Source organism: Neoarius graeffei, chromosome 23 (genome assembly GCF_027579695.1).
Source record: "Neoarius graeffei isolate fNeoGra1 chromosome 23, fNeoGra1.pri, whole genome shotgun sequence".
In the NCBI taxonomy this organism is placed as follows: Eukaryota; Metazoa; Chordata; class Actinopteri; order Siluriformes; family Ariidae; genus Neoarius; species Neoarius graeffei.
Window position 1 is genome coordinate 53,843,621 of NC_083591.1, and position 288,358 is coordinate 54,131,978.

The 288,358-nt window shown below is 42.3% G+C and overlaps 4 protein-coding genes across 7 annotated transcripts in view; 2 read left to right on the forward strand and 2 right to left on the reverse strand.

Moving 5' to 3' along the window:
- Positions 1 to 55,995: 55,995 nt before the first annotated feature.
- Positions 55,996 to 216,966, reverse strand: mib1 (MIB E3 ubiquitin protein ligase 1). Of its 4 annotated transcripts, none has more exons than XM_060906418.1 (23): positions 216,810 to 216,966; positions 215,496 to 215,735; positions 206,017 to 206,188; positions 189,894 to 190,023; positions 183,081 to 183,185; positions 178,295 to 178,361; positions 176,463 to 176,667; positions 174,908 to 175,091; positions 172,596 to 172,740; positions 169,323 to 169,456; positions 167,103 to 167,210; positions 161,649 to 161,846; positions 161,412 to 161,563; positions 95,250 to 95,382; positions 93,457 to 93,543; positions 86,835 to 86,993; positions 70,079 to 70,260; positions 69,411 to 69,600; positions 66,366 to 66,444; positions 66,152 to 66,238; positions 61,490 to 61,558; positions 60,966 to 61,066; positions 55,996 to 59,340 (listed from the first exon to the last, which is right to left on the reverse strand). In XM_060906418.1, the coding sequence occupies exons 2-23, from the start codon at positions 215,722 to 215,724 to the stop codon at positions 59,200 to 59,202; spliced, it is 3,057 nt and encodes a 1,018-aa protein (XP_060762401.1). In that variant the 5' UTR covers positions 215,725 to 215,735; positions 216,810 to 216,966; the 3' UTR covers positions 55,996 to 59,199. The 4 variants fall into 4 exon arrangements, with proteins under 4 accessions (XP_060762401.1, XP_060762400.1, XP_060762399.1 ...); XM_060906417.1 differs by having other exon boundaries at positions 61,490 to 61,561; XM_060906416.1 differs by having other exon boundaries at positions 66,119 to 66,238.
- Positions 216,967 to 221,878: 4,912 nt separating this feature from the next.
- yme1l1b (YME1-like 1b) lies at positions 221,879 to 253,297 on the forward strand. The gene is made up of 18 exons (XM_060906419.1): positions 221,879 to 222,051; positions 222,698 to 222,811; positions 224,667 to 224,847; positions 225,136 to 225,234; positions 228,558 to 228,667; positions 228,752 to 228,902; positions 233,833 to 233,916; positions 234,201 to 234,374; positions 234,494 to 234,646; positions 237,303 to 237,435; positions 237,535 to 237,597; positions 239,881 to 239,993; positions 240,125 to 240,280; positions 242,241 to 242,392; positions 244,485 to 244,611; positions 247,381 to 247,454; positions 251,930 to 252,016; positions 252,134 to 253,297. The coding sequence occupies exons 1-18, from the start codon at positions 222,019 to 222,021 to the stop codon at positions 252,275 to 252,277; spliced, it is 2,148 nt and encodes a 715-aa protein (XP_060762402.1). The 5' UTR covers positions 221,879 to 222,018; the 3' UTR covers positions 252,278 to 253,297.
- A 2,808-nt stretch (positions 253,298 to 256,105) lies between these two features.
- On the reverse strand, positions 256,106 to 259,921 carry LOC132871322 (patched domain-containing protein 3). Its single transcript, XM_060905434.1, has 4 exons — positions 259,181 to 259,921; positions 257,934 to 258,055; positions 257,702 to 257,847; positions 256,106 to 257,613 (listed from the first exon to the last, which is right to left on the reverse strand). Exons 1-4 carry the CDS (start codon positions 259,919 to 259,921, stop codon positions 256,106 to 256,108), a joined length of 2,517 nt encoding a protein of 838 aa, XP_060761417.1.
- A 6,960-nt stretch (positions 259,922 to 266,881) lies between these two features.
- rab18b (RAB18B, member RAS oncogene family) overlaps positions 266,882 to 288,358 on the forward strand; it is a 25,956-nt gene continuing 4,479 nt past the window's right edge. The window contains exons 1-6 of the mRNA XM_060906420.1: positions 266,882 to 267,023; positions 270,272 to 270,327; positions 270,986 to 271,047; positions 272,880 to 272,952; positions 281,487 to 281,605; positions 285,871 to 285,937. Coding sequence (XP_060762403.1) covers positions 266,956 to 267,023; positions 270,272 to 270,327; positions 270,986 to 271,047; positions 272,880 to 272,952; positions 281,487 to 281,605; positions 285,871 to 285,937 — 445 coding nt within the window. The 5' untranslated portion in view covers positions 266,882 to 266,955. The remainder of the gene's footprint in view (positions 267,024 to 270,271; positions 270,328 to 270,985; positions 271,048 to 272,879; positions 272,953 to 281,486; positions 281,606 to 285,870; positions 285,938 to 288,358) is intronic.

Here is a 288,358-nt window from a genome sequence, read left to right on the forward strand (position 1 = left end):
TTAATTATAGATAAAATGGTTTTCAAATTAATTGTATGTGTGATATTTTATTACATTATCAATATAAATATAGAATATTAGTGTAGCCTCGTGTAGCCTCACTTCCAGTTTCTTTTTTAATACATTTGTTTACTTAAATGTAATTTTCAGCGTTATTAAACTATCAAAGTGAACCTAAACATCTGCACACAGCTGGGTTATGATGTTATGAAGTTATGATGCTGGTGATGATGCTGGTGTTTGTGTATTGTGTATTTGTGTATCTGCTCATTTGTATGTAAAATAACCAAAGTTAAGAGGTGTGTGTGTGTGTGTGTGTGTGTGTGTGTGTGTGTGTGTGTGTGTGTGTGTGTGTGTGTGTGTGTGTGTTAAACAGACGGCAGACACTTCATTATTTTTTTTGTAACTGAGGGAAGACTATTAAAGCTTTAATCTCTGCCCGGATGTACTTTGCCCTTGTAACGTGTAAGACATGCTGGAAACAAAGCAGGACTTTGCTACAGCAGAAAAACGCTCTATTATTATTATTATTATTAATATTATTATTGTTGTTGAATTTTTATTATTTATTAATTAATTCAGACTACCTATTACACTGCATATACTTGATGTGTTTATTTAATTTTATGTTGTTTGTTTGTTGTTTTTGTTGTGGTTGTTGTTGTTTTTCTCCCTTACATAGATCTAGAAAATCACCTCTGGAAATAAATCTTGACATTTAAAGCATTTATTAGTCCTTTTTATACTTTTTTTTATTTTAGAGAATCGAAGCAAAAGTGTAAAAGCAGATGGATCACTAAATCTGCAGCTTTATCAGTGAATCTTTACTGGTGTAAAAGCAGCTTAGTCTGAGTTTACACTCACTTTCCTTGGGTGAATAACTTAGGAGGTGTGTGTGTGTCTGTCTGTCTGTCTGTTTATATTCCTGTTAAAATGACACGTATTTGGGATGTAAAAAATGAAATCAAGATAAATAATGTCAGATTTTCTTCCACCTTTAATGTAAAATCGCAACCAACAAATATAGCCGCGAATGGCGATGAAGAGCCCAAGCACCTCCCATATACCAAATCTGGCACGAATCCAACAAACCTCCTAGGAAGAGAACATCAAAATGTAACACGTGTCAAAACACACAAAACCAAAAATAACTCACTTCCTGTTGAGTATGGCTAATACAATGTACCTTACAATTTTGTTCGTCTTGGGGCACTGCACACACCTACCAAATTTGACATGGATCGGTAAAACTATATACCGGGCAAACATCTCAATGACATGTGGGGGCGCTATGGAGTCCCCCAAACACACCTAGGGCCAAGCCTCTATTCCTGAGTAGTGGTGGCCAGGACTGATGTGTGTACCAAATTTCATGCGTATTTGCTCATGGGAACCACCTCAAAAATGGCTAAGTCTTGAAGAAAAAGAATAATAATACGAAGGAGAAGAAGAAGAATCCTTAGGAAAACTGTAGAGCCTTGCACCATGGTGCAGTGCCCTCCAGTGGACACCAGATGCCACACACCTCCAGTGCTCGAGGTCCTAATTCAAGCAATAAAAAATTGTTGTGGTTTAGGAAATCTCGACACCCGTTAACTAATACCTTGTGAAAGCATGTTTTCCTTGTAACCCCAGCAAAACAGTTTAATACAAGTCTTTTGGGTTAACAATTTTTTTCTTCCAGATCTACCAGATTGTGAGGCGATCACAGAGGTGCACAGCCCTCTTCAGTCATTCCACAGGTTTTCAATAAGATTGAGATCTGAACTCTGATTGGGCCTTTCCAAAACCTTGATCTTCTTCTGAAGCCATTTGTTTGTTGACTTGGATTTGTGCTTTGGTTCATTGATATATTTCTTCATCTTCAGCTGTCTAACAGAGGCCTATGCCAAAATAGATTGGTATTTGGAGCTATCCATGATAGAGCCCAAGTCCTTGCTGAAGAGAAGAAGAATTAAAGCATGATGCTAACACCACCATGCTTCATCATGTTCTTTTATCATGTTCTTTGGGTGATAAGGTGGCTTGTTTTTGTGTCAAATAAATCTTTTAGAATTATGCACATAAAGTTCTACATTGGTCTCACCAGACCATAGCACATTTTGCCACATGGTTTGAGGTGATTTAAGTAGGCTTGGACGATTTTTTTTCTTTTTATTTTCATGAGAAAGGGCTTCAGTTAGCCGTGGCCATGACATAAACAATACAAGAGATTGTTGTCCCATGCAGGAAGTGACCAGTACTTGCCAGATGTTCCTGTAGCTCCTTCAACGTTCCTGTACGTCTCTTGGCAGCCTGCCTGATAAGTTTTCTTCTTGTCTGTTTGCCAGCTCCAGTTTTGGAAGAACATCCTCTTCTTGTTAGTGTCACTGTCCTGCCCCTTTTTCTTCACTTGTTCTCCACTTGTTGATGATGGCTTTCACAATGATCCATGATATAGCTAATGTTCTGGAAATTATTTTGTGCCGCTCTCCTGATGGATACTTTTCAACAATGAGATCCTGGACATGCTCTGTAAGGTGTTTGAGGATCACGGCTTCACCAGTCAGAAGAAACCAAGAAGGATGATTAGTTTTGAATGTGATTGGTTCATTCTGAGCACAGGAACATGCCCCATTGTAAAAGGGTGGACACATTTACGCAGCCAGGTTATTGTAAGGTCCCCCCCCTTTTCCCTCTTAAGGGTCCAGTCTCACAACGCCGATAACTATACCTATAACTACAGCTATGACGATCCCTCTACCTGAATTTAGTTCCAGTCTGGAGCAGAAACACCACAACTATAATCCCGACTATAATATCGCTCGGTACTGACACTCAGGGAAATAAACACATGCAACTTAGGAATAGTCATGGAAGTTTTTTCCAAGTAGTAGCACATTATTCCAGGTCGTGCTGGACAGCTTGGACTCCAAAACAACCCATGTACACACTCCAGTGGTTGATAAAATAAGGACAGGTCACAGATTACAGAAATATAATTTTAAAAAAGGATACAAAATACAGCAGGTGGCACAGTGGTGTAGTGGTTAGCACTGTTGCCTCACAGCAAGAAGGTCCGGGTTCGAGCCCCGTGGCCGGCGAGGGCCTTTCTGTGTGGAGTTTGCATGTTCTCCCCGTGTCCGCGTGGGTTTCCTCCGGGTGCTCCGGTTTCCCCCACAGTCCAAAGACATGCAGGTTAGGTTAACTGGTGACTCTAAATTGAGCGTAGGTGTGAATGTGAGTGTGAATGGTTGTCTGTGTCTATGTGTCAGCCCTGTGATGACCTGGCGACTTGTCCAGGGTGTACCCCGCCTTTCGCCCGTAGTCAGCTGGGATAGGCTCCAGCTTGCCTGCGACCCTGTAGAACAGGATAAAGCAGCTACAGATAATGAAATGAGATGAGACAAAATACAGCGTGGTTACAGATTTTAATACGGATGCGTCACAGATGCTAATAATTTACAGATGAGTCACGGACGTTTCAGTATATTACAGATTGGCTACTGATTTCATACGGATAATGCATCATGGATAAAGAAGTCTAAAACATTTAAATGTTTGGACTGCTGAAGTTCATAATTAAAATATCTTAGCTGAATTTATATGTTTACTTTATTAATTTACTATTGATATTTCACGGAAAATCACATATCCGTGAATAAAAGATCTGTGCTTTGGATTATATTTTTTATTTTACATGACTCCGTATTCCTTGACTTCATGATGCAACAAGGATGTACAAAAACGCCTGGGGAAAAATATCACGTGCTCAGACAACGTCACATGTAAACAATTACCTGATTGGTCAGATGTTTTATCGGATCAGGTCCCGGTCTGGAAAAATCGCTCCAGAAGCAATCTCACTGATACAGATAAACCCAGGCCTGGGCTATTGGGCTCGTTATCAGTCTGGTGTGAGCATCGAACACATAAACTGCAGGGGACCCATTTATTTATAGTTATTGCTATAGTTATCACAAAAATTTGTCCATATATATATATATATATATATATATATATATATATATATATATATATATATACACACACATACACACACACTGGTGCTTGAAAGTTTGTGAACCCTTTAGAATTTTCTATATTTCTGCATAAATATGACCTAAAACATCATCAGATTTTCACACAAGTCCTAAAAGTAGATAAAGAGAACCCAGTTAAACAAATGAGACAAAAATATTATACTTGGTCATTTATTTATTGAAGAAAATGATCCAATATTACATATCTGTGAGTGGCAAAAGTATGTGAACCTCTCAGATTAGCAGTTAATTTGAAGGTGAAATTAGAGTCAGGTGTTTTCAATCAATGGGATGATTTTCCAGCCTGATGAGCATCAACAACGCTTTTTCTGAGGTCCTCAGAAATCTCCTTTGTTCGTGCCATGATACACTTCCACAAACATGTGCTGTGAAGATCAGACTTTGATAGATCCCTGTTCTTTAAATAAAACAGGGTGCCCACTCACACCTGATTGTCATCCCATTGATTGAAAACACCTGACTCTAATTTCACCTTCAAATTAACTGCTAATCCTAGAGGTTCACATACTTTTGCCACTCACAGATATGTAATATTGGATCATTTTCCTCAATAAATAAATGACCAAGTATAATATTTTTGTCTCGTTTGTTTAACTGGGTTCTTTTTATCTACTTTTAGGACTTGTGTGAAAATCTGATGATGTTTTAGGTCATATTTATGCAGACATATAGAACATTCTAAAGGGTTCACAAACTTTCAAGCACCACTGTGTGTGTGTGTGTATATATATATATATATATATATATATATATATATATATATATATATATATAAGCTTCACAGATGACACCCTTTTCTATGTTTATTCTTTGTATTCGAAAGTCAGACTAAAGCGACTGTGTGTGTGTGTGTGTGTGTGTGTGTGTGTGTGTGTGTGTGTGTGTGTGTGTGTGTGTTTAGCTCCACTCTGATTTGTATCAATTAAACCCTTCCATTAAACTCTATGGGAGTCATTTCCTGTACTTGGGTGATGAGTTCTCTGAGTTATTACACACATGTTGTATTTACTTTGCTGTTTTACAGGGCGAGTGTTAAAATAAAGTCAGTAAAGGCTGTCGGAGTGTGAGGCCGAGACACAGAGCTGCTGCTGCCGGGGGACTGGACACGACTGTTGGAAGTGGTAGATGATTAAACTGGACAGGTGTAAAAGAAACCATTGTGTGTGTGTGTGTGTGTGTGTGTGTGTGTGTGTGTGTGTGTGTGTGTGTGTGTGTGTGTGAGAGAGAGAGAGACCTTTGATAGCGAGCATGTTAACAACCTTCCCACAGATCATTGCAGGCTGGGACACTGCTGTTCATGACAACTAGACATTATTTGCTTCCATAACCTCATTGTTTCAGTTTGCTCACACACACACACACACACACACACACACACACACACACACACACACACACACACACGAGTCCTGTTTGTAGGATACATGTAAGTGACATAATTCATACCATAACGTGTCAAATCGATATGAAAATTTCAGTGAAGTCATGATTAAAAATGAATGTATAGTAATTGAATGAAAAATGGTTCCATACAATGGCTTCCTGGATAGATTTTTAAAATTTTTATTTTATTTTATTGTTACACAACTCTGTCGCTTTACCTGCACATCAGCAGACACCTAATAACCCCTAATCACTAATATAATGGATACCAAATTGTTTTTAAATGTTCAGCTGTGTCCTCTTTCACCTCTGAAGGATATATTTACTCACCGGCCACTTTAACAGGAACTTGTGCTTGGCTGCAGGAGTGGAACCCAATGTGTTCTTCTGCTGTTGGTTTTCTGCTGAGATGCTTTTCTGCTCACCACAGTTGTAAAGAGTGATTATACACTACCATTCAAAAGTTTGGGGTCACCCAGACAATTTTGTGTTTTCCATGAAAAGTCACACTTTTATTTCCCACCATAAGTTGTAAAATGAATAGAAAATATAGTCGAGACATTTTTCTGGCCATTTTGAGCATTTAATCGACCCCACAAATGTGATGCTCCAGAAACTCAATCTGCTCAAAGGAAGGTCAGTTTTATAGCTTCTCTAAAGAGCTCAACTGTTTTCAGCTGTGCTAACATGATTGTACAAGGGTTTTCTAATCATCCATTAGCCTTCTGAGGCAATGAGCAAACACATTGTACCATTAGAACGCTGGAGTGAGAGTTGCTGGAAATGGGCCTCTATACACCTATGGAGATATTGCACCAAAAACCAGACATTTGCAGCTAGAATAGTCATTTACCACATTAGCAATGTATAGAGTGGATTTCTGATTAGTTTAAAGTGATCTTCATTGAAAAGAACAGTGCTTTTCTTTCAAAAATAACGACATTTCAAAGTGACCCTAAACTTTTGAACGGTAGTGTATGAGTTACTATATCCTTCCTGGCAAAAAGGCTTGACCCAATCTGTCCATTTTCTGATCTCTGACCCTCTCTTATCTGGTTTATCAGTTCTTGTTTCCACCCACAGAACTGTCCCTCACTCACCTCACTTGATGTTTTTTGTTTTTCACACCATTCTGTCTGTGTAAACTCTAGAGACTGTTGTGTGTGAAAACCCCAGGAGATCAGGAGCAGTTTCTGAAATACTCAAACCAGTCCATCTGGCTCAAACCAACACCCATGCCACAGTGAAAGAAAGTCACACTTCACTGTGAGATCACAATTTTTCCCATTCTGATGTTTGAATGAAGTGAACATTAACTGAAGCGCTTGATTTGTATCTGCATGTATCTGATTTGATGCATCGTGCTGCTATCAAGGGATCGGCTGATTAGAGAACGGCATAAAATAGCAGATGGATGGGTGTTCCTAATAAAGTGGCCAGTGAGTGTCTCATCTCATCTCATTATCTGTAGCCGCTTTATCCTGTTCTACAGGGTCGCAGGCAAGCTGGAGCCTATCCCAGCTGACTACGGGCGAAAGGCGGGGTACACCCTGGACAAGTCGCCAGGTCATCACAGGGCTGACACATAGACACAGACAACCATTCACACTCACATTCACACCTACGGTCAATTTAGAGTCACCAGTTAACCTAACCTGCATGTCTTTGGACTGTGGGGGAAACCAGAGCACCCGGAGGAAACCCACGCGGACACAGGGAGAACATGCAAACTCCACACAGAAAGGCCCTCGCCGGCCACGGGGCTCGAACCCAGGACCTTCTTGCTGTGAGGCGACAGCACTAACCACTACACCACCGTGCCGCCCGCCAGTGAGTGCATATCACTCTATTCTTTTCAGTCCTCTTCTTCATTATTTCCTCCTTTGAGCTGCAAAACAATGACGTATTAGCAAGTAAGAATACCTTGAATATAGTCAATTTTATGTCTTATTTATCATTATAAAATTACGATTAACCAAATATATTATTACTAGTCACAGGTGAAATATAGTCTTAGATTAGATCTATAGTTCTTCTCAGTTGAAGCCTTTAGTATTTCTAGAAAGAATCAAAATGATTGTAGAATCAGAAAATTTCAAGCTTGAAATGAGTAAAAGGATCAGGAGTCATCTTTTCACTGATTTATAAAAACCTCTTAAGATATATGAGATAAATCTGTGTATTCAGTGTGAGTTCGTCTTCTTAATAAATAAATGAAAAAAACCTGATACTGTGTAGAAATCACAACTTTCTCAGATATCAGAAATAATTAAAAAGTTCAAGTAGAAGAGTAAGTCGGCTTCACTGTCATTCCGCTCATCACACTCAGATGTAGCGTTAGAATGAAATGTGTGATAAACTCCACTTACATCAGAACTGATGAAGTTTTTGAGCTCCGTGTGTTCAAGGTACAGATTGGGGGGGGGGGGGGGGACCCTACAGATTTTCAACTTTTTTTGTTAGTAACCAGCTAAGCAGCTAACTGTGAGAGTGATGCATGTTTACGTCCTCAGAGCAGCCCACTGTGTCGGCAGTGTTAGAGATTTAATAAGGGAAAGTGTCTGGATGCTGATTGAGCTAAAACAAATAACTACAGTTATTTAAAGGATCTAAGGCCCCGGTCACACCGCCCGAACTTTGCTGGAGCGTTCCTTGAACGGTAGGGAGGGGGGGCCGAATTTCGACAACGCTCGTCACCGCGCACAAAATGGGAAAAAAATCGAAAACACGGGCGTTGGCTTAGCGGTGCACCACTGAAGCCGGCGTTGCTTTAGCGTTGCTTTAGCGGTAGCGAGCGGTAGCAAGCGTTGGTTTAGCGGTGACGCGTGCGTTGGTATAGCGGCGTTCTGCGCATGCGGGCTTTGGCTCGGCGGGGGTATAAAGTTGGTTTAGCGGCATACAGCTTGTGACTACGGAGCTGAACGGATCGTTTTGATACAAGTTCTGATAGATTTTTGATAGAAGCTCCACCATCAGCTTGTCATGCAGTCCATGTTCAGGCCTTCTCAGTATCCACTGTCTGACCCACACAACTCTGTCTCTCCTTCTTCTCTCTCTTCTCCTTCTGTCAACAGCTTATTGCAATCTGAGGAGGTTCTGATTCTGCTGCTGGACTAATACACCAATCATAGCAAGTCTCTCAGCATCCATGGTGATACAGTTTTACTGTAACTTTGAGCAAATTCGATATAGATGAGGTCTGAACTCAACGGCAGCTCGATTCCAAATGAGCTCCTGGTCCATTTCTCCCCGTACTTATAGCCAAATTCTGGTCCCGCTCCGACACCTCTATACCAACGCCAAACCAAAGTTCATCGGCGCCATGGATAGCTGCTTCAACGCCCGACACCGTTCCAGCAACCCCATGTCCGCTCGTAAAACGCTTACAACCGCTCCACCGAAGTTTGTGCAATGTTTAATCGCCGCCCGGGCAACGCTGGCAAAGCAGCGGTGGTCCAGTGTTCAAGATTTCTGCGTTGGCCTAGCGGACCCAAGCGTCCACGAACTTGCGTCTAGCGGTGCCAAACTTTGACTGGGCGTTGGTGGAGCGGGGGTGAACTTTGCCAGGGTGGAAAATTGCCCCCTCCTCACCGCTCGCAATATTTTGTGCAGCTCAAAACTTTCGGAGCGGTAGAAGGGCCCCTCGAGAAACATCAGCGGTGGCCGAGCGTATATGGCGTTGCTTTAACGGGGGCCAACTTTCATTAAACGGTGGTGAACGGTTACGAGCGGTGATGAATTTTTTTCACCGCTCCAGGAACGCTCCAGCAAAGTTCGGGCGGTGTGACCGGGGCCTAAAGAAGTGCTGCTTTGTTTACTGCTGATGATGTGAGCGGCCATTTTGATTCGGTGTCACTTGCTGTGCTGAGGTGAGGAGACGGTCCGGAGTTCCTGAGGAGAAATTCCAAGTTAAAGGGAAGTTTCCTTGTTTTTACCTGTTACAAACTGGGAATTATGAGTTACAACCTTGTGTAATCAATCAATCAATCAATCAATCTATCTATCTATCTATCTATCTATCTATCTATCTATCTATCTATCTATCTATCTATCTATCCAGAAACGTAATCTATCTATCTATCTATCTATCTATCTATCTATCTATCTATCTATCTATCTATCTATCTATCTATCTATCTAGGAATGTAATCTATCTATCTATCTATCTATCTATCTATCTATCTATCTATCTATCTATCTATCTATCTATCTATCTATCTAGAAAAGTAATCTATCTATCTATCTATCTATCTATCTATCTATCTATCTATCTATCTATCTATCTATCTAGAAATGTAATCTATCTATCTATCTATCTAGAAATGTAATCTATCTATCTATCTATCTATCTATCTATCTATCTATCTATCTATCTAGAAATGTAATCTATCTATCTCTCTATCTCTCTCTATCTATCTATCTATCTATCTATCTAGAAAAGTAATCTATCTATCTATCTATCTATCTATCTATCTATCTATCTATCTATCTATCTATCTATCTATCTATCTATCTACCTAGAAAAGTAATCTATCTATCTATCTATCTATCTATTAAGAAAGATAAACACACTGTACAATCAACATTAAGCACTACCAGAAATCAGAACTCTATTGGACAGTAACATACAACTTTTTATCCATTTATAGTTACATAACATCCATGAAACAAGTTTTGTTCTTGTTATCACTTATGTTATAGCAGCTATAAACCATCGTTCCCAAAACTTGTCCCTCTTGAATACATACTGTGGTGGAAAACTTCACAGCTTTACTTCTTAGTGTTACAAAGTGTTAGAAAGTGCTCACACTGGAGACTCCTTCCATAAACATTCAATAAACGTCTCACAGAAAAAGCCACCATATCAAAGCTTATACATTTTACTTTCTTAATTTAGAACAAAGCCCTATGAATGAGCTGTTACTATGGAAACGACAACTTATTAGAAAGCGCGTGTGGACGTAAACCTGTGCAGGGGGAGCGGTTGTCCGAGCTGCTGTTACAGGAAATTAATCAACACTTTCTGACCAATCAGAATTGAGAATTCAACAGTGTAGTGGTGTGAATAATAATAATATTTGGAGCTGGTCAAAGATTTTCTGGAACTTCATGGATTGAAAATAATATAGATTTTAAACATGTATTTATTTTTAATATTTTATTATGAAGAATGATTCATTTTTAACTGAGCCCTACATGTAGCTTTAATTCCACGCTGCTAATTGATTAAAACCATACAGAACCATAAAACACAGATGATTATTTATAATATCCCAATAAAACCGGTGAACTTGAGTCGAAAAAAAAGAGAGAAGTGCTTCATCCCAGCCTCACCATCTCCTTAAAATTTGCCTTAAACGTTATTACATTTTTATGAGGCGTCATTATCAGTGAATAGGAGGCGACCAGCCGTGGCTCTCCGAGGCCCGGAGGCAGTCAGGCTCGTGAAAGCGCCTGCAGAAGATGTGCTGGAATAACAGATAAGAGCCTCAGTCATCAGTCATTAGATTCAAGTGTTTAAAAAGCCATTAGCGCTCGCTCAGATGGCCATCGGGCTCCTTCTGCTCCATGGGGTTATTGGCAGCTATATTTAGCCGTGTACTGGCTCACGACCATTTTCCACCTCTGGAAAAACCTGAATCATTCACATGGGGATGTTTTCAAGATATATATATATATATATATATATATATATATATATATATATATATATATATATATATATATACACAGTAGTCTTGTAGTCAATGCAAGAGATTGGAAGAAGAGACGTGGGGTTTAAAAAACATTGGTTTGATATGTTTATTCCAGGATATATATATATTTATATTATAATTGATGACTTCATGACAGAATCCAATCAAACTGATTGATTGATTGTTACAAAGCTCAGGAGGTCAATGGAAATAAATGGATCTGTTTGTGAGTTTTGCTCCATCAATACTTTAAAAAAAACAACCCACCTAGTCCTCATCTGCTAGTTCTAAAACGCTCCTATGCTGTGGACCTTGTTGTTCTTTCTGCGCTTCATCCACTCAACCTTCATCCTGTTACACCCAGGCCTGTGTTTTGTCTAAAAAGAGAAGGTTAGCCTCCACGCTACAGACCCTGCTACTTTTCCCTGAATCAGCTGTTTAAAAGCCACAGCGGACACTATCAGCTCCAACACCCACTACGTCACCCGGTGCCAAGACTCGGAGACTCGGAGACTCAGAGAGAGACGGAGAGAAGCAGACGTCCTGATAGGCAGCGTGACGAGTCTGAAGGACTCTGTGTTGTCTCTTACAGAGGAAGCATATCAGGGTTAGGGCTACAGGCCTGTTTTTTGCAAATATGCAAGGTCATTTAATGCCTCGTGTTGTACAGGATGGATGTCTGACACTAGCTTTAAAAGATAATCTTGAAGAAGAGGGAACGCCGGCTTCTGTCTGTCAGGCCTTATCATGGAGAAATGACAAGCAAGTGGCATTTCGTTAAAAAATATATACGTACATATCGAATAATAACAACAACTCTGAGAGAGGACATGAGATTGTATGATTCTATGTTTATTTCATAATAACGCTTTAATTAACACACATGAGCCTTCTGAAAGCCTTCCAGACTTTCATTCTTCACTTTTCTAACCACACACTCTGAAGATCAGGAGAAATAATAATAAAAGTAAATAATAAACCAAGGCTTTAAGCTTTAGGAATCTTTAATGGCAGCATGTGGCCGGTCTGTGTCACTAAATAGTTCATCGTGTCCTTAATAAATTGACTTGGACTTCAGTCCACACTCACATGGCAGACAAACAAAATATTGAAGAATATAAAATTATCCAAACAGGATCTTTTTTCTTATAAAATCTAATCGATTATAGTCAATAAATCATCATAAATGTTTAAAAATAACTATATTGCTATTGACAAAAGCAATAATAGTGGAATAAAACTTTTAAAAATATTTAAGAATTTTTTTCACATTCAAGGTTCAAGGCCCTGTAAAGTTAGAAATAAATATCATTAGCAATAAACAAATAAATAAATAATCGAGTCCGTTATTGCATTTTTAAAAAAATATTACTAATTATTTAGTATTATTTTTCTAATGCTATTTATTTATTTATTTATTTATGGATATTTTTATTTATTTATTCTTTATAGTTTATTCTTTTTCCTATTCTTCTTATTTTATTCTTATTCTTTACACATTATTCTTTAGTTATTCTTTATAAGGTTCAAGGCCATGTAAAGTTATAGACAAATGTCATTAGCAAGAAATAAAGCAATAAATAAATAAATAAATAAATAAATAAATAAAAAGTCTATGTTTTTTAAAATATTATTAATTATTTAGTATTGTTTTCTTATGTTATTTATTATTTAATTTTTTCTGGCTATTTTTATTTATTTATTCTTTATATTTTATTCTTTTTCCTATTCTTATTTTATTATTGTTCTTCATATATTATTCTTTATTTATTCTTTATAAGGTTCAGGGCCATGTAAAGTTACAGATAAATGTCATTACCAAGAAATAAAGCAATAAATAAATAAATTAATTAATTAATTAATTTTAAAATAATCAAGTCTATTACTGTGTTTTTAAAAATATTATTAACTATTTAGTATTGTTTTCTCATGTTCTTTAGTTATTTACTTTTTATATTTTGTTCTTATTATTTTATTCTTAATTTTATATATTTTTCTATATTCTTTATTCTTATTATTTATTTATTTATTTATTCATTTTTCTGCTTATTTTTTAAAAAATTATTATCTGATTCACTTCACTTCACCTCTTTCTTTCTTTCTTTCTTTCTTTCTTTTTTCATTTTCATCACACATTTATTCCGCATTTATTTTCATCGCTTATGCTGCCAACATTACAGCTTCTCTCTCTCTCTCTCTCTCTCTCTCTCTTTACCCACAATATCTTTTTTTTTTAAACCCAAAAAACAGAAATTACTTTTATAATCATGTTTATTCACAATACGGTAAATTGATTTTATATTTGTATGTATATTTTAATGTATTTGATTGTTTACTTTGGCTTAGCTTAATTTTTAGTTATCACACTCATTAGTTTATTTATCTAGCTCTTTTTTTTTTTTGCCTTTATACATTTATCCAGGGGTTGCTCAATTTTTTTTTATTTACCAACTTAAAACTTCATTATGGAGAGATCCTGATAAAAGGACTCTGTTAAATGAGAACCATGGCCGTTTCTCAGACGTTTACCTTTCACACTACCACCGCCTTTCACTTCTCTGTGGAAAATTGCTGCCGTGCTTCATTTTTTTGTCTCAACCTTTTTGTCCACAGAACAAATGACTTCACTGTGGTTTTGATAAGACTTCAGCCCACTCCACTGAAGTGCAGACGTAACAAACATGTCCGCTGCGATATGGCTTTATTTCCTCTTGTCCTTCAGTGACCGTATTAAAAAAGTACCAAAGTCTCCCGTGACCCCGACATTTGCACCTACGCTTGCAAACACACCACGCCTTTCGCCGGGTGCCGTGTGAACACAGACACACAATGACTCACAATGACAGTTTCAATGGTGTGACAAGGTCTTTGTTCCACCAGAAATTACATACACATTCGATGTTCTCCAATTATGGTGTTATCAGGTGCTTTCTTTTTTCTTTTTTCCCTCTTGTGTGAGATTTGTACCAACGCTGTACCAGGCACCATTTTAGCCAGCCTCAGTGTTTGTCTCTGTGTTTACTCATGGCGGGAATGGAGTGTTTGAGCGCACCTCTGGTCCCTACTGGAAAGAAAAAGAAAGACATGACTCCATCAATAAACAATGTGTCATTCCCCTCCCACTTCTCCCAGATTGATTGGTTTTTAAATTTGATTCGTTTGTTAATTTCATATTTGAAAATGTGTCCTTTTTTTGTTGCGTTTGTTTTCCAGAAGGTGCTCAAGGTCTCCGAAAGGAGCAGCGCTTTCAGGAACGGAGTCCTATCTCGAGGTCGATCTTGATGGCGGATGGTGGATGGTGTTATCATTGTGCCCTGATTTGGTGGCTGGCTTTTAAAAAGCGTCCGAAGTCCGAAGCAGCTACAGGACTACAAACTTCCGTGTAGTGTCTGTGCAGTACGTATTATATCTCCATAGCGTTTTATGGTATTTAGAAATCTCTAAGTACCTTTTGCTATTTGGAGTTTGGAAACAGGAAGTATAATGAGAGCTTGAGATATTTTTGTGAAAGACACTGGTTTGTTTCACTCTGGTCTGTCGGCTCATGAAAACATTTCTTTATACTTCACAACTTGCGTCTTTATGAGACCAGTCACATACATGTCAAAGCAATATTTCTCCCGTAATATGTTCCATTCCCACCAGGTTTCTTGTGAAACCTGAGCGGTTAAACTTACACCTGATTTAACAACGCTTTTCACTGGTAATCCTCATGATTCATATAGCTGAAGGCTGAAGAAAGAGACGTCTCAACTATATGACTGTCATAAATTCATTGGAGCTGATCCAGCTGAAAGAACCTGGATAATAAAGTTCATTATTAACTATGTCTACTATGCCTCCTATGGTATATTTACTTGAATTATTAGAAATGAAGACAGAAGTTAATAGAGTTGGTTGTCCAAAATGGAAAAAAATGAGGGCTCTTATCAAATAATCATCACCAGGGTTTTTTTTTTTCAACCTAAAAGGTAAATTCAGTTATCAGAGGCAACATTCAAAGATGCTTTAAAGGAATACGCCACCCCCAAGTGAAATTGAGTCAGTCCCTGCAGTCCCTAGAGTCGGATGAGTGAGCCAAAGCATTTTGTAGCCGACCCAGCCATTGTCCTGATCTGGAAACGTCCCGGTTAGCTTTAGCTTAGCATAGTCGCTGTAATCCGGCGTGTCCAGCTAGCATTGTTGTTGCAAAAGTGAATCAAATAACTCAAGATTTTTTATAATTATTTCTCATGACCTGTACATTCACATCGAGTACACATATCAATGCAAATTAACACGAAGGGATTTACTAGGCCAATTTATATATGGAACTATTTTCGGTCACAGCACAGGCAAAGCACCGCTGCAGGCGCAAAGACGCCACGCAGCACCACAACTTCCGTCAATACACCAGTGTTACCAGGGAAACCAGCGTTTTCAGGTGCTGCGTGGTGTCTTTGCGCCTGCAGCGGTGCTTTGCCTGTGCTGTGGCCGAAAATAGTTCCAGATATAAATTGGTCTAGTAAATCCCTTCGTGTTAATTTGCACTGATATGTGTACTCGATGTGAATGTACAGGTCATGAGAAATAATTATAAAAAATCTTGAGTTATTTGATTCACTTTTGCAACGACAATGCTAGCTGGACACGCCGGATTACAGCGACTACGCTAAGCTAAAGCTAACCGGGACGTTTCCAGATCAGGACAATGGCTGGGTCGGCTACAAAACGCTTTGGCTCACTCATCCAACTCTAGGGACTGCAGGAACTGACTCAATTTCACTTGGGGGTGGCGTATTCCTTTAAGTCTTTCCTCGATCTCTGGAACTCCTTTTACATGGTACCATCGTCTTCTGTTGGTCCAGGATGGCATGCGAAAGAGAGGAAGTATCTCTCTGGTCCTACTACCACTCTCAGATACTATACACCTGATATGTGGTTCTTCGCCAAACTGGAGCCCCAAAGTATCGCAAACAATTGTACAGAATGTCTTTGCTTGCCATAGTATTAGAATTTTCCTTCACTGGAACTAAGAGTCCCAAACCTGTTCCAGCATAACAATGCTCCTGTGGACAAGTGAGCTCCATGAAGACATCAAGTCAAGTCAAGTTTATTTGTATAGCGCTTTTAAAGGAGAACTGAAGGCAATTTTTTATTATCAAAATTCTATTTATCTCATTTTATTAAATATCGGAATGCATTTTTGACAGCTATTTTGTCACTGCTATAGATAGTTTTCACTGACATCACGGCATTCCGGGGAACGCCCTCCAGCCGCCATCTTGTGGGGCAAACAAAACGGACCATAGCCATTACCGGCTACGTTATCTCGGACGAATTTATGAAGTTATATAGTCAGTTTTCTAAAATAAAGATCAATGTCATCAAAATCAAGCAAACAGAAGTATATAGATACATTAGACGACATCTTACGACAACGGTATGCAGCCAAACTGGCCTTGATTGGGGAAATTGACCCCTACGAAGTGGACAAAGATGCATTTTCAAGTGACTATGCAGGGCTGCCAAAGCCTGTAACTGCCAAAGCCTGCTCCAAAGCCTGAAACTGGCTTCATCAAACTTTAAAGGAACAGTCCACCGTACTTCCATAATGAAATATGCTCTTATCTGAATTGAGACGAGCTGCTCCGTACCTGTCCGAGCTTTGCGCGACCTCCCAGTCAGTCAGACGCAGTCAGACACGCTGTCACTCCTGTTAGCAATGTAGCTAGGCTCAGCATGGCCAATGGTATTTTTTGGGGCTGTAGTTAGATGCGACCAAACTCTTCCGCGTTTTTCCTGTTTACATAGGTTTATATGACCAGTGATATGAAACAAGTTCAGTTACACAAATTGAAACGTAGCAATTTTCTATGCTATGGAAAGTCCGCACTATAATGACAGGCGTACTAACACCTTCTGCGCGCTTCGGCAGCGCATTGATATCTGAGCTCCGTATCAATGCGCTGCCGAAGCGCACAGAAGGTGTTAGTACGCCTGTCATTATAGTGCGGACTTTCCATAGCATAGAAAATCGCCACGTTTCAATTTGTGTAACTGAACTTGTTTCATATCACTGGTCATATAAACCTATGTAAACAGGAAAAACGCGGAAGAGTTTGGTCGCATCTAACTACAGCCCCAAAAAATACCATTGGCCATACTGAGCCTAGCTACATTGCTAACAGGAGTGACAGCACGTCTGACTGCGTCTGACTGACTGGGAGGTCGTGCAAAGCTCGGAGAGGTACGGAGCAGCTCGTCTCAATTTAGATAAGAGCATATTTCATTATGGAAGTACGGTGGACTGTTCCTTTAAAGGCTGTCTGATACTGTATATACAACTTTATATATTCACAGCGCGCCTTTTGTCGGATGCCGCCTTTTTCACGGCTGAATCGTGCAGATCTGATTTTTTTTTGGGGGGGGGCGTTGGAGTGTCTGATTATAATTTCAAAGTAAATTCTGTATTAAAATTACTAAATAAGCAAATCTGTTACAGTCCATGAAACAGGAAGTATAAGGATGAGAAAAAAACAGTTTAAATCGGAAAGCTGCGCACATTTGCGCAGTCCTGCACACCGCTCGGGCTGCGCAAATGTGCGCAGCTTTCCGATTTAAACTGTTTTTTTTCTCATCCTTATACTTCCTGTTTCATGGACTGTAACGGATTTGCTTATTTAGTAATTTTAATACAGAATTTACTTTGAAATTATAATCAGACACTCCAACGCCCCCCCTAAAAAAAAAATCGGATCTGCGCGATTCAGGCGGCATCCGCCAAAAGGCGCGCTGTTTTCATCCCAAGCACAAATCAAATCATACAGAATAGACCTAAAATGTTTTTCAAAAATGACCCTTGCGTGAGTGAAGTGACAAGTTTCAAATAGAAACGTGACAAACGAGCGATATTAAGTGTACATTACAATGTAAACGTACACTCAGCGGTTCCAGTTAGGCATTCTCCAGAGATTGTTCACATGATGTTTTGGTTTCCAAAAACAAACTTAAACACAATTGATTGTTTATTTAAACAACTTACCACTTATAAAATGATCGGAGCAGACTTTGCTGTGTTTGGAAGGCTGATAATCCTTGCGGTTGATTCTCGCAAGCCATAGATTTCTCCTTTGTATGCTGAGTTTCTTTGTTTGCTCGCCTTCGTGCTCCCGTACAGTGGGAATTCCATAAAAGCTCTGCTTGACGTCATCATTTGACCTATTACGACAGCCGTGAATACAACAGGTGTGCACCATTGCTAGCTTTAAATAGCCTGCTTGGGTTCTTTTGAAGACTTTGTACTCGCACGTTACAATGTGTGCTCAGTCACCCGTACGGTAAGCTTGACCCGTAAGATGGCCGCCACTAGGGAATCCCCGACTCTGTGACGTCATGTGAAAACTATCTATAGCAAGTTATGAGTGTTTGAAATATGCTCTGTAATATATCAGTCCATATGTCAAAGCAACGGCCATAAGCGAGATTCATTGAGACCTGTGCGAGACATCGTAGGATGGAAGTAAAACGTACAGCGGAAATCAAAGTGACCAACATCTGCCAATGTTGTCAAAAGATGCGCGCCCTCTTTCGAATGCTGACGTAATCAAGCCGGAAGTTTTGTTTGTTTTGAGAGCAATCAGGAAAGATCGAAAAAAGTACGCAGTAATCGTCATTTAAACTCGTTTTTGTGCAATATTTCGTTTGGAAAACAGTTTTCAAAATGGCGGCACTGACACCTGGCTGACACTTCACGTTTCAAAGTCTCGCACAAGTCTTGTGAAGATCATGCGGATAAGCAACGCCTGCCGTGGACCAAACGAACTAAATTCAACACGGCTAAAAACCGAATAGGCCGATAAGTATAATATTTAATTGCTATTAGTTGCCAATATATGACGAGTCACGATATAAGGTTACTAAAACCGAAAACGTAATTGAATAACATGTTAATTAAGAAATAAAGCAAGTTTAAAAATGACTTCAGTTCCCCTTTAACAATAGACATTGTCGCAAAGCAGCTTTACAGAATTTTAATGACTTTAAACATGAGCTAATTTTATCCCTAATCTATCCCCAATGAGCACGCCTGTGATGACGGTGGTGAGGAAAACCTCCCTCAGACGACACGAGGAAGAAACCTCGAGAGGAACCAGACTCAAAAGGGTACCCATCCTCATTTGGGTGATGACAGACAATGTGATTATAACATTTTGAACATGAAGTCAGTTTCATTGATGTTATAACTCTTCATTGATGGAAACTTGAGTGCAAAACTGTTCATGACAACCAACTGCAGTCCTAAAGTTAGCAAGTCAACTGGAGTCCTCAGACATAAAAGCATTACTGTAAATGTCAATCACCAGACATGTGCTGTGTTCGAAATCACTCACTCATTCACTATGCCCTACTCACTATTTATGGAATTACTACATAGAGGACTATATCATGAGCTCATTGGTAAAATGAAAAAACACTTTCGGACACTACTCCGCCACGCCGTTATTTACGTCATTATTGTCGCACAATTAAAACGTGCCAGATCAGTTGACTGGTGGGTTTTCAAAATAATAAATACTTATGATACTGAGCGTATTTCCCACATTAATAAATGCAAAGTACTTTGTATCTGCTGCATCTTTTCAGTTCTTTTAAATTAAGGCTGAATACTTTCTTTCTTCTTCACCGCTGCCTTTTATTAAATCAAATTCGAGGCTTTTGATTAATTCCTTGCTCTGCACTCTAACTTTTATTCTTGTACTTTATCGGTCTTATTCTATTTTAGCTTTTCTATTCTCTTACTATTTTTAATTGTACTTGAATATCCGTTTATAATCCGTGTTTCTTCCTCCGTCCATTCACTCCAACACACTACGATATTATTGACATTTTCACGCCACAACTTATAAATTTGTCTTATGTCTGTTGTCATAAGGAAAAACAAACTACCGCGATACTCAGTCTAAAATACTTAACGCTCCTTATGAAACAGCTTTTACAGCTTTTCTTTCAGCGTGACCGCAGTGCATGATGGTATATATTGCTTGGTTAGCGCCCATCGGTTGTACACTACTTTTCATGGTGCATTGTGGGAGTCCACTATATAGGGTGTAATAATTCTCCCTATACATTCGGACAGCACTACAAAATGGCGAACTCACTATATAGTCCACTATATAGTGAGTAGTGAGTGATTTTGGATACAGCAATGGTCTACCAAGATTGGAGTGGAAGAACTCGAGTGTCCTCCACAGAACCGGAAGGACTGAAGGAAGACCTTTGCTCGGGATGACCTGGAACTGGGAACTGGAGCCTCCTCACCCAACATCAGAACCTGATCTCAGTAATGCTCTTGTAGCTAAACGATCAAAAATCCTGACAGCCACGCCCCAAAATCAACACTGTTAGAAATAGGGATACAGTTACAGTAGGAGTCCATTTCTGTCCCCCAAGGTACGATCTACACTGATGTACCCCCTAGGGCTCATTATTGGACTTCAAGGTAACTGTATGTGTACCTTTTAAGGGCCAAAATGGTACCTATATGTTCCCAATCAGGATATAAAAGGTACAAATAAGTACCTTAGAGGAAACTGATCCAGTGGCAAGCTGTTGTACCTCTAAAGGTGCTTTATTTTCTGAGAGTGAAGTGGAAAGCCTTCCCAGAAGAGTGGAGCTTATTACAACAGCAAAAGAAGATTAAATCTGGCATTTGTGCTATATTTGTGCTCTGATCATCTCTGCTAATGGTCTCAAAAGCTGTTCTCTGAATTCAAGTGAGAGTGAAATGTAAGCTCATCTCATTATCTCTAGCCGCTTTATCCTGTTCTACAGGGTCGCAGGCAAGCTGGAGCCTATCCCAGCTGACTACAGGCGAAAGGCGGGGTACACCCTGGACAAGTCGTCAGGTCATCACAGGGCTGACACATAGACACAGACAACCATTCACACTCACATTCACACCTACGCTCAATTTAGAGGCACCAGTTAACCTAACCTGCATGTCTTTGGACTGTGGGGGAAACCGGAGCACCCGGAGGAAACCCACGCGGACACGGGGAGAACATGCAAACTCCGCACAGAAAGGCCCTCGCCGGCCACGGGGCTCGAACCCGGACCTTCTTGCTGTGAGGCGACAGCGCTAACCACTACACCACCGTGCCGCCCGAAATGTAAGCTGTTCCTGAATATATATATATATATATATATATATATATATATATATATATATATATATATATATAAAAATAATGTATATATATACATATGCATAATTATGATCTTATGGGTGTCTGTACGTATGGATGTGTATAGTTATAGGTATGTGTATATATGTATTGTATGTGTGTATATATGCATAACATAAGTATCTGTATATATGATTTGATTTGGTCGATATTATATCATGTTGGTATGTCTTGGTATGTTGGTATGTTTTCTTTTGTATATATATAGTTTATTATGGCGGAAAGTGACGTTTGATTAGTGGTGGTATAGAGGGTTAGGATTTGATAAGTTATTTACTTCTTCCTAATCCTTTCCGAACATTATTATATTACTGCCTTGTGGCTACGCTATTCTGTTTGTTTATGACGATGTTTTGATTATTACTTTTTTAATTTTTTTTTATATCTAATTTACTGTTTGGAATAAAGCAATCAATCAATCAATCAATGTCTGCAATTATTTTTTTTCGATAAAATCATTCTGGGGAGCAGGTGAGGACTAGGTGCTTTGCTCAAGGGTACTTCAGCCATTCCTGCTGGTCCAGGGACTCAAACCTGCAACCTTCTGGTTCTCTAACCAATAAGCCATGGCTTCTCAAAAACAAGCATTCAATTTGATTTGTATAGCGCTTTTATTAATCTGCATTTCCACAAAGCAGCTTTATAGAAATGTATCAATCCGAGTTATAAATTTCAAACAAACTTCATTATGAATTTATGACAAAGTTATCCCTAAAGCAGCAAGGCTGAAGCAAACAGTGGCAAGGAAAAACTCCCTGAGACTTCATGAAGAATGAAGAAACCTTCAAAGGAACCAGCCTCAAAATACAACCCATCCTCATTTGGGTGATTTAGCATCATTAGTAATAGCATTGTGAATTAGCAGGAGCAAAAATGCACCATCATTCGATAAAATAATTCTGTACAAAATCCATTTTAAATTCCAATTAAAAATATATTTATTCTTCCAGAGCTTTGACTCTTATTGACGTCTTTGGTATCAAGTCATCTATTTTTGCTGCATCTTGTCATCTGTGGTTTTGTCTTTTACTGCTTTTCATTGCTTCATTCATTTTACAACTTTATTTTGTATTTTATTTCCTTAGTGTTTGACGTTACTTGATTTTATTATTCAGTGTTGTGGCAGACAGGTGATAAAGGTGACTTGGCCTGAGATATCTTGAGGTGTCCAGGAATAAATAAATTTAAAAAATCATTGAATACAATGGTTTAAAATTAAAAAAAGCATGATTTTTGGGGTAAACGGAGAAAGTCCATGAGCATTCATTATTATGAACCAATATGATCACCCCAATCCCCGATCCACCCACTTCCCGAACCCAATAATGACCCCCCTCTTGCCAAATACTCACTGGTTACCACTTCTACACCCTTCTCCCCTCCACACTCATGGTTTGCTTTGATAATCTTCTCCACCTAGCCATCGCACTGGCTCTCCAAGGTGCCTGATGTTTAGAGAACGCCAGAACCTGATGAGATCCGAGTCCTACGGAGAAGGCCGGGGACTCTCCGTCCATCCGATAGAGAGATCCTACAAACAAGATATGCACATGTGTCTGATGACGCAGTCAGAAGAGTGTCACTCATGTACTGTGATGTGACTTGTCCTACTTTAGGAAAGATTATGCACAGAATAAACAAGATTGCATGTCTGTCTCCGAGTAGATATGACATCATACTTTGGGATATCTAGCCATCACGATATTCAGGAATAGGACATGATATTCAGGCAGAGAGATAAATGTTGCGTTTCGTCATGAGGCTTGATTTCTTTCTTCTGGTGGTGATTGAATGTTTATCGGTTGATGTTTAGAATAACAATTTGCACAGACGTTTAACGTCCTTAACCTCAAATAGGTTTCATTTCATATAGAATGTCAAAGAAAGAAAGAAAGAAAGAAAGAAAGAAAGAAAGAAAGGAAGGAAGGAAGGAAAAAAAACATGCAGAGTATAACTGACCCTGGTGTGAGCCCAGGTTTCTTTTAAACATTAATCCCTGATGCCTTTCAGAGAGAGCACAGCTCAATTGTTCGCGAGATGTTGACATGAAAAACAACACATTCTCACCTTGTGCACTTCAAAGCTCCATCACCTAGGAACAATTGGCTTGCTTGTAATGGCAGTAGTTCTGTGTACCTGGCTGTGTTTGCTCGCAGGCCTGCAAAGCCAAACCAACAGACGCTTGCCCCACTCTCTCTCTCTCTCTCTCTCTCTCTCTCCGAAACCTGCTCTTGTGCTCTTATTTTACATAAAAGTGTCCCTCGCGCCAACAGGACACAATGGGAACCAACTGTAAATCCTGTTCCTACAATAACCTGCATGGTTTCGTCATTAGGAAATGGTGCTTTTATAGATAACAGAGTACGTTTTGATCAACAGACATCATAAAACACTGTAAAAAGGGTCCTGAAAATATCAAACTGACATGCAAAGATGGTCACTTTATTATATTAATGACATTTATGCTCTTATCCAGAACAGAAGAAGAAGAAGCCTTTATTTGTCACATGCACAATTCAAGCACAGTGAGATTCAGCCTCTGCATTTAACCCATCTGAAGCAGTGAACACACACACACACACACACACACACCCAGAGCAGTGGGCAGCCACACTGCAGCGCCTGGGGAGCAATCAGGGGTTTGGTACCTTGCTCAAGGGCATTTCAGTCCAAGGCCGCCCTACATTAACCTAACTGCATGTCTTTGGACTGTGGGGGAAACCAAAGCACCCGGAGGAAACCCACGCAGACACGGGGAGAACATGCAAACTCCACACAGAAAGGCCCCCGCTGGCTGCTGGGCTCGAACCTGGAACCTTCTTGCTGTGAGGCGACAGTGCTAACCACTACACCACCGTGCCGCCCCAACAATGTACCCAGAGTAGCCTGGGGGGCAGTTCAGGGTTCAATCCCTTGCTCAAGAGCACTTCAGCCATTCCTGCTGGTCCAGGGACTCAAACCAACAACCTTCTGGTCCCAAAGCTGCTTTTCTAACCATTAGGCCATGGCTTCCCAAAAACAAGCATTCAATTTAATTTGTATAGTGCTTTTATTAATCAGCATTTCCACAAAGCAGCTTTATAGAAATGTATCACTCTGAGATATAAATTTCAAACAAACTTTATTATGAATTTATCCCGAAGCAGCAAGGCTGAAGCAAACAGTGACAAGGGAAAACTCCCTGAGACCTCATGAAGAATGAAGAAACCTTTAGAGAAACCAGCCTCAAAATACAACCCATCCACATTTGGGTGATTTAGCATCGTTAGTAATAGCATTGTGAATTAGCAGGAGCAAAAATGCACCATCATCATCATCATCATCATCTCATCTCATTATCTCTAGCCACTTTATCCTGTTCTACAGGGTCGCAGGCAAGCTGGAGCCTATCCCAGCTGACTACGGGCGAAAGGCGGGGTACACCCTGGACAAGTCGCCAGGTCATCACAGGGCTGACACATAGACACAGACAACCATTCACACTCACACCTACGGTCAATTTAGAGTCACCAGTTAACCTAACCTGCATGTCTTTGGACTGTGGGGGAAACCGGAGCACCCGGAGGAAACCCACGCGGACACGGGGAGAACATGCAAACTCCACACAGAAAGGCCCTCACCGGCCATGGGGCTCGAACCCGGACCTTCTTGCTGTGAGGTGACAGCGCTAACCACTACACCACTGTGCCGCCCCCATCATCATCATCATATTATTATTATTATTATTAGTCACAAGTTACTTCCGGTTAAATCGTGTGCTCTGATTGGCTCCTTGGCACGTAGTATTTTCCCATAATGCCTGTGAGCGATTACAGACCTTCTTTCCAAGGCACCAGTTTTCAATGTTGCAAAAAATAGACAAAAGCAAAAACAAAACAACAAAAAAGATGAATTGGAAGTGAAAACAGCTGAAACACAAAAGGCAAACAAGAGTCATGGAGTTATTCAAGAAATGAGTAACGACGAGCATTCAGAAACTACTAACTGCTAACAGAAATTCAGTTTTGAAACTGTTGGCTGTTTATTCTGCATGCATGACTCAACTATGTTACAAATATGATGTGACTGAAAGCAGCATCGCGACTATAATCACCGTCTATTTTCTCATCTCATCTCATTATCTCTAGCCGCTTTATCCTTCTACAGGGTCGCAGGCAAGCTGGAGCCTATCCCAGCTGACTATGGGCGAAAGGCGGGGTACACCCTGGACAAGTCGCCAGGTCATCACAGGGCTGACACATAGACACAGACAACCATTCACACTCACAATCACACCTACGCTCAATTTACAGTCACCAGTTAACCTAACCTGCATGTCTTTGGACTGTGGGGGAAACCGGAGCACCCGGAGGAAACCCACGCGGACACGGGGAGAACATGCAAACTCCACACAGAAAGGCCCTCGCCGGCCCCGGGGCTCGAACCCAGGGCCTTCTTGCTGTGAGGCGACAGCGCTAACCACTACACCACCGTGCCGCCCACCGTCTATTTTAATCTTAGAAATAAAAAAGCCATATAATAAACTCAGTATTAACCTCGTTTGCTCGGTCTTTGCAGGAAAGACCTTGCGCTCAGTTAATAAGTAGTTAATAACGCACAAGTCCTGAGTCAATAACAGGTGTAAAGACACAACAACGATTGTTACTGTGCTTTATGAGAAATGCGTGATATCGTTTGGATTAAAACGTGCACCGTCAATATAATTTGACTTTGAAAAAAAAAAAAAACCTCAGACATTCAGTTGGATTAGTTTGGAATACCGCTGCTGAATTCTCTGCTCTGATTGGTCCAAATCTGTTGATTAATTCTCCATAACTGCAGCTCTGACATTAATTTCAGCACTTATTCGAATCTACAGGTTTTTATGAATGCAGTTGTTCTATTAATAAGTTACAGTTTTTCGAGTAACAGTTCATACACAGGGGCTTGAACAACAGGCGCTGGATATAATCTAAGACTAATAATAATTATTCTATCCACATTCACTGGATATGAGCAATCGCATGATCTGATTGGCTACTCTACTACTAGGATATCAGCTCATATATGTACCGTGAGTAGAGAAAAACAAAATGGCGGAGCGTGTTACTGAACCACCTGAGGATGAAATTAAAACTCGACTTGAAAACAAAACCCCCAAAAATACAAAAAAAAAAAAAGCAACAAAATATGGAATGAAAGTATTTGATGGTAAGAACGTAGCTTTTTAAAAAAATTTTAAGAATTATTATTATTAGAGCATTTTTCACAAATTGCTCCTGTCATTTCTTCAGTTTGTTTTTAAGCGGAAATTATTTTGTCGGGCGTTTCGGATAAAGTTTTTATTGATCGAATTTATAAAAAATTAAAATAAAAAATGCTCTGTTTCTCAAGATCCCGTGGCTATGCACCTCAGCTCATGTACGACTTGATTTCATGGAATAACTGTTAACCGGATTTAAAATAAACTTCATACGATCTTAAAAAAAAAAATGTAAATTAGAATTGTTGATGAAATTTATGTTAGTGTAAGCACTCCGTAAATCACTAAAGTTTCCGTTACATAAGTAATTCTAATTAAGTCCATTTTGCATCAGGCCACTTCACTCCCTGACGCTCTCTGGCGTTGATTAGTTTCTTATAACACAACATCCCTAAATGTGTTACTCCTTAATAGTTCTTATACTGGACTCAGACTTTGGACTGGACTGTAATAGGAATGTCGCTGAGTGTGTCATTGAGTGCACACTAAAAATATTATTTAATTATTACATTATGATTTGGACAGTAACCATGTTGTCAAAGTGATCTAGAACAAACAGCATACTACAATCAGTTACGTATAATATGAACACTGTTACTCAGCATCTCGAAATCTGATAGACATCTGGACTTTATCCCAATATGTAGGATTTTGTTTGTGTTACGAGTTCGATTCAAACATCACAGCATACAGGAGAACGACAAGGAATAAACACCAATTTAATGAAATCAGTTCATAAAATAAATGAATATAACAAACACAACCATAACAACAGAAGGTTTCACTTCCGAGTTGAACCTGTTCCGAAACATGGAACCCTTCGCCACCTGAAGAAAGCATTTTACAGACTGTACACACAACAAAAACCGAGAAATAAATGTTTAGAGATTGTGAGTTTATAGTGTAGCCAAGTTTGAACAAGTGCTCATATATCACGACAACTTCTGCCCTTGAGGAAAACAAGGAGGCATTAAAACGTCCGCCGGGACTTCCTGTGCTTTGTAAAAGGCGTCTTTATTCCTGGGGCAATTACAGAAGGCTGAGGATAAGTAAGGAGTTGCTCTGCATGTTGTGGTGGAGGGAGTAAGAGTGGACGAGTGCATGAGCTGGCGGAGGACTCAGGTGGATAAGGAGACACCTGCGCACACGGAGGACACGGCCCGGGTCACAACGAGCATCAAGAACATGAGGCGTCAATCAGTAACATGCTTATACGAGGCGGTTAATGGTTAACACGACCCCCCATGTTTGCGCCCCTCCTTCAAAAAAAAAATCATCATACCATATATGTATTTAGGATAAAAATAAACATCCATTATTTTGATCTGTAATTTTGTTCACTAATTGTGAACGAATGCTGAGTTACGTGGCTTAAAACTGGTGCCAATGATGATTATATAGGTATTTAATAGCAACTGGAACTCACCAATCTCTCTCTCTCTCACACACACACACACACACACACACACACACACACACACACACACACACACACACACACACTGCCACCCTCTCTTGCCTCCCAGGGTCAGCACAACGTGATTACGGGGCTATTTATCTGCCGCGCTCCCCCGAAATGGCCTTGCAGCTCCATTGGTAGAGAGAAAGGAGCGCCATCCTTGACAGACACCTTCAGTAAGCTCCTCTACCCCCCACCCCAACCCCCCTCCAACGCCCTGCTGCCTCCTGCCCCCTGCCTCCTGCCTCTCTGCCTTGATAAACACTGTGGTTGAGGCTCAAATGAGGGTCAGGATAACCTCATGCTGACCCAGAGGCTCCGTCTTCCAGGTCTCTTTCTTAAACACACACACACACACACACACACACACACACACACACACACACACACACACACACACACACCATCTCCATCCCCCAAACCATCCAGGCACCTCTCCTTGCTGGGCCACTACACACCTGTTATCACCGACAGAACACTCAAGCAGATTAAAGGGCAAAATGGTGGGAGGGGGGCGGGGTCACATTGTAATGAAGTAACATGATATTTCAAATTTATTTATTTATTTATTTATTTATTTATTTATTTATTTTTACCAAAACTAGTAAATAATAGCAAAAAAATGAAAATTGGTACAAAAGATGACATTAATCAGAATCAGAATCAGAATTTACTGTCATTGTAATAAATACAACAAAATTAAAAGCTAACCTAAAAGTGGAAGATGACATATAGAACAGAGAGAATAAATAAATAAATAAATAAATACCCACAAAATAGAACAATAACCAAAAACACACACAACATACATCTACTGGGGGAAAAAAAACAAAAACAAAAAACCATAAAATTAAATTAAATTAAATGTAACTATAAATGGATAAAGGACGTATAAATAAAACTGTAATAAAACTTACAGTTGGTAAACATGGACAGATTGCTGTGGTATAAAAGGAATAAAACACTCCAGAGGTAAAAAAGAGGAAAGGATGAAGAGAGGTGCGTTATTTTTATTTATTAATTTAGGTTTGTTTTTTTGTCTTCAAAAGAAATTCAGGGAACAGCTGCTACCACAAGTGATAACAGGAAGTAGTTTGTTTGCTAGCTGATCCACAAACTGAAATAAAACTACAAATGGATAAAAAGTACGATTTATCAATCTTTAAAGCGAGACGGCCTTTCGATTTCATAAAATCTGTTAAATTTAGTTCCGTCTGAAATGTGGTCATGGTGATGTATGTTTATTTCTGTAATATCTCACAAAATATCAGGCCATTCTGTTCTGTAACTGGGAAGTTATTTAATTTGAGGGGATTAAAGCAAATAATGTGCATGAAATCGCTCGCTTCGAGCAGTCAAGCAGACAGAGGAAGTCCGTGTGCGCATGCGCAGGTTTACCTTCTTCTTCTTCTTTTGGGTTTTACGGCAGCTGGCATCCACAGTGTTGCATTACTGCCATCTACAGGTTCACCTTTGAGCGTGCACTGACAGTTCCATCATTCTGTCGCTAAACGAACAGCTGATCACACCGAGGTGCTCGCTGAGCGCCCATATTTATTAGTTTGGTCCTGCATTTCCTTTCCTTCGTATATAACATAACGTATTTTCTTCTCGCTTTCTTTCCGTTACTGTAGTCGGGCTTTCACGTTTCATTCGCACACTCACGTCCTCCATTTTTCTCTCCTGTTTCAAATTTGTATCCCACAATGCCTTGCGCGAACAGGGAAAGCCCACCATGTGATGCATGACGTAGTATCTTGTATTGGGTCATGGTGAAGCAGGAAAAAATAGCAGAGAATTTAGGGCCATGTGGAAATAAATTCATTAATTGATCTATTTAAAAAAAACTAATAAAATTGGAAGTCTGTGATTTGAATTCAGTAGCTTTCAGTCCACTAAACAAAAATAATTGTGTGCTGGGGAAAATTCTTTTTAAGACCTACCTACACTTGAAAAATCTGAAAGGCCGTCCATGTTTAATTTAAAGTTTAATTAAATGTTAGCAAATTGCCAGGAATGAGAATAATAAAACAGTACGGGATGTGCTGTCATTGGAAAATAATCAACTTCTGGGTGACAACAGAATCTCCTCTTCACATGGTTGTTGATTATTTTCCTGTAACAGCACTCCCTCAAGCGTTTTATTCCTTAAAGTATAGATAATAATATTCACTATCTTCATATTATTGTGAGTAAGAATTGCCTTGTGTTTTGAAGTAATGCATTACAATATTCGCATCATATCATCAAATCAGAAGTCCAAATTTAATATACAGTATATCTCTAAAAAAACATTTCACTTTTCATGTTTAGTTTATTTTAGCTAACTACAATTATTTAATATCTCATCTCATTATCTCTAGCCGCTTTATCCTGTTCTACAGGGTCGCAGGCAAGCTGGAGCCTATCCCAGCTGACTACGGGTGAAAGGCGGGGTACACCCTGGACAAGTCGCCAGGTCATCACAGGGCTGACACAGAGACACAGACAACCATTCACACTCACATTCACACCTACGCTCAATTTAGAGTCACCAGTTAACCTAACCTGCATGTCTTTGGACTGTGGGGGAAACCGGAGCACCCGGAGGAAACCCACGCGGACACGGGGAGAACATGCAAACTCCACACAGAAAGGCCCTCGCCGGCCACGGGGCTCAAACCCAGACCTTCTTGCTGTGAGGCAACAGCGCTAACCACTACACCACCGTGCCGCCCATTATTTAACATATTAGTGTAAATTAAAGGTGCGGTCAGTGATTTTATAAACCAAAGTAATAACATTCCTAAACCTCCAAAAATGTGTTCCCTTAAATTCTGGAAAGTGCAAATACAGAAACGGTGCTCTGTGTGACATCTGAGGCTGTTAATATTATGGGAAATAATAAAATATAACACGGACCACCAACATCCAATCAATCAGGACAACAAGGCGTCTCTGTTTACTTGCCAATCATGTTGCTTGTCAAACAAATTGCCTCTCCTTGTACTAGATTTCAGGTTTTTTAGCCTAAACAGGACTAGTGGATGTGTTCTGGAGGTGTGGCTGTTTAGATTTTAAAAATATCTACCTTCTGCTAACTTGTAGCAAAATCACTTACCGCACCTTTAAATAACTGTGATTTTGGAGCATTAATTAAAGTATCATAATTAAAGTAAGTTCTCTTCAGGTTCATTTTGAAATGCATGTAAATTATAACACTCTCAACTTTCACAGATTTAACAATCGACCATAAACTGACAGAAAAAAAAAATCCAACCTGGAATGTGATCGATTCCCAATTCAGACTGAGATGAGATGGTTACGGGGATGTGAGTTTGGATTGAAGTGTATGAACATGATGGTGCAGCAAAATGATGTGCAGGACCTCAGATGTGTGTGTGTGTGTGTGTGTGTGTGTGTGTGTGTGTGTGTGTGTGTGTGTGTGTGTGTGTGTGTGCGCAGAGCAAACAGGACCCTTGTACCACAGGACAGAAAACCTACACCAGTATCTGTCTCTGCAGCCAAATTGTTTTTCGATAAGGAAGCATTCAGCGATAGCACTCATCTCCGATTTGATATGAAAAACGGAAGCATGCACTTCACACCATCACCACTTCCACACGTGTGCTGCAACACAAACCAAATCAAGAGTGATGGTACAAAAATAGTGTTATTACATTGTTATTAATAGTACTAAGTGGAATTTGCTTAACGGTTAGCATTAAGTGTTTCATGGTATTAATCATTGAATTAATGTTAATAAACCCACCAATATGAGATACACAAATCAAATAGTTTTTTTTTTTTTTTTAATATTTGCCAAGTTGGTTTAATAACCAACTTGGCAAATATTAAAAAAAGGGAAGGGGGAGACTTGGGACAGTTTGTATTCCTATACAGTAAATTAATTTCACCCAATCAGGTTTTAGATTCCATCAGAAGTTCGACGTTGTCCCTTCGAGTAACTGACTTCCTTTGGAGACACGGAGCTGGACTCTGCAGTAAGGTCTGTGCAGTTCAATATTTTATCAACTAAAACTTGTATTTTCTCCTTCGCCTCCACCTCCATTCTATGGTGTAATGTACGCTGGTGAATTGGGGATTTGTTCAGAATTAAAGTATGTAGACTAGAGTGACCAGATTATTTATTAAACTTAAATTCTGAGCAAAAAAAACATTTGAGTTTTTTTTTTCCAAAATGTCCAGATGGGGAGAGTTAGGATAGTTCATTATGTTAGAATTTTTTTCTTGTGGTTTACAAATATAAAATTGTTTAAAAATGTTAATTAAAAATGTGGGTGTGTCCCTGCATGAGGATTAATCTTATTTCATTCCTTCTTGAGAATGGAAAAGTTTTGTCTCGTCAGGTTTTGGGTAACCCGACATTTTTCTATCGCTGTACCAGCATCGTGTGTTCATTCATACAGTTCATATGTGACAAGCTTTGATAGTAAATAAAAATTAAACCTGTAGGATTAAGCTAGGTATTTTGGTTTTGTCCCATGTCTCCCTGGAAAAAAAGACAACAGAAAAAGTGAAGCCTGAAGGCCAGTATGTGATAAGCTAAGAAACTGATGTTGTACTAAGAGGGGAGAGTAAATACTCTCGAATGCAATATGAGACAGGAATGTGGCACAACCTGCAGAGAATTTCACACAATCTACAAAAGCTGAAATTGTGAATATCCCACAATTCCTTTAGGAGCACTGAATTACCATTAAACCACCTTTTATTATTGTAAGAGACCAGAACATTCCGACAAGATTCCTTTAAATCCCATTAGAAACCCAGTCACGCACCAGTTACAGGATCTTTCAGACTGGGAGATCAGTCCATACAGATAACACCATCATCTTCCCTAAATTATTATTATTATTATTATTATTATTATTATCTTAAACAACAACAACAACAACAATAATAATAATAATAATAATAATAATACACAACAGTATTGATGATGATAAGAATATATTATTGTTCTTAATATTAATAACAACAATATTTAATAATAATTTTTTTTTAATTTCTATATAAGTAGTAGCACTGGTGGGAGTCGTACTACTTAACTGTAATTATTGGTAGTATGACTAGTTATTACACATAGATAGATAGATAGATAGATAGATAGATAGATAGATAGATAGATAGATAGATAGATAGATAGATAGATAGATAGATAGATAGATAGATAGATAGATCTCATCTCATTATCTCTAGCCGCTTTATCCTGTTCTACAGGGTTGCAGGCGAGCTGGAGCCTATCCCAGCTGACTACGGGCGAAAGGCGGGGTACACCCTGGACAAGTCGCCAGGTCATCACAGGGCTGACACATAGACACAGACAACCATTCACACTCACATTCACACCTACGGTCAATTTAGAGTCACCAGTTAACCTAACCTGCATGTCTTTGGACTGTGGGGGAAACCGGAGCACCCGGAGGAAACCCACGCGGACACGGGGAGAACATGCAAACTCCACACAGAAAGGCCCTCGCCGGCCACGGGGCTCGAACCCGGACCTTCTTGCTGTGAGGCGACAGCGCTAACCACTACACCACCGTGCCGCATAGATAGATAGATAGATAGATAGATAGATAGATAGATAGATAGATAGATAGATAGATAGATAGATAGATAGATAGATATTAAACAGCAGTTAGTTCCAGTCCACTAATTTCACCGATCGAGCTGTTCTCCAAGAGTCGTGATATTTCATGATCACAGCACTGGGATGTTTCGCTGCGTGTATCACTCCACTCATCCACATAAAATTCCACTTCCTAGTTCGAAACGGTTACTACAGTAGACTTTAGCGACGTCATCAGCCACGGGACAAATGATACTTTTCAGGAATATAACTTTTGACTTAAAATATGAACATCAGATTCATCAAATGAAGATGAAAAGGAAGAAGAGATGCTAATTTACCTTGAGCACCTTTAGCAGGAACAAATCAATGTAAGCTAGCTAGCCAGCTAGCTGAAGTGATATAAAGTGAAATGTGTGGGGCTTCTTCGGGATCTGTTTTGGCTTGCTGAGCAAAAATAAACAGAAAATTTGGCTGCATTGTGTCCAAAATTTTCACTAATCAATCAATCAATCAATCAATCAATCAATCAATCAATCAATTAATATTGAACTGTCACATGAAAGCAACATCACACTCGAGGCGGTACAGATGTACTGAATATCAGCTCTGATTCGCTACGACTAAATAATAACCGTGCTGATGTTCAGCAACACAATAAATAATATTTTATATGATTTTAAGATATCATATTAAATTTAAATATAATATGTTCCATTATTATTATTATTATTATTATTAAATTAATTAAAGGTATTTATACCACTAGTACTACACCATTGTTGTTCCTATTTATTATCTGCAACATATAAATTATTGCTACAATAATAAAAAAATATTAATAATATAACTGTGGAGACATATCAGAAAATTATTATTATTATTATTATTATTAATTGTAGTAGCAGTTCTATACCAATGAGACAAAATATAAATGATCAATTATAATTCTGATTGTTCAGTTATATTATTTTTATTACACTCTTGTTTATTATTATACCAGAGGACCCACCCCCCACTGTAACCCTAGCTATGTAATATAGGCAAGGGGCCGAGGGCTACGAAACGGAGATTGGCGCCGCCAAACACGCCATGAATGGTGCAGGAAGGACTTTGACTTTTTGACTTATTTATTAAACACTGATGAGCCAATATTTTACCTTTCTTTACTACTAAGTTTACAAAATGGGCGGCATAGTGGTGCAACGGTTAGCACTCTCGCCTCACAGCATGAAGGTGCTGGGTTTGAGTCTCATGGCCAATGAGGGGCCTTTCTGTATGGAGTTTGCATGTTCTCCCCATGTCTGCATGGGTTCCTTCCGGGTTTTCCAGTTTCCTCCTACAGTCCAAAGACATGCAGTTAGGCTAACTGGCTACTCTAAATTGTCCGTGACTAGCAGAGGAGTGGCGAGCTGGCTGTACTTAACCAAGAAACTCTAGAAAAGGAACCCAATCCAGAACACACTGGACGGGCGAAGAAGAAGAAGAAGTTTACAAAGTTAAGTTAATTTGGTGCCTTTAGTTGTGAGCAAATTTGCAAACAAGTGTCTTGTCTGTGTGTGAGAGATGAGAAAGAGCTCAGTGTGAGTGATTCTGATGTAAAGAGAAGCTGAAAGTGCCCGAGACAGAAGACGTAAGGTTTTATTTTTAACTGCACGGTGTGATGTGTGACATTCCTCTGTCCTGCTCTGGTCAGTCTCGATCAGCAGCTTCAAGCTCCATGGAGTCACTCTATCACATCCACAGCTCATCTGTCTGCAGGCGCTCTCTCTCTCACACACACACACACACACACACACACACACACACACACACGATAATATCACACTCTTATCACACACTAACAAATCTGAATGGATCAGTTAGCTGTGCCAAATCCTCGTACTGTAACAGATTTTATACAGTAATTTATTATACGTTTCAACTCTATATCATTTCAAAAACAGAAATATTTTAGAATTTTAATGTAAATTCTGGTCGATGATGTTTCTGAAGACTGGATGCTTGAAGAGAGAAACAGCTGTGGCTGAAGGTTTGGGTCTCAAACATCGCATTGCTGAACCGTGTTTCTTTGCTAAGTGTGTACGTACACACACACACACACACACACACACACACAGCACAAGGCCCAGGTGTCCTGTTCTCAGGCAGTGTGGACTGACCTTGGCTGCTTGCTTCACCTTCTCACTTTAATAAACATCGTGCATATGCATGTGTGTGTGTGTGTGTGTTCGTGAACAGTTCGAAGTTTATTCATTGTGTGTGTGAGAAAGAAGTGAATGAAGTGCCTTTTCATTTCAATTAATCATAGAATTATAGAAAGTACATGACTTGAGACATTAACCAAGTTTGCCTGAGCTTTCAAAGACTTTAAAACATGTCATGTGTACGAGTTTGGAGTAGGTGATTACAACAGCGTGTGTGTTCAAGTGATTTTGGTTGGAAAAAAAGATAAAGACAGGCACTGTGAGAAAACTAAATTCATTTAGCGTCATTTATTTTCTGTAGCGTCAACGGCAGGGTGTTTATTTAGCCTTGTTGGGGAAAAAAGTAGACGTTACATTAATATTGGAGGGTGCCATTACTTTTGCTGCTTTCAAGTCTTGTCAGAAATACCATAATGACGTAAAAACGGTTGCATCGAAACCCGCAGCAGTAAAACGAGATAACTTTCATGTCGATAATGATATAATGATACAAAAATAAACGTTTGAACACACAGCGGCGGCACGGTGGTAGTGGTTAGCGCTGTTGCCTCACAGCAAGAAGGTCCGGGTTTGAGCCCCGTGGCCGGCGAGGGCCTTTCTGTGTGGAGTTTGCATGTTCTCCCCGTGTCCGCGTGGGTTTCCTCCGGGTGCTCCGGTTTCCCCCACAGTCCAAAGACATGCAGGTTAGGTTAACTGGTGACTCTAAATTGACCGTAGGTGTGAATGTGAGTGTGAATGGTTGTCTGTGTCTATGGCCCTGTCCACACGGTAACGGATTCAGGTGAATCTGATAAAATTGTTTATCGTTTTGGCCTGGCGTCCACACGGCACCGGCGTTTTGGGTGCCCCAAAACGAAATCTTTTGAGAACGGGTTCCAGAGTGGAAAAATCTGGCAACGGCGCTGTTGCAAAGTCGTCTGGATGAGTAGAATGGATTTGTTTACAATGACGTCACAACCACATGACAATCCCGCCAGCAAAAATAGGGAAAAAAAAGGAGCGATCTCACCTCTTCAGATGTTGATTTAAGTCCAACAATACATTCCTCAAAAAGGGCGTAGAAGAACAAAGTAATCCATCAACGTGTAGCATTCAATTTATTCCGGACCATTAAAGAATTCTGGAGGATCTCAGAATGTTGGCGTACCGGCTTCCATCTACCCCCATTCATTCCTCTCTCTCTCCATCTACCCCCGTTCATTCCTCTTTACGCGTCTCCATTCAAAAAACGAGCACGTGATTTAAAGGGACTATAGCCATAGGACAGGGAGTGAGAAGGTGTGCGCATGTGACAGTGACAGGGAAGAACCTAGGCTCATGCTCGCCCTGAATTTCTCTTAAAGTGAAGGCAGAAGAACGTTCAGCGCCTGGCCAGGCTTTCTATGTATTAATTTATATAGACGTTTTAATATGAAATATAAATAAGTGTCTTAGACAATAGATACTATTTTACGCTACTGACTAATAATCAAAACTTTATGTGGCTGATGCTACAGAAGAAGGGGTTTATGCGCATGCGTCCTACTTCTTCTATTGTTCTGGTGTCTCCGATGGGACCGTCTTACAGCGCACGTAAAGGTATGGCATGTGTATTGCATCATTTTCAGCAAGCGTTGCGTTGCCATATGAACCTGATATTTTACTGATCCGTTGCCCATGTGGACGCGATATTTTAAAAAAAAATCTCGTTGCCATTGTCGTGTGGATGTAGCCTATGTGTCAGCCCTGTGATGACCTGGCGACTTGTCCAGGGTGTACCCCGCCTTTCGCCCGTAGTCAGCTGGGATAGGCTCCAGCTTGCCTGCGACCCTGTAGAACAGGATAAAGCGGCTAGAGATAATGAGATGAGAGGAGATGAGATGAGATGAGATATGAACACACAGCCTGTCGTAATTCCTACCTGGAAATTCATTTGCCAAAAAAAAACAAAAAACAACCAATTTCTGAAAAAAGACTCGAGGGCAAGATTTTTATTAAGGACACGCCCCCAAACTCGGAACGTTAGGGCTCATAGAAAAATTTCCCAAGTTGTAATTACGATGTTATGTTCTCGTTACTTCGTAATTACGAGGTCACTGAAGGAAGCATAGCTACGACAAACCAGTGATAAAAGGAATAGTTTAGGGGGAAAAAACAAATATAGAACATTTCTGCATTTTTTTTACCTCAGATTTGACCTCAGAAGATGTTTGGCACCCGGGGTTTGATTTTTTAGGTTCAGGATTGAAGCTACATGGCTAATTCTAGCTACCAGGTGATGGACGTTTGACCTAATATCTGAAAGAAAATCTGATTTTTTTTTTGTCAATACAATATTTCTTCTTCTTCTTCTTCTTCTTCTTCACCACTGTTGCTCTACTCGAGCATGGTGGCCCAAAAGAAATGTATTCGGGCATCTACCCAGGAGGCTGCCCCAGTTTGAGAGCCTCAGCAGCCTTCTGTCTAGCTCATCCTTCTTCCTTAGCTGTCTGCCTGTTGACTTCAAAGATCTTAACACCATCATGAACTGTTCTCCTCAACACCAGCCCATCTCCTGGAGCTGTAGCCCAATCAACAATCTCGCAGACTCTGAAGATCCTTCTCAGGACATCATCTGAATCTCTTCTTCGGAGCACCAACGCTTCTGGTTCCTGTAGATAGCTGAGTGAAGAAAAGTTGTTTAGGAAGGCGATGTGCGTCCATTCTTCCCACATGTCTATACCATCTTCATTTATTCTGCTGTAGCATAGCCTCAAAGCTTGTCACCAATCAAGAACACCAATCAAGAACCTCAGCATTGGTGACATGATCATCTCATCTCATCTCATTATCTCTAGCCGCTTTATCCTTCTACAGGGTCGCAGGCAAGCTGGAGCCTATCCCAGCTGACTACGGGCGAAAGGCGGGGTACACCCTGGACAAGTCGCCAGGTCATCACAGGGCTGACACAGACACAGACAACCATTCACACTCACATTCACACCTACGCTCAATTTAGAGTCACCAGTTAACCTAACCTGCATGTCTTTGGACTGTGGGGGAAACCGGAGCACCCAGAGGAAACCCACACGGACACGGGGAGAACATGCAAACTCCACACAGAAAGGCCCTCGCCGGCCCTGGGGCTCGAACCCAGGACCTTCTTGCTGTGAGGCGACAGCGCTAACCACTACACCACCGTGCCGCCCTTGACATGATCATACCGTTTGATATTCATGATTAAATGTAGAGATCTTTGGTGGAATTTCACGAGTTGTTGTACTTGATATCAGTACATAGTCGACGTTTCAGAGCCAGACAGGAGTGTTGGTATAATGATGGCTTGGTAGTGAAAACCATCACTATGAAAAGCTACCAATTTCAACCAAGGAACAGCTGCCACCTGGTGATAGGACAGAATGGAAGACCTGGACATCCTTTAACAGACATTGCACAGGGGTTAGACAGTGCAAGTATAACATGAATAAATGGGGCTGGACAGATACAGGAGACATTGACTCGCATCTATGTCCCAGCTACTAAGATCCTCACTCCTAGATGACCAGTGCTGCCTGGAAGATCTGATGGCAGCAAATGAAAAAGCTCTTCAGTGTACAAGAGCCTACTGGCCGAACCTATGACTGAGCAAAGATGATGGACATGAAAGAGAGAGATGGCTTGGTAGACTCATATTTTGGTGTCCAGTCCAGGCACGCTTGCGTAGCTTCCCAAAAGCTACGCAACAGTAGTTGCAGTAGATTAACAGGATCAGTAGTGCTGATCCTGTTAATCTCACGATCATTGGAACCATCATTGGCTACATAACTACCAAAATACTTAGTGTGAGACGATGTTAAATATCGATCTAATATAAAGTTATAACCACCTTGTAAATATCAATCATTTGGAATTGACCAAACGTCACTGTTTATTAGAACTCTGGAATATTATCCAGGCAGCCATCTTCGATAATCTTGGATGATCTTGGATAATTAGAATCACTTTTTTTTCATTAGCATCATTGGCATCTTTTCAACTTTTCAATCTCTAGAATCTGACCTCTGATACTTAAAGACTTTGTGATACAAATGATAACAATAGGACGTCTAGTTTACAGAATTGCCCAAGTTATGGAACTTTAGCACGTCGTATTGATGTGACACGACTCATCATGAAGGAGAAATACTGTAACCACCGTGAACTGATTTGTTTTTTCATTTTCTAATAAAAACATCAGGTTCCAATGTGTTGTATTTTTCTGATATCAATGAAATATTCCAATGATGACATTTTTTTTATTGCTTATTTAACTTTTTTCTCTCTTGAAGATAATAGAGAAAATATGAAAAAATATGAAATGTGTCATGTTACCAAGAAACCACAAAGTTACATCTTTAGCTCAGACACTGGAGACTCCGTCTATAACTTCTGAATAAACAACACTGTGGTATAATGATGAATAAAGTTAAGCAGTTTGGTAATGGATACTGACATGAGTGAGCAGTTATTAGGATTAGGATTAAGATTAGGATTGTTATTGGGATTGAGATTAGGATTAGGATTCTGATTGCTATTGGGATTGAGATTAGGATTGGGACTGAGATTAGGATTGTGATTAGGATTGGCATTGGGATTAAGATTGAAATTAGGGTTGGGATTTAGATTAGGATTGGGAATAGAATTAGGATTGTGATTAGGACTGAGATTAGGATTTGGATTGAGGTTAGGATTGTATTGGGATTAGAATTGTGATTGTGATTAGGATTGAGATTAGGATTGATATTAGAGTTGTGATTGGGATTAGGATTGTGATTTGGATTAGGATTAGGACTGTGATTAGGATTATTTAGCTGAGATAGATTTCATTCCTTGTTAACCAAAATGCTTCCTTTTATTCTACACTAACTTTCAGCATGTTGGATTCCCACCTCACACACACAACATTCCCGGGATAGACTCCGGATTGAGCGTGACCCCAATCAGGATGAAGTGGTTCCTGAATATGAACGAACAAATAAATGAAAGCATTTCAGATTACATGTTTAGTAATGAACGTTGTCTCAGATCTTTCTAAAGTACTAAGGAGAGAATTTTCTAGAATTGTAACCAGAGTGTATAACTGTGTGTTTACGGTATGTACCGTATGTCTAGGTGTGCACTTATTTATTTTTTCTTGCAGAGGTGATAAATAACACAATTGTCAGGGTTGTGTGTTAGATTTAATACGACAAGACAAACTTTACAAGATTCCTAGTTCACTTCATTCACAAAGAATCATTTGTTCACTTGTTAAAAAATAAGATTCGAAGTGCTTTTGGAGCACATGGGGGTTTTTTTTGTTTTTTTTTTACAGAAATGTGAGACAAAAACAAGTGAGCATCTGGCAGGTGCTCCTCTCGGACCTCCTGTAACCTTGAGGCGACGAGAATGGAATGCAAAGGTGCTATCTTGAAGCAAAAAAAAAAAAAAATCTTACTTAGTTTTTTTTTTCTTTTTTTTGGACAAGAGGGGAAAAAAGAATCAATATTCCAGAGTCCATCATGAGTGCGCTTTCTCTCTCATGTTCTCTTTTGTGAAATGCAGAGTGACCCCTGGCAGGAGTTAATGCCTAACTGCGTTATCTCTCTTTTACAGCCGAGGGTTGCACCCCAAATCAATAGATGACACAAAAAATATCCCGGCTCTCAGCATTCCCCGTTCTCACACCATCGGGCCCTGATACACCGGACCAAAACACAACTCAGTATGAAAGTGGTGAAATTAAAGCAACAGATCTTCAGACATCAAACGTAAGAGGAATTGCTGATTGAGTAATGATAAGGACTTTAAAAAAATGGTGATTATTTTAAAGGAACTTTTGAGTGATGGAACTTTTGAAGGACTTCACATGATCGTTGGTGAACCCAAAAACTACATTTTTTTTAATATACTAAAAACAATAAAATATAATAGCAGAAAGATTGTCCTGGTTAAAATAAACACTAGATATCAATTCTATTTAATTCTGTTTATAAAAAATCAGAAGGAATAAAACACTGCTCAGGTCTCCTGTTCTTGGAAATTAATCAATGACAGCATGTCCTGAATGTTTTATTCCTCTTATACCACAGCAATATGCCAAATTTTACATGATTCTATTCATTAATAAACTTTTTATCTGTTTATAGTTACATTTAAATGTTGTGGAACGGACATGTCCACTAACGTCTGCTTATCATGTGACCAAGAACCACAAACTCCTCTGTCCTGACTGTTCCAAAGCGCTGACACTGGACACTCCTTCCATAAACATCTCGTAATAAACAGAAAACATTTCATCTACGTTGATCTTTGTTAAAGCGAGACAGCCTTTCGATTTCATAAAATCTGTGAAATTTAGTTCCCTCTGAAATGTGGTCATTGTGATGTATGTTGATTTCTGTAATATCTCACAAAATATCAGGCCATTCTGTTCTGTGGCTGGGAAGTTATTTAATTTGAGGGGATTAAAGCAAATAACGTGTATGAAATCGCTCGCGTCGCATGAAATCGCTGACAGTTCCATCATTCTGTCGCTAAACGAACAGCTGATCACACCGAGGTGCTCGCTGAGCGCCGATATTTATTAGTTTGGTCCTGCGTTTCCTTTCCTTCGTATATAACATAACATCTTTTATTTTTTTCGCTGTCCGGTTTCCATCAAATCCTGCACTCTGACTGACTGGCGAGCGCGTCCGTATCCTACGATACAGATCCCAGTTATGGGCCTCTGGCGACTCGCTCGTTCACAACAACAACAAACACAGTAGCATGTTTTGTCAACATTTATCCTTTTTTAAATAAGATTTGTTTATAAGATTATCAAAAATCTTATAAATTTTTGCCAGCATTTCTCAGGAGAATAGCATTAATTTTACAGCATGGATAGCGATAACGACAGTGTTCACAGCGAAAGCGAGTTTTACTACCCTGAGGAAGAAGAAATAAAAGAAAACATTTCAGGAGAAAGATAAAAACCTCTAACTGTTGCTAACGCCGAGCAAAAACATGGCTGAATCCTGAATGACTCCTATTTGTATAAATAGGGGACTACATAGGCGGCAAAATGTAGTTTTTTTTCCTGCCATGGAAGTGCACTTGTATACCGAGGAGGAAGCCATTTGCATTACAGCTGCGAATGAGGATTCAAAATGGCGGCTCGGCTCGGTTTTCCCTTTCGGGCGCTCTCGTTTTCTGTTAGAATTTGGTAAAGAAAAAATTAAATATATTATTTACCAGGTTATAGTCGGTCCGTATGGTGAAATACCGTGACCTCAGCCTTAAATACTGACCTCGGCCCAGAGGGCCTCGCTCAGTACTTTCAAGACCTCGGTCACGGCATTTCATGATACGGACCTCCCAGCTGGTAAATAACATGCATTTCTTCTTGCTTTCTTTCCGTTACTGTAGTCGGTCTTTCATGTTTCATTCGCACACTCACGTCCTCCATTTTCCTCTCCTGTTTCAAATTTGTATCCCACAATGCCTTGCGTGAATGGGGAAAGCCCACCATGTGATGCATGATGCAGTATCTTGTATTGGGTCATGGTGAAGCAGGAAAAAACAGCAGAGAATTTAGGGCCACATGGCTCTAAATTAATTATTTTTTCTATTTAAAAAAACTAATAAAACTGGAAGTCTGTGATTTCGAATTCAGTAGCTTTCGGTCCACTAAACAAAAATAATTCGGTGTCGGGAAAATTCTTTTTATGACCTATACTTGAAAAATCTGAAAGGCAGTACAGCTTTAAATAACGAAGCACTTTTTAAACCTGATTTCGATTACATGGAGACTCCAGCATGCAAGGAAATTCCGAGTAAACACAAAGACTACAATTATACCATTTTAAATAAATAAATAGTCTTGTTTATGGTAGAAATAAATCTCTGTGGCATAGTTTTAATCGCTTATAGACATAGTGATGGTGGGTGCAGACTTAAAGTCCTCACTGTCATATCGCTACTCTTTTATTTTTACTGCAGTTAATGAATAATTTATAGTCGTTAATAAATAATATGCTGAAAGATGAACAACTGGATATTACATTTTCAGATTTGGACTCGTATACCAAGTTATTAGTTTTGTTTTAACTTATTGAACAACACTCGAGTTTGTTATTGTACTTAAGAAATATTGTAGTACTACTTGTACTCTTAATCTTCATCTTACTCAAGTACATTACAAGAGGAATCCCTCGAGAGCAGCACGATGCATCAAATCACACAGATACAAATCGAGAGCTTCAGTTCACGTTCACTTCATTCAAACATCAGAATGGGAAAAAACTGTGATCTCAAAGCGTGTGGGTGTTGGTTTGAGCCAGATGGACTGGTCTGAGTATTTCAGAACCTGCTGATCTCCTTCCTGGGGTTTTCACACACAACAGTCTGTAGAGTTTACACAGAATGGTGCGAAAAACAAAAAACATTGAGTGAGTGAGCGACAGTTCTGTGGGTGGAAACAAACGCCTTGTTGATAAGAGAGCTCAGAGGAAAATGGACAGATTTGAGGTGGTTCGAGCTTTTTTGCCAGGAAGGATATAGTAACTCCTATAATCACTTTTTACAACCGTGGTGAGCAGAAAAGCATCTCAGCATGCAACAGAAAACAGAAGAACACACTGGGTTCCAGTCCTGCAGCCAAGAACAGGGATCTTAGACTCAAGAACAAGTTCCTATTAAAGTGGTCAGTGAGTGTATCGTGTTTTAGGTTTTGTTTCGCCCAGGTGCTATGACTTTCCAGGTTACTATTTCTTTGTTTGCATTTTTCTTTTTTAAAAAAATCCAAATGAAAAATAAAACCAAAGAACATTTTAGAAAAAAAAATATTCCTAAAGCTGATTGTTTACCACCAGATGTGTCCAAAACGAATGACGTTGAAACTCATCTCATTATCTGTAGCCGCTTTATCCTGTTCTACAGGGTCGCAGGCAAGCTGGAGCCTATCCCAGCTGACTACAGGCGAAAGGCGGGGTACACCCTGGACAAGTCGCCAGGTCATCACAGGGCTGACACATAGACACAGACAACCATTCACACTCACATTCACACCTACGCTCAATTTAGAGTCACCAGTTAACCTAACCTGCATGTCTTTGGACTGTGGGGGAAACCGGAGCACCCGGAGGAAACCCACGCGGACACGGGGAGAACATGCAAACTCCGCACAGAAAGGCCCTCGCCGGCCACGGGGCTCGAACCCGGACCTTCTTGCTGTGAGGCGACAGCGCTAACCACTATGCCACCGTGCCGCCCCGACGTTGAAACTGAATATTTAATAAATTTTTAAAGAAAGTGTTCCTACAGTAAAATACACCTGATGGCCACTTTATTAGGAACAAGTGCACACCCTCTTCATTACACTGGGCAGTTCAAGATTAGAAAAAAAAAAAATCAGGAGATGTTTTCCAAACCCTTAAAGTCCAGCCCGAGATTCATGTTGTTGATTGACAGGAGTGGAACACAATTGGAGTGGACTTTGCCCATCCTCCTCAAGATACAATACTGTATGTGGTGACTTCTGAGGTGCTTTTCAGCTCACCACGGTTGTAAAGAGTGATTATTTAAGTTCCTGCCACCTTGCTGTCACCTCAAACCAGTGTGCGCTTTCAGGTCTGAGCGCTCTCTCTCTCTCTCTCTCTCTCTCAACAACAAACCTGCAGAAATCCTGCCTGGCTGGATATTTTTTGTTTTTCACACCATCTTGTGAAAAACTCGAGTGCGAAAATACTCAAACGAGCTCATCTGGTGCCAACAAAGTCTCGAAGATCACTGAGATTTTTTTTCCCCCCATTCTGATGTTTGACGTGAACATTACCCGAAGCTCCTGACCTGCACCTGCACGACTTTATTCATCGCTCTGCTGCTGCGTAATTGGTTGAATGACCAGGTGTTCCTAATAAAGCGACCAGCGAGTGTACTTTTACTTTTCAACAATACGTAGCTTCTTTTAGACTTTCATTCGAGCACATATTTGGCTCTATAGTGTATGAGATTTTATTATACTATTCTATTTTTTTTTTAAACTGTAAATAGCATCCCTTTGTTTTTTTTTTCTGCACTCCTGGACGTCACACACACACGTCCGTGCGTCCACACACACCCTCTAAGCTCTGCTTGTTTTTCCTTCCTGTTAACAGCCATGGCTTTCACTTTATGAGCTCCCAGGAACATGGTGTACCCTCCCAATCATTAACACTGCGATAAAACACAGGCCTTAAGAAAAACTGAAAAAGTAAGAAAGATTAAAAACAACATTTTATCCTGAACGCTTTCGCTCCAATCTAAAAGTCGAGCAGTTTCTCCAGGTTTACAATCCAGCTAAAGGTTGTGGCTCGAAGAGATTTATAGAATTATTAAGTAAGCAATTATGATAACCCGAATGTTTTAAAGATAATCGAATGATAAGATTGTGCCAGAGGAGCACCAGCACGAGCACGAGCACTAGCATGAGCACTATCCCTGGCAGCGCTGCTTTCTCCTCAGTAGCTATCTCCATTCGTCCTCCAAACATGACACGACGTTGTGTCTCCCGCCTGCTCTGTTTTCATGTCTGAGCTCGGGTACCGAGAGCCCACTGGCACCACACTCAGCAGCAAGGGTTAAAATGACCCCAACGTGCTAGTGGCATTTTTATCAAAGCTCATAAAACCTTGAATGACTATATATTGATAAAGGCTGTTTAAAGTGTCATTGGAACGATAACATTTGCACTGTAAATGTGGCCTGGAGGCTCCAGCTCCAGTCACAGCCTGGTGATAAAGCACCAGGGGGGCTGGACACCTCAACACACCCCTGCACACGTTATACACCATTTATCGAACCGTTTTGTTCTGTATTGAAGACGTGCTGCCAAATAATGCGCAACACTAACTGTGTATCAGGACAGGACATAATAATATACAACAGTTCCTCTTATCTGACGCTCAGACGGGTTTAAAGGGAAGCAGATTTTTTTAATTGCTCGCAGTTTAATTAAATAAATCGAATATTGTTTCTGAATGAACTCCATTCACTCCACAGTACATCATGATTATTTATAATTAACGTAAACATCAGAATTTTACTGATACAAGATAACCTCATAATATAAGCTGCAATACAAAATGCAAAATGTTTTTCCTTCCAGAATTTTTAAAAATTCGATTTAAAAAAAAAAAAAAAACAACACCACGGATTTATGTTGATGTTGGGATTAATATAATAAATGCAAAGAGAAATGAGAGACTACAGAAGGATGATTCACAGGTTGTACTTTTCAAAATGGTGATACATAATATGGAAAAAAATTGGGGAAAATTATAACGTGTATTTTCTTTGTAAATAAAATACAAATTAAAAAAAAAAAAAGCCTGGATTTATCTTACTTCTAAACGATACTGATAGATCCACGATATAGTATTGTGATATAATCAGTAATAGAAACTGCAGAATATTTTAAAACATATTTACTTTTAATAAACCCATATGTATACTGTATTTTCTTTTATTTAATATTTTTCTTACCTTGATTTGCACACAATTTAAGCTAATAGTGTAAAAAAATTATCTGGAAAAAATTCTAAAAATAAATAAAAATAAATAAATTAAAAGCCAGAGTAATTAAAAAAGACAAAATCTCATCTTATCTCATCATCTCTAGCCGCTTTATCCTGTCCTACAGGGTCGCAGGCGAGCCGGAGCCTATCCCAGCTGACTACGGGCGAAAGGCGGGGTACACCCTGGACAAGTCGCCAGGTCATCACAGGGCTGACACATAGACACAGACAACCATTCACACTCACATTCACACCTACGGTCAATTTAGAGTCACCAGTTAACCTAACCTGCATGTCTTTGGACTGTGGGGGAAACCGGAGCACCCGGAGGAAACCCACGCGGACACGGGGAGAACATGCAAACTCCACACAGAAAGGCCCTCGCCGGCCACGGGGCTCGAACCCGGACCTTCTTGCTGTGAAGCGACAGCGCTAACCACTACACCACCGTGCCGCCCCTAAAAAAGACAAAATGCCAAGGTTTTTAATTTTAGATTTTTAAAATGTTCTAATTGACTATAGATTTACTTAAAATATACTGATCAGTCTGTTAAATTATAGTTTCATTATCAGTGAAAAATGAACACTAATATTTTAACATGCAGTATAAATATAAAAAAGTGATCATTTTTAAATTTAATTAAAGAGAAGATAAAAGAGAGACCTTGTTGAAATGAAGTGAGGTAAATAAGTGTGTCTGTATCTGCGTGTGTGTGTAAAATCAGGTTGTAGTGCTGTGAACCGGGACGTAAAGTGGGGTGTAATGCTTGCACACACTCCGAGTGTATGGCTCCGAGTGCTATGGAGACGTTTGCACACATGTACACTTTGATCCATAAAGAAATCATTGAGTCAGAGAGCAGAGGGAAGGCGGGAGGAAGGGAGGGAGGGGAGGGGAGGGGACATGATGGCTCCTTTATGGTTTAACAGTGGGGTGGGGGTTGGGGTGTTGTGGCAGAGCTTGGGTCCGAACTCCACGGCCTCCCGTAGGCCTCGTCCCATCCCGTCTCGGTGGCCTTTGCCCGAGTTGGTCATTAACGCCAAGCCATAAATATCCTCCATCAGGCAGCGGCGAGGTGACGCTCGAGGACCTTCAGCCGCATGGAGCGATGTGTCACAATAACAGGGCAGGGCTTCACTAGGCGTGGTGCTGAGAGTGAATTTTAGACATTTGGTAGAAGTATGTATAGCCTAACTGATTATAAAGCTCTTAACAGAGATGGCTCAGGAAGAAGCGGCCATGTTCGACTACCCATTGACAAGTCCAGCATGTGCTGCCACCTGGTGGTGTGTCTTGGGATTGAATTCCAGACTAAACCATCTCATCTCATCTCATTATCTGTAGCCGCTTTATCCTGTTCTACAGGGTCGCAGGCAAGCTGGAGCCTATCCCAGCTGACTACGGGCGAAAGGCGGGGTACACCCTGGACAAGTCGCCAGGTCATCACAGGGCTGACACATAGACACAGACAACCATTCACACTCACATTCACACCTACGCTCAATTTAGAGTCACCAGTTAACCTAACCTGCATGTCTTTGGACTGTGGGGGAAACCGGAGCACCCGGAGGAAACCCACGCGGACACGGGGAGAACATGCAAACTCCGCACAGAAAGGCTCTCGCCGGCCACGGGGCTCGAACCCGGACCTTCTTGCTGTGAGGCGACAGCGCTAACCACTACACCACCGTGCCGCCCCAGACTAAACCAATGGACTGCAATCATCAGCTCAGCTCTGGATTACCTCCTGATCAGCATGTTAGCTCGCTACGGTTGATTCCCTCCTCCATGACTCGCCATCACTCACTCACACAGCAGGACTCCGTGTGTGTTTACTCTTCCCCATGGAGACACACCGTCCCACGTCCTCTAACCTCTAACAGTCAGAGTGGACGTAGAGGATCAGATAGGATGATCTCAACATTTCAATAAACTATTTAAGATTTAGATGAAGCAAAGTGGGCGGCACGGTGGTGTAGTGGTTAGCGCTGTCGCCTCACAGCAAGAAGGTCCGGGTTCGAGCCCCGTGGCCGGCGAGGGCCTTTCTGTGCGGAGTTTGCATGTTCTCCCCGTGTCCGCGTGGGTTTCCTCCGGGTGCTCCGGTTTCCCCCACAGTCCAAAGACATGCAGGTTAGGTTAACTGGTGACTCTAAATTGAGCGTAGGTGTGAATGTGAGTGTGAATGGTTGTCTGTGTCTATGTGTCAGCCCTGTGATGACCTGGCGACTTGTCCAGGGTGTACCCCGCCTTTCGCCCGTAGTCAGCTGGGATAGGCTCCGGCTTGCCTGCGACCCTGTAGGACAGGATAAAGCGGCTAGAGATAATGAGATGAGATGAGACATAACATGACTCACTTGTTTGTCTAAACCCCAATCAGTGAGAGGTTACTCAGATTTCATACACGGATTACACGGTTAGGTTGAACACACATTTTAACAGCCAGAAAAGAAACCGATTCAAAACACATCCATAAATTAAGACAAATAAGACTGGGATAAAAGTAATGGCACCCTACACCAGGAGTAAGGGTTAGTGTGCGTCTCTGGTGGCTGACTCGCTGCAGTGGCTGAGCTCCATTACAGGAACATTTAACGCAAATCACACATAGGAGGCCGTCTTTCACTGTTTAGTCATCATTTTCAGCGCTTGCCTTTTATGGACTACTGTATTTCAACATACGCACATAAGAAAAAACAAAAAAACAACAAAAAAAACCCCAAAACCCCTTAATGCTAAATTATTATATTAAATATTGTTACTAAAGTTAAAAGTACGTCCTGATTGATCAGATCATCAGATCAGGCTTGTAGTACTCGAGTCCAGGACTCAACTCGTGCCCTAATTTTAAGGACTGGTGACTTGACTTGGACTTGAGCACTGATGATTCGGACTCGTAAATTGGAGACGAGGACTCAGAGTTTTTTCTTTATATTTTTGTAACATGCCATAATAATTTGGTATTAGACATTTATATCTACATTAATTTTGTACTAATTTCATGCAAGAGTGTCACATCTGCGCGTCTTGGCGCGTGTATTAGATAGACTCGGGTGCGCTCCGGACAGCGCACGCACCATAAATGACTCGCACCTGCACAGGATTAAGGTGCAGTCAGCGCACCGATATAAAAACTGTGAAAACACACTTACTTTGCGAAGTATTGAGTTACGTTGCTGACATATTACCGAGCCTCATTTACTTGTTTGGTTTCCTGATCCCTGATTTCCTGTTTCTCATCTTTGATTCTGCAGAGTCTACGATCGCCTGTTTGTGTGCCTTGCTCAAGGGCACTTCAGCCATTCCTGTTGGTCCAAGGAATTGAACCAGCAACCATTTGATCCTCTAAGCATTAGGCCATGGCTTCCCCCAGCATCCCCCATAATTTGGTTCACCAAAGAAATGTGAGCACTTCGAATAGCTGGATTAAGTTGTTTACGACAATTGCGGAGTCTCGCTTTATAATAAAAGTTTATGTTTTGGCAAACTGAAAGAAAATCATTGCAAACAAACAGAGATGTCTCCAAACTTCTGATTGGTTTGAAATGAATTAGGAATGTCCATCCATCCATCCATCAATCAATTATCTGTAACCGCTTATTCTGTACAGGGTCGCAGGCAAGCTGGAGCCTATCCCAGCTGACTATGGGCAGGAGGCGGGGTACACCCTGGACAAGTCACCAAGTCATCACAGGGCTGACAAACAACCATTCACACTCACATTCACACCTACGGTCAATTTAGAGCCACCAATTAGCCGAACTGCATGTCTTTGGACTGTCTGGGAGACCGGAGCTTCAGTGGGGGAAAAATTCTCAAACGTTTTGTGGTGACACCTTGTTAAAAACATCATCCAAGGTAATTTGAGAATAAAATTGTTCCCTTGTGGCGTTTAAACCAGGACAACAAAGTAAAATGCACTTGTCAGATCCTACAGAAATGGCGTGATGGCAGTTCTTCAGCCTTTAAATAAGAAAAAAAACAAACATGGATGAGTCTCGAACAACCAAAACAACTTCTGTTCCAGTACTTCTGTTCTGATCCTAAAATCACATCACCACTGGTTGTAAAAGTAGCGGCCCAAACGTCTTCCTTGAGTAAAAGTCCAATCCCTGGGACAGGCTCAGGATCCATCACTGAAGTTCTTCCTGAAGATGACTGAATCAGATAAAGACAGGGAAGGAATAAAAAGCTTATTTTAGTGCTTGAAGCCACTCATTCCATACGGTCAGTGGAAGGTCATTCTGACGTTCCCTCTGTTTATTTCATTCCTGACTAAAATAAAAATATGACTTGCTCTTGAAGCATGTTCTACCTTCCCTAAAAGGTAAAGCAAGGCCTGTTCAAAGAAAAGACGACTTGCCTTGACCGGGCCCTGTACCCAGCGCCCCCACTCTAAAAAACACACCTCTCTGGAGGGAATCAGCTGGAGCGATGGATCCAGAACAGAGCATCTACTTATCAAAAAGATCTCAGATACTGCAGAGCTGACTGTCAACACACTGACACATGGTGATCTATTTCCACTCCGTTCACACATCCGTCTTTAAAAGTGCTCCCAATTCGGGTTTTTTGGCCGACGCAGCACTTCTCCGATTCGCAGCGGTGCCGTCCGAGGCAAGACCCAGAGAGTTACAAATCACTATTAAAGAGCGGTGTGTACTCGGGATTGAGCAGATTCAAGGATATCAAAGGCTCAGGGAGAAAAAAGAAGGGAGTGAGAGTGATGAATTTCTCTGGTGAGAAGTGACTTAGCGTCAACTTATTCAGCAGAAGGAGGCTCAGGGGGGATCGGCGGTTATGAATAAAGCTTTTGAACAGCGCTAGAATGCTTTAGTGAGCATCTCAAGGTCGAGTGCTACATCCGTGTCTTCATGTTCATTTTTCTTTCAGCACCTTAAAACACAATGTAGCTGGAAGCCGAAATGAAACGATCCGTGTTCACATAACCTTTGATCGCAGGTTAGGAGATTACAACATTTCTAACATGTTAACTTTGCTATAAATAAATAAAAATTCCCAGAGAGTCTGAAATGTTTTTGATCCAATAGGTTAGTGTTTCAAACACAGGGAGGTTTGGCATCTAAGCGGGATTAAAACTGTGAGAAAATTGAAGGAAGGAGGCTGTTGCACTTGTTTTTATCTTCACCATCTGACCTCCAGCAGGTCCATGACATGCAGAGATATCTTGGCCCAGGTCTGCCTGTCAGCCATAGCCAGGCCTGGGCTACAGGTATCGTTATCGGTCTGGTGTTACCACCAACCACATAAACTGCAGGGGACCGATTTATTTATAGTTATTGACATTGTGGGAGGCGGCATGGTGGTGTAGTGGTTAGCGCTGTCGCCTCACAGCAAGAAGGTCCGGGTTCGAGCCCCGTGGCCGGCGAGGGCCTTTCTGTGCGGAGTTTGCATGTTCTCCCCGTGTCCGCGTGGGTTCCCTCCGGGTGCTCCGGTTTCCCCCACAGTCCAAAGACATGCAGGTTAGGTTAACTGGTGACTCTAAATTGAGCGTAGGTGTGAATGTGAGTGTGAATGGTTGTCTGTGTCTATGTGTCAGCCCTGTGATGACCTGGCGACTTGTCCAGGGTGTACCCCGCCTTTCGCCCGTAGTCAGCTGGGATAGGCTCCAGCTTGCCTGCGACCCTGTAGAACAGGATAAAGCGGCTAGAGATGATGAGATGAGATATTGTGGGACCGGGCCTTAAAACACAGACATACCTCCCATCACCCTGCAGTCCACCTTGCTGACCTTGACTTTGCTGATGACATCACACTCCTTGAAGATGGCATTAGTTCTGCCAAGGCTCTTGTTCATCATGTCATGTTGGCTTCTCAGATAAATGTGAAGAAAACCTAAAGTGATGCACCTGAACTTCTCAAGTAAACGACCCCCTTTCATGCTCTCAACAACTCGAGTATAGAGAAAATTGATGACTTTAAGTACCTGGGCAGTTGGACAAGTACGCCCCATGATATCAAAAGCTGAAAAGCCAAAGCATGGGGTTCCCTCAATACCCTAAACAAAATCTGGGTCGCACCCCGACCAGGGAAACTAAGATCAGTCTGTACTGTTGTATGGCTCAGAATCTCGGTCCTTAACCAAAGCTGAGGAAAAGTCCCTGGATGGTACCTTTACCCACAAGTCCTAACCGTATCCTGGTTTCATGATCAGCTCTTTGGCAACTTACTCCACCTCTCGTGTATCATCAGGAAACAATGCCTTGCTCTTTGGGGTCATGTTATGCAACACGACCAACCTTCGGCGCAAATGTTACTCTGGGAGCCTGACACAAAGCATAAGGCTGGCCAGCTGCGTACCACTCTGAAGATGGCACTTGAAAGAGACACAGACCTACCGAGTGACCACCTTAGGCCATCATTAGGACTGAGGGTGACGCACAGGGCATAATGCAAGACAGTGATGAAGCTCAAGGGGGCAAGTGGATTCCCTTGTAGCATATTTGTCTTATTAACTTGAAAAGGAAGCAAATTCTGCTTTAACAAAACATCATGTGACTATAAACGGATAAAAACTACTCAATTAAAAAAAAAAAAAATAATAGGTACCCGATGGGTCAATGTGGCTACTGCTTATAAATAAAATTGGTTTTCTGATACCATGTCCATACAGGCCGGCATGGTGGTGTAGTGGTTAGCGCTGTCGCCTCACAGCAAGAAGGTCCTGGGTTCGAGCCCCGTGGCCGGCGAGGGCCTTTCTGTGTGGAGTTTGCATGTTCTCCCCGTGTCCGCGTGGGTTTCCTCCGGGTGCTCCGGTTTCCCCCACAGTCCAAAGACATGCAGGTTAGGTTAACTGGTGACTCTAAATTGACCGTAGGTGTGAATGTGAGTGTGAATGGTTGTCTGTGTCTATGTGTCAGCCCTGTGATGACCTGGCGACTTGTCCAGGGTGTACCCCGCCTTTCGCCCGTAGTCAGCTGGGATAGGCTCCAGCTTGCCTGCGACCCTGTAGAAGGATAAAGCGGCTAGAGATAATGAGATGAGATGAGATGTCCATACAGTAAATATAGCATATATACACGTTAAAGTCACTCGAAAGGGCTCAATTATCCCCTGAAGGAGCTGATTTATTCCCACACGGGACTTTTGTAATTGCAAAAAGAGCGGATCGCTCAAACGATTCCAATGTTGTCTTCGCTGCCTTGTTGAGATTTTGTTGAATGGCTGGAATTCTTGGCGTAAATATCTGCCAAAAAGCTTTAAAAAGAAAAAAAAACCTTACAAAATCTTTCATTTGACCTTTCAGAAGGACCGAACAAAAGATAATCAAAAGGTAAATTTTCTTCGAATAAACACCGCTTACTTGATATCAAATCATTGGCGAACCACGAGGTGAATTTTGTTTATCTTTTAATCTGCCGATTATCTTCCGATACTATGACGTTATAACGAGGTTTCTCTTATTTCCTTTCTGGTTCTGAAGTTTATCAAGAAGTAGAACGGGTAATCGAACTTGATCAGGGTAAGTGCTGATTGGCTACGAAGTTTCCCTATTGTTACACTCATTCTTACAAATGATGACATCGTGGCTTCGCCACTCGTTCTTGTGTACCTTTGATAACGCGAGATCAACTGTTTCATATCACGAGATCACGATTCACCGTTCTGGTGATTGTAATGCTTGTGCACTACTGTTGCACTCATTCTTACAACACGATGACGTGTTGCCACAAAAATGCAATTGCTTGTAAACCAGTGTCATAAGAGGAAAGAAACCCTTCTGGAAGTGCTCTTGCAGGGAAAAACAAACAAACAAAACACTTCAAGCTGCTAAGAGTAACTCCACTATGTATCGAGTCACATCACACCACTTGAACGTTGATGGTTTTCCACCTTAAAGTGTTTTATTCCTGACCAAATGAAAGGAAAATTGAAATAGAGGAGTGTACTAACAAGTGTCGAATGCTTCCAGACTAGCGTACTACACGAGAATCAATCAAGCAATCGATTAATCAATTAAATTAATTAACATCCCACCATGCTCTTTGACATGTATACAACTAGTGCTCAATAATGGTCCCTTGTCAACTGTAGGAGTCGAGGAAGTGAAAATTGTGCTTCGCAACAGTAATTGTGCAGCTAATGATCTGCCACTAAAATCGTTCCACCGGGCATGAGGTGGCAAAACACTCTGTACGGGTTCCACGATCCTTCACTCTGGCACATTTATCATCTACCTGACCTGTGGTGGGTTTCCCAAAAGCCTCTTAACGCTAAGAGCATCTTAACTAGGAGAGAGAGCGTTCATTGCGATGCTCGCTCTACCATTTTTTTTGTTTTGTTTTTTAAATGAACACATTTTTTTCTTTTTTAAATCCAGTATTTTTTTGGGGGCTTTTTTCACCTTTATTGGATAGGACAGTGTAGAGACAGGACAGGAAACGAGCGGGAGAGAGAGACGGGGAGGGATCGGGAAATGACCTCGGGCCGGAATCGAACCTGGGTCCCCGGATTTATGGTATGGCGCCTTAGCTACCTGAGCCATGACGTCCCCAGCTCGCTCTACCATTTAACAACGATCTTTGTGCTACGATGCTTTTGGGAAACTCGCCCGTTTTTGGGAAGTAGGACCATCGCAAGCTCAAAACCGGAATTCGATTAACAAAAAGCCAAACAAACATCACCACGATGGTTTCACGTTTCATTAGATCTTTATTCTGCAATGCATTTCTTTGAAAAGCTCTTGGCAATACAGAGTGAATGGATATTTTCCCCATGATAAACATACTGCATACATCAAACTTTTTTTTTTCATTTTTAAACCTGGAGAATCTTTATGTACTGAAAATAAGGTACAAAATAGACCTTTGAAGAAGTAACCATGACAATACGATACTACCATTAAAGTACATTAGTGCATCTAAGCCTCGGATGTTAACGTGTTCACTGAAAATGATACAAAATATTAAAAAGGCAAAAAGTATGAAGCTACTTTTCCCCCACCAAGAAACAAACAAATAAACAAACAAACAAACAAAAAAAAGATTTTGCACTGGTAATCTATAGAGTCGTCCGCAGATGGCTCCAATAAATTATATAACAAGTTCCACTCGTTTAAAGACCTCGGCGTGGTTAAAACACTGCCCGTAAAGAGGAGAGAGGTTCTAATCCGAATAGCGACGTGAGCTTCTAGACATGCTGAACTACACGAGCACTCTGTTCTTTTGGTAAATATTTCTTTCAGGCTACAAACTTTTCTCGTCGCTGCTCAAGCGAACGGAAGAAAAGCTACCTAGCGTCCTACTTCTCATACTTGCTAACCATAAAAAAAAGTCTGCTATCTGAAAGACTTTATTGTATATACTTCTTTTCTTGGCTTTATATTCGATTGTACGCTCAACTTCAGTGTAGAGAGAAGAGCGAAAAACAAGAACAAATCAAACTATGGTGGGGTTTTTTTGTGTCTTGTTTTTCAGCGCTTCGTTCTTTCAGTTGTTTGAAATCAATGATACAACAGGACACTTCCACCATCCCATCAGGTTCGTTTTACGTGGGATTCGGTTGGTTTTTGCTCTGAAAACCCGACCTCATGTCCTTAGCACCTCCATCTTGGAACGTGGAACAATAATACTAAGTGTGTGGACATACTGTCGGAAAGCTGGTATGTGAAGTACATCATGACGACATGCCATGGTGGATGGAGGTTATACTATTTCTATATAACTCAAGATTCTAGTATTCATTTTAAAATGATGGTTTAAAAAAAAAAAAAAAAGGATGTGTCACTTGAAACTTCGTGACCGGATTATAATATCGAAAATGGCAGCTAAAAGATTTTGGGCAGTTTTGACAAGATAACGACAGTGTTTAGTGTTTTGCAGCTTTGCTTTCTTGCTCACGTCGACCGTAAATGTGTTTGCAGAAGCTCGAAGAAGCAGAAGCTTGTTGATCTTATGCTTAAAGTAAGGATGCACCGATCCGACAGCGAGCACAATACTCCATCAATATCCGACTAGAGTTCTGTTGATCTGATTTGGGGCATGTATGGTATGTACGTACACACACACACACACACACACAATGAATAAGTTGGACATTTCACCATTTTCACGCAAAGTGAAGAACAATGCTGGTGGAAAGCTTTTCGAAACTTTGCCTCAGCTACAAAACAACATCCAGGAGCCACAGAGTCTTGTATCTTCGGTATACTTTTCTGGCCACAAGCTTCAGGATCAGGGTTATGATCACCGTATAATTAGTTAACCAATCAAATTGAAGATGATATATACCTGATTTACGAGTTGTGATCATTCCAAAGGGCCTAATTACATTAGGCATCTTATCCAGAGTGATGTACAACATACCCAGAGCAGCCTGGGGAGCAGATGGGGGTTAGGTGCCTTGCTCAAGGGGACTTCAGCCATTCCTGCTGGTCCAGGGAATTGAACCAGCAACCATTTGGTCCTAAAACTGCTTCTCTAACCATTAGGCCATGACTTCCCCCAGCATCCCCCATAATATGGTTCACCAAAGAAATATGAGCACTTCGAATAGCTGGATTAAGTTGTTTACGATAATTACGCGCTCTCACTTTTATTATAAAGTTTGTTTTGGCAAACTGAAAGAAAATCATTGCAAACAGACAGAGATGTCTCCAAACTTCTGATTGGCAGAGCATCTTGGTTTGAAATGAATTAAGAACATCCATCCATTATCTGTAACTGCTTATTCTGTACAGGGTTGGGGGCAAGCTGGAGCCTATCCCAGCTGACTATGGGCGAGAAGCAGGGTACACCCTGGACAAGTCGCCAGGTCATCACAGGAATTAGGAACGTCTCGATCCCATTTCTTCTATTTTCGATCTATATTCTTTCCAATTGTTGTCGTTTTAACACCTGGAGCACTCAATTCCGAGGTGCCGACCTGACCCTGCGTTTTCGCTCTCGAAAAAACAGAACAGCCAAACACCTTCGCTCAGGCTAGCGCCTTGTTTTATTCCATGTCATAAAAAAAAACAAAAACAAACAATAACAAAATGACCATTCCACCTCTAGTGTGTTGGTTGATCTGTCCATCACCGCTGTTACTTGTGAGAAATCAGCTCCATCGTTTTATCAAAATCTACAGCGCATTAGTTAACGAAACACAGGTTTCCCTGAAGGCAGCTAACCACGTCTTTTCAAACTTCTGCCTCACAGTGCACCGTAATACAATGTTATACAACTTAACACCCCGAGGAAACTGCTATCCGCCCTCTTCCGCATACATGACCTCACAGACGCTCATGATTGGCTAGTGTTGCTGTGATTGACAGGGCACAGAATAACCCCGCCCAACCAAACATCACAGACAGTTTTGTTCCACGGATAACTTGTTGGGATTTGAACTTGCGAGGATTCTGTTGGAATTGGTGCATCCTTTTCTAAGCTTGCAGGTTTACACCGACACTAAAAACAATACAGGGAAGAAAGCAGACAAATTCGAACGTGCAAGCTTCTGCTCAGCAGTCCCGTTAGATAGACGCTGAAGGTGAATGTGCTGCATAGGTAAAGACTTGTGGTGTTGTGTTCTGAGCTCATAAATGTGGTAGACAGAGCACTGATGCACTCCGTTAAATATATATACCCCCTAATAAGCAAGTTTACGTTTATGGAGAAGCCAAAATCTATGGACAATAAAGCAGAGCACAAGACGCAATGGTTTCCTCCTTTGCCATGCAATGAGCTTGTAACGAACCAAAGAGAATAAACAATGATGTAGCAAAACTTCCAGAGTCCTGAAGGTTGCTTTAAGACAATAACAAAAAAAGAAAGAATTGCTGTAACACTGATGAGAGCAAGAGCCACAGGAGCAGGTGCTGTGGTGTGAAGCGTGGAGGAGTCAGAGGCCTGGAGCTCTAGTACAGCAGGATCCGCCTCTCGATAGCCTTCCGGCAGATGGGGCACTCACTCATGCGGTCACCACACAGCTGGCACGTGCCATGGCCGCACATGAAGATCATGTTCTTCAGACGATCCAGACACACCGGGCACATGGTCTAGAACAAATAACAGTGGTTTAGGTTGTTTTTTTTCCCCCCAGCAAATTCCCATCACACAAGTAGCAATGGCTACACGCTGGTCTCTGGTTATTCTGAGATTGTTCCTCATTGGCCTCACGTTCCAAACAGAACTCAACAAAGAACCTTCTAGACAACTACTACACTTTGGGCTCTGGTTATTTTGGAATTGTTCCTTGTCGGCCACACTCTGATGTTACCTTCTGTGCCTCGATTCCAAGCAGAACTCAACAAAGAACCTTCTAGAAAACTACTACACACTGGGCTTTGGTTATTCTGGGATTGTTCCTCATTGGCCATAAGTTCCAAGCAGAACTCAACAACAAACCTTCTAGACAACTAGTACATATTGGTCTCTAATTATTCTGGGATTGTTCCTTGTTGGCCAAACTTTAACCTTACCTTCTGCACCTCGATTCCAAGCAGAACTCAACAAAGAACCTTCTAGAAAACTACTACACAGTGGGCTTTGGTTATTTTGGAATTGTTCCTTGTCGGCCACACTCTGATGTTACCTTCTGTGCCTCGATTCCAAGCAGAACTCAACGAAGAACCTTCTAGAAAACTACTACACACTGGGCTTTGGTTATTCTGGGATTGTTCCTCATTGGCCATAAGTTCCAAGCAGAACTCAACAACAAACCTTCTAGACAACTAGTACATATTGGTCTCCAATTATTCTGGGATTGTTCTTTGTTGGCCAAACTTTAACCTTACCTTCTGCACCTCGATTCCAAGCAGAACTCAACAAAAGAACCTTCTAGAAAACTACTACACAGTGGGCTCTGGTTATTTTGGAATTGTTCCTTGTTGGACACACTTTGATGTTACGTTCTGTGCCTCGATTCCAAACAGAATTCAACAACAAACCTTCTAGAAAACTACTACACATTGGGCTCTAGTTATTCTGGGATTGTTCCTTGTTGGTCTCACGTTCCAAGCAGAACTCAACAAAGAACCTTTTACACAACTACTACACAGTGGGCTCTGGTTATTTTGGAATTGTTCCTTGTCGGCCACACTCTGATGTTACCTTCTGCGCCTCGATTCCAAGCAGAACTCAACAAAGAACCTTCTAGACAACTACTACACACTGGGCTCTGGTTGTTCTGGGATTGTTCCTTGGTGGCCATATGTTCTAAACAGAACTCAACAAAGAACCTTTTACACAACTACAACACAGTGGGCTCTGGTTATTTTGGAATTGTTCCTTGTTGGCCACACTTTGATGTTACCTTCTGTGCCTCGATTCCAAGCAGAACTCAACAAAGAACCTTTTGGAGAAGGACTACAAAGTGGGCTCTGGTTATTCTTGGATTGTTCCTTGTTGGCCGTATGTTCTAAGCAGAACGCAAGAAAGAACCTTCTAAAAAAACTACAACACATTGGGCTCTGGTTATTCTGGGATTGTTCCTTGTTGGCCACATATCCCAAGCAGAATTCAACAAAGAACCTTCTAGACCACTAGGCTCTTGGGCCTACTCGCAAAATCTAGTTGCTAACCAGTTCTTGAGATGCACACAGCTGTCCACTGGTGATCGAACCATCTATCATGGATACGAATCCAAAATTGTGAACCTGTGATTCGTCGCAACAAACCATACCTGCTCTTTGATGTCCTGGAGCTGCTGCTGAAGCTTCTGCACGTCTGCATTGACATTAGTGTTGTCCTTGTCTCTCTGCAAAGCTGGGATGTTTCCGCTGGCTGCAATGCAAAGACAGGAAGATGTTGAGAACGCTCATCAAATAAACGCCACCCGCTGGTAAGAGACATCTTGTCTACAGTTAGCGGGAGACTGCTGAACCATTGGGCTTCAACAAGAATCTTGACCAAGGTGGAATTCTCTTTGGTATGCTTCAGTTTAGAAACTCAAATGATTACAGGGGGGTCATGAGGAAGGCAGCTAACTTCATTTAGACTTTGATTAAAACACAGTCTAAGGGAATATTTAAATCATTGTCAGGAGCTGGAGCCAACACATGATGACTCCGGAGACTCCCGAAAGAGCAGAGCAGTCAGTGCCAATGCCAGTGCCAACGCGAGCGCAAAGAGCTCTGCGGCCTGAGAGAGCAGGAAGGAAGTTTTGGAAAAGACAGAATTGAAGGGGGGGAGGAAGGGAATACTTACACCAACTTAGCGCCAGATTGTTGGGCTGGAGAAGATCCTGCGACCCCCCTGCCACTGAGTTAGAGCCCCCTGCTGAGAAGCAACCAATCACAGGGTTACGTAATGCATGGCGCTCTGCAATCACTCAGGGCTAAACCTAACCTAGACCTGTCCTACAGAGCAGGAGGAAAATGAAAGAGCAGTCTGTTAAGGTGAGATTACGAAGACGAGGCCTGGTCATTTCACTGCTTGGGGTACGGAGGGTCTAATCACTGACAAAACAACCCCCCCACCCACCCACCCTAGTGTGTAACGTGTAAAAATCTAACATTCCGGTCTCAAGTAATCTCTGACCTTGTCTAACCCTCCTCGATTCCCACCCTGGGTTATTTTTTCCCAGCTGCTGTGCTGTTCATCACATCCACTTTCTGCCCGATGAGTCTCTCGGACGCCGATGCTAAAGTGTACAGGGTGTGTGACTACAGCTTCCAGGCAGGATCCCATCCGAGGTGGAACCTGAGAAAGACTGGACTGTATGTGCGCTGTGTTTGTAGCAGACAGGGGAACGTTGGCAGTCTCTGCGAGGACGGATGACATTTTGTGGGATGCTAAACTAAAAGTGGCCCCTTGTGACAAACAGAACACAGGCTTTGGGGCGGGGGTGGGCGAGATAAGGGAGAGTTACGAGCTGCATTCCTCTGTTGACTGAACTGTGTGTGTGTGTGAGAGAGAGAGAAAGAGACTATGAGACGTCAGCTTGGAAGCATCTGTCTGACATCTAAGCATGGCTACAAAGAACAGATCCCTCTGAAAAACAAACACCATACTGTAGAAGTGAACTTACACTAGTGTCCCTTTGAACTCAAACTAAAACCAAGAGGAAATAAATTAGACAGAGGGCCGTGAGCACTGGGATCGTGATGAATGGAGGTGAATAATAGTAATAATAATAAACGACAAAAACACAACACCACAACACACTCTTAAGCTCATGGCACAACACAGGAAAAAAAGATCTAATTGTTTGACGCAAGGTTGTGAAATCTGAGAAGACACAGGAAGTACTTTGCGGCCAATGGAAGAAAAAATTCTACCCTGAAAACATTAAAAATGTTTATGCTGAAATATTTGCAATGTTTTTTTTGAGTGATTCTAGTTCTAATTTGTCGTTTAGCGCGTGAAAAGTTAACGGTTGTCTATTGTGCTAACATCATGGGGGACTCACCGTGTCCGAAATCGCTCCCAACTCACTACATAGGGCACTATATAGTAGGGTGCATCAGTTGCCCCCTAAAAATGAAATGTTCCTCCGATCATGATGCATTTTTGTTTTTATGTTCCTTTTGGTAAGAAAACACACTGGGTGAAATATTTTGACAAAATTCAAAAGTTTAATGGTGGCACCAGGAGCTCAAAGTTATGGAAAAAGCTGCTATTTTATGACAAAATTTCGATCACTTTTCATGAAACATTATGGCACCTTATAGAGTATACCAAATATCTTGGATACTGTAGACAGTATGTCTAAAAATATCTCCTCTCATCTCATTATCTCTAGCCACTTTATCTTGTTCTACAGGGTCGCAGGCAAGCTGGAGCCTATCCCAGCTGACTACGGGCGAAAGGCGGGGTACACCCTGGACAAGTCGCCAGGTCATCACAGGGCTGACACACAGACACAGACAACCATTCACACTCACATTCACACCTACGGTCAATTTAGAGCCACCAGTTAACCTAACCTGCATGTCTTTGGACTGTGGGGGAAACCGGAGCACCCGGAGGAAACCCACGCGGACACGGGGAGAACATGCAAACTCCACACAGAAAGGCCCTCGCCGGCCACGGGGCTCGAACCCGGACCTTCTTGCTGTGAGGCGACAGCGCTAACCACTACACCACCGTCTAAAAATATTTGGAGGTTTATTTTAGGGTGTCACTAGCATTATCTATCAATGTTATAACTCTGGTTTTAAGCTTGCCGCCTATGCATATGCTCACCCCTATTAAATGCAAATGTTCTTAACATGATCTCTGGGTCACAGGAAATCAATAAATGGAGTCCAACATTGTGATTCAAACCTTACGCGAAAACATAAAATAAGCGTTTTTTGGCAAAAAATGAACCTCATGGTGCCACCGTTAGACTTTTGAATATGGTCAAAAAATTTTACAGGATGTCTTTATTGGTGAAAAGGAACACCCAAACAGAAATGCATCAGATTTTATGAAAGTGAGGGCAACTGATGCACCCTACTATATAGCGAGGACGCCATTTTGTAGTGCTGTCCGAAACCTTAGCGAGGATTATTTACACCCTATATAGTGCACTCAAAGTATCGCACAATGCATCACGAAAAGTAGCGTACAATGATGGTCACTAACCAAAGCAATATATCCCATCATGCATCGCGGTCGCACTGAAAGAAGTCAAATTAAAAGTCTCAAGTTTGATTTAATAAAAGGCAGCAGCAAAGAAGAAAGTAAGTATTCAGCCTTGATTTAAAAGGATAGTTCGGGATTTTTGACATGAATTTGTATGGCATCCCCATCAATAGTGTCGTACAAACACACTGACTTACCCCTGACAGCATCCTGTGAGTCCAGTTCTTGTCCAGTTTTGGTCCAGACGAAAGTAGTCCGGCAAGTTTGTTGGGGTCACGAAAGTAAAACGTTTTTCGTCTCAAAACAGTATGTGTTCAAAAGAGCGATATATTTGCATCACAAAACCGTTGCCAAATAAAAAGTCAGATCTCGAAATCGCTTGGCACTATTTTCTCTCCCTCAGTATCACTGCGCGCTGCCGCCAGGTGACAGCCATGGCTGTTTCATTCATTGTTTACTAGTGATGGGAATTTCGGCTCTTTTGGCTCTTCTTATTATAAGGAGCCGGCTCTTTCGGCTCCCAAACGGCTCCTGAGATTTTATTTTTGATTTAAAGGAATACGCCACCCCCAGATGAAAGTGAGTCAGTCCCTGCAGTCCCTAGAGTTGGATGAGTGAGCCAAAGCGTTTTGTAGCCGACCCAGCCATTGTCCTGATCTATAAACGCCCCGGTTAGCTTAGCTTAGCGTAGTCGCTGTAATCCGGCGTGTCCAGCTAGCATTGTCGTTGCAAAAGTGAATCAAATTACTCAAGATTTTTTATAATTATTTCTCATGACCTGTACATTCACACCGAGTACACATATCAATGCAAATTAACACGAAGGGATTTACTAGACCAATTTATATCTGGAACTATTTTCAGCCACAGCACAGGCAAAGCACCGCTGCAGGCGCAAAGACACCACGCAGCGCCTGAAAACGGGTGCGCAGCGCCTGAAAACCCGTTTTCAGGCGCCGCGCGGTGTCTTTGCGCCTTCCTTTTCCTACCTATTCCTTTAATTGCTGCAATTAACTAGTTAATTCTGATTCTATTTCTCCTCTCAGTTATAATCTGTCCTGCTTTTGAAAAGATCCTCTCTGGGGGGACAGATGCTGCCACTATACACATCCTCCGTGCCATCACGTGTGTAAGCCGTGGATAGAGTGCAGCCTTGGTCTCCCACCGGCTTAGTGGGTCTGCGTTTCGCTGTCACCTGGCGGCAGCGCGCAGTGATAAGAAGGGAGAGAAAATAGTGCCAAGCGATTTCGAGGTCTGACTTTTTATTTGGCAACGGTTTTGTGATGCAAATATATCACTCTTTTGAACACGTACTGTTTTGAGACGAAAAACGTTTTACTTTCGTGACCCCAACAAACTTGCCGGACTACTTTCGTCTGGACCAAAACTGGACAAGAACTGGACTCACAGGATGCTGTCAGGGGTAAGTCAGTGTGTTTGTACGACACTATTGATGGGGATGCCATACAGATTCATGTCAAAAATCCCGAACTATCCCTTTAAAAGAACTGAAAGATGCAGGTAGTTCGTATTGATTAATGTTGGAAATGCGCTATGGATTTGTTACAAAAACACATGCATACATTTATTATTCTGAAAACCCACCAGCCGACCGATCGGACATGTTTTAATTGTGCGACAGTAATGACGGAAATACCAGGAGTAGTGTCCGAAAGCGTTTTTTTTCCTTTTTCATTTTAGCAATGAGCTCACTATATAGTCCTCTATATGGTAATTCCCTATATAGGGACTAGGGAGTAGTGAACGAGTGAGCGATTTCAGACACGGTCTGTTTTGCTAGTGCAAAATTAAAAATCTTAGTTAGCAATCTATGATATGACAAGCACGATGGTGTGAGTATTAGAATGAAATTTGAAGTTTTAGAAAAACTATCTGTGGAAAGTGTACAGATGACGAGGTGACACATTTGGACAGAATAAAGCGCCGCTGCACTGCACCGCACCGCACCGCTCTCTTTATACAGCAACAAAGCGAGGGCTGAATAAAATATCAATCCAGAATTGTTCTGAAATAAAATCATGGATGCTGCTCAAGATCTGGGGTGGAGTTTTCCTTGAAGACATTCTAAAGTGTAATAATCACATACACCTATAGCAAGGTGGGGGGAAAAAAACACATTAGAAACATGAACATGGGGGGGAAAAGGTCAAACAGAAGCAACAAGCCAAGTCAAAAACATCGAGTATGAATCCAATATGAAAAGGAGAGAGAAATAAAAAAGGGAGCTTGTGGAAGTTCACTCACTAAGGTCCTCATCATCAGTGGCATCCTCCATACCTTTCCCTCCGCAGCACAGGACGAAAGGAGTACGCCGCTCCACCACCGCCCGACACTGCACACACTTCTTCATCAGGCTGGCACAGTCTACACACACAGAACGGAAGAGTGTCACGTCCTACGACTCGTATGGCGTTATATTGAACACTATGTAGGTTCTACATGTTCACACCCCGTATATACTGAACTATTAGTCATATGATGAAGGACTTACTTTCGCACGCGCACATGTGACCACACGGCTGAAACAGCACGGCTGCTTTCTTGTCTGAGCAAACCACACACTCTTCGATCTGGGAGTCGGAACAGAAAAGTGGGTTAGTGTGGAACGGGTTATACAAACATGCCACACACAGACAGGACACACACTGTGTACAATCTCAGAAAGTCATGTGACTCAATAAACAAACGAAACCTATAGGGGAAGCCGTGGCCGAAAGGTTGAAGACCAAAAGGTTGCTTGTTCGAGTCCATGGACCAGCAGGAATGGCTAAAGTGCGTTTGAGCAAGGGACCTAACCCCTAACTGCTCCTCTGGGTGTGTCTGGATAAGTGCGTCGGCTAAATACCATGAACGTTATTCAATAAAAGTCGAGGTTTTTGTCTTTATTACAGTACAGCGTTAAGGCTAACGATGCTAGCAATGCTAACAAGACGCACTTCCAGCTACCAGTTTAGCTTCGTCCAGACTCAAAATGGAGTGTGGCGCAAAGTAGAAGTCTGCGTGGGACAGAATTTTCAGTCCCGCTCCCGCAAAGAATTATGATTTTCAGTCCCGCTCCCGCCCGCAAATCCCGCATGATGCAAACGTTCGCGTTATTTCTCACGAAAGTTCTTGTCATTGGCTTGGGGAATTAAACATGCTGAGCTTAGCTGAGCTCTGTGAGCTTCACTAGAGGAGCTCTGCTCTTCTGCCATGATCGGAGATCTCAAACACGGAAGAGCGGAAAGGAATCGGAAACGTACGCGAGATTAGACCACATTCGCAAATTTAGGCATCTTAAAATGTTTTTATTAATGCCAAATAAAATCTCATCTCATCTCATTATCTCTAGCCGCTTTATCCTGTTCTACAGGGTCGCAGGCAAGCTGGAGCCTATCCCAGCTGACTACGGGCGAAAGGCGGGGTACACCCTGGACAAGTCGCCAGGTCATCACAGGGCTGACACATAGACACAGACAACCATTCACACTCACATTCACACCTACGGTCAATTTAGAGTCACCAGTTAACCTAACCTGCATGTCTTTGGACTGTGGGGGAAACCGGAGCACCCGGAGGAAACCCACACGGACACAGGGAGAACATGCAAACTCTGCACAGAAAGGCCCCTGGGTTTGAACCCAGGACCTTCTTGCTGTGAGGCGACAGTGCTAACCACTACACCACCGTGCCGCCCGCCAAATAAAATATCCAGCACAAATTATATATATGATAGACATAAATTAATAATTTATAAATTTTAAACACGTTTTTAGTTAGCGGGACTGCAGCTTATCACCACTCCCGCCCGCTCCCACATTGTGCACTCCCGCTCCTGCCCGCAATGAGCTTTCAAAATTTGTCCCGCGCCACACTGCTTTGCGTCGGGTCCCGCGGGACTCCCGCGGGAGTGCAGGGCTCTAGCACAAAGTTTGACCTGACAGCTTTAAGCTTTCATTTCTTGCTCATCACTGCAGAGTAACAATAACAACAAAACTAATCACGGAACCATTCGAGTTAAGCGGAAAATTCCGGACTGAACATTTGCTTTAAAGGTATTTATACCACAACGCTCCTGAATTCTCGATTCTGATTGGTCAGAAGGTCCTGATGACGTTTCTATAACAGCAGCTCTGAGAGCCATTCTGGGGTGGGTTTCCCAAAAGCCTCTTAACGCTAAGAGCATCTTAACTAGGAGAGAGAGAGAGTTCATTGTGATGCTCGCTCTACCATTTAACACTGATCTTTGTGCTACGATGCTTTTGGGAAACCCAACCCTGGTCAAATTACAAAGTCGAAGCTTAGGTTTATATTAATGAGCATGTTCGAACATTACAGAAGGAGTCTCCACCAGTGTTAGTGCTTCGTAACAGTCAGTCAGAGGTAAAGCTGGAACTCGAAGCTTGGAGTTCGTCCTTTTTTCCTGGTTTCTCAGTACCAAGCTGGAAGATAAAGCTACAATAACTTAAAGGTTCCAACTGCAAAGCTGAATTCTGGGTAAAACGTTCCATTTCTATTGCTGTTGGAGTTTCGAGATGTTTCGCTGTTGCGTGCGCACGCGCACACAGCGTGCATCCTGTGCGTAAATGTTTTGCTGAGATAAAAAGCGTCCCGCATTTTATGATTCTGGAGATCGCCGAAGCAACCGAGCAACAATATCACATGACCATGGTGGGGGCGTGTCAGTTTGAGCTACTTTTAAACAAAACAAGTCGGCGTGGGCGAACACGGCGGACTCGGCTCTCCTGCCAGCAGAAAAGGAAAGGAAATCCTGCCTAGTGAGTGCAACTGCAAGAAAGAGCAAGGTTCGATGATGTATCATTTTTCTGGACAGATAATTAAATCATTCTAGCTAGCACTTAGCTATCTTAGCCTTAGAATGCGTGGGCTCGACTTGGGCACGGTAGCGAGTGTAAAGTTATTATATTTGATCTTACAGAGAAAGAAACGAGAACACAAAAGCAGGAACAGAGAAAAGATATAAATATTCGTCTTTTGTTTCACGGATCTATTCGCGAATGTCAACCACAAATTGCATCCCTGCGACTCACGACGTTTTCCGCACGTCGCCATCTTGGTGTGACATGGTTCTATGGTTATGCTAATTAATTAAAGCTCCTCCCTCGCGTTCGGCTGTTTAAGCGATCGCTTCTCGTCCGCATGATGCTGTTCTCGCTAGACACAGGAAACTACCCTGCTCAATAAAACAAATTCGCAGATGTATGTAACTATAAATGAAAAACAAGTACAGGCAAATTTGCCTATGAGGAATAATCAATCAATCATTGGTGATTATTTTCCTATAACAGCACATCCTGATGTGTTTTATTCCTGACCCCCCCCCCCCCAAAAAAAAACATTTCAAGTATAAACGGCTCACGGTCGCTACAAAGAAATGGAATGAAATGATCTATAAATACTATTGAATAATGTAAGAACACTATATATTCTATCATTTAACAACTAATACTTATTAAGAATTTTTTTTTTCTTTTTCAAAAAGGAAAAACAGACTTATGGTGTCCTCGAAATGTACCACTGAGACACCGTGCCCTACCTTGGTCCTGGACTGGACCTGCTCTTTACAGATGAGACACTTCTTGACGCGAGGCGAACACAGCGAGCAGGTAGCGATGTGGCCGCACGGCCCGAACAGCGTGTCCCGCTTCATATCCGAGCACACCATACACTCCTCCAGGGTCTCGTTGTTGCTGTTCAAAGACGGGCTGCGGGAGCCCACCTGGCCACTGAGAGACACGGAGAGGGGGAGGACGCAAGGAAGAAGGGATGCGTCAGCAGGCAGGGAAGACAAGGGAAAAAGGAAAAGAAGAAGTCAAACAAAAGGTGAATGGGGTGAAAGGAAAACATGACGGGATGTGAAGATGGATGACAGCAGGAAGGAACCGAGGACGGAGAGGGGGCAGAAGAAGAAAAAAAAATCAGTGGAAAAAGACGGAGGAAAAATGTATGCATGTAAATCAGACATGGGGGCAAGACACAGGGTGAGGTGAGGTTACATCAATAAGGCACACAAACTCCTTGTTGTGTATTAATTCATTTCTACAGCACACAACTCAATGTTCCTCACAACATCGAGAACACAAGATCTGTATTCTTGAACCGAAGGACTCTCAGGACTTTTATTTTACCGTCAATACCTTGTTTAGGAGTTTTTGAACTAAAAATGAAAATCTATAGAAATCTCGATTATGATTTTCTGAGTACCTGGTCTTCTCCTTGTGGCACTTGGCCAGGGCTTTGCACAGGCTCGGGTCAGGGCACAGGTCAAGCGGAGACTGGCCCTTCTTGTTGCGGATGGTCAGGTCAGCACCGTTGGCTGCCAGGAAGCAGGCGATGGAGGCGGCGCTCTTCTTCTCCGCTCCTTGGGTCCCCAGTCCCATAATCAGCTACGCAAAACATGTAAGAGAGTGAGAAAGGCGGCGTTCAGGATAACCCTCATTCAAATCTCCAGACAGAACGAAGCAGTAATGTGTGTGGAGTTCTAGGAACTAAAAAGGCTTCATAAACTCTGAAATGAGGATGAGAGAGTCCTGAAAATATACTGATGCCAGATTATACACCAATGGCCTGGGAACAAAAAAAAGTGCCTAATACTTAATGGAAAAGGCTTCCGAGATTCTGACAAGTTTTTCTGAGAGAAAAAACCTGCCGCAGCAATCACATGTTTTTGCTCCTCGGACTCACCTGATCCATCCTCATGCCCTACTTCTGGTTGGAGTTTCATCACATCGCTCCTGTCGAGGACGGCCCGGTACGTACAATCAAAAGTCGCACTGGGAAGACGGCTCTGGACAGGTTTGCTATGATGGCTGAGGCTACGACTGCTATGATAACTTTAGGACTGTCATGAACAGTTTTGCACTCAAGTCTCTACCAATGAACAGTTGATAACATCAACAGAACAGACTTCAAGCTAAAACTATAATGAATTTCCTGGTTACACAGTTATACTTTGTGACTGCTGTATATAACGATTTATACAAGCGAGTTACTTATAATCACGCCATCTGTCATCACCCGGATGAGGACGGGTTCCCTTTTGAGTCTGGTTCCTCTCAAGGTTTCTTCCTCGTATCGTCTGAGGGAGTATTTCCTCACCACAGGCTTGATCATCAGGGATAAAATTAGCTCAAACTTGACTTGATATTTTTAGAAAGGCAGGTACAAGGCTTGGTCATTATGTGAAGCTTGTGCATGGCCAGCCAAACACCTTCATTGTAGCAAGAGCCACACTAATATTTCCCGTTCTGGAAAAAAGGTAGCAACTCTGGAGCTGAAAATTACAAAAGGTTCCAGAAACCATGGCCGAGGAGCCAAAACGTCCATTGGTTCCACTGGTAGAAATGCACCCGGGTTGGTGAGAGAGTTGGTCAGTCATTGTGGAAAGAAAAACAGCAACACTGGAGCAGGAACTGGAAATTATCTTTGGCCTGGGAACTAAAATCAGTCTTCAGTTCTGTCAAAAAGGTTTTCGAAACATTTTAAGGGAACTCAGCACGGGCGATTGCTCTAAGACAACGAGGGAGGCTCAGCCTCCTCTAAAAATGACGAACATCATGTAGGATGAATTGCGCTAGGCTTATGTTACAGCCGACCTTATAACATTGCTATTTCAGATCCAGAATCATAGAAATATATGTGCTCAACCCAACTACAGTGCGAAATCATTCCGTTATAACTTTCCGCAGTTCGCCTAATGTGTGCGTGAGTTTTTCCCCCTCGTGACAGCGCGATGCAGCCCAGCCTCAGTGGACTTCAATGGCATTTGGGAGCGATGCGCTTTCAATAGCAAAATGCAAGACGGTTATTGGACAAATACTGCGAAAACGCCCGCCCACCGGACTCCCAGCCTCACAGTGGGAGGGACATGGCAAAGCTTTCCGCAAGGAGACTGGTGATTGGTGAAAGCGGACGGATATTTTCTTTGATTGACAGCTCGTTTCAAATATAGACAGGCAGCGGTGAATCTCAGTTCAGTCCCATGCGGATTCGCAAGTGCTGTGGTGTATTGTAAGAGATCAGCTTACATTTCGATTTCATTCATTACATACGGTTTCTACCAGCTTTTTTAGTTTGTATATATTTTCATTGTAAATAAAGTGTAAATATAGTGTTGTCAAGTTTGCGTTCCAGAAATTTCGTTTATTTGAGTGACTGAACTTGAACTTGAGGGGGCTAGTCAGCTAGCAAGAAAGCTGCGCACGGATGCCGAGCATTGCTGATTTAATTTTGGCGAAGCCATTTGCCAGTCTTCCTTTCGAGGAAAAAATTAAAATTAAAGAGCAGGGTAGACCAACGCCTCAAATTGACTTGGTGAAAAAGGTAGGGAATAATACTCGTTCCTTTCAGCTCTCCTGGTACGAGAAAGTGAATTGGCTAACAGCAAGTGACCCAAATCAACAACAGTAAATAGGCTACTTTAGTAATATGTCATGGATGGACCAAAAATATAGAATCTATTTAAAATGTTTATGCTGAGTATATTATATTGGAATATATATTTTTCTGGATATGAATTAAACACAGCTACAATTTGGAAAACATTTTTAAACAAAAACACAGCCGAGAACATTTCACACTACAGACCTGGATTAAAAGTGAAGGGTTATCAAAATTGTCAATAAAACATTTCTCAGTCAAAATAAGTAAAATATAGGGAAAGTGTCATTGAATGAAATGTGTGGCCCCCAGCTCTATGTTTGGCTCCCCAAGGTCAGTGCTTGTGCCTATTCCAGAACACTCTGCTGTTACTGCTGAGGTTCCTGACAAAGAGCTGCTTTCAATAATGATCAATTTTTAAACAACATGCCACAATTTTAAAATATAAAATGTTAAAATATACCCCTCCCCCCAACACCACCATCATGTATATTGGACAGTAGGCTAATGGGCCAAAAGAACCTGTTATTTCACAGTTTGTGACCCTGCCAACAATCAGCCAGATCAGAGGCAAGAGTATGGGCAAAATTGATGTGTTTTTTCTTTTTTCTTTTAAAATCTGGAAATATCGTAACCGACCAGCCTCCCCTGTTTGAAAGTCTACCAGCCGCCACTGGAACTCAGGAGTGCCTAAAGTTCCTGGGTTGCTGAAAAACTTCTGGAATGAAAACGCGTTTTACTGATTACAGGTATGAGTCTCATCATTGCGTGAAGCTTATTTATGTCCAGTCAGGAATCTCCTTAACAGTTCCTGTTCGAAAGAACTAGAAGAGCACTCTGAGAGCACAGACCTCCGCCAAGGACAACAGCTGACTCTTCTTTGATCTGCAACCACTTTATACATCAAGTCAAGTCAAGGTCCCTCTCACGCCAGAACCTGGTCTTCCCAGGCAGTCTCCTGTCCCAGTACTAACCAACTCTTTAAGGTGTATGGGTGCGGCGCCGATCTCCGTTTCGATAGCCCTCGGCCCCTCGCCTATACAGCTAGGGTTACGGTGGGGAGCTGGTCCTCTGGTAACTGCGAGAGTTTGTATTGCAGCGTGCCTTGCCAGATGGTAGCAGGTACCATTTTTATGATGGCCTTTGGTATGACCCGACCGCAAGTAGAACCCACAATCTCCCGGTCGAGAGGCAGACACGCTAACCACTATGCCAACTCACGGTCCACTTTATACAAGTCTGATTATATTTCCAGAACTATTACAATTACATGCCTACTTGTGTACCCTCGAGGATTACCGATACCTGTGACGTGGATTGTGATCTGGAGTGATCATATTTCTACACTGACTACGTTTTATTATTGAATTTTACTACCATCTACTCTGATCCACCCCAAAATGTAATGAGTTCTTTCTTGGCCCATGGTACACCATTCCACCAAGTTTCATGGAACTTGGATCAGTAGGTTTTGCGCACCCTTGCTTACAGGCAAACCAGCCAACCAACCACACTGAAAACACAACCTTCTTAGCGGAGTTAACTAGCAACTCTGGAAAATAAAATGTCAGAAACTCAGGAAGCACAACTAGCCTTGATTCAATGAACGTTCCTGAAAAGGTTCCTGTACCGGAAACGCCCATAAACCAAGTCCCTTTACAATAACAGATGGGAAAAAGGCTTGTGTATTTTGTGTATAAGCAATAGCATAAGTGGGCCGAAGATGTACGACTGCTTTTGAGCCGCTTTTCCTAAACTAAATGGAACAATCGCGCAGTAAACAGCGCAGATGATCCATAAAGTGCCGAGGCGTAGAACATGTTCATCTGCAGTACGTTCTGTGAATGAAGATGATGGCACACTTCGGCATTCTGAGCCTCGCTAGAGGAGCTGCTTTAAATGGATGGCTTACACGCCGGGTAATGGGTGAGAGATTTGTCACAGCGATTTGCCTGCGTTATAAATGACAAGCCTGTGGCCCCGGATCAGCCTCCTGCCATCGGCTGCGTGATTTAGAGTGGTCACAGGGAGCGGATTCGGCCTGCTCGCAGGTCTGAGGGCAGAGAAAACGAGCAAGTTGTGATGGTATCTGTCCAGGTCAGAGGTCAGGTGCTGGGCGTGACAGACGGAGATACAGAAGGTCTTCAGGATCTGAAGTGTACAGACAGCACGGGGTGTTAATGAGGAAGAGAGATGGTGTTTAACGGGAGGTTGGACAGCGGGTCAAATAGACGAGCAGAGAAAACCTTCAATGAGATGATGTGCTCACTCTAAAGAGCAAAATGCCCACAATTATAATTCAATCTTGGTAGACGATACAGAGGAGAAACTCGGATTAGTTGAGAGCTTAACCGTCTGAGAACGATAATAGTTTTGGACAGCGAGACCCAAATACTTGGTACTTGTGTCAGCGTTTCCTCCAGTGATTAACTGATTAATGAGATCTGGAGGAGAAGCTGCTTTCACTTCCCTCCTGCCTTTATTTCATCATCCACAAGACAGCGTTTCGGAATAATTCTCAAACTTTTGGGTCCAACTTCAACTTAACAACAAAAAGAGCCAGCAAGCTTTTCCGTGAGAGTCATATCATTTGACTCGGCTCAATAATAAACATTGATTCTTTCGGGTCCTAAAATGGCTCACTGCGATATTCAGACCAGAACATTTTTAAAGAAACGCTCGTGTGTGGTTCAGGACTACACTGTATCTATAGCTTGAGTTAAATGTTCACTTCATTCAAACATCGGAACGGGAAAAATTGTGATCTCACAGTGAAGTCTGACTTTCTTTCACTGTGGCATGGGTGCTGGTTTGAGCCAGATGGACTGGTTTGAGTATTTCAGAAACTGCTCCTGATCTCCTGGGGTTTTCACACACAACAGTCTCAACACAGAATGGTGTGGGGGAAAAAATATATATATATCGCGTGAGTGAGCGACAGTTCTGTGGGTGGAAACAAATACCTTGTTGATAAGAGAGGTCAGAGGAAAATGGCCAGATTGGTTCTTGCTTTTTTGCCAGGAAGGATATAGTAACAAACCGTCATGGTCACTTGCTAGTGCGGAAGTTTTACATCTCTGATGCGTCTCTTTTCCAGTTTTTTGTTTTTAATGTCCGTTGGTATGTTTTTCTCTTGTAAATATCCATGAAGAATAATCAATCAAGTTTTGGTAGCCTTTCGGGTGTTTAGTGCATCTTCGATTTCAGTTTTGAGTTTATTTATTTAGTGCTTAATGATAGCATAGCTAATCCTAGCAGTAGCACTGGATTAATTAGCCTCACCATCTCTCTTTCCTGGCGGACGAAGAAGTGATTCTGTGCATGCGCAGCAGAGAAGTTTCGTCATTGGCTCGTTGCCTGAGCTCCAACGTGTGATGTTGTGTTGTCTTGATTTTTTTTGTGGACGTGTCCGTATAATATAAAGCAGTGATTCCCAACCACTGTGCCGCGGCACATTAGTGTGCCGTGAGAGATCATCAGGTGTACCGTGGGAAATTATCCAATTTCACTTAATTGTTCCGAAAATTATTTATTTATTTACTGCAAATAATTTGTCTTCGTTCGTCTATGCCAGCGACGTATAGTGACAGGCAGAACAATTAAATACTCTTCCACTAGATGGCAGCAGGTAGCTAATTAACCTGTGTATCTACCTGTTGCCATTCAAACAATAGAATTAGTAATGCTTTGGGTGTGACAGCGGTGATAGCGATGGATAAATATTTGAAAAGAAAAAGTACACAATCCAAACTGGGTCCTGGAGAAAATTCTGACCCAGATGAAGGCCCTAGTATGAGTAGAGGTCAGAAGAAAGCAAAAAAAGTGATTTTCCACAACCTATCTATGCGAGCTGGGCTTTTCAAGCATGACTGCTATAAAAACTAAAAAAAGGAGAGTGACTCAGAGCTGTTGAGGAAGGTCTTCGTGTGTGTTTTTCTTCAATTCCTGCGAGTATATCAGCTTTGTGTTCAACTAAACAGGCCCAGGTTTCACACTGAGTAAGTAAATTGTGAGTAAATTGAGACTAGATGATCATTATATTTCATTATATATACTTTTTGTGACATTTTTGTTTGGTGGTGTGCCGTGGGATTTTTCGAATCTAAAATATGTGCCGTGGCTCAAGAAAGGTTGGGAAACACTGATATAAAGAACATTACACGGTGGCACAAAGATATGAAGTTTATCCTCCTCGAGAGATGAATCACGTCTCATCACTTCACACTTAAACACGTGCTGAATGTTAAAAGGAAGATGCCAGACAACACATTTTTTCGCTAATTAGCTAATAATCTAGCTATCCAAGTCATTTAAATAACTAATCTCAGTGACGAGCAATTGTAAAGTTCTTGTGTGGCTGGATATAAATAGGTTCTGAATAACTTTATTCATCAGTTACGTGAAGGAAATGTTCAATAGTTGCAACATTTGTCATATATATAAATATATCAATAATAAATAATAAGCTGTGCTGTATAAATACGGACGGTGGATCTGAGGATTTACATCCAACTTCTGAAGGTGCGGTTTCAGAAATGCTGGAAAACATTGCATCATGTTTAATTACATCACCATTAAAAAAAAAAAAAAAAAGTATATATTAAGTAAAACTTGTGTACACTAGCTTTATACTTTAGATATCACTATCACTCAGCAGAGCGGGATAGAGATGAGAGAGATGAGAATATTACATCGTCTGTACACTGGCATGATTTATTTCCTGAAGCTCAGTTCATTTATCATTTTACTGTCCAAATATCAACAAAATATGTAAATATCTGCAAAACCCTACATCAGGGAGACCTTGGTTTTTTTTTTAGAAGCCACTAATGGTTCCAGTTCCATCTCATTACCTTGTGAGAATATGATCTCAGCAGCTGTTTGTGGTGAACAGTGTATTAACTGAGCAGCATTAATCCACACGGCCCTGTCCTTCAGGCTCCTGGACTAAAAAATTATTTTTTAAAATTATTTTTTGCCGCGGTCTGGGAGAGTGTCACTGATTTGCTGTAAAAGTTCATAAGAAGGCACTTTACAGCGTGCATATTCTCCCCCAAACTGCCAACATGGCTCTAAATGGGCTGCGAACAAGCGATTCATTTAGCAGCGGTTCCGCTATTTTAACTCCGCTATAGCTGCCATTTCTCCTCTCGTGGTCCTCGTCTCCTCTCGCTTTCCACTCAGGTCAACGGGACAGGCAAGACAATCAGGGTGGGGGGGTGAAAAAAAAAAAAGAAAAAAGAAAACCGCAAAAGAAAGAAGAAGAAGAAGGGAACGCTGTCATTCCAATGACTCTGGATCGTTTCCCCTGATTGTGTCCCGGCTCGCCGCTTCTTACATCTGCTCTGATGGAGCCGCTGGGCCGGGAAATTCAATTTTCTCCATCGCGCTGCTGGATTGTACGAGCGAACGTGCTGTAGATTTCAATTAGGCTTGTGAGAGCGCGCCGGCCGTCCTCCTGCTGATCCCGTTCTGATCTCACCAGTGCCCTCTGCGGCTTATCGTGCACATACGACGCTTGGTGTGATCACAGAAGGAGAACGAGAAGCTGAAGAAGAGCACATCATGGCAGCCACAGACAGGCTAAAGACGACACTGCTGCTTAAGCAGGACGGTTTGAAAAGGAGATACTCAGCTTTTAAAAACACCGTTCCAGTTTCTCTGCTCGTTCCGGGTCAGCTTTCTCCCTCGACTTGAGAGTATGATAAGTTTAATAATTAGCATTTAGGGTTTTTAACATTAGTAGAGTATGTACAGTACATTTAGCTTTTATATCAGATGAAGAGCTATATTTGTGAAAATGCTCATATTAAACCCTTATCATCATCATCATCAGGCTGTGTAACCTTTTAGTTTTTCCGAGCTGGAATTGCGATGTTTAGACAGCAATAATGTAAAATAAAACGACACGTGACTTCACAGTAGGAGGAAGTAACACAGCTCTAATACTGCAAAAACACGCAAACCAGATCTAGAATGGAAAGAGCTGCTGTGTGATTGTACACAAATAGATTTAACAAGAAATCACAGCTCTCTAATTTTACGGAATGCTGAAAGAAAAGAGAAGCAAATTGAGGCAGAACAAATGTTCGTAAAAGTTTACTGAAAAAAGGCCGACTTGTTACTAACTTTTTTTCATTTTTAATAAAAGGAATATTTAAGTTAATAGGTGATTGTATTCTGTTCTATCCACATTGACTGGATATGAGCAATTGTGAGCTCTGATTGGCTACTCTACTACCACGATATCAGCTCATATACCGTGACGAGAGATAAACAAAATGGCGGAGCGTGTTGCTGAACCAACCGAGGACGAAATAAAAACTCGACTCGGAAACACCCCCCCCCCAAAAAAAGGCAGCAAAATATGAAATACAAGTATTTGATGGTAAGAATTTTTTTTCCCAAACAAATTACTCCTGTCGTTTCACCGGCTTGTTTACATTCTAAGCAGAAATTTTGTTAGACGTTTTGCATAAAGTTTTTATTTATCGAATTTGCAAAAAATAACAAAAATGCTCCGTTTCTCAAAATCCAGTGAATGTGGATAGAATAAAACAGTTATTCCACTCAATCTCATCGCACATGGATTATAGCCGACTAGGTGTTACGTGCCTCATCGGCTATCAGCTCACGATCTTGTGGAATAATTGTTAATTACTCCAACCTTTACAATTGTAGGTAAATAATTGTTAGTTACTAAGAAAAAGAAACAAAAATGTTATTTATTTAACAAAAGAAATATACAAGTTGATAAAGAATAGGTGAATAAATGTTGCGTTTTTTGGTAAAAGTTTCTTCATTTTAATTTTTTTTCTCAAAAATATCATGAATCAAAGTGAATCGTGAACTGGACGAATCGTTACATGCCTATGGATTTGTACTCAAGATCGGTCGGATAAATGACATCAGTTCACCAAAATCATGGGCCGTCAGACAGACAACCTCATACAGAGCGCTGTTAAATTCTCAATTCTGATTGGTCAGATGATGTTGAGCAGCTCTTCAAGACAAATTACAAGTTTATATTAATGTGCTCCTTCTAATCCGGGGCTTTAATCTGTTTTAGCATAAATACGAAGGTGATTTATAGGAAATCGTGCGCACTGATTGGTCGAGAGAGTCGGACTATTTCTCGACAATCAGCTCGCGCGACTCGGCAAAATGGCGGCCAATCGCTTTGTCACCGTAAGCGAAGAAGAATTACAAATGATGAAAGAAAACGCTGTTCCTAAAATAAAAGCACTAAAGATGCTCTGAAGTTTGGTCTAAAACTATTCAAAGAGAAGGTGGGGTTGGGATTTATTTTATCGATTTCAAAACAAAGTATTTTACGTGACTCGGCGTAGATAAGTGACACAAGTCTGCGCCGCAAAGTTTTTACATTAACATGGCGCTTTTAAAGTTTGAAATAAATGATTTTTAAAAAAAATAATAATAAATCACTTGTGTATTTATACGAAAACAATTAAGCCTAGGTCACAACCGGCCGTGCGATTTTTGGCGTTTCCCCAAATCGCTGCGGTTTTTTTTGTTCGTGGAGAAAGACGCACGTTGGCCGTAAGGTTGTCTTGCAACCTGAAAAAACCGTAAGCGCCCGTAGAGTTTGTTCGACATGACAAAGAACCTCTGCGGCCAGTCTGCGGCTCGAAAATCAGCATGTCACACGCGCGCCCTCCGTGCGTTTCTTGCGTTTTTTGCACGTAGACCGGCCGTAGGAGCACGTACGGCTGGTTGTGACTGAGGCTTTATCCGCCTCCGGCTCCGTGAATAATAACCGAGACAAACTGTTAATTAAGTGTTATTTTAATCAGTTAGGATTTTATCCTTCTTTGCACAGTAACTTTAATCAGATTTTACAGTTTTCTGTCAGGAGACGTTTATTTTCCATTTAAGGAAGGAATCTCCAGTGTCAGCGGGACTCGAGTCTGCTTCTTCAGTCCAGACGAGTTTGCACTTTTTACGGTTTCTTGATAACATAAGCTGCATTTGTGGCTTATTAACATTCCACAACATTAAACGTATCTACAAATGGTTTAAAAAAAAAAAAAAATCAGGTGATTTTATTTGTAATAAATGAACAGCTCTTTTCCAAAACGTGATAAACGCCAAATTAAAAAAAAAAACGAGTTCGTCGCGCTATTCTGCTGTGTACTGAGCCTGTTCACTGCTCCATTAATGTTTCATGCCAAATCGCTATATTTCCTTGTTTATATGTGCTGCAAATTGTAGTTTCTCTCCAAAACGCGATAGGCGCTACACCCGTTTTTTGGCCGAGTGCGACATTTCCTCTAGACCAATCAGAGTTCGGTCAGCGTGACCGAGAGAGACAAGCAGATAGAATCTGCATCATTCATTTTGCATCGTCGCAGAGCTCGCGTGTTCTATGACCTTTCAGGCAGAGTTGCTAAAGATTATGTAACAGTCTGCTTTGATATGATGCAAAACTTGATTCTTCCAAAAACTCCAATAGGACAGGCTTATTACTCACGTCAGCTGTATCTGTACTTATAGCCTAGGTCACAACCGGACGTACGATTTTTTGGCCGTGTGATTTTTGGCGTTTCCCAAATTGCTGCGTTTTTTTTGTTTGTGGAGAAAGACGCACGTTGGCCGCAAGTTTGTCTTGCAACCTGAAAAAAACGTAAGCGCCCGTAGAGTTTGTTTGACATGACAAAGAACCTCTGCGGCCGGTCTGCGGCCAGTCTACGGCTTGAAAATCAGCACGTCACACGCGCGCCCTCCGTGCGTTTCACGTGCGCCCTCCGTGCGTTTTTTGCATGTAGACCGGCCGTAGGAGCACGTACGGCCGGTTGTGACCGAGGCTTATCTGGTGTTGTTAGACAGGTTTAAGATTTAAGAATGAATTTAAGATTGAGCACTAAGGTCATTTGTATGTGTGTGTTATTTTGAAGTTCTTTGTTTTATGTAGCGGGTAATGGCGCTGTTTTTACAGGTTCAACGCTTTACTGAATAACTTGGCTATTGAATGTATTTTTATCAATATTGATTATTGTTATTTAATTAGTGGTTTTGTCATGCTGTTTAAGGTGGCACTTTAAATGGACTGCATTTAAAAAATTGAACTAACTGGCCATTTGTTATTTAGTTAGTTGTTTGGTGGACAGTCTTAAAAACCTAAGATTAAACATAAATGAATGAATGTTATTTACACTACCGTTCAAAAGTTTGGGGTCACCCAGACAATTTTGTGTTTTCCATGAAAAGTCACACTTTTATTTACCACCATAAGTTGTAAAATGAATCGAAAATATAGTCGAGACGTTTTTCTGGCCATTCTGAGCATTTAATCGACCCCACAAATGTGATGCTCCAGAAACTCCATCTGCTCAAAGGAAGGTCAGTTTTATAGCTTCTCTAAAGAGCTCAACTGTTTTCAGCTGTGCTAACATGATTGTACAAGGGTTTTCTAATCATCCATTAGCCTTCTGAGGCAATGAGCAAACACATTGTACCATTAGAACACTGGAGTGAGAGTTGCTGGAAATGGGCCTCTATACACCTATGGAGATATTGCACCAAAAACCAGACATTTGCAGCTAGAATAGTCATTTACCACATTAGCAATGTATAGAGTGGATTTCTGATTAGTTTAAAGTGATCTTCATTGAAAAGAACAGTGCTTTTCTTTCAAAAATAAGGACATTTCAAAGTGACCCCAAACTTTTGAACGGTAGTCTAACGCTACGTTCACACTGCAAGGCTTAATGCTCAATTCCGATTTTTTTTGTGAAATCTGATTTTTTTGTGAGGTCGTTCACATTAACAAATATATGCGACTTGTATGTGATCCTCAGTATGAACGAAAAGCAACCTAAAAGTGTTCCGCATGCGCATTGCGGGATACGACGACGTCACACGCAGTGAGCATGGCCAGTGTTTACGGAAGTAAAACTGCCCGGTTGCGGTATGACCCATCCAATCTAGCTTGAATAGCTGCATCCCCCCAAATGGAAATCAGCTCCCTAACCTCTGCGTCCTTCCATTGAGAAGATTCAGAACCTTCACAGCTCGAAGCGTCCCTCGCATTGATGTCATGCGCAGGGGCGCAGATACGTTTTTTGAACTGGGGGGGACAAAAAACTGGGGGGGGACAAAGCTGCCAGCAAACCAACCCCAACCCCGATATGCCTGTCAAACTTGTTGCGGGTTACCATAGCAACCAAGCTCGAGCTCGCAACCTGTGCAGTCTGCGCAGCTCAACCAACCGAATATCAGTCTTTGTTTTGTTTTATGTGAGTTGTTGCAACTATGTATATACTGCTGTGCACCTCAATAAACCGAATGGTAATTAGTCTTTTGATTTTTCCGTGAGGTTTGCCTTATGCAAAGAAAGACAGCATAGACGTTTTTTCCTCCCTATAAGTGGGGGGGACCGAGCGAGGTGAATTTAAATCTGGGTGGGACGAGTCCCACCCTCTATCTGCGCCCGTGATTATGTGCCATGTTGTTGTAACTTTTTTTTTGAGAGACCCGCCGCCTACTTCAGCGCAGAATAGTGACGTTTGTGGCTTGTTGATGACGTGTAAAGTTGGATGAATGCGACCTGGCGGTTCAGACTGAAGTCGCATATAAAAAGAGCGGATAGGAATCGGAATTAGGACCACATATCCAAACGGCCTGGGTCGGATTTGAAAAAATCGGATCTGTGTCGTTCATATTGTCAATAAAAGATCGGATACAGGTCACATATGGGCGAAAAGATCGGATTTGAGTCACTTCAACCTGCAGTGTGAACGTAGCCTAAGTGTTTATATAATTTATTTGATTTTATTATAAATTGTATGATGAAAGTTCCTGATATTATATATCTACAGCACGTTCTCTTGTTTTAAAAACAAAGACAGAAAAAATGAATGGATTTATAGCGTTTTGAAAAAAAAATACATGTATAATAAACTTTGGATTTATAATCAATAACATTGTTGTTCGATTTGTCAATCATTGTTGAAAATGTTCAGACTGAACCAACTATCTGTTCTAACAGGATAAATGAAATATCTGCAAAATTTACGGGTCTGGGTAAATAAATATTTTTCTGAAAACAATCAAAACGGATTGATAGCATTTTGGAAAAAAGCTCTACAAATACAAAATCATAAAATCAGTCATCGATGAATTCTTGTGGAATAAGAGGAATAAAACACATCAGGATGCGCTGTTATTGGAAAATAAATCAACGAACAGAAATTCCACTTTGCGCTGGGTCGATAGCCTGGCAAGCCAGACTAAGGTGGTGTTTACATTAGACCGTATCCGTCTCGTTTTCGTCGCGGATGCACTGTCCGTTCACATTAAAACGCCGGGAAACGACTCCACAGGCGGAACAACTTGAATCCGCCGGGGCCCACGTATTCAACCCGGTTCGTATCTGATCTGGTGCTGTGTAAACATTGAGGTACGAGGAAACGCAGTGCTGAGCTCTAGCTGACGTCGTCATTGGACAACGTCACTGTGACATCCACCTTCCTGATTCGCTGGCGTTGGTCATGCCACGTTGGTCATGTGACGCGACTGCTGAAAAACGGCGCGGACTTCACTTCCTGCTATTGTTTCCGCCTTGTATCACCTTTTTGTTTTTCATTAAAGAGTATAAAAGTATGAATATAATGCTTTGCTTTGTCATTCTTAATGTTGTTCATGGTAAGATGCAAATACTGCCCATTGTGTAGTTATGATTGTCTTTAGGCTTGCCATCCTTCCACTTGCAAGTGGTGAGTGACTTGCGCATGCTGCCCGATATGCGCTGGGATCACACACACAGCGGCTCAGTCCCGAATCACTGCTCGTGCGCTTCACTCGCGCGCTCTGTGAGCTGCGCAGGGCCGGAGTGCGCACCCTCCAGAGGGCACTCGCTGTTCAGGGCGGAGTGATTTGGAGCGCAGCCGCTGAGGAGGAAGCGCTGAGCCGTACTGACACATTTCAACTGACGTGCCGTCTAAGGCTACATCCACACGACAACGGCAACGAGATGTTATTTAAAAATATATCGCGTCCAAATGGGCAACGATCAGTAAAATATCAGGTCCATATGGCAACGCAACGCTTGCTGAAAACGATGCAATACACATGCCACACCTCTAGGGGCGCTGTAAGACGGTCCCATCGGAGACACCAAAACAATAGAAGAAGTAAGGACGCATGCGCATAAACTATTATGCGCGAGACTTCATATTAGCCACAAAGTCAGGAAAATCTGTTCGTAAAATTACATTATAATGACCAAATACAATGAAAAGTATTTTTCCAGTCTCACCTGTGAAAGGTAATCCCATGTGATCTCGTTTGGACGGCAAACCTGTTGGTACAGTTAAACGCAGCTAATCTTTATTCTCCGCTTTGACCTATCCAATATGGCGGCGAGGATGACGTATGATTCTACGCGGAAGGCGGCGTCTTTAATGGTCCGGAATAAATTGAATGCTACACGTTGATGGATTAATTTGTTGTTTCTCACCTGTGAAAGGTAATCCCATGTGATCTCGTTTGGACGGTAAACCTGTTGGTACAGTTAAACGCAGCACATGAATCTTTATTCTCCGCTTTGACCTATCCAATATGGCGGCGAGGATGACGTATGATTCTACGCGGAAGGCGGCGTCTTTAATGTTCCGGAATAAATTGAATGCTACACGTTGATGGATTAATTTGCTCTTCTACGCCCTTTTTGAGGAATGTATTGTAGGACTTAAACCAACATCTGAAGAGGTGAAATCGCTCCTTTTTTTTTCCCTATTTTTGCTGGCGGGATTGACTCTGCCCTAAGGGCAGAGTCTCTCTCTCTCTCTCTCACTTTGCACCATTATACAATAAATATTCACAGTGAAAATATTTTGTAAGCGCGTTTCATGAACCAAGTTATAGGATTTGTTGACAACTCGCATCGAGTTCGTTACACTTCTACCCGGCGTGAAGCACTCACAGTCATGTGGTTGTGACGTCATCGTAAACAAATCCGTTCTACTCATCCAGACAACTTTGCAACGGCAACGTTGCCAGATCTTTCCACTCTGGAACCCGTTCCCAAAAAGATTGCGTTTTGGGCACCCAAAACGCCGGTGCCGTGTGGACGCCAGGCCTAAACGATAAGCAATTGTATCGGAGTCACCTGAATCCGTTGCCATGTGGACAGGGCCTAATTAGTCATGTGATTAGCGTATCCGTGTATTGGCGTTGCTGTGTGCAAGCGAATCGTGTATTGGCGTTGCTGTGTGCACGCGAATCGTTTTAAAAACGTTAATCTGATGATCCGCTGATACGGTCTAATGTAAACACCAACTAAATGTGAATATTTAGTCTGGCCTCGATCCGTAGACATTTCCGACGGGGGTAGGAGGAACAACCCGCCGTCTTTCAAACTGTCTCTGTGCGTATAGGCCAACGCTCTGACCAATCAGCGCAACAGTGACTGTGACGTAGTCAGAGCGACAGAAAGCAGTGGGGGAGGCCTTGAAATAAATAATTTTTCAAAATGCGTATTAATTAATAAACAGGTTCTAGATATTAAGAAGTTTGGAGATAATGACCACAAGTTTGGAGTCTGTACCACATACACTCATTTTTTTTTCCAAGTGTTTTTCAAGGGTTTGCTTAAACTGTTTGAGAGTTTTTATTTAGTGGTGTTTGGTGAAATAATTTCCCTTAAATTTAAAATAACGGGAAAATAAGAAACAATCAAAAAGTAATGTTTCAAAGCTGTTTATTAATTCTTCGTACTGCACAAACTAGCCCCATCCTTTTGGCTACGAGCGGAGCCAGCTGGTAGATCAGACTTTTGCCATAGCCGGTCGGCAAAACAGCGAAAACGTCCTTCTTGAAAAGGAATGAGCGGAGAGCCTCTTCCTGCTCATGTTTCAACGAAAACTCCAAGTCTAATTCTTCTAAAACTGATTCCAAAGCGGAGTCAAACGCGCGCTGTTCACTAGCCGTAGCCATCTTTCCTGTTGTGCTTTCTCCAGCGTCGCGCAGCTTTGTCGCCACTCCTGCAAAAGCCCGCCCAAAGAATCCAAACAAAAACCTTGCGTTGTGATTGGCGGGCACGATTTGATGCCCGGGGTGTTTTTGTTTATATGGTGCGAGGCTAGACCCACTCGCTAGGCAAAAATATTTTTGGCCGCTAGGCGGGTGGGTCTAGTTTACTAGGCTACTGGGTCGCACCACAGCACCCTGCTGGTGATTATTTTCCCGGAACAGCCTTCTCTTTTCATGTTTGATTCCTCATGTCAGAAAATTTGAGTCTTATTTAGGAGCAAAGTTGTAAACAGGTCACGCAGCTCCATGACACATAACTAGATTATTCTTCAGGAATGTTTAAACGCACTTACGTTAGCATTTCCATCTGTTTAATGTCAGATATTTTGTGAGAGAGAAAAATAAAAATAGAATAAATGTCAGTGTTTGGTGTTTTTTTTGGGGTCAGGGTCAAAAGTTGGAGCTTTTGAATATTCTCTGAACATTAACAATAAAAACGTATGCATGAATAAGAGCTTCATGATTTCCTTCTCCTTACTGTACTTAACTGTATTTCTCTAATTGATTAACGCGGACGTGAGGTGTGTACCGTGTTCTTGGAGGGCTCCCAGGGCTCCACCTTGCTGACGTCCTGCATGTCCTGGAGCTGCCGGAGCTGGGACAGGGTGTGATGACGTAGGGCCTCGTGCAGCGGTGTGTCCCCGTCCTTGTCCTGCACGTCCAGCTTGGCCTCGGCTCGCACCAGCAGCTGCACAGACAAAAGCACCTCACGGTAACTCGGCTGGGAGAGCAAGCGCTGCATTCTGGTTCAACAACACGCTGACAGAAAAATACTCGGTTCTGATTGGCTGGCTATGCAGTGCACCAGTTACGCAAATCTAAAAAACACGGATGTTGCCTGATGGTTCTGCTTTTACGGCGTAACCGTGGACTGTCCCGAGCAAAAATGAATTCAAGTTAAATTCAAACGAGTGCTCCGAGAGCACAATATCCCCCACCGGGAATTACGCCATAACTCTGGTAAAATGCGACTGAATTGAACGAAATTGCAATATGTGTATTATTGACAAAGAATCCTGTCAAATTTCATGAAATTCCTCCAAAAATTGTAAGAGGAGTTGATTTCAGAAGGTGAGCACCCTTCCTGGGATGGACGGACGGACAGACGTCGCCACGACATAATCCCTCTTCGGGCCTTTCAGCCAGCGGGGGATAAAAATTGTGAGGGAAGTTGATTTCAGAAAGCAAGCACACCTTGATGAAATTACCAAAGTACAAGTTTGTTAATAATCAAGGGCATAACTCGGGTAAAATTCGCCCAAATTAAACGAAATTTCAATCTGCGTATAACTGTCATATAACAAAGAATCCTTTTGCCAAGTTTGGTGAAATTCCTCCACAAATTGTGAGAGGAGTTGATTTCAGAAGAACGTACACCCTCATGAAACTGTCAAAGTACAAGTTATTTAATCAAGAGTCAAAAAATTTTACAAACAAAATTAAATCGCGGTATGCGTATTACTGTCATATAACAAGGCGTTTTGCCAAGCTTCGAGAAATTCGTCTAAAAATTGTGAGAGGAGTTGACGTCAGAAGGTGAGCACGCTTTCATGAAATTGTCAAAGTATAATTTTGTTAATCAAGGGCTGTAACTCTGGCAAAATGCGACCCGATTGAACGAAATTGCAATATGTGTATTACTGACATATAACAAAGAATCCTGCCAAGTTTCGTGAAATTCCTCCAAAAATTGTAAGAGGAGTTGATTTCAGAAGGTGAGCGCCCTTCCTGGGACGGACGGACAGACGTCGCCACGACATAATCCCCCTTCGGGTCTTTCAGCCAGCGGGGGATAAAAATTGTGAGGGAAGTTGATTTCAGAAAGCAAGCACACCTTGATGAAATTACCAAAGTACAAGTTTGTTAATAATCAAGCGCATAACTCGGGTAAAATTCGCCCAAATTAAGTGAAATTTCAATCTGCATATAACTGTCGGGCGGCACGGTGGTGTAGTGGTTAGCGCTGTCGCCTCACAGCAAGAAGGTCCGGGTTCGAGCCCCGGGGCCGGCGAGGGCCTTTCTGTGCGGAGTTTGCATGTTCTCCCCGTGTCCGCGTGGGTTTCCTCCGGGTGCTCCGGTTTCCCCCACAGTCCAAAGACATGCAGGTTAGGTTAACTGGTGACTCTAAATTGAGCGTAGGTGTGAATGTGAGTGTGAATGGTTGTCTGTGTCTATGTGTCAGCCCTGTGATGACCTGGCGACTTGTCCAGGGTGTACCCCGCCTTTCGCCCGTAGTCAGCTGGGATAGGCTCCAGCTTGCCTGCGACCCTGTAGAAGGATAAAGCGGCTAGAGATAATGAGATGAGATATAACTGTCATATAACAAAGAATCCTTTTGCCAAGTTTGGTGAAATTCCTCCACAAATTGTGAGAGGAGTTGATTTCAGAAGAACGTACACCCTCATGAAACTGTCAAAGTACAAGTTATTTAATCAAGAGTCAAAACATTTTACAAACGAAATTAAATCGCGGTATGCGTATTACTGTCATATAACAAGGCGTTTTGCCAAGCTTCGAGAAATTCGTCTAAAAATTGTGAGAGGAGTTGACGTCAGAAGGTGAGCACGCTTTCATGAAATTGTCAAAGTATAATTTTGTTAATCAAGGGCTGTAACTCTGGCAAAATGCGACCCGATTGAAAGAAATTGCTATATGCGTATTACTGACATATAACAAAGAATCCTGCCAAGTTTCATGAAATTCCTCCAAAAATTGTAAGAGGAGTTGATTTCAGAAGGTGAGCACCCTTCCCGGGACGGACGGACGAACGGACGGACATCACCACGACACAATCCCCCTTTGGGTCTTTCAGCCAGCGGGGGATTAAAATAAAAATAAAATAATAATAATAATTTGTTCTATTTGTTTAAACAGCAGCAAAAAACAAAAAGAAAGACGCTAGTTTAAAAACATAAAATGGTGTGTTATCTTGTGGTATAAGAGGAATAAAACCTGTTATTGGATAATAATCAACGCTGGAGTCGTAACAACAACTCGGCATCATGAGAACACACTGTAGTTGATCATTTTCCTAGAACAGCACACCGTGAGGTGTTGTGTCCATCTAGAACATTAGTATGGAACTAAAAATGTTCTAGATTAACTCTAAATTGTCCAAATGTCCTCGAACCTGTAAGTGATTATAATTTTTACACTATTTCTTAAAGTTTAAATTGTCAATACAAACTGATACAAGTTTTAATATTTCTCTACATTATTTTATTTTATTCATTACATATTTGCTATTAATTTATATTATGCACAGCTTTCATGTAAATAAGTGTCAGCTTTTGAAACCCCGTCCCTAATAAAGTTTATTATTATTATTATTTTACTCTTTATATACACGAGGCGCATTATTGAGTGCTCGGTCTTGTATATGAAACTGAAATTGATTTCCATTTGAAATTTCCATCGTGTTTAAAGGTCAAACCATTTAAACATGCAAATATAAAACACGACCAGTACGGCTATGTCGTTCTTTGGTATTATTAAAGGAAATGAATCGTAAAATACGAATTTAGTTGTAATTAAGCGCTTTGACGTTTAACTCAAAGTAGCACTAAGTTGAGGTCGTAATTGTGAAAGGATACTGATTTCAGTATTTTCACATTAAAAGTGGCGAAGTTAGGGCATCGGTCTAAATGCGTGTACGCCGCCGTATTCATCTGCACCGCGATGAGGATATTGTGAAAAGTCAAAATGAGGCTGCGGGATTGATGACGTAGAAGTTGCTGAAGCCGGATCCAGGCGAGACGCCACCGTTTGCTTAACGCGTAGTACACTGTAGTGATTTTGCTCAGATTTAGTGCAGTTATTTTCATTGCAGACTTTTTTTTTTTGGCTCTCCACTAGCTCACAGGAAGCAGCTCTGACGTCATGGTGGCTGCGCCAGTTGAACGAAATAGTTCCTTATAAATTAGGCACTTTTCTCAGTTTATTCCACTTTAGACACATAAAAACATTACAGAAACACTGTCCGAGAATCAGATGGAGCAAATTACATTTATTAAGGCTCCAAAGATCCACTTTTACTAAACGATGGAATCCTGTTATGATTTTATTAATACATCGAGGCTTTGGCCCTTCTGCTTACGTTTTACCTACTTAGATTTTCCGTGCACACACCGGACTGTACTCGCACCACCTCTTCCCAGAGCAGAGACTGCACCTGTAGTTTTGTCTAGATGATTACATCGTGGCGCGGTTAGTTCTCTCTTTCATTCCTCCTTTTTCTTTTCTCTTCATGGGTGGATTTGTTGTTTTGTCCGTGTGCATGTATATGCACATGTAAATGTACATATACGTGTTTGTTTATGCGCACGCGTAATTTATTTTCCTCGTGTTGTCCCTTGATTAAAGAAGAACTGAAGGCAAATTTTCTAACATCAAAATTTTATTTATCTTATTTTATTAAATATCGGAATGCATTTCTGATAGCTATTTTGTCGCTGCTACAGCAAGTTATGAGCGTTTGAAATATGCTCTGTAATATATCAGTCCGTATGTCACAGCGACGGCCGTAAACGAGATTCGTTGAGACTTGAGACCTGTGCGAGACATCGTAGGACGGAAGTAAAACGTACAGCGCAAATCAAAGTGACCGACATCTGCCAACGTTGTCAAAAGACGCGCGCGCCGTCTTTCGAATGCTGATGTAATCAAGCCGGAAGTTTTGTTTGCTTTGATAGCAATCAGGGAAGTTTAAAAAAGTAGGCATTAATCGTCATTTAAACTTGTTTTTGTGCAATACTTCGTTTGGAAAACAGTTTTCAAAATGGCGGCGCTGACACCTGGCTGACACTTCACGTTTCGAAGTCTCGCACAAGTCTCGTGAAGATCGCGCGGATAAGCGACGCCTGCCGTGGACCGAACGAACTAAATTCAACACAGCTAAAAACCGAACAGGCCGATAAGTATAATATTTAATTGCAATTAGTTGCCGATACGAGTCACGATATAAGGTTACTAAAACCGAAAACGTAACTGAATAACACATTAATTAAGAAATAAAGCAAGTTTAAAAATGACTTCAGTTCCCCTTTAATACTTGAATATATGTGAAAAGTTTGTATACAGTTGCAAAATGGAAAAGGAAAGTAACTGAATGAATATACAGTGGTGCTTGAAAGTTTGTGAACCCCTTAGAATTTTCTATATTTCTGCATAAATATGATCTAAACAAAAATATTATACTTGGCCATTTATTTATTGAGGAAAATGATCCAATATTACATATCGGTGAGTGGCAAAAGTATGTGAACCTCTAGGATTAGCAGTTAATTTGAAGGTGAAATTAGTGTCAGGTGTTTTCAATCAATGGGATGACAATCAGTTGTGAGTGGGCACCCTGTTTTATTTAAAGAACAGGGATCTATCAAAGTCTGATCTTCACAACACATGTTTGTGGAAGTGCATCATGGCACGAACAAAGGAGATTTCTGAGGACCTCAGAAAAAGCGTTGTTGATGCTCATCAGGCTGGAAAAGGTTACAAAACCATCTCTAAAGAGTTTGGACTCCACCAATCCACAGTCAGACAGATTGTGTACAAATGGAGGAAATTCAAGACCATTGTTACCCTCTCCAGGAGTGGTCGACCAACAAAGATCACTCCAAGAGCAAGGCGTGTAATAGTCGGCGAGGTCACAAAGGACCCCAGGGTAACTTCTAAACAACTGAAGGCCTCTCTCACATTGGCTAATGTTAATGTTCATGAGTCCACCATCAGGAGAACACTGAACAACAATGGTGTGCATGGCAGGGCTGCAAGGAGAAAGTCACTGCTCTCCAAAAAGAACATTGCTGCTCGTCTGCAGTTTGCTAAAGATCATGTGGACAAGCCAGAAGGCTATTGGAAAAATGTTTTGTGGATGGATGAGACCAAAATAGAACTTTTTGGTTTAAATGAGAAGCGTTATGTTTGGAGAAAGGAAAACACTGCATTCCAGCATAAGAACCTTATCCCATCTGTGAAACATGGTGGTGGTAGTATCATGGTTTGGGCCTGTTTTGCTGCATCTGAGCCAGGACGGCTTGCGATCATTGATGGAATAATGAATTCTGAATTATACCAGCGAATTCTAAAGGAAAATGTCAGGACATCTGTCCATGAACTGAATCTCAAGAGAAGGTGCGTCATGCAGCAAGACAACGACCCGAAGCACACAAGTCGTTCTACCAAAGAATGGTTAAAGAAGAATAAAGTGAATGTTTTGGAATGGCCAAGTCAAAGTCCTGACCTTAATCCAATGGAAATGTTGTGGAAGGACCTGAAGTGAGCAGTTCATGTGAGGAAACCCACCAACATCCCAGAGTTGAAGCTGTTCTGTACGGAGGAACGGGCTAAAATTCCTCCAAGCCGGTGTGCAGGACTGATCAACAGTTACCGGAAACATTTAGGTGCAGTTATTGCTGCACAAGGGGGTCATACCAGATACTGAAAGCAAAGGTTCACATACTTTTGCCACTCACAGATATGTAATATTGGATCATTTTCCTCAATAAATAAATGACCAAGTATAATATTTTTGTCTCATTTGTTTAACTGGGTTCTCTTTATCTACTTTTAGGACTTGTGTGAAAATCTGATGATGTTTTCAGTCATATTTATGCAGAAATATCGAAAATTCTAAAGGGTTCACAAACTTTCAAGCACCACTGTATATATACACACACACACACACACACACACACACACACACACGTGTGTGTGTGTGTGTGTGTGTGTGTGTGTGTGTGGTTATATGGCTGTTGATGCACACACAGTCTGAGAATTGATACGGTGACTAGAATTCGGTTAGTTTTCAGCAATCATTTCCTTTAAATGTAGTATTGTCATTTGTGCAATTCTGCTACACATCCACAAGATGGCGCTCGAACAACCTTTGAATTTTCCATTCAGACCACACACTGGTTTCTCTCCTCGCAGCGCGCTGGAGTCCTTGGGGCTGAATTAATTCAATCACAGAGGCCAATTCTGCTGCAGGAGGCCGTGCGTGGTCGAGCCAGTTTGTCTCATTATGAGGAGGAGGAGGAGGAGAGGAGGAGAGCAGGAGAGGGGAATGAGAGGTGTTTGACTGAGATCAGGAAATGACGGCCCTGATTATGATTAAGGAGAACAAGGAAGACCAGCAGTCACCAGTCACTCACCCGGACGATCTGCGTGTGCTGCCGCTCCACAGCCAAGTGCAACGCCGTCTGCTGGTTGACGTTCTGGATGTCCAGACTGGCACTTCCCTGCGAGGGAGAATGAAAGAGATAAAGTGCTTCAATCACCTCTGGCTGAGAGCGTTCTGTCTGGACGTCGGCGCTCCTGCGGTACAAACTACATTCAATCAAATGCCATTAGGGAGACGTGCAATGAACCGAACCTCCCAATCAGAGTAAAAGATCTGGAATACTTTAACACACATATCCAGAGAAGAGACTGCATCCTAGACATTTCTTTTGTTTCATCTTCCCACCCATCATATAATAAACCTACCCCTGGCACGCTTTCTTGGCGCATCTGTACATTAGCACGTGCCGCATTCTGCTCCCGCGGGCTGGAGCGCACGTTTCTCAACACTGGGACGTAATTTGTATTCAGATATTCCCTGAACGAACCCCCTCAGCAGGACGGACTCTCTGCACTGCTGCAGTGCAGCTCCTACTGCGGCTCGCTGTGTGACTCGAGCCTCCTCCACTGACGTGAACCCTCTCTCCTTCTCTCGCCCTGTGCCCTTCTACTACCAGCTAATGGAATAAAGAAGAAGAAGAAGAAGAAGTGCAAGCACTGCAGCTGGAGCGAGCTGGCGCTACGGTGGGCCGCCGGGAAAGTTAAACACAGATGCGGCATCTGAGCTCCAGTTTGGGTTACGACGCCGAAGGACGAGATCCGAAACGGCCCAGAATAGCGGGGTATACTCATTAATCTGAGAACGCAAAACGATCCGTACCATCATAGAGCTTGTGGCCGTTTCTCCGGTTTCCCGACGTGCAACGAGACCAACGAAAGTAGAAATCGCTGCCTCTCTGGAGGCAACCGAATGAGTACAATGATGTTGGTTCACATCAAACATGGGTTGTTGTTTATTTTTGGCACGCCAAGACTATCATATTCCACGTGGTGCTCTACCCAATACAGTGAACAAAAATCAGGACTCGATCAGAAACATGAAATTGTGCGACAGAATCATGGCGACCCGACTACTGAAGCTCACGGTGCTGTAACGTTCAACACAAAAGCTTCGGGGTTTTTTTTTTTTTTAAATTGTGGTTGTGGGCGGCACGGTGGTGTAGTGGTTAGCGCTGTCGCCTCACAGCAAGAAGGTCTGGGCTCGAGCCCCGTGGCCGGTGAGGGCCTTTCTGTGCGGAGTTTGCATGTTCTCCCCGTGTCCGCGTGGGTTTCCTCCGGGTGCTCCGGTTTCCCCCACAGTCCAAAGACATGCAGGTTAGGTTAACTGGTGACTCTAAATTGAGCGTAGGTGTGAATGTGAGTGTGAATGGTTGTCTGTGTCTATGTGTCAGCCCTGTGATGACCTGGCGACTTGTCCAGGGTGTACCCCGCCTTTCGCCCGTAGTCAGCTGGGATAGGCTCCAGCTCGCCTGCGACCCTGTAGAACAGGATAAAGCGGCTACAGATAATGAGATGAGATGAAATTGTGGTTGTCTGGTTTGAACGGCGACTCGCGTGAGCTGTGATGATCTAGCAAACAGCGTGAAGGTGACGAGACTCGAGAGCCTTTCTCCGAGCCCTCCAACTATAATTACTGCAAGTGGATCAATTATCAGCCTCAATTAATGCTGAGCGTTTTATCGTAGCTCTAAGTACAGGTGCTTTCACGCTTCCAAATGGACTGGATAATCTTACAGGATTACCGACACCCCAGGAGGGGACTGACGCTTACAGCAGGGCGCGATGAGACGAGTGTGAGAGTGTGTGAGAGCGTGAGTGTGTGTACCTGGTGTACTAGAAGCTCTGCCACCTCGACGTGATTGTTAAGTGCAGCAAGGTGAAGGGCGGTGTAGCCATCGTCCTTCTTCTCATCCACTATCCAGGGCCGTGGCAGTTTGGATAACAGCACACGCATGGCACTGAGAGAGAGAGAGAGAGAGAGAGAGAGAGAGAAGAAAAGAAAGGGAACAGAAGAAACCGAAAGAAGGAAGAAAGTGAGAAAATAAAGAGAAGGAAAAATGAAGCAAGAGTGCGAGAGAGACAGCAAAGAAAAAAGAAGGAGACAGAGGGAAGGAGAGAGAAAATGAAATAGAAAGCAAGAAAGAAAAAGAGAAGGAAACAAGAGAGAAAGAATGAATGAAAGATGGAGTGAGGGAGAAACAAAAAAGAGAAAGATAAAAAGAGAAAATGAAAAAAGAAAAAGAGAAGGCAAAAGAGAGAAAATTAAAAGGAGAAGGAGAAAGGAAGGAGAAAAAGAAAGAATGAATGAACAAAAGATGAAGTGAGTGAGAGAGGGAGAGAGAAAGATAAAAAGACAGAACAAGCGAGACCGACAGAGAGAAAATGAAAGAAAAAAAGAACAAGAAAGGAAGAAGAGAAAAAATAAGGAAAAAGGCAAGACAGCAATGAGAGAAGGGGAAAAGAGGGAGGAAGAACAAAAAGAAAGAAAGATAGATAAAATGACAGGAAAAAAGAACAAGAAAGGAAGAAGGGAAGAAAAGAGAAATGAAAGGAGGAAGAACAAAAAGAAAAGGTGAGAGAGGGAAAGAAAAATGGAGAGACAGACAGAAAATGAAAAACAAGAAATGAAGGAAAAAGAAAGCAAGAAAGAAAAGAGAACGCAACAAAAGAGAAAATTAAAAGGAGAAACAGAAAGGAAGAACAAACGAAAGAGGAAGCGAGTGCAAGAGAGGGAGAGAGAACAAAAAAAGAAAGATAGAAGACAGAATGAGAGTGAAAGAAAAAGAACAAGAAAGGAAGAAGGGAAAGGAAGGAAAGAAAGTGAAGGAAAGAAAAGACAGACAGAAATGAGAGAAGGAGAAAGGAAGGAGGAAGAACAAAAAGAAAAGGAGAGAAAGAAAAATGGAGTACAAGAGAGAGAAAATGAACAAGAAGGAAGGAAAAGAAAGTGAGAAGGCAAAGAGAGAAAAGAAAAAGCATTGAGAAAGAAAGAATAGACAGGGGAGAGAGAGAAATGGAGAGAGAGAGAGAAGGGGGTTATTCTTCAAGTTCTTATAGAAGAGGAAGTAAATTCTGGAAATCTGAAACAACAGGATTTAAGAGATACTGAATGTAAAGCACAGTAACTGCTGATAATCAGCGAACCTCTCCGGCCCACAACTGACGTTTCAGACAGACGTCCAGACGACGAGGACTCGACTGATTTTATGGCGAATACGAGCTGCGTTTAAAGGAGAGCCTGAAGTGTGAAGGTTATGTAGAGGGCACGGAGTGTTGGGAAGCACTGCAGGGCCCGATGTGAGCCTGGGATCAGCTTTCTCATCCTCTCCGCTACGACCGACACGCTAGGACCGACTCCAGATCAGCGGGAGACAGAACCTGTGCCCACGCCGGAGCCGTGCTTGGGGGGGAATAAGGAAGCTGATTGGGAATCTGTGCAGCACCTGCAAACCTCTAAACGAGGAAAGCTCGAGATGAGAAATCGTTTACAGCTGGGAAAAGAGTAGGTATGGAAGCAAAAGGCAGGCCAAGACAAGAGCAGGAAGAGGGAGGAAGGAAGGAAGGAAGGAAGAAAGGAAGAAAGAGAGGGAGGAAGAGAGGGAGGAAGAGAGGGAGGAAGAGAGGGAGGAAGGAAGGGAGGAAGGAAGAAAGAGAGGGAGGAAGGAAGGGAGGAAGGAAGAAAGAGAGGGAGGAAGGAAGGGAGGAAGGAAGAAAGAGAGGGAGAAAGAAAGAGGGTGGAAGGAAGGGAGGAAGGAAGAAAGAGAGGGAGGAAGGAAGGAAGGAAGGAAGGAAGGAAGGAAGGAAGAGAGGGAGGAAGAGAGGGAGGAAGGAAGGGAGGGAGGGAGGAAGGAAGGAAGGAAGGAAGGAAGGAAGGAAGGAAGGAAGGAAGAGAGGGAGAAAGGAAGGAAGAGAGAGGAAGGAAGGGAGAGAGGAAGGAAGGGAGGAAGGAAGGAAGGAAGGAAGGAAGGAAGGAAGGGAGGGAGGAAGGAAGGAAGGGAGGGAGGGAGGAAGGAAGGAAGGAAGAGAGGGAGGAAGGAAGAAAGAGGGAGGAAGGGAGGAAGAAAGGAAGAGAGGGAGGAAGGAAGGGAGGAAGAAAGAAAGAAAGAAAGAAAGAAAGAAAGAAAGAATCTGCGAGACCAGAAAACGGGTGAGATGAGATCTGAGAAAGATTAGCGCAGCTATTGTGAGTGTGAAGGGAGGATACGAGCAGAGAAATGAGCAGATAAAAGACGTGTTGCCTGGAAAGTATAACATTTTTCCAGCCTATAGGGAAAGTCAGCAAGCTGTGCAGGCTTTACGGCTGACGGTTCTCACCGGATCGCACGTCTCCAATCAATGTTTAAGCCGGATAAAGACTTCCAGGAAAGCATGCGCCGGGGGGGGGGGGGGGGGGGGGGATAAAAGACCAAAAATCATCTATCTAGCTTCTAGAATAAATTGATAAAAATGCCTGTACTGAGACACTGAGACAAGCACTGGACTCCGGCGGCCTCTGGGGCTACACGATGGATTCCATTAAAACCAATCTTTCTCCCCCCCCTCCCCCCTCTCTCGAGGTGTCAGCAGCAGTGTAGGGCTGCAGAGCGAAGCAGCTGCACTGCAGTGTACATGCTGCACACAAAATCCATACAATCACCAGCCTCGCACAGAAACCCAGGGCTTTTTTATTGTTACTTTAATTTTTTTCATCTGGGTTTGGTTTCAGCATTTGTACCTGGAGTCTGATGCATTTTTAATCAGTGCAACAACAAAAAAAGGTCAATCAAACGTACAACTATAATCCTTCCAAAGGTTGGAGTGTCAACATCCGAGTCCACCCCTTACTCCGTTTGCAAATGGACCTCTGTTAGGTTTATTTTGTTCAGATACTGGGTTGTGAACCTTGCTGTACTCGAGGCTCCCTGCTCTGGCACATCTCATAGAATGGTCGAGGCAGGCAAAGGTGAAGGAACTACTTGGTAATGCCTCAGTGGTAAGAAAGTTCTGGTCAGTTGGGTGCACACCTGCCAACCTTACATGCAAAACTGGGTATAAATCTAGGTTTGACCCCAACCCTTGGTAGTTATTCCAATGGCTAAAGAAACCCCATTAGGGTCACGTTTTCTAGCGATGTTCTAGCGAAGTTTTAAGCCTTGGTGTGCATGAGGTTCCCTGCTTTGCTGAGATCACATAGAAGGGGGAAGATAGGCAATGGGGAAGGAACTTCTTGGCAATGCCAGCCCCCAGTCTTGGTCATGCAGTGAGCGTATACCCTGTACAACCGCCAACCTCACACACAAACCCATATTTAAATGTAGCTTTGGTTTTGCACTTGCAACCAGACGTAACATTTTTAAAGGAACAGTCCACCGTACTTCCATAATGAAATATGCTCTTATCTGAATTGAGACGAGCTGCTCCGTACCTGTCCGAGCTTTGCGCGACCTCCCAGTCAGTCAGACGCAGTCAGACGCGCTGTCACTCCTGTTAGCAATGTAGCTAGGCTCAGCATGGCCAATGGTATTTTTTGGGGCTGTAGTTAGATGCGACCAAACTCTTCCACGTTTTTCCTGTTTACATAGGTTTATATGACCAGTGATATGAAACAAGTTCAGTTACACAAATTGAAACGTGGTGATTTTCTATGCTATGGAAAGTGCGCACTATAATGACGGGCGTACTAACACCTTCTGCGCGCTTCGGCAGCACATTGATACGGAGCTCAGATATCAATGCGCTGCCGAAGCGCGCAGAAGGTGTTAGTACGCCCGTCATTATAGTGCGCACTTTCCATAGCATAGAAAATCACCACGTTTCAATTTGTGTAACTGAACTTGTTTCATATCACTGGTCATATAAACCTATGTAAACAGGAAAAACGTGGAAGAGTTTGGTCGCATCTAACTCCAGCCCCAAAAAATACCGTTGGCCATGCTTAGCCTAGCTACATTGCTAACAGGAGTGACAGCGCGTCTGACTGACTGGGAGGTCGTGCAAAGCTCGGACAGGTACGGAGCAGCTCGTCTCAATTCAGATAAGAGCATATTTCATTATGGAAGTACGGTGGACTGTTCCTTTAAGTACTTGGGCACATACATTAACTGCAAGCTGAACTTCACAGAAAATGTTGATGTTATACGCAAAAAGGCCAATCAAAGGTTGTATTTAATTAGAAAGCTGAAAGGCTTTGGAGTAAGTCCTAACATCTTGGAGAGGACATACAGTATGTAAGCCTAATAGAGAGCGTCCTTACCTATAACATCTCTGTATGGTATGGCCACCTCACCCTATCCAACAAGAACAGGCTGTCCAGAGTTGTGAAAATGGCAGGAAAAAAACCACTGGACAACCTCAAAAACCACTGGACAATCTATATAGGACTGCAGTTGATAAGAAAACTTTGAACATTTTGGACGATGATACCCACCCTCTTCACTCTGAGTTCAAACTGCTCCCCTCAGGGAGGCGCTACAGGGTACACATCGCAAGGAAAAACGTATACAAACACTCATTTATACCAAATGCAATTTCCATGGTCAACAAGCGATGGAAAAAATTAGACCGGTGTAGGCTGGAACTGGTGTTGACCTTGTATATGATGTGTATACTGGGAGGGGCGACTGGGGTGGGGGTGGGTAGAATGATCTATGTATGTATTTATGTTTTTGTGCAATGGTATGAATGTTTACGTTTATACGTGTTCTTATAGTGAGACCAGAGACAAATTTCATGTTGGCATGACAAAAGTTTATTCTATTCTAAAGATTCGCCTACCAAAGGTCAGAGTGTCAACATCAGACCAAACACCAAGAATTACCGTATTTTTCGGACTACAAGTCGCACTTTTTTCATGGTTCGGCTGGCCATGCGACTTATACTCCAGTGCAACGTATATACGTTTGTTTGTTTTTTCCACCGCGGAATAACTGGAGCTGATGCCGAGTCTGACGACAGCCACGCAGAAGAGGAAACGGCGCTTCGTCTGCCGCTGGAGTTGGCAGAGTTGTTCAGAAGCGACACCGAGGATGAGGAATTCAATGGATTTGCTGATTTGGAGTGAAATCGTCAGCTTGATAAACTTGATTGACCTGTGTTTTATTATTAATGATAGGCCTAGAGTTATTTAAATAAGTTATGTAATGATTTTCGGCCTATAGTCTATTGAATAACTTGATGTTACGTTACATGTTCAGGCAGTTTTTCTCTGGGCTATTATAAATGATTTTGTTTTGCATTTTTAAAAATAACTCTCCTTCCAAGATGAACTTTATTCTTCGTCTCTGATGTTATGGTGTTAATGGTCTGAATAACGTTTAATGTTTTTTATCTGATATGACGTTAACTGGCAGGCGCACTTTCTGCCTGTTTTTTTCTCTGAGCGGTTGTTGTTGTTTTTTTTTTCACTAGACGGTTGTTTTTACTACCGTACCTGTCTTTGGAGATATGATATACCTATAGCCTACTTGGCCTCTGATTTGATGAAATAAAATTCGACAAAAATGAAGAATGACACTCCTCGATGATGACTACAGCTTTAATAACAAAGATGAAAGAGCCATGGGGCGATAATAAGTAGCCTGGGCCCGCCCATCCTAAGTGTGACGCAACACGAGGGCCTGTTGCGAGCTTAGTCTGGCCAGGCAAGCTATCTCCAGCTCTTCCAAGCTCCCGAAAAATCGGGAGCCAATCAACTTTGAGCATCTCCAACGGCCCTGGGTAGAGGCGTGTTCAAGGCACTGACGTAGTAGAACTGCGACCGGAAGCCATAGATTGTTTACAGAATCTATGCCGGAAGCGCTTCATTCACGCTTCCGCATCTATTACGCATAGATGCTGGATTGAAAGCATTCAACGGGAAGTTCTCATTGAAAACGGAGCGAAGAGCAGCCCTGGAGGGATTTATTGAAAGGAAGGACGCTTTCGCCTTGCTCCCGACCGGCTTCGGTAAGAGTTTAATCTACCAGTTAGCCCCGTCGCGTCACATACGTCAGAGGAAAGAGTGATGTGATTGGTTTAAGCTTCGTCACAGCCTTTTCTGGCTTCGACCAGTAGCAAACTGAGGCATTTCAGGGAGGCGGGTCAACCACGCGCTCTGGGAAACGGTTGGGCTTAATATCTTGGCCAGACCAATAGCTCGCAGAGCTTTGAAGTCGCGTTAGCCAGACTAAATAATAAGCCCTACCGGTAAAAATGTTCTAAAAGCAAACTGATTAATGCATCAGTAATAGGCTACTAATATTAGTTATAATAATAATAATAATAATAATAATAATATAGGTTATTAGTAATAACGATAGTGATAGTATTAAAGATAGTAGTAGATATTTAAAATAATCAGACTAGGCTACTTACAGGGCAAAGGGCGCGTTATCACTGCTCAGCTGTTCGTTTATAAAATAAACAATGCAGTCGCGCAGTAACCACGCGCCGCTTATCAGATAGAATCACAGATTCTATGGGTAGAATAACCCTTCAAAAAAGTGCGACTTGTAGTCCGGTGCGACGTATACATGTTTTTTTCGTCTTCATAATGCATTTTTTGGCTGATGCGACTTAAACTCCGGAGCGACGTATAGTCCGGAAAATACGGTACTCCCTTGGAAAATGAGAACCCAGTTACGTTCACTTTCAAAGAAATGTGACCCCTCACCGAATCCAGGGACACACGTCGGCCGAAACGAATCCGAGATAATCGCAAAAGAAGCATTTTTTTTTCGAAATTTGTGATTGTTTTTTTCCATCATGTGCAAGTTGAGATCTTGAAGAATGCAATCAGTATTTCAGATAATAGATTGTTTTGTTGGAAAAGCATACATTTTTTGTTGCAAATTATCTCGTTTTTGTCAGGACTGTAGCCTGCTGAGGGGTGTGGGTAAATTACCATATGGGCCATTCACATGATGATTTAAGTCTTTTGTGTTTTTTTTTCCGTGAATCAGCTGTATGATCCGAGCTGAGCGCATGGCTACTTAACTGCATACAGGCGTGTGATTTCACTATGGAATGAGTTACTAAACAGAGCGCAGAGGAGCTGAAACACCGCGAAGCAAACAGACACACGGTATTTACATCGGAGATCACAATTTCTAGCAAAAAAAAAACGCAACCTCGTTTTCCAGATTGAATGGAATACTTGAATGATCGGATGATACACGGACCATTCTAGGATTACATTCCATCAGAGGCATTGGTGTGTGCAAGGCGCCGTTTCTCTTTCTGATGGGGTGAGTTTATTAATCTAAGGCTGTGTGGTTATTTTTGCATGTAACGGAGAGTGTTGTGGTTTGGTTAAGCCTAGGTCACAACCGGACGTACGATTTTTTGGCTGTGCGATTTTTGGCGTTTCCCAAATCGCTGCGGGTTTTTTTTTGTTCACGGAGAAAGACGCGCGTTGGGCATAAGTTTGTCTTGCAACCTGAAAAAAACGTAAGCGCCCGTAGAGTTTGTTTGACATGACAAAGAACCTCTGCGGCCGGTCTGCGGCTCGAAAATCAGCACGTCACACGCGCGCTCTCGTGCGTTTCATGCGCGCTCTCCGTGCGTTTTTTGCATGTAGACCGGCCGTAGGAGCACGTACCGTACAGCCGGTTGTGACCGAGGCTTTACATGAAAGTAGCGTTGTGTTAGTTGTGTCATCATCGTGCTATCTTTCTTTCTTACGGTGTGAGTAATTTTTCAACCACAAAACGTTAAAGTATACTTTAGGACTTCATAATTGTGTTGGGCATACTTTGCATGGAAGGAAAATTGACGTGGTGATCTTTGGTTACATGAAAGTAGTATCGTGCTAGCTCGTAGGGGGTAGAGCTTTCCTTAATATCATGCAAATGAGCACCATTATGTGCCCGCCCTGCACCCAGAGTAGCTGAGATGGAAAACTTTGAGGGCGATTTTCTCCCTTTTCTGTTTTAAGTAGTATACACTTTCAAAAGGCCACACATTCTTCAAATATTGTCAGATCTCCACATGGAAGGCATCTTTGGAAAGCTTAGAAACTGTACTTTCTGAATCTGTCAATAACTCAAAATGCCCCCGGGCCGACACTTGTCCCTGGATTCTGTTTTCTGACACAAATGTGCCTGGATCATGAGGCTTGGGGTAGGCTCTCTCTTGAAAGGCAAAGGACTGGTAACTTGAAGCCATCAAGATTTAGCAATTCCAACCCCGAGGCTTGGTCACTCACTCTAGTCAATGGATGACTGACTTCGCTCACTGGAGTGACAGGTTGGCAAAAAATAGCCAAGCATTAATATTAATACAACTTTCTGACACTGCTGCATTGCAGTTATTTTGTCCACTGGATAAACCTTGAAACAGAAATTGCAGAATTTCAAGGTAACGCCACCTTTAAAGCTTTCAGAAAATGATTTGCTTAAAGAAAAAAAAAATCTGCTCTCAACGTGACTGGTGTTGGGTGGAATGAGGTTAAAGGATTCACCGACTGACAAACGCTGAGGCTAAAGAAGCAATCAATCAACACAAAAAAAAAAAAGGAAGAAGAGAGCGGTGAAGGAGAGGCTTGATGGAACTGGGTCACCCTGAGAGACGCAAAGGTCCCTTGGGTGCGCACCAGTGGGGTCTGTTGTCTCGAGCAGCAGCGCTGTAATTTGTTGCAATGCAGGAGTTCAACACTGCTGAGCAAAGGTTTGTGCTCACACAGCACACTTTTCCTTCCTTGTGGTGGTCAGGTAAACTTTCCGAGGTAGCTGAGAGGGCAATCATCATAATGGAAGTCCAACCGCACGTCCAAGCTGCCGTGCCCAGAAAGGAAGTGAAGTGGCATGTCATAACTACCGGTACATCAAATTAATAATGACCTTACGATGATGTGTGTAGAAAAGAAATATTTGGACATGCTCCTCTCACCCCAATAAACGAGGCCTGCTACGAATACCAGAACTTGCACTGTTATTCAAACCATCATAACAGTTTGTCAAGACATCGGTTTCATCTCAGATACGCATACCTTTTGTTTCAGTACAAAACAGAGAATTGATCTGAGGATGGATCACTTTTTTTTTCTCTTTAGAACACTGTTTAGACCAGAATCCCGATTTGGTTGTTTTGCTAATTCATACCCAGTCGTTCTCACGTATCGTAGAACAGCTACCAGGTGGGGAAGGCGAAGGCCAGGATGTGTCCTTTGAAAACACGGAGTCAGGCAAAGCTTTTCAAAATGGTACATCAAAGAACACTTGGCAAGAAAAGTGCTATCTGCCCTCTTCCGCATACATGAGCGCACAAATGCCTGCGATCCGTTAGGTGTTGCTCTTATTCGCAGGGATGGGAGAACAATGCCAGCCTTTCCACCCACAAAGCACGACCAATACCCTGTCCACACTAGGGATTTTGTACCGATACGAAACTACTTTCGTACCGCAACACCTGTCCACACTAGCAACTATACCGGTACAGTATCGGTACTGTAGCGCTTCGCTGTAGTGTGGATAGGTGAAGCGGCTCTGTATCGATACAAATATAATGCGCAAGCGCAATGAACCATTCCTACGTCTTCCGGGTTATCCATAGCTTCTTTATTTCTTTTTCTATTTTTTTTTTCTCTGTGTGTTTGTGTAGTTTGATGTTTGAATGTTTTGTCTGCCGGTTGTGGTGTAGCTCCGGACCCAGTTTGGGCGTCGGTTCCCTCCAGGCCTTGGTTCGCTGTGGGCGATGCCTGTGCTCCCAGCTATGGACTGCAGTGAGCTCGTTGCTCATTTTACATCGTGGTTGTCCAGCGCTCTGTGCTTTAACGCTCGGCGTGATGTTCCGAGCGATGCTGCTCGATGGTGTCGCGGCGGCTGTGCAGGCGGTTTGGAACACACCAGCGCTCTGCGTGGCGGAGCTTCTCTGCTCGCTTTGTGGATCCATGGCGTGGTGTTCGAGCGATGTTGCTGGTGGCGTCATGGCGGCGGTGCTGGAGATGTGGGACTTGTTTTCGTGCGCCTTTTGGTGGGACTGTGGCCGCTACACCACGGGAATTACATCCTGACCCCTACTTGGTGGACTTTTTACTTTTTATTTATTTATTATCTATTTTTTTTTCTTTTGTTTATAATTGTAAAGCGTCCTTGGGTTTTTTGAAAGCCGCTATATAAATTTAACTTATTATTATTATTCATACAATACAATACACACGTGCTTTCCAGCTGTAAATAAAACGTCAAAATGGCTCAAAACGACCGTGGAGCTACATGGAGCAAAGAAAGGGGGAGAAAGGGAGGGAGGGGGAACGAGGGAGGAAGAAAGGAAGAAGAGGGGAAAAGGGAGGGGAAGAGAAGGAAAGAGGGAGAAAGTGAGGGGTGAGAAAGGGAGATTCGTTTTCTTTGTTTCTTTCTCAACTGCCTCGCGCGTTTTATACGATTCGACTGAATAAATGACCACCAGAAATACAGACTGTACACTGACAACACACACGTCGTTTCATCCGCCATATTCTTGGAAGGAAGTTACTCGGTAACCGCAGAAACATTTCACGCACGTGCATTTCAACTACCATGAAAGAAAACCGCAAACATTTCTTGCTAGTGTGGACAGATGCACTAAACTGTACCGGTATACTTTATCAATACAGTTATACCACTTTCGTACCGGTATAAGTGTGAACACAGCGGAATTTTGCTTGCTTTGACTGCCGTCAAACGATCACAAGTTCGAATCCTGATGGCAGTCCAAGAAAGCAAAATTAATGGCTCTTCCGGGATAGACCTGACGCTTGTCTATTACACCATTCTAATGGTTGTAATCCTTAAACCTGACCAAAGTACACTAATGGGGGGGGGGGGGGGCAAGCAATGAAGCATCAGAAAGTAAAAATACTTTTATGAATAGATGACGGGGCCACTCAAGTGGCTCAATAAAAAGCAGCTAGTTGTCAGCTATGACTTGCATAATTTTCTCTTCCCTTCGACCTTCCTCTGTACCCATCAACGCTAGAATGCATGCTTTGATCCAACACTATTCGCAAAGTACCAGAGTTCGCCTGGTGAATTTCTAAAGAGCTCAGCGTTTGCTCCCGAGCAAACTACGTTCGTCATTAGATCAAAACTGGTATCGTTACACAAGGTCAATGGGAGGAAGAAATGAGCACGGATGACAATTCGCTTTAACAAAGTATTCATTTACTATTACAGATGGTCCTTCTTACACAAATCGTTCCGAGTCAACGAGGGACCCAATGGCACAGTAATATCCATGACCCAATTATATATACACACACAAGCTCAGTTTCTCTCGGCACTCTGGTAAAACGCTCATCCTTTTCCGGACTGCTTTGCTTTAATAGCAGCAACTCTTCTGGTTTATATATGAATCAATCAAGGTAGTCCGGTGATCGTTATCGTGACAGTGATAAATGATCGTGTAACCCAGATACATTTGAAGGTTTTCTAGGTAGAAACTAAAGCTTGAGACTAAAACTAAAACTGAAGGATAAATCATGACGGAGATGAAACAAAAGTAGGGAATTTTGGTCTTCATGTGATGGAGAATTCAATGCCTTGGACCAAAGGCTTCGATCGGTGGCCGAGTCCCGCTCAGCCGATGTGGAGGAACTGATATGTAGCGTGGTTATAAATCTCAGCATTTAAATCACTTCATTTCCAAACCGTTTGCCAGCTGTGAGTGAGGTTCACCTGAGCAGAGCATGGCGAAAGCCGAAGAACTTGAGAGGTTTTAGCATAGAATTATTAGGATACACGTCAAAGGAGATTGAACAAAGTCTGAATATAATATAGACAATACATCTTGCTAATGTTCAGAGGTGGACGAAGTCCCCAACTTCGTTACTTAAGTCAAAGTACAGATCTGACTGGTCAAATGTTACTCCGATACAAGTGAAAGTTGTCCAGTCAAATTTTTACTTGCTTTTAAAAATACTCAAGTATTAAAAGTGCATTTTCTGTCAACGCATCGTTGTATTATTGCCACAACGCTTACAAAACCTAACGCCGTTACCAAAGACAGAAATGTGAATTCACAAAATGAACGCATGCTGTGCCATCATGGTGGTTTAACGTTAAAGCAGATACGCAGAACCATGGCCTCACTTTCGTTTACAAATGCATTGAGACCTCAAAAATGGCACAGGAATACAACCCCGATTCCAAAAAAGTTGGGACAAAGTACAAATTGTAAATAAAAACGGAATGCAATGATGTGGAAGTTTCAAAATTCCATATTTTATTCAGAATAGAACATAGATGACATATCAAATGTTTAAACTGAGAAAATGTATCATTTAAAGAGAACAATTAGGTGATTTTAAATTTCATGACAATACCACATCTCAAAAAAGTTGGGACAAGGCCATGTTTCCCACTGTGAGACATCCCCTTTTCTCTTTACAACAGTCTGTAAACGTCTGGGGACTGAGGAGACAAGTTGCTCAAGTTTAGGGATAGGAATGTTAACCCATTCTTGTCTAATGTAGGATTCTAGTTGCTCAACTGTTTTAGGTCTTTTTTGTTGTATCTTCCGTTTTATGATGCGCCAAATGTTTTCTCTGGGTGAAAGATCTGGACTGCAGGCTGGCCAGTTCAGTACCCGGACCCTTCTTCTACACAGCCATGATGCTGTAATTGATGCAGTATGTGGTTTGGCATTGTCATGTTGGAAAATGCAAGGTCTTCCCTGAAAGAGACGTCGTCTGGATGGGAGCATATGTTGCTCTAGAACCTGGATATACCTTTCAGCATTGATGGTGTCTTTCCAGATGTGGAAGCTGCCCATGCCACACGCACTAATGCAACCCCATACCATCAGAGATGCAGGCTTCTGAACTGAGCGCTGATAACAACTTGGGTCGTCCTTCTCCTCTTTAGTCCGAATGACACGGCGTCACTGATTTCCATAAAGAACTTCAAATTTTGATTCGTGTGACCACAGAACAGTTTTCCACTTTGCCACAGTCCATTTTAAATGAGCCTTGGCCCAGAGAAGACGTCTGCGCTTCTGGATCATGTTTAGATACGGCTTCTTCTTTGAACTATAGAGTTTTAGCTGGCAACGGCGGATGGCACGGTGAATTGTGTTCACAGATAACGTTCTCTGGAAATATTCCTGAGCCCATTTTGTGATTTCCAATACAGAAGCATGCCTGTATGTGATGCAGTGCCGTCTAAGGGCCCGAAGATCACGGGCACCCAGTATGGTTTTCCGGCCTTGACCCTTACGCACAGAGATTCTTCCAGATTCTCTGAATCTTTTGATGATATTATGCACTGTAGATGATGATATGTTCAAACTCTGTGCAATTTTACACTGTCGAACTCCTTTCTGATATTGCTCCACTATTTGTCGGTGCAGAATTAGGGGGATTGGTGATCCTCTTCCCATCTTTACTTCTGAGAGCCACTGCCACTCCAAGATGCTCTTTTTATACCCAGTCATGTTAATGACCTATTGCCAATTGACCTAATGAGTTGCAATTTGGTCCTCCAGCTGTTCCTTTTTTGTACCTTTAACTCTTCCAGCCTCTTATTGCCCCTGTCCCAACTTTTTTGAGATGTGTTGCTGTCATGAAATTTCAAATGAGCCAATATTTGGCATGAAATTTCAAAATGTCTCACTTTCGACATTTGATATGTTGTCTATGTTCTATTGTGAATACAATATCGGTTTTTGAGATTTGTAAATTATTGCATTCCGTTTTTATTTACAATTTGTACTTTGTCCCAACTTTTTTGGAATCGGGGTTGTAAAACTGAAGGATAAATCATGACGGAGATGAAACAAAAGTAGGGAATTTTGGTCTTCATGTGATGGAGAATTCAATGCCTTGGACCAAAGGCTTCGATCGGTGGCCGAGTCCCGCTCAGCCGATGTGGAGGAACTGATGTAGCGTGGTTATAAATCTCAGCATTTAAATCACTTCATTTCCAAACCGTTTGCCAGCTGTGAGTGAGGTTCACCTGAGCAGAGCACGGCGAAAGCCGAAGAACTTGAGAGGTTTTAGCATAGAATTATTAGGATACACGTCAAAGGAGATTGAACAAAGTCTGAATATAATATAGACAATACATCTCGCTAATGTTCAGAGGTGGACGAAGTCCCCAACTTCGTTACTTAAGTCAAAGTACAGATCTGACTGGTCAAATGTTACTCCGATACAAGTGAAAGTTGTCCAGTCAAATTTTTACTTGCTTTTAAAAATACTTAAGTATTAAAAGTGCATTTTCTGTGAACGCATCGTTGTATTATTGCCACAACGCTTACAAAACCTAACGCCGTTACCAAAGACAGAAAGTGAATTCACAAAATGAACGCATGCTGTGCATCATGGTGGTTTAACGTTAAAGCAGATACGCAGAACCATGGCCTCACTTTCGTTTATAAACGCATTGAGACCTCAAGAATGGCACAGGAATAGTTTTAAGCGTTAACAATAAATCTAATATAGTAATTTTTACGATTAAAGTGATTTATATACATAACGGTCTGAGTGAATGACCTTGACGTCTGTAACGTCACAGCAGGAAGTCTATCGGTCTCATCGCCATTTCCGCTATACTGAAACACAGAGCTGACTGCAACTCCGATCCTCCATTTTGAGCTAATTTATCGCCATGCCACGTAGATGTGTTGCTGGCGGGTGCAGCAACATGACAGAAGGTGGATTTATGTTCCATTCACGGCCCAAGAACGTTCAAACTGCAAAGATTTGGAGGCGTTTTGCGAGAAGTTCACGGACACATTGGGCGGCTACGAAGTGGTCTCTCCTCTGCTCTGCACATTTTACTGAAGACTCGTACGAGACCTCTGATCTGTTGAGGAGCGTTGGATATAAGCCCGTATTGAAAGAGGGTGCAGTACCAACAATTAAAGGAAAAGAAAACTACAAGAAAAGGAAAGTATTTATTTATTTTATTTATTTTTTTTTTTTTAAAGGAAAGCAAGCTCAGTTGCACCAGTCCTCCCGGAGTGAGCTGAGGGTTGTTGCTAAAACCCAGGATGGAACGGGACGTGACGTATCGCTCGGGCAGTGACCTCCCTGCAGTTGCTGCTAAAACCGATGACATCCCGTTCCGTCCCGGGTTTTAGTAATTGCCTGAGCCGAGCAGTAATGGCGGAGTACACAGTATGAAGAAAAGTGAATGAGTGGAGCAGCCGTCTGATTTCTAAACTGGATATTGCTGCCATCTCACCCTTACGTGGAAGAAGCGAATGAACGAACAACTGAAAGTCAGATTGTTTCAAAACAATCGGCCACAAGGTCGGCCTTCAAGAAGCGAGAACACAGACGGGTAAGCGCCGACTCTTGTTTGGATACAAAACACCACTCGTTGTTTGCCTGCATTTAGATTAATCCATGTAACTTGTATTGTGTGTTTAAGTTCCCGGTATGAGATTATTTAATTTGCTTCAGAATGTGATTGTCTCAGTTCAGCTGATTATTTAATGAGCCTTTTACGTTTTATCAGTGAAAATGCATGCATGTACATGTCTGTTGCATAAGTTATAGCACCCATCCTGTTTTAATGAGAGTCAACCCACAATCAATGAAGTCAAATCAGTCTTAGTTGAGCAAGTCAGTAACGCTATTTCTTACTTTCACCATAAATTTTTATTAATATGACTTTGGTCTATAGCTGTAAAAGGCCTCGGCCTTAAAACCGGTTCCCGCTGTGATGTCACGCGCTCAGGGCTGGCTGGCTCAGCGGGGCAGCTCCAATCACAACTTTGCGGTCAATTTTAACTCTCAAAAATATATATATTTTTATTCCCATTTATGCAGCATGCAAGAGTCAAGGATGGATATACTATCCACTCGGAAATGTATTTAAAAATAAAGGCTCTGCGTATCTGCTTTAAGCTAGCTAGTCAGTGACATGCTAGCAAACTCTTTTCAAATTCAAAATCATATTGGGTCGCTGACGCTCCTAGAAAAGAAATATTTCCACATTGTTTATTCGGCAAGATTATGCTAAAACGTATTTCTGAAAGGACTTCAGATAAGTTAGCATGATTCATGTTAGCGTAACTCTTTTTACATGCTAACTAACAGCGTCCAAGTTAACTAGCTGTGTATAAACGTTAGTCGTAGACAAGGCTACGGCAACTTGGCGGGCAAATCCATACAAAGTCATGTGACTAATCAGACTGCATAGCAACGTTATCGCTAGCTCTAAAAGCACAGACAACTTCGTTGCAAGCAGGTTGGACGGCGTGTTTTTGTAAGCCGTGATGTGGTTCGTTTTCGGCAAACAAAGCAAACATTTAAAACGAAATGAATCTTTAACCCTTTCAGAAAACTGAAACATGGGTTCCAGGTAAAGCCATGAGCGCGTGCGTTCTCCAGAAGAACCGCCTCCTTCCATTCGGCCATCAACTGATCGTGTTAAATAACGCTGCGGAGAAATAATTGAGCTTGATTTTATAGTCTATGGACGTGACGTGACCTTAGTGATTACTGATTGGCTCTCAGTGTCACCTGCGAAAAAACATCCACTTTCAAAGCTGCTTCACAGTAACGAGGACCTTGATAGAAATGTAGTGGAGTGAAAAGTACGATATTTGTCTTTCAAGTGTAGTGAAAAAGTCAGAAGTTTCAAAAAACAAACAAACAAAACTTACGTACAGATACTCAAAAAGTGTACTTGAGTACAGTACAAGTAAATGTACTTTGTTACTGTCCACCTCTGCTAATGTTCTTCATGCTAGCTAGATTTGTGCTAAAGCTAGGTCTGTGTGTATATAACATGTACCCCTTTTCCACCAAATCAGTTCCAGGGCTGGTTCAGTGCTGGTTCACAACTCGTTCAACTTGCGAGCCAGCTGAGAACCAGTTTGCTTTTCCATAGCTCGCGGTGCTAAGTGGAGCCACGTCATTACGTCGCTGTATACGTCAGTTACGTCGCTACGTTTGCATAAACCTTGGTGCGAATATTGAAGCAAAAACAACACGGAAGAAGCAGCAGCAACAACAACAACAATAATAATAATGGCTGACTTCGCGTTTGTACAGCTGCTGCTTCTCGTCGCTTAAAAATGGCGAGCTTTCGCGGTCTTGTTATTGTTGTTGGTCTTAACAACTCCGCCCCCCGCTGACATAAGCGGTTCTTTGCTCTGGCCCAGCAGAGAGTTGGTGCTAGCCTGGAACCGGTTTTTCTGGCCCCAGAGCCAGTTCTTTGTCAGTGGAAACAGAAAACCCGGTTCCGAACTAAGCGCTGGCCCCGAACCAGCCCTGGCACTGCTTTGGTGGAAAAGGGGCAATGACGGCCCACAAAAAATCCTGCACTTCAGTTCAGAGTTTTAATTCTGAGTTGGAACCAATTAGCAAGGAAAAAAAAAAAAATCAAGTGCGCCAACCTTAAATAATTTGCAGTCCTTGGATAATTATTGCTTCCCACAAGAGACGTCTTCCGTCTAGGGTTTTTTTTCCCCCCCAAGAATTCGCACCAGGAAATCTTTCGCACAAACTCGTGACTATTGAGTTGCCTCTCAACGGAGCACGTTTACACAAACCAGTGCTCGAACTTTACTTTTCAGAGCGCCAGCCACAATGACTACTAGTCTTCTAAATTCAGGACAGAGCCAGAAGTTTTACTAGCCAGCATACGGTTACTGAGATGAAGAAAATCCAAGCAGGCCAAGAGAAGAAAGGAGGATCAACAAAAACTCGAGAGGACGCTGGCCAGCTTTATGCTAAAAACGTGTACTGGTTGAACGGATATCGAGCTGCAATACTGCACAAACGTTTGGCTTTTCCAAAACGTGAAATACACTGGTGTTTGTTCTGATGATAGATTGAGCTGAAAAAGAAGAAACTGGTTGTTTTCAGGTGTCTCGTATAATCACTGTAGCAATGGGTCAAAACTATAAAGGAGTACTGTTAAACTGGAAATGCTTCCAATTCTTATGTTCAAAGGCCTCTGCATGCTCTTGCGACAAGGCTTTCGCAGATAGCTTTTCGCAGACAGTTGTAATTTATCGTTGAGCGGGGAGTAATAGGCGTGCGCGATGTTATTCACCGGCACAACGCAAGGGGGCGCGAAGTCGCTAGGAGTAGTTGGTGGGTGTGGTTAGTGGAGTGTTTATCCTCCGGTTACTTATAATGACTAGAACTTTTTTTTTTTTTTTATAATGACTAGAACTGGAGTCGTATAGATGTACGTACTTCCTCGATCAACCGCTCTTCGTGCTGCTCCATCTTCGCTCGTGTTTTTAAAAATGCCGGTCGTGAAAACAAACCAAACCGGGAAAGCAGGGAAGCGGAAGTGCGTGTACAGCGGATGTAGAGTGGACCAATCAGAGCCCTCGTCTGTGGCGCTGTCTGCGAGGCTTCTGCGGTGGACACAATTTTTGGGAGGGTGCGCGCAGAGCGTCTGCGAAGGTGGGGGGGGCTACGCAGACACTGTCTGCGACGCTATCTGCGAGGACTGGGTTGTCAGCATAAATTGGCCTTAACAGTTATTCCACGAAATCGAGTCGTACATGAGCTGATATTTGGCGATAACCCATGTACGACGAGATTGAATGGAATAACGGTTTTATTCTACCAACATTCACTGGATTACGGAAGCCGAGAGAGGCCCTTCATATCATCTTTTTTTATTCACCTTGTTATACCGAGATAATGACATAATTCAGGATCTTGAGAAAACAAAAACAATTATTCCGTGATCTCAAGAAAACAAAATTATTTCATGATCTCAGCTGGATCGCTGTATCTCCGTCGGTAGAGACGAAGCCGGGCCAGTCTTCTGCGGAAGTGATGCGGACTAATTTTGAAATTATCCCTTATTAAAAGACTTAATGCAATCTCTCCCTGTGTCAACCCCTGATCAAAATATTGCCTTATTAGGTGATCGATTATTCCAGACATTCTAATGACCAAAGTTGCGTCAATAGACCCCTTCGCAGTAAACGTCATTCATACGTAAGAGGGAATTGCGCACGCAGCCTGGACTCAAAAAAGACTCAGCGATGCCTAGTTGTTGTGTTGTCGGGTGTCAGAATCGTAGCAGTGATGGGGTTAAAATGTTCAGAATTCCAGCAGGCTCTCACCCATTCCAAAAAAAAAAAAAAAAAAATCGCCGACGTCTATGGCTACAAGCCATCAAACGTGTAGACTGGGATTAGGGTTGGGCGGTATCCAAATTTTGATACCTTTCAACTGTCTCTGTGTTTTCCCGGGGTATACGGTATTACCGAGAAAAAAATAATAATAATTTGTTTCGGCCTACTGTGTAACGTGCGCCTATACCGGCGGACCTTGTCCAGACCTGCGCCTATGCCTCAAATGTACTATTTAAAAGCAGCATAGCGAATTATGTGCATTGTGGTATGGATTAAGCAGCAAAGCGAATTTTGTGCATTGATGAATGGATTAAGAGAGATTTCAAAGCATCACGCAACTCTTCCTTCATCTTGAAAATAGCATTCAACTGTCGTTTACACATGTCTGCGTTGAAACGCCATTTGCAGCACTATTTCACCTACTCCATCAAAAAAAGTACACGATGAGCAGGATCATACCCTTTCAAGCATGGGAAATAAAAAAAAGAAAAAGAATCAACCAACACCCAAGTCCGTTTAGACTGCGCGATAAACCATTTTCTTCAGCGCAAATGAGGCGAACCTAATTCAAATGCGTGATAGCTGCACAAGGCAAAATCATATGGGCCCACGTCATGCCATGGCGGGGAAATTAATAATCAAATGGCCTTACCTTGCTTAAAACGTTGTCTTGATCACATAACTCCTTACAATTATTCCACTTAAATCCATACGGTTTAACACACCCAACAAAGATAGCAAGCGCATTGCTAATTCCCACCAGAAACCGAACAGTTTACGCTACGATGTTTTCTTCCGTTTCTTCAGTAGATGACATTTCAAACGTTTATTACCCACATCCCAAATGTCATACGTTATATTATTTTACCTTGTTGTTACTCATGTAACCTACTCAAAACACAACTCATTGGAGAGATCTCGTGGAAGTGGAGTACCCCAGGCTATGGTGTGCCTTAGGGGACATATTAGATTTTTCGTTTGGTTTGAAACCAAAATACTGCCACACTGCCGATGTTGTATTTTTTTTTTTGCCACTAACTCGTTATCTTGACTTGCCATCTTTCAACCGCGGTCTCAGTCTCTTTTTTTTTTTTTAGATAGGACAGTATAGAGAGACAGGAAATGAGCGGGGGAGAGAGAGACGGGATCGGGAAATAACCTCGGGTCGGAATCGAACCCGGGTCCCCGGATTTATGGTACGGTGCCTTAGCCATCTGAGCCATGACACCCCCGGTCTCAGTCTCTTGCGAAGCTTTCTGTCAGACTCCAAATGTCACGCAGGGTTGCCATGGTAACGACATAACCCTGCACGCGATGAGAACTTCTTTAGGAAATTGATAGAATTAGTGAAAATACGATATCACAGTTATTCGGGATGATCTTCAATTTATTATTTTATATTATGACCTCATGTACTCCATATTTATTTAGATATTATATATTTTTTTAAAATGACGGTAATGAGACCGATACCGTTGGTACTTTTGGATACCTCGGGATACCTTCTTACTGTAATACCGCCCAACCCTAACTGGGATGAAAGCACCATCAAAAATGCGCGGGTTTTCAGCGCCCACTTCATCACAGGTAAGATCAGGCTATTTATTAAATCTTTCTTTTTTATTCTTTCTAGTCTTCGTTTATTGATGTAGCAAAATACTTTGGTAACGTTTGTCTGATTAGCTGGTCATAGTTACACAATGTAATGAATATTGTTAGCATGTTAACTTAGCTTAGCATGCAGTTTTGTTTGTAGGAGAGGTCTCGCTTGACTCAAGCAGTCCGGATTTTGTGCCATCATTATTTGTGTATGCCGAAAATCACAATTTTAAAGCAAGGATGGAAAGGTAAAATTGTGTGCCCTCACTCTAAATGCCAACTTACGCTGACTGCTGTAACCTAGCTCCCGCCCCGTTCAGTTTCATTTCTGCTCTCTGCCTCTCGCTTTTTACGCAGCTCTGATTTCTCTTAGCTGCGCTCTTTACACTATCATTCCTTTCATGCCATCACCTCCTGCAAATTGCTGTTTAGTGTTGGTATTTGCTGTTGTAGCTAAAGCCACATTGCCATCACATCACTGGCATAATTTGATTAAAACAAAATGAATATGAATGTCCCATTGTTAATCAAGTTGTAGTCTCGCTGTAACCAGAATGTTGATGGCAGGCTACTTTTGTAAATAGTTTTTTTTTTTTTTTTTGAGTTTGACATTTTTTGTAAATAGTATGACCGCCTTCAGGTATCAGAGGAAAACTTACTAACATCGTCCGTCCACTCTTTAATTAAATACGGATCCGGTAGGCGATGTCCACTTGTTAGAGTTAACTTATTTATGTAGCATTCTCGATCTTGTAACGACAATTGTTTGGCATAATCTGACAGCTCATAATGCCGGTCTATGGGCGGCGCCATTGTTTCTGGGTCCAGGCTGCGCGCGCATCCTGGCAACGGTCGGTTTGTTTACACACATGCGAAGGGGTCTATACAGAATGAGAAATAGCCCCAAAGTCAGCATATCAAGTCTCTTGGCGCACCTGAATGAACCATTTCTCAGCTGTTTACTCGAGATCATGAAATAATTGTTTTGTTTTCTCGAGATCTCGAATTAGTCGTGTTGTTTTCTCGAAATCCTGAATTAATCATGTCGTTATCTCGGGATAACAAGGTGAATAAAAAAAAAGGATTATATGAAGGGCCTCTCTCGGCTTCCGTACTGGATTTTGAGAAACAGCATTTTTATTTTTTGCAAATTCGATAAATAAAAACTTTATACAACACATCTGACAAAATAATTTCCACTTAGAATGTAAACAAGCTCGCAACATGACAGGAGCAATTTGTGAAAAAATGCTAGAACAATAATAATTATTGGAAAAAAAAAAAAAAAAGATACGTGCTTACCATCAAATACTCTTATTCCATATTTTGTAATTTTTGGGGTTTTGTTTTTCAGTTTTTATTTCGTCCTCGGTTGGTTCAGCAACACGCTCCGCTATTTTGTTTTTCTTTCCTCGCTGTATATGAGCTGATATGCTAGTAGTAGAGTAGCCAATCAGAGCGCGCGATTGCTCAGATCCAATGAAGGTGTACAGAATACTTGTATACAATGCAAATACCCCAAAACGCCAAATTAATCCCAGTATACTGTACATGCGTATTTTTGGTTCCAGGACCACATTCAATCAAATTATAAAAAGTATGAATTCTTTAATTGATGGCATCAGTATAAATTTCTCAACACTGACAAACTAATGAGGGTCAAAAGAGTGGCATAAATGAATAACCTGGATAATAAGAACTCTGGAATATATAATAACGCACAGATTTTTGTCCTGAGCTTTGTCTGAAATCAAAAAATCAGACGTTTACATAAAGGAGAACTGCAGGCAAATTTATCATCATCAAAATTCTATTTCTCTCATTTTATTAAATATCGGAATGCATGTTTGATCGCCATTTTGTCGCTGCTATAGCAAGTTATGAGTGTTTGAAATATGCTCTGTAATACATCAGTCCATATGTCAAAGCAACGGCCGTAAACGAGATTCGTTGAGACCTGTGCGAGACATCGTAGGACGGAAGTAAAACGTACAGCGGAAATCAAAGCGACCGACATCTGCCAACGTTGTCAAAAGACGCGTGCGCCCTCTTTCGAATGCTGATGTAATCAAGCCGGAAGTTTTGTTTGTTTCGATAGCAATCAGGAAAGTTTGAAAAAAGTACACAGTAATTGTCATTTAAGCTCGTTTTTGTGCAATACTTCGTTTGGAAAACAGTTTTCAAAATGGCAGCGCTGACACCTGGCGTTTCGAAGTCTCGTGAAGATCGCGCGGATAAGCGACGCCTGCCGTGGACCAAACGAACTAAATTCAACATGGCTAAAAACCAAATAGGCCGATAAGTATAATGTTTAATTGCGATTAGTTGCCAATACGAGTCACAATATAAGTTTACTAAAACCAAAAATGTAATTGAATAACACGTTAATTAAGAAATAAAGCAAGTTTAAAAATGACTTCAGTTCGCCTTTAAGCCTAGGTCACAACCGGACGTACGATTTTTTGGCCATGCGATTTTTGGCGTTTCCCAAATCGCTGCGTTTTTTTGTTCATGGAGAAAGACGCGTGTTGGCTGTAAGTTTGTCTTGCAACCTGAAAAAACCATAAGCGCCCGTAGAGTTTGTTTGACATGATAAAGAACCTCTGCGGCCGGTCTGTGGCCAGTCTACGGCTCGAAAATCAGCACGTCACACGCACGCCCTCCGGGCGTTCCTTGCGTTTTTTTGCACGTAGACCGGCCGTAGGAGCACGTACGGCCGGTTGTGATCGAGGCTTTAATAGGAACTTGTTGAGTCTAAGGTCCCTGTTCTTGGCTGCAGGACTGGAACCCAATGTGTTCTTTTGCTGTTGCATGTTGAGATGCTTTTCTGCTCACCACGGTTGTAATGAGTGACTACTGTACATCCTTCCTGGCAAAAAAGCTCGGGAAAAAAAAAGCGTGTCCATTTTCCTCTGACCTCTCTTATCAACAAGGCATTTGTTTCCACCCACAGAACTGTCGCTCACTCACGCGATGTTTTTTGTTTTTCACACTGCTGCGTGTGAAAACCCCAGGAGATCAGGAGCGGTTTCTGAAATACTCAAACCAACACAGCGAAAGAAAGTCGCACTTCACTGCGAGTGGATCGGCTGATTAGAGAACTGCATCAAACAGCAGGCGGATGTCGGGGTGTTGCTAATAAATCGGCCATTAGGTGTAAACATTTTACATCCATCCAAATTGACATGCTGGTAAAACATTACGTTGTTTCTCATAAGAATAAAGAAGGTTTTTCTTTTTTTCCCCTTTTTCTTCAGTATAAACTAAAGACACTCCAGGAAGCGCTCGCTGTTTTCTGTCGCTTCCCAACTAAACCAAAACACAACCAGGTTTAAAACGCCGAATAATAAAATATTGAAGACCTGCGCTTCAGGGATGTTAATACGGGTATAGCTGACGTACACGCCATGGTCATGTGACCTCCTAATGATCAAATGGATCACAATGAAGGACAAACAATGTGCGTTTCAATGAGATGTAAGCAGTACGCACTTTGGATTGGTTTGTTTTTGGGGTGCGTGCTGGCCATGCAGACGTTTTGAGGACATGTCCTTCTCTGTAATTTATAGACAGACACTGAGAGTACGTCGTGCGCGTTCTGGCTGCCGCTTCTCACCAGAGCTTTTTTATTTTTCTACTTTCATTTTATTTATTTATTTTTTGTGTGTGTTTGTGTAGTTTGATGTTTGTTTGAGTGTTTTGTCCGCCGGTTGTGGTGTAGCTCCGGACCCAGTTTTGGGCGTTAGTTCCCTCCAGGCCTTGGTTCGCCGTGGGCGATGCCTGCGCTCCCAGCTGTGGACTGCAGTGAGCTCGTTGCTCATTTTACATCGTGGTTGTCCAGCGCTCTGTGCTTTAACGCTCGGCGTGATGTTCCGAGCGATGTTGCTCGGTGGCGTCGAGGTGGTTGTGCAGGCGGTTTGGGACGTACCAGCGCTCTGCGTGGCGGAGCTTCTCTGCTCGCTTTGTGGATCCATGGCGTGGTGTTTGAGCGATGTTGCTGACGGCGTCACGGCGGCGGTGCTGGAGACGTGGGACTCGTTTTCGTGCGCCTTTTGGTGGGACTGTGGCTGCTACACCACAGGAATTACATCCTGACCCCTACTTGGTGGACTTTTTACTTTTTATTTATTTATTTGTTATTTTTTCCTTGTCTATAATTGTAAAGCGTCCTTGGGTTTCTTGAAAGGCGCTATATAAATTTAACTTATTATTATTATTATTATGATCGCTTATTCCTTCCAAATCTGTCGGACTTTCTCCTTGAAGTTACCAATCCGGTACGTGCATTATCGTAAATCTTACCCCAACCCGAATAATACTTTCATGTGTCACTTTTCATCAATAATCTAAAATCCAGTTGCATTACTGAGATCACTCGGGGAAGATTTGCACATTCTGACCTTTCCCCTAGAAGCATGCATCCACCAAGACTAGGACAAAGGACGCATCAGTCCAACAGTCTCCAGGGGCCAATCGTAGAGCTCATGCTTCCTCTTGGTTTGGGTCAGATGTGGCCGAGTGCCAAGAGTTTCACTCGTCTGTTGTAATTCCGAGAGACACGACTGTACACAACGGCGAAGTCAAGTCAAGTGAGAAGCAGCAGGCCAGACTTGGGGAAAGACCAAAAATGCTTCTCGCGTGCTTTGTTTGTCCTCACTGGAACTACTGAGGAACAGACTGTAATGCTTTCGGTTATGAGACCATGCTGTCATCTCTCTCTGCCAGAATCCACTCGGTTTCCAGAAGGCTAAAACTTCATACTGAACTTCTGAGATATTGCAGCGGCTGTAGTCACTTCCTTGAAGTCTTTTAGAAGAACTGAAGTCATTTTTAAACTCGCTTTATTTCTTAATTAACGTGTTCTTCAATTACGTTTTCGGTTTTAGTAACGTTATATCGTGACTCGTATTGGCAACTACTATCACTATCCGTTTCTACGTCCTTTATCCTCAGTGCAGAGGGTTGGACGGCGCATGGTTCGTCAGAGTTCTCCAACGCCTTCTGTCTTGGGTGTCAGTTGAACTTAGACCAAGCCCTTTAAGGTCACTTTCCACACACTCCCTCCATGACTTCTGTGGCCTCCCTTTCCTTCTGTTGCCATCAACATTGAAGTTGTAAACGCGATTTATTATTGAACTGCTCCTTTGCACATGGCCATACCAACGGAGTCTCCGCTGCTGGAGTGTAGACTTTAGATCTTTAAGACCAAGCTTCTCTCTTAGGACGGCAGTTCTTGTTCTGTCGTCAGGTCTTATGTGGCAAAGCCAACGCAACATGGCCATCTCATTTCTTTCGAGTCTCTTGATACCGCTATCCTTCACCGGCCAGCACTCGCTACCATACAGCATAGCTCCTCTTATGCAGGTGTTCTACACCTTCCTACGGGTTGACAGAGACAAGCTCCTGCTGGACAGGACTGGGAGTAGCTCTCTAAACTTGCCCCATGCACATCTTGTTCTAAGGATAGTAGCAGCCTCACAGCCACCACCAGGCGTAAGGGTATCCCCAAGGTAACAGAACGAGTCTACAACTTCAAGCCTTTGGTTGCCAATGGTCACATGGTCTGATGTCGATTGGACGGGCTATTCCACAACACCTACTACATCTAAAGGCAGAGTCAGCGGTCAGCCTTCCCTTGATGCCACTACATCTTGGACTAACTGCAATTAAATCATCATCATCATCAGATTTTCCCACTTGACACGTGAACGGTCATGGGGCTTGCAACTTAAATAAGTTGCATGATGTCCTTTTTATCCATGCATGTTTTTATCAATTGTCTTTTTTCAATGTTCCATATTTTCTCCATTTTACCCCAATTTCGCCTTTTATCGAATAGGACCTGTTTAAGGAGGGAAGTATTGTCCATTCTACATAGATGACCAATATAGTGGAGATGTTGAATATGGCAAAATTCTTCAATTCGTTGGCTCTGGGTCATCTCATGGAGACGGGAGTTAGAGATTTTAAAGGTCCAGTCCACTTCTCCTAGAGTAGGATCTGTGTTCTTCCTGGCAAACCCGCCAGCAACCATTTTCCTAAGAAAACTGTTCCAAATAACGTCCAGTCTCTTGGCCTCTGCTGATGAGAGTTGCCATGCTTGGACACTATATAGTAAATCTGCTCCGTACGCGCGCGTTTAATATCTTTATACGTGTAGAAAGATATATCTCGCGGTCCGTCAGAAATTGTTTCAGTTCATTCCATTTTTCAAAGGCCGAGGATATGCGTTGGTGAAGAAAGGCCGAAGAATTGCTGGTGTTTGTTATCATGTGTCCAAGATAGCGAAATTGCCTTACGTTTTTCAGTGGAATCCCACCTACCATAATAAGGCTCTTCTGGTCTCTCAAACCCTCACTGACATTAAAAGCCATGGTCTCAGTTTTTTTGTACGACATACATAGGCCGTATCGCTTCAAAGTATTATCGTAGATCTCAAGTATTTCTTGAAGCTCACTTATGCTTTCGGAGAAAACAACATCATCAGCATATATAAGCATTAATATATCATATAAATATTATACTTATCGGCCTATTCGGTTTTTTGAATTTAGTTCGTTTGGTCCACGGCAGGCGTCGCTCATCCACGCGATCTTCACGAGAATTGTGCGAGACTTCGAAACGTCAAGTGTCCGCACCGCCATTTTGAAAACTGCTTTCCAAACGAAGTATTGCACAAAAACGAGTTTAAATGACGATTACTGCGTACTTTTTTCAAACTTCCCTGATTGCTATCGAAACAAACGAAACTTCCGGCTTGATTACGTCAGCGTCCGAAAGAGGGCGCGCGCGTCTTTTGACGACGTTGGCAGATGTCGGTCGCTTTGATTTCCGCTGTACGTTTTACTTCCGTCCTACGATGTCTCGCACAGGTCTCGACGAATCTCGTTTACGGCCATCGCTTTGACATACGGACTGATATATTACTATTTCAAACACTCATACCTTGCTATAGCAGCGACAAAATAGCGATCAAACATGCATTCCGATATTTAATAAAATGAGAGAAATAGAATTTTGATGATAAAAATTTTTGCCTTCAGTTCTCCTTTAAGAGTCCGGTGAGTGATTAGCTGTGGTTACACCACTGAGATTAAAATCCCAGACATACACCAGTAATAATTATCCTGCCTCTGCATGGAAAACTAATCCAGTCCAACTTGGGATAATAATAATATAATAAATCTGTCTTTGTGTAGCTTCACATGATAGACCTCTGGCATTTGCGTACTTCCAATATATAAATCATATAATTAACCAACACTGAAAACGCCCAGCCAAACACCTTAGAATATCTCATTTGCCGATTAGTTTGCCATGAATAACATGAAAATGGGATGACGTGAACCTTTTTTCGTGGAGAGAGTGTGTTCCAAAACGCTCACCATGATGGCGGTAAAAATTCACAAAAAAAAAGCAGGTTGTCACCTTGGTGATTCTGAAGCTTGCGGCCAGAAAAGTATACAAAATCATCAGACACTCCAGGTAGACTGTCTGAAGCCGAGTCTAAATGTGGGCGAACCGTATAAAGCAACAAAATATTTAACGCCCCTTTAACCATCAGCAACAATGAATTATTAAATCAGTGCAAGCAGTCAATGGACTTTTGATGAAAGCTTATGGAATCGAGAGGATAAATTTCAACTAGTGAGTCATTTGGTCGGACTAATCAAATTAAAATTCTTTACACGTTACAAAGCGGCATGGCGTTGCAATGAGAAGCGAGAAGGTTCTGGGTTTGAGCCTAGTGGCCGATTGGAGCCTTTCCGTATGGAGCTTGTGTGGGTTTCCTTCCACAGTCCAGAGACATCCAGATTAGGTCGACTGGTTATTCTAAATTGCCCATAGGCGTGCACGTGTACCCACCACCAGATGAGGGTTCGGGTCCCTCTGGTGTGCTATAATCACCCAAGAGAATTCATGGAAGCTACAGTAACTGATGGCTTCCTGGATCGCCAACCCTCAACTATAGGGGTGTTCACACGGCAACTTTTACTCCGGTGTAGCACCGGGGCTGCCCCGGTAGAGCGTTCACACGGTACAAAGTTATACCGGTGTAGCCCCTGAAAGCTGCTTAAACCGGTGCGAATCTAACCCTGCTCGGGAGGTGGTTTAAGAAATTTCCTCCGGAGTAAATGCTAGTTTGCGGGGCAGCACCGATATAAAATGGGACGTCTGAACGCTACAGGGGTAGACTCGCTACGCGTGAGGAGAGTTGATTACATACGGGCATTGCATAATTTGCATCCTGGTATTTTGCGCTTCCAAAATGGCGAATATCAACAACAACAGAACTGCGTGTCTTCCAGTGTTGCCAGATTGGGCGGTTTTAAGTGCATTTTGGCGGATTTGAACATATTTTGGGCTGGAAAACATCAGCAGTATCTGGCAACACTGGTGTCTTCATCCACGTTGCGCTTGGTGATGCCATGACAACCGGGAAAAGGAAATACATTTTCACGCATGCGCATATTTCATTTCCGCATTATTACTATCGTATAGCACGGTCGCAAAAACTGCCGTGTGAACGCAAGTGGGGCTGCACCGGTGCTAACACGCTTCTCTCTAGTAAGCAGGTTTGTGACGTGTGAACGCTCCACAAAATTTACACCGGTGTAAGATATATCGCAACAAAATACATCGGTGCAGCATCGATGCAAATATGTGCCGTGTGAACACCCCTTCTGAGCAGACAGACGGACACGTTACAAAAAACACTCAGTAGCATGAACCTGACCACACATCATGATTCAATATCTAGTACAGCATTTTATATCAGCAGCGAACCGATACTATTAGAGCTGGGACTTGAGCTCAGCCAAAACATAGCCAGACACCAAAAAAGCAACAGGGCAAAGGATTTTGTAAAAGGATTAGCGCCAGGCTGCCAGGTCGCTCCGTTGTGTGTTGATTTTAAAAGTAACTCAGTAAATTAATACGCAAGTCTGAGTGAGAAATACTGTAGCAAGCGTGCAGTGTGGAAGAAGAGTCTGGAGACAGAAATCTTAGTTTCTCGGTCGTCAGCACTGGCTCGACTGCTTTATTAGCATTCACTAACACTACCGATGAACGCTACACCGGCTGGAAGGTGACTTCACTGCTGCGCTGACTCACGTTCAAGCTCATGGTGGACTTCGAGAAGGCCTAGGGCGATAAACTTTGGGTCCCGCCCACGATAAATCAAAATCTGATTGGTTAATTAATTCATCTGTCAATTCCTACGGTACATTAACACACACTACTATGGCCTTCTGTCCCGGCAATGAAGTCCTAACCAATGAGTGAGCAGCTCGAAACTCTTCTCAGCCTAGACACAACAAACAAAAGAATCTCACTGGATAATTCGATTTTAATGTTTTCAGGACAGTAACCCTTTCATTTCCGAAGCACATTTGATAGAAAACGAGGCCGAATTCATCTCATCTCATTTCATCTCTAGCCGCTTTATCCTGTTCTACAGGGTCGCAGGCGAGCTGGAGCCTATCCCAGCTGACTACGGGCGAAAGGCGGGGTACACCCTGGACAAGTCGCCAGGTCATCACAGGGCTGACACATAGACACAGACAACCATTCACACTCTCATTCACACCTACGCTCAATTTAGAGTCACCAGTTAACCTAACCTGCATGTCTTTGGACTGTGGGGGAAACCGGAGCACCCGGAGGAAACCCACGCGGACACGGGGAGAACATGCAAACTCCGCACTAGGGATGTTAACCGATGATCGTTTTGAAGCTGCCGATTTTGGAGCGGAGGACTTGGAATTCTGTGTTGTAAACGCTTGGGGCGTGCCATGCGGTGTAAGGACGACAGCTGACGAATCAGAAACACCCATTCAGTCATGTCCCGCCCCAGTTGAAGACAGCTGCCACTCGGTGAAAGAAAAAAGTGTAGACACAGGCTTTTTAGCTTACAAATTACCATTCTGTTTTTTTTTTTTTTAATTATTATTATTAAAAGGCACATGGAGTTTAGTCCTGCCTTGGCCAGTGCATTCTGAAAGTATGTTTCGGTCTGTAGCCAACAATGCATGTTACTGCAGATCAGATCTCTCCACACAAACTAAAGGCGCAGATGCCGACTTTTTCACGGCTGAATCGTACAGATCCGATTGCTTTCCTTTGCGCATACAGAACTTACCTTGATGAAATTATTCAGACACTCCAACGCCCCCCCCCCCCCCCCAAAAAACGTATCTTTGCACGATTCAGCCGTGAAAAAGGCGGCATCCGCTAAAAGGCGCGCCGTTTGCATCCCTGTTTAAACTCGTAGGTTAACCGACTTTAACCGGCTAATGAGGCTCGGTGGTCGGTCAAGATTTTTTTTTTTTAGTTTTCGCCATCCCTACTCCACACAGAAAGGCCCTCGCCGGCCACGGGGCTCGAATCCGGACCTTCTTGACGTGAGGCGACAGCGCTAACCACTACACCACCGCGCTGCCCGAGGCCGAATTAGAAGAGAATAATTATAATTAAAATTATGAAGGAAAACAAACAAAAGAGAACATTTGAAATGCTGATATGTTTGGGCTTCTCTGAATGCCTGGAAGGCCTTGACTGTTCCCTTCTGCTTTACATATATGGGCCGAAGGCTCGAGGTGGAGTCGCAGCTCGAAGGAATGTAAGCAGGAGCTCAGAGATCAGCTGCTCCAGGCTTCCCTCAACGGAACTCGGGGTGGCCTGCTATAAATCATTTTTATGCCGTGTGCCGCTCAGCAGCTTTAGCCACCAGATGACAGAAAGCTTTAAAGGAAAACTCGTGTACCAAGTGACTACTCAAGAAGCCTCACAAGCATTTGGGAGTAATGGGGCTTGCGCAGAGTTCAAAAGCGCACAATGCCAAGACCGAAAATGGGGAGGAGGGAAAAGTTGTGGTGCTAATTTATACGCCAAGGCTTTCACTTGCTTAATAGCAAACTCCTATAAATGGAAATTGGCCCCAAGATGGATCTCCTCGGAAGAAGGAAAAAAAAAAATACAAAAATTAAAAGGATCCATGCCAAAATGAATCAGCGACCAATAACATTAAGAACGTCATTTGTCTTTCTCCACCTGGAGGGTCACAGTAATTAAAACCCCCGGTTCAAACTTTCACAAATCACGACCCAAGCCCAAGAGACGTACTGACATGATTCATGAGATTCTTTGTTCCATGGAGACTTGAGCTCAGCACTTATTGTATTATAGGCACGTTTATATAGAGGAGACACACAAGGACTCCATTGTATCGTAAACTTTATTTGGGCATCATGGTAAGCAATTTTTAGAGAAATTGCAGGAATGCTTTTAGGCACAATGGCTAAGTTATGACAAGAACCATCTTGGATATTGAAAACGTTCTTGGCTTGCTGTGTGTCGGCTAAGGGATGTAAATGAAGCCTCGGGGGAAAAAAAATAAACAGCCATGAGGCAGTTTTCATTGTTTGAAACATCAACATCTGCTCTCCTTGTTGCCTTCAGTCTGCCAAACAGGCCTCTAGCTATAAAACACGATGGCTCACTGACGATGACTTACTTTTAGAAAGCGCTTTACACAAAGTACAGTAGAGTTTTGGGACGGTTTCAAAACGCTGTTAATCTGGGGTGACACGGACAAAGCAGAGGTGAACGTCAGTTTTAACTGTGTTTAATTTACAGGTGTCGGAATACTAATAACGGTGGGATCGGACGACATGAATTCAGCCCGATTGACAAGATTTTGTCGTGGCTGAGAAATTTCCAGCGCCGGGCCTGAATATGAATGTCGGGCCTGACGAACGGGCCTCGTAGCGTGACATAACCGAAGAACAGCGATGTGGCGTCTGGGACACCCGATGACACGCCAACACAATCCTCAACACCAGGCATTGCCTGAATGCCTGATTTGCCCGACACTTGGGCAGAAATATTTTAGCGAATTAGGCCCGCTCGGGCACACCTTTGGCCGGCTTATTTAAAGGAGATGAGCAAAACCTTTATTTTTAAATACATTTCTGAGTGGATAGTATCTCCATCCTTGACTCTTGTATGCTGCATAAATGGGAATATACCAACTGGGAGGTCTGTATGGTGAAATACCGTGACCGAGGTCTTGAAAGTACTGAGCGAGGCCCTCTGGGCCGAGGTCACAGTATTTCACCATACGGACCGACCTTAAGCTGGTAAATAATATATATATGTTATTCTTTACCAAATTCTAACAGAAAACGAGAGCGCCCGAAAGGGAAAACCGAGCCGAGCCGCCATTTTGAATCCTCATTCACGGCTGGAATGCAAATGGCTTCCTCCTCGGTATACAAGTGCACTTCCACGGCAGGAAAAAAACTACATTTTGCCGCCTATGTAGTTCCCTATTTATACAAATAGGAGTCATTCAGGATTCAGCCATGTTTTTGCTCGGCGTTAGCAACAGTTAGAGGTTTTTAGCTTTCTCCTGAAATGTTTTCTTTTATTTCTTCTTCCTCAGGGTAGTAAAACTCGCTTTCGCTGTGAACACTGTCGTTATCACTATCCATGCTGTAAAATTAATGCTATTCTCCTGAGAAATGCTGGCAAAAATTTATAAGATTTTTGATAAAAATCTTATAAATAAATCTTATAAAAAAAAAAAAAAAAAAAAGATAAATGTTGACAAAAATTGCTACTATGTTGTTTGTTGTTGTGGACAAGCAAGTCGCCAGAGGTCCGTAACCGGGGTCCGTATCGTAGGATACGGACCCGCTCGCCAGCCAATCAGAGGGCGGGATTTGATGGAAACTGCACAGTGAAAAATATATTTTTTGAGAGTTAAAATCAACCGCAAAGTTGTGCCCCACTGAGCCAGCCAGCCCTGAGTGTGTGACGTCACTGCGGTAACCGGTTTTAAGTAGTCTGGTTAACACCAGACCATATCACAAGTGAAATATGGTCTGGAATCCGCCTATTGAATTTCTCGTAGGGGAGGTGTGGTTTACGATTGTCAACGGCCGTTTATTGGACGTTGCGAATGTCTATCATTTGGCGTATACGTAGCCCATGGCCAATCATGGCAGTTGTACCCGGTGACGTAGTTAGAGCGACGAAGAAGACGTGTCAACGAAAGACTGTAACGCCAAACGCTGTTCTTTTTTTAAAACAAACTTTCGCTCTAAACTATTCAGAACAGTGTCTAAAACTTGATCGAAAGTTTGGTTCGTATCGCTCGCCGCCATGTTAAATGTGATCCGTAAACAGTCCCAAATAAAACTACAAGCTTCCGTTTGTCGAGTAGTACGCGTCACCGTCTTTCCACCCCTCCCCACTCTCTGATTGGCTCCCTAACTCAGGCGAGCCTTTAGACCGTAGTTTCCATGCTGTCTTTTCAGATCGGAACGATTGTGCAAAGCAGCATGGGATTTCCCAGACTAGGTTTTAAGGCCGAGGCCTTTTACAGCTATAGACCAAAGTCATATAAATAAATTTATGGTGAAAGTAAGAAATAGCGTTACCGACTTGCTCAACTAAGACTGATTTGACTTCACTGATTGTGGGTTGACTCTCATTAAAACAGGATGGGTGCTATAACTTATGCAACAGACATGTACATGCATGCATTTTCACTGATAAAACGTAAAAGGCTCATTAAATAATCAGATGAACTGAGACGATCACATTCTGAAGCAAATTAAATAATCTCATACCGGGAACTTAAACACACAATACAAGTTACATGGATTAATCTAAATGCAGGTAAACAGCGAGTGTTGTTGTTGTTGTTGTTGTGATGTATCCAAATGAGAGTTGCATCTTACTCGTCTGTGTTCTCACTTCTTGAAAGCCGACCTTGTGGCCGATTGTTTTGAAACAATCTGACTTTCAGTTCTTCATTCATTCACTTCTTCCACATAAGGGCGAGATATTGCTGCTGAGGCGAGCATATCCAGCGGAGAAATCAGACGGCTGGTTCACTCATTCTCCATTTGCTCAATACCGAGTACTCCGCTGTTACTGCTCGGCTCAGGCAATTACTAAAACCTGGGACGGGACATCACTGGTTTTAGCAACAACCGCAGGGAGGTCACTGCCTGAGCGATAACACGTCCTATCCTGTCCTGGGTTTTAGCACCAACCCTCGGCTCACACTCCGGGAGAACTGGACCAACTGAACTTGCTTTCCTTTTCTTTTCCTTTAATTGTTGGTACTGCGCCCTCTTTCAATACGGGCTTATAGCCAACGCTCCTCAACACATCAGAGGTCTCGTACGAGTCTTCAGTAAAATGTGCAGAGTAGAGGAGAGACCACTTCATAGCCGCCCAATGTGTCCGTGAACTTCTCGCAAAACGCCTCCAAATCTTTGCAGTTTGAACATTCTTGGGCCGTGAATGCAACGTAAATCCACCTTCTGTCATGTTGCTGCACCCGCCAGCAACACATCTACGTGGCATGGCGATAAATTAGCTCAAAATGTTTTAGTATAGCGGAAATGGCGATGAGACCGATAGACTTCCTGCGGTGACATTACAGACGTCAAGGTCATTCACTCAGACCGCTACCTATATAAATCACTTTAATCGTAAAAATTACTATATTAGATTTATTGTTAACGCTTAAAACTATTCCTGTGTCATTCTTGAGGTCTTAAGAATGGCACAGAAACAAAAATTGAGGCCATGGTTCTGCGTATCTGCTTTAAGCACGAAAATTACTTTTGCGCGAGTACATGACAAAAAACAAGACGTATTAACCAGCATCCTTGCCTCCACTGTGATCGCTGTTTTGGTTTTGCTTCCCGATTTGTAACGGCGACTCTGATTGGCTAGCTTCAGGTGCGCGTTTGTGCTTTTCATCACTACGAGTGGTCGCTGGTGCCCTCTATGTTTTCCTGGGTTGATTTCAGGACGTCCATCCATATACAGTGGGGCAAAAAAGTATTTAGTCAGCCACCAATTGTGCAAGTTCTCCCACTTAAAAAGATGAGAGAGGCCTGTAATTTTCATCATAGGTACACTTCAACTATGAGAGACAGAATGGGGGGAAAGAATCCAGGAAATCACATTGTAGGATTTTTAATGAATTAATTGGTAAATTCCTCGGTAAAATAAGTATTTGGTCACCTACAAACAAGCAAGATTTCTGGCTCTCACAGACCTGTAACAACTTCTTTAAGAGGCTCCTCTGTCCTCCACTCGTTACCTGTATTAATGGCACCTGTTTGAACTCGTTATCAGTATAAAAGACACCTGTCCACAACCTCAAACAGTCACACTCCAAACTCCACTATGGCCAAGACCAAAGAGCTGTCAAAGGACACCAGAAACAAAAGTGTAGACCTGCACCAGGCTGGGAAGACTGAATCTGCAATAGGTAAGCAGCTTGGTGTGAAGAAATCAACTGTTGGAGCAATTATTAGAAAATGGAAGACATACAAGACCACTGATAATCTCCCTCGATCTGGGGCTCCACGCAAGATCTCACCCCGTGAGGTCAAAATGATCACAAGAACGGTGAGCAAAAATCCCAGAACCACACGGGGGACCTAGTGAATGACCTGCAGAGAGCTGGGACCAAAGTAACAAAGGCTACCATCAGTAACACACTACGCCGCCAGAGACTCAAATCCTGCAGTGCCAGACGTGTCCCCCTGCTTAAGCCAGTACATGTCCAGGCCCGTCTGAAGTTTGCTAGAGAGCATTTGGATGATCCAGAAGAGGATTGGGAGAATGTCATATGGTCAGATAAAACCAAAATAGAACTTTTTGGTAAAAACTCAACTTGTCGTGTTTGGAGGAGAAAGAATGCCGAGTTGCATCCAAAGAACACCATACCTACTGTGAAGCATGGGGGTGGAAACATCATGCTTTGGGGCTGTTTTTCTGCAAAGGGACCAGGACGACTGATCCGTGTAAAGGAAAGAATGAATGGGGCCATGTATCGTGAGATTTTGAGTGAAAACCTCCTTCCATCAGCAAGGGCATTGAAGATGAAACGTGGCTGGGTCTTTCAACATGACAATGATCCCAAACACACCGCCCGGGCAACGAAGGAGTGGCTTCGTAAGAAGCATTTCAAGGTCCTGGAGTGGCCGAGCCAGTCTCCAGATCTCAACCCCATAGAAAATCTTTGGAGGGAGTTGAAAGTCCGTGTTGCCCAGCGACAGCCCCAAAACATCACTGCTCTAGAGGAGATCTGCATGGAGGAATGGGCCAAAATACCAGCAACAGTGTGTGAAAACCTTGTGAAGACTTACAGAAAACGTTTGACCTCTGTCATTGCCAACAAAGGGTATATAACAAAGTATTGAGATGAACTTTTGTTATTGACCAAATACTTATTTTCCACCATAATTTGCAAATAAATTCTTTAAAAATCAGACAATGTAATTTTCTGAATTTTTTTTTCTCATTCTGTCTCTCATAGTTGAAGTGTACCTATGATGAAAATTACAGGCCTCTCTCATCTTTTTAAGTGGGAGAACTTGCACAATTGGTGACTGACTAAATACTTTTTTACCCCACTGTATATGTAAAAAAGCTAGTGGTAAGTACATTCAATGGACGGAAAGACATGCTTTTGTGTCTCAAATAGTAAACCACGCTATAAAAGGTTGTTTAATTTCCTCCTAAATGCAATGGCAAAATTCAGGGCACGGTCCTGGAAATCTGCCCTAAATTCACCTGAAGCGAGCCAGTCAGAATCGCCGTTACAAATCAGGAAGAAGAAAAAACAAAACAAAAACGGCGATCACAGCGGAGGCGAGGATGCTGGTTAATACGTCATTGTTTTCTGTAACGTACTCACTCAAAAATTGCATGTGAATGATAAGACGGTACTGCAGGACAGACTCCTGTTTTATAATGTTTTTAGTTTTATAATTCATCTTTGCAATATTGCTCGTCATTGCTATCGGCAAAACAAAAAGTGCGTTTTGTGTCCTAAACTCTACATAAAAAGACGCATTACGTACTAGTACCATTCCTAAGTTTTAAGCCTTGGTCACAACCGGACGTACGATTTTTTTTGGCCGTGCGATTTTTGGTGTTCGTGGAGAACGTAGTTGTGGTGACCATGAAAGAGTAAGATCACCGCGCACCCAACGTACAACCTGGAAGTCGAATGTGCGTACCACGCACGAAATCTGAGGCTGCTCGGACGTACGGCTGTCACTTCATTCGTTCAGCCAACGCACGTAGTTGTAAGACCCACGTCCTTCAAACGTGCACTAATCGTACTGACCGTGCGTTCCATGCAGGCTTCGTATGAAGGTTAGGGTTACGTCGCTGTATACGTCATTACGTCGCTACGTTTGCGTAAACCTTGGCGCGAATATCAAAGCAAAAACAACACGGAAGAAGCAGCAGCAGCAACAACAATAATAATAATGGCTGACTTCGCGTTTGTACAGCTGCTGCTTCTCGTCGCTTAAAAATGGCGATCTTTCGCGGTCTTGTTATTGTTGTTGGTTTTAACAACTCCGCCCCCCCGCTGACGTAAGCGGTTCTTTCCTCTGGCCCAGCAGAGAGTTGGTGCTAGCCTGGAACCGGTTTTTCTGGCCCCAGAGCCAGTTCTTTGTCAGTGGAAACAGAAAACCCGGTTCCAAACTAAGCACTGGCCCCAAACCAGCCCTGGAACTGCTTTGGTGGAAAAGGGGCATGATTGGCATTGTTAGTTCCCATCAGGAAACGAGACTATAGAGAGCAATGAATCACTTTTGAGCTAAACGTTCAGTCCTAAAGAGACGAACTGGAAAGAAAGCTTTGCTCATTGTTACACACACAGAACAAACGAACACATTTCCAGCTCACGGATCAGACAGAAAGCGTCAAATCCCAAACACACACAGTCGGTGAAAACGTTGTTGTTTGTTTGGCCGTGTCTAGTGGCGGAGATGCATTACACCTGGCACGTACTCAATTCTTGTACGAACCATAAATACCGAGTCATCGAACGGCTCTATATTAGGGCTGACAACACCGTAATTGAATTGCACTTCATACAATAGAAGAACTGGGGAGAGCAAAATAAGCAGGACCTGGAAGGTAAAGAGCAGCGATTAAGAAATTTGGATTTGCAAGTGGAGACGAGTCGATACTAATCTTAAGATTAGCTTTTAGATAATTGGTCTGGGAAGTTGGAGTATGACTGATTGGTCGCGGTGGTGTAACGCTGTTTCACTGGCCGTGTTTACGTTAACCTGCTTAATGCGTAATTTGAAACTACGACCTTAAAAAACAAGTCATGGAATCACGTCAGTTTAAAAAAGTTTCGTTAAAAAGTTAAGTCACATAACCTGCAACGCAAGGAAACGCAAACTTTATGAATAAAGAGCACTCTATAAGGGCGATCACAAAAAGAGAAACCACGGCTTTAAAGGAGAACTGAAGTCATTTTTAAACTTGCTTTATTTCTTAATTAACGTGTTATTTCAATTACGTTTTCGGTTTTAGTAACCTTATATCATGACTCGTATGGACAACTAATCGCAATTAAAATTTTACAATTATCGGCCTATTCGGTTTTTAGCCGTGTTGAATTTAGTTCGTTTGGTCCACAGCAGGCGTCGCTTATCCGCGCGATCTTCACGAGACTTGTGCGAGACTTCGAAACGTCAAGTGTCAGCGCTGACATTTTGAAAACTGTTTTCCAAACGAAGTATTGCACAAAAACGAGTTTAAATGACGATTACTGCCGACTTTTTTCAAACTTTCCTGATTGCTATCGAAACAAACAAAACTTCCGGCTTGATTATGTCAGTATTCGAAAGAGGGCGCGCGCGTCTTTTGACGACGTCGGCAGATGTCGGTCGCTTTGATTTCCGCTGTACGTTTTACTTCCGTCCTACGATGTCTCGCACAGGTATTATCAAATAAATTCAGTTTAACGGTTTATAATTTTTTTCAGATTTAATGCAGCGTGTCTGTTTTGCTAGCAGTTTGTTTGCCAAATCATATATTGTAATACGAATGTTATACAAAATGTCATGATATATAGAGGATATTACACGGTTGTGCGAAAATCCAAATTTGTATCTTCAAGTGGTGTGTATATCTTCAACACGAGAATGTTCTCCACACAAAAATAAAAAAATGCAAGTTAATCAAAAGAATTTTAATTTTGACAACGCGCAAAGAAAAAGTCAGCAGGAAAGCACTGGGAGTGACGGCACTGGGAGTGATGACACTGGAGTGAAATATCAGGAATTATTCGACATCCAGGACTCTTTTTCGGTTGAATAAAAACACGTGTTCTATTCCCTTCGAGCAGGTTTCATTCATTTGGTCTGATAGCATGCAATATTGTTAGCATATCGCTTATCCTACCTGTATTACGTCACTCTACTCAATGGAGAATGAGTGTTGAATACGGTTTACGATATTGCATGGTTGTCAAGACGACATGACGTCACGCCGGAGACGTAAAATTTTCGCGCTAGCGAGTGAGCGACTGTGACAAATTGTAAACGAACATGGCCGCCAGGTTTGCTTCATTAAATATGGAAGATTTTGGGAGAATTTTGAAAGAGAAAGACGTGTTGAACACCTGAAAGGAATGTGTATGAATTATAATAATAATAATAATAATAATAATAATAATATTGGCTGGCTTTTTTTCATGGTCTCTCAGATATATTCCATTCAGCTTGCATGATATTGAACGAGTCGAGTACAAATACCACTCATCACCAGCCAATATTCTTTAAATATGTCACTCAGATCCGCGATGTATTTCGTATGAAAAATGCAAGTTTTTCAACACGAGAAGATAAACTTCATGTCTTCAAGCCAACCTGTGATTTTCTTTCTATTATATCGACACATTCACAAACAAAAAGTCCCAAAATTTATCAAAAACAATTCATGGATTTCCTCACGAGTGACGTACAGAGATTTGACATGGTTTTGGTTCTCCATGTCCCAGATGGAGCTCGTATGAAAAATATGAGTGGTGTATTAGCCAAATTCTCATCTCATCTCATTATCTCTAGCCGCTTTATCCTTCTACAGGGTCGCAGGCGAGCTGGAGCCTATCCCAGCTGACTACGGGCGAAAGGCGGGGTACACCCTGGACAAGTCGCCAGGTCATCACAGGGCTGACACATAGACACAGACAACCATTCACACTCACATTCACACCTACGCTCAATTTAGAGTCACCAGTTAACCTAACCTGCATGTCTTTGGACTGTGGGGGAAACCGGAGAACCCGGAGGAAACCCACGCGGACACGGGGAGAACATGCAAACTCCGCACAGAAAGGCCCTCGCCGGCCCCAGGGCTCGAACCCAGGACCTTCTTGCTGTGAGGCGACAGCGCTAACCACTACACCACCGTGCCACCCCGCTATTTAATAAAATGAGAGAAATAGAATTTTGATAAGGGAAAAAAAATTTGCCTTCAGTTCTCCTTTAACTGCAGAACATCACTGTTTGGAAACAGATCATTCGCAACTGTATTTTTAAACATTTTTTAAAAAATATTGCTTCTATTTTGCACAAAACTGAAACTTGGCTACTATCTGCATGTGTTTATTGCAAATATCTATATTTACTATAATAAATACACTTCAGGCTCAGTGAATATCGGTGATTATTATCCATCCAGGACACTTTTTCGATGGAATAAAAACGTGTTCTATTCCCTTCTAGTGGGTTTCATTCATTTGGTTTGATAGCATGCAATATTGTTCGCATATCGCTTATCCGACATGTATTACGTCACTCTACCCAATGAAGAATGAGCGTTGAATACGGTTTACGATATTGCATGGTTGTCAAGACGATATAACATTACACGTCGGAGACGTAAAACTTCCGTACTAGCGAGTGTGACAATGTGGAAACAAACATGGCCGCCAGGTTTGCTTCGCTAAATACGGAAGATTTTGAATGAGAAAGACGCGTTGAATAATATTGGCTCCCGGTTAGTGGTATACCAGATATATTCCATTCAGCTACTCATCTTCGACTCGTTCGATATCACGCGAGCTGAATGGAATATATCTGATATACCACGCAAAAAATCCAGCCAATTGTATTAAAATAAATCACCTAGACTTCGTCTCGATTATTATTCACCGATATTCACTTCACCTTGGATGAATAACTGTTAAATAAACCTCGAGTGCACGGTTACTGCGTCGTGCTGCAATTCTGCTGGACCGTTCTGAAAACCCTGTTCGCACAGATCTTTATTTTCTGCTTAATTTCGTTCGTTCTATTTCCCAAAACAGTATCCTGAATTGACCCACTGCACCCCTGAACAGGCAGTTACCTCTTCGTATTAATTTACAAAACCTTATCTTTACAATCTGAATTGTCTTTACCTTCGACATGGAAAATTATCTGGAGAGAAAATGGATTATCCACACCGTTCACGCAAATAAAAAATTTCATTCAAATTAGACTTGTATTAGGCGTACACTAATATCTAGATTCCAACTTAAGGCTTAAAGGAGAACTGAAGGCAATTTTTTTATCATCAAAATTCTATTTCTCTCATTTTATTAAATATCAGAATGCATTTCTGATCGCGATTTTGTCGCTGCTATAGCAAGTTATGAGTGTTTGAAATATGCTCTGTAATACATCAGTCCGTATGTCAAATCGACGGCTGTAAACAAGATTCGTTGAGACCTGTGCGAGACATCGTAGGACGGAAGTAAAACGTACAGCGGAAATCAAAGCAACCGACATCTGCTAACATCGTCAAAAGACGCGCGCGCCCTCTTTCGAACGCTGACGTAATCAAGCCGGAAGTTTTGTTTGTTTTGAAAGCAATCAGGGAAGTTTGAAAAAAGTCAGCAGTAATCGTCATTTAAACTCGTTTTTGTGCAATACTTCGTTTAGAAAACAGTTTTCAAAATGGCGGCGCTGACACTTGACGTTTCGAAGTCTAGCACAAGTCTCGTGAAGATCGCGCCGATAAGCGACGCCTGCCGTGGACCAAACGAACTAAATTCAACACGGCTAAAAACCGAACAGGCCGATAAGTATAATATTTAATTGCCAATACGAGTCACCATATAAGGTTACTAATGGCCCTTTTCCACTACCCTTTTTCAGCTCGCTTCAGCCCAACACGGCTCGCGTTTCGACTACCTCAGAGCAGCACGACTCAGCTCGCTTCAGCCCTGCTTAGCACCCAAAACTCGCACGGTTTTGGAGTGGGGCTGAAGCGAGCCAAACCGAGCCGAGTGGGGCTAGGGGCGTGAGCAGACACTCCCCTGTGCACTGATTGGTGAGGAGGAGTGTCCTCACACGCCCACACACGCCCCGCGAGCACGCTGGGATCTGTAAACACCGTAAACCCGGAAGAAGAAGAATTACGAATTACGAGAATTTCTGAAGCCTTATGCACCTCGCCTCATCTATACGCTCTTGCCAGTATCTGTTGGCGTTGTCGGTGACAACAAGCCACAGCACCAAGACCAGCAACACTAACGACTCCATGTTTATTGTTTACTATCCGGGTTGTGAGACTACCGCTTAAAAGATCACTGATGTCACTGTTTGCGTCGCCTAACGACATCACGTGACGTCCACCCACTTTCGCTAACTCCACCCAATGTGTCCACCCACTTCCAGCCAGCACGGTTCAGCGCGGTTATAGTCGAAATGCAACTCCAACAGCCCCGCTCAGCTCGACTCAGCACCGCACGGCTCAGCCCGACTCAGCCGCGTTGGTAGTGGAAAAGCGGCATAAAACCAAAAACGTAATTGAAGAGCACGTTAATTAAGAAATAAAGCAAGTTTAAAAATGACTTCAGTTCTCCTTTAATGATGGCTCAAAAAGGAGGAAGTAGTATCCAAATCCGTGAGGTCATGCCAGCCTCTGCCCCTAAATTATAACCTCCAAGTTGTGAGTGTCGGTAAAAAGAAAAAAAAAAAAAAGGGGGGGGGGGGACGACGGGGACGACCCAAGTACATTTGGTAAAGTAAAGTAACGTAACAGGTCCGTGTTGCTCTTTAGTACTTGCAAGACCTTGACTGCAATTTTCTCTCACGCCTTGCTCTTTCGCACTCAACTGTGAACGTTACTAAGTATAGAGGTAAGCAGAGGCAAGATCTACTGTACCATATGCAGTGTGTTCCGGCACTATGTAAAAGACGACTAAAAGACACAGAGAGAGAGAGAGAGAGAGAGAGAAGGGGTGGGGGTAATGGTCTGCATGTGGTGCGGTGAGGGGGGGTTCAAAAGATGCTAAAAAAAGGAGGGAGGAAACTATAGAGGAGCATGGGGGGAGGGGGGAGTGAGCGAAACACAAATGGGACCATGAGAGACCACTTTATTTGGCAGTACTAAAAATAGAGCAGCGAATGGCAGCCAGGCGAGCAGGTCCTTTGCGATAATGCAGTCGAGCTTCTTGCCTTGCAGGATGCACAATCGATAGGTGGAACATCGGATGGGAGGCTTCCCGGAGATCGTTCACCACCGTAGCAGAGCAGCAGCAGTGGCGGCGGCGGCGGTAGTAGTAGTGGTGATGGTGTGGAGTGGAGGAAGGGGGGCAAAAGAGAAACTGCTTTGGAGGGTGAAGGAGGGGGTTATTTTTTGCACCGCTTGACTAAATATGGTCACAGGGAGATGAGCGAGACCCAAGAGAGAGAGTGCCTAGTGACTGATCTGAGCGTTTTTTTTTTTTTCCTTTCAATTTCCCCCCCAAGTGCTAACGGTTTTAAGCTCTCTGCACTGCGCCGTCAAGCGCCTGATCCTTGATCTCTGACCTTTGCCCTGGTCCACACACACAAGTACGCCGATTCCTTTTGATATTTTCCTCACGACAAATAAAGTGAGTCATCTTAAAAAGACTTATTAACCCGTCGCGCACCGCGAATATTAAATCAGAACGACGTGTCTTTGCGAAAAGAAGCCACTTTTTTTTATATCTTCTGGGGTCCGAGGAGAAATGAGCAGGATCAAATATTTTGGAACACAAATAAGAAGGGAGAGAGAGAGAGAGATCGAGAAAGGGCTTGTGAGATGCAAAACTGGAGCACAGCTGTCTTGAAGACCTTTACACAATCTCTCATGCACGTGCACACACACACACACACACACACACACATATAAAGCAGGGACAATTGTAGGAAAAGTGCTGCAATTATATCTGCCCGGCTTCAGAGTAGCAACAGCAGCTCCTCGTGTCAGCATGATGTCTATCCCCTCCTAAAGGTAAGGGTGCCGTCTTCTATCTCTAGCTTCACTGCTCCCTCGCTCCCCTCCTCCCATACTAGACTTACACACACACACGCGCTCCCTCTCTCTCTCTTTCCATACCCCTTCAACCCCACCCCCTGGTTAGAGCAGCTGATTCAGCGAGTCGGCATCCGATGGCTGCAGCATCTGGAAGAACTACGCCGGAGGTCATTACAGCTCTTCACGCGGTGAAGAAAAACGAAAGAGGGAGGAGCAGAGAGCCGCGGAAAGTGCGCTGCCAGGTAATATATGCTCCATGCTCCACGCTTCCTCCCTCCGAGTAAGACTTTGCATCCTGAAGCTGGACGATCCGCATTGACGTCTTCCCCCCCCTCTCTCTAAAGCGTGTGGCTTGGCAGATTGGGTGTGCGCGCGCATGCATGCATGCATGCATGCAGGAAGAGTACAATTTACCGTTCTGCAGCAGCGCTAGCACTATCAGACGAAGTGACTGCATCTCGGTGGGATGCGCCTCCGACTCAACCTTTTACAGGAACGGCGATACGGAAGCAGGTGACGCTGGAACTGGGGGGAAAGTTGCTACTGTCCACATGGATTTCCTCTCTCTCGCTTGTGCACGCTCATCCTCCCCTCCCTCCCTCTCTCTCTCCCTCTCTCTCTCTCTATTCCAGCGTTGCCCAAGCAAGCAGTCTGCTGCAGCACAACCTCCTCTAGCTCATTAGCCACTTACGGCTGCAGCACAACTGATCTCTCATAAAGGACTTCTTTACTTAAATCCACTCCCCTATGGAGAACACTCATTTTTCTGGACCTCTGACTTGGACTTTTCCACTTTGCGGTACTTCAGAATGGAATACAGTTTTCTGCTGGGGCACTGACACACCTTTAAAACAGCACTGCTATTTTTGATTTTTCTTTCCCCCCCCCCATGGCAGCCACCTTTCATTTCTGGAACCTTATTTGGAGTTCCTGGACTCGTCCCATCACGGTAGGGCGAAAGGTTTATATTATCTGGATAGCTCCTGATCAAGAGACGCTGGTGCCACTGTGGGACGCAAGGTGGGGGGTTGCGATGGGATTGATGGAAAACAGCTGTCGTGCTGTATAAATTCTCGTGGGTGGTGGGGTAGGAAGGCTTCACAGGGTAGCTCCTGGATATTTGTGTCAAGCCCAGTGTCAAACTGATGACTGTCAGGATAATAACCCACTTGTTTTGTGCATGCTGCAGCACCACCAACTCTACTTCCCCTGCTGACAACTGGAAAGGAAAGGAAAACACCCCTCTTTTTTTTTTTTTGCTTGCATCAACGCCACAAGGCCTCGAAACCCAAAGAAATCGCTCCCAACATTGAGTCTCTCGGATCTCTGTAACATTTCCTAAATGGGACGTCATAACTCGGACCGGGGCCTTTGCGTCCAACCGCGTTTCCAAAATAGTGGCGTCACCAGGCAGCCAACCATTCACGGATCGTATTCAGTCATGCAACGCCAACCTATCTAACTCCGTCAAGCACTAAAACTCATCCAGGATTTCCACCAGTGCCCTGAATAGCACGTCTAAGTGTCCTTCTGTTATTTTTCCACCCTCCTCCTGGCCTTGTGTCCGATAGGGCTTCAGTGGGGAGGGATTTGGGGAAAGGGGGGGGGGGGGACCAGGGGCGGCGTTGACTTGTGGAATGTGTGGAGCTGGAGCAAAGATTCATTAGAGAGTGACTGAACATTTCACACTAGCACGCAAACCGTTATCGATCTCTAGCATCCTCGGAGCTGAACCACGGCTTCCAAAGTGCGTGCAAATCTGAAGACAAATGCGCAGGAAGGAAAAGTGGAGGACTTTGCCAAAATAGAAAAAAAAATGGTGGTGGAGTGGGGGTGGGGGTGCGACTCTGCGCACTAGGGCCAATCCGCAACTGCTGAGTGGGCATTAGCCCTTGCATGTGACCTCTGGCCTCGTCTGTGTACCTAAAGCCCAAATCCCAGTCACAATAGCTTCCTGTTCCACTTGGATCAACCTCGTTTTCTAACCTCAGCAACCGGATTGATACACGACTAATGGATGTGGTCAGACGGCTGCATGGAGATGTGAAGAGTGGTGAAATGAGGGGATGAAGGATCGTGCCTTAATTTCCAGGATTTTTTGCCCCCCCCCCATGCGTTTCCCCCTCGAGGAGTACAGGAATGAGACGGCAAGGACGCTCTGCGTTGTGCCATTCCTTTTTCAGGACAAAAAGATTGTCGTAACCCTTTTATTTTCTTTGCATCAGAAGTGCTGTTCTTTTCACTTATTCCCTTCGGATCCTCACAGTTCTCTAGAGGACAACCAGGGTCACTGGAGCAGACGGCACTGTGTGGACCGGTCCACACTTAATGTATGCTGGTGAGAACAGCTAGTTCTGATGGGGTTGGGTGAGAACAAGCCGGCAGGTCTATTTTAAAGCGCTGCTCAAAGTCTCAAAGTCACCTTACGGTACGTTATACAGAGAGTACTGCCATAAGATCGGGTGGGGGGGGAAGAGACGATGACACAAGAACTGCGCTTCTGGACTAACCCAGAACACAAATGCATGTGATTGTATGTCAAATCTCTGATGATGTTACCAGAGCAAACCAAAAAAGGTAAGGACGCTGTGTGGCTATGCTTCGGGGTTACCGACTTGGTGTACATACTTCTTTATGTGCCCATATGAACATATGACAGCTATGGAATGTAAAGAAGTATGTATTCTTGGTCAGGTGCTGATCATCAAATTAGGTTATTACGGGGTAAGTACGGAGACGCTGTGTGGTGCTGGATTCAGAAATGCAGAGGCTGACTGCAGCACGTATTCTGCAAGAAGAAGAAGAAGAAGAAATCGTCACTGCTCCCTTTCAGAGATCTGAGATCACCAGCAGTCCAATCGTGCCCCTCCCTAATAAAGCAATTTGCATGCTCGGTAACATAACGCGTTGACGCAAGACCGCAAAAGCATGAGGTACGGTTTTCTTTTATATGGCTTGTGATGGCTAATTCTGGACAGGTCATGGCTGCTTCAGAAGATCAGCAGAAAGACAATTGGCGATTTGCTGCAATACAGGCCTTGAACGGTTGCCAGACGAGATGCATCTCCGGTTGTGCCTTTGCCACGACTCGATTGAGACGCTGTAATCTTTTCCGAAGTCCCTGTCCAGTCGAAGGCAATTTCTAAAGGTGAGACTTCCAGAAAAACGCACTTGGATCCCATTGATCCAGTTTGTTCAACATTTGCAAGGCTTGCCAAAACCTTTTAGGTCAGATTAGGACATGGAAATGTGACAAAGCAGGAATTTCCCGTTGTCAGCCAATTTGACGGGGGGAGGGAAGAGGAAAAAAAAAAACCACGAGGTGTGTTAAAGGGACTGGACGACACGTTCGATTACGTCATGGTTTTTTTCCGATTATTCTGAGCTAGCATAAACATCACTCTGTTGTTATGCGACTCGGGAGTTTGATCCCGGAATCTGTTATGAAACTCTACGTTGTTGTTGGCCTCAGAAAGTCTTGGCGTACTTGATCGGCACAAAAGCGAGCAGCTTTAATTGCGCTGGGGCCGAACTGCAGGGAAGATAACGAAGGACGATTTTCAGACAAGTGTCTTTGCTTCTGATTGAGACAGAAAGCAAGTGATCCAGACTCTCCTGGCTAGTCATTGTGTCATTTTGCTCTTTCCAAATTGGTGCTGTTGGGTCACCGATGTCGCTCGTGTATCTGTGATTCATTCCCCCCCCTTTACCCTCTTCGGCCTGACTGACATCCACAGCAGATGCTGACATTATAAAACGTTCAGCTGCCGTCTCTGGCTTTTGCCCACTTATGGCCTGCATATTTGGGGGTTTGAGAGTTGCCTGGGATGCCGTGAGCGAGGAGGGGGATCGGCGTTGGAAATAGCACTTCCCCGCCCGATGCTTAACAAGTGCCATATTGAGCGCAAGCCTTTTAAAAGAGTGCTGAAACCGTTGTCTTGAGGAATGCACAAATATCAGCATTTGTTTTCCGACATCAGTATGACTCTCCGAGGAGCACTTTTCCTCCCCGCTCTCCGTAATTAAGCTGGAAAATGATCAAAGCTTCGCAGTGCACCCTGGGATGCCGGCACTGGTACGAGTAGAGAAATGTGATGACTGTTTGAGTGCGAGTAGGACATGTGACGAATGCCTGAGCAACACCAGGCCCCATCCATCAGCTGCTTGTAATTGCTACATGACTCCCTGACATGGCTCAAGTGTACCAGGACAGATTATCATCATCATCGTCGTCATCATCCTGGGCACAAATTTTCTCTCTCAGCAAAGAGCAAAGCGAAGGGGAAGGTGGCGGCTTGCTTGCCGAGACGTAGTGGCAAGTCAATAACGCAATCCTGCTGCGTGTTCAGACGGAGATCCCTCAAGATCCCGTGAAGTGAAGGTGTCTCGTCTCCAAGCTCAACCATCTGACCATCGGTTTACGCACCGAGAAGCCCAATGCTTTGCTAAAGCTGGTAAAATGGAACCAAATCACATCTTCAATGGATTTGGTCCCCTTCAACCAGCTGTAGCTATGCTTTGATGACAACAGGAACGGTTCCGGTTCTTCAATGATGGTGTCGTTTTCATTCATTTCAAATGTGTGTGTTAATCTGTTTCTTTATATTATTAAGCCTGGGCAATATGACAATATAAAATTGATATGATAAATTATTATGTCGATACACTCTTCTGATGTATAATGTGTACTGTAATAACTCCATAAACCTACAATTAATTACAGCAATCAAAACCTGACTGGAAGCTGATTGGGGGAAAAATAAAAATTTAAACTTAGATTTTTTTTTCCTGTTCTTTGCAGCGTCAAGTAATTTTTATGAAAATTAAATACATTTTTATACTACAAAAAATTTCACACTATTGCAAACTCGCTGGAAGAAAATTAATCGTTAAATTGTAAAAATGTTTATTGAAACGTGAGCGTCAATAAAAACTTTCGAACATACGGAAAACTTTTTTACTTGATTTTCTTTCACCGAAAGCGGATGAAAAAACTCAAAAGGTCAATTTAATTACATTTTTTAAAAGAGCTGATTCAGTTTCACAAACATTAAATAAAATTATATGAACTTATAAACCAATTAAAACTAATAATCCAGACTGACTGCAGTTAATCAAAGACTGTTAGTATTAATTTAATTTTAGCAAACATTAAATTAAAAAAAAAACTAATTTGATCCCCTGATTGTAATTAGTAAAAATATTTAAACTGTAAAATCTTTACATATTTAATTACAGAAAAATCATTTATCGCTAATTAAATGTATTAATTTAAGCATTAAGGTACTTTTACGAACATTAAATAACACTATTTTTACTTTTAAAAAAATTAAAATTAAAATTAACTGGTTTTAAAGATTAATCTTTAGTTCGCAAAACATGAATTTTTTTTTAATTCCATCCTTTTCAATGTTAATTCATTTTCCTAAACTTGAAATAAAAGTATACATCTCTGTACACTCATTTTTAAACCAATTAAAATTAACAATCCAGTCTCTGACTGTAGTTACTCACTTTGTTAATCAGTGATCATTTAATTTTAGCAAACATTAAATAAACAAACAAAAAAAAACTACTTTGATCCCTGATTGTAAGCAGAAAAACAATTAAACCGTAAAATCTTTACAAATTTAATTACAGAAAATTTATGACTAATTAAATGTATTAATTTAAGCATTAAGGTACTTTTACAAACATTAAATAACACTATTTTTACTTAAAAAATATAAAAATTAAAATTAACAGGTTTTAAGGATTAATCTTTAGTTTACAAAAGATCAATTTTTTTTAAATTCCATCCTTTTCAATGTTAATTCATTTTCCTAAATGTTAAATAAAAGTATTTATTTTTTCGCAGTCCCGTTTCCATCAAATCTTGCGCTCTGATTGGCTGGCGAGCGGGACCCCAGTTACAGACCCCGGTTACGGACCTCTGGCGACTCGCTCATTCACAACAACAAACATAGAAGCATTTTTTGTCAACATATATCTTTTTTTTTTTTAATATAAGATTTATTTATAAGATTATCAAAAATCTTATAAATTTTTGCCAGCATTTCTCAGGAGAATAGCATTAATTTTACAGCATGGATAGCGATAACGACAGTGTTCACAGCGAAAGCGAGTTTTACTACCCTGAGGAATTAGAAATAAAAGAAAACATTTCAGGAGAAAGCTAAAAACCTGTAACTGTTGCTAACGCCGAGCAAAAACATGGCTGAATCCTGAATGACTCAATTTTGTATAAATAGGGGACTACATAGGCGGCAAAATGTAGTTTTTTTTCCTGCCATGGAAGTGCACTTGTATACTGAGGAGGAAGCAATTTGCATTACAGCCGTGAATGAGGATTCAAAATGGCGGCTTGACTCGGTTTTCCCTTTCGGGCGCTCTCGTTTTCTGTGGTGAAATATCGTGACCTCGGCCTTGAATACTGACCTTGGCCCAGAGGGCCTCGCTCAGTACTTTCAAGACCTCGGTCACGGTATTTCACCGTACGGACCTCCCAGCTGGTAAATAACATATCTGTACACTCATTTTTAAACCGATTAAAATTAATAATCCAGATGCTGACTGTAGTGACTCACTTTTTGTTAATCAGTAGTAATTTAATTTTAGCAAACATTTAATTAAAAAATAATGACAACCTATTTAAAAACAACTGAAACTACTTTGATCCCGGATTGTAAGCAGAAAAATATTTAAACTGTAAATTCTTTACAAATTTAATGATGGAAAAATTATTTATTACTAATTTAATGTATTAATTGAAGTTGTATGGTACTTTTACAAACATTAAATAACACAATTTTATTTTTAAAAATAGAAAAATTCAAATTAACTGGTTTTTAAAAGAGATTGTTTAGATTGCAAAACTTATTTTTTTTTTAAATTCCATTCTTTTCAAAAGGTTAAATCATTTTCCTAAACATTAAATAAAACTATTTTCACACAACTTTTTTTTTAACATGCAATTCAAACTATTGGAAACTGACTGGAAGCAGATGAACTTTTATAATTTTCCATTTGTTTCGATGTTAATTCATTTAAACAAACATTACATGAAACTGAAACAAAAAAACAAACAAAACTACACATGGAACGACAAACTTGCTCAGGTTTTTTTTTTTTTTTTTGAAAGCAATATTTCATGTAAACGTACTGGGATATGGTGCAACAACTGAAAATCGGACGAGTTGTTTTCTTGGATCTTCGAAATCGACAGTTAATGATCTTTTGTTAAATGTGAAATTTGGTCGAGCCAATCCAGAAGAATGGGCGAAAACGTTGAAGGTATCATTATCATCTTAACAGGAAATCACGTCTGGAGAAAATCAGCTGGAAACTTTATGGCGTGTAAACTGAAATTAATGCACGGCTCATTGATTCGGCCTACAAACTCAGATTTATAGGATGTTTAACAGGAGAATATTTTGGTCCCTGGTTATAAATTCAGGAACGGAGGTACAGCAAAGCTAGAAAAGCGATATGTAGGTCATTTCTGACGTGCTCTCATTTCACATCTCTGCATCTCACAGTGAACTTTTGTTACACCGGACTCAGCATGTCGCGACACGCCCTAAACCGGATTTGAGCTCCATCAATCACACATCCCATAATATACATCCATCCATACATCCATCAGTAATCCATAAGTGGTTTGTATTCTGTACAGAAATACTTTCTGATCTCAGAAATAAGCACTTTAAAACGTTACAGCTCATTTCCTCTGTGTTTAAATATTTGATGTCTGATATCTGTCCTTATATTACGTCCGTGTACAGGACGCTCAGTTTCTGTGCTGTGGGAGTCGGCGCTGAATACAACAGCAAGGAATCCGGAGAGTTAGCTCAGCCAGGACGCCTTATTACAGCACACACACATCTCCAAGCCTTATACAGGCAGTAGGAATGAGGAGACACTGCGACACGCTCGGGTTCAGGAGACTCTCCGTAATCTGGTGTGGAGAAGAGTGGAGATAAAAGCCAGATGCTATAAAGCGTGGGGGGTTACGCGTGTGCGCGCACGCGCACAAATCAGAGCTAACTCATCAGAGGCCGCCATGGAGACGTTCTAGATCAGTATGAGCTTCTTGTCTTTCCGCTCCTTCACATAATTCATTTAACTTTTATAACTTGGATTTTTTTTTTCCTTAAATGTCGCTGCTGTGATTTATTTCATTATTTTCAGTTTTACCACTATGTTTTTGTACATCATGCTGGAAACCAGGGTTTACAAATAAAGTTCATTATTATTATATTTATTTTACACATAGGGCGGCACGGTGGTGTAGTGGTTAGCGCTGTCGCCTCACAGCAAGAAGGTCCGGGTTCGAGCCCCGTGGCCGGCGAGGGCCTTTCTGTGTGGAGTTTGCATGTTCTCCCCGTGGGTTTCCTCCGGGTGCTCCGGTTTCCCCCACAGTCCAAAGACATGCAGGTTAGGTTAACTGGTGACTCTAAATTGAGCGTAGGTGTGAATGTGAGTGTGAATGGTTGTCTGTGTCTATGTGTCAGCCCTGTGATGACCTGGCGACTTGTCCAGGGTGTACCCCGCCTTTCGCCCGTAGTCAGCTGGGATAGGCTCCAGCTCGCCTGCGACCCTGTAGAACAGGATAAAGCGGCTACAGATAATGAGATGAGATTTTACACATGGTACCTGATGTTCTAACCGGCTCATCAGTCTTCTCATCAGGCCGCTACCCGTGACCGAAGATGACGAGCTGCTGCTCTTTTCCAAGTGTCGTGTTGTTTTTCTTTACTCCAATCTTTTCTTCAAATTCTTTTCTTTTTGACTCGCGTTCATTTCACATCCAGGACTTTTCGAAGGACACGAGCTTCTGTCGTACCTCCGCACACAGACTGATTCCTTTTCAGTCTTTTCAAGGTTCCTTCTTACAGGACTCGTAACAGCAATGACAGGCCGTTTTTAAAGCAGAACTGGAGTCATTTTTAAACTTGCTTTATTTCTTAATTAACGTGTTATTCAGTTACGTTTTCGGTTTTAGTAACCGGCTCGTATCGGCAACTAATTGCAATTAAATATTATACTTAATATACAGCCTATTCGGTTTTGAGCCATGCTGAATGTACCGTAGTTCGTTTGGTCCACGGCAGGCGCCGCTTATCCGCGCGATCTTCACGAGACTTGTGTGAGACTTCAAACGTGAAGTGTCAGCGCCGCCGTTTTGAAAACTGTCTACACAGCGGCCAGACCATTCCAATCTAGATTAATTTCAAGATTTGCCAGCTTCATCAGTGACGGAGTGTCAGTCCCGCGCGCTGTGGCGTATGCACCTGAAGGCGCGCCGAGTGGACTCCAGCACACGCGCCGTGAACAAGCTGCACCTGAGCTCGATTAAGGAACTGTGTGTTTGCCTATTGCATCGCGAAGTATTACGATCCACATTACCGAGCCTTTCTACCCGTTGTCTTGATTTCCTGTTTCTCGTTCTGGTCCTCGCTCAGCCTTTGATGTACCGTTTGTGCCTCGACCGACCCTTTTGCCCGTATCCTCGTTTCTGATCTCGCCTGCCGTTTTGGATTGTTCGCCTGTGTATATTTTGTCTCACTGTATATTTGGGTCCGTCTCAGAAACTGCTCTCTCATTTGGGACGCTATGGTCAAAAAATACATTTTCTAATTTTACTTTTTTTTTTTGCATTTACCGAACACTCAATGTTTCTTTTGTCATGTTTAATAAGAATAAAGATAGTATCTTGCTTTATCTGGCCTCAATTGTGGAATCTTTTTTTTAATTACAATTCAAATGCTTTTGTAAAATTGATTTCCATATAAAATCACTACAGCATGAAGAATTAAAGCCCCTCCTTCACAGATGAGTGAAAATATTAAATAAATTTCTTCTTTTTGATTGCTTGGGTTAAAAAATGCCAAGTTATGATGACTGAATTGATTATTCACTTAAATATGAATAATATGAAACATTTTGGGGATTTGATACGGCGAAATAGGACACAATGGAAAAATCAAGAACACACCGGAAAGATGAGAATAACGGCGGTGGTAAAAGAGCAGCGACTGTACCGGCTGAAGGTCGCGCGGGTCTCTGCTGCGGCGCACGAGCAATGGGACATCACTACCGCATCGGACGGAGTGCGAGGCGGGGGCGGGGCAAAATGACTGGCCGTAGATTCTATCAAAAGTTTGATCTAAATTGACCATGGTTGCAAAATATTGGCCAAAAATACACAAACACTACGAAATATGAAAGTAAGATGAAAAAGAAACAAAACATTCTATTGCCTTATACTGCAAGACTAAAACAAAATAAAACTGTCAAAACTCACCTTTTCAGCGATAACGTCCGAACAGATCGCCCGCGTAACAGAAAGACCGCAAACGGAAGCGCGATCAACTTCTAGCTGTTGGAGTGGAAAATTCCATTCTACACATGCAAATTGTTAATGTGTGTCCTTCCCCGCACACAAATAACACGCTACGGTAAAAAATAGACCACGACTCATTTTATAGCTCAGAAATTCATACAAGACCAGCTACCATCGTAACATATTCTGTAAGAAACATATTCTATAGCTAACGTTCAGCTTTCGGTTAAAAAAAAAAAAAAAAAAAATCGCAGATTTATAACTAAATGTTTATATGGCGTAGTGATTTTAAGTTACTGCTTTTGGTGAGGTCGTGACCTCGACCCTGAGGCTTTTCATTTAGATCAAAACACACGATCGTATTGGTTTGGGGTTTGCGGAAAATGGAGTTACGACGGTGATCAAATATTTTGCATGATGTTTTATTCCGGTTATAATTATTCTGTGAGCGCACCAATCCTTAGGTGTATAAAGTTACAACTTAAAATACAATCAGTGATAACTGCAGACTTTTCAGTGGACTACAACCTTTTTAAGAGAACGCGATGTAGTCGACCGTTTATCATGTCCTGGATCAAGCCGCCATTTTTCCACAAATTTGCAGAATTTTTGCCAAATTCTGAATATTCACATCAAAGATTTAGTTTTATCTGGATTATTTCTTTCATCATTTTATTTCAAATTAAAACCGACATCACCATTCAACACCGTATAGTTTATTGACGGGGTACCCACACAGTACCCAGTTTCTGAGACAGACCCTTATATTCTGCGCTTTATTAAACTTCTGCTCATACATCCGCGTCCTTCGCGTACGTGACAAGGAGATTATTCCATACGACTTCGAACCAACTGAGAAGAGTTGGAAAGACGACAGGATAAGGACGAGTCGGTCACGTTGGTATTTACGTCATTACTGTCGCACAATTAAAACGTGAAAACCAGATCAGACGGCTGGTGGGTTTTCAAAATAATAAATACGTGCGTGTATTTTCGTGATAAATGCATATTATACCAAGCGCAGTTCCTACATAATCCTCGCTAAGGTTTCGGACAGCACTACAAAATGGCGTCCACACTACATAGTGCCCTATATAGTGAGTAGGGAGCGATTTCGGACACAGGGAAAACTTCCGGCTTGATTACGTCAGCATTCGAAAGAGGGTGCGCGCGTCTTTTGACGATGTCGGCAGATGTCGGTCGCTTTGATTTCCGCTGTACGTTTTACTTCCGTCCTACGATGTCTCGCACAGGTCTCAACGAATCTCGTTTACGGCCGTTACTTTGACATGTGGACTGATATATTACAGAGCATATTTCAAACTCATATAACTTGCTATAGCAGCGACAAAATAGCTGTCAAAAATGCATTCCGATATTTAATAAAATGAGAAATAGAATTTTGATGATAAAAAAAAAAAATTTGCCTTCAGTTCCACTTTAAATCTAGTTGTGATCGAGGAGTGTGGCATATCAAAAGAAAGAGCACGAAGTTCTGAATTCAAAACTGGTTTTGTTTTCCTCCCTAGGTTAAACAGAACCGAAGTTACAGCTGTTTGAAATTTTCAGTTTGTTTTCCCTCCGTCAGCCTTATTTGGCCGCTTCCAGCAATATACATCCATCTCGAGAAAGTAAAGCACCTTCAGGAGTAATTTTTGTGCCCAAAACATCCATCAATTGCTTAGAGTTTAAAAATGACTTTTTGCTCTAGTATTTTTTTTAATTTACTTTGAATTGCATTAATTGCATTTTTCGCATAGCGAGATGGCGTAAACTACTCAAATCAATTTCAACAAGTGCCACCAGGCAAAACAAACCACGCCCGGTAGCACTTATGATAAATATGAAGGAAGATATTGCGAAAAAAAATAGGTCCCTATGTGTCCATTGCTTATAAATAAAATAGTTTTCTGATCCCATGTCCATACAGTAAATATAGCATTACATATTTACTCTGTGAGGCAGTAGAAACAAGAATGAAGCGCAATCCAAAAATGAACAATTTAAAAATCACAGAAGTAAAATATACCAAGTGTCTGTACATATGTGTTATTTACAAGCTGGGAGGTCCGTATGGGGAAATACCGTGACCGAGGTCTTGAAAGTACTGACCGAGGTGCTCTGGGTCGAGGTCAGTATTCAAGGCCGAGGTCACGGTATTTCACCATACGGACCGACCTTAAGCTGGTAAATAATATATATTTTTTTATCTTTACCAAATTCTAACAGAAAACGAGAGCGCCCGAAAGGGAAAACCGAGCCGAGCCGCCATTTTGAATCCTCATTCACGGCTGTAATGCAAATGGCTTCCTCCTCGGTATACAAGTGCACTTCCATGGCAGGAAAAAAAACTACATTTTGCCGCCTATGTAGTCCCCTATTTATACAAAACTGAGTCATTCAGGATTCAGCCATGTTTTTGCTCGACGTTAGCAACAGTTAGAGGTTTTTAACTTTCTCCTGAAATGTTTTCTTTTATTTCTTCTTCCTCAGGGTAGTAAAACTCGCTTTCACTGTGAACACTGTCGTTATCGCTATCCATGATGTAAAATTAATGCTATTCTTCTGAGAAATGCTGGCAAACATTTATAAGATTTTTGATAATCTTATAAATAAATCTTATAAAAAAATAAATAAATAAATGACCAAAAAAACAAAACAAAACGCTACTATGTTTGTTGTTGTGAACGAGCGAGTCGCCAGAGGTCCATAACTGGGGTCCGTATCGTAGGATACAGACCCGCTTGCCAGCCAATCAAAGCGCAGGATTTGATGGAAACCGGACCGCGAAAAAAATAATTTATATTATTCTACTCGTACCTCTTACAGTTTTCGAAACTGAAACCTCTGAACCGAGGCTGACATACACACGCTGTCGCCATGACCCGAACTCTTATTTCCCGGCGCTAGAGCTCAGTGGAACGCACTTTCCTTCTGTCATAAGCATAAACATGTCTGAAAGCCATTTCTTTAATCCATCGATTTCAAAATGTGAACCGAATTGTATACACTCATCGGCCATTTTAATCGGAACACGTGTATGCGCATGCGCAGTGTGTGATTGTTACTCTCTTACAGCATGATGACGTAGTGGCTGGCGCCTCTGTATGAAGCAGTAGACGCAAAAACCTTGACCTTGACTGGATGACCCTCAAAATGTTGGAGGTTCTATTTGAGACCAATGCACATCTGTCCTGAAAGTTTCACGAAGACTGATCCAGTTGTTTTCCCGTAATATTGTTAACAAAAAAAAAAAAAAAACCTGAAAACAATACCCGCGGTGGACTCCGCCCCGGGCGAGGTAACAACTGAGCAATGCCACGACCAGAACTGTTGATTGTAGGTGTTTTGCTGGCCATTGTACCAAATCATTCAAACCCAACTCAAGATCATTAAGGATAATAATCTACATTAATTCCTTTTAAAGTATTAAATCTGTCGTCTCTGACCGTATTTTCTTCTCTACAAAATCACCTAACTGCCACACAAACGCCGCTTACTGCATGTAATGCCACAGCAAGGCAAAAGGTGGCAGCACAGCTCTACGGTACTTTTCAGAAGGCGGCGCTCAAAAGCGCTATGGATTACATGTTTCTAATCAAATGTAATTTCTTCAGAACAATATGATTAACATCCCTGAACGTTCTCTTTTTTTCTCCTTCCTCCAGAGTGCAATATTTTTATTGTTTTCCAGAGGAGGATACACATCTATTGACTGCAACTAGAACTTTCGCTGTCTCTGGCCGGCTTCCGGTTTGACTGAAATTACCGCGAAAAGGCCGACCAGGGGTCACGATTGCTCCCGAACTCTGCTATCAAATTCAGTCAGCCAGTGTCAGAAAGTGAGCTAGACTCTAACGTCACACGAGTGGCACGTCATTGGCTTTCGACTAAAATCCAACATGGCCGCGCCCAGCGGTTTCACAGTCAACGTTCAGAAAAAAAAAAGTTGAAAAGTGATCAGTATCGTACAAATCTGAGTGCATTTTCTGTTTTTTTTCGTCTAAAATATTCAACTCCTGTGAAGCTGAACGTACTTTTTATGTTGGTACATGGCGATTGAAAATTTGTCCCGGGTACATGTCCCGCCCTCCCGCCCCAGTTAAAGACAACTGACAAATCAGAAACACCCATTCAGTCATGTCCCGCCCTCCCGCCCCAGTTAAAGACAGCTGACGAATCAGAAACACCCATTCAGTCATGTCCCGCCCTCCCGCCCCAGTTAAAGACAGCTGACAAATCAGAAACACCCATTCAGTCATGTCCCGCCCTCCTGCCCCAGTTAAAGACAGCTGACGAATCAGAAACACCCATTCAGTCATGTCCCGCCCTCCTGCCCCAGTTAAAGACAGCTGACAAATCAGAAACACCCATTCAGTCATGTCCCGCCCCAGTTAAAGACAGCTGACAAATCAGAAACACCCATTCAGTCATGTCCCGCCCCAGTTAAAGACAGCTGACAAATCAGAAACACCCATTCAGTCATGTCCCGCCCCAGTTAAAGACAGCTGACAAATCAGAAACACCCATTCAGTCATGTCCCGCCCTCCCACCCCAGTTAAAGACAGCTGACTAATCAGAAACACCCATTCAGTCATGTCCCGCCCTCCCGCCCCAGTTAAAGACAGCTGACTAATCAGAAACACCCATTCAGTCATGTCCCGCCCTCCCGCCCCAGTTAAAGACAACTGACGAATCAGAAACACCCATTCAGTCATGTCCCGCCCTCCTGCCCCAGTTAAAGACAGCTGACAAATCAGAAACACCCTTCCAGTCATGTCCCGCCCTCCCGCCCCAGTTAAAGACAGCTGACGAATCAGAAACACCCATTCAGTCATGTCCCGCCCTCCTGCCCCAGTTAAAGACAGCTGACAAATCAAACACCCTTTCAGTCATGTCCCGCCCTCCCGCCCCAGTTAAAGACAGCTGACAAATCAGAAACACCCATTCAGTCATGTCCCGCCCCAGTTGAACACAGCTGCCACTCGGCGAAAGAAAAAAATTGTAGACACAGGCTTTAGCTTACAAATTACTATTCTGTTTTTTTGTTTTTTTTTTAATTAGAAGGCACATGGAGTTTAGTCCTGCCTTGGCCAGTGCATTCTGAAAGTATGTTTCGGTCTGTAGCCAAAAATGCATGTTACTGCAGATCAGATCTCTCCACACAAACTAAAGCCTCCGTCACAACCGGCCGTACGGTATGTGCTCCTACGGCCGGGCTACATGCAAAAAACGCACAGAGAGCGCGCGTGAAACGTGCTGATTTTCGAGCTGCAGAGGTTCTTTGTCATGTCAAACAAACCACGGGCGCTTACGGTTTTTTCAGGTTGCAAGACAAACTTACGGCTAACGCGCGTCTTTCTCCATGAACAAAAAAAAAAAAAAAACATGCAGCGATTTGGGAAACGCCAAAAATCGTATGGCCAAAAAATCATGCGTCCGGTTGTGACCTAGGCTTAAAGGCGCAGATGCCGACTTTTTCACGGCTGAATCGTACAGATCCGATTGCTTTCCTTTGCACATACAGAATTTACTCTGATGAAATTATTCAGACACTCCAACGCCCCCCCGTAAAAAAAAAAATTCGGATCTTTGCACGATTCAGCCGTGAAAAAGGCGGCATCCGCTAAAAGGCGTGCCGTTTGCATCCCTGTTTAAACTCACAGGTTAACCGATTTTAACCGGCTAATGAGGCTCGGTGGTCGGTCAAGATTTTTTTTTTTTAAGTTTTCGCCATCCCTATTACAAACACTGCTGTAAGTCACGGGCTATTAATCGCATTGTTTGGGCTGCTGGAAGCGAACGCTGCGACAGCGCTGGAAACAGAGTGGCACAGAGGGAGGACCTGGACCTCTCGACAACCAGGGACCGCAACACACACAGCAGGAATACGCTACAGAAGACGTCCCTCCAACCGCATCAACTGTTTAATGAAGCGTTGTGTTTATTTTTATTAAACTAACAGCACTCGCTGAGCTTCTAAAAAAAAAAGTTCGGTATTTTTATTTAACGTTGATAAAAACAAGTGAGAAAAATCTACAATTCAAAAATGGATACGGCATCAATTCGTCTCCATCCAAATCAGAGTTTTTTTTATTTTTTAAATAAAGGTTTCTTCAAAGACGAACACGTATTACTCACTCAGATATTTTGGCACCCCAAAATATCCATCTTGACTATTCCTGGGGGTGTGCAAACTTTTGCACTCAAACGCAAGCTGTTTTCCCCGAGCACGTCCAGCATGGTGCAGTTTTAATACCAATATTGGAATAAACAAACATTTTTAAGTTCCAGAATTAAATAAGCTTTTCTTGGGAAATCATGTGCACTCTTATTGTTTGCCGCAACATGCTGGGGTACAAGTATATATTTGGAAAAAAAAATAAAAAATAAAAATAAATAACACTGAAAAATGTCTTTTCTGAGCCGTGAAATAAAAACACACTTTTTTTCTGCTCTCACAGAACAGTGTGGCGAGTTTTACTGACCTCAGCTGTATAATATGGATTGCGAAAATATCTTCAGGGACGGTATCGTGTTTCTGCCGTCCTGCCCGTCCATAACGCGGGTGGAAAATTAATTCCAATAAAATGACGTTTGTACGAAAAAGAAGTTTAAATTTAGCTACAGGATGAAATATGACTGCATCCCACGGAGGTAAGAAAAACATCTGAGGATGTCACGAGTGAGGATTAATTTATATATATAATTTATTTTTTAAATTAAAAAAAAAAAAAAAAGCACCGAGTGAGGGTGTATTTATAGACTACTGAGGACCAGATGTCCCAACAAGGATAGTAAAACCTGAATTGACCGTGTGGGGACATTTGGATGGTCCCCACAAGCAAACTGCTGTTGTGTTTTTCTAAATAAATAAAAATAAAACAGATAAATGAGCCAAAAAGTTTCCTTTTCATTACTGACGTTAGGTTTAGATGCAGCACAGCATTAATTAACTGCAATCATAATTGCGTCACTGGAAGGTCCTCACAAGGACAAATGAGAGAAACACGTACGTGTGTGTGTGTGTGTGTGTGTGTGTGTGTGTGTAAACCCCGAGTGGTTCTTGGCTGGCTGGTGTTATAATCAGTCGGACTCGTGACATATTTGATGTGATTTCCTCAACACGGATGAAAGTGTGTGGCCTCAGGACGAGGCTTTAAAACTCACAAGCTTCCTATTTAAACAAAATCGATCTAACGGTCTGAAATTTGGAACATTTTGCGATCGGAACCCTCGTGGTGCCGTTCTCCTGGAAACCGCCTGAGGCTACATCCACATTAACACGCTTTAGTTTTAAAACACATCTTTTGCTACGTTTACACCTGGCGTTCACACGACTCCGGGGTTTTCCAGCCTCCAAAATCAAGGAAGGGTACGTCATGATCCAAAAATTTTGGAAACGCCATATTTGCTTCCTGTCATGACGTACCCTTCCTTGATTCGTCTTGTCCTGTTCTGATGACGTGACCCTTTCTTTTCTGGAAGAAAACGAACGTCATCAGCTGTTTATACCACCGTAACCATGCTCCGTGGTCATGTGATGCGTTTTCATGTGGAGATTATTTCTGACACGGAGCAAAACCGGTCGTCTGGACGGAGACTGTTTTTCGTCTTAGAACATGGTTTTGTAACTGATTAACAATTATTCACCGACAGTAAAGTGAACATCGGTGAATAATAACCAAGATGAAGTCAAATAATAATAATTATTATTTATACCGCCCAAATTCAACTGCACAGTTTTCAAAAGCGCCTAACAACTAAAACAGCTTACTAAATATAGCTAATAATAATAAAGTAAATATACATACATTAAAAAAATAAATAAATAAATAAATAAATTGTGTCAATATATGCACATTTAACAGTTATTCCATAAAATTGAGTCGTATTTGAGCTGATAGTCGGCTATAATCCATGTACGATGAGACTGAGTGGAATAACTTTTATTCTATCCACATTCACTGGATTTTGAGAAACGGAGCATTTTTATTTTCTTGCAAATGTGAGAATTTATACAAAATGTCCAACAAAATTATTTCTGCTTAGAACATAAACCAACCGGCGAAATGTCAGGAGCAATTTGTGAAAAATGCGATAATAATAATAATACTTGAAAAAAAGATACATTCTTAGAATGAAATACTTTCATTCTATTTTTTTTTTGTTTTTTTTTTTAGTAGAATTTTTATTGCGTCCTCGGTTGGCTCAGCAACACGCTCCGCCATTTTTTTCTTCTTTTTTTTTTGGCGGTTGGCAAACCAACTTAAAGGTGCATTACTGCCACCGACTGGACAGGAGAGTGGAACAGGAGATATTGGGGGAGGAAAAAAACAAACAACCCTGACTATATTCTTTTAGACTTTTCGGTTTCTTTAAAATACCTGACAAAGCGATATATCTGACTTGATGCGCTCCGCCATTTTGTTTCTCTCAACTCATGGTATATGAGCTGATATCCTAGTAGTAGAGTAGCCAATCAGAGCGCACGATTGCTCATATCCAGTGAATGTGGATAGAAAAAAAAATTATACGTAACTTAATATCAAAATGAAAAAAAGGATATAAAATGTATAAAATAGTAATATAAAACATTTATGTATTTAAAAAAAAGTTGAGGTTATTATTCACTGAGCCTGAGGTGGATTATTGTTTCCGTATGGGGAGAGGAAAACAAAAAACAAACAACCTGTATTTAAAAAAAATAAAAAATTATTTACTTCAAACTTCAAAAACGGCATGGACAGTAAATGCAACGTGCTCAGACTTGTCACTTCTCTACACCGACTCGCATAAAACACTTTGTTTAGAAATCGGTAAAATAAATCCCAAATCCACCTGAGATTTGAATCGTTTTAGACCAAACTTCGTAGCATGTTTAGTGCTTTTATTTTAGGAACAGCATTTCCTTTCATCATTTGTAATTCTTCCTCACTTTCGGTGACGAAGTGATCGGCCGCCGTTTTGCCGCGTCGCTCGAGGTGATTATCGAGAAATGGTCTGAATCTCTCGACCAATCAGTGCGCGCGATTTCCTATAATCACCTCCGTCTTGATACTATGACTACGTTCAGACTGCACCCTGAAACGACCCATATCCGATTTTTTTGCCCATATGTGACCTGTATCCGATTTGTTATTGACAATCTGAACGACACAGATCCGATTTTTTCACATGCGACCCAGGCCGCTTGGATATGTGGTCCCAAATCCGATGCATATCCGATATTTTCACATGCGACTGCAGTCTGACCGGACAGGTCGCATTCATGCCACCTACACGTCATCAAGAGACAAACGTCACTATTCTGCGTTGGCTAATCCCGCCTCTTTGGTGGAAAACAACAACATTTGTACAGTTTTCAGAATTTAAATAGACTTTTATAGAATTGATCAAGCTAATGGTGGATTTGGTAGGGACCTGGATGTTGATCTGTTAGCCTGATTAAACAAAACAGTTTCTATAACTGATTTATAACTTAAACCATCCTGTATTACAAGATTATAAGATTGTTCTGGAAATTTCCAGTAATTTGACACCTTCGGTCTCATTACTCTGCTGCCCACATTAATCAGATTATTGTGTGAGTTCCGCCGCCGCCACAAAAACCACATCGCCAGGTCTCGCCTCATCTCCATCGCAAACTGCACTGGTGTTTCTGCACCTTGAGCCAGCGCTGAGAGAAGCTGCAGAATTCAGCTGGCTATAAACAATCTAAATAAATATTTATAAAAATGTAGAAAAAGTTTATTAATATGACGAAATAAATATGTGCAAATTATTAAGCCTGAATTAAGAGTTTGGTAATACAGCGGCCGTATCCCAAATGACTGCCTACTGAAGCTCGAGTGCACTATATAGAGTTTAAAAATCCATTACTTCCTAGTAACATGTAGTGCACTTATATAGAAATTAGAGAGACATTTAGGAGTCAACCCTCGTTACCAGGCTACACGTTTTCATTTCAGTTCAGAAACAAACACACACGAGACCTCACACTTTAACACTAACCAGATAATTAAACAAACAAAAAAAGAAATCATTAAACTTGAAGAGTGCGCTTTTTTTTTTGTTTACGTATTACGTAGATGTGCTTATTACGTGTCAATTTGTGCATGCGGGACACTTTTGGGTCGTTTTCCGTTCATATTGGAGATCGCATACAAGTCTCATATAATTGGTAATGTGAACGGCCTAACAAAAAAATCAGATTTCACAACAAATCGGATACGGGTCGTTTCAGGTTGCAGTCTGAACGCAGTGTAAAACGCACGATTGTAGATGTCGCCTGAGTGAAGTGGTCTTGATCCGCTTCCACCTGAACTCTATCGACCCAACACTCGAACGCATCACGAATACATACTTTCAGAAACCCGAGTGGCTAAAACTGATCCGAGGACAGAGCCGTCCTCCTGAAACACCGTGTGTCCTGAGGAAAGAACACCACGGCATGTGACACACACACGATGCTCAAGTGTAATCGTCATTTATCACCAGCACCGTGTTGCTCCTCGCGCTCCGCCAGCGAAATATCGAAAACACCCGCACCTGCTATTCAGACGTATCCGATTTCTCCAAAGTGATATTCCTGACGGAGAAGCTGGGATAAAGACGGAATCTTGTTCTTGAGAACATCCGAGTTGGTATAACACTGAAAATGTACATAACTCCGCCCTCTTTCCAAACACTAATTCTTAACTCTCAAGGGACAGCTGGGAAAGTGCGTGGAACGACTTTCTGACGACGGGACACGGATTACGGCAACGCAAGATTCCCCCCCCCCAAAAAACCCAAACAGGACGGAGATCGTGTTCAGGTTCGTCTATGCTCGAGAGCCTTCATGCACTTCGTAATAACAGCAACCTGCTCATGAAGCGTGAAGCATTCGCGATCACAAACTCACAAGCGAGGCGGCCGTACCTGGGGTTCCCGCGCAGCGCTGCGTGATGGAGAGCGTTGAAACCGTTGTTGTTGGTGATGGTGACGTCGGCGCCGGCCTCCAGCAGGACAGACAGCATGTCGTCCCTCTTCTTGCTGATGGCGTCGTGAAGAGGCGTGTCTCCTTCCGAGTCCTACACAGAGCACAGAGTTCCACAGTCGTTCATGCTCGGGGGTTGTGGGACGTCTGTGAAAGGCGTCCTCGTTAGCGAGGTTTACCTGGAGGCTGGGGTGGCAGCCGAAGTCAAGCAGCGTCTTCACGACCTGCAGGTGACCCTTGTTGACCGCGATGTGCAGCGGCGTCTGTCTGCGCTTGTTCCTGGCGTTGAGGTCGGCTCCTCCTCGGTGCAGAACCTCGATGACGGAGCCCTCGTCACCAAACGCGGCGTGATGCACCGCCCGGTCTCCGTCCTTATCCTTAACGAGGAAAAATCCACCCAAACCACTTACATCCTAACAAACAAGTTGGTCCATTTTCACTTCACAGTTTCCTCAATTATGCTCACAAGACGCGGCTAAATGGTTAGAGAAACAGCTTTGGGACCAAAAGGTCGCTGGTTCGATTCCCTGAACCAGCAGAACTGGCTCAAGTTAACCCCGAACTGCTCAAGTGTGGTGGCGGACCGGTACCCTGCGTCTGCTTCACCAGCAGTTTGGGTAAGAACTGGGCCAGAACAATAACATGCTCAGAGTGATGCAGCGGCGCTTTAGTCTTTTAGCCTGTCCAGCTCTCTTACTTCCCTACCTCCTCCTCATCAGCACTTAAACAGATCGCTAACGCTCGACATCTCATAGGTCTCTTCTATACTTTCACTGCTGCACTGCATTCTGGGTATCGAGTCCAATGTTTGCACCAACGTCTCGACATTTCTCATTAATGTCGCTCGTAGCGACATTATGTTCACACGAGCAACGCTGCAAGTTTGTCTTACTAATATCGTTGCTGCGGCCTGTCTAGCAAGAAACGTCAAAAATTTCAAAACAGGTTGTTTGGTTTCTCCGTAACGTTCCTGACTTCATCAGATCGGCAAAGCAAGCTAGCCTTACTAGCTACACACGCACACACTCACTACACACACCCCAACGACATCATTTCTTTCCAAGCTGCGACGGTGGAACTGAAGAAACCTCGGACTAGAAGCGGTTTGACGAATTCGCTCGGATTTGCGGCTTCTTTAGCGCGTCATACCCAAGTTACGTAAAAATTATCAATTCGAATAATCGCTCTGTCGCTTGAGAACGTAAACTAACTTCTCGGAAGAAAAACGAAAATACAGAGCTCAAAGAAATCTCTAATCACATCACGATATAACGTGTCCCACGGCCCAATTTTCTGATAAATTCTGGTCAAAGCGTAACTGGTCGTGTTAAATACGGATATGGGCGGAGCTTTGTCCGTACTCCGCGCTCATTTTGTCCCTATTTGTGCACATATTTCTCAAAAATAACAGACACTAAACGGCGCAGCACCGCTGGAAATCATATGTGGGTGACGAAGTGAGACACGGCGACGAAATTTTTTTTAAACGGTGAACTTCGAGAAGTTATTCGATTTTGAAAAATTTTAAGCATCTATATGATTTTATTTCGCGTTCGTAGGCTCTCTTAAAACATTAGCATATTATTACGCCATTGTCACAATGTTCGTTGTTGGGAGAAATTTCTGACTCTGAGCTGCCCCCTAGTGGACATCCTGATTAACATCAATGCCAGTGTAAAAGCCACATAGAAGTCTGCGTACGTTGTTTGAAATGGACGGATTTTTTTTTTTTATGTAGATGGAGCAAAAAAAATGAGCTCTGGACGCTTGGAGGAAAGCGCTATCCGCCTGCTTCTGCATACATGAGCTCGAGTATGCCCCTCCCACTCGGAAAGCACAATCAATTTTGCTCTCTTGGTTCAAACATGTGCTCTCGAGACTACGGGGTGAAACGCTTTTGTTTTACGCCAATCGAGGGCGAATTTTTATTCGATACAGACCTAACTATAAATCAGAGAGCTCAGAAACAACAACCACCTGCTTCACACACACTTCTCAGCCTTGAAAGCACGACAGAACATAAACGCCTGCTTCTGATCGTAAGCCGAGAGCGCGTCACCTGCCCAGAATAACAATCCTCACCTTTCCAGCCTACAGCCCTTCATCTTTTTCCTTCCTCTTTAATAAAACACACAGTGTTCTACCTGCACGATAAGATAAGATACACACCTGCGCCGAGAAGAGATCTGCTTTTAGCAGATCTCTTAAAGACAGAGAGGGGAAAGAAAAAAAAAAAAAAACGACTTAAGCGGCTCAGAAACCCGAGTCTGATTAATCGTCTGAGCTCAGGAGAAAGAGCGGTGCATTTTTTAGCGGCGAGTTAAGCCATCGGTTTTATAGGCCGAGTTATTACGCGATATGAGAGGAAGCATTTATAAAAAGCCTCAAGAGTTTATATGAAAGTAATCAAATAATTTTTTGAAAAATGGATAAGGACACACTATAATGACCACAAGAGCATTCCCGGCTGCTGCATAGCGTTTATTACATAAAAAACCCCCACACCCTGGATAAGAAATATCAGTAAAGATAGATGTGATGCGAGACAGAACCTCAGACAGGTCATGTGACCTTTCAGGACGAAAATGTCATTATTCATGACGAGATTCACGTCGATATCTCACACGCAGCAGTTTAACAGTGAAATAAACACGATGTTAGAGCGACTCCTGGGCACATCATCAACACGGTGGAGTTTAAAACCATTTAAAAAAAAACAGGAACTTTAAGGGAATTAAAAAATTTTTTTTTTAAATATGGGACATTTTGTTAGCCTAGTAAACTAGACCCACCCGCCTAGCGGCCAAAAATATTTTTGCCTGCGAGTGGGTCTAGCCTCGCACCATATAAACAAAAACACCCCGGGCATCAAATCGTGCCCGCCAATCACAACGCAAGGTTTTTGTTTGGATTCTTTGGGCGGGCTTTTGCAGGAGTGACGACAAGGCTGCGCGACGCTGGAGAAAGCACAACAGGAAAGATGGCTACGGCTAGCGGACAGCGCGCGTTTGACTCCGCTTTGGAATCAGTTTTAGAAGAATTAGACTTGGAGTTTTCGTTGAAACATGAGCAGGAAGAGGCTCTCCGCTCATTCCTTTTCAAGAAGGACGTTTTCGCTGTTTTGCCGACCGGCTATGGCAAAAGTCTGATCTACCAGCTGGCTCCGCTCGTAGCCAAAAGGATGGGGCTAGGGCCATTATTAAAAAACGTTCTGTTTCCGGTCCACCGGCCGGGTGAGTGCCATTTGTGCGGGTGAAATTTTTTTTTAACGCCGGTTTTTCGACATTTTTTTCGGGTTCGTAAATCTAAAATCGAACTTGACATTTCCGCATTCCCAGGGCTTTCCACTAAGGCTCATACTAGCCAGCCATGACAAATAAGTAGCCGGGGGAGTAAACACAAAATAAACTCCTGTGCACGCAGTTCCCAGGATTAAATGTATTTTCCACAGACCATTTATTTATTCACTTTACTCAAATACAAAGTAAAATGGCAGTAAATCTTCTTTCTTTTCTTGCGTATTGCATCATGAGGCGTTCCTGGCTTGTAAATCTCTTATTTTCGGTGCATGACACATTCATGCAACTGAGCATGCGCCGAGTGCTCGCGCACACCGCATGTTGGGGCGCGGATGAGTTACTCTCCCTTGATCAACGGTTCAGTTTGACATTATTGTCAGTCCGTTAGATAAACATTTAATTTTATTAAAATCAAAAATTAATATTTAGAGCCTGTGGGCTACAAAAATAGTCATTAAAGTAGCCGGCTGGACTTAATTGTGTGGCCGGCAGCCGGCGCTTGTGGAAAGCCCTGTCAAATCAGCTCTGCGCATGCGCTGTGCAGCACAAAAAAATGTCAGCCACCATGAAGGAAGGAGATCCGGAGTTTTCAAACATTTGCTTAAGTGTGAAATCGCAAAATGGTATTCTAGCGAACAACAAAATAGTAAAGATTCAGAAAAACAAATCATTTAGTGATCATTTTAATAGTGTAATTTCACCCGAACTCGGCCTAACGGTGGATTTAGAACTACAAAAAGTCCGTGTGTCGGACATTTTAAGTACCTTTGTAAAAGTTTTGCAAATGTTGCAGTCAGCATTTAAAGTGCTAACTTAAAGTTTTTGTACAAGTTTCAGTTGATTTAACCGTCATATTTTATTAAATGTGTCTGCTTTTGTAATAAAAAAAGTACTGAAAGAAAAAGCAAACAGCATTGCGATTTCTTATCCATCCATATATAATTAAAAAAAAAATTAAAAAAAAAAATCCCTCCCTCCTGACTGAAATTTTTTTTGCCCACCCGGTGGACAGGAAACTAATTTTTTTTTTAAAGATGGCCTAGTTTGTGCAGTACGAAGAATTAATAAACAGCTTTGAAACATGACTTTTTGATTGTTTCTTATTTTCCCGTTATTTTAAATTTAAGGGAAATTATTTCACCAAACACCACTAAATAAAAACTCTCAAAAACAGTTTAAGCAAACCCTTGAAAAACACTTGGGGGGGAAAAAAAAATGTGTATGTGGTACAGACTCCAAACTTGTGGTCATTATCTCCAAACTTCTTAATATCTAGAACCTGTTTATTAATTAATACGCATTTTGAAAAATTATTTATTTCAAGGCCTCCCCCACTGCTTTCTGTCGCTCTGACTACGTCACAGTCACTGTTGCGCTGATTGGTCAGAGCGTTGGCCTATACGCACAGAGACAGTTTGAAAGACAGCGGGTTGTTCCTCCTACCCCCTTCGGAAATGTCTACGGATCGAGGCCAGACTAAATATTCACATTTATTCTGGCTTGCCAGGCTAACATTTTGTTACATATTTAAATGAAGATGATTTTCTTTAATCTTTCAAATTTCTTTCTAAATTATTTCCCCCCTTCAAAACGATTTTATTATTTTATTTTCAAACCTTTTCGTTAAATATCATTTTGGATTCTTGGATACATTTTATTTTTCTCCAGTCTACATCAATGAACAATTTTTCTTAAAATATTTTGAAGGAAAATTTTTCTAACTTAAATTTTATTAAGACATTATTATTATTAAAAATAATTTACATTTTTTTTCTTTTAAAAGTTTTCTGAAAAATCTTGTATAACCTTATTAAATAATATTTAGGATTCTTACAGCAGCAGCAATAATATTAATAATAATTTAAATCTCAGTATAAAAATGGGAATTTCCTTCTTTATACAATTTAATTATATTTATTTACCCCATGTAAACAAATTTTCTTTAAGAAAATTACTCCCCCCCCCCCCATTTAAAACATCGTTGTATATTTATTAATTTCATGTAAAAAGTGGACTGCATGTCCTTGACATTAAATCGTATTTTGGATTATTATTATTATTATTTCCATACGCTCAAGCAAGAAATCAAGCCACTAAATAAAGGAATGAGTGAGAAAGCGTGTCTATCGGTGATCTTAGATGATGGATTGTGGACGGCTGCTGCGTGTCGTCCACGTGGCGTGTTCGGAGTCACGTTCGCACGGAGGGCGTGTTGCAGTGAAGGTTTAAAGCCGAGTAAAGCCGTCTCGCTGTTTCACCTCTCTGTGTTTGTGGTGATTCAGCTGAAAGGGCTGAAGGTGCTGAGGTGTGCAGGACTGAGGTGTGCAGGATTACCTCAGCCTCCAGGTCCACGTTGTGTTTCAGCAGCAGCTTGAGGACGTCCACGTGTCCGTTCTGACTCGCCGCCTGCATGGCTGTGTGTCCCGCGCACTGCCCGTTCACCTGCCAAACAAAAGGGACGGCTCAGGCACGCACGGGTATAGGTGAGAGAGTGCATGTTGATGAGTGTGTGTACGTGCGAGTGTGTGTGTGTGTGTGTACCCCTGTGTGCGCTCGGGTGTGTGATCTGCAGCGCTGCGGTAAGTTAAAGCAGCGTGTGATGGCATGAATATTGATGCCTGAGATCCTTGGAGCGTTCGCAGGACACGTCTCATCCTGACGGGCACACCGCTCGGACGCTCGCACCCCCCCCCTTCTCTCTCTGTTCTAAGTGATGAGTCCTGTGGGGACCGCCAGGGCACTGCACCACTCACTGCTCCACCACATGCACGCCATTTTTCCCCTCTAATGATCCTTGTGCAGGCATTACAGAGGGTCAGCAAACTGCTCCGTCCCCGGAGGAGCAGGACACCACTGTAACGGCAGAGCAGCTAAACACCATTTCTGACTTAGAAAAGGTCAAACAGGCCTCGAAAGCACAACGTTGGAAAAGGGCCAAGATTTAGAACACACAGTCTTCACATACACACACACACACACACACACACACACACACACACACACACGGTACTAAACCACTCGAAACTCCCAGGATGGTAACGCGGTTAACAGGAACACAATTTCTAATTAACATTTACATCAGCATGTTTCAGTAAACACCATTCTGTATCTACAAAACCAAAACACACACAACTCACACACGAACGCGGTCACTCTGCGCTAAAACAAATGCTTTTTTTACCCCCAAGTTTAACCTGATGCATGTTTAAAAAAAAACAAAAAACAAAAAAAACAACTTTTAACCAACGAAGTTTAAATAAATAAATAAATAAATAAATAAATAAAGGCAAAGCAGATATATTAAAAAAAAATCATCACCATGCAGGATTAAAAAAAGAACCACACACCCTTAATAAATAAATAAATCCATGCCCAAGCAGATTTAAAAAGCAGCCTGATGTTTAGTACATTTCAAAAATAAAGTTTCATGGGGGCGTTGTGGCTCAGGTGGATAAGGCGCCATACCATAAATCCAGGGACCCGGGTTCGATTCCGACCCGAGGTCATTTCCCGATCCCTCCCCGACTCTCTCCCGCTCATTTCCTGTCTCTACACTGTCCTATCCAATAAAGGTGGAAAAAAGCCCCAAAAAAAATCTTTAAAAAAATTTTAAAAAATAAAAAAAAAAAGTTTCATTACATGCATATTGTTTAAACAACCGAACTAGATGTATACGTTAAAAAACCCAAATAAATGAATAAATAGATAGACAAAGCTAAAATAAGGATGATTAAATTTTTTTTTTTTTTTTTTTAAACTTAATTGAAAAATTATTTTAAAAATTGCTGGAAAAAAAAAGCTGAAAGTTTTTTCTTCAAATGATTCAGATAAATGTTTTTGGGGAATAAATAAATACAAACAAACAAAAAACCACCACCCCAACCCCACACACAACCACAATAATAATAATAATAAAACAAAATTATTATTATTATTATTATTATTATACAAAAGCAAGTTAAAAAAAAAAAAAAAAAAACACCCCCAGACGCATTTATATTCAAAAGTACAAAATTACACCAGATGCAGGTTTCCAGAAAACCGCTTTCAAGTAAAAAGTTAATTAATTCATTTGTAAAGAAATATTTAAAAAGTACCACGATTTAAATAAATAAATAAATATGAGCTAATACGTCCAGCACCCCACACACACACGAATGTTGAACTCGGATCCACGAACATACGAGCTTCACTCAGTGCCTGGACTCTACAGAGTAAACCAGCAGCTCCGTGTATATTTTACTCCCCATTACTGTCTCTCTCTCTCTCTCATAGCCCAGAGTGAGAGAACAAGGGATTCTCTCTCTCTCTCACACACGCACAGCTGTGATGAAGAGTGTGATGTGGGATACGGTGATGAAAATGTGGTGGCGCTTTTCAGGACTGCGGCTCTTCAAAACTCTCCGTCTAACAGTACAGCCTGCGATCCTCAGCCTACGCGTTGTGATCTCAGGGTGAAGTGTGATCTCAGGAACACTAAAGGCTACGAAAGTACAGACTGAAAAACACACACACACACACACACACTCCATACTACACATTCAAGTTTCTTACGTCCACGTCCGGTCTCTTGAGGATGTCCTCCACTTTGGCCAGGTCTCCGTTAGCCGCAGCCTTCACCAGCTCCTCGTTGATGTCACCCGACTCCTGAGTCTCAAACAGCTTCTTCAGCAGCTGAGACAGACGCTCTGAGGACACACACACACACGGGTTAATCAGAACGTCAGTGCTCCTCAGTTAACAGGTCAATCAGGGAGGGGTGAGGTATGAGGTGTGGTGTATGAGGTACGATGATCCACAGGTCTCATCACAAGACACTGACATTCTGGGTCTGTAAGTACAGGGAGAGCAGCAGCACAGGCTCGAGAACATCAAGTTAACGGGGCGGGGGGGCACTTGACAAGATCCAGGTCTCAATTAAAAAAAAAAAAAAAAAAAAACCTTTATGAATTTATTTTACATCTCACAAAAATCCTAAATAAGGGGAAACAAAAAAATATTGTTCTAACCAAAGGTTTGAACAAATATGAAAAACGTGCGTATCGAGCTGTGGGGTGACTTTATGGAACAGACTGGAGACAGAAATAAAACAAAGTGTAAATATAAATCTGTTTAAAAAAAGGTACAAAAAATATTTTTAAACAAGTATATAGAAGAGGAAGTATGTTAATGGAGGATGATGAGGGATAAATAGAATAGGGTTGATTGTTATATTAGAACTAACTTAGTATATGGTATATATGGTATATATTTATTTATGGGGATAATTTATATCTTCATATTTACAGGGATAGGTATGTAGTAGATATTTATTTTTGTAATTATATATTTATATGGATATTTATGAAGTGTATATATGGAATGAAGTATATATTTAATTTTGTAACTAAATATTTATATAGATATTTATGAAGTGTATGCGTGTATGTATGTATGTGTATATAATAATAATAATAATAATAATAATATGTAGGGCGGCACGGTGGTGTAGTGGTTAGCGCTGTCGCCTCACAGCAAGAAGGTCCTGGGTTCGAGCCCCGTGGCCGGCGAGGGCCTTTCTGTGTGGCGTTTGCATGTTCTCCCCGTGTCCGCGTGGGTTTCCTCCGGGTGCTCCGGTTTCCCCCACAGTCCAAAGACATGCAGGTTAGGTTAACTGGTGACTCTAAATTGAGCGTAGGTGTGAATGTGAGTGTGAATGGTTGTCTGTGTCTATGTGTCAGCCCTGTGATGACCTGGCGACTTGTCCAGGGTGTACCCCGCCTTTCGCCCGTAGTCAGCTGGGATAGGCTCCAGCTTGCCTGCGACCCTGTAGAACAGGATAAAGCGGCTACAGATAATGAGATGAGATAATATATATATATATATATATATATATATATATATATATATATATAAAAATAATGTGTGTGTGTGTGTGTATATATATATGGAATATAGTATATATTTATTTTTGTAAGTGTATATATGGTATATATTTTTATAGGAGTATTAATGTAGTTTGGATTTCGGGGTAGTTAAAAAGGGGTGGGGAATTAAAAAAAGTATTGTACTTCTTCCCACTCCTTTTTCGAACAATGTGCGGTGTATTGTAATTTCTTAGCTCTTTATGTTATTTTATTTATTCTCTTTTTGTCACTTTTTTTTTCATTTTCTTTCTTTTGTATGTACAAATAGTTACATACATTTTTATACATGTTCGAAATAAAATTAAAAAAAAAAAAATAGCCCCAAAAGCATGTTCTATATTTAACAGATTTATAAAGAGAAAAAAAAATAAAATTGAACGAGCAGATTTTTTAAAAAAAAATGAAGCTGATGTTTGCTTCAAAAATGAACCAGACACATGCTGCTTCATGGGGAAGCCATGGCTTAAAGGTTGGAGAAGCAGCTTTGGGACCAAAAGGTCACTGGTTCAGTTCCCTGAACCGGAAGGAATGAGCGAAGCCCCTCCTGCTCCTCAGGCTGCTCTGGGTGTGCTGTACATCACGCCAGATAGAACAGCATCTGCTAAACGCCTGGAATGTAATGCTTTAAAATAAAAAAAAACCCAGACACGTCTTTAAAAAATGAAAAATGGTAAAATAAAACATCCAGATGCATGTTAACTAAATGTAAAAATAAACACACACAAAGAAAGAAATAAATTAACCGATGAAAGATTTTAAAAACGCAAAGTATGTTTATTTCTAGAACAGAGATTCACATTTAATTAATAAATAAATAAGGGGGGGGGGGGGGGGGGGGGGGATAAATAAATAAATAAACCCGAAGAGTCAGACATATGATGTAAAAATTAAATTACAAAAAAAAATAATTATATACAAACACAGAAAAGAAAAAGCTTGTAGAAACCACTTGTTTAAACCACCTGCACGTCTCAAAAACGATATTTGAGGGAAAACTGTGCTGAAATTCTAAAGTTGTATCTGTGATTTTCATTCTGTTGAGGTTTAACACTGAAGACTATTATAAATATTAGAGTTCAATTACAGGCTAATCAATACAAACGTAAGGGCAGTGAGTGCGTTTACATGCACATAGAGAAAATCGAATTTCTGCTGTAGCTCGACTGAAATCGAAGTTCTAAATGCCATGGAAACACCTTAGCTCGGCTGAAATCGAACCGAACTGGATTGCTCGTAATCAAGCTACGCAACCTAGATTACGCGATTGTAGCCGAGCTACTTAGTGCATGTAAACCCTATCGAGCTACGTAGTCGAGCTACTTACTTCAGCACTGCCCCTTCCGGAAGCGACGAGACCGCAAGCGGGAAACACGACAGCCTCGGTCGGCATGACAACAGCAGTAGCGAGCAGCAGAAGAGGTCAGGAGGAACAAACGAAGAAGAGAAAATGGCGAGCAGAAACGTGCACTTCTGGAGCAATGAGGAGACAGAGTTCATGCTCATTCAGCTTAAGGAGTTGAATATATTAAAATTCATGGACGGGAGAAAAACGCGCAATGGAGAACACGGAACTGATAACTTTGTTTATACGCTTGAATAGCTCTTCATGATGACAACCGGAAGTGTACCAACACGATGGGGCGTGTAGCGCCACCTGTGGCTCGGGTGCACAATGTACCTCACACAATAGCTCGATTTCCTTGTGTGCATGTAGGATTGGATTTCTCTGGCACCCCTGCTGGGACCCTTAGCTCGATTACCGACAGCAGCTCGATTTGGATGTGCATGTAAACGCACTGAGTGACACTGTGTGTGTGTGTGTGTGTGTGTGTGTGTGTGTGTGTGTGTGTGTATATATATATATATATATATATATATATATATATATATATATATATATGAATGAGAGAGAGAGATATACCCCCAGATGCGTTGGTGATGGCAGAACCAGCAGGAGCCACTTTAGTGACGGCGGCCGGGTTGTAGGTCCAGGAAGTTCCACACACCTCCACTTTCAGGTCGCTGTCAGAGTAAATCTGCTGCACTCGGCCCATCTTCCCCAAGGTCTGCGGAGCAAAACACACACACACACACTTATACACTCTGCTGGCTGTGTGTGTGTGTGTGTAGCTGTTCTGAGCTCTCTCTTTGCCCTTTCTTGAAACCCCACCCTTAAACAAGACATGGAGATGAGTGAGCAGAAGGAAAAAAAGGTTAAATAAATAAATAAATAAATAAATTAGACAGACAGACTGACACAGTGGAAGATGATGGAGGAGGTGCGGTAACGGTTTGGCTTTAAAAAAAAAAAAAAAAAAAAAAAAAAAAGATGAAGCTCGTTTAAAAGGATCATACACGAACGCTCAGGAGCGCCGCGCCCACTCATGTTTATTGCTCCTACAGTACAGAGGGACAGTGAACATCTGTCACACCTTGTCCACAGAGGGAGACAAAATACAGCACGGCCTCATCACGGCTGCAGTTCAGCCTGACTTACAGTATCATAATAAAGAAGGAAAAATATGTAGACCGCAGGAAAAAAGATGCAAGCAAAAACAATCCCCTTCCCCTCAAATAAGATGCTCCATTTATAATTTAAAAAAAAAAAAATTAAATACAAACTACGAACAATTCAGAATTCGATCCAGGTTCTGGAAAATAAATAAATAAACCTTTGATTAAAAAAAAAAATTAAAAATATATTTTTCAGAACAAGACTCATTTTTTTATTTAATAAAAAAAAAGTGCAATAAGTCATCTCAAAAAAAAAAAAAATCATAATTAGATGGATGTAAAATGCAAAAAAGTCAAAATAAAAAAAAAAGTCAATAAACTTTCTAGAAGCGGAACTATGTTCTGGACAAAAAGTTAATTTCTAATACATGGGGAGAACATGCAAACTCCGCACAGAAAGGCCCTCGCCAGCCATGGGGCTCGAACCCGGACCTTCTTGCTGTGAGGCGACAGCGCTAACCACTACACCACCGTGCCGCCCTCCAATTTATTCGTTTAAAAAAAAACAAACAAACAGCTAATGAACTTATTTCCACGTGGCCCTAAATTCTCCGCTATTTTTTCCTGCTTCACCATGAACCGATACAAGATACATCATCATGCATCACATCCCATGGTGGGCTTTCCCCGTTCACGCAAGGCATTGTGGGATACAAATCTGAAACGGGAGAGAAAAATGGAGGACGAGAGTGTGCGAATGAAACATGAAAGAGCGACTACAGTAATAGAAAGAAAGCGAGAAGAAAAGACGTTATGTTATACACGAAGGAAAGGAAACGCAGGACCAAACTAATAAATAAATATCGGCGCTCAGCGAGCACCTCGGTGTGATCAGCTGTTCGTTTAGCGACAGAATGATGGAACGGTTGGTGAAGCCATGGCTGAAGGGTTAGAGAAACAGCTTTGGGACCAAAAGGTTGCTGGTTTGAGTCCCTGGACCAGCAGGACTGGCTTAAGTACCCTTGAGCAAGGTGCCTGACCCCCAACTGTTCCGGCAAGAGCTGTGGCGAACCTTGTGTCTGATTCGCCAATGAAAAACTGATGATGCGATTATCAGTTCGGGCACTGAACCTGACCAAGTGTCGGCGCACAGTCAAAGATAAACCTGCGCATGTGCACACACACACACAGACTTCCTCCGTCTGCTTGACTGCGCGAAGCGAGCGATTTCATGCACGTTATTTGTTTCAGATGCTTTCTGTTAAATAATTAATATTTTACATTTTTTATAATCTTTTTCTCTGCATGTTTTAAATTTATTTTAACTTTATTCTATTTTATTCTGCTAGTTTTTTTTTTTTTTTCTCTCTTTCTCTTTCTCCTTTTTCTTTTTGGCATTTTAATATTTTATTTCTACTATTGTTTAATTCTTATTATTTCCTTTTAATTCTTTTAATTAATTATTTTAGAATAAAGATAAAATTATTTTATGTAATTTTATTTCTCTATTGTTTACTGTTTTTGTTTTTACTTCTGTAAAGCACATTGAACTGCCATTGTGTATGAAATGTGCTATATAAATAAACTTGCCTTGCCTTGCCTTTTAATCCCCTCAAATTAAATAACTTCCCAGCCACAGAGCAGAACGGCCTGATAATGTCAAATATTACAGAAATAATCTTTAAAGCAGTACTCTAGTGTTGTTCTGCAGAATCTCTCTCTCGTGTGTGTGTGTGTGTGTGTGTGTGTGAGAGAGAGATTACAGGGTGTAAAGCTCACCGGCAGCATGGCCTCCGCCCACTCTCCGTGTCCCCTCTGCAGCAGCTTGATGCGGTCGATGTCGTAACAGATCTGCACCAGATCTCCAACCATGAACTGAGAGCTTCCTCCTTCAGCGCCGGCCGGGACCTCGCCGCTGCGCGCCACGTTCGCTTTGGTCAGGACGGCCGGGTTAAACGTCCACCTGCAGCGAGAACGAGACCCGTCCAGACGTCTGATCACATCATGTGGTCTGATCATCAAAGTGCTTCACGGCTCTGCGATCAGTTTCACCAAACACGTGGCGAAAACTCGGGGTTAAAGCGAAAGCAGCAAACATTTGGCAAATTTGTGGGTGGAGTCCTGTGGAATCAATTTTGTGCCAAAATGTTCATACAATACTTTTGAAATATCAAACAAAAACGATAAATCAAAAAAAGTCAATTTTTTTAGACTGGCAAACAAATTATTCGTGTAATCGTGCAAAATATCAGTCGATTACTCTTCAGAAACCTTTTATTTTTGTTCCGCGTCTTTCTCAGTTTTGTTTGATGTAATGTATTTTGGTTGCGATTCCAGCTTTCTCGTTTGCGCTCCCTGACTTTTTGCTCGCAGTTTTGGCACAAACTTGACGTGTGGGTGGGCTGTCCAGGAACGCATTCCCATTGGCTAACTTGTGTTTGACTGACAGCTACGCTCAGCCATTCCCTACTCGGATTCTGGCGGACTGTTTGACGAGTGACCGATCCATTGACGGTAAACAAGGATCGAGTGGATTTCAGTGGCGACAATGATATTGGATTTTGTTGAATTAATTCAATATCATAGTCGCCACTGAAGTCCACTCGATCCTTGTTTACCGTCAATGGATCGGTCACTCGTCAAACAGTCCGCCAGAATCCGAGTAGGGAATGGCTGAGCGTAGCTGTCAGTCAAACACAAGTTAGCCAATGGGAATGCGTTCCTGGACAGCCCACCCACACGTGAAGTTTGTGCCAAAACTGCGAGCAAAAAGTCAGGGAGCGCGAACGAGAAAGCTGGAATCGCAACCAGAATAAATTACGTCAAACAAAACCGAGAAAGACGCGGAACAAAAATAAAAGGTTTCTGAAGAGTAATAGACTGATATTTTGCACGATTACACGAATAATTTGTTTGCCAGTCTAAAAAAATTGACTTTTTTTGATTTATCTTTTTTTTTTTTTGATATTTCAAAAGTATTGTATGAACATTTTGGCACAAAATTGATTCCACAGAGTCCGGCTGACTGCTCAATCAAATCGTAAGAAAATAAATAGGATTTTTAAAAAATGATATGAAACGAACGTTGCGTCGCTTTGATGTATCGTGTCTGCAGGCAACGTGAACTGACAGATTTTTTTTTTTTGCTTCTGCCATGACGTTTGACAAAAATGAAGAAAAAAAAAAAAAACAGCACGTCAATGTGTTCAGTCACTATGACGTAAAAGTTCTGCTTTTCTACGAGACCTGAAAACGTCGACCCTGATGCGAAAGTGCTGTTCAGGTCAGGACTGAGCGTGAGGACGAGGACGAGGAAGTGAGTCGGCTCTCTGACCTGTTGCCGCTGGGATACTGGACGACGATGTCGTGGTCCTCGTCGATGCCGCACACCGTCCCCGTGGTGGTGAGCGTCTCGAACATGCCGTCCGTCCAGCCGCCGTGGCCGTGCTGCAGAGACTGGACGATCTCCAGGTCCAAGTCGATGTTGACCAGGTCTCCGATCTGCAGGCCGCCCGGGTTCCTGTTCCCGTTCTGCTCACCTGCAGGAAGTGCAGAATGAAACTCCGTCAGACGCTTTAATCCGCGTCTCCAGGCTCAGACTCGAATCTAAAATCACATCGTTATTGTTTCCACAGGCTTCAGGACGTCCCACAACACTAAAACCAACTATAAACACACACACAAAAAAAAAGTAAAACACACTTCCACTTCAGAGCTCGCTGTTCTCGGAAAATATTTAACGTCGAACAACAGAGTGCGTTTTCTTCCTCTTACACCGCATCATAACAGTTTAAACTTTTTATCCATTTATAGTTACATCAAATATTATGAAATGTCCATCCATCAAAGTTCCAGTTACTAAGAAAACGCAAACTTTGTCAGGAAACAACCTCGGACACTGGAGACTCCTTCCGTAAATCAGAGAAAACACCACCATGTGCTTTATGCGAAACCCGTCAAAGCTGTTACTATAGAAACAACAACGCATCAGATGCATCAGGGTATTACCTGCAGCGCTGCCGTTATTAAACACCAATCAGAGTCGAGAATTTAAAAGCGCTCCGGTATCAATCTGTCATGTTTTGAGTAATCGCTCCGCTTTAAATACCGCTCTGCATTCTCTCCCTGAAAGATTTCATGACTCACACGAGGCAAGCTGTCTTGCTGATGCTAATTTTGTGCGAGCAATGAGACACTTGGCAGGTCGTTAGGAGTTTAAATGTCACTCGGAGAGCTTGTGATAAACTACCAGTTGAACAACAAATAGCAGACGATGTGCTGTGGACTGAAACGTCAGCGCTAATCTCGAGCTGTGGATTACTTCTTTCACTCATTTATGAGTTAGTTGCTCTAAAATGAGCACTTGTCTGAATTTTTAGCTCACTTTATTCGACTGAGCGAGACTGTGGCCAGAACCGGGAGGATTAAGGCTTTCAAACCATGAAACTCAGAAAAAGTGCTGCCACCTAGTGGACATCTTACCCTACACTAAAGTGGAATCCTGGAGGGTGGACGACTTGTTCGGGAAAAATGAAACAATATTTAAAAAAAATTAATCTCATCAGAATTCTTTAAGGCATTTCTATGATGCATGAGATGATCACCAGCTACACGTTTACTCAAACTGTTTACAGGCAAAACAGCAGCTTTGTTTTTTAGTTGACCCATATACATAATTAATATTTTAATTTTAAAGAATAAGGACAGGATTTTCATCAAACTTTTTTTCATCAAAAACTGCTACCAGGCAGTTTGCAATTAAAATTATTTGAAAAAAAAAAAAAAAAAAGATCACAAAATCTCAGAAAAGCACCCTGGAACAAAACGGATCATAATATTGTATGAGATTCTATCGCATTGCCCAGTCCTTGGACGGACAGACACACACACACACACGAATGGACAGACACAGGGACACACACGGACACGGAGACACACACGGGGACACACACACGGACACACACACGGACACACACACGGACACGGAGACACACACGGGGACACACACACGGACACGGAGACACACACGGGGACACACACACGGACACGGGGACACGGACACGGGGACACGGACACGGGGACACGGACACGGGGACACGGACACGGGGACACGGACACGGGGACAGACACACACGGACACGGGGACAGACACACACGGAATCCTACCCAAGACTGGACAGTGATCTCTGTAGAAAGTTCCTCCTTTGGCGTCTTGCACACATTTCAGGTCGGACTGCAAGGCAGAAAAAGGTAAAAAAAAAAAAAAAACACGAACACACGCACACACACACACACGAATCAGCTAGAAGTAAAGATTAACCACAAGCTCAAATGTGCATCACCAAAAACATCATTTAATCCCCAGGTCTTGCAGGATGACACGAGATGCTACACGACCAGTCTGTTTTTGTCCTCTTCTGGTTCATCAGTCCGTCAGTTAATCAGTCCGTCAGTCAATACGCCATCCGAGATCCCAATCCACCTTTCGGATATAAAGCTAACGTACTGCTTCAACAGATTTAAATAAATACACACAGTTTCACCCCAGAAGTCGTCCATACTTGGAGTCTACACTGCGTTCTGTAGGACGGACCCGTCCTGGATTACGGTACAGTATTATCCTCTCAATGGCTGAACATATACTTTTAGGCCACGCCTCCGGGTGAGCCGTCTTTCATGGTGCATTTGAAATACCTCAGAACCACAACTTTTTTGAACTCCATAAATACGAGCAACAAAGTGGCCAAAAAAATAAAATAAATAAAAAAGTCCGCCCCAACCCCGGACGCCTCGACGGTCGTCTTCTGTTAGCAACGAGGGAGGCAGCTAACTGTGACGTGAAAAAGTGTGATGTATATTTACATCCTTAATCCAGGAAAGTGTGCAGTCAGCAGTGTTCTACATTTAACAAGCCAATGTGTGTGTGTGTGTGTGTGTGTGTGTGTGTGTGTGTGTGTGTGTGTGTATGTATGTATGTATGTGTGTGTGTGTGTGTGTGTGTGTGTGTGTGTGTGTGTGTGTGTGTAACACAAATACTGGTGGAAAGAGTGTTTAAAAGTCAAGAAGTGCTACTTTGTTGAGAGTTCATGCAGAACTCAGGGTTGAGGCGACGGCACGGAGAGGAGAGGTGGCATGGAGAGAGGCCAGGAGAGGAGAGGAGGAGAGGAGGCCAGGAGAGGAGAGGAGGCCCGGAGAGGAGAGGAGAGGAGAGGAGAGGTGGCCCGGAGAGGTGGCCCGGAGAGGAGAGGAGAGGTGGCCCGGAGAGGAGAGGAGAGGTGGCCCGGAGAGGAGGCCCGGAGAGGAGAGGACAGGTGGCCCGGAGAGGAGAGGACAGGTGGCCCGGAGAGGAGAGGACAGGTGGCCCAGAGAGGAGAGGACAGGTGGCCCAGAGAGGAGAGGAGGCCCGGAGAGGAGAGGAGAGGTGGCCCGGAGAGGAGAGGAGAGGTGGCCCGGAGAGGAGGCCAGGAGAGGAGGGGAGAGGTGGCCCGGAGAGGAGGCCCAGAGAGGAGAGGAGAGGAAGCCAGGAGAGGAGAAGAGAGGAGGAGGCCCGGAAAGGAGAGGAGGCCCGGAGTTTACGAGAAGGAATTCTCAGATGGGAGATGGGTTTTTTTGTTTTTTTATTTTCCTAATTCAGCGTTGTGACCTTTTCTTGAATGCAATTTGACTCCGTTTTCAAGACTAAACGGTGCCATGATATTCAAAACAAAACTGACTGACTGTTCAGGAACAGGAACAGCCTGTGGGTTTATGTAGTCGGGAGGAAAAAAATAAACAAAAACACAAGCTTTTTTTTTGAGGAAGGAAAGGTGTGCACGCGCGTACGTGTTCTTCCTAATTAAATAATTTATTGTATTAACTGTACGGCTTTTTCTTACTGTATTTACTGAGACTGCTTTACTGTTACACTGTTAAACATCTGAGATCGGGACAGGGGGAATCTCGCTCATCCATTCACGCGCGTAGCTAATTAGATGACAAAGCATTTGACTACCTTAAAGCTAGACGGCCTTTAGATTTCATAAAATCGGTGAAATTTAGTTCCCTCTGAAATGTGGTCATTGTGATACATGTTGATTTCTGTAATATCTCACAAAATATCAGGCCATTCTGTTCTGTGGCTGGGAAGTTCTTTAATTTGAGTGGATTAAAGCAAATAATGTGCAGGAAATAGCTCACTTCGCGCAGTCAAGCAGACAGAGGAAGTCCGTGTGTGTGTGTGCGCATGCGCAGGTTTCCCTTTGAGCGTGCACTGACCGTTCCATCATTCTGTCGCTAAACGAACAGCTGATCACACCGAGGTGCTCGCCGAGCGCCGATATTTATTAGTTTGGTCCTGCGTTTCCTTTCCTTCGTATATAACATCACATCTTTTCTTCTCGCTTTCTTTCCGTTACTGTAGTCGGTCTTTCACGTTTCATTCGCACACTCACGTCCTCCATTTTTCTCTCCTGTTTCAAATTTGTATCCCACAATGCCTTGCGCGAACAGGGAAAGCCCACCACGTGATGTGATGCATGATGTAGTATCTTGTATTGGGTCATGGTGAAGCAGGAAAAAATAGCGGAGAATTTAGGGCCACGTGCAAATAAATTCATTAATTGTTCTATTAAAAAAAAAAAAAATAGAACAATTACTTTTTACCTCTGGGCCAAGGTCACGATATTTCACCATACGGACCGACCTTAAGCTGGTAAATAATATATTTATTTTTTTCTTTACCAAATTCTAACAGAAAACGAGAGCACCCGAAAGGGAAAACCGAGCCGAGCCGCCATTTTGAATCCTCATTCACGGCTGTAATGCAAATGGCTTCCTCCTCGGTATACAAGTGCACTTCCATGGCAGGAAAAAAACTACATTTTGCCGCCTATGTCGTCCCCTATTTATACAAATAGGAGTCATTCAGGATTCAGCCGTGTTTTTGCTCGGTGTTAGCAACAGTTATGGCCCTTTTCCACTACCCTTTTTCAGCTCACTTCAGCCCGACACGGCTCGCGTTTCGACTACCTTAGAGCAGCACGACTCAGCTCGCTTCAGCCCTGCTTAGCACCCAAAACTCGCACGGTTTTGGAGTGGGGCTGAAGCGAGCCAAACCGAGCCGAGTGGGGCTAGGGGCGTGAGGAGACACTCCCCTGTGCACTGATTGGTGAGGAGGAGTGTCCTCACACGCCCACACACGCCCCGCGAGCACGCTGGGATCTGTAAACACCATAAACCCGGAAGAAGAAGAATTACGAATTACGAGAATTTCTGAAGCCTTATGCGCCTCGCCTCATCTATACGCTCTTGCCAGTATCTGTCCGCGTTGTCGGTGACAACAAGCCACAGCACCAAGACCAGCAACACTAACGACTCCATGTCCTCCATGTTTATTGTTTACTATCCGGGTCGTGAGACTACCACTTAAAAGGTCACTGATGTCACTGTTTGCGCCGCCTAACGACATCACGTGACGTCCACCCACTTTCGCTAACTCCACCCAATGTGTCCACCCACTTCCAGCCAGCACGGTTCAGCGCGGTTGTAGTCGAAATGCAACTCCAACAGCCCCGCTCAGCTCGACTCAGCCCAACTCAGCACCGCACGGCTCAGCCCAACTCAGCCGCGTTGGCATTAGAGGTTTTTAGCCTTCTCCTGAAATGTTTTCTTTTATTTCTTCTTCCTCAGGGTAGTAAAACTCGCTTTCGCTGTGAACACTGTCGTTATCGCTATCCATGCTGTAAAATTAATGCTATTCTCCTGAGAAATGCTGGCAAAAATTTAAGATTTTTGATAATCTTATAAATAAATCTTGGGTGGCACGGTGGTGTAGTGGTTAGCGCTGTCGCCTCACAGCAAGAAGGTCTGGGTTCGAGCCCCGTGGCCGGCGAGGGCCTTTCTGTGTGGAGTTTGCATGTTCTCCCCGTGTCCGCGTGGGTTTCCTCCGGGTGCTCCGGTTTCCCCCACAGTCCAAAGACATGCAGGTTAGGTTAACTGGTGACTCTAAATTGAGCGTAGGTGTGAATGTGAGTGTGAATGGTTGTCTGTGTCTATGTGTCAGCCCTGTGATGACCTGGCGACTTGTCCAGGGTGTACCCCGCCTTTCGCCCGTAGTCAGCTGGGATAGGCTGAGATGAGAATGTTGACAAAAATTGCCATGTTGTTTGTTGTTGTGAACGAGCGAGTCGTCAGAGGTCCGTAACCGGGGTCTGTATCTAAGGATACGGACCCGCTCGCCAGCCAATCAGAGCGCAGGATTTGATGGAAACCGGACTGCGAAAAAAATTATTTTTGTTATTTGTATTTATACCATTATATGTGCAGTGTGTGTTTTTAAACCAATTTCAGCTGAGTATTGATATGAACCGTTTGTGAGAAGAAGTGAACGGCGTTACCGGATCCGTCCACAAAAGCAGAAGTGCAGAAGCTCCATGCAGAAGTACTTCATCATCATACTTCCTGCGCAGAGTTATTTTTTTGCTTCATCTGGCGATAATCAAACACCTCAACAAGGAACTGAAATTAAAAAACTGCCAATTTCAGATTAATGCAAATCATTACAACAGAACTCTACTCTCTCGATGATTGTAGATGTTTGAAACAGAGGCCCAACAGACGCAAACAACGACCCAAAGACGACTTTTCAGAACAAAACCCGGAGCTGTTCCTCATGCAGCTGTCCAATAGGTCCGAATTCAAACCCAGTACAAAGACTCTCGGCTAATAATGAAGCCGGAAAGCGGGTTAAACAAAAGCGGCACGCTTTCTCCAGACGAGCGTCCCTCCCGTCTTTTCCTTTGACCCCCGAGTCTAAAGACGCAGCAGATTTCTTTTATCATGCAGATGGAGCTTCCAGCTGCCTGAACAAAAGCGCACACGCACCGGCTGCTGGGGTTCTCTCAACGGGCCTCGACCCCCTAGGAACACCTGTCGCGTTGGGAGACGTGCGTGCGTGCGTGCGTGCGTGACTCACCATGCCCTCGAAACCGACTCGGTAAAGGTTCTTGGCCCCGTTGTCCCAGAGGACGTAGGCGGCGCTGTGAGGACTCGCTGCACTCCAGTCCTGGATCTCCGTCACCTGATGGACAAGAAGGGGAGAAAGATAAAACGGCATCACACGTGCTCACGCAACACCCTCTCCATATTCACCGAGAATAAAGTATTGGCACCCCGCCTTCCTTTTGCACTTCATGCTATGGATTACCATCGCCCAGGTTTCATCTTTATGAATCACGACAGCAGACCGCGCCCGTGTAACATCCTGATTTATCAAAGCAGCAGCATCATTAAGCCAGCGTTTGACCCGGCAGCTGAAAACGAGTGAACTTTTAGAAACCTGTCAGTGAAACAGAGGTGATGTTTATTTATGATAAAAACACGCCGGTCCTGGGCCACTTTTGGTGTCGTGCGTTAATTTTCCGTGAGTGTAACAGCAAGCAGTGAGTCAGCATGGAACGCTGCACACTGACCTGGAAATCTGCGACTAGGCTTTAACGACACGTCCGTTAACTCTCTCCACCACTGTTACGTCTTTATTCTGCCCAGGTTCAAGCGACTATTCATAACAACAACAACACAGCCCAGCGCACACTACAACCAAACATGGGTAACATATGGAAATAAAGGAGCTGCTCTGATGCTAACAGCGCTGTGCATCTCTGCTTTCGAGACGTCTGCTTTTTAATATATATTTCAGGAAGTCAGCTAAATCTGAAACAAGATCAACTGTAAGCTACTGCTGACTTACGCATCCCCCGCTCTCGCTTAGATCAGAATAAAAGGAATTCATAGTTTGCACATGACGTCACAGAGTTGGGGAGTCCCTAGTGGCGGCCATCTTGTGGGTCAAGCTTACCGTACGGGTCACTTAGCACACACTGTAACGCGCGAGTACAACCCCGATTCCAAAAAAGTTGGGACAAAAGTACAAATTGTAAATAAAAATGGAATGCAATGATGTGGAAGTTTCAAAATTCCATATTTTATTCAGAATGGAACGTAGATGACATATCAAATGTTTAAACTGAGAAAATGTATCATTTAAAGAGAGAAATGAGGTGATTTTAAATTTCATGACAACACCACATCTCAAAAAAGTTGGGACAAGGCCATGTTTACCACTGTGAGACATCCCCTTTTCTCTTTACAACAGTCTGTAAACGTCTGGGGACTGAGGAGACAAGTTGCTCAAGTTTAGGGATAGGAATGTTAACCCATTCTTGTCTAATGTAGGATTCTAGTTGCTCAACTGTCTTAGGTCTTTTTTGTCGTATCTTCCGTTTTATGATGCGCCAAATGTTTTCTATGGGTGAAAGATCTGGACTGCAGGCTGGCCAGTTCAGTACCCGGACCCTTCTTCTACGCAGCCATGATGCTGTAATTGATGCAGTATGTGGTTTGGCATTGTCATGTTGGAAAATGCAAGGTCTTCCCTGAAAGAGACGTCGTCTGGATGGGAGCATATGTTGCTCTAGAACCTGGATATACCTTTCAGCATTGATGGTGTCTTTCCAGATGTGTAAGCTGCCCATGCCACACGCACTAATGCAACCCCATACCATCAGAGATGCAGGCTTCTGAACTGAGCGCTGATAACAACTCGGGTCGTCCTTCTCCTCTTTAGTCCGAATGACACGGCGTCCCTGATTTCCATAAAGAACTTCAAATTTTGATTCGTCTGACCACAGAACAGTTTTCCACTTTGCCACAGTCCATTTTAAATGAGCCTTGGCCCAGAGAAGACGTCTGCGCTTCTGGATCATGTTTAGATACGGCTTCTTCTTTGAACTATAGAGTTTTAGCTGGCAACGGTGGATGGCACGGTGAATTGTGTTCACAGATAATGTTCTCTGGAAATATTCCTGAGCCCATTTTGTGATTTCCAATACAGAAGCATGCCTGTATGTGATGCAGTGCCGTCTAAGGGCCCGAAGATCACGGGCACCCAGTATGGTTTTCCGGCCTTGACCCTTACGCACAGAGATTCTTCCAGATTCTCTGAATCTTTTGATGATATTATGCACTGTAGATGATGATATGTTCAAACTCTTTGCAATTTTACACTGTCGAACTCCAAACCACATACTGCATCAATTACAGCATCATGGCTGCGTAGAAGAAGGGTCCGGGTACTGAACTGGCCAGCCTGCAGTCCAGATCTTTCACCCGTAGAAAACATTTGGCGCATCATAAAACCGAAGATACGACAAAAAAGACCTAAGACAGTTGAGCAACTAGAATCCTACATTAGACGAGAATGGGTTAACATTCCTATCCCTAAACTTGAGCAACTTGTCTCCTCAGTCCCCAGACGTTTACAGACTGTTGTAAAGAGAAAAGGGGATGTCTCACAGTGGGAAACATGGCCTTGTCCCAACTTTTTTGAGATGTGTTGTTGTCATGAAATTTAAAATCACCTAATTTTTCTCTTTAAATGATACATTTTCTCAGTTTAAACATTTGATATGTCATCTATGTTCTATTCTGAATAAAATACGGAATTTTGAAACTTCCACATCATTGCATTCTGTTTTTATTTACAATTTGTACTTTGTCCCAACCTTTTTGGAATCGGGGTTGTACATTCAGTCGGTAAACAGGAAGTTGATGTGGGACAGACCTGAAAACGGTAAACACGGTGTAGAACCCCAAGCTGAAGCTCGGTACCAAATATCAAGCAGTTGTGATTTGTAGTTGCTGAGAAAAAGGGTGTTTTGGACAGATGGAGGTAAACCAGTATCCCCCCCTTCAGAGCGGGGGAATAATTAATAAATAAAAAGAATACAATTCCTCCTTTCAGTGTTCTCTCCAAAGCCACACCCCCACATGCTACACAGTTGGGCGGTGTGCGCCTCATTTACTCATCACTTGCAGTGTCTTGCAAAAGTATTCATCCCCCTTGGTGTTTTGTTGCATTACAAGTTGGAATTAAAATGGATTTCTGGAGCGTTAGCACCATTTGACTTACACACCATGCCTACCACTTTAAGCCTAGGTCACAACTGGACGTACGATTTTTTGGCCGTGCGATTTTTGGCGTTTCCCAAATCGCTGCGTTTTTTTTTTTGTTCGTGGAGAAAGATGCACGTTGGCCGTAAGTTTGTCTTGCAACCTGAAAAAAACTTAAGCGCCCGTAGAGTTTGTTTGACATGACAAAGAACCTCTGCGGCCGGTCTGCGGCCAGTCTATGGCTCGAAAATCAGCACGTCACACGCGCGCCCTCCGTGCATTTCACGCGCGCCCTCCGTGCGTTTCTTGCGTTTTTTGCACGTAGACCGGCCGTAGGAGCACGTACGGCCGGTTGTAACCGAGGCTTAAAAGGTGATCTTTTTTTTTTTTTTATTGTGACACAAACAATAATTAAGATGAATAAAGAGACATTTGGAGTGTGCATAAGTATTCACCCCCTTTCGTATGAAACCCCTCAATAAGAGCTGGTCCAACCAATTCACTTCATAAGTCACATAAGGACTTGATTAAGATCCACCTGTGTGCAATCCAAGTGTCACATGATCCGTCGCATGATGTCCATATATATCAACCTGTTCTGGAAGGACCCTGACTCTGCAACACTACTAAGCAAGCAACATGAGAACCAAGGAGCCTCCAAACAGGTCAAAGACCAAGTTGTGGAGAGGTATAGATCAGGGTTGGGTTATAAAAAAAATATCCCAAACTTTGAATATCCCATGGAGCGCCATTAAATCCATTATAGCAAAATGGAAAGAATATGGCACCACTACAAACCTGACAAGAGAAGGCCAGCCACCAAAACTCACAGACCGGGCAAGGAGGGCATTAATCAGAGATGCAACAAAGATAACACTGAAGGAGCTGCAAAGATCCACAGTGGAGATGGGAGTACCTGTCCATAGGACCACTTTAAGCCGTACACTCCACAGAGCGGGCGGGGCTTTATGGAAGAGTAGCCAGAAGGAAAGAAAAAAGCCACTGCTTAAAGAAAACACATTTGGAGTTTGCACAACTGCATGTGGCAGACTCCTCAAACACATGGAAGAAGATTCTCTGGTCAAATGAGACTAGAATTGATCTTTTTGGCCATCATGGGAAACGCCATGTGTGGCACAAACCCAACACCCTGAACACCATTCCTACAGTGAAGCATGGTGGTGGCAGCATCATGCTGTGAGGATGTTTTTCATCTGCAGGGACAGGAAAGCTGGTCAGGACTGAAGGAAAGATGGATGGCACTAAATACAAGGCAATTCTGGAGGAAAACCTGTTTGAGTCAGCCAGAGGGTTGAGACTGGGATGAAGGTTCATGGTCCAGCAGGACAATGACCCTAAACATACTGCTAAAGCTACACTGGAGTGGTTTAAAGGGAAACATGTAAATGTCTTGGAATGGCCTAGTCAAAGCCCAGACCTCAATCCAGTTGAGAATCTGTGGCATAACTTGAAGATTGCTGGACACCAACGCAACCCATCTAACTTGAAGGAGTTGGAGCAGTTTTGCCTTGAGGAATGGGCAAAAATCCCAGTGGCTAGATGTGCTAAGCTAATAGAGGCATACCCCAAGAGACTTGCAGCTGTAACTGCAGCAAAAGGTGGCTCGACAAAGTATTGACTGTGGGGGGTGAATACTTATGCACACTCCAGATTTCTGCTTTTTCATCTTAATTAGTGTTTGTGTCACAATAAAACAACAATTTGCCCCTTTAAAGTGGTCGGCATGTTGTGTAAATCAAATGGTGCCAACCCCCCAAAAATCCATTTTAATTCCAGCTTTTAAATGCAACAAAACAAGACAAACACCAAGGGGGATGAATACTTTTGCAAAGCACTGTATTAAAACAAGGTGAAATTTTAGTGATTAGTTAGTGAGAGCGACACCACAAATCACTTGTAAAAACAGCGTGTAAGTTTGGAATGTGGGGCTCATTTATTAATAACGCAGTAAAATTGTGTCTAAAGTTGTGATGCATAAAGTTCTGTCTGAAGTTTTTGTGTGTAAATTTGTGGTGTGGCAAGTTATTCTGTATAAAAGTGTGTCAAGTTGTTGTGGATAAAGTTGTGGTGTGTCAAACTGCGGTGGCTCAGTCATCACCAAGTAAAACGGTGTGTAAAGTTGAGTTTATCCTCTTTTATGAATCACTTAGTAAAATGGCGTGTAAAGTTGTGGTGCGTAAAGTTGACTTGATTCTCTTTTATGAATCACTTCGTAAAATGGCGTGTAAAGTTGACTTGATTCTCTTTTATGAATCACTTAGTAAAATGGCATGTAAAGTTGTGGCGCGTAAAGTAGACTTGATTCTCTTATGAATCACTTCGTAAAATGGCGTGTAAAGTTGACTTGATTCTCTTTTATGAATCACTTAGTAAAATGGCGTGTAAAGTTGACTTGATTCTCTTTTATGAATCACTTAGTAAAATGGCGTGTAAAGTTGTGGCGCGTAAAGTAGACTTGATTCTCTTATGAATCACTTAGTAAAATGGCGTGTAAAGTTGACTTGATTCTCTTTCATGAATCACTTAGTAAAATTGCGTGTAAAGTTTACTTGATTCTCTTTTATGAATCACTTAGTAAAATGGCGTGTAAAGTTGTGGTGCGTAAAGTAGACTTGGTTCTCTTTTATGAATCACTTAGTAAAATGGCGTGTAAAGTTGACTTGATTCTCTTTTATGAATCACTTAGTAAAATGGCGTGTAAAGTTGTGGCGCGTAAAGTAGACTTGATTCTCTTTTATGAATCACTTAGTAAAATGGCGTGTAAAGTTGACTTGATTCTCTTTCATGAATCACTTAGTAAAATTGCGTGTAAAGTTTACTTGATTCTCTTTTATGAATCACTTAGTAAAATGGCGTGTAAAGTTGTGGCGCGTAAAGTAGACTTGGTTCTCTTTTATGAATCACTTAGTAAAATGGCGTGTACAGTTGACTTGATTCTCTTTCATGAATCACTTAGTAAAATGGCGTGTAAAGTTGACTTGATTCTCTTTTATGAATCACTTAGTAAAATGGCGTGTAAAGTTGTGGTGCGTAAAGTTGACTTGATTCTCTTTTATGAATCACTTAGTAAAATGCTGTGTAAAATTGTGGCGCGTAAAGTTGAGTTGATTATCTTATGAATCACTTAGTAAAATGCTGTGTAAAGTTGTGGCACGTAATGTTGGATTTATTCTGTTTTGTGAATCACTTAGTAAAATGGTGTGTAAAGTTGTGGCGCGTAACATTGTGGCGCGTAAAGTTGAGTTTATTCTCTTATGAATCACTTCGTAAAATGCTGTGTAAGGTTGAATTTATTCTGTTTTATGAATCACTTAGTAAAATGCTGTGTAAAGTTGTGGCGCGTCAAGTTGACTTGATTCTCTTTTATGAATCACTTAGTAAAATGCTGTGTAAAGTTGTGGCGCATAAAGTTGAGTTTATTATCTTATGAATCACTTAGTAAAATGCCGTGTAAAGTTGTGGTGCGCAATGCTGAATTTATTCTGTTTTATGAATCACTTAGTAAAATGCTGTGTAAAGTTGTGGCGCGTAAAGTTGAGTTTATTCTCTTATGAATCACTTAGTAAAATGCCATGTAAAGTTGAATTTATTCTGTTTTATGAATCACTTCATAAAATGGTGTGTAAAGTTGTGGCACTTAAAGTTGACTTTATTCTCTTTTATGAATCACTTAGTAAAATGCTGTGTAGAGTCGTGGTGTGTAAAGTCATGCAGCTCAGCCTGTGCAACACATCAGCTGTAATTATTTCTTCTAAAAATGCTGAAACTCAGTTTTATAAAACTCCATCCACAACTGTATTGTGCACGCGTTATCTACCTTTCCTCTCCTGCCGTTTCCGCCGTCCTGGTCCTCCCACTGCCAGTCCACTCCCCGCACCACGCGGCCCCCGGTGAAGATTCCTCGCGCTGTGATCTTCTTTGATTTGCGTCGAGATTCTAAAAGAACCCTAGACACAAAAAGGACACACTTGACGAGATCACACCAGACTGGCTGATAAATTTGTGTTTATGTGGCACTGGAGTGAGAAACGCTGCGCTCTTAGACTTCTACTGCATCCAATGTGTTTCCTCATTTAAAATAAATAAATAAATAAATAAAATCTTTATAGGTTAATGAGGATTCATCATTTTAATTGTAATCAGGGTCACAGAGTTTTGAATAAGACTCACTGAAACGGCAGGATTAATGCTGCAACAGTTTTATCTAAAAAAAAAAAAAAAAAAAAAGGAAAAAAATTTGGAAGGGGAAAAAAAAAAAAAAAAATTCCTATTCATCAGAGTAATCCGTTTCACGATCCTGATCTTACGGAGCTGTATTCCGAGTGCAAATCCAACAATGGAATAAAAACAGATAAAGTACTGTGCAAAAGTCTAAGACCCCCTATTTTTTTTTTTCCATACAAACTGTCAGATTCCGATTCTATGACTTGTACATTATGGAGTCGGTACAAAAACATTGGGAGTTCCAAACATTTGGGTTTTTTTCCAGCACAAAATTAAATGTTACAGAAAATAAAAATTGTATCTGAGATCTGAGCGGTATAACACATTCCATAAGAGAGCACGTTTCATATTAATGAAGGGTTTTGGTGCAAAATGAAGAAGCGAGTATAAAACTGCACTCATTGGACCGGAGGTTACTTTTTTTTTTTTTAAACAAAAGGGTCGTCTTACACCAAATATTGACTTTGTTTCATTTATTACAGCTCACTGATTGAGTGTTTATAGTAATTTTTTTAAATATTGAAACTAGGGCTGTCAAACGATTAAAAAATTTAATCGCGATTAATCTCAGAATTTCAGATAGTTAATCGCGATTAATCGCATTTTTTTTTTAAATCTATGTAAATGAATAAGGCTTTTAAAGTGAAATGTTACAATTAAAATGGTGGACACATTTTATGCTAAAAGTACTTGTTAAAAACTGCTGGGACAAGAGAAAATGGTAAGGGAGTTTATTCACTCACATACTAGGCAGTACTGAACATACAAAACACAAAATTGGATTTTGTGATGATTAGGGAGCTGTAGTCTCAAATATAAAACATGTAGTCACATGCTACTGTGTCTCAGTTCAGACATGTGTGACAAAAGAAAATAAAAATGAAATAAAACTTCAGTTGTGCTGGAGTTGTATTCAGTCACAGCCTATAGGACTTCACAGTAGAGTAGAGTGGGGTAATACGCCCCCGTGGGGTAATACGCCCCCGGCCTGTTTTACCCAAAATAACCACCAGATGGCGCAAAATTACATTTCTATTGTTGCTATGGACTGGCTTGACAACAGGGATATACAAATATCCACTGTGGATCGCATATCAGCAACGCAGCGGAGAGAAATCAAATTTCATGGCAAGTGATATTTTCAGATATCAGTAAAACTGTATTTAGATAGCTGCTATTTCGTCAGATATCACAGCTGTGTATGTGGTATGAGTAGACAAGTCAGTACATAAAAAAAAAAAAAATACATTAGGTATAAAAAGTTGAATCACATTTTGAAAGTAAGACCCTTTTTTGTAAAAGTGTAGTCTGTGGGGTAAAACGCCCCCTTAATGGCGGGGTAAATGGCCCCCAGGGGGCATCGTTTCCTTTTATCATAATTACTGTATTTCATACATTTCTGAATAGCAGCTAGCTAATGAATTCATTGATTCAATTAGCATTAATTTATTGATGCACTTGTTCTTTGTTAATTCATGTTCAATCCACACAAAATTATATTGAAATTAAAATGTGAAATATAATAAAATAATGCATCTATTCATTAATCCAGGGATATTTTCTTGTTTCTTTCACATTATAGGCTTAAGTAAACACTTTTGCTATCCAAACAGCTTTTTTTTGAGTGAGGGGGCCTATTGCCCCACCTCAGGGGGCCTTTTACCCCACTGGGGGGGTAAAAGGCCCCCTTGGCACAATGTTTTTGTTAAAAAAAAAAAAATTCAAGTATTAACTTTAGGCAAACTTTAGGTGGCATTATTGTTCATGTCACTGTTGTCAAAAACTATGATTAAAACTAAACACATGGTTCATTTCAACTTGGAGAAAAACTCACTACGTTTACATGCACATAGAGAGAATCGAATTTCTGCCGTTGCTCGACTGAAATCGAAGTTCAAAATGCCATGTATACACCTTAATTCGGCTGAAATTGAACCGAACTTGATTTCTCGGAATCGAGCTACACGACCTAGTTTATGCGATTTCTGCCGAGCTACTTTGTGCATGTATACCCTATCGAGCTAGTTGTCGAACTACTTCCGGAAGTGACGAGTGACGAGACCACAAGCGGGAAACACAACAGCCTCGGTCGGCATGACAACGAAATGAATCTTTTCTTTTTGTGGCACTGTTAAAATTTAGCTCACTTACTGTATCACCAAATACATCTGTACAGCTGTTGCATAGCTGTGAATTGTGTACATAAACAAGTCATTGTATTTGTGTGTATATATATGTCCAACATCTGAAGAATGTCAATAAAAACAAAACAATTGAACTTTTTGTGTGTTTATTAAGACATAAGTTAAATTGTAAGCAAAAAATATATATATTTTTTTGTAAGCAAAAAATGGACTTTAGAAAAATATTATTGTGCAAAATAAGTTGTCTTACAAAACAGTGGTCTGCGCCGGACAGTTTGTAGCCATAGTCTGTTAGAGCAAGCCTAACAGCTTGAACACGGAACTGCTAGTGTTGCCAGATTGGGGGTTTTAAGTGCATTTTAGCGGATTTGAACATGTTTTGGGCTGGAAAACGTCAGCAGTATCTGGCAACACTTTAGCTCTTCTTCATGACGACAACCAGAAGTGTACCAACATGATGGGGCGTGTAGCGCCACGTGTGGCTCGGGTGCACAATGCACCTTGCACAATAGCCCGATTTCACTTGTGCAGGTAGGATTGGATTTCTCTGGCACCCCTGCTGGGACCCTTTGCTCGATTTGGACGTGCACGTAAACGTAGTCACTGAATTTTCCTTAAGGGGGGCTTTTTCCCCCCACTCTACTCTACTGTGCAAACAAAAATAAATTGCAGTTGGACCTCAATAAAAAGACATTTAGTGTCATATCACAATGCTACAGCATACTGAAATCTCACTTTACAAAAGTATTTTAGAACTGCAAAGTGCATACCAAACCCAACTCAATCACACTCTTCTTCTGAAATGAAACTTCCCGTTTAACAGCCCTTTCTCCATCACTCACACTTATTGAAGCAGCATGCGACAAGCCTCAACATGAACTACGGGTGACTCGCAGGGCCAAATTAGAATTTGCGTTAACGGCACTATTTTTTTTTAATTGCGATAAATTGAAATCGCGTTAATGCGTCATTATCGCGTTAACTTCGACGGCCCTAGTTGAAACATTTCATTATTTTTAAGACTTCTGTAGTCCGTACACCGTGCGTCCCTTTTAATCAAATATAACGATCACGTCGTACCACCAGCATGAATCTGAGCTCTCTCCAGACTCACGTTTATCTCTCTTAAGCCTCTGATCTCACCCTAAACTCGTACACAACCGTCAGCTTTCTTGTTCTCCAGATTGCTAGAGTAGACAAGGCAGCTGGCAGGCAAAAGAAAAACGCCAGCAATTCATTTCCAGAAAGGAAAATCTCCCGCCACGATGCAGAGCGACACTCTCGAGAGAACGGCACTTACACGGAGCAGCTGTTAGTGTGCCGATTTCATACCCTTAACGTAACTGTGCACACACGCCTTGATGTCATATAAACAATAATTTGGTTTATGATGATTGTATTTTGATTCATATATAAACACACACACCTTAAGTAAATCACAAATGTATTCTGATTCATACAATCACACGCAGACGCATTTTATTATATATCACACATACACTGATTTCTTTTTACGCTGATTATATATTAATTCAAAGCCAGGTATGTTGATTTTCAGTAAAGAATCAATGAAGTCGATTTGATTAAAGGAGAACTGAAGGCAGAATTTTGATAAATTTCTCATTTTATTAAATATCGGAATGCATTTCTGATCGCTATCTGTGAAGATACTCAGTTGTCCAGGTACATAGTAATCTGTGGTTGGTAGAAGAGAGCAACTGGACTTGCTTGACAGAGGTGGGTGTCTATGACATCTATCAGCCACCTTCAATGCAGCCATCAGCATTCTGATTTGGATTCTATGATGATCCATGAGAGGATAAATACTTGATACTCCCTATTAGACAGACAGAACTGATGATGCCTTTCGGACGAGAGGCGAAACGTCTTCAAGACTTTTCAAGCAAGTCCAGTTGCTCTCTTCTACCAACCACAGATTTCTGATCGCTATTTTGTCGCTGCTATAGCAAGTTACGAGTGTTTGAAATATGCTCTGTAATATATCAGTCCATATGTCAAAGTAACAGCCGTAAACGAGATTCGTTGAGACCTGTGCGAGACATCGTAGGACGGAAGTAAAACGTACAGCGGAAATCAAACCGTGTCCGAAATCGCTCACTTATTCACTACTCCCTACTAGGGCTGCACGATTCTGGAAAAAAATGTGTATCACGATTTTCTTGATAAGAATTGATATCACGATTCTCTGCACGATTTTTTTTTTTAATTTAAATCTTTATTCAACTCAAATCTCAAATTCAAAATCAATTTACTATTCAATTTGCATACCAAAAATATTTAAAGTGAAATACAGCACGGGGCGGCACGGTGGTGTAGTGGTTAGCGCTGTCGCCTCACAGCAAGAAGGTCCGGGTTCGAGCCCCAGGGCTGGCGAGGGCCTTTCTGTGCGGAGTTTGCATGTTCTCCCCGTGTCCGCGTGGGTTTCCTCCGGGTGCTCCGGTTTCCCCCACAGTCCAAAGACATGCAGGTTAGGTTAACTGGCGACTCTAAGGTGGGGTTTACATTAGACCGTATCAGCGGATCATCAGATTAACATTTTTAAAAACGATTACCGTGCACAGAGCAACGCCAATACACGATTCGCGTGCACACAGCAACGCCAATACACGGATACGCTAATCACATGACTAATTCGGCACGCAAGTTGAAATGTGTCAGTGCGGCTCATCGCTTCCTCCTCAGCGGCTGCGCTCCAAATCACTCCGCCCTGAACAGCGAGTACCCTCTGGAGGGTGCGCACTCCGGCCCTGCGCAGCTCACAGAGCGCGCGAGTGAAGTGCACGAGCAGTGATTCGGGACTGAGCCGCTGTGCGCAAGTCACTTACCACTTGCAAGTGGAAGGATGGCAAGCCTAAAGACAATCATAACTACACAATGGGCAGTATTTGCGTCAGTATTTGCAGTATTTTCATACTGCAAATACTCTTTAATGAAAGGTGATACAAGGCGGAAGTCCGCGCCGTTTTTCAGCAGTCGCGTCACATGACCAACGCCAGCGAATCAGGAAGGTGGATGTCACAGTGACGTTGTCCAATGACGACGCCAGCTAGAGCTCAGCACAGCGTATCCGCGTATTCTCAATGTTTACACAGCACCGGACCAGACACGATCTGGATTGAATACGTGGACCCTGGCGGATTCCCGTTTCCCAGCGTTTTAATGTAAACGGACAGTGCATCCGCGAAGAAAACAAGACAGATACGGTCTAATGTAAACTTGGCCTAAATTGACCGTAGGTGTGAATGTGAGTGTGAATGGTTGTCTGTGTCTATGTGTCAGCCCTGTGATGACCTGGCGACTTGTCCAGGGTGTACCCCGCCTTTCGCCCGTAGTCAGCTGGGATAGGCTCCAGCTTGCCTGCGACCCTGTAGATAATGAGATGAGAATACAGCACGACTAATATGGTCAAGGCAGTTGTGGTAATGTGCAAATGTGCACAATGTCCATGGCTATAACCTCCATGAAGTTCACCTAGAACAGATATTCACACATTCTGTTAGCCAGAACACCAATAAAATTAAAAAAAAAAAAAAAAAAGCAGAGAAGACCCAATTACTTCTAAAATGAACTGCAATGAACTCTATGAAGTTCACCTACAACAGGCATTTACACACATTGTGTTAACCAGAACACTAATAAAAACAGAGAAGACCCATTGACTGAACCATAACCAACAATTCTGACAAAAAACGTATGTGATTTTTAACATAAAGCACAATGGGCTGAATATGGCCCTGGACATGGCCCTGCATAATTGGATCAAAGATTCTTTGCCAAGAACACAAGTCTGTCAACATTTTGAGGCTTCAGTGATGACCGGAGACAAGTCACGATGTTCCCCCCTGTACTGAACAGCCGCTCAGAGGGTGAGCTTGTGGTCGGAATGCCTAAATATTTCCTCGCCAGCACAGACAGCCGTGGATATTCGTCTGGTTTAAACCCGAAATATTGCCACACCAAAGAATGCGAACCTCTCTTGGGAACAAACGGTGTTGGACGACTTGCCTGGCTCCAGGGGCGTATCAAGCTTTCCAAAAGTGGGGGTGTTCTGGAATGGGGAAGCCATATCATTAGAAATCGGTTTATGGCTATATACACACCCGGCGTGTACACTGTGATGTACTGTCAATGACCGATATGGAACTTTTTCATCCCCATGGTCCATGGATGCAAATGAAAGGGAGGACAGCAGAAAGCCTATAAATCCAGTTGACTCCAGCCAAGTTCATGCAGAGATCTATCATGTTGGGTTTTGGTGTTGTTCCTATCAGGGCTATGTAATTATTCAGTCAGTGAAGGCAAAAAGTATTGAGTGATAATTCTAGGTAACAGGATCAGGGCTTTGAACCGGTTCAAGGAACGAAAATGAAAACTTTTTCTATTTCACATGGAACAGAAACGAAACCAGAAACTATTATTTTTTATGTTCCGGAACAGAAACGCTTATTAAAAATAATGGTAACCGGTTAATACCGGTTTTTATTTCGTTCCTCAAAGTTTCCGTAGCCTACAAATAAAAAAGCCATTCTTCTCCTGCGCAAGTTTCTATGACCCGCTGGGGTTCACTTCCTGTGTGACGTTCGCTGACTGAATGGAGAGAGCGGGAGGGTGGACTACTATCACGTCTCCACATCTTAAATAAGAGGTAAATATTGCAGTCTATCGCTATTCAAAAACGATATCAATATATTTGTCCACGTTAATGAGAGGCTCGCGAACATTAAATGACGTTAACCTCTGTTAGCCTATCAATGCATACAGGGCTTTCCACTAAGGCTCGTACTAGCCAGCCATGACAAATAAGTAGCCAGCCGGGGGGGGTGTTAAACACAAAATAAACTCCGCCGAGTGCGCATGTCGCATGTCGACACCGCATGTCGGGGCCGCGGATCAGCGAAGTCGGCAGGGAATTTATTAAAATCGAAAATTAATATTTAGAACCTGTGGGCTACAAAAATAATAGTCATTAAAGTAGCCGGCTGGACTTAATTGTGTGCCGGCTGTATGGCCGGCAGCCGGCGCTTGTGGAAAGCCCTGTATAGGGCCTGACTAGCCTTTGGTAACACACTAAACGAATCATCTTTCATTTTTGGCACTTTTTCTGTTTGTGTAGATGGGAAGACGTACTGAGAATCCAAATCGCCAACATTTGAAATAATAATCATTTTGAATTATTTCTTGTCTTATTTAATGAAGGTTGTAATAGAATTAGCCTACATTTGGCTTAAGCTGGATGAGACAGAGACATAATTTTATAGCCATTTGTTAAACAGCTGACAGGGAACGTAATTAACCGTTCCGGGAACGAAATTTTGTTGTTCTAACCGGTTCGGGAACGTCTATTTAACGGTGGAACCCAAAACCGGAAACGTTAAAATTCTGTTTCTGTTCGGAACGAACCAATAGGAAAAAAATTCTGGTTCAAAGCCCTGAACAGGATACTGTTCTATAACAGAGATGTCAGTATTGCTGCCTACACTGGTATACACAAAACCAAAAACTTCACATAGCCCAAGAAGTCATACACAGTGTATAGATCATACACCATCATGCATAACAGTTTGGACTGGGATCGCTTTGTGTGAGCAGGAGGCATGGCTCATCAGTTCATGTTGGAGAAGCGCAGCATCCTGGAAGGACCTCTTTAGTATAGCATTCAAATAAGACGGGGCAGTTCCTGCTTTTGATGTCTTTAATTATTCAAACTCGTGTACAAAACTTGTTTGCATCATGCATTACATCAGGTTTAATGCATAAAATTTGAAAATGATGCAAGAGACTACACATACAACAAACACTTAATGGCCAAATAACATTACTGTACAACAACTATTTTAAAGTTTGTTTCTTAAAGGAACAGTCCACCGTACTTCCATAATGAAATATGCTCTTATCTGAATTGAGACGAGCTGCTCCGTACCTCTCCGAGCTTTGCGCGACCTCCCAGTCAGTCAGACGCGCTGTCACTCCTGTTAGCAATGTAGCTAGGCTCAGCATGGCCAATGGTATTTTTTGGGGCTGTAGTTAGATGCGACCAAACTCTTCCGCGTTTTTCCTGTTTACATAGGTTTATATGACCAGTGATATGAAACAAGTTCAATTACACAAATTGAAACGTAGCGATTTTCTATGCTATGGAAAGTGCGCACTATAATGACAGGCGTACTAACACCTTCTGCGCGCTTCGGCAGCTCCGTATCCATATCAATGCGTTGCCGAAGCGCGCAGAAGGTGTTAGTACGCCTGTCATTATAGTGCGCACTTTCCATAGCATAGAAAATCGCTACGTTTCAATTTGTGTAACTGAACTTGTTTCATGTCACTGGTCATATAAACCTATGTAAACAGGAAAAACGCGGAAGAGTTTGGTCACATCTAACTACAGCCCCAAAAAAATGCCGTTGGCCATACTGAGCCTAGCTACATTGCTAACAGGAGTGACAGCGCGTCTGACTGACTGGGAGGTCGCGCAAAGCTCGGAGAGGTACGGAGCAGCTCGTCTCAATTCAGATAAGAGCATATTTCATTATGGAAGTACGGTGGACTGTTCCTTTAATAGTTAGACATAATGAACTTCCACTACATATTACTGTACAACAATTATTGAACATTCATTCGATTTGAAATGCCTTTAAGCAGGGGTGATAGCGTTCCGGCGCCACGCCGGATTTCCGGCGTACCGTGGCTGGGGAAAAAAAAAAAAAATCTAGTTCGCCCTTTACTGGAATTTTCCCTTTACTGTCTATCTGCGCATCTCAGAATGACACAGGACAATGGGCGAACTAGATTTTTTTTTTTTCCCCAGCCACGGCGCGCCGGAAATCCGGCGCGGTGCGCCGGAACGCTATCACCCCTGTGCCTTTAAATCTCAATTGAAAAACTCTTCTAAAAAGTGAGAAGCAGTTATAATGCATGAAAAGTTGACTTGGTACAAACACACACACTCGTAATAAAAAACTTGCCTCAACTGACTTTACAACTATAACTACTATTAACACAATCTTTTAGGGCATGGCGCCTGGGACAACTGTTTGAACGACGGCATCGCAAGCACTTTGAGAAGGGTATGTGTGCAGAGCCGCAGAGCCAGGCACAGTAAGCACCGCATGCGACGTCAAACCTGGAACGGTGAATCAGGAGCGGGAAAACTGGTGTTGGCTCTGCAGACAGATACTGTATTATTGAGCGCTTTCGGCACGCTACGCAAACTGGCTATTATATTCACGCAACTGCTGATTGGTCGGGTGAGAAAAACTGTTTTGAGTCCGTTGCGTGGCTGTTTTTTGTCTAACGTTATAGCAATAGTTTACTTCCTTGTTACACATTTTATAGTAGTTGTATAATTTTCATAATGATGTCATTTTAATCTGACAAAAGTGCGGGGGATGAAATTGTGTTTCAACAAAAGTGGGGGGGATGAAACGTACGCATCCCCCGCGGGTGATACGCCCCTGCCTGGCTCTCTTTGCTAACACCTGGGTTTTCATCATCCTCCGTTTTCCTCATGCAGACTTCATATCTCTTCACTCACTCATGCTGCTGTGCTCAGTTCTGCCTTGCTTGCCGCTGAATCACGTGACGTGCAGGTCCATCCATGATCGGTTTAGGGAGAAAGCCTGCTGCTATGCGCAACCACATGACGTGCAGGTGCATTTAGGATTGGTCGAGTGAGAAAGCAACTACAGTGGATTTTACGGGAGCACAGAGGGAAACTAAAGTGTGATGCGGCTCGTGATGAAAAAAAAAACCAGAAGAATCGTCTCTAATCAAAAAGTGAATCGCATGTATGTCTGAACCGAGATCGCAGTTTTTTAACGACATATCGTGCAGCCCTACTCCCTACATAGGGAATTACTAGATAGAGGACTATATACTGAGTTCATTGGTAAAATAAGAACGCTTTCGGACACTACTCCGTCACGCTGGTATTTACGTCATTACTGTCGCACAATTAAAACAGGCCAGATCAGTCGGCTGGTGGGTTTCAAAATAAATACATGCGTGTGTTTGTGTGATAAATCCATATTATACTGAGCGCATTTCCAACATTAATCAACGCAAAGTCCCTGCGTCTTTCAGTTCTTTTAAATCAAGGCTGAATACTTTCTTATCGGCCTATTCGGTTTTTAGCCGTGTTGAATTTAATTCGTTTGGTCCACAGCAGGCGTCGCTTATCTTGTGCGTGACTTCAAAACGTGAAGTGTCAGTGCCGCCATTTTGAAAACTGTTTTCCAAACGAAGTATTGCACAAAAACGAGTTTAAATGACGATTACTGCCGACTTTTTTCAAACTTTCCTGATTACTATCAAAACAAACAAAACTTCCGGCTTGATTACGTCAGCATTCGAAAGAGGGCGCGCGCGTCTTTTGACAACGTTGGCAGATGTCAGTCGCTTTGATTTCCGCTGTACGTTTTACTTCCGTCCTACGATGTCTCGCACAGGTCTCAACGAATCTCGTTTACGGCCATCGCTTTGACATATGGACTGATATATTACAGAGCGTATTTCAAAACACTCATAACTTGCTATAGCAGTGACAAAATAGCGATCAAACATGCATTCCGATATTTAATAAAATGAGATAAATAGATTTTTGATGATAAAAAAAAAAAATTTGCCTTCAGTTACCCTTTAATAAAAGTCTAAACCTTTCTGCAACCTCTTGGACTTTGAATCATTTTTTGCTCAGGGAGTTTGAGAGAGTTTCCACGACATTAGACAAACCCATTGTTTCCTGTCTCATGCTGAGGGCTGTTCCAGAGCGCAGGCACGAGCGAGCTCGAACCAACTGCTGCCCTTTTCAACACTAATCACCTCACCATATGGACACAGGACTCTTTATTCAACCCCAGAGTTTGGGTTAAACTGCACACTGCTCAGGTTAAAGCGGAGAAACAAAACCCAACCTGGTCAAGTCAAAGCAAAGACGAAATACATCCGAGTGAACACACACACTTCTTTACGCACACAATTATTTTCAAATACCAAAGATTTCTCAATGTGTGCGCGCACGCGCTCCTTTCTAATGCAAATCGTGCATCTGCAATTAACACGGATCCCAGCAGTAATTGAAAAAAAATAGAGGAATGCAAGAAACTATCAGCAGGGGTCAAGGAGGCTGCAAGCCCCTTGCGGGGGGGGTACAGAGGGCGAAGCCCCCTGAAGCTGTTGAGATTTTAACATTTAAAGATGCTACAGAACACATTTTTTACATAGCTTGAACATAGAAAAGCAACAGAATTTAACAGTGTGTATCTATTTGGTGCCTATACTTGCCTAAATATTCCACTGATTTGTTTATTTTTTTGTTTCGATTTAGTCAATACTAGTCTAATATAAGCCACATTCATTTTTCAAAAATCATAAATATGAGCAGAAATCAATGATTCAGTAATATTAGATATTTACATATGTACAGCAAACATTGGAGATATTTGATTTAAACCTCTCTCTTTTTGAAAGGTTTCACTGCAGATGAGTTTAATGCTCTTTTCTGGGGCGCATTCTGTGATCTTTCCTCCAGTTTTCGCTGCTTTTGTTTCTCTGATCTTTCCTTCTGCTTTTTCTGATGTTCCTGCAGTGCTCTGAATTAAGTTCAACGCTGTGGCAGCAGGGGCGTGGTCAAGCATCGGTCTGTGACAGGAGGGCGGAGTCAGGGAAGGTAAGTGGCAGAATCACTACACCTGTCGTTAATTCATGTTTGTGTGTCTTCCCAGTGACCGCGCCCTATTTAAGGAGAGAGCGAGAGCAGAGAGAGCTCTCTCTCTCCACAACTAGACGACTGATGTGTGTGCGAGAGTGTAGATATAAGCTGAATAAAAACCGAGTTTTGTGAACTCAGTTCTGTCCTGCCGTCCTTCTGTGCTCCACCCACCTACACGAACTGTCACAGTGGTGCTGAAACCCGGAATCGAGCACAGAAGGACGGCAGGACAGAACTGAGTTCACAAAACTCGTTTTTATTCAGCTTTTCAGCTTATATCTACACTCTCGCACACACATCAGTCGTCTAGTTGTGGAGAGAGAGAGCTCTCTCTGCTCTCGCTCTCTCCTTAAATAGGGCGCGGTCACTGGGAAGACACACAAACATTAATTAACGACAGGTGTAGTGATTCTGCCACTTACCTTCCCTGACTCCGCCCTCCTGTCACAGACCGATGCTTGACCACGCCCCCGCTGCCACAAACGCATTAGAAACAAAAGCACGTACGGAGTTAGAACACGTTTTCTAGCAAATGGGCGCAGCCGTATTGTTTTCTCGTTCTATCGCGTACAGTCTCGCGGTATTTACATCAATTTAACTTCCGAGTGTTCCCGAATGATAACGAGAACAAACGAAGCCAACGAAAACATCGCTAAACAAGCAAACCAAATCAGAACGTATTCTGCTGGTCATTTTACTTAAACATATTTTTAACGGATATACAAGAGATTTAAAAAAAACCAAACACTTCGGCTAGAAAAATAGCGGAATTCCGCTAAATAGCGGACGTCTGGGATCCCTGAATTAAGCACAAACTGGCGCTGAATTTAAATCACGTTTGCACAATTCAAGTGAAATCGGTTCTTTTGATTCATTTCACTATTTGGTTCGAATCATTCAGACTGCACAAAAAAAAAAAAAAAACCTGCGGGTTAGAGTATGGAAAAGAGTGGAACTGAAATCGCACTCAAACCTTCACTTATTGCTCAGAAATACAGCAAATAAATAAAACACCACTGCAAACAACTTTTGCTCTTCATATCGCAGTCTGCCAAAAAAAAAACTCCAGACAAAACTCCTCTACTAACATGAACTACAGCCGGGCGATATGATTATACAATACTGATAGCATGATTTATTCCATCCACATTCACTGGATATGAGCAATCACACGCTCTGATTGGCTCCTTTACTCCTCGGATATCAGCTCATATCCCTACCATGAGTAGAGAAAAACAAAATGGCGGAGCGCGTTGCTGAACCAACAGAGGACGAAATAAAAACTACTCGAAACCAAAACCACAACAAATGCAAAGGCAACAAAATCTGGAATTAATCTTTTTTATTTTTCAAAAATTATCACATTTTTTTTTTTTTTTACAAATTGCTCCGGTCATTTCACCGGTTTGTTTACATTCTAAGCAGAAATTATTCTGTCGGACGTTTTGTATGAAGTTATTTATCGAATTTGCAAAAAATAACAATAAAATGTTCCATTTCTCAAAAATCCAGTGAATGTGGACAGAATAAAACAGTTATCGCACTCAACCTCGTCGTACCTGGCTTAAGGCCTCTGCATGCTCTTGCGACAAGGCTTTCACAGATAGCTTTTCGCAGATAGTTGTAATTTATCGTTGAGCGGGGAGTAATAGGCGTGCGCGATGTTATTCACCGCCACAACGCAAGGGGGCGCGAAGTCGCGAAATCGCTAGGAGTAGTTGGTGGGTGTGGTTAGCGGAGTGTTTATCCTCCGGTTACTTATAATGACTAGAACTGGAGTCGTATAGATGTACGGACTTCCTCACTTCCTCGATCAACCGCTCTTCATGCTGCTCCATCTTCGCTCGTGTTTTTAAAAATGGCGGTCGTGAAAACAAACCAAACCGGGAAAGTAGGGAAGCGGAAGTGCGTGTACAGCGGATGTAGAGTGGACCAATCAGAGCCCTCTTGTCTGCGATGCTCACAATTTTTGGGAGGTGCGCGCAGAGCGTCTGCGAAGGTGGGGGGGGCTACACAGACGCCATCTGCGACACCGTCTGCGAGGACTGCGTTATCAGCATAAATTGGCCTTTATAGGTGTGTCAGCTCATGTACGACTCGATTTTGTGGAATAACAGTTATTTATTTTTTTCGCGGTCCGGCTTCCGTCAAATCCTGCGCTCTGATTGGCTCACGAGCGGTCCGGAATCCTACGACACGGACCCCGGTTATGGACCTATGGCGACTCGCTCGTTCTCAACAACAACAAACATAGTAGCAATTTTCGTCAACATTTATTTTCACATTTCTCAGGAGAATAGCATTAATTTTACAGCATGGACAGCGATAACGACAGTGTTCACAGCGAAAGCGAGTTTTACTGCCCTGAGGAAGAAGAAATAAAAGAACCTGGGGCGGAGTCCACCGCGGGTATTGTTTTCAGATGTGTTTTTTTTGTTAACAATATTACGGGAAAACAGCTGGATCAATCTTCGTGAAACTTTCAGGACAGATGTGCATTGGTCTCAAATAGAACCTCCAACATTTTGAGGGTCATCCGGTCAAGGTCAAGGTTTTTGCGGCTACTGCTTCATACAGAGGCTCCAGCCACTACGTCATCATGCTGTAAGAGAGTAACAATCGCGCACTGCGCATGCGCATACACGTGTTCCGATTAAAATGGCCGATGAGTGTATACAATTCGGTTCACAGTCTGAAATCGATGGATTAAAGAAATGGCTTTCAGACATGTTTATGCTTATGACAGAAGGAAAGTGCGTTCCACTGAGCTCTAGCGCCGGGAAATAAGAGTTCGGGTCATGGCGACAGCGTGTGTATGTCAGCCTCGGTTCAGAGGTTTCAGTTTCGAAAACTGTAAGAGGTACGAGTAGAATAATATAAATTATTTTTTTCGCGGTCCGGTTTCCATCAAATCCTGCGCTTTGATTGGCTGGCAAGCGGGTCCCCAGTTATGGACCTCTGGCGACTCGCTCGTTCACAACAACAAACAGCGTTTTTTGGTCAAGATTTATTTATAAGATTATCAAAAATCTTATAAATGTTTGCCAGCATTTCTCAGGAGAATAGCATTAATTTTACAGCATGGATAGCGATAACGACAGTGTTCACAGTGAAAGCGAGTTTTACTACCCTGAAGAAGAAGAAATAAAAGAAAACATTTCAGGAGAAAGCTAAAAACCTCTAACTGTTGCTAACGCCGAGCAAAAACATGGCTGAATCCTGAATGACTCAATTTTGTATAAATAGGGGACTACATAGGCAGCAAAATGTAGTTTTTTTTCTTCCCTGCCATGGAAGTGCACTTGTATACCGAGGAGGAAGCCATTTGCATTCCAGCCGTGAATGAGGATTCAAAATAGCGGCTCGGCTCGGTTTTCCCTTTCGGGCGCTCTCGTTTTCTGTTAGAATTTGGTAAAGATAAAAATAAATATATTATTTACCAGCTTAAGGTCGGTCTATATCGTGAAATACCGTGACCTCGGCCCAGAGGGCCTCACTCAGTACTTTCAAGACCTTGGTCACGGTATTTCACGATATAGACCGACCTTAAGCTGGTAAATAACATATATATTAGGTCACGATATGTTTTTCAGCTGTATCGTATGATATTTTTATTTAATTCCAATCTGACTCGAAGCAACCAAATGTATTTTGGAGATATATCCAACTTTTTTTTTTTCACTACTCTTTTGCTCACATGTTCTTTACAAAGGTCGATCCTGTCCTATCTTTTGATCACACCAGTCACCTCGGGAACAAAATCCCAGAATTCATTTCCATCTCATCACAGACATGACTAGACGAACAGGAACGTCGCTGATTATCCGGAACGCGGCTCTGCTCACCTCTCGCTGCCTGGCGTAGTGATGCGGTAGAACCTGTGTCTGAGGTGGTGCTTGTCTCCATGGTAACAGGTGGTGCAGAGGTCGTAGTTCGTGCACTCGGCGCATTTCCAGCGGATGCCGATGATGGGCTGCTGCCTGCAGGTGTCGCACATGGTGCCGTCGTGCTTGATACCTGTGAGACAGACGCACGAGGTTGAAAAGATTCACCGCTCGAAGACAAACTGCATAACTTCACCCAATCCTCTCGCAGCAATTTCCCAGTGATTTGAATCTTTCATTTATGAATGACAGAAACAGACATTTGAACGATTTAGATTTTTGTGGAATATCCAAGAGACGAACTCGTTCCTGTCCTCGTAGATGTTACAGCCACAATAAACAAGCATTCTTTCATTTGCCTTGACATTTTTTTCTATTTCTCTCTCTCTAAAAAAAAAAAATTTTTTTAAATAACCCCAGCTTGTAATTTCACTGAGAAACTGGACATTCTAACCTGCTCTCTGTCCTGATTACGAAGTGCTTACACGCGAGACTCCTTCGATAAATATGAAGGAAACGTCCTCGAACAAATATCACCACATCATCGATTACAGGGTCTACTTTGTTTAAACAAGACTATTTTTCATCTCATCTCATTATCTGTAGCCGGTTTATCCTGTTCTACAGGGTCACAGGCAAGCTGGAGCCTATCCCAACTGACTACGGGCGAAAGGCGGGGTACACCCTGGACAAGTCGCCAGGTCATCACAGGGCTGACACATAGACACAGACAACCATTCACACTCACATTCACACCTACGCTCAATTTAGAGTCACCAGTTAACCTAACCTGCATGTCTTTGGACTGTGGGGGAAACCGGAGCACCCGGAGGAAACCCACGCAGACACGGGGCTCGAACCCGGACCTTCTTGCTGTGAGGCGACAGCGCTAACCACTACACCACCGTGCCGCCCCAAGACTACTTTTATTATCCTGAATCTTAGATTGCGTTGTGTATTCGCTATCTAAGTCCTTGTGTACGAGCTGTTCCCATAATAACAATGCATTTGAATAAGCGCGTTAACATCAACCTGTCCTTCGTGTTACGGCCGGAACTACTTTCAAAATTAACGCACGCCGACTGACCAATCGGATCCGAGCGTTCAGCCGCACCACAATGATCGTGATGAATAAATTAGTATGCAAATTAGCCCGTGGTGTCATCTAATGACGTTTTGAGCGCACTTTCACTGCTTTCTACTGAAAGGAAGAGTTAGCAACACTGGAACGAAAGCTAAGTCTTGGCTGTTTGATTTGGTGACTTCTCGGACCCCTTTCGCAACTTTAAACGGTTAAATAAATTATTTAAGCAATAAATGCTTTCTATTCGGACAACGTTCTTTGTGAACAGCTTCCTTCGTCGCGTTTACACTTGATAAACCATTTAAGCCTCGGTCACAACCGGCCGTACGTGCTCCTACGGCCGGTCTACGTGCAAAAAACGCAAGAAACGCACACGTGTGACGTGCTGATTTTCGAGCCGCAGAGGTTTTTTGTCATGTCAAACAAACTCTACAGGCGCTTACGTTTTTTTTCAGGCTGCAAGACAAACTTACGGCCAACGTGCGTCTTTCTCCACGAACAAAAAAAAAAACGCAGCGATTTGGGAAACGCCAAAAATCGCACGGCCAAAAAAAAAAAAAAAAAAAAATCGTACGTCTGGTTGTGACCTAGGCTTAATCATGACGAATAGCTACACGGTAGGTGGGTCACTGAGCAGCTTTTTGAGCTAGCTGTAGCTACTTCTCTCCCAGGTGCTATCATCAGTCTCATCGAGTTTAGAATCCCATCGCAAGGAAAATGGGAAAATAACTATTTCTGGACTCGTCTGTTTAAACAATGAGAGACACAGCACTGCGGCATGCTGAAAAGACCAGGCCTGGACCCGGAAACACGGTTCTGATAGGAGTTCTCAGACTGGAAGAACCTTTTCATAGTTCATCGAACAGTTGGAGGAAGTTCTCAATTTTGTGTGTTCCTGCCCTGCAGGAAGTGAGAACAATCCAAGTTTTTAAAATGTGTTTTGAAGGGCTATTGTTTTTTCTACGCTCAGGTCATGGGACAGGCACGGCCTGAAGGTTAGAGAAGCAGCTTTGGTCCCAAAGGGTCGCTGGTTTGATTCCGAGGACCGGCAGGAAAAATGTAAGAGGAGTTGAGTGAATGAACAGCACTTCGTGTATCAAGGCTGAAGTGCGCTTGAGCAAAGCACCGAACCCACAACTGCTCCCCGGGTGCTGGAGCAGCGCTGCCCGGTGTTCTGGGTGTGTGTTCACTGCTTCGGATGGGTTAAACGCAGGGGAAGAAATTTTCCCATGCCCGAGTGTACATGTAACAAACAAGGCGACTCATTTTAGATTTTTCAGATCACGGATCCGCCGACGGCAGTTAAATACTACCGCTAGAAAAATAAAAAAAGTCTGTGCGTATTTTTATTTTCACCGCTGAAACGTACAAAAAGAAATATTAAAAAAAATAGTCACATATTTTTCTTGTAACAGCACTGTATCCCTGGTACTAGGTCATATTTCTTTAAGTAAACCGTATTAGAATTGCAAATACAAACGACAACGTGTGTCGTATATATCCACTTCAGCCGAGTCCGAAAACGAAGCTATTTACGACATTGATGCTGCGTTCATGTGCTATGGGAATTATGGTAAATACCAAACGCCGACATGGAAAGCACACATGAACGCCCCCTCTTGTGGTATTTTCCACTGGGCAACTCGTAGAAAATTTTGATACACGAGTTGCCGAGATGAGCTGAACTTTAACCTTTTCAGCATGGCGGCGAGCGGTACAAGACACTTGAATGTTAAGCATTGTACGCTACTAAAGGTTTTTTTTACTAGTGCTAGTGGGTAGTTTTTTGTGTCTATGCAATGTTGCGTCATTAACAAGTGTAATATAAATACGTTAGAAATCCGTTTCCTTTAAAAACGTGTTGTTATGGTTTGTTTTTACCTATCCAGAGCAGACGCTATTGCTAACGATAGCTAACTAACTATTGCTAACTTGAATCTGGTCCACCATCTTGAATTTGTCAACAACAACAAAAGCATGTGAACGCAACACACTGGTAAATACCACTTCCCAACTGGAAAAGATCATCTTCCCATAGCACATGAACGCAGCATGAGTATTCACTTGAATGTTATGGTATTTACGACCGCGTCGACCTCGTGCTGACCATGGCTGACGCTGACAGCATGGATTCCGAGCTATCGCCTCAACCGTACGTAAGCATAAAGCGTGGTCAAGAAAAGTCTTTTCACCGTCTCACTAACCAAAACGTGGGCGATTTCGTCTCTCAAGCGTTGAAAGTAAACAACGAAAAGATCAAAATGATCTTTGGTTCTCAGAAAGAAGGCGGTGATGTAGCGAGCGCGATGCCGAATATGCCTGCCGTAACGTTAGTTCGCGATTTTGGCTGCAAGTATCTGACTGTGGAATTGGAAGAGGATGGTGCCGCAGAGAGTCGTATCGAATCAAGTAGCATGAACGGATCAGCCTTCGATGTGCTCATGAGAGCTCAACGGTCAAATGACCACATCAGGGTTTCTGCAGGCTTGAACAAGTTCAATTTAAGACTTTTTAAGACCATAACAGGTTAAATTTAAGACTTATGCTGCACAAAAAAATAAAGAAAAATGGGAGAGCCTGAATTACTTTCAAAATAACAAAATTTATTATCATTCACCAACGAACTCATTACATCCCTAGGGTGCGCTCTTGCATTAACGAGGAACTAAGCTGCAGTGGAGCCAAAGACATCCCGCAAATCACTTGTACGGTTTGCGTGTTGTAGCGTTACAGTTCTCACGGAGTTAGCCGATACACCGTCTCGAGACGTGCTTGGACCTGACAACGGTGAACGAAATTGAGTGACGGCATGCGATTGTTGCAGACTTTTATGGGCAGCCTGGTGCTTCTCCGCTTTCACGTGCGATTCCGGTGCCTTTACACCCAGGGTGCCGAGTTTGAGTGTTCTTTTGCACAACGTGCAGTACGCCTCAAACGGATTGTTTGGTACACGTTTTAACCAGTCTACGAAATCATTGCGTTCAAGCCAGCAGTCGTTAAACTTGCATTTGCCCATTTTGCTACAAACCGTGACGATCTCCCTCGCTTCTTTTAGGCTCTACTGTCCAAATGCGTGCGTGCCATGCCCTGTGCATCACCATGCCAACCGGGCTAGACGCCGGATTCCACTGTGTCTCATTTGTAGTCTGCAGTGTAGCCTACTGATACTAAGTAGGCCTTGCCTATATGACTAATTATGAATATCACCAACGCATTTAACAAAAAAAAGCGAATGGGGTAAATGGATATAAGGATTTAAGACTTCACAAAATTGCATTTAAGACCTACAAAGCAAAATATGCTCGTATTTTAGACTTTTTAAGGCCTTAAATTAGGATTATTAAATTTTAGACTTTTTAAGACTCCGCGGAAACCCTGCCACATATACCTTCGGAGAAGTAAGTACTGGAATGCTAGTCCGTGTTATAAACTTATACACAGCAAATTCCTCAGTGTTGAATTAACACTTCCAGAGTTAATTTGGGTCCAACTGGACCTATAGAAACACTGGGTGTTGGGGGCGTCGTGGCTCAGGTGGATAAGGCGCCATACCATAAATCCGGGGACCCGGGTTCGATTCCGACCTGAGGTCATTTCCCGATCCCTCCCCATCTCTCTCTCCCGCTCATTTCCTGTCTCTACACTGTCCTATCCAATAAAGGTGAAAAAAGCCCAAAAAAATCTTTAAAAAAAAAAAAGAAACACTGGGTGTTAATTCAACACTGGGGATTTTGCTGTGTACACAAGAACACACACACTAGTGTGTGTGTATATATATATATATATATATTAGTGCTGTCAAAAATGTCGCGTTATTAACGCGTTAACTTGACTCAATTTTAACGGCGATAATTTTTTTATCGCGAGATTAACGCTCTGTGACATGATGCCACGCCCCGCACAGCCAGAGTCCTCTGTCCTCCCCCAAAGAGCCACGGTGCTCGGCTTAGGTTTCGTTTTCCCATCGGCGGCTCCAGCCCCACTTTGCAGTGGCTGTGACAAGACGTGTTATGCTCTGCAATTAAAAAAAAAAAAAAACATTGGTACAACCAGTGTTCGAACTATTCGATATTTCCGGGGGGTCCCTTTTTTTCCCCTTGGGGGCGTGCTTGCGCTTGTCTCAGAGCGCGGCTCTCCATCACGCGCTCACTTCGGATATGCAAATGCTTCCTGTTACACACGATTGCTATGTCAATAAACATTTTGCCAATATTTTAGAGACCCCCCGACATTTCCCAAATCATGTTTTCAAGGGATCTCATGTCTGTTTCAGGGGATCTCGGATCCCCCGAGTACCCCCGTAGTTCGAACGGTGAGCAAGCCCATTCACTTTTTTATGCTGATAAGAGAATTACAATGGTTTTTCATGTGACAAAAATGTGCGATCAAATTGCGATTAATCGCGAGTTAACTACGACAGTCGCGACATTAATTGCGATTAAATATTTTAATCGCTTGACAGCACTAATATATAATCTTAATCTGACATTGAAATTTTGCCATGCAAAAAAAAAAATTAGACAAGGACACTTATTTTTATTTCGACCGACATCATCAAAAACATGTTGAAAAAAAATGCATGAACCTAAAGATAAAAAATGGGTGGCCTAAAGGCGACTTCTTCTAAAAAACGGTAGGTACATCACATTACAGGCATTTAGCAGACACACTTATCCAGTTTGAGGTTGGGTGACTTGCTCAAGGGCACTTCAGCCATTCCTGCTAGTCCAGGGAATTGAACCAGCAACCTTTTGGTCCCAAAGCTGCTTCTCTAACCTTTAGGCCATGGCTTACCTCTCCCAGCATAAGAGGAACCATGAGTGACGTCAGCGTATGGTAACTGATCCAGACGCGAGTGGTTGAACATGAACTAATGCAGCACCGCCAGCCGCCATTTTTTAAAATTCATCTACACTACCGTTCAAAAGTTTGGGGTCACTTTGAAATGTCCTTATTTTTGAAAGAAAAGCACTGTTCTTTTCACTTTAAACTAATCAGAAATCCACTCTATACATTGCTAATGTGGTAAATGACTATTCTAGCTGCAAATGTCTGGTTTTTGGTGCAATATCTCCATAGGTGTATAGAGGCCCATTTCCAGCAACTCTCACTCCAGTGTTCTAATGGTACAATGTGTTTGCTCATTGCCTCAGAAGGCTAATGGATGATTAGAAAACCCTTGTACAATCATGTTAGCACAGCTGAAAACAGTTGAGCTCTTTAGAGAAGCTATAAAACTGACCTTCCTTTGAGCAGATTGAGTTTCTGGAGCATCACATTTGTGGGGTCGATTAAATGCTCAAAATGGCCAGAAAAATGTCTTGATTTATATTTTCTATTCATTTTACAACTTATGGTGGGAAATAAAAGTGTGACTTTTCATGGAAAACACAAAATTGTCTGGGTGACCCCAAACTTTTGAACAGTAGTGTAAACAGCTTATAATTTAAAGAAAAAAAAAAAAGGCAGCACAAAGTGTGAAGTGGAGGCTTTATTGAGCGATGAAGGAAATACAAATGCAACCAGTAAAAATAATAATAATAGCGGCGCTCCATACTTAAGAAAATATGGCAACCCATCGAGTTGATTTTTCACAGACGCCGTGTCCGTCCGTCCCGGCAATTCTGATTGGCTGTTTGATTTTAGCGGGAACTAGAAGTGCGAGCGCGCCTACATAACTTGTCTACAGATAATTTCATATTTATCGGGTTTTTCCACCGAGAACAACTCGAACAGCGCAACACAATAATCACTTTTGCAAACTTTAAAAAAAAGATGTCAGAACAAGTTCACCAAGGAGAGAAAGATGAAGTCAAAACCGGGAAGAGGAAGAGTTTTGACAGAAGATGTGAAAGAGCGAGAGAAAGGCGAAGAAATCTTTCACAAGAAAAGCCACAAGCTGAAAGAGAAAGAAAACGTGTAAAAAATGAATTAATAGAAATATGATGAGTTGGAGGAATTTAATTCTAAATAGTCATGTTGATTTTGAAAATCACTGCGAAACTCTTCGGGATCTGACGAGTTCACCCGAATCCACTATCACTACGTTCAGACTGCAACCTGAAACGACCCGTATCCGATTTGTTGTGAAATCCGATTTTTTTGTTAGGCCGTTCACATTACCAATTATATGAGACTTGTATGCGATCTCCAATATGAACAGAAAACAACCCAAAAGTGTCCCGCATGCGCAAATTGACACGTAATAAGCACATCTACGTAATACGTAAACAAAAAAAAGCGCACTCTTCAAGTTTAATGATTTCTTTTTGTTGTTTGTTTGTTTAATTATCTGGTTAGTGTTAAAGTGTGAGGTCTCGTGTGTGTTTTTGTTTCTGAACTGAAATGAAAACGTGTAGCCTGGTAACGAGGGTTGACTCCTAAATGTCTCTCTAATTTCTATATAAGTGCACTACATGTTACTAGGAAGTAATGGATTTTTAAACTCTATATAGTGCACTCGAGCTTCAGTAGGCAGTCATTTGGGATACGGCCGCTGTATTACCAAACTCTTAATTCAGGCTTAATAATTTGCACACATTTATTTCGTCATATTAATAAACTTTTTCTACATTTTTATAAATATTTATTTAGATTGTTTATAGCCAGCTGAATTCTGCAACTTCTCTCAGCGCTGGCTCAAGGTGCAGAAACACCAGTGCAGTTTGCGATGGAGATGAGGCGAGACCTGGCGATGTGGTTTTTGTGGCGGCGGCGGAACTCGCACAATAATCTGATTAATGTGGGCAGCAGACTAATGAGACCGAAGGTGTCAAATTACTGGAAATTTCCAGAACAATCTTATAATCTTGTAATACAGGATGGTTTAAGTTATAAATCAGTTATAGAAACTGTTTTATTTAATCAGGCTAACAGATCAACATCCAGGTCCCTACCAAATCCACCATTAGCTTGATCAATTCTATAAAAGTCTATTTAAATTCTGAAAACTGTACAAATGTTGTTGTTTTCCACCAAAGAGGCGGGATTAGCCAACGCAGAATAGTGACGTTTGTCTCGTTGATGACGTGTAGGTGGCATGAATGCGACCTGTCCGGTCAGACTGCAGTCGCATGTGAAAATAAACGGATATGCATCGGAATTAGGACCGCATATCCAAGCGGCCTGGGTCGCATGTGAAAAAATCGGATCTGTGTCGTTCAGATTGTCAATAACAAATCGGATACAGGTCGCATATGGGCAAAAAAAATCGGATATGGGTCGTTTCAGGGTGCAGTCTGAACGTAGTCTAAGTGTTTTTCTGAATCGTGCACCTTTTGTTTTCAAAACATTTTGCTATAAATCCCGAAAGCACACTAGAGTTTATAGTAATAAAAGGAATAATATACACGTGAGTTTGGAGAAATTTATATCTTCTCCAGGGGCGTAGCTAGGATTTTTCAAAGGAAGGATCACACACTGACTGGCAGCCTGAGTGCATTATGTAACAAAAAATAATTACCATTGCTAGTTTTACGTAGCTTAGAAACCGGCTCTTCAATTATCGCCATTTCTTCCACATTTTCTTGATTTCGCGTTCTAGAAACGGCACTAAAACAGCTTCGAAGCCACAAAATGCAACTCTGATGGAATATATATATATATATATATATATATATATATATAAATAAAATAAATTGTGTACCTCTCTCCCACCCCCTATCTGCGCCCGTGATTATGCGCCATGTTGTTGTAACTATTTTTGAGAGACCCGCCGCCTACTTCAGCGCAGAATAGTGACGTTTGTGGCTTGTTGATGACGTGTAAGTCGGATGAATGCGACCTGGCGGTTCAGACTGAAGTCGCATATGAAAAGAGCGGATAGGAATCGGAATTAGGACCACATATCCAAACGGCCTGGGTCGGATTTGAAAAAATTGGATCTGTGTCGTTCATATTGTCAATAAAAGATCGGATACAGGTCACACATGGGCGAAAAGATCGGATTTGAGTCACTTCAGCCTGCAGTGTGAACGTAGCCTTTTAGGTCGCTTTTCGTTCATACTGAGGATCACATACAAGTCGCATATATTTGTTAATGTGAACGACCTCATAAAAAAATCGGATTTCACAAAAAAATCGGAACTGAGCATTAAGCCTTGCAGTGTGAACGTAGCGATAGTTCTCCGTATCACTTCTTATCAAGCGGATGTGTTCATGTTACAGCCGGAACTACTTTCAAAATAATTATGCAGAGCAACTGACCAATCAGATTCGAGCACTCAACCGCGCTGTGGAACCTTATTTGCAATGCAAATGAGCACGATGAATAAATTAGTATGCAAATTAGCCTGTCGTGTCAGCTCGCTTGTTGAAGCGCCCTGAGGGCAGCAGGTGAGTCAGAGCAGCCGGTTACCTGTCGGAGCGCTGTCCAGGACCCGGACATCGTAGGCCCCGGAGCAGCGGTAGTTCGCCGCGGTGCCGTTATCCCAGACCACCACCACCTCCTCGGGGCTCTCGAAGCTCCTGACGGTGCCCACATGGCCCTCTCCGCCGTCCTGCTTCCCCCACTTCCAGTCCGGGCCGCGGATCACTCGAGCGCCCACTCCTTCCATCATGACTCGGTTATTCCGGCCGCTGCTCATTTAACGAAGAGCTCCAAATAAATAGATAAAAGCACAAAATAAACAAGGAGAAAAAAACAACACACTTTCGCTCGCATCGAAAACAACTGTGGGATTTTTTTTCTTCCTCCCTTGTTAGCAAGGCAAGCTAAGTGCACCGCGTTCTCCTCAGAGCTAGCTCGGACACCGTTAGCTGATTAGCCAGCGAGCTAACAAACACAATGAGTTCAATTATTATTATTATTGTTAGCATGATTAGCATTAAATAGATCCGACTCTCTTCTCAACAACACACATTTACCCCAAGTGTCCGAGCGCTTCATAAACAGGTAAACATTTTAATCTGGAAATGTCGTAAAAATCATTTTAAATGTGGTAAACATTAAAATTTTGCCTGTTTATGACTGACCAGGCCAAGCAGCAGGTAAATACGTGGCTAGTTGGGAGTAAATCCAAACCAAACAACTCGCCTGGTCAGTCATAAACAGACAAAATTAACACTCTTATATTTCTAGGCTTATATGAAGTCTGGTTAATGTTAATATTAATATCAGAGGTGTGTTTATGTTGACTTTAGACACATCAGTTTGGTAAAACAGCGAGTTTAGAAGCGCTCGGTAAGGAACAGCAGGTTAATTCGAGTCGAACTGAATGCTGCAATGCAAATAAATGAGCTGGATTCAGAGCAACAGATGGAGCTGAGCTCCTGTTTCTGAAGTTCAATTGAAAGGAGAGGAGGAGGAGAGGAGGAGGAGGAGGAGGAGAGGAGGAGGAGGAGAGCCCTACAAGCCAAACCAGGAGTCAGTTTAGTTTAATTTAGTTTAGTGCTCATGTTTCACTTCACTTCCCAAACAAGGATTGTTTAATATCTTTCAAAGACAGCTCGTGTCGTGTGTAATGTACTGAGTAGAGTAGAGTAGAGTAGAGTAGAGTAGAGTAGAGTAGAGTTGACGGCCCTGAGCAGCTGCGGCTCTGCCTGCTCCTGTAAAATTCCTCATCATTTCTGTAAACAGCAGCTCAGCTCTGAGCGCGCAGCCTTTTGTCCCCCCGGCGCTGTGTTTTTCCCGCTGTGCGGTTCCCCCCTGCGCTCAGCCCGGGTTACTCACTGCCAGCCGCCGCTCCGGGTTCCCTGGAATTCCCGCTGAAGGTCGCCGCTGAAAGAGAAAATCCGCCTGCGTGTTTAGAGCCGCACGGATGCAGTGAGACTCCGATCACGTCAGACACAACAGAGTCGCCATTACAGCCGCCCGCAGCCTCCCTGACCCCGCCCTCCGCCCGTGACGTCAACACGCACGCGCGCGCACACAAACACGTCCTCAATAATTATTATAATAATTATTATTACAGCTAATACAAATTTAAACTTATGTAATTCTACTCACTATTATATTAAATAAATACCAAATAAAAATACTAATCGTCTGGGACAAAATATCATTCCAGTCTTATAATCAAAAAATAATTCAATAATATTCAAACTGAACCACATTCTCTTGTATTTTTTGCACGAAAATTGAATACTTGCACACAAATACGCTTTGCGCCTTCGCACCTGTCTTTGTCCTGTCATGTATTTTATTTATTTACTGTACTTCAATAGCAATATGTTTCGGAATGTTTTAATATTTCGATAGCTTGTATGTAACATTAATCTGAGACTGATTGGGGAAAATAGTGTCATCATATAGATAGATAGATAGATAGATAGATAGATAGATAGATAGATAGATAGATCAGAACTTTATTGATCTCAAGTGAAATTCCAGTGTTACAGTAGAAGTAGTAAAAAATACTACAATATTGAATGAGGTTAAAATAATAATAATAATAATAATAATAATAATAATGAATTATTATTATTATTATTATTATTATTATTATTATTACAGCTAATAAAAATTTTAAACTTATGTAAAATAAGTTAAATTATACTCAATATTATACTAAATAAATACCAAATAAAAATACCAATCGTCTGGGACAAAATATCATTCCAGTCTTATAATCAAAAAATAATTCAATAATATTCAAACTGAACCACATTCTCTTGTATTTTTTGCACGAAAATTGAATACTTGCACACAAATACGCTTTGCGCCTTCGCACCTGTCTTTGTCCTGTCATGTATTTTATTTATTTACTGTACTTCGATAGCAATATGTTTCAGAATGTTTTGATACTTAGCTATATAACATTTAGATAGCTTGTATGTAACATTTATCTGAGACTGATTAGAGGAAATAGTGTCATCATTTAGATAGATAGATAGATAGATAGATAGATAGATAGATAGATAGGAACTTTATTGATCTCAAGTGAAATTCCAGTGTTACAGTAGAAGTAGTAAAAACTACAATATTGAATGAGGTTAAAATAATAATAATAATAATTTATTATTATTATTATTATTACAGCTAATAAAAATTTTAAACTTATGTAAAATAAGTTAAATTATACTCAATATTATACTAAATAAATGCCAAATAAAAATACCAATTGTCTGGGACAAAATATCATTCCAGTCTTATAATCAAAAAATAATTCAATAATATTCAAACTGAACCACATTCTCTTGTATTTTTTGCACGAAAATTTAACACTTGCACACAAATACGCTTTGCCCCTTCGCACCTGTCTTTGTCCTGTCGTATTTTATTTACTGTACTTTGATAACCATATCTTTCAGAATGTTTAGATACTTAGATAACTATAGACAGTTAGATATACCCCTTATTCTGGAATCTATTTTTCTCTATAAATGCCCCATGGGAGTCTGAGGGAAACAGTATTTCAGTGCACTCTATACTTGTGTATGGATGTATTGATCATAAAGCTCTCTTGAATCAGGAATCTTGAAACTTGTTTGTAACATTTGTCTGAGACTATGATTGGGGGAAAATAGTGTCATAATTTTGTTCGAGATAGATAGATAGATAGATAGATAGATAGATAGATAGATAGATAGATTGGAACTTTATTGATCTCAAGTGAAATTCCAGTATTACAGTAGAAGTAGTAAAAAATACTACAATACTGGATGAGGTTAAAATAAAAAAATAAATAATAATATGAAATATTTAAAATAAGATAAATAATTAAGTGAAATCCTCTGCTAAAAATAGATATCATAAAATTTTATAAAGAATTTTACAGTTTTATAATCATAAAATATTTGAACTTAGATAGATAGATAGATAGATAGATAGATAGATAGATAGATAGATAGATCAGAACTTTATTGATCTCAAGTGAAATTCCAGTGTTACAGTAGAAGTAGTAAAAAATACTACAATATTGAATGAGGTTAAAAAAAAATTAATAATAATAATAATAATAAAGTGAAATCCTCTGCTAAAAATAGATCTCATAAAATATTATCAAGAATTTTACAGTTGTATCATCATAAAATATTTGCACTTTAGTTCATAACTCTAAAAATGTAAAGTAGGTGGGAAAAAAATATCATAATGTGAAAATTTTTTGACACGACTCCTGCGACTCCCACTATAAAATACTTTATTATTTTGTACTCATGATAAAAACGTTTCCACTTGAAAAGTGTCCTGAAAAAAATATTAATAATGATTAAAAGCCAAGGGCGGCACAGTGGTGTAGTGGTTAGCGCTGTCGCCTCACAGCAAGAAGGTCCTGGGTTCGAGCCCCGGGGCCGGCGAGGGCCTTTCTGTGTGGAGTTTGCATGTTCTCCCCGTGTCCGCGTGGGTTTCCTCCGGGTGCTCCGGTTTCCCCCACAGTCCAAAGACATGCAGGTTAGGTTAACTGGTGACTCTAAATTGAGCGTAGGTGTGAATGTGAGTGTGAATGGTTGTCTGTGTCTATGTGTCAGCCCTGTGATGACCTGGCGACTTGTCCAGGGTAGACCCCGAAGCCGCCGCTAAAACCGCCATTTAGAATTTGAGCCGCCGCCAGCCAATAATTTTGTAAGCCAATTTGAGCCGCTATCTAATAAAATTTGGCTGAGCCACTAAGAATTGTGTACATCAAATAATGGGTTTATCCACATCATGAGCTACAAGAAAAGTGACACAAACATGATCAACTGTACACACTAGTAGTAACACAATAGAGACGTATAGGCATACACTGTAGAGATTTAGAACTGATATCACAGCACAGAGAGCCACCACAAGCTTGCCGTTGTGACTACCTGTCTGGCTTCCCGCCCCTCACACCGTTACCACGATACACTGGGGAACCCGGGAACCCACCCAGAGCATCAATCGACTCCGATATCGACGAGATGGCTGCATTCTTTGCCGCTGCTGAGGGAAAGTGTAAAGGTATTTTTTTGTTTGTTTGCACGTCCAGGTTTTTCCGGGATTGTCCCGGTTTTTTTGTGGAAAATGGAAAATGTCCAGGAAAATGGAATAACCTTCCCGGGACACGTTTTGTCCTGGTTTTTTACTTCCTCACATTATCCCCATTGAAATAAACACAAATCATTAATGTTTCTCGCAGCCACTTAACATATTAATAGTTTTCACATAAGCGGGCATATTGTAGGCAGCTACTTGTGTGGCCTCACCGAATGTTTGCGCACGCAGCCAGTCGCCGTTGCTAGGTGATCGTGGTCAATACAACGGCGGCCGCGCGAAATCAAAGATACTGGAATACCGTAATACCAAACAATAGGTGAGAGTTCCCTTGGTCGGTGCGCGAGTAGGCTGGCTGTCTACTTCCTATGTTCTGATTCTGATAAAGGCTGGTTCTAAAGCCTGGGCCAATTTCATCAATAAATGAATCATTAAATAAATCATTAAATATATCAAAAAAGAATGCCTGAACACTGGCGTGAGAAATGAATAAATCAGTTGTCCCAATAACATAGCACCTCTCTCTTGTGATTAAAACAAAGGATTAGGGCTATTTGGTATGATACGGTAGTCTAACTTTTAAAGTTCAGTTCTCCAGAGAAAAGGCTAAAACAACAACGAAGCAGACTGAGAGAAATTATATTGATTATATTTGTATTATTTTGATTTGGAAACGGAATGGGAGGAGAGACAGACGATGAGGGAGTCGGACAGAATGAAGTAGAAGATCCGGTACCTGTCAAAAAGAAAAAAAAATATTGTTAAAAAAAATATTGGCGTCCAAATAAGATCATTCCTATATGAAATAATTTTTTGTAATAATATTTGTGGTAGTGCCCATTTAAGGGTTAAGAAGACAAAATGAATTTTAACTAAACGCCTAACTGCACCAGTTGAACTGTTTTATTTTTAAACGTGAACATTCACATAAGGCATAAGGCATCGTAGATGTGCGTGTCCGCAGCCCTCAACCCCCGCGCTCGTACGTGCGCGCAGGCGCGGCCGCCGACCGATGTGTCCCGGTTTTTTACAACTCAGATGTGGCAACCCTATTCACATACTTCGAGATTGATAAAAAAAGTACTCCACCACTCTACTTTCATCATAGTAAGATAGCTGCCAGTCCTTCACTGGTCATTGCTAGTGAGAGTAGATAGCTAGATGCCTTCCTCGAACAATCCAGATTAGTTTATTATTAGCATTGAACTCCAATCTTGCTAGATTTATATTTACAATGAAGTAAGAGACCAGGGGACCTGTGGTAATTTGCTATTTATTCCCCCCATTTGTTTGATCCGTTCGCCCGGATATATGCCACACAGTGACGTCCAGTATCAGCCATTTGTAGCCATAAACATTTTGGTGGCTGCAGCAGCCATTAAGGTTTTGGCTGAGTCAGCTAGCCAGCCAATAATTTCATCAGCCAGCCATTATCCTGAAAACAAACGGCTTCGGGGTCTAGTCCAGGGTGTACCCCGCCTTTCGCCCGTAGTCAGCTGGGATAGGCTCCAGCTTGCCTGCGACCCTGTAGAAGGATAAAGCGGCTAGAGATAATGAGATGAGATGAGATGAGATTAAAAGCCAGTAATTATTGTTGAAATTATAGCATTAATTGAGATATATTAATGTGACTTTGAGTTTCAGTTGAAATTAATAACAAAATTTATTCCATTAAAGAAATGATTTCAAACGATTGACCTCGAAATGTGACACAGAAAAGGTTTGTAATTGTGATGTGTTTGTTTTATTTTTATTTTCATGACAAAAGTATTCCGTTTGAAAAGCACAATGTAAAGAGCTGAACTAAAACCGAAGCGTGTGATATCACAGCGTCCACACGGGGGCAGTAAAGCTGCGTAGCGCTCGCGGAAAAAGCCCGCTGTTGGTGTCTGATTGGCCTGGAGGACGCTTCATTTAAATTAACACAACTCGAATCGAGTTATATGTGTCGTGGCGCTTAGAATTTATCGTCGCTTTATCAGAAATGTTTTCTTTCTCATCTACAGTCCAGCCGCAGGTAACTGTAGAAGCGCACTAGCTAACGCTGTTTAGCTGCAACGTTCGTTAGCTTCAAGTGTTTGCGAATGCTAACGCGAATACTAGTGCTAACGCTAACTTTTTAGCTGTATCTTAGCAGTTTTCATTTCGTCAATAAGCTTGTAATCGGACTTGATGATCATTTTTAATTATTAACTTTCTACTAAGAGTTTGGTTTGATAACTAATTTGTATTTTAGCTTAGAAGCGTCCAATATTATTAGCACGTAGCTAAATGCTGGTTCAATTCCAAATCGGTCGCTAAGCATAAAGGGAGTGCACTAAGTAGGATGCGGAAGTCATTCGTTTCTATTACATGTAGGGCGCCTATGTAGGGAGTAGAGAACTATATAGGATTCTTCCACCTAGTTTTAGGCCAAGAGTTTGGGAACTGACTGAGAAACATGTTGATTTTTATTATTGTTATTAAAATATTTTTTTATGCACGTACGTTATAAGCTTATTTGTAAAGAAAGGAAAGTTTAAGTGATGTGTCGCGGATAAAACGTTATTAAAATAATACATTTATATTGTTTATCGTGTTGCGTCAGAAGATTAACTGTCACTGCGCATGCGCGAAATGAGCACCTGAATGAATTGAAGCTGAATGTTTTGATGTTCACTCAGGTCACAGTTCCACTGAGTCAGCTGATCAACACCTTTCACTCATTCAAAGGTTCAGTGGTCAAACCACAGCACAGAGAGAGGAGAACTGAGCAAGAACTACACATCACCGCAGAGGTACGTCTGTTCTGTTCCGTTCCCATCGAAACACCGGACAGGTACGCGGGTCGGAACCGGTCGAGCTGGTCAAACGATCTACCTGTTTGTCAACAGCGGAACCGTTGTACCATCAGATTTTGACGTGACCTAGCGCCGCAACATCACAGCTCCTGGATCATGGGTTCGATCCTGAGCTCGTGTTCTTGTCCATGTAGGTTTCCTTCAGGTTCTTCAGTTTCCTCCCGTCTCCTGTAAACATACCAGTAGGTAGATTGGTGACTCTAAATTGCCTTGAGGTGATCACGAAAAAGCAGCATCTCAGAAAAATGACATAATATATCACGATATCAAGATTATATTGTTATATTGCCCAGCTCTTGCGAGCTCTGTGATGTCACAGTCTTGAGATACTGTCAAAATTGTCACTGAGTGTTACTAATATCATTTTTTTTTCGCGGTGTGGTTTCCATCAAATCCTGCACTCTACGGACCCCAGTTACGGACCTCTAGCAACTCGTTCATTCACAACAACAACCAACATAGTATAATTTTGTCTTTTTTTTTTTTAAAATAAGATTTATTTATAAGATTATCAAAAATCTTAATTTTTGCTAGCATTTTTCAGTATACTGTAATATCATTAATTTTACAGCATGGATAGCGATAACGACAGTGTTCACAGCGAAAGTGAGTTTTACTACCCTGAGGAATTAGAAATAAAAGAAAACATTTCAGGAGAAAGCTAAAAACCTGTAACTGTTGCTAACGCCGAGCAAAAACATGGCTGAATCCTGAATGGCTCCTATTTGTATAAATAGAGAACTACATAGGCGGCAAAATGTAGTGTTTTTTTTTTTTTTCCTGCCATGGAAGTGCACTTGTATACCGAGGAGGAAGCAATTTGCATTACAGCTGTGAATGAGGATTCAAAATAGCATTAATTTTACATCATGTATAGCGATAACGACAGTGTTCACAGCGAAAGCGAGTTTTACTACCCTGAGGAAGAAGAAATAAAAGAAAACATTTCAGGAGAAAGCTAAAAACCTATAACTGTTGCTAACGCCGAGCAAAAACATGGCTGAATCCCGAATGACTCAATTTTCTATAAATGGGGGACTACATAGGCAGCAAAATATTTTATATTAAAAAAATATATTTTCCCTGCCATGGAAGTGCACTTGTATACCAAGGAGGCCGTGAATGAAGATTCAAAATGGCGGCTCGGCTCAGTTTTCCCTTTCAGGCGCTCTCGTTTTCTGTTAGAATTTGGTAAAGAAAAAAATTAATATATTATTTACCAAGGGCGGCACGGTGGTGTAGTGGTTAGCGCTGTCGCCTCATAGCAAGAAGATCCGGGTTCAAGCCATGTGGCTGGCGAGGGCCTTTCTGTGCGGAGTTTGCATGTTCTCCCCGTGTCCGCGTGGGTTTCCTCCGGGTGCTCCGGTTTCCCCCACAGTCCAAAGACATGCAGGTTAGGTTAACTGGTGACTCTAAATTGAGCGTAGGTGTGAATGTGAGTGTGAATGGTTGTCTGTGTCTATGTGTCAGCCCTGTGATGACCTGGCGACTTGTCCAGGGTGAACCCCGCCTTTCGCCCGTAGTCAGCTGGGATAGGCTCCAGCTTGCCTGCAACCCTGTAGAACAGGATAAAGCGGCTAGAGATAATGAGATGAGAATGAGAGATATTATTTACCAGCTTAAGGTCGGTCCGTATGGTGAAATACTGTGACCTCGGCCTTGAATACTGACCAGCTCAGAGGTCCTCAGTCAGTACTTTAAGACCTCGGTCACAGTATTTGACGATACGGACCTCCCAGCTGGTAAAATGGCAATCTAACGATGATCTTTATCCCGTGATCATGTTGCACAGCCGTCATGGAACCTCAGAGATGTAGGATTGACGGATCTGGGATTAGGACAGCTGGACGAACTTATGGACAGACTGTTGCCTTGCATGACTCAGGACGTATCCTCGAAACCCCTGAGATCTGAATCGCACCCCTGGAGGACGTCCTACCTGTCCAATGACTCCTTCTTTGACAACAAATATGGTGAGAGAGATGCAGATTTCAATACGAGTTGCCTCTTGTGGGCGTGTCCAGTTTTGTTTTCTATTCCGAATATGTCGATACATTTAATGAGGTCATGTATGACAAGATGATCGCTACGGTTATAAGTTTTTCTTCCAAACAGTGAACAGGAACTAGTTGCAGGTTGGAAGTGTGCAAATGAAGAAATGTTTTGTCGCATTTAGAGCGTATCTGATTTGCATAGAATTGATTAAAATGTAAATTTGTTGCATCAGGGCATGATGGTTTGTTTGTTTTTCTCTCACCTAGGTTTTTCTGCTGCAACGATGGGCGTGGCATCGCCAGTTTTTTGCAAACAGAGGCCTTCTGCTCTTCAGACCGTGTGTGCTGATTTAAACATGTGGCCAGGTAACTTGCACTCACAGCAACATTTATAATATCGCAAACCCTCCATGTTGTTCGTCGTCAAAGTGAAATTGGGTCCGATAACGAAGCTCGGTCAGCCAGGCAGTTAGGGATCAATGCTTCATGAGTGAGTGTCTGTCAGGTGATATTATTATTATTATTATTATTATTATTATTAGTTTGTATCACATCACACACTGGCACAATTACCATTATTAAATTCTCAACTTGTTTCTAGACGGCTACGTGAGCCGTGCTTGGCCAATCCCTGCACAGGAATTTTTTTGATGAGGGATATAATGTGCATTATTGATATTTTTTATGCATCATATGTTATAGATATTGTATATTATGGTTATTGTTTATTAGAGAGAGGTATAATATTGTTTGGGGTTTTTTTTTTATATTTTTTGGGCTTTTTTCACCTTTATTATTGGATAGGACAGTGTAGAGACAGGAAATGAGCGGGAGAGAGAGACGGGGAGGGATCAGGAAATGACCTCGGGCCAGAATCGAACCTGGGTCCCCGGATATGTGTGTGTGTGTGTGTGTGTGTGTGTGTGTGTGTGTGTGTGTGTATATATAATATACTGTAGGTAATATAGGTGTTGTATAACAGTATAGAACTAGGCTTGGCACGCTTATGGGAAAAAAACCGAACCGTACGATACGCCTGTTGCGGTGCAATACGCGTATAAACCGCGGTACCCCTATTTAAGACGTTCGCCAAAAAAAAAAGCCGAATGCCCGTATGAAACCACGTGGTTCTCTTTCGCGCAAACAGGGGTGATAGCGTTCCGGTGCCGCGGTACGCCGGAAATCCATAATTTCGAATTCCCTTTACTGTCTATCTGCGCATCTCAGAATGACACAGGATAATGGGCGAACTAGATTTTTTTTTTTTTTCCGGCGCCGCGGTACGCGGAACGCTATCACCCCTGCGCGAAAGAATTGAAGTGACAGCAGAGTGTGGATGGCAAGTGCAAAAATGGCAAGTGGGAGTGGAGAAGGCAGGTCGTCGTACATAGAGGATGACACTTTGTATAAATACTGTAGTAAATAAAAAAGCTGTTGAAATCATCCATGTCTTCCCTCTTGCTGTTTCAAAATACTACCTGGCTTTTCATCAGAGATTGTTCATAAAATGTGCTTATGTCAACTCAAACTCAGTTTGTGCATGATTATTTCATTGTAACTATAATTTTAACTTCTCTTAAATGCTGTATCCTAAACTATGTTTACTTAAGGTAAATAGTAGGCTATATGCCCAAATACAGAGTACTTAAGATTTAAAAAAAAAAACGCAATACGTACCGAACCGCAGACCTCAAACCGCAATACGTACCGAACAGCGACTTTTGTGAACCGTGTCACCCCTATATAGAACATAAGTGCCAAACATCCAGTTGCATTTAACAAACCTGTAACTCACTGTTAATGTGTACAGAATTAATAATTTAAAGCTATACGGCCTTTCGATTTCATAAAACTGGGGAAATTTAGTTCCCTCTGAAATGTGGTCATTGTGATGCTTATTTATTTTTGTAATATCTTAAATTCTGTGGCTGGGAAGTTCTTTAATTTGAGGGGATTAAAGCAAATAATGTGCATGAAATCGCTCGCTTCGCGCGGTCAAGCAGACAGAGGAAGTCCGTGTGCGCATGCGCAGGTTTACTTTCTTTTGGGTTTTACAGCAGCTGGCATCCACAGTGTCGCATTACTGCCATCTACAGGTTTCCCTTTGAGCGTGCACTGACAGTTCCATCATTCTGTCGCTAAACGAACAGCTGATCACACCGAGGTGCTCGCTGAGCGCCCATATTTATTAGTTTGGTCCTGCGTTTCCTTTCCTTCGTATATAACATAACGTCTTTTTCTTCTCGCTTTCTTTCCGTTACTGTAGTCGGTCTTTCACGTTTCATTCGCACACTCGCGTCCTCCATTTTTCTCTCCTGTTTCAAATTTGTATCCCACAATGCCTTGCACGAACGGGGAAAGCCCACCATGTGATGTGATGTATGGTGTAGTATCTTGTATTGGGTCATGGTGAAGCAGGAAAAAATAGCGGAGAATTTAGGGCCATGTGGAGATAAATTCATTAATTGTTCTGTTTAAAAAAACTAATAAAATTGGAAACCTGTGATTCGAATTCAGTAGCTTTCGGTCACTAAACAAAAATAATTGGGGGGGGAGAGTTCTTTTTATGACCTACACTTGAAAAATCTGAAGGGCAGTCTAGCTTTAATTCTGAGCTGGATTCTGTCAAGAATTTTAAAAATAAATCTGCCATTTTAATCAGTTTGGGTTCATTTTTAAAGATGTATCTATAGTATTGCTGTCAAAAATGTCGCGTTATTAACGCGTTAACTTGACTCAATTTTAACGGCGATAATTTTTTTATCGCGAGATTAACGCTCTGTGACATGATGTAGGTTTTTCATAAGCTTTTGAAACTGCCAGGAACTTGAAACAGAGACTTTGCTTAGAAAACCGATAGCAGCTAGACTGTAATGCCCCACACAGCCAGAGTCCTCTGCCCTCCTCCCCCAAAGAACCAGCGCGGGCAGGGCGCGCTAGTAGAGATGGGATTTATGGCTCTTTGATGGGATCCGCATCTTTGTGATCCGTTCTTTGAAAAGAGCCGTTCAAAAGACTGGCTCATTTGGCTCTTTTTAAATATTCATTCAGTTTTAAGAAGACAGCGTCTAAAGAAGCCACATCCCTCTGAACTGTAAACTCAATGCTATCCCAGAAATCCTTCCTGTAATATGCAAATTTGGCCGCCTCTGATTGGACAGCGCGACGCATCAACAGGCAGAAAGTGTAAAAGTACAAAATGTGTTAAGTGAGCTGAAACAGTAAAGATCAGATTCAATGCAATATTTATCAACGAACAACTTGGTTAATATAATAGTGTACTTTATATTATAATCAAGCATGTCAAGCCTACCGTCACTGTGTAACCTGTCTCTCTGATTAGAGTTGTAGACTAACTCAAGCAGTAGATCACTTCACTCATGGTTCTTTTGCCAGCCCCGGTGCTCGGCTTAGGTTTCACTTTGCAGTGGCTGTGTCAAGACGTGTTATGCTTTGCAATACAAAGCAAGCCCATTCACGTTTTTATGCTGATAAGAGAATTACAATGGTTTTTCATGTGACAAAAATGTGCGATTAAATTGCGATTAATCGCGAGTTAACTATAACAGTCGTGACATTAATCGCGATTAAATATTTTAATCGCTTGACAGCACTAATCTATAGTAAAACTAAAAATGCAGTATAGGACAGTGGTATGTTATTAAAGGTGTTTTCTTGTTTTCTTTCAGTGTTGATCCAAAGACGAGGCTTTAAAACCCTGAAGTCGAAAACGAGGCGTCTTCAGAGTGGCTTTGAGCATTCGCAGGAAACCGACACGTTCACGCCGTCTTTTATGAAGGTCTGATCCGTGTGGAAACTTAACCTGGTGAATCTGTGTTTTAAGAAGTTTTCTTATCTGTTTGCATCGCTTCTGTCTCTGCAGGGCTTACTGATGCGGGACAAAAGTCAAATTCCAGAGACTTTAGACAATCTTCTGAAAAGCAGAAACATTCCTGACGCGCATCACGACGCATTCAAGACGGGTTTCGCAGAGGGCTTTCTGAAAGCTCAGGCTCTCACGCAGAGAACACAAGGTCAGGCTGGAGTCGGTTTTAGCTTGGTGTAGAAAAGACTTCACAACTTGAGGCAGCTCAAAAATGTTAATCTCTGAAAATAAAGATGGATGAGTGATTCGCTAATATCCCAGATAGAAGAAATTTCAAACACCGTTTAATTCCAGAGGAAATGGTGACGTATTACCATTACTCCTCTGATTTATTCAGCAACTGATGAGGTAATGCGTTATTTTGGCGTTTATCTGGCAATGTGTACAACTCACTGGCTTTGTTAACCCTATTACAAGAACTAGCCGAGATAAAAGGAGAGATTAAATGTGTATTAAGCATTTCTCCATTACCAGATCAGATTCTGTCTTTTTTTTTTTTTTTAAGATTTACAGTACTGTGCAAAAATCTTAGGCACCCTATTATATTTTTTTCCATACAAACTTTGTTATAGATTTCTATTTGATGACTTCTACATTATCGAGTTGGTACGAAAACATTTTAGAGTTCCAGGGATCGAAACAGGAATTTGGGAGCACTGGTCCATTTGGACCAGTGCCTCTCAGAGGTACTGGTCCGAATGGAGTAGCACTGTTCCGTATTTATAATTACAAATTTCAAGCCGATTTTATATATTTATTCATATAATACAACCATATTATACATGAGTGATCAATTTCAACTGTCTATAAACTTCTTCCTCGGTCATCTCATTATCATCACAATCTTCGAAACCTTAGGGCAGAGGTCACCAACCCGTCGATCGCGATCGACTGGTCGATCTCGGAGGCTTTCCCAGTGGATCTTGGGGGATGAGGAAAGAAATTGGAAGATTATACAGAAATACACTGCAGTATATCTGATTGGCGTTCATATTACATGTCTTCCGATAGGCCCACTACAGCTTTCCCCCTCTGTGTCGCAGGGTTCTTTTTTTTTTTTTTTAACTCCTGCTGCTTACGTCTTGCGTCTCTGAGCGTCGTCACCATGGTGATAGCCTCGCAATACAGTACAGGGTTCTCCACGAGGGGTTTTAGAGGTGCGGGCCGCCCCCCTTTCTGTGATTCCCGCCCCCGTTTAATTTCTGCCGCCTCTTTACAAAAGGAAGCATGATATTGCCTGTAAAACCGTGAGGATATAACCTGGCTGTCAGTGTTACTGTAGCTCTTGAAGTGTTTCCGCGGAGTGGTGGATCGGACTCGAGCCTGGCATGAACCGCTCCGACGCGCTATAATGACACCAATCTATCACCAGCCAATCAGGAAACTTAATCAAACGCATTCCCCGCCCACCAATCCATCACCAGCCAATCAGGAAACTTAATCAAACGCATCCCCCGCCCACCAATCTATCACCAGCCAATCAGGAGACTTAATCAAACGCATCCCCTGCCCACTCGTGTCCGCGTCTGAGACGTTGAATTTCCACAGAAGGAGGGAAGAAGTTGACTGAGGTAAGACTGTGTGATAAATTATTGAACGAATAAGAGAGGAATTTCAACATATAGGGCTCAAGTTTGTTACCGTTAAATAAGCATTGCTTGTACAGTAACGTTATGTCGTTAAAATGCTGACCCACTTTTAACGTGCCGAGTACCGACTGTAGCCGCTAACATGCTAATTAGCTTGCTGTCAAGTTTTCCCTTTGTCGAGCTTTAAGCGTAAGGTCATGGATGTTCCTACTGCTTGTTCCTGCCGTAATATGATACGTGATATGAACCTAACTATAAGGCACTCACTGACCGTGTTCAGTCACAGCCATCACATTGACTTGAGTTGCGTGATGAACTGTAACCTCTGTAGCATGACAGCAGTCATTGGTAGTAGCAACACTGCAAGTTCATATTTGTCTTTATTGTGTGTGTGTATGGTTAAAGAAAATCAGTTCATGTTGAATTGAAGTTGTCATTTTGTCACTTAAGTTACAATTTGTGATATATCATCACTGTGGTGTTGTAATTTCAGTTGACAATTTCCATTTTATGTTGCTGTGAAATTAATTAATTTAGTGTTACAATACAAACAAGACAGTGCAACTGATGTTAACAGTTCAGCTTTCTCATTACAATATTATTAGTTGATATTAATAACAATCTGAGTCATTGGTGGTTCATTCATTCTACTCACTACAGATATAGGCCTATATATTTTTTTTGTGTATAGTTAATTTCCATTGTATGTTGTACTGAAATTAAGTCATTTCGTCAGCTCTCACAAGAAATTAAAAAGTTGGACCAGGGTCTTAAATCTTATTCAGTTAAAATCAGGCTAAATAAAAAGCCTCAACTTGAAACAGTCTAGTCTGGATTTCTTTTTCTGTCAACGCTTCAAGGGGTAGATCTTGCTTGCCATCTAGGCAGAGGTTCGGGATCTCGGGCATAAAAAGGTTGGTGACCACTGCCTTAGGGCTTAGGTTGATTGATCCGTGTATCCTTGCTGGTGCTAGGTTGATTCGGCTCATTCTGATTCCTAGATGGATTGGTGGATGATTTCTTGTGAACACTCTTGAATAAGGGCCACGTACTCGTTGAGCGATATCCGTTTGTTTTGATAGCTGTCAGAAATGTCAAGCCGAGGACTTTTAAACTTCGCGGGGGTCTAATCTATCTGACCAATAGCGGTTCAAGTTACATTTGTCTTCACGGGCAGCAACGAAAATGAACGGGAAGAAACGAAACTTCGTGCAGCCATGTTGCATGTAGCGGTGTATACTGCGCACGTAAACAATATGGCGGCGCCCGTGTCTATACCAACTTGACAAATGTCTCACAAAATCTATTGAAATTATCGTAAAAAACGGTAAAATAGACCAAGTTCTGTTTAAAATGGGCGAGAATCGTTGATAGAAACCATTGAGGCAGTGAGTAGTTTGATGTATAGCGTGGCGAGCCAGTCGCCCACTCGGTCGAGTACATGTTGTCACTAGTCGCCCATACCCTTTCCAACTCGCATTGGCAAGTGGGCGACTGCCTGTTTCGATCTCTGGAGTTCCAAATGTTTGCTTTTTTCCCAGCACAAAATTAAATGTTACGAGGGGGGAAAAAAGTTTGTATCTGAGCAGCATATTCCAGAAGAGAGCATCTTTCAGATTACAAAAGGAAACATAATGAAGGCTGCTGGGTTTTGGTGCAAAATGAAGGTTGCCCCTTTTCCACCAAAGCAGTTCCAGGGCTGGTTCGGGGCCAGTGCTTAGTTTGGAACCGGGTTTTCTGTTTCCACTGACAAAGAACTGGCTCTGGGGCCAGAAAAACCAGTTCCAGGCTAGCACCAACTCTCTGCTGGGCCAGAGGAAAGAACCGCTTACGTCAGCGGGGGGGCGGAGTTGTTAAGACCAACAACAATAACAAGACCGTGAAAGATCGCCATTTTTAAGCGACGAGAAGCAGCAGCTGTACAAACGCGAGGTCATCCATTATTATTGTTGTTGCTGCTGCTTCTTCCGTGTTGTTTTTGCTTCGATATTCACGCTAAGGTTTATGCAAACGCAGCGACGTAATGACGTATACAACGACGTAACTGACGTATACAGCGACGTAATGACGTGGCTTCTCTTAGCACCGCGAGCTATGGAAAAGCAAACTGGTTCTCAGCTGGCTCGCAAGTTGAACGAGTTGTGAACCAGCACCAGCACTGAACCAGCCCTGGAACTGATTTGGTGGAAAAGGGGTAAAAGTGTCCAGAAGAACTGGGGCTGGTTCTGTAAGACGCTCAGTAAAACCTACAGCTCATTTCCGCATAAAACTGCAGTCATTTTTAAAAGCAGAGGCTCGTCTCACACCAAATATTGACTTTATCTCGTTTATTATGGCTTACTGATTTATTATCGTATTTTTTTATGTTAACGTTTTTTTTTTCCCAACCATTTTTGGTCTCCAGCATTTCTTTACACATACCTAAGACGTTTTCACACTACTGTATATTTGCCCAAAAAGAGTGAAACAAATGCTGCTTTTTTTGGGGGGGGGATAAGTTTAAAAAGTCGGGGTTGACTGATTGTTTTTTCTGGGCCGATATCGATCATTAGTAATCAAGGACGCTGATAACTGATATTTACTAGGGCTGATATTCATTTACTATAAATTTGACATTTGTAGTTTGAATATGTCCAAGAATTCGTCTTGGTCACGACTTAGAGTGTAATTTTTTTTAATATTAGAACTTTATGATGCATTTTATCATAAAGTATTTTGAGCAAAAGCAGTGTTAAGACTGATCTGAGAGAGACGGAGAGCGTTGAGCTTGTTCTTTCCTCTCCGTGTGGAAGCGAACACCGGTGCTGCTTTCACAAGATTAGAATCATCGGAAAAATAATACCTGGAGATCAGCTCTGATTCTCGTTCGACTCGTAGTTAAGGTTTAATTCAGATCCTTCACAAGTAGTAAACTCGGTAAATAAAACTTTTCATCACTTGTATAATCTATACGCACGGTGTAATAGTTTTCATTCCCAGTTTTATCCATGAACATCTTTCCAGTTTAGTCGGATTTAGTATAAATACGGAGGCGATTATAGAAAATCGTGCACGCCGATAGTCTGAATCTCTTGACCATTATTGATAATCACCTCGAGCGACTCTGCAAAATGGCGGCCAGTCGCTTCATCGCCGTAAGTGAGGAAGGATTAGAAACGATGTAAGAAAATGCTGTTCCTAAAAGCACTAAAGATGCTACGAAGTTTGGTCTAAAACTATTCAAAGGTAAGGTGGAATTTTATTTTATTTTTTTAATTAATCGATTTCAAAGTATTGTACGTGAGTCAGCGTAGATAAGTGACACAAATCTGTGCCGTTGTTACTTTTGCATGCCACTTTTGAAGTTTGAATTTTTTTTTTTTTTTAAATAATCACCTGTGTATTTATACTAAAAGAATTATCCGCCTCAGGCTCAGTGAACAATTTCGAGTTTGGTTAGTTGTGTAATGCATTAATGTTTGTCTTTGTGAACTGTGTTTTCTTCTGTAGAGTCGTTAAGGCGAACGCGACTGATCCTGTTGATCCTCTTGCTGGTTGGATTGTATGGACTCTCCAAAACGCCGTTTCTATCGGGTACAGGCTTCTGGTCTGATTTGATCCGTTTGTGCTTTCCAGCACCTGCTGTGTGCATCGTGTTTTTGTTACTGCAAATGATCACTGATTTACCTTTTGTGCATGTGAGATCTGAAAAGATCTCTGGAGTTAAGCACAGTTATACTCCAATACTCTAATTCCTGTGAGCATGGCAGCAGGGTTTGGGAAGTGCAGTGTGTGCGCGCATGTGTGTGTGTGTGTGGAGTGGAGTGGAGTGCAGCGTGCTGTTGGTGTGTGAACTGTAATCTAACCGTTCCGGACAGTGCGATTCCGAACCACATCAGGCCTGGACTCGGCAGTGGACCCGGTCCAGATGAAAAACGTCACCTTCGAGCATGTGAAGGGAGTGGAGGAGGCCAAGAACGAGCTGCAGGAAGTCGTGGAGTTCCTCAGGAACCCGCAGAAGTTCACCGTCCTGGGAGGAAAGCTCCCTAAAGGTGTGTGTAGTTTATTAAATACACATGTAGACGGGACGTATTGTTTGTTCGTTGTTCATGGAGTCTGTAAGTTATGTTGCGTGGGAATGATGAGGTCCGACTTGACGTTTCCTTCGCAGGGATTTTGTTAGTCGGGCCTCCAGGAACCGGGAAAACTCTGCTGGCGCGTGCCGTGGCTGGGGAAGCCGACGTGCCTTTCTACTACGCCTCCGGATCAGAGTTTGACGAGATGTTCGTTGGGGTCGGAGCAAGCCGCATCAGGAACCTTTTTCGTAAGCACCGCCGAATTCTGATGCAGAATTCTCTCTCAGTCTCTTGGTCGGTCTGTCTGTGTCTCTCTCTCTCTCTCTGTGTCTCTTTGTCAGTCTCTCTCTCTGTTGGTGTCTCGCTTTGTCGGTCTCTCTCTCTCTCTCTCTCTCTCTCTCTCTCTCTCTCTGTGTGTGTGTGTTGGTGTGTCTCTCTTTGTCGGTGCCTCTCTCTCTTTGTCGGTGCCTCTCTCTCTTTGTCGGTGCCTCTCTCTCTTTGTCGGTGTGTCTCTGTCTCTCTCTTTTTTTGTCGGTCTCTCTCTTTGTCGGTCTCTGTCGGTGTCTCTCTCTTTGTTGGTGTCTGTCTCTTTGTTGGTGTGTCTCTGTCTCTCTCCTTTGGCGGTGTCTCTCTCTTTGTTGGTGTCTGTCTCTTTGTTGGTGTGTCTCTGTCTCTCTCTCTCTTTGTCGGTCTCTGTCGGTGTCTCTCTCTGTCGGTGTGTCGGTGTCTCTCTCTTTGTTGGTGTCTGTCTCTTTGTTGGTGTGTCTCTGTCTCTCTCTTTTTGTCGGTCTCTCTCTTTTTGTCGGTCTCTCTCTTTTTGTCGGTCTCTCTCTTTTTGTCGGTCTCTCTCTTTTTGTCGGTCTCTCTCTTTTTGTCGGTCTCTCTCTTTTTGTCGGTCTCTCTCTTTTTGTCGGTCTCTCTCTTTTTGTCGGTCTCTCTCTTTGTTGGTGTCTCTCTCTTTGTCGGTCTCTGTCGGTGTCTCTCTGTCGGTGTTTGTTGGTGTCTGTCTCTTTGTTGGTGTGTCTCTGTGTCTCTCTCTTTGTCGGTGTCTGTCTCTTTGTTGGTGTGTCTCTGTCTCTCTTTGTCGGTCTCTGTCGGTGTCTCTCTCTCTGTCGGTGTGTGTCGGTGTCTGTCTCTTTGTTGGTGTGTCTCTGTCTCTCTCTTTGTCGGTCTCTGTCGGTGTCTCTCTCTTTTTGTCGGTCTCTTTGTTGGTGTGTCTCTGTCTCTCTTTGTCGGTGTCTCTCTTTGTCGGTGTCTGTCTCTTTGTTGGTGTGTCTCTGTCTCTCTCTCTTTGTCGGTCTCTGTCGGTGTCTCTCTCTCTGTCGGTGTGTGTCGGTGTCTGTCTCTTTGTTGGTGTGTCTCTGTCTCTCTCTTTGTCGGTCTCTGTCGGTGTCTCTCTCTTTTTGTCGGTCTCTTTGTTGGTGTGTCTCTGTCTCTCTTTGTCAGTGTCTCTCTTTGTCGGTGTCTGTCTCTTTGTTGGTGTGTCTCTGTCTCTCTCTCTTTGTCGGTCTCTGTCGGTGTCTCTCTCTCTGTCGGTGTGTGTCGGTGTCTGTCTCTTTGTTGGTGTGTCTCTGTCTCTCTCTTTTTGTCGGTCTCTCTCTTTGTCGGTCTCTGTCGGTGTCTCTCTCTTTTTGTCGGTCTCTTTGTTGGTGTGTCTCTGTCTCTCTTTGTCGGTGTCTCTCTTTGTCGGTGTCTGTCTCTTTGTTGGTGTGTCTCTGTCTCTCTCTCTTTGTCGGTCTCTGTCGGTGTCTCTCTCTCTGTCGGTGTGTGTTGGTGTCTGTCTCTTTGTTGGTGTGTCTCTCTTTGTCGGTCTCTGTCGGTGTCTCTCTCTTTGTTGGTCTCTGTCTCTTTGTTGGTGTGTCTCTGTCTCTCTCTCCTTTGGCGGTGTCTCTCTCTTTGTCGGTGTCTGTCTCTTTGTTGGTGTGTCTCTGTCTCTCTCTCTTTGTCGGTCTCTGTCGGTGTCTCTCTCTCTGTCGGTGTGTGTTGGTGTCTGTCTCTTTGTTGGTGTGTCTCTCTTTGTCGGTCTCTGTCGGTGTCTCTCTCTTTGTTGGTCTCTGTCTCTTTGTTGGTGTGTCTCTGTCTCTCTCTCCTTTGGCGGTGTCTCTCTCTTTGTCGGTGTCTGTCTCTTTGTTGGTGTGTCTCTGTCTCTCTCTCTCTGTCGGTGTGTGTCGGTGTCTCTCTCTTTGTTGGTGTCTGTCTCTTTGTTGGTGTGTCTCTGTCTCTCTTTGTCGGTCTCTCTCTTTGTTGGTGTCTCTCTCTTTGTCGGTCTCTGTCGGTGTCTCTCTCTTTGTTGGTGTGTCTCTGTCTCTCTCTCTGTCGGTGTCTCTCTTTGGTGTGTGTCTCTCTGTCTCTTTGGTCTCTCTCTCTCTCTCTCTCTCTCTCTCTCTCTCTCTCTCTCTCTCTGTCTCTTTGTCGGTGTGTGTGTCTGTCTCTCTTTGTTGGTGTCTGTCTCTCTGTCTTTGTTGGTCAGTCTCTCTCTCTCAGAATTTTTTTTTTCCACACTGCAGAATCGTAGGAACCCCCCACCCCCGGCCGTCACTCCATCTTCAGAAATCCGCCTCAAGCAACTCGCTAACGTCAAATAATCCGCCTCAAGCAACTCGCTAACGTCAAATAATCTTATCTTCAGACTGCAGGAAGTGGTGAATTATTCGTAACGGAAAATGAACGCTGTTCAGCACTTACTGATAACAAATAATTTTCTTCACTTTTTTTTTGATTGTGACATTTCTGATCTTAGCCGTTACATTCCAGAGGGTTTTTTTTTTTTGGACCGTGCAGGGCTACTCATGAACTTGGTGCCCTCATAACCTCATGATGAAACTCAACATGAAGGTTTTATTTAAACTGCATGACTCGTTTATATCCTCAGCCCCGATGTCAGTGTTTTAATTTCTCCGTTAGGGGAGGCCAAAGCGAATGCTCCGTGTGTGATCTTCATCGATGAGCTCGACAGCGTCGGAGGGAAGAGAATCGAGTCTCCCATGCACCCTTATTCAAGGCAGACCATCAACCAGCTTCTGGCGGAGATGGATGGGTGAGCGAGCCACCACCCTTCATGCACTTCACTGCACTTTTTCTTTTTTTTCAGTTGAACGGGTATCAGATTTTTTATTTAATTTTTTTTAATCTGCAGATTTAAACCAAATGAAGGCGTCATCATTATCGGTGCAACAAATTTCCCTGAAGCTTTAGATAAGTGAGTATCTTCAGTCGTCTTTCAGCGAGTGTGTAAGTGCCTAACATGACTGCATGGTGACTTTTGAATGCCTGTTACATGCCTTTATATCGATAGCTAGACACTTGAGTTAATGCTTCGATTTCATTTTATGTCTAAATTTTCTCATCTATGTTTTCCTTGCTAGGTTTTTTCCCCCTTATGTGTTTCATGTGCGTCAGTGTGTTTATTTTTTGGTGGGTGGGTGACTTTTTCTTGCATGTGGATTTTATTGATGTATTCTCCGACCGTTTTCAGTTTATAAACTCTTATTGCTCAGCCGAAGCCTCTTGGCTCGATGAGTCTCAACTACTTCCACGTGCCTTGTGCTCCTTTTCTATAGAAATCCTCTGTAATCGTACACTTTCTTGAAATAGCACAAATACTTTTTTTAAAATATATATCTTAAGTCTTAATTAGACTCTGACTGATTTATAAGATTTCAATATTTAAGTATTTAAAAATCGGGTCATGATGGATCAGCTGACAGTATTTTTTTCAGAAACACATAACGAGCAATGATTTTTTTTTTTTCCCTTCACGTTTGTTATTTAATGTAGTTATTTAGACTTGGACAACCTTTATTGTCCTTCAGTATGCAACGAGTGTACATAGAAGGAAATTTCATTGCAGTTTGGCTCAGCACAGAATTTAAATATGAAAGTGTGTTAAATTATGCAGTGGCAAAAAAAATATTATAAAGTGCAATAGTATAAAGTGACCTGTGGAGTGAGGAAATGTTCAAGTATAAATAGAAGTAAACACTTTTTTCCGTGGTGCAGTTTCCATCAAATCCTGCGCTCTGATTGGCTGGCGAGCGGGTCCGTATCCTACGGTACGGACCCCAGTTACAGACCTCTGGCGACTCGCTCGTTCACAACAACAAACTTGGTAGAATTTTTTGTCAACGTTTTTTTTTTTAAATAAGATTTATTTATAAGATTATCAAAAATCTTAAATTTTTGCCAGCATTTCTCAGGAGAATAGCATTAATTTTACAGCATGGATAGCGATAACGACAGTGTTCACAGCGAAAGTGAGTTTTACTACCCTGAGGAAGAAGAAATAAAAGAAAACATTTCAGGAGAAAGCTAAAAACCTCTAACTGTTGCTAACACCGAGCAAAAACATGGCTGAATCCTGAATGACTCAATTTTATATAAATAGGGGACTACATAGGCGGCAAAATGTAGTTTTTTTTTTTTTTTTTTTTCCCTGCCATGGAAGTGCACTTGTATACCGAGGAGGAAGCAATTTGCATTCCAGCCGTGAATGAGGATTCAAAATGGCGGCTCAGCTCGGTTTGCCCTTTCGGGCGCTCTCGTTTTCTGTTAGAATTTGGTAAAGAAAAAAATAAATATATCATTTACCAGCTTAAGGTCGGTCCGTATGGTGAAATACCGTGACCTTGGCCCAGAGGGCCTCGCTCAGTACTTTCAAGACCCCCCCAGCTGGTAAATAACACATCTATTTACGCTTCTTATTTAACACTCCTTGCAGGGCAATAAACACGACGGTGCAGTTTAAAAATAAATGTATTTTATTGTCTTTGAACAAGTGGGTTCTGGATGCTCGATTCTGCTTGGGTCAGCTGATTGTTGTGATTTGTGGTCAACCACAACATAACACTCATAACGTGGTTGAAGGATCCATCTCTCCATTTCTTTTTTTTAATTATCATTTAATCAATCGTTATAAATGATACTGATTTTTCTGCAATTAGCTCATATCGGCACACTGATTTATCAGTCAAGCCCTACTATTTATTAATGATTAGTTTATGGGTGTAGCCTAAATAAGACGAATCAATGCTATCGTGCTTTGTTTGGAATAAATGTTTTCTCTATGTCCAGTCATCTTGAAATATTGTTTTGTTGCTTCCAAGCCACGTCACAAGTTCCTTAATCAGACCAGAGCGGGAAAATAAAAAAAAAATAAATAAAAATCTATGAAAGCTTTTGTAAACTCTCCACTTTCTAACCTTTAATCCTGTAGCTAGTTTCTGGTCCACTGAGCTGCCTTCAGTTAAATAATTTTAAATAAATGCATGTAATTGGATAAACCACATCAGAGGCTCTGATACGGATCGTTGAACCACTGCAGTTTTCTCTTTAATCGTCTCTGCTTCTTATTTTTCAAGTATTTTGATTTGGTCTACTGGAAAACTTCACTGGATCGGTATCCAGACTGCAGTGTACCAGTTGATGACCCTTGCTCTAAACGGTCCATAATTAATCCGATGGGTTTCGTGTTCCCGTCCTGCAGCGCTCTGATCCGGCCGGGACGCTTTGATATGCAGGTCACTGTCCCCAGACCCGATGTGAAAGGACGGACGGAGATTCTGAAGTGGTACCTCAAAAAAATCAAAGTAGACCCAGGTATATCATCACATACTTGAATGCGGTGCTACTGATTTCCCTTTAGTTAAATATTTATTTATTGCACCGTCCTCATGAGTCAGTCAGTTGCAGCTTTGTTTTAAATTATTTCCAAATGTGACGCCGTGCAGCTGTGGAGGCCGAAATCATCGCCAGAGGAACGGTGGGCTTCTCCGGAGCCGAGCTGGAGAACCTGGTGAACCAGGCTGCCCTGAAAGCTGCTGTGGACGAGAAAGACATGGTGACCATGAAGGAGCTGGAGTTCGCCAAGGATAAAATCCTGATGGGTGAGAGTCACTCCTCAATCATGATGAACGATGAGTCGTTATGGGATTGATGTCATCCTGACTCCAGTGTTCCTCACTATGCTGAGATGTTTTGTTTTGCGACTCGAAAGTCTGTTTTAGGCTACATCCACACGACAAGAGCAACGAGATGTTATTTAAAAATATATCGCGTCCAAATGGGCAACGATCAGTAAAATATCAGGTCCATATGGCAACGCTTGCTGAAAATGATGCAATACACATGCCACACCTCTAGGGGCGCTGTAAGACGGTCCCTTCGGAGACACCAGAACAATAGAAGTAGTAAGGACGCATGCGCATAAACTATTATGCGCGAGACTTCATATTAGCCACAAAGTCAGAAAAATCTGTTTGTAAAATTACATTATAATGACCAAATACAATGAAAAGTATTTTTCCAGTCTCACCTGTGAAAGGTAATCCCATGTGATCTCGTTTGGACGGCAAACCTGTTGGTACAGTTAAACGCAGCTAATCTTTATTCTCCGCTTTGACCTATCCAATATGGCGGCGAGGATGACGTATGATTCTACGCGGAAGGCGGCGTCTTTAATGGTCTGGAATAAATTGAATGCTACACGTTGATGGATTAATTTGCTCTTCTACGCCCTTTTTGAGGAATGTACCGTATTTTCTGGACTATAAGCCGCTACTTTTTTCCTAGGTTTTGAACCATGCGGCTTATACAAAGGTGCGGCTATTCTGTGGATTTTTCTTCCACCGCTAGGGGCGCTCTAACCGGAAGTAGAATCAAAAATAAGATAGACGAAAAATCAATGCAAAGAAGAATTAGCAGATCTTTAGCAGATAGAACACGCACGACAAATTACTAACTGGTAATTATTTTCAAATCCAGCGAAGATGATTAAAGTGACTTGTGGTTTCAAACACAGGAGAAATGAAGGTAAATAAATACCGGTTATTTTCTCTTGGTTCTGTTCCGTTTTAATCAGCAAAGTTGCTGCCGTGTTAAAAGGCACTGTTCGGAAAGAATCTGTTCAGGTACATACATGTACATTTACAGTACAAAATCGTTCTGTACATGCAGTAAATATCTAATTTTTCAACATAGATATCTGCGGCTTATAGCCCGGTGCGGCTTGTATATCTTTTTTTTATTTTTATTTTTTAAATAGAGCGGATGCGGCTTATATACAGGTGCGCTCTATAGTCCAGAAAATACGGTATTGTAGAACTTAAATCAACATCTGAAGAGGTGAGATCGCTCCTTTTTTTTCCCTATTTTTGCTGGCGGGATTGACTCTCTCTCTCTCACTTTGCACCATTACACAATATTCACAGTGAAAATATTTTGTGAGCGTGTTTCATGAACCAAGTTATAGGATTTGTTGACAATTCGCATCGAGTTCGTTACACTTCTACCCGGCGTGAAGCACTGACAGTCATGTGGTTGTGACGTCATCGTAAACAAATCCGTTCTACTCATCCAGACGACTTCACAATGGCAACGTTGCCAGATCTTTCCACTCTGGAACCCGTTCTCAAAAAGATTGCGTTTTGGGCACTCAAAACACCGGTGCCATGTGGACGCCAGGCCTAAACGATAAGCAATTGTATCGGAGTCACCTGAATCCGTTGCCGTGTGGACAGGGCCTTAAACAGCAATCGACTGCATGTGTTGGTATTGGGATGATTTTAAATCTATTTTGTTAATAATAAGGGTATTATTCAGGTACGTTTTAAGCAAGTCCAGAAAATTCTAAAGACATCATAGATTTCACAATTAGTTGTCCATTTTCTCATTAACTGATGAAGTGTTGTGTGTAACTTGAAACTCTTGTGAAAACGTGCAACACGTGTTGGACGTTTTCTTCCCATATTCGTGCTATAAAATAAACAAACGGCAACCGTAGACGAAGGAGGACTGGAATTGCTGATCAGATTCGCTAAAATTTCTCCTTTCCCGTTTCTGTCTCAGGCCCGGAGCGCCGGAGTGCTGAGATAGATCAGAAGAACAAGGTGATCACAGCCTACCACGAGTCAGGACACGCCATCGTCGCATACTACACCAAAGACACCATGCCCATCAACAAGGCTACGATCATGCCAAGAGGCCCCACTCTGGGTCATGTGAGTCAAACTTGTTGTTTTTAACCAACTGTTAAAAGTATCCACCCAGAAATCCACATCTGCAAAGGATTTTCACTAAACGTTCCAGCCAATCGCTCGTTCTACACCGTTTACACACAGAGTTCATCTCGACTCTGATTGGCCTTGATTAATTTCTCTAACAGCGAATCATTGGTTTATATTAATTTGCCTGTTCTAGTATCGTTTCTATAGCAACAGCAGGGTTTTTTTTTTTTTGGTCAGATGGTTATGGAAGGAGTCTCCAGTGTCAGTGCTTTGGAACAGTTTTCAGGACAGAGCTTTGACACGTTGTGGTTTCTCAGGAACATAAACTGCGTTTGTCTTATTAACATCAAGAGAGGGGGAAAAGAGGCTGGTGAGGGCACGGATCGTCAAAATTGTTTCGTGGACAATTTTTCCAACATGAAACGTCACAATAAATGGATAAAAAGGATGCTGTGTCGTGAGTAATAATAATAATAAAAAGAGGAATACAAATCAAAATGAGGATTTCAGGGTGAGAACAGTTACTCTGCTTTGTGCCGGGCCACATCACACTACCCTGTTCATGATTATTGCATGGGTGCGAGTTTTCCGGCATGTGCCGGAAGCTCCTTCTTTTTTTTTTTTACGGTTCTGAAAGTCATTTTTCCAAATCGTGTAAATCCGTTGAGATTTTCGGGGGGTGGTCCTCTCACTGTCTCACTCTCAGCGTATTACCGGGTTACCGCGGTACAGTCTCTGCATGAGACAAATCTTTTCATCTCGTCTTCGCTACAAACCTCATTCAATTTTGTAAACGATTGTTGAAGGTGGGTGAAGCATGGCAGGCCTGAGTGTTACAAAAACTCTTTTTATTAATAGCTTTTCAGCTTTCCACACTCTCCCAGCCACACACACACACACACAAGTGTTCTGGTTGGGGAGAGAGCTCCCTTTCTCTGCTCTCTCTCTCCTTTTAAAGGGCACGGTCACTCGGGGAGACGCACAAAAACAGGTTAATTCACGTCAGGTGCAGTGATTCTGCCACTTACCTTCCCTGACTCCGCCCTCCATTCACAGACCGACGCTTGACCACACCCCCGCTGCCACAAATTTATACGCCGCTCACCGACGAGCGGTCCTGACTAGCCCGTTGCTTTACGGTGTTATACATGTGTGATATCATGTTTCACGCACGTAAGGCAAGGCAAGTTTATTTATATAGCACATTTCATACACAGTGGCAGTTCAATGTGCTTTACAGAAGTAAAAGCAAAACAGTAAGCAATAGAAAATAAAATTACATAAAATAAATGGGGAAGAAAAATAAGAATTAAACAATAGTAGAAATAAAATAATAAAATGAAATGAAAGTTCAATTTAAAAAAAAAACAGCAGAATAAAATAGAATAAAAGTTAAGTAAAATTTAAACCATGCAGAGACTGTAAAAGTAAAGAGTTTAAAACATGTAGAGATGACAATATTAATAATTTAGCAGAAAGCATCTGAAAACAGCTTGGTCTTTAATCTAGATTTGAAGCTGCCAACAGCAGGAGCACGTTGTTCGACCAAATCAACACCGCTATTCCTGTGTATATATTGTAAAAAAGGTATCACAGTAAAAGCATATTAAAAATGGTTGTTTCAACATTTAAATTAGTTGCTAGATGTTTTGAAATATCAAGCCTTGTACTTGAAATATTGATTTCAGATGAATTGATGAAATGTATTAAACATATTTGATGTGAATATGCAAATCGTATAACTATTAATATTATAAATGCTTGCATGAGAGACAACCATTTTAACTTGTAATTTAAATTTTTTTCAAGCCCTAAGGGGGGGCTCACCCCCCCCCCCGCATGGCTATGCCATGCATGTCTGACCTTGGCAGACTTTTGAGGTTTTTGACAATTTTATACTTGCACCTATGTTATTGTCTGATAACAGCGTGCCCCCAAAGTAGTGTTTGTTTGGTTTTTTTTCTTTCTCTCCCCCCCTTCTTCTCCTTATGTAATTGCTTTGCTTTAGAGTGAGTTGTTGTTGTTAATGCTTTTTTTTTTTTCTTCCCCCTCCCCAAATGTTTTCTTTCTCTTTGCTTTGTCCCAGGTGTCCATGCTGCCAGAGAACGATCGCTGGAGTGAGACTCGAGCTCAACTTCTCGCTCAGATGGACGTCAGCATGGGGGGACGCGTCGCCGAGGAGCTCATCTTCGGAAATGATAACATCACCACAGGTGAGTTTGCGCTCACAGAGACATCAGTGAGTCTGAATAAGTGTTTTTTTGACTGTATGCTGTTTTTGCAAACCAGTATTTTTGCCTGAAATGATATTTTAAATAAAATATTAACCCTGAGAACCTGACTGATGCGTTGCGTCCAGATTCGCATCACTAATTTATTCTTGGTTGAATTTCTCATGAAGTTTTGGTCACAGCGAGGTGCTTCGCAGATCACGTGGAATGGCGCGATTTGACCTTTCTATCGATGTTAGGTCATTGTCATGGTGAGAAAGAGGTTTGAATTTGCGTCAGATTTAATCATGGTGACAACCTGCGTCTATCTCTGCGTCCATCTTCACACTCTCTTGATTTTCAGTTGGATAAATCATGAAGTCCTTATCGCTTCACAGAATACAGCAGAACGTCATCTTTCTGATGATGCAACTTGTTTCTCTGAGTGACAAAGGGTTTTCGAGTAATCTGATTTCGAATTCATAGTAAATAAAACAATGACCTTTTGTGTTAGACGTTAAGGACATATTATTTTTGCAATTTTTTTTTTTTTGGGGGGGGGGAGTTCTAGTTTTCTACCATTATGATTCTGATGTTGCCAGATTCCAGACAATCTACACAATTTATGAAAAGATCTCTCGACTGGCAGCATTTTATTGCGAGATGCACGTAAAAACTTAAAGCTAGACGGCCTTTTGATTTGGTCAAATCGGTGAAATTTAATTCGCTCTGAAATGTGGTCATTGTGATATGTTTATTTCTGTAATATCTGACAAAATATCAGGCCATTTTGTGGCTGGGAAGTTATTTAATTTGAGGGGATTAAGGCAAATAATGTGCATGAAATCGCTTGCTTCGCGCAGTCAAGCAGACAGAGGAAGTCCATGTGCGCATGCGCAGGTTTACCTTCTTCTTTTGGGTTTTACGGCAGCTGGCATCCACAGTGTTGCATTACTGCCATCTACAGGTTTCCCTTTGAGCGTGCACTGACAGTTCCATCACTGACTACGTTTACATGCACATCCAAATCAAGCTGCTGTCGGTAATCGAGCTGAAGGTCCCAGCAGGGTGCCAGAGAAATCCAATCCTACATGCACAGTGTTTAAATCGAGCTATTGTTATGAGGTGCATTGTGCACCCGAGCCACAGGTGGCGCTACACGCCCCATCGTGTTGGTACACTTCCGGTTGTCGTCATGAAGAAGAGCAATTCAAGAGTATAAACAAAGTGACTACAGGCGGAAATTAGCATGCAGTGCTATAACCTGGTACAGACATCTGTCCTGACCACAAGGATAATGTTTAATTTGTGCACTGTCCCTTTTAAAAATAAAATAAACTCTAAACTCTAAGAAGAGTGTTTGTAGTTTGTATGTACGAACAGAAGTGTTCCTAATAAAGTGGGCGGCTAAGGTGAAGTGTCATGCCGACCGAGGCTGTTTTTTCGACACAATTCACAGCTATGCAACAGCTGTACAGATGTATTTGGTGATACAGTAAGTGAGCTAAATTTTAACAGTGCAAACAATGCCACAAAAAGAAAAGATTCATGCCGTTGTCATGATTCGTTGTCATGCCGACCGAGGCTGTTGTGTTTCCCTTGTGGTCTTGTCACTTCCGGAAGGGGCAGTGCTGAAGTAAGTAGCTCGAATACGTAGCTCAATAGGGTATACATGCACTAAGTAGCTCGGCAGAAATCGCATAATCTAGGTCGTGTAGCTCGATTCCAAGAAATCAAGTTCGGTTCAATTTCAGCCAAATTAAGGTGTATACATGGCATTTTGAACTTCGATTTCAGTCGAGCAACGGCAGAAATTCGATTCTCTCTATGTGCATGTAAACGTAGTGACTCTGTCGCTAAACGAACAGCTGATCACACCGAGGTGCTCGCTGAGCGCCCATATTTATTAGTTTGGTCCTGCGTTTCCTTTCCTTCGTATATAACATAACGTCTTTTTCTTCTCGCTTTCTTTCCGTTACTGTAGTCGGTCTTTCACGTTTCATTCGCACACTCACGTCCTCCATTTTTCTCTCCTGTTTCAAATTTGTATCCCACAATGCCTTGCGTGAACAGGGAAAGCCCACCACGTGATGTGATGCATGATGTAGTATCTTGTATTGGGTCATGGTGAAGCAGGAAAAAATAGCGGAGAATTTAGGGCCACGTGGAAATAAATTCATTAATTGTTCTGTTTTTTAAAAAACTAAAAATTGGAAGTCTGTGATTTGAGCTCAGTAGCTTTTGATCACTAAACAAAAATAATTAGGTGTCGAGGGAAAACTGAAAGGCAGTCTAGCTTTTAATTTCATAAACCACAATCTGTTTTTCCCTTGCAAGTATTATCATATCAAATAACGGAAGGTCTGGATCATCTGGGGGGGGGGGAATAATATACAGCATGTATGGCTAACCCTTTATAATGGCCAAGATAAGGGCGTAAAGGTAGTGAAATTACCCTGAAAATAACCTGGGCTTCTTAAATTAAAGTGTTAGTGTTTAGATTTCAGCTTTTTGTCAGCTACAGATCTTGTTCTTGTGAATGCGTTTTGAGAATATTCAGCACGCTGGAAATATGTAGGAAATAAACTTGAATAGAAGGATTTTTTTTTCCCCAAGTGAGTTAGTTATGAGTGTTAAATTATGTATCTTAACTGCAAGCTTGAGCTTAATTTTAAGGAGGCTTGATTGATGAATTTTAAGGAACACCAGGTGAGTTTTACTCGTAGTTTGACATGTACTGTATATTTATTTATTTTTCCCTTTTCCTGACAGGTGCATCCAGTGATTTCGACAGCGCTACAAAAATCGCCAAAATGATGGTAACACACTTCGGCATGAGTGAAAAGGTTTGTTTTAGCTCATCTCATTATCTCTAGCCGCTTTATCCTTCTACAGGGTCGCAGGCAAGCTGGAGCCTATCCCAGCTGACTACGGGCGAAAGGCGGGGTACACCCTGGACAAGTCGCCAGGTCATCACAGGGCTGACACATAGACACAGACAACCATTCACATTCACACCTACGCTCAATTTAGAGTCACCAGTTAACCTAACCTGCATGTCTTTGGACTGTGGGGGAAACCGGAGCACCCGGAGGAAACCCACGCGGACACGGGGAGAACATGCAAACTCCGCACAGAAAGGCCCTCGCCGGCCACGGGGCTCGAACCCGGACCTTCTTGCTGTGAGGCGACAGCGCTAACCACTACACCACCGTGCCGCCCATTTGTTTTATCTATTTAAAGAAAAATAAATAATAAATACCATCGTAAATTTCCCCCCACAGCCCGGATTCTACAGCGAATAGAAACAAGTCGAACTCGACACCAACAAGTCCAGTCCTTTGTTACTAATGTGTATGCCAGATATGTATATGTTTAAATTAAAATGATCATTTTTACATCTCTTCTCCCAAACCATTCTTTTAATTCTCCTGTAGTTTGTGTATAAGTGTCCACTTGGTTATATTGCTGAATATAAATGGAGGATATTACACAGCGGCGCAAAAATATGAAGTTTATCTACGAATGGTGAATATTTTTCAACACGAGAAGATAAACTTCATATCTTCGTGCCACTGTGTCATGTTCCTGGTATTATATGGACACACACCAAAAAAAAAAAAATACGCAAGTTAATCAAAAGAATTTTAATTTTGAACCGGTTTGCCATTTTGACCACACACATCTAGTCAGCAGGAGAACACTGGGAGTGACCTCATCGGAGTGAAATATCAGGAGTTATACATCCAGGACACTTTTTCGATGGAATAAAAACACGTGCTCTATTCCCTTCTAGTGGGTTTCATTCATTTAGTTTGATAGCATGCAATATTGCTAGTGTATCGCTTATCCTACGTGTATTACATCACTCTACCCAATGAAGGATGAGTGTTGAATGCGGTTTACGATATCACGTGGTTGTCAAGACAACATGACGTCACATGTCGGAGACGTAAAACTTGCACGCTAACGAATGAGCGACTGTGACAGTTTGTAAACAGACATGGCCGGCAGGTTTGCTTTGTTAAATACGGAAGATTTTGAGAGAATTTTGAAAGAGAAAGATGTGTTGAACACCCAAAAGGAATGTGTATTATTATTATTATTATTATTATTATTATTGGCTGGTTTTTTTTTTTTTTCCCCTTTCATGGTTTATCAGATATATTCCATTCAGTTACTTCTCTCTGATTTGTTCAGTATCATGCTAGCTGAATGGAATATATCTGATATACCATGGGGGAAAAAAAGCCGGCCAATAAGTGTATGTAATCGTATGGGGCCGAGTAAAATTAAGGATTAATTTCACGAGCGATTTTGAAGTTTTGATCGCGACTCGGGCAATTTCAAAACTTTGAAATCACGAGTGAAATTGATCCTTAATTTTACGAGGAACCATACGATTACTCGATAATATATCGGGCCAAATTCATACTTCGGAAGCCATTCAACTTCACATTTGTCATTCACGTTTTCTGAACCAATCAGGGCGCAGGACTATCTTGCACGTCTGAGGCCCTGTCCACACGGCAACGGATTCAGGTGACTCCGATACAATTGCTTATCGTTTAGGCCTGGCGTCCACACAGCACCGGCGTTTTGGGTGCCCAGAGTGGAAAGATCTGGCAACGTTGCCGTTGTGAAGTCGTCTGGATGAGTAGAACGGATTTGTTTATGATGACGTCACAACCACATGACTGTCAGTGCTTCACGCCGGGTAGAAGTGTAACGAACTCGATGCGAGTTGTCAACAAATCCTATAACTTGGTTCATGAAACGCGCTTACAAAATATTTTCACTGTGAATATTTATTGTGTAATGGTGCAAAGTGAGAGAGAGAGAGAGAGAGAGAGTGAGAGTCAATCCCGCCAGCAAAAATATGGAAAAAAAGGAGCGATCTCACCTCTTCAGATGTTGGTTTAAGTCCTACAATACATTCCTCAAAAAGGGCGTAGAAGAGCAAATTAATCCATCAATGTGTAGCATTCAATTTATTCTGGACCATTAAAGACGCCGCCTTCCGCGTAGAATCATACGTCATCCTCGCCGCCATATTGGATAGGTCAAAGCGGAGAATAAAGATTAGCTGCGTTTAACTGTACCAACAGGTTTACCGTCCAAACGAGATCACATGGGATTACCTTTCACAGGTGAGACTGGAAAAATACTTTTCATTGTATTTGGTCATTATAATGTAATTTTACAAACAGATTTTCCTGACTTTGTGGCTAATATGAAGTCTCGCGCATAATAGTTTATGCGCATGCGTCCTTACTACTTCTATTGTTCTGGTGTCTCCGAAGGGACCGTCTTACAGCGCCCCTAGAGGTGTGGCATGTGTATTGCATCGTTTTCAGCAAGCGTTGCGTTGCCATATGGACCTGATATTTTACTGATCGTTGCCCATTTGGACGCGATATATTTTTAAATAACATCTCGTTGCCGTTGTCGTGTGGATGTAGCCTGAATCAGTTTCTAAAGCGTCTTTCATCGTGACAAGACACGAGGACCGCATTTCCACAGAATATCTTCTTGTTTCATCAGGCTTTTGGACTTGTTTGGCTTTTTACCCATTCCAACGAACTAGCCAGTAGCACAGGGGTGGGCAATTATTTTTTCCATGGGGCCGCATGAGAAACAGAATTTTGTGGAGGGCCGGACCAAAAGGCTGAACTAAATTCTGCATAATATTAATTGCATTTCTTTATATAAAGCAGTAAATAACACTGTTTTTACAAGCTGCTAAGACTGGTAAGAGTATGAGGGAAAAAAAACGAGGTTGCCTTCCAAAAAACGTCATTCATTCAATCAAATTTCCCAAAACAATGGTTAACAAAATGTGAACGTTTGTACCTTTTTTTTTTCAGTCACATTCACCCCAAAACACAATAAAGACATCACAATATTGTCTTTCTACTCCAAATGTCAAGCAAGATACATCATATTATAATCATGATGCCCACATTTGTAGTTTAATCACCTCATTTGGTGTTTTTCAGTTTTTTATTTGTTCAGTGAGAGAAATCTCGTCTCTGTTGGTCTTTAACGAGTGCATCAGAGTCAGGTTGAATGTCTGAGGTGGAGATGCGAAGCACAACTGACAGATGATCAGTCGATTCGGTGTAGGAATCAGATCTACAGATCGGCTCGGGCTCCGGCGCCTGCTGGTGACGTCACACTGTGACTGGCTGGACCGTTTGAAGGATGACGTACAAGTTTGTGGTTGGTCTGGACAAATTACGGAAGTAGTTATCGCAGGATTAGGTTTCGTGGGATTTCATGTCGTGCACATTGCGTTTTTGTTGAACACAACTTCAAAATAAAAGCAATGCACATTCAGTCCATGCATGAGGTAAAATTAGAAAATACGTTTATTTTCATCTCATCTCATCTCATTATCTGTAGCCGCTTTATCCTTCTACAGGGTCGCGGGCAAGCTGGAGCCTATCCCAGCTGACTACGGGCGAAAGGCGGGGTACACCCTGGACAAGTCGCCAGGTCATCACAGGGCTGACACATAGACACAGACAACCATTCACACTCACATTCACACCTACGCTCAATTTAGAGTCACCAGTTAACCTAACCTGCATGTCTTTGGACTGTGGGGGAAACCGGAGCACCCGGAGGAAACCCACGCGGACACGGGGAGAACATGCAAACTCCACACAGAAAGGCCCTCGCCGGCCCCGGGGCTCGAACCCAGGACCTTCTTGCTGTGAGGCGACAGCGCTAACCACTACACCACCGTGCCGCCCTACGTTTATTTTGTAATTTCTAATTAACCTTACGCGGGCCGGTCAGAATGAACCAAAGGGCCGGATGCGGCCTGCGGGCCGTAAAATGCCCAGGTCTGCAGTAGCATTTCAGAAATACGGCCCTGTGTTGAGGAAAAAAGCCCTCCTTGATTGGTCAATCAGAATTGAGTAATTTGGCCCTGTGTATTATAATTTATTTAAATATGTCGCTCAGATCTGCGATGCTTTTCACCGCGAGGAGATAAACTTCATATATTCAAGCTAATGTGTGTGGTGTTTTTTTTTTTTTTTTCTTTTTATTATATCAACACATTCACAAAGTACCCAAATTTATCAAAATTCTTCGATTTCATCACGAGTGACGTACAGAGATTTATGTCACGGTTTTGGTTCTCCATGTCCCGGGTGGAGCTCGTATGAAAAATACGAGTGGCGTATTTCCCAGTAAAACACTCATGTCTATATAATAAACATTATTATTATTATTATTATTATTGTTGCTTCCAAGCTGCTGAACAATTTTTCCTCCCCCCCCCCCCCCTTTTTTTTTTTTAATGGTTTAGCTGGGTGTCATGACGTATACAGATGTGTCGAAGCAAAGCCCAGAGACGCAAGCAGCCATTGAACAGGAAGTCAGGACACTTCTCAAAGTAAGTGTTCTCCTCAATGTTCGCAGATTGAACCCCGATACAATTTTACATAGACCTAATTCATTCCTTATTTAATACTTGCGCACTGTCCTCCCTCACACACACACACACACACAGGATTCATACGAGCGTGCTAAAGCTCTCCTGAAGGCTCGTGCGAAAGAGCACAAGAACCTGGCTGAGGCTTTGCTGAGGTACGAGACGCTGGACGCCAGGGAGATTCAGATGGTCTTGGAGGGGAAGACGTTGGACAGCAGATGAGTTTCACAGCATGTGGTGTGTGTGTGAGAGAGAGACGGGGAAACGTATCGAAGTACATAAGCAATACAACACTCTGACAAGCTTAAACTCGAGCCTTTTATGCTGTGTATATACATATAGCTAAATGATAAACATGTTTAAATCCACACGACTCCCCAATTCCCGTTTACCTAAAGACGACGTTCTCCACAGTGGAGAGGTGATGTATGCAAAGGAAGAGTCAGATGATGTCATTGCTGCTCGCTGTGACCTTTCGGAAAACGTAAAGGAGTGTACAGTATATCAAATTCTCGATGCACTTTGTAGGTATAATGACAGTGATGTATGTTTGGGGAGGAGGGGGGTGCTGCTTTCGGATCATTTTCCTCTAAGCATGCTGGATTACTTTCTCAGAATTCCATAAGAAGATCGATACAGAGAGACTCCACGTTTATTCCTACTGACTTTTTTTTTTTTTAACCAAAGACCGGGGTTTCACAGATTAGAAATCAAAATCGGATGACGTACAGCTGGAGAAAACACTCGTCATTCTAGTCCCAAGTTCATTTTGTGCAACATCTGGACTCGTTTAAGTCTGAGATTTTCGTTTCGTATGGTTCTCATTTCATTGTCTGTCTGTGAAACTAAAATAAGAATATCTGAAAATTCTGTCTACATACGTATTGGAGAAAAACCAAAAACAAACCCGACGCAATCCTAAAGCCTCGTTACAGGTTTGCTTGAGGTTGCTGGCGATCTGTGTGTTGCTGCATTCGTAATCGAACCCTTAGCTCCAAGAATAAAGTATAGTTTGGTTTGGTCAACATTTCCCTCTTTGCCTTTCCTTTATCTGATCTATGTTTAGTCCTGTGTATAGATCAATAAACTACTTCTGTTATGTTGGAACATTTTATCTTTGTAAATAGATGTATAGAAGAATGTAAGCTTGAGGATTGATGATGGATTTTTATTTGGAATTGAGCTTCGCATGATTTAATGAGGAGTGAGTGTTTAAATTAATAAAGTTATCTGACAAACTGATTTTAAATGAGTTTATTTGTTACTTGTCATGCATGGAACAGTGCGAAACAACCACAAATTGAATCTCACCGTTTTTCAGGTATTTTAACAGTTATTCCACGAAATCGAGTCGTATATGAGCTGATAGTTGGCAATAATCCATGTACGATGAGATTATGGATAGAATAAAAGTTATTCTACTCATTCACTGTATTTTTTGAGAAACACACTTTTTTTTTTTTTTGCAAATTCGATAGATAAATAACTTGTCATCTGATAAAATCATTTCCGCTTGGGCGAACTTCTTAAAGGTCCTATGGCATGAAATTTTCACTTTCTGAGGTTTTTTAACGTTAAAATGAGTTCCTCTGACCTTCTTAAGTCACCCCAGTGGCTAGAAATTTCATAATGTGTAAACCAAACTATGCCCAACATTTGAGAATGGCGCGTCAAAACGGCGCGTTGATAAGCTCTTCCCTTTACTACGTCAGCAAGGGAGATGATCCCCACGCCCGCCCCCCCCGGATTCCCACCCACTGTATGGATTGCCCCGCCCAGTTGTAGTGAGGAGACCATAGAGGACACAACAACATGGCATCACCTAAGCGAGCGAAACATGGAAATTGCGCTGTACATGGATGTGACAACACAGAAAAGTCTGTTTTTACTGCCGACGGGAGAGCCCCTGAAGACGCAGTGGCTTAATTTTATTTACTCCAATAATACGCCGTCGAGTCTACCTAAGACGGTGTATGTTTGTCGGAAGCATTTTCCTGAGGAATGTTTCCACAACTTGGGACAGTACAGGGCAGGTTTTGCACATCAACTGTCACTGAAGCCTGGGTCCGTACCAAGCATCCCTGCCGCATCAGCCACAAACACCGAACAAGTAAGTGTAGAACTGTTAAGTCGTTTTGCCGTGTTTTAAAATCGGTGCGTTAGCTTAGCAATGGCTACATTAGCTGTGCAGCTAACCGCTTCCTGCAGTTAGCCAGGTAATCTGCGCTACAAAACTAAAGAGCATGCAGCATGCTCTGTTAAACTGAGTTTAGTCTGGAAATTGACTGTAACTTATGAGCTTATGTTTGACTATTGCTCCGCAATGCATGTCTTCTGTTGGATAAGCGCTATGTTGCTGCTTCTATCCTCTTTGGTTATGGAGTGCGTGTTCAAGCCTAGGGTATTACACGTTCGTAAACTACCACTCCGAACACTCTCACTCTCTGTTCTCTGTGTCACGTTGAGTTTACGAAAGGAGTCCGAGGGAGAACGGGGTTTTGTCTTGGCAGCGTGGCTACAGGCGCTGATAGTAGCGAGTATGTGTGTGCGCAGCTTGGTCAAGCCCCTCCCCCTCCCCCCATGGCCTGCCCCCACCCTCTACCCTTCCCCGCCTCCTGCTTCTCATTAGCAAAACGACGCACTGGGAAAAGCGCCGAAATGGGGCTTTCTCCCAGGAGGCTATATTTACGTGCCGAGGGTTCATTTCGAGAAAGGCTGCGGATATAACATCCGGAAGCCTCCACGAGCCCGTTTAAAGCATCCACAAACCACCATGCCATGGGACCTTTAAAATCTATCGACGGCTGCACGAATTGACTTTAGTATTTTTTTTTTTTTGTATAAAGTGCCATCTTGCTGTTGTGCCAAGGAATAGAATAGCTTTAGACATTTTATTTAATTCTTCCTCAGACAGTTCAGTTCTGTAATTTTCAAACTTATTTGAGCTGCTGAACCAGTCTTAAAAAAAATAAATAAATAAAACAATTCAACAAATTTTAATGCTTAAAGATGAAGAATGTAAACTGGCGAAATGACAGGAGTAAAGCCAGCATCTCACTGGGCTGCGACAAATTGCGAACATCATTCACGAAAGAGTTTCAAAAGTGTCTTGAAACATTCGCGGGGCTTCTCAATTTCCTCGCATGAGTCGCAAAGTGTCGCTCCTTCGTCGCTGAAATTTTGAACACGTGCGACACAATTTCTCTCAAAATGGCCGCAAATGCATCGCTGGTGTCGCAAAGCCGTCACGAACCCTTCTCAAGTCCGTTTCCATGAGACAGGAAGTGCGAGTTCAGCCAGTATCTCACTGGGCTGCGACGGCCTGCGACTAATTGGAGGCACAACAATTGCAATAAAATTTGCGAATATCAATTCGGTGTGATTCCAAGTGAAAATTGTCGCTAATTCGCATATTTTATCGCAATCGTGTCTCCAACTAGTCGCAGGCTGTCGCGGCCCAGTGAGATACTGGCTTAATTTGTGAAAAAAGTGGTGATTCAAGAGTGTTCTTACCATCAAATACTTTCATTCCACATTTTGTTGCTCTCTTTTTGCTGGAGTAGAGTTTTTATTTCGTCCTTGGTTGGTTCAGCAAAATGATCTGCCATTTTGTTTTTCTCTACTCGCGGTATATGAGCTGATATCCTAGTAGAGTAGCCAATCGGAGCACGCGATTGCTCATATCCAGTGACTGTGGATATAGTAATACTCCTGCAGATACACAAAATATTTGCATTTTTAAATTTGACTTGTCTTCACAGAATTTCAGAGAAGCAACATGCTGAACTCCAAATCATGAACTCTGCAGCTGAAAAAAAGAGCAAAGCAGTGAAAGTTTTGCTTTTCAGTGTGGTACGTTTTCTGTCACTGTCACAATGAAAAACCCACTGTTTTGTATATTGCATTTTATTTTTTTCACCAATATGATTTGCTCTTCATTGAGAATTCAGTACCAAAAAAAAAAATCCTACAAAATTACCTTCTGATAGTAATTCCTAGTCGTTGTACTTGAAACCAATGGATATTAGAGAGTAAACAAAGCTGAATAATTTAAAACTTGAGACAGAAGGTTAAAAACACCGGGATAAAAGCAATACCATGAAGCAAACCAAACAATATGACCAGAAACATGATGGTGAAGAAAGTTCTGAAGATGTAGCTGGCTGATGCAGAGAGCACCACCACCCCGAGAACTGTCGAAAACGCCCCCTGTAGTATGGGATAGCCCAGATGCGAAAGCGCCTCTACGGCTTTATCGTTCACACTCGGCTTAGCGCTGGATACAAACGTGTAAGAGATGTGAGCTGAGAAATCCACAGAGAACCCGATACTAATGACCAGGTTGATCATTGAAATGGAGTCCAAGCTGATGCCTAGCAACGCCATGAAGCCTGCAACTCCTACAATGACTGATCCGATGGCAAAAGTGACCCATAAAGCACAAACTCTGCTTGGGATGAGTATAAGCGAGATGATGAGCATCACCGCAGTAGCAATGCTAACGGTCTGAATAGTGTTGTTTGCAATCACAGTATATTGATCATAATATATAAATGCAGGATGATATACCACTAAAGGGATTTGACAATTTTGGGCAGTTTTTCTCAACGTTTCGAGCATGATCTTCTCCGACGGAACGTTAACTGTTTGAAGAAATAAGCGTGAGGCTTGAATCGTATCGCCAGTCATGTTGACGTCTAATCTGAGCATTGGTTGACCTTGTAGAAAAGGGTGCAGATGTTCCATAAATTCAACTTCTGAGCTGATGTTGAGGTGCTTTTCTTTGGCGTAACTCTCAAAAGAATGAAGCCACGAGGTGGCCAAATTCTCAACGAAAGGAAGGCCTTGGAATTCTAAAATGCAAGACTCCAGTTGAGCTCGTTCTCCGTTGTCCCAATATGGAAACGTAGCATTGACCGCCAGCATGATGATCGGACCATACTTGGCAAAGTGCGTCTTTTCGTCTTCGTAGTATTTAACCACGTACGATTGATCCACCGCCAGGTTCTTCAGGTCAATCCCTTCTTTGATCATGGTGCATCCATAGATACTAATGGAAACGTAGGCGATGTAAAGGAGAACCACTGTTGCTTTGGCAAGATCTGTGGTCAGAAAAGGTCCATAGTACTTCCTGAAGAACAGTTTCATCAAGTGTTCCTCTTCAGTTCTAGTTTCGTGGTTGTAGGCTCCCCCTACACAGCAGGCAATATAAGCTTTCGAAGATCCAGGTAGGCTTTCTTCTGGAACTTTCAGGCATGTCAACCAGTGCCGATTGCTTTCCTCCCTTTTGCCGTTCAGTGCCAAACACGCACCAAAAAAAGTGATGTTATACAGGTAGCAGAACAAGATGGCCGTCCCAGCATATAGGCAGAAGGATTGTACCGAGCCAAATGGGTTGCTGTAACTGAGGTAGAAGGTCACAACGTCAGTCAAGGTGGTGATTGTGATCGAGATCGCTGCTTCTCTGTATGTAGCAGCCATGCGCTCTGCTACAGTGTCTTGGACATTGGTCTGCTGCCAGCAGGAGATCATGATGAACATGTCATCAATGCCAATCCCTGAAAAAGTCAATGTTGTAGCAATCATGCACCATGACTAAAGAAAAACCTACTTATGGGAGTGAACTGTAGTTAAGAAGTGTCTTACCGAGTACCAGGAATGGAGAAGATGCCACGGTTATGACAAATGGGACTTTCATTAGCAAGAGTAAGCCAAAACCAGAAAGTACAGCTAGTCCAGTTGAGATTACTCCAAGAGAAGCCACCCACACTTTATTCCTCACGTTGTCAAGCCTACAGAGCAATCAGAACATTGTAAAGTTATTCATCACTTTTATATTCTTCTTGCAATCTTAATAAAACTATAGTGTGACACAAACCTTACACATGACAGCACTGAAAACAGAATGGCAATGAAGTAGGTGATGGAAAAAAGCTGTGTGATGGACTCGGTGCTCTTCTCAAATTCTTGTTGCCTTGATATGGATGTGAAGTAGGACACCTGAAAGGAAGCCCACTCAAGTAATGAATTCAGGCCATGATTTACAGCCATTAATGCTTCCTAAATATCCCCCTTTTTTTGGTGTGGGTTTTTTTGTGTCTCAGTTTCTGTGTGCAGAGCTCAGCTTTGTTCCTGTTTGTCCAAAATTCAGTACAGTTTGGTCATAATTTAATGTCCAGCTCTGGTAGGTGTGATGAAGCAGAACAATCCGTAAACTGTTCTAGATTTCAGATCTTGCTACCATCTTAATCTAGGATACCTGATCCAGTTAATCAAGAGCACTCAAGTACAAGAATAAGATGTTAGAACGAAGCTCTGTTGGAAGGTAGGGTTCCACAAGAAGACTCGAGCTCATTGATCTTCAGTTAGCGCTTCATCCTGGTTCGTATCGAGGTGGATCCGGAGCCTTTCCTGGGAACACTGGGTGCACCCTGAATGGGACACCAGTTTCGCACCAAGGGGCAATTTAGAGTCCCTATTTCACCTACCAGCAAGTTTTGGTGAGGTGAGGGGAAACCCAAGATTGCCCCTAGGTGCAAAACTGGTGTCCCATCCAGGGCGTTCCCAGGATGGGACACCAATTTTGCACCTGGGGCAATCTCAGGTTTCTCCTCACCTAACCAAAACTTGCTGGTCGGTGAAATAGGGACTCTAAATTGCCCCTTGGTGTGAAACTGGTGTCCCATCTGGGATGCACCTAGTATTCCCAGGATGGGACACCAGTTTTGCACCTAGGGGCAGTCTCGGGTCCCTATTTCACCTACCAGTAAATTTTGGTGAGGTGAGGGGGGAACCTGAAAGTAACCAAAGCCAACACAAGAACCCTGGAGCTGTGAGGTGTCAACACTACCCACTTTGCCACCATGCCACTTTAGTGGAAAAATTGACCTGGTTAATCTAGGCTGAATTTAAATGCCCCAGATTGAGGAGCTGGTGCTTGGACCTGTATGCCTTGCCATCTATCTATCCATCTCTCCTACCACACCTACTAAACCTGGTGAGAAGAACTGAATCTGGTATATTAGATGTGATAGTTCGGGAGAAGCACCAAATTCCACTACACTCTGGACATACAGGGCACAATTGGACTCTTCTAGCTTGTGAGATAAAGAAGTCTTGATGTACCTGTGTCACATAAGTTGATTTGTTGTTCAGCAAATTCACAAAGTCATTCAACCAAGCTTGCTCCAGCATGCTATTAGTGTGCTGCAGGTAGTAAATGAGTCTCACTGCCTTGGCGCTCTGAACAAATCCGTTCTCGTCCACTTCTACCTGCCCAACTGAATGTTCTAGATGAACAACACCGAGTGTGTTGTCATGATGTACAGGAAACGTCAGGTTGAACCTGTAGATGTTGCTTGCATTATAGTCCAAAACCTTGAGAAGGTGGTTCTCTTGACAGGAGTCGTTCACTCGCGCGCAAATATCGTTGTAGGAAAACTCCTGTCCGTCGTATTCCAGAGTGGTCATCCTCACATGGTCGTCCACGTGCAGGATTTCTGTAAGAGCATCTTCGCTGAGAACATTCGTCCCAGAGGTGAAGATTGCAGATGCGTATGTACCGTCAGTGCTTAACCTCAGAGCAGAAAATAACTTGTCGTTGTCATCGTCGTCATCACCATCACTGCTTTGGAAAAAGGTCTCATAGAAATGCTTCTCCATCTTTGCATGCCCATCACATGGTGTGAACTGCTTCACGATATCATTAGACTTCCTGTCCTCGAGAAAATAGAAACCGACACCGAGAGCTGCAGACAGACCGAGTGGGATGAATATGAACCACCAAGGATGCTGTCCGATGAATCTGCCAACTTTTTCCAGACAAGATCGGATTGGTTTCTCAACACAGTTTGTGGTGAACACCATGGTGACCATCAGGACCTTAAGCCTTAATGCCTTCCCATTACCTCCTGTTATAAACCTCCCCCACCACCTTAATCGTCCATCTTTCTCTCTCTCTATTGGTTTCTGAACTCCACTCACACCCATCGACCTCTCCTATTCAAGGTTTTTCTGCTCTAACACACCTGACCAAGCTAATGAAGAGCTTCATAATGAGCTCACACAGGCTGGATCAGGTGCATCAGGATGGAAAACCTGAAACTTTCAGATGATTGCACCAACCTTACACTGAGGCGTTTTTTTGTTTGAGTTGAAGCACTGAAGAGGAACACAAAGGTTCTTCTTGAGCTCCTCATTATCTTATAACTGCAAGAACAATTAGGAATTGTCTCCCAAATAATCAGATAATAGTGAAGCTAGTAAAGCGTTCTCTGAAGTGCTGCAATTTTCTGCTGCAGTGGTCAGGGATCTCCTGTATCCCCAGAGGCCATTGTGCACTTTGGGAACAGAACATTACGTCTTTTGTTCTGGACAAGGAAAATTCTCCTCAGGAAAATGACCCACCGCTGATTCTTCAGAAAGGAACAAGGATGTACTTATTCAGTCTGCTTAGTCATTTAGTTTTTGTCTGTTCGTGGAAGAGTATGTATTTGAGAGTGGTTATTATGAACAAGCGCAAATCTTGTGTTCTGGTATTTTCCATCTGAGGTCTTTGTTCTCCCCGATGTATCAAAGACGTTTGGATATAATCTTGGTCTTGCGAGTATAGAAGTAGAAAAAGAGCTGATGGGATTCTCGCCCTTTTTTTTTTTTTAAAGTGTCCTTCCCAAAGGAAAGTAATCTGAGGTAATGTGATATATGACTAAAATCTGCACTTAATTTAACATGACTTTATTTGTGCCTGCCGTTTTAAGCTTAGGTTTTTTTTTTAACTCAATGTTTGGTCAAAAAAATCTTAATTTCTTCACAAATCATGATCGTTATGCATATTTGTGCTTAATAATAATAAGTTCAACTTGTTTAGCGCCTTTCAAGAAACCCAAGGACGCTTTACAATTATAGACAAAGAAAAAAAATAACAATAAAATGAATAAATAATAAAAAATAAAAGTAAAAAGTCCACCAAGTAGGGGTCAAGATGTAATTCCAGTGGTGTAGCAGCCACAGTCCCACCAAAAGGCGCATGAAAACGAGTCCCACATCTCCAGCACATCCGCCGTGATGCCGTCAGCCACATCGCTTGAACACCACGCCATGGATCAACAAAGCGAGCACAGAAGCTCCGCCACGCAGAGCGCTGGTGTGTCCCAGACCGTCTGCACAGCCGCCGCAACGCCACCGAGCAACATCGCTCAGAACATCACGCCAAGCATTAAAGCGCAGAGCGCTGGACAACCACGAATGTTAAATGAGCAGCGAGCTCACTGCAGTCCACAGCTGGGAGCACAGGCATCGCCCACAGCGAACCAAGGCCTGGAGGGAACCGACGCCCAAAACTGGGTCCGGAGCTACCGTAATAGTTGGTTTACTGATGATATATGATGATAGTTTCTTAAATGTTTCCTAGTGATTAGTGGAATCTTTGTCAACAGGAATTTCAGGAAAGAATGTGAATACTTGAGCCCGAGGAAAGAAAAATAAGGACCAGGGGTGGGTTTCCTAAAAGCCTCTTAAAGTGCATATCCTGGACCAATTTTTTTTTAAATATGAAAGTATGTCCCTTTACACGCTCATCCAGAAGGGTAATTTTGCACAAAGCCATCTGTCTACAGCAGAAAAAAATAAAATAACAAAACGCGTCTGGAAAAATCCCAAGGGAGTCTGGAGCCAGATTCGTGACGTCAACTGCGGAAGCGCCAGCAGGCTGCGTGAGCTTTGCACGGTTTCAGTGCACAGCCTGTGTAGACCAAGCGCTCCCATTTCTCTCTCATTGTCCGGTCTTTTGGGAAACGATGAGTACTAATCCCATCAAGATTGGTGTTGCTACACCCTCCTACGATACATCTGTTAACCATTTTAATAATTACGCGATAACGTTGAAGAAATTTGCAGAAAACCACCAGGTCGTTTTCTCATAAACAAACTAGCGCTGACGTAGGATTCAGAAGGAGGCGTTCCGCACGCGACGTCATGAAAATCAATGTTTGCCGGGAAATCCAAATGCCAAGTTTTTTCATTGGCGGACCAATTCGCCTCAAACGGCTTGATTTCAACTGAATTTTTCTGGTATTGCGCAAGGTAAAAAAAAATTGCAGAGAATGCAGAATGTTACAGATATTTGACCAAAGTTTAATCTAAAATAGGAGAATTGCATTGATCTTGCTCCTGAATTTACCCGTGAAATGCACTTTAACGCTAAGATCATCTTAACTGAGAGAGGGTGTTAATTGTGATGCTCGCTCTACCATTTAACAATGATCTTTGTGCTCCGATGCTTTTGGGAAACCCATCCCCAGTTTAGTAACATTTACACAATTATAATCAAATCAAATCAAGTTTATTTGTATAGCGCTTTTAACAATAAACATTGTCGCAAAGCAGCTTTACAGAATTTGAACGACTTAAAACATGAGCTAATTTTATCCCTAATCTATCCCCAATGAGCAAGCCTGTGGCGACGGTGGCGAGGAAAAACTCCCTCAGACGACATGAGGAAGAAACCTCGAGAGGAACCAGACTCAAAAGGGAACCCATCCTCATTTGGGCAACAACAGACAGCCTGACTATAATATTAACAGTTTTAACAGGTATAACCCTCAACTGTCCTCATGGGGCCGTCCTTCACAGGAGCGGTGCGATAAAACTCCGACCAGACACAGGGCACCAGGATGGATCAAGCAGGTCCGAGGGGCAGAAGAGGCCAGCATCTCAATCCCAGGACCAACATGTAACTCAGAGGGACAGATTGGGGGGGGGGGGAGAGAGAAAAAGAAAACAGGTTGTTAGGTATGCCCTAAATTATAATTTAATTAAATTATTAATTTAATTTATAATTTTGTTTGGTGAGCTGGGAGAATTGGAATTTGATTACTGAATATGTTACATTATTGCATACGAAGAAAAACATTCCTTGATAGGATTTTTTTTTTTTTTTTTGTCCCAATGAGCAAAATTCATGAAGTTAACACTTCACTGGGAATTTATGATGGTTTATGGTGGTTGTTGTTAAATTAAACCCGAGAAACTAGTTATGAACCTCATCTCATTATCTCTAGCCACTTTATCCTGTCCTACAGGGTCGCAGGCAAGCTGGAGCCTATCCCAGCTGACTACGGGCGAAAGGCGGGGTACACCCTGGACAAGTCGCCAGGTCATCACAGGGCTGACACATAGACACAGACAACCATTCACACTCACATTCACACCTACGCTCAATTTAGAGTCACCAGTTAACCTAACCAGGGCGGCACGGCGGTGTAGTGGTTAGCGCTGTCACCTCACAGCCAGAAGGTCCGGGTTCGAGCCCCGTGGCCGGCGAGGGCCTTTCTGTGTGGAGTTTGCATGTTCTCCCCGTGTCCGCGTGGGTTTCCTCCGGGTGCTCCGGTTTCCCCCACAGTCCAAAGACATGCAGGTTAGGTTAACTGGTGACTCTAAATTGAGCGTAGGTGTGAATGTGAGTGTGAATGGTTGTCTGTGTCTATGTGTCAGCCCTGTGATGACCTGGCAACTTGTCCAGGGTGTACCCCACCTTTCGCCCGTAGTCAGCTGGGATAGGCTCCAGCTTGCCTGCGACCCTGTAGAACAGGATAAAGCGGCTAGAGATAATGAGATGAAATTCAGTTAACCTAACCTGCATGTCTTTGGACTGTGGGGGAAACCGGAGCACCCGGAGGAAACCCACGCGGACACGGGGAGAACATGCAAACTCCGCACAGAAAGGCCCTCGCCGGCCACGGGGCTCGAACCCGGACCTTCTTGCTGTGAGGCGACAGCGCTAACCACTACACCACCGTGCCGCCTAGTTATGAACCTGTATAAACAAAATGAAAGTTTAATGAAACATACAGTATGTTCACACACACAACCTTGCATAAATTCCAGTCATGTGTCAGGTCAGCAAAGTAACCAGAAATTGTTCATAATCTGCCCCGCTGTGTTGCCGATTTGTACCCAAGAGTTGCTGCTGTAATTATAAACCATCCTGTACTCATCCCAGGACTCGCGTTCACAATCTGAACATATCTTACTGAACAGCACACTCTCACACACTGTTTGTTTGTCTTTACTCTTTTACACCTGTACACTGTAATGATATTTATAATCCCACTATTCGGTGTTCCCTCTCAGAGGATGGTTCTCTTTTGAGTCCAATTTTTCCCCCTCATGTCACTTCAAGGAGTTTTCCCTTGCCACTGTTGCTTTGGGCTTGTCCATTGGGGATCTAAATCTACCTCTGCATTTCTGTAGAGCTGCTGCTTTGTAACAGTGTGAAACAAGTACATCTGTAAGTTGTTTCTTCTCAGATGAAGGCTCTTTGGAATGAAAAACACATTTCCCATGATTTCTCCCAACACGGTGATATGATTATGGTACGAATATACCACACTGTAAGGCCAAATGTTTGTGGACACCTTCAAGAGCGGAAAAAGGAACATAACGGACAAGGAGGATAACAGGAACAAACGCAAGAAGAAGAAACCTTTATTTGTCACATGCACACTTCAAGCACAGTGAAATTCATTCTCTGCATTTAACCCATCTGAAGCAGTGAACACACGCGCACACACACACAGAGCAGTGGGCAGCCACACCAGAGCGCCTGGAGAGCAGTCAGGGGTTAGGTACCTCGCTCAAGGGCACCTCAGCCCAAGGCCGCCCCACGTCAACCTAACCGCATGTCTTTGGATCGTGGGGGAAACCCACGCGGACATGGGGAGAACATGCAAACTCCACACAGAAAGGCCCTCGCCAGCCACTGGGTTTGAACCTGGAACCTTCTTGCTCTGAGGCGACCGTGCTAACCACTACACCACCGTGCCGCCCAAGGACATTGTCATTCCCTACATTTCTGGTCTATCTGAGAAACTCAGGAGGATCTTCTACAAACATAACATTCCAGTACATTTCAGACCCAGTAACACCCTGAAGCAGAAACTGGTCCACCCTAAGGACAGAATAGCCAGACACAAACAGGACAACGTAGTGTGTGCAGTTCAGTGCAGTGAGGAACGCACGGACTCGTATTCTGGGGAAACAAAACAACCGCTTCACAGGCGCATGGCTCAACACAGGAGAGCCAGTTCCTCAGGCCAGGACTCTGCTGTCTATCTTCATCTTAACAACAAAGGACACTCATTTCAGGATTGCAACGTACGCATTTTAGCCAGAGAGGATCGTTGGTATGAGCGAGGAGTTAAAGAAGCCATTTTTGTCAACCTGGAACGGCCATCACTGAACAGAGGTGGTGGTCTAAGACGCCATTTATCAGCCACCTACAATGCAGTCCTTGGCGCACTTCCCAGACAACTGAATGCACACCAAAGCCCAGCTGTTTTCAGTGACTCACAGGAGGACAGAGAGAACCAACAATCCATTGATCACCCCAATGACTCTCAAGGCCGTTCACACCCAGCCCCCAGTGACCCACACTAACAGGATGACTCAACGACACCTTAGGATTGTTTTGCATCCATGAGAGGATAAATACCTGGTACTCCCTATTAGTCAGACAGAACTGAAGAAGCCTTTCAGGATGAGAGGCGAAATGTCTTCAAGCAAGTCCAGTTGCTCTCTTTTACCACCCACAGTACACCTGACCATCATATTCATATGTGCTAATTGAAGATCACATTCCAAATTTATTCCCACTTTGCTGTTATTATAAGCTCCATTCTTTCTAGGAAGGCTTTTCACTACATTTTCGGGCGTGGCTGCGAGGATTTGTGTACGTTCAGCGACAGCAGCATTAGTGAGATCAGGCACTGATGTTTTGTGAGGAGGTCTGGTGTGCAGTCGGCATTCCAGGCCAGGACTCTGCATGACACTCCAGCTCTTCCAGTCCAACTCTGGAAAACCGTGTGTTAATGGAGCTCGTTTTGTGCACAAGGGCATCGTCGTGCTGGAACAGGTTTCAGTCTCTTGATTCCAGTGAAGGGAAATTACATTAATGGTATTTAGCAGACGCTCCAATCCAGAGCAACGTACAACACAGCCGGAGCAGTTGGGGGTCAAGTGCCTCACTCAAGGGCACTTCAGCCATTCCTACTGTTGCAGGGAGTCAAACTAATGACCTTTTGGTCCCAAAGCTGCTTCTCTAACTTCATCTCATCTCGTTATTTCTAGCCTCTTTATCCTTCTACAGGGTCGCAGGCAAGCTAGAGCCTATCCCAGCTGACTACGGGCGAAAGGCGGGGTACACCCTGGACAAGTCGCCAGGTCATCACAGGGCTGACACATAGACACAGACAACCATTCACACTCACATTCACACCTACGCTCAATTTAGAGTCACCAGTTAACCTAACCTGCATGTCTTTGGACTGTGGGTGAAACCGGAGCACCCGGAGGAAACCCACGCGGACACGGGGAGAACATGCAAACTCCGCACAGAAAGGCCCTCGCCGGCCACGGGGCTCGAACCCGGACCTTCTTGCTGTGAGGCGACAGCGCTAACCACTACACCACCGTGCTTCTCTAACCATTAGGTTTTAATTCTCAAAGCTTGTGGCAACTGTTTAAGGAAGAAACGCATGAGGGTGTGATGGTTAAGTGTCCACAAATTTTGGCGCTGTAGTGTAAGGTAGGTTTTTTTTGTGCCTATTTCCAACAGTAAGTAGAACCTAATTGCAATGAGGAATTAAAGTTGATGATGAGGATGATGATGGCTAACTTTAAATTAAATACTCATTTTCATTTTAAATGCAAAAGGCAGAAACAAAATGCTCAAGTAAACAAAATATTTTTGGAGGAGGGGGCGGTTCACCGGTTACTGATGACATCATCTGCCGGCCTCTGTAGCCCCGCCCATCACAAATTTCACCAACCTTCAGACACAGTGTCACGTCACCGCATCTAGCAGTGGTGTTCCGGATAAGCGAAGCTTCGGGAAACCTCACAATATGGACGACGACGTTTTAACTACCTTAAAAATATTAATCATCGGAGAGAGCGGTGTTGGGAAATCCAGGTAACATAGCTTGAACCTCAGGAGGTGTTTTTAATAATAATAGAGCCGGATCATGGTGACATCCTGCATCCAGAAATTGCGAAACAAGCTAAGCTTAGCAGCTATTAGCTTCCTTATCATATTAGCGCTATGCTAGTGAACTTAGCTTTCTTGTTGTGCTATTTCAGTCAACAGTAAATCGTTTTATTGTTTTTAATATAATAGCATTTGTCTTATTAACACCTACATGTCTTAATTTTGACACGCCAGAATTTTAAATGCATTTTTTTATGACGTGAAATTCATATTCATACGTTATAAGCTAAGCTAACGCTCGTTCTTTTTTGCGTTCAGTTGTCGCATAAGTCCCACCCTCTACGCTACGATTGGTTGGTCTGTTCCCTTTTTCTACCCTGTGATTGGCTGACAGATGAAGCAGCCCAATCATAGCGTAGGAAGCAAGTTAGAAAGCAGAAAACTGATAAATAAGCAAGGTAGGGTAGTCTAGTGTTATCTCGTAGCTGCTTTAATTTTGTCGCTAAATTTCAGGCATAGTTGAAATATTATATATGTATTTTCTTACTTAATATATTATATTATCTAAATGATGGCTACATGGACTAGAACCCCTTTCCGGCATCTAAATAAATACCCCGAGCTAGCTAACAAGTTTAGCTTAGCATAGCACAGCAGCTATTAGCTTCCTTAGCATGTTAGCGCTATGCTAGTGAACTTAGCTTTCTTGTTGTGCTATTTCAGTCAACAGTAAATCGTTTTATTGTTTTTAATATAATAGTATTTGTCTTATTAACACCTACATGTCTTAATTTTGACACGCCAGAATTTTAAATGCATTTTTTTATGACGTGAAATTCATATTCATACGTTATAAGCTAAGCTAACGCTCGTTTTTTTTTTTTTGCGTTCTGTTGTCGCATAAGTTCCGCCTTCTACGCTACGATTGGTTGGTTTGTTCCCTTTTTCTACCCTGTGATTGGTCTGCTTCATCTGTCAGCCAATCATAGTGTAGGAAGCAAGTTAGAAAGCAGAAAACTGATAAATAAGCAAGGTAGGGTAGTCTAGCGTTGGCTCGTAGCTGCTTTAATTTTGTCACTAAATTTCAGGCATAGTTGAAATATTATATATGTATTTTTTTTTTTTTACTTAATATATTATCTAAATGATGGCTACATGGACTAGAACCCCTTTCCGGCATCTAAATAAATACCCCGAGCTAGCTAACGGGCTTAGCTTGTTAATAGACTCGAATCTGCGTGATGACGGTGTTCAGTTGAACTAAAGAAAACAACTACTGTTTTTTCATCATTAAACCCGAATTGTACCTCTGAGCTATGAGTGTGATATCTTATCCAGGTGGTAATGCTTGTTATTTGATATTCAAATAAATTTTGGTGGTACATTGGTTAGGTCAAGGAGTCCAAACACCTTGTTCTGTAATTTGAATACATCCGGTATACTTGGCGTTATACAAACATGTTTTTGTGTAGTTGCGTCGTTTCTTAATCTACCAGGATGATTCATTGCGTGATGTTCTAAAAAGGACGCAGTCGAGTCATGAAAAATCACTATATGACCCTATCAGAACGAGCTGACTCTTTGAACCGGTTCTTCGAAGAGCCGACTCGTTCCGAATGACACATTATTGAGTCATCTGCATAGAATAACACACTCATGAGTCATGACTCTGAAATAAATCCCTGGCACATACGACCTAACCAAATTTTGCTGGTACATAAACAAAACACAATACATCATAAAGTTGCAGACTGATTTTAGTGATGTGTCGTTCAGAACGAGCCGACTCTTTGAAGAATCGGTTCAAATCTCTGGCGACTCTTTGGTGTTTCATGGTGATACTCTTGTTCTGTGATGAATGTCATTAAAATGTTAAGATCCAAAAACTTTTTAAACATCTAAGTGTTTTATGGGAGCCGATTAGTTTTGAGAACGAGTGGAAATGAATCTTCTTAACAGAGAACACACAGGAGGACAATAAGATCAGCGTAGGATTGATTGTATTAAAATGATTGAAAAATATTTTCTCTAGATTTCATATAGTTTTGTTAGATTTTAGGTCCATAATGAACAACCAAGGGGTGACGGAGAGGAAAAATGACCCTGAAATGACACGAGGAGGACACGAACCAGGCTCAGAAATGAATGTGCTTTTCTGGGTGACACTGCATTTAAAAAAATAAATACAATTTTCATGGATGCAAACGGCGCGCCTTTTGGCGGATGCCGCCTTTTTCACGGCTGTCTAGAGGACTTGTGTGAATCGTGCAGATCCGATGAGGTTTTTTTTTTGGGGGGGGGGGGGGGGTGTTGGAGTGTCTGATTATAATTTCATCAAAGTAAATTCTGTATTAAAATTACTAAATAAGCAAATGCCGTTACAGTCCATGAAACATAGGAAGTATGAGAAGAAAACAGTAAATTAGAAAGCTGCGCACGTAAAGCCAGTTGGCTGCGCGCCATTATCTGCTGCTGGCTGCACTTCACTGCACGCGTAAGGATTTCCATCAGTCCAACGTAAGTTACGTAATTGGCTTTACGTGCGCAGCTTTCTGATTTACTGTTTTCTTCTCATACTTCCTATGTTTCATGGACTGTAATGGCATTTGCTTATTTAGTAATTTTAATACAGAATTTACTTTGATGAAATTATAATCAGACACTCCAATGCCCCCGCCCAAAAAAAAAAAAAAACTCCTCGAATCTGCACAATTCACACAAGTCCCCCAGACAGCCGTGAAAAAGGCGGCATCCGCCAAAAGGCGCGCCGTTTGCATCCATGAATTTTGTTAATTAGAAGGTAGAGAGAGATTTCACGGAACAATTTCATCCATAGTTAGGGTAAGACTACTATTCACCAGTCATATTGTCCAGCGAGTCGTTTGGATGCTGAAAGAGTCGACTCTTTTAGTCAAATTATCTGATTCACTGCAATGGACTGCCATCTCAAACCAGGGTGTGTTCCGGGCTCATGCCTAATGTTCCTGGGATTGGCTCTGGATCCACACTTGAAGCTGAAGAATGTTCGTGATGAAGGTTTTCTGATTTGAAAAAGGATGTGGGGAAAAAAATATAAACTCGGCGCTTGTTCAAGACGGATGTTTTGCAGTTCGTGATTATATTTGTGAAGTCTTGTTTTCAGCACGTCTTACTATTCATAAACTAATCCTTTTACCACTATTTCTCATTGTAGAAACATGAATAATTTAAAAAAATAATAATTTCTCTTGCAGTTTGCTCCTGAGGTTTACAGATGATACATTCGACCCAGAATTAGCCGCAACAATCGGTGAGTCAGAGGATTATTTAATCCCGAATCAGCTTACATATTTCTGCTTCTATTGCTCTGTGTGTATATCAGACATATTGCATTAGTGTGGACTTTAATGAGGCTTAAATAAGATTCAGAATGATTATGTTGGCCTTGAAAAAAATGACGCCAGTTTAAGATGTTTAGTTCATCTGAAGCATAAGCGGAGGCAGGAATATTCCTATGATTAGGTGCTCTCGGGTTCTGGATATTAACATAACCGCAGACCAAAATTAGACCAACTGAGGCTTAAGTTTTGGCCTGGATCACTGCTGATGTAGGACTTCAGAAGTCCTGATAGTTGTTCCTTAACTTTCCACAGAGTTAAAACCGCTGTACCAGAGTGTGGAGGGAAATTATTCTGCATGGCACTTTTCCACCTTTTTAGAACTGATGCTGGAATAAAGTTAGTGTTGTTTTTTTAGCTTGGTTTTAATAAGAAACATGGAAATGTTTTAAACCCATTAAATTTAAGTGGAAAGGTGGTTAGATGTGGAATAATAAAAAAAAAACCAGATAATTATCATGGCTATAACCACTTTGGATCATAGGTAAGGTGTTGTTAAAAATAAATGTAATGAAACTGCTGAACAGTTTTCGAGCTGTGGACTTTAACACTGGGGTCTGTGTGTTCCAGGTGTGGACTTTAAAGTGAAAACTATAGCAGTAGACGGCAACAAAGCCAAGCTTGCTATATGGGTAAGTACTTACACGTTGCATAGCTTTTTAAATCACTTCTAATATTTTATCTAGCTTTATTGTGTATGATTAAAGTATTGTGCCTAAATGTCATGTACATCCACTCACCAGACACTTTAATAGGAACTTGTTCTTGACTCTAACGCTACGTTCACACTGCAAGGCTTAATGCTCAATTCCGATTTTTTTGTGAAATCCGATTTTTTTTGTGAGGTCGTTCACATTAACAAATATATGCGACTTGTATGTGATCCTCAGTATGAACGAAAAGCGACCTAAAAGTGTTCCGCATGCGCATTGCAGGATACAACGACGTCACACGCAGTGAGCATGGCCAGTGTTTACGGAAGTAAAACCGCCCGGTTGCGGTATGACCCATCCAATCTAGCTTGAATAGCTGCATCCCCCCAAATGGAAATCAGCTCCCTAACCTCTGCGTCCTTCCATTGAGAAGATTCAGAACCTTCACAGCCCGAAGCGTCCCTCGCATTGATGTCATGCGCCATGTTGTTGTAACTTTTTTTGAGAGACCCGCCGCCTACTTCAGCGCAGAATAGTGACGTTTGTGGCTTGTTGATGACGTGTAAGTCGGATGAATGCGACCTGGCGGTTCAGACTGAAGTCGCATATGAAAAGAGTGGATCGGAATTAGGACCACATATCCAAACGGCCTGGGTCGGATTTGAAAAAAATCGGATCTGTGTCGTTCATATTGTCAATAAAAGATCGGATACAGGTCACATATGGGCGAAAAGATCGGATTTGAGTCACTTCAGCCTGCAGTGTGAACGTAGCCTAAGATCCCTGTTCTTGGCTGTAGGAGTGGAACCCAACGTGGTATTCCGTTTTCTGTTGCATGCTGAGATGCTTTTCTGTTCACCACGGTTGTACAGAGTGATTGAGTTACTATATTCTTCCTGGCAAAAAAAAAAAAGCTCGACCCACCTCAGATCTGTCCATTTTCCTCAGACATCTCTTATCAACAAGGCCCACAGAACTGTCACTCACTCACTCGACGACCATTCTGTGTAAACTCTACAGACTGTGTGTGTGTGTGTGAGAGAACCCTAGCCTGGGAAATCCCATGCTGCTTTTCACAATCGTTCCGATCTGAAAAGACGGCATGGAAACTACGGTCTAAAGGCTCGCCTGAGTTAGGGAGCCAATCAGAGAGTGGGGAGGGGTGGAAAGACGGTGACGCGTACTACTCGACAAACGGAAGCTTGTAGTTTATTTGGGACTGTTTACGGATCACATTTAACATGGCGGCGAGCGATACGAACCAAACTAACCAAACCAGCTTCCTTCATCTTTGTCTTGCACAAACGGCAGTAATCGTTCGGTGCCATTGTTTTCCTATTTTTGTTTTGCCTTCTCTTTCTCTTTCCTTCTCTTCTCCGCCTTTTCGTCGCTCTAACTATGTCACCGGGTACAACTGCCATGATTGGCCATGGGCTACATATACACCAAATGATAGACATTCGCAATTCAATAGTCGGATTCCAGACCATATTTCACCTGTGATATGGTCTGGTGTTAACCAGACTAGGTGTACAGGTGGTGTTCTTGTATATCGAACTCTTATTTAATAGAGAACGCAACTGGTGATCAAGCAGTAGTTCATTTTGTCCACAAGGTGTCACTGTTGCCTTTTCAATGCTGTTGATTTGCCTCAGGGAGGTTCACTCGCGCTCGTGTCCCAGGGTGTCGGAGTTCAACCTGCGTTCAGTTTAACACACGTGTCATGAGATGAATTCAGTCATGCGCTGACGTGTTTAGTATCGAACACATTCTGATTAAATGCATGTTTGTTTGTTTGTTTGTTTATCCAGGACACAGCTGGACAGGAAAGGTTCAGAACTCTGACGCCCAGCTACTACAGAGGAGCACAAGGGGTAATATTAGGTAAGTGAATGTCCAACTTGAGACCAAATCAACACACACACACACCTCGTTCATGTCCTAGCGGTGTTTAATTCCTGAACCTTTGTGGAAGCAGCGACGTGGCCAGCTGTAATAATTGATGAGTCAGAGTCTGAACCTTTCACACCTTTCACTCTCCAGCTTCTGTTTTCAGACTCCTGATCTCAAGAGCAAGAGTAACCAAGCATGGGCGGGGCTTGGGATTGATTGTTTGGGGCCCCTTTTTTCAGCTTTAAAGAAACTTCAGCAATTTTTTTTTTAAGATTTGTTTTGGGCTTTTTTCACCTTTATTGGATAGGACAGTGTAGAGACAGGAAATGAGCGGGAGAGAGAGACAGGGAGGGATCGGGAAATGACCCCGGGTCGGAATCGAACCCGGGTCCCCGGATTTATGGTATGGCGCCTTATCCACCTGAGCCACAGCACCCCCAACCTCAGCAATGTTTACCTGCACGCGAGCGCAGTTCAGATCTAAGGCTGAGAAAATAACTTTTAAAAAGGAATCTGTTCAGTTTTATACTTGTATAGAAAACCTTTATTTTTACAGTTATGAATGTTCAGGAACCTGGAATAAAGTTAATTTAGATACAGTACACTTCATGGTACCTCAATATATTTAACTAGCCTGGGCCTGCCCATCCTAAGCGTGACGCAACACGAGGGCCTGTTGCGAGCTTAGTCTGGCCAGGCAAGCTATCTACAGCTCTTCCAAGCTCCCGAAAAATCGGGAACCAATCAACTTTGAGCATCTCCAACGGCCCTGGGTAGAGGCGTGTTCAAGGCACTGACGTAGTAGAACTGCGACCGGAAGCCATAGATTGTTTACAGAATCTATGCCGGAAGCGCTTCATTCACGCTTCCGCATCTATTACGCATAGATGCTGGATTGAAAGCATTCAACGGGAAGTTCTCATTGAAAATGGAGCAAAGAGCAGCCCTGGAGGTATTTATTGAAAGGAAGGACGTTTTCGCCTTGCTCCCGACCGGCTTCGGTAAGAGTTTAATCTACCAGTTAGCCCGTCGCGTCGCATACATCAGAGGAAAGAGTGATGTGATTGGTTTAAGCTTCGTCACAGCCTTTTCTGGCTTCGACCAGTAGCAAACTGAGGCATTTCAGGGAGGCGGGTCAACCACGGGCTCTGGGAAACGGTTGGGCTTAATATCTTGGCCAAACCAATAGCTCATAGAGCTTTGTCGCGTTAGCCAGACTAATATTTAACAGCTATTCCATGAAATCGAGTCGTATATGAGCTGATAGCGGCTATAAGTCATGTACGACGAGACTGAGTGAGTGAAATAACTGTTTTATTCTACCTACGTTCACTGAATGTTGAGAAACGGAGCATTTTTTTTTTTGCAAATTCAGCCAAACTTTATATAAAACATCTGATAAAATAATTTCCGATTATTCGGACTTCTTAACCTATCGTTGACTGCACAAATTGACTTTTTTTTTTTTTTTGTAGAAAGTGCTGTCTTGCCGAGGTATAGAATAGTAAAAGTCAGTCCTTCCTGCACCATTCATGGCGCGTTTGGCAGCACCGATCTCCGTTTCGTAGCCCTCGGCCTCTCGCCTAGATTAGATTGGATTAGATAGAACTTTATTGATCCCTTTGGGAGGGTTCCCTCAGGGAAATTAAAATTCCAGCAGCATCATTACAGGATAAACAGAGAAGAGAAAACTTCTAGATAAATTAAATTAGATACTGGCGCAGAAAAGGCGGACTGTTCTATCAGTTCGACCACAGACTGATAGAACATCCACAGGAGTTTCCTGCAGATGTTAAAGGACCGCAGCCTCCTAAGGAAGTACAGCCTGCTCTGTCCCTTCCTGTACAAGTGATTGGTGTTGCAAGTCCAGTCCAGCTTGCTGTCCAGCCACAGCCCGGGGTACTTGTAGGAATCCACAGCCTCCACCTCGACTCCCTCGATCAGAACTGGTCGTCACCTTGGTCTGGACCTCCCAAAGTCAATGACCAGCTCCTTGGTCTTCAAGGTGTTGAGCTGTAGATGGTGCCTGTTGCACCAAAGGGCAAAGTCTCTCACCAGGCTCTTATACTCCTCCTCTCTGTCGTCACTGATACACCCTAGCTAGGGTCACGGTGGGGGGCGGGTCCTCTTGTAACCGCGAGAGTTTGACTCCCCAGTCGCGTCTGTGTTGCAGCGTGCCTTGCCAGATGGCAGTAGGCACCATTTTTATGATGGTCTTTCAGGGGCTTCAAAGTTTGGGAGAATAGCAGGGTACAAACAATTTACAGCAGGGTGCAAAATGATAAAATGTCTGCCAGCGGCAGACATAATGCACACAAAGCGTGCAGGATAGATAGATAGATAGATAGATAGATAGATAGATAGATAGATAGATAGATAGATAGATAGATAGATAGATAGATATATGCAAGTACGAATTTTTCATGGGGCGGGATGGTTTGGAACAGGCCATCTAAAATCGGGATAACATTTACCCGGGACGGGTATTTGAGGCGGGTCGTCTAGCTTAAGCTTGATTAGCGTTGTTACGTACGCCAGTGTTTCCCACAGAAATTTTGGAGACTATGGGGGCAAGCCATGGGGGAGGCGCGGGGGTTGTTTAAAATTGAGTGATATGTTAAATATTAAGTTATTACTGAAAAACTATTGATTTAAAAAACAAAGACACTGAGAAATGGTCCGATAAACAACTTTACCAATATAAAAGATTACCAGGACTACAAAAATGCAGAAAAATAGGCTTTACTTATCCAAATGCACCTGCTGGTTCAAAAGTTAAAGTGCAGAGAACCTCACAGCACAACATGAAGTTCCCTTAAAATATAATATAAATGCCTCAGCTTTCATGTAAGAAAAAAAAACTATTAATACTAGTACTGTGTGCAGGCAGTCTCTCCTGAAGACTAAATTAAACAATTATAAACTAATAAAATAAATGGCTCAGGCTTCATAGAAGAAAAAAACAATTTGAACAGAATCTCACAGTATGATGCTGAAGCTGCCTAAACAATGGAAAATAAAATACCATTTTGGCAAAAACGTTGGCATCCATTAATTTCTTGTATTAAGTAAAACAAATATGTTGCCAGATACTGCTGACGTTTTACAGCCCAAAATATGTTCAAAACCTGCCAAAATGCACTTAAAACCACCCAAATTGGGCGGGAAACCGCCCAAGCTGGCAACACAGGCCTGTGTTGCCAGATTGTGTTTATATCCTCGACATGAGTGCAGCCATTACTGCCGCCTGTGTTGCCAGATTGTGTTTACATCCTCGACATGAGTGCAGCCATTACTGCCCGTGTTGCCAGATTGTGTTTACATCCTCGACATGAGTGCAGCCATTACTGTCCCTGTGTTGCCAGATTGTGTTTACATCCTCGACATGAGTGCAGCCATTACTGCCAGTGTAATGGCTGCACTCATGTCGAGGATGTAAACACAATCTGGCAACACAGGCGGCAGTAATGGCTGCACTCATGTCGAGGATGTAAACACAGTTGACGCGGCAACGGACATACATGACATAGTGGATGTAATTTACGTTCACAACTTTTTTTGCTGTCAGAAATATTTAATATTAAATTTTGTGACTCGACTGACAATAGCCGGCGGCAACAGGCCACAGACGGCGATTTGCCGCCGTTGACCGGCTACTTTTGAGACCGCTGGTCTTTGGTATGACCCGACCGAGAGGCAGACACGCTAACCACTAGACCGACTCGCCGGTATAGAATAGCTTTCGGTGTTTATTAATGCCGCTTTTCCACTACAAACGCGGCTGTGCTGTGCCGTGCTGAGTTGAGCTGAGCGGGGCTGTTGGAGTTGCATTTCGACTACAACCGCGCTGAACCGTGCTGGCTGGAAGTGGGTGGACACATTGGGTTGAGTTAGCGAAAGTGGGTGGACGTCACGTGATGTCGTTAAGCAGCGCAAACAGTGACATCAGTGATCTTTTAAGCGGTAGTCTCACGACCCAAATAGTAAACAATAAACATGGAGGACATGGAGTCGTTAGTGTTGCTGGTCTTGGTGCTGTGGCTTGTTGTCACCGACAACGCGGACAGATACTGGCAAGAGCGTATAGATGAGGCGAGGCGCATAAGGCTTCAGAAATTCTCGTAATTTGTAATTCTTCTCCTTCCGGGTTTGCGGTGTTTACAGATCCCAGCGCGCTCGCGGGGCGTGTGTGGGCATGTGAGGACACTCCTCCTCACCAATCAGTGCACAGGGGAGTGTCTGCTCACGCCCCCAGCCTCACTCGGCTCGGTATGGCTCGCTTCAGCCCCACTCCAAAACCGTGCGAGTTTTGGGGGCTAAGCAGGGCTGAAGCGAGCCGAGTCGTGCTGGTTTTTGGTAGTCGAAATGCGAGCCGTGTCGGGCTGAAGTGAGCTGAAAAAGGGTAGTGGAAAAGGGCCATTAGTTCTTCCTTGGACATTTCAGTGATGCAATTTTCAAACTACTTTGAACTTTTGAACCAGTCTAAAAAAATTCAACAAATTTTAATGCTTAAAGATGAAGAATGTAAACAAACCAGCAGGAGCAATTTGTGAAAAATGTTATAATAATAATAATAATAATAATAATAATAATTCTTGGGGGAGAAATGATACACCCTTACCATTAAATACTTTTCATTCCATATTTTTTTTTTGGGTGGTTTTGTTTTCGAGTAGTTTTTATTTCATCCTCGGTTCAGCAACACGCTCTGCCATTTTGTTTTTCTCTACTCACGGTAGGTATATGAGCTGATATCCTAGTAGTAGAGGAGCTAACCAGAGCACGCGATTGCTCATATCCAGTGAATGTGGATAGAATAACACACAGTTTATTTATTTTTTCTGCGTCAGTATTTTAATCTGAGGTTAATTTATTAAACGGCTCTCCTGATGATTTGGTGGGGGGAGAAACATCTCCTGGTCTCCTTCCGATCTTCACCTGTTCTGTTTCGATGATCCTGTAACCAGTGCACCTTCGTCTGGCTGGAGTGGAGCCCGGTTTTATGTTCTCGTACCCGATCCTCTTCAAGGTTGTGCATTTTGAGATGCTTTTTCCACTCACCACGGTTGTAAAGAGTGGTTATTTGTGTTGAGCTCAAACCAGGATCGTATGCATTGCTGCGCTGCTACGTGATTGTAGGGCTGGGTTCAAAAGATCGATCCACGATCCGATATCAATTCACGTTCAAAAGATACGAGATCGATTCAAAAATGTGTGGCTCAATCTCTTCCAGTGGGCTATTGAGGTTTTTCACCCACGTGACCAAGTCATGTGATGCATCGTTAGGCTGCCATTTTGGACGTCACGGCTCGAATCAGTTTGAATGCGAGGAAGGCGACAAACGAAAAACATAAAAGAAAAAGGAGCGAGATGCAGAAAACACCTTCACTATCCAGCGACGTAGGGCATTTACAGGGCGAGCAGAGGGAGAGGTATTTGCAAAAATTGAGGTTAGCAGGCTTAGAGAACGACGTTTACCTGCTTCCACCAGGATTGTTCACTGACGTACGGAAGTACACGAAGCCCTCGTCTTTACCTGACTTCGGCCCACATGATCTGTATACCTATGTCGTTAAAAACCCATCGCCATACACAGGTATTGATCTGAAAGCGTATAAGAGTTTGGATGCCTACAAATATTTTGTGTCAGGCTGGGTAACATGCCTACATCAGCGGGTCGTCCCTGGAGCCGGTGGTCGCCATCTGATTACAGCTAAGGTTTGTTCACATTTTCATTTACTTTCGGTCCTCAGGATAAACAAAATGTTATTAAATGTCATTGAAATAACTTCTTAGTCTGTTGAGACATGGCCCGTTATAAATTTGCTGTTACCAGGCAATGACCAAGAACTGTATTATTAGAGTCGGTGTCTGTGTTGTAGCAGTGCACTAGCAGCTAGCTGTTAGCACTAGCTAATGTCAACAGCATAGTAGCTAGTATGTTACTGTAGCAATGTTTACATTCAGTCATTTGGATGACTGTTAAAACCTTTCGGTCTCAAGTTTTTCCTTTACTGTATTTACTAGTTTACTGTAATTATGATCCGGCAGCTATTTACACCGGATCCAGTGTAAATAGCTGCCGGAGCACACTCCGGCTTGCTCCCCCTCAAATTAAGCAGCGCGCTCCGGCTTGCTCCCTCTCAAATTAAGCAGCGCGCTCCGGCTTGCTCCCCCTCAAATTAAGCAGCGCGCTCCGGCTTGCTCCCCCTCAAATTAAGCAGTGCGCGCTCCGGCTTGCTCCCCCTCAAATTAAGCAGCGCGCTCCGGCTTGCTCCCCCTCAAATTAAGCAGCGCGCTCCGGCTTGCTCCCCCTCAAATTAAGCAGCGCGCTCCGGCTTGCTCCCCCTCAAATTAAGCAGCGCGCTCCGGCTTGCTCCCCCTCAAATTAAGCAGCGCGCGCTCCGGCTTGCTCCCCCTCAAATTAAGCAGCGCGCGCTCCGGCTTGCTCCCCCTCAAATTAAGCAGTGCGCGCTCCGGCTTGCTCCCCCTCAAATTAAGCAGTGCGCGCTCCGGCTTGCTCCCCCTCAAATTAAGCAGTGCGCGCTCCGGCTTGCTCCCCCTCAAATTAAGCAGCGCGCTCCGGCTTGCTCCCCCTCAAATTAAGCAGCGCGCTCCGGCTTGCTCCCCCTCAAATTAAGCAGCGCGCGCTCCGGCTTGCTCCCCCTCAAATTAAGCAGCGCGCTCCGGCTTGCTCCCCCTCAAATTAAGCAGCGCGCGCTCCGGCTTGCTCCCCCTCAAATTAAGCAGCGCGCGCTCCGGCTTGCTCCCCCTCAAATTAAGCAGTGCGCGCTCCGGCTTGCTCCCCCTCAAATTAAGCAGCGCGCTCCGGCTTGCTCCCCCTCAAATTAAGCAGCGCGCTCCGGCTTGCTCCCCCTCAAATTAAGCAGCGCGCTCCGGCTTGCGCTCCGGCTTGCTCCTGGAGTGCTCCGGCCGAGGTTCCGGAGCGCGCTCCGGCAGCTATTTACACTGGATCCGGTGTAAATAGCTGCCGGATCATAATTACAGTAAACTAGTAAATACAGTAAAGGAAAAACTTGAGACCGAAAGGTTTTAACAGTCATCCAAATGACTGAATGTAAACATTGCTGCAGTAACATACTAGCTACTATGTTGTTGACATTAGCTAGCTTGACCTTCAAAATGGCGGACACCGGGGCGTCACGTGACCCTGTGACGTCAGGTGAAAAACCTCAATTGGCACTATTTTCTCGACCGCGCAAGGACCGCTATAAAAAGCGGGTGCCGGCAAACGAAACCGAAACTTAAGAACGTGAGATGGCTGAAGCTGCACAGCTAAAATCACCGCCTGGCCTGAAAGCTGATGTATGGCTTTGGATTCAAACGTTACGAGGACAGAGACGAAGTCGACAGAACAAAAGCAGTGTGCAAACTGTGCCACATAGAGGTAAAATATAGTGGCAATACAACCAATCTCCGCAACCACTTATCCAGGCACCACGCCGACACAGTTTCAGCTAAACCTGCGGCGAATCAAACTGCACTGGAGAAGCCATTTGGTGTTAAATTACATGCACAAACACACATGGGGCTGTTCCTGTCAATAGGGACAGTTTTTACTTTAAAATAACAATCCAGCAATATCTAAGTAAATCGATATCGGATCGTGACCTTATGAATCGGAATCGGATCGATCCGGGAAATATGGATCGATTCTCAGCCCGACCAGATGTTCCTATTAAAGTGGCCGGTCGGCGTATATAGGTTTGATACGATTTTTAAGTGTTCTCATTTTCCAATTCTAGACACTAAATAGGGTGCACGTTTTTCTAGAAATGTGTTGAAGTTTAAATCGGTCAAGTTCCGTGAGTCTGGAACATCTTGCTGATGAGATCATGGACAAAGAATGTATTTTGATTTGAAGTTTCTTTCTTTTATTTCAAAACGTCATGTCAGCTACAATAAAACAAACCAGAGAACAATGGTCTCTCGTGTCGGGTGTCGAGCTGTCATCACTCGTTCCGTTGCAGAAAGGGCTGCGAATCGTCACAGAGTCAGTGGAGCGGTCCAGATCTAATATCAGCTGGACCAGGTTGAGCGCTCAGTCAGACAGCGCTGTTTACGTGATCAGATCCCGGTCTGAATAACAGGTTTATCAGACCGGTGATGTGCATGCTAACGTGTCATTATTGATTACTCAGGTATTACGCTGCTTTTCGTGTTTATTAAACACGATGTCCTGGTTTATTGTTCCTCAGCACGCTAATGCTTTGTCTTTCAACAAAGTGTGTGTATCTTTCTCAGAAGAGAGACACAATGCATGTGATGCTGGCCAACGCACGCCTGTTTCGAATCAGCCGGACTGACATATTGAGAGCTTGGAACTTGTTTAGCAAGGTGCTAGCGCACACGGCAGGAGCTCTCGTGTACGTCGCTGGTCAGTGGAAGACCTGGAGGTTCTATCCTGTATCCCGTCTCATTTGTGACGTGCTTTGAATCAAAATGTCTGCCTGGCGAGCGGCGAATTAAATGACTCGAATTGTTCACTCCTGTGTGTGTTTCAGTGTACGACGTGACGAAGCGGGACTCGTTCACAAAGCTGGAGAACTGGCTCAACGAGCTGGAGACGTACTGCACACGCAACGACCTCGTCAAAATGCTCGTCGGGAACAAAATCGATAAGGTTTGTGACTTGAGAACACACTTGGGGTTGTGCTGTTACAGGAAAACAATCAACTTTGGTGCGAGGTTACTGTTACCACACTAAAGTGTTTTGGTTTATTCCTTGTGCACCAATGATTACATGTGTTTAATTTTTTTTAAATCCATTTTATAGTTATTTTTAAAGTTATGGAACATCTGCGTAACCGGTTCCTCTTATCCCTTACGTTATAGCAGCTATTCTTTGTTTGCAATCACGTGACCTTTTGCCTCCTGGTTCACTTCCGGTTTCCAAGTGACGGGCAGCAATCAAAGATGGCGTCCAAGCCAAGAACGCATCTCGTGGAAAACGTTCTGCATCTGACTGTTGACGGATTGGAACCAAAATCGAGATCTCGAGAGAAAATATTTACGCGATGGATTAAACCCCTACAGCTTAAAAAAGACAGACTTTTCAAGCGATTGATCTGGTCGTCCAAACATCGTTTTACACAAAGAATCAAATGAAAGCTTTTGAAAAGTCTCGAAGCCGATAAAGTTTGTTTGCGGCTGGGTTCATGACGTCGGAATAAGACTTCGAAAGGACAATAATCGTCTTATTTTCGCGCAGGTGAGTAACGTAATGTAACGTAAGCCGAAGTGTAGGATGTAATTCGAGTCGGAGCTGCTGGAGGCATTTCCACAGCAAAGCAATAACTTACGTTTTATTTCATAACATTTCAAACGTAGCTCAGATTGATGAACTGACGTCATTGGACAACCTGAAAGAGTTTCAGTCGAGGCCGAAATACAAATTAGTTTCATCATTTTTTTATTATTATTATTTATTTATTTGTTTTAACAACATACAAAAAGGGGCGGCACGGTGGTGTAGTGGTTAGCGCTGTCGCCTCACAGCAAGAAGGTCCGGGTTCGAGCCCCGTGGCCGGCGAGGGCCTTTCTGTGCGGAGTTTGCATGTTCTCCCCGTGTCCGCGTGGGTTTCCTCCGGGTGCTCTGGTTTCACCCACAGTCCAAAGACATGCAGGTTAGGTTAACTGGTGACTCTAAATTGAGCGTAGGTGTGAATGTGAGTGTGAATGGTTGTCTGTGTCTATGTGTCGGCCCTGTGATGACCTGGCGACTTGTCCAGGGTGTACCCCGCCTTTCGCCCGTAGTCAGCTGGGATAGGCTCCAGCTTGCCTGCGACCCTGTAGAACAGGATAAAGCGGCTAGAGATAATGAGATGAGACATACAAAAAGTAAAAAAAAAACCTTTTGAAGTTTTGATATTAGATCCATAAAGTATCACGATGTACGTACCTTTTTAACAAAACGGTTGCTGCAAACACGAGCATGTGGACTCTCGATCCCTTTCAAACACAGTGAAAGGTTTGCGAGCCGTTTTTCACGCCGTCTTTGAGGTTTTTTTTTTTTTTTTTCTATCAGCCTTGTGTACGACTTCTTTTGGTATCCTGTAATACCTTCTGTCTTTTTCCTCGATTTGGTCCGTTTTTGAACCTTCAAATACAGAGCAACAATCTGGCATATTTAGAGGTGAAACACAAGAAACTACTGTGAAGCGATTGTAAATAATTACAACGCCTGCTGGAAATCTGAATACATAACGAGGCAGATCGCTACTGGGAGTGACGTCTGATGCAAAGAAAGAATTAGCCATCATTCCCTTACCAACCTTTTTTTTTTTTTCCTTCCTTCCCCTTCCATGAGGCACAAAATGAACTTCCAGAGAACTGTGAAACACAAAGCACTCTTTCCCGAATCTGGAGACTCTTTCCACAAACGTTGAATAAAGCACAAGCTTGGATTCCTGTTCTTTTCCAACGGGATTGGAATCCGGCATGGATTCTGAGCTCATCCCCCTCTAACTTCGATGTGTTCCGAGATACTTTTCTGCTCGCCACGGTTATAAAAAGTTACTCTTGACTTCCTGTTATCTCGAACCCTCTCATCAATAAAGCGTTTCCGCCCACTAGGTCTGGAAAGTCCTTCCATAAATGTGTTTAGCATCCAGTAACGTATTCAGACGTTATCGTTCTAACACGAATATAAACCTGTGATTTGTCACGCAGCTGGAACTACTGTCCAAGCTCTCGTTATAGAGAATGAGTTGATGCAGTCTGACCAATCAGAATTGAGAATTCAGTAGAGTTGTGGTGTTATAGAAATATTAAAGAAATCTGTCATTTTATTTTAGTATGTTCTCTAGAGCCATCCTGAACTTTATGAAATATGATAATTAAGGTGAGTGTGATGGTTCATTATGCAAACGACACACTCGTTTTTCAATGGAAGGGGTGTGGTCATGGGGACAGGCCTGATTTGCATATTCTGGATTTCATGATCATGATGATCACCAGGAAGTCACCCTGTTAAGCAAAGTGATATTTATTATAGAAACATTTCTGCTCTCTAAAGCGTGATAAGAGGAACTTTAAGACTTTTTCAGTGGTGAAGACAACAATCTTTATTACCCTTATTAGCACCGGTTTTTGGGTTTTTTTTGTTTTGTTTTTTTGAATATGAGGCCCATTCTATAATTGCGGGTCCATTTCAAGTGTTGACTCGGTTAGTCGTCATCATCAACTCTGTTATCGTCAAACCGGGCAGTCCATTAACAGAAGCAACGATAAGAATTGATGTTTTGTGTCTTAACTCCACATGCTAACCTCAAACCAGCTACCACATGGCATTTATAAGAACAGTGTTATGGATTTTAATCGTATTATCGTTTTAAAAAAAAGTGAGAGATTCACTCCCATATCACAATAACAGAGTTGACGAATAATGAATTTACTGTTGGTGTAAAATCCTCAACATTTTGTTCAAATTAACGAGAGAAGAAACACAACGTAATTAATTTTTTTTCGCGGTCCGGTTTCCATCAAATCCCGCGCTCTGATTGGCTGGTGAGCGGGTCCATATCCTACGATACAGACCCCAGTTATGGACCTCTGGCAACTCGCTCATTCACAACAGCAGCAGCAAACACAGTAGCATTTTTTGTCAACATTTTTTTTTAAATGAGATTTATTTATAAGATTATCAAAAAGCTTGTAAATGTTTGCCAGCATTTTTCAGTATAATAGCGTTAATTTTACAGCATGGATAGTGATAACGACAGTGTTCACAGCGAAAGCGAGTTTTACTACCCTGAGGAAGAAGAAATAAAAGAAAACATTTTCAGGAGAAAGCTAAAAACCTCTAACTGTTGCTAACGCCGAGCAAAAACATGGCTGAATCCTGAATGACTCAATTTTGTATAAATAGGGGACTACATAGGTGGCAAAATGTAGTCTTTTTTTTTTTTCCTGCCATGGAAGTGCACTTGTATACCGAGGAGGAAGCCATTTGCATTACAGCCGTGAATGAGGATTCAAAATGGCGTCTCGGCTCGGTTTTCCCTTTTGGGCGCTCTCGTTTTCTGTTAGAATTTGGTAAAGAAAAAAATATATTATTTACCAGCTTAAGGTCGGTCCGTATGGTGAAATACCGTGACCTCGGCCCAGAGGGCCTCGCTCAGTACTTTCAAGACCTCGGTCTCGGTATTTCACCATACGGACCAACCTTAAGCTGGTAAATAACATGTATATGTATCTCACTGCCTTTCTGAAGTTTCCTGTCGGAGGAAGTGACATCACTCAGTGCAGGTGTCACGTGTTATTAAGTGTTTGTGGATTTTATGCAGCTTTACAATGGAGTCGACAAGAACATTGGGACAGATCTATTATCCCCCCCCCCCCCCATCACTGAAATTTCATGTAATGCAGAAAATAGACTTTCACAACGACAAGTGACTTTATAACGGTTAATAGAATCAGCTCCAAGAAACAGATTTGTTAGACTGAATCACTTCCTGTTTGAGTTGAATGGATGAATCAGGACTCGAAGGCGGTCAATAATGTCGGGGGAGGGGTGGGAGTCATTTTGTTAATGTTTTATGGATAAATCGCGTCTAAAATGTACATCAGTGATTATCGGTGACAGTTTGTTATTATTGTTCAAAAACTGATTCGATAAAGATTTCTTTTATGGAAAATAACGAAAGGTTTCTCTCAGAGACGCGAATTCTGGAATGATCCAGATTTTTTTTTTTTTTTTTCATAAGTTTTAATGAAAATAGGCTGCGGGCCCTGGCAACCTGAAATAACCCGAGATGACTTAAATGCCAGTTTGTCAGCTTTAAGGAAAGTATTTGCTCAAGTCAGACGTTTACACAGTCTTTCTCACATCCTGTTGAGGCGTCAAAATATTGAAATAAATGTTTGTGTGTGTGTGTTTTGCTGCAGGATAACCGTGAGGTGGACAGAAACGAGGGCCTGAAGTTTGCTCGTAAACACTCCATGCTGTTCATCGGTAAGCTTGTGTAGATGGAAAAGCGGTCAGATGACATGAGTGCAAGTCCGTCCCACTGTGTGTGGTGGTGTTCAGTTATTTTTCCTGGGTGTTGGTCATCTGAGGCTGTGTATCAAGATGCATGTAAAATATTTTCCATCATGGCTGGCATTTTTGCTTAAGAAGATCAAACTGTACTTGTCTTTGCATGGGTTGTATTGATTTTTAAATAAAACAAAAGCAGGGGTAGACGCTATCAGGAGTCATGGGGGACTAAATATATACAAGCTGGAGTTAAGACTAAAATGTTCAGATAAAAATTGGTACAACCCCGATTCCAAAAAAGTTGGGACAAAGTACAAATTGTAAATAAAAACGGAATGCAATGATGTGGAAGTTTCAAAATTCCATATTTTATTCAGAATAGAACATAGATGACATATCAAATGTTTAAACTGAGAAAATGTATCATTTAAAGAGAAAAATTAGGTGATTTTAAATTTCATGACAACAACACATCTCAAAAAAGTTGGGACAAGGCCATGTTTCCCACTGTGAGACATCCCCTTTTCTCTTTACAACAGTCTGTAAACGTCTGGGGACTGAGGAGACAAGTTGCTCAAGTTTAGGGATAGGAATGTTAACCCATTCTTGTCTAATGCAGGATTCTAGTTGCTCAACTGTCTTAGGTCTTTTTTGTCGTATCTTCCGTTTTATGATGCGCCAAATGTTTTCTCTGGGTGAAAGATCTGGACTGCAGGCTGGCCAGTTCAGTACCCGGACCCTTCTTCTACGCAGCCATGATGCTGTAATTGATGCAGTATGTGGTTTGGCATTGTCATGTTGGAAAATGCAAGGTCTTCCCTGAAAGAGACGTCGTCTGGATGGGAGCATATGTTGCTCTAGAACCTGGATATACCTTTCAGCATTGATGGTGTCTTTCCAGATGTGTAAGCTGCCCATGCCACACGCACTAATGCAACCCCATACCATCAGAGATGCAGGCTTCTGAACTGAGCGCTGATAACAACTCGGGTCGTCCTTCTCCTCTTTAGTCCGAATGACACGGCGTCCCTGATTTCCATAAAGAACTTCAAATTTTGATTCGTCTGACCACAGAACAGTTTTCCACTTTGCCACAGTCCATTTTAAATGAGCCTTGGCCCAGAGAAGACGTCTGCGCTTCTGGATCATGTTTAGATGCGGCTTCTTCTTTGAACTATAGAGTTTTAGCTGGCAACGGTGGATGGCACGGTGAATTGTGTTCACAGATAATGTTCTCTGGAAATATTCCTGAGCCCATTTTGTGATTTCCAATACAGAAGCATGCCTGTATGTGATGCAGTGCCGTCTAAGGGCCCGAAGATCACGGGCACCCAGTATGGTTTTCTGGCCTTGACCCTTACGCACAGAGATTCTTCCAGATTCTCTGAATCTTTTGATGATATTATGCACTGTAGATGATGATATGTTCAAACTCTTTGCAATTTTACACTGTCGAACTCCTTTCTGATATTGCTCCACTATTTGTCAGCGCAGAATTAGGGGGATTGGTGATCCTCTTCCCATCTTTACTTCTGAGAGCCGCTGCCACTCCAAGATGCTCTTTTTATACCCAGTCATGTTAATGACCTATTGCCAATTGACCTAATGAGTTGCAGTTTGGTCCTCCAGCTGTTCCTTTTTTGTACCTTTAACTTTTCCAGCCTCTTATTGCCCCTGTCCCAACTTTTTTTGAGATGTGTTGCTGTCATGAAATTTAAAATGAGCCAATATTTGGCATGAAATTTCAAAATGTCTCACTTTTGACATTTGATATGCTGTCTATGTTCTATTGTGAATACAATATCAGTTTTTGAGATTTGTAAATTATTGCATTCCGTTTTTATTTACAATTTGTACTTTGTCCCAACTTTTTTGGAATCGGGGTTGTAGAATTAAGATGTGACGTGTTTGTGTTGCGTGAACCACTGAACTCTGGCACCCTGATCTCCCACCGCATTTACTGCTTGCATTGCGTCATCGAATTGCCCCATAACCGTTGTCTTCTGCTCTACGCTGATGTCGTCATCATCGTTGCCTCAGAGTCTCGTATCCTTGAACTCTTTCGAAACGTAAAACATCAGAAGAAAACGAATCTTAAACTTTTGTCATGTAGTGATCTGGGGGGGGAAGCCCTTCAACTTTTGTCGTGTAAGTGCTCTTCGACAGCCGGTATCTGATTACAAACTCAGGCTTCTGTGCAATTTCTCCAACAACTCGATCAAGGCAAAACAAGCAAGGGTTTAGACGTCTTCAGGCGGACTGACTCGGTTTGGTAAACTGACATTATCATTACAGATATTCTGTATCTGATATTCTAAGAACTTTTCTTTTTCCCAAAACATGTCTTTATTTGTCGTTTTATGACAGCATTGAAACAAACATCTGATCTCATTATCT

Bases quoted from the DNA above. Each gene is read 5' to 3' on its own strand.
- mib1 (XM_060906415.1), bottom strand. From the start codon at position 215,724: ATGAGCAGCGGCCGGAATAACCGAGTCATGATGGAAGGAGTGGGCGCT. The intron at 169,457-172,595 runs GTATATCTCTCT...GTGTGTCCTCAG, and splicing joins CATCACCAACGCATCTGGGG to AGCGTCTGTCTCAGCTGCTG. The intron at 69,601-70,078 runs GTACTCAGAAAA...CGTGTCTCTCAG, and splicing joins TGCCACAAGGAGAAGACCAG to TGGCCAGGTGGGCTCCCGCA.
- yme1l1b (XM_060906419.1), top strand. From the start codon at position 222,019: ATGTTTTCTTTCTCATCTACAGTCCAGCCGCAG. The intron at 222,812-224,666 runs GTACGTCTGTTC...CATGTTGCACAG, and splicing joins AACTACACATCACCGCAGAG to CCGTCATGGAACCTCAGAGA. The intron at 228,903-233,832 runs GTCAGGCTGGAG...TTTCTTCTGTAG, and splicing joins TCTCACGCAGAGAACACAAG to AGTCGTTAAGGCGAACGCGA.
- LOC132871322 (XM_060905434.1), bottom strand. From the start codon at position 259,921: ATGGTGTTCACCACAAACTGTGTTGAGAAACCAATCCGATCTTGTCTG. The intron at 258,056-259,180 runs GTACATCAAGAC...GCTTCCTTTCAG, and splicing joins AATCAACTTATGTGACACAG to GTGTCCTACTTCACATCCAT. The intron at 257,614-257,701 runs GTAAGACACTTC...TGACTTTTTCAG, and splicing joins TTCTCCATTCCTGGTACTCG to GGATTGGCATTGATGACATG.